Raw genomic sequence first — 261,806 nt, 5'->3', positions numbered from 1 at the left:
CCTGTAGTGATGCTTCCTTCTCAAATAAACTCAAGTATTTTTTAAGTCCTTTTTAGCTGAAACTTGACTGCTTCCTTACCCCTTTGACTTTTAAGCAGTTGTGAGCATTTGACAAGGGTCCCTCTCTGAGATATTCTGGAGCAAGAAGCAGATCTCAAGCGGGTTTGGCTTGTTTAGTTTCTTCTCGTTAACCACATAGGCACTCTTAAGGTGTCATAGGCTTGGACTTTGTTTTGAACAAATACAAGTGACACCAGGTTGGCAATGCTTCTTTCAGTGACGCTCGGAGGTTATCGTGCCGACTCTCAGAGTACAATAGAGGTTAACTCTTGCTGTTTGGATTGTAGAACTTGAATAAGTGTTTCATTTTTTGTGAACAGATTGATGACTCTTCTGCATCCATTCCTCTGGCCCAGCTTGCTAAGGTATATAAATCTTCTTGTCAAATACTTAAAAACAAAAAAAAGTGTTTGCTTTGTAGTTTTAAATCATATACTGTGACCTATAGCTGGATAACTGTTGTCATGTGAACACAATTTCAATTTGCTTTTTAATAATGATGTAAAGTATTTATTTTCACTTTAAAATGTGTGTATATTTTGATACTGTCCTGTAAAGAGGAGTTGCCAGTTGGGGAAGATAGAAGGGGAGTACCTTCTCAGCCTCAACGGAATGTTGCAGTATAACTCATCTTCAAGACACAAAGAAGCAGCATTTCAGCAGCCGTTCACCGTTTTTTCAACATTTTGTTCACTTTGCATTGGAAAGAAACTAACACAGTTTTTACGTAAGAATTTAATTGGCTGTAAGTTATGGACATTTCAGGGGGGTTGCAACAGCCAAAATAGAAGCGGTTCTGGAGCATGGACAATTGCATGGCTCTTCTTGAATATCTCGTCATTATAGTTCTAGATCCCTTCTGTGAATGCTGCACAATTTCATAAATTGGAGTATATGGAGAGTGGACAACACAATCTCATTTGTTTCAACACAGACTCTGTAAACTGTGTAAATGTGCCTAATTGTTGATAGGAATGTGCCAATGTGTATGTGCAGCATGGTAGCAGATGTGACCTTCTGAAACTGTTGTAATGCCATGTTTTGCTGCGGAACTGCTCGCATTTTGTGCTCAACCATGTGTAACTTTGTCTGGGAAAGCACTTTGTGAAAGGCGTAGTGCTAGCCAATGAAATTAGTAGTCTTTAAAGTTACAAAGGTTAGAGAAGGCAGGGCCTAATGCAGAGGAGCTGCCGCTTTCTTCTGAAAGTAAAGCTTGGGGTTCTTTGCCAAGAAAGAGAAATCTCTTCCCACTGGTAACTTCTTCCTTCTCTCACTGCAGGAATTAAATTGGGTTCATTTGGAAAAACAAACAAACAAACACACAAACAAAAAACCAAATACTTTGTTTGGAAGGTAGCCACCAAAAGAAATTGGTCTCCATTAGTGCTGTCCCCAGACGTGTGCTTGGTTCTGTAAACCGTTTGGGTTCAAACAAGTCAGTCAAGTATCTGTAGAGTTTTCTGTAAATGTTAATGGAAATTATTTCATAGCTGTCGATCTGGATGATGTTACAGTTGAGAAAAAAACGGTGCATATGAAACAACCATTTAATCAAATGTTGAAACTAGTTGGTTGCTTTTGTGCATGAATGCATCTCAAACCAAAACCATGAGTGGCTGATGTGAGTGAGAAGTGCCTGAAGGTCCAAATCATTTACAGCTTCTCCCTTAGACCCTGCTCGTATCTGGACCAGTGTGGAATAAAAACATGTGAACAAATACTACTTAAAAAAAAAAATCAGCTGGCTCCAATAATTTGAAGATCTAGTTCTGCATAAGGTTTATATTGCAATTTGCATGTTAAAAGGACACAAGCAACTGGAAAAAAGGTGCAGGTTTTGCTTACTGTAGTTACTATAACTTCATCTGAAGAAGTTAGTGGGGGGGAACATGCAGTTTGGACTGCCTACAGCACACGATGGTCAAATTTCTACTGGAAAGAATCTTTTGTCTTGCTGGGGGATTATAAAAAGCTTGATTTCTTTTAATGCTTCTGTGTCTGAAGATGAATTTCAGCAAGCAGAAACAACTTCCCCGACTCTTAAGCTGCGTGTCCTTTTAATGCTGCAAAATGTAAATAACGATGCTTGCGTACGTCTTTCTCAAAGCGATGTACAGTGGATGTCTTCTCCTGCAAATAGCCTGGAGCTTAAAAATCAGTCTAAAAATACTGGATAGTATAATTTTTTCTACACAGAGCTTCAGTCCACTTGGAAGCAAAGTGGATTGGTTACAGGAGCCTTTATGTAAGGTACAAAGAGAGCACAAGGTTTTGAGTGCCCAAGAAGGCTCTTTTCAAGTAGCTTCCCAGGCCCATAAACCCCCCTGCAATGACCCCCCAGAACATCTTCAGCACGGCGCTGTTTTCTATCAGCAGCTGTTTTCATGCAACCTCAGCCAGCGATGTGCTGCTCTTTGCAGGATCGAGGGAGTGGTGTTGTCTTTGGCTGTGTGGGCTTAAATGTGTTTCGAATGCGCCTGTCAAAGAATTGCCTGTTGAACACAGTGCCAATCTGGCTAAAGCCAATGCCTCCGAAGAAGATAAAATCAAAGCTATGATGATACAGTCTTGCCATGAATAGGACCCAATCAAGTAAGTGTTGATAATGCCAAATCTGTTCTTTGAAGACTATGGAAAAATTGTAGAGATGGTTGTTTTAACAAGAGAGACACAGGCATACCTTTTTCTTTTATTCCCAAAAAACGTTTAGTTATGTGAAGGAGCCCTTGGGTCCACCTCCACCATCGTATACTTGCTTTCGTTGTGGAAAACCTGGCCACTATAGAAAGAACTGCCCAACAAATGGGGTAAGACTGCGGGGGACTTCTGGTGTTACTTAGTTTTTAATTCTTTTTACCTTGGCAGTTATGTACCAGATAGGTCAATACTCATAAGAAGAATTGTTTCTCTTGGGGTGAAGTAGAGAGGTTATATGGCAATGTTGCAAAGCCCTTCAAAATTCAAGGGAAACCTGGAGTTATAAATGCAAAATTTTCTTTTTTCTAGGTCATAGACATTAAATCCGTCCATAGATCTCTCTCTGTGAACTTTCATGCATATCTTTCTATATTGCAATGTTACTGGAAATGTTTCTGGTTTTAACTCTTTTTAATGGCAGTTCACAGTTTTTAGTGTTTCGTATAAAACCACGATGTTTCTGTTGACCCCATCTATTGAATGTTTGCGTGTTTTAATTACACAAGCCTCGGGCTGAGTATTCAGGCCACTGAACATTAGTCACTGAATGTATATGCAGGAGGTAGGAATTCAACCTTCCTATAGAGATGGTGAATCTAAGTTTCTCCAGTGACTGATTCAGAGCACCGAATTAAGCTCTCGCTCTGAACTGCGCTTTGGAGGAGGAGCGGGTTTGTGCCTCTTCTCTGAGTGGAGGGTGAGCTAAGGGATATTTCACCCTTAAGGAACCTGAAGTTAAGCCAAAGACTGTCGAATGAGTTCAAAACCCTGCTCAAGCCTTTGGCACATCCTGGCTATATTCATTTAGGAAAATAAGTATTTTAGTCGAGCAGCCCTTATGTAGGTGAAAGGAGAGGATTAAAGGCTTTGGCTGCCTAAAATGATCATTGAAATGTCATTTTAAGTGTGGATCTTAAGAGGAGCTATGTCTGCATTTCTTTTCTCAACAGGACCAAAATTTTGCATCTGTTCCCAGAATTAAAAAGAGCAGAGGAATTCCACGGAGTTTCACGATGGAGGTGAAAGGTCCCCATAGAAAGGGTGCCATGCTGACCAGCACTGGAAGATACGTGTAAAGGACCGATAGAAAAATGTGGGTTTTGTCTCGACATTGCCGCTGTAGCGCCATCCAGCGTCGCGCTTCGAAAAGACCACCTTCTCCACAGCTTTGAGAAAAACAGCCTCGTGCGCCTGCAGACTAAAGGCGCGAAAAGAGCCGAGGTGGGGACAAAAGGCGCGAAAAGAGCAGAGGCGGGGACAGCACACTCGTGGCGAACCGCACGTACGCATTTGTGATCCGCGCATGCGTGAGAGCCCCTACATAAGGAGCACACGTGGCCCTCGGCGGGGGCGGCGGCGGCGCACAAGACCACTCCTTCTGTTCCTGCACCCTCAAGCCCCCCCCCCCTTCGGTCCCCGGCGAAGCCTGAGGCCACCGAAGACCCAGCGGAAGATCATCGGACGCGAAGTGGTGGTGATAAACTCCTCCTTCTCTTTCTCTTTCTCTCTCTCTCCCCTATTCTTTTCCTCTCCTCCCCTGCCCTCCCTCCGTTCTCTTCTCCCCTCAGATAAAAGTAAAAGGTTGTATGACATCTGACCGATTCCAGCGTCTTAATCTCGTCCTTGGGATCGTATCGAAACCTCCCCCGACATTGGATCGGGACAATACCATATTGGGATGTTTGACTAAAAATAGCAGAAGGTGTCTGACAAACTCAGGATGCAGCAAGCATATTCCCTCTTCAGGTTTTAAGTTACCTCAATCCTTGAAATGAGACTTGAGTCCTCTCTGTTTTTTTTCCTCCTCTACCCCCAAGGTAAGCTCTTCATACTCAGCACTGGTGAGGCTGCACCTCGAATCTTGTGTTCAGTTTTGGGGCCCTCACTCCAACGAGGACATGGAGGTGCTGGAGCATGGCCAGAGAAGGGCAACGAAGCTGGCGAAGGGTCTAGAGAACAAGTCTTACAAGGAGCGGCTGAGGGAGCTGGGGTTGTTCAGCCTGGAGAAGAAGAGGCTGAGGGGAGACCTCATTGCTCTCTACTACTACCTGAAAGGAGGCTGTAGTGAGGTGGGGATCGGTCTCTTCTCCCAAGTAACAAGCAATGTCAACTTGAATAAGAATCCATAAAGAAGTAAATGAAATTATTTCTCATGCCAATGTCCACTGAGACTGCTAGAGAAGAAAAAAAGCAGGCCCTTCAACACCCACCCTCCAACCCCCACCCCGCCTCCCAAAAAAATACTCATTCACTATTCACCCTTAATCCTTTGTTCTTCAAAGCTTTACAGCAGTAATGTTATGATCATAGAATCATTTAGGTTGTAAAAGACCTTTAAGATCATCAAGTCCAACCATTAACCCAGCACTGCCAAGGCCACCACTAAACCATGTCCCCAAGCACCACATCTCCCCGGCTTTGAAATACCTCCAGGGATGGGGATTCAACCACTTCCCTGGGCAGCCTGTTCCAGTGCCTGAGTACTTTTTCAGTGAAGAAGTTTTTCCTAATATCCAACCTAAACCTGCGCTGGTGCAACTTGCGGCCATTTCGTCTTGTCCTATCCTTACATGCTTACACCACAGCCACAAAAATGACTTTGAGAGAAAAATGTGTAGAGCTCTATGCCAGATGGTTTCCTGAGCCAGATTTGTTAAAAGTTAGCAAGGAGACTGGGGGAAAATAACTGAAGACTGTAAGCATGCTCAAGTGACTTGCAGCTGGGGTGTAGAAAAATGCATATATCATATGAATTGTTGTTTAGCCTTGTGTGTTTGACAAGTAGAACATCTAGGTTTAGATAACATAGGCCTGTGATAGACTTCTGAGGCATCCTGTTGAACATGCTTGAGACTCCTGCCCTGCTACAGGAAAAGTCAAAGCACAGCGGTAAATTATGCCTGTGCAAATCCCTGAAAAACAGGTGAAAACAGCAGGTTCGGTGATCTTCTAGCACGGACCGAGCTCCGCGGTGCTTGCATCCCCACTTGTGTGCCTCTGCCCAGGTGCTGCTTTGGGGATCCCCTGGTTGGTGAGGCAAGGAAAATAAATTTACTCTGCATTTCATCCATGGTTTTGTGGTTGTTCCCACGTCCTGCCTGTGCCAGCTCACACAGGCGGTTAGCCCTACTCCGCAGGCCTGCAGAGCACACGTAGTCTTATTTCCCCCCATCTACAATGCAAGAAGGAACCAAGCGTAGAGCGCAGGATGCCAGGCAACAGAACGCAAGTTTGACAGAGCAGATAAGAAACTGGCTTAGCTGTAAATCATCTTAAACTGACTAAAAGAAAAAAAAACACAACAGCAAAGAGAGAAAGTGAGGATTTAAAAGACGTGACTCACTGCCCTGATATTGCTCATTTATATCAGTTATCATTATTTGTGAAAGGTTGCGGCTGGAGATTGGAACATTCTTGCTAACCCTGATTTTAAGGTTTCAGCGTAATGGTGTGCAATTAAAGCAAAACCAGCCAAGGTGCTCTCAAGAACAGCAGTCACATTCATTAGATAGCATCTTCATCCCATGCTGAACAACAAGACAGAACTCTTTGGGAAATGCCCTCAAATCATGTTGAAAATGCTGAATTCAAGACCCCTCTGAATTAGCTACTGGTCTCACTCAAGACTAAACAGCTGCCATCTGCCTTTGTGAACAAGAAAAAGGAAGCCAATTGTATGGACTCTGCACACCACAGAAGAGGACAGGCACTTCAGACTGAACCTCAGCAAGACACAAGACATTTAAAACAGTTTCTTCAGTGATGCCTGTTACCAGTGAGAGCTGCAGGAGTTTAACCACATCTAATGGAACACAAATGCTCTGTGGGTCCAAGCATGCTAGTATCAAGAAGGAAAGGTGGGCTGTAATGGTTTAATGGTCCTTATTAAGTTAAAAAGGGGAAGCCTAGCAAGGCAAAGCAAAGCAAAGCTTCAAGTCACCAGTGTCTGGGGAAGCACCTCACCAAGGAAGTGACGCCAAGCACACTGTGACCTATACCCTGGTGGAAACTCCAGCTCTTCTGACCACAGGCTGTTGCTGCAATACCACTTGTGGGGTCAGGCAGCACACACCTAGTCTTCAGTCCTGGCACCTTTGGTGTGGGAGAAATCACTGATGTTTCCAATTCTGGAGCTGGGCTCTGCTGAGATTGAGAGAGAGAGAGTGTTGGGACCTTTAGGAGACTAGGCAAGTGCAGAGCCCCCAGTGTTTGTGGGGAAGTGAAAAGGTTGGCAAGGGAAGGTGGGGACCAGCAACTGCTTTCAGTCCTGGCACCTTAGGTGTGGGAGCAGTCACTGGACATTTTGTATTTTGACTCTGGGCTCTTCTGAGACTGAGAGAGAGTGTTGAGGCAGTGGGGGACCAGGGCCTGACTGACTCGCATGGAGGTCACACAGGTGATGGGCCACCCCCTGCCTATCCCTATCCCTGTCCCCGTCACTGTCCTGTCACTATCCCCCACAGGTGTCCCGTCCCCATCCCTGACCCTATGCCTCACACCAGTATCATTGTTGTAGGTGCCATGTCCTCAGCCGTCTCCCCTCGCCATACCCCATCTTTGGGGGCATTCTCAGCCATCCCCCCTCTCCATACCCCCTTTTTCTGCAGTGCTGTGGGCAGGAGGTCACAATGATGGTGACAGTGGTGGCCAGTGTCACCATTTTAGGGCCAGTGGGGTCTTCACCCTTCCTGCCCCTCCTTGGATTTTGATGGTGACAGTGGTGGCCAGTGTCACCATTTTAGGGCCAGTGGGGTCTTCACCCTTCCTGCCCCTCCTTGGATTTGGGGTTGGCCAGATCTGTGCCGGGATCCAGCGTCGATGCCAGTGCCAGTGCCTGGTCCCGGCTCCTGATGGCACAGGTGGCGACGAAGCCGTCAGCTGTCATGCTCAGGTGGGACACGAATTGAACCAGCAGTCTGTGGCCGGACAAGATGATGGAGCACAGGGGGAAACAGGGTCGGTGGAGGGGGAATCTCTGTGTCCTCCCATATCCTGACAGTAGGTGAGTTTTGAGGCAGGGCAAGGTAGTTTTGGGGGAGTCCAGGTGGGTTTGAGGGGGTCAGGATGGTTTTAGGGGGGATCAGGCTGGTGTTGGGGAGTCAAGCTGGTTTTGGGGGGGATTCAGGCTGGTTTTGGGGGAGGTCAGGCTGATTTTAGGCAGGCTCAGGCTGGTTTTGTGGGAGATCAGGCCTGTTTTAGGGAGATTCAGGCTGAACCCTCTTTCTGAGGCCCCCTGAAACATGGCCATGGGACAGGGTGAGGCGCAGTAGCTTCTTCCCCCACCCTGCAAGAGGTCTCATGAGTGTGTAATTACAGGGAGGGACGATGCCAAAATCACCCAGCCCCAGCAAGGAGGAGGAGGAAGGAAGGAGGCCCAGGCGCAGCAGGGAGGAATGCTTGGGGTGCAGACGCCCTGTGAGGTGCTTTTATTTTGGGGAGGGTCATACTCACTATCAAAATAGTGTCAGGACTCCCCAGAAAAATGAGGTTTACTATTAGCACCCAAACACCACCATCCATGGGGGGACCCTACAAAAGGTCCTGAGTGTTGGACTGGTATGGGAGGGATGCAGGGTTTGGGGGGCAGCCATGGGGTTTGGGGAGGCCATGCAAGCTTTTTCGGGGTACAAGGGGGGGGGGGGATCCCTCCTCCCTGCCACTGGTGCCTGACACCCTTGCGCCTCCCCAGCCTCTCACCGTGAGCTGGGGGGAGGCTGGCACTGAACCAGATGAGGAAACTGTGGCTGGCGGTGGCTTCGTCACCCTCCATCTGCAGCAACATCCAAATCCCAGCTGCCAGAAAAGCTCTGGGATGGAAACTGCCGCAGAAATGTCCTAGTAACAGAGCCCCTAGACTGTGACCCCTGAAAACTGAGAGGGAATCAAAGCGACTCAGAGGGTCCGGCTCCGGGTAGAAGACATGGAAAAGAGCATCACCACCTGGCCCTTGGGGACCTGGGGGACACAGGGACCAGGGGACATGTGAGGAGAGCATTCACAGTCTGGCTCTCAGGGTCCCGTGAGACATGAGAACGGTGGGGCATGAGGACAAAAGAGAAGAGTGTCGCCACCTGGTCCTCAGCAACCTGTGAGAGACAGGGGGACACGGGGACAGGGGGATGCAGGACAGCATTGCCACCTGGCCCTTGGGGACCTGTGGGACAGGAGGACATGGGGACACTGAGGGAGAGTGTCACCACCTTGTCCTCAAGAACCTGAAGGACGGGGGACCCTCAAGGACAGGAGAGTGAGGGGTTGCTGAGGGTCAAAGAACAACAGGTGTCAATCGCCACCACAACAGTGCACCGGCAGCAACATCACGCCAACCAAGACTCCCTGATTCCCATCCATAAGCTGATTCATCAACTGGAGAGCTAAGGAGTGATCAGCAAGACTTGCTCACCCTTTAACAGTCCCATACGGCCAGTGTGAAAATCTAATGGAGAGTTGAGACTAACAGTAGACTATTGGGGCCTGAATGATGTCACACTGCCGCTGAGTGCTGCCGTGCCAGACACGCTAGAACTTCAGTACGAACTGGAGTCAAAGGCAGCCAAGTGGTATGCCACAATTGACATCGCTAATGCGTTTTTCTCAATTCCTTTGGCCGCAGAGTGCAGGCCACAGTTTGCTCTCACTTGGAGGGGCATCCAGTACACCTGGAGTCAGCTGCCCCAGGAGTGGAAACACAGCCCTACCTTTTGCCATGGACTGATCCAGACTGCACTGGAACAGGGTGGGGCTCCGGAACACCTGCAATACATTGATGACATCATCGTGTGGGGCAACACAGCAGAAGAGGTTTTTGAGAAAGGGAAGAAAATAGTCCAAATCCCTCTGAAGGCCGGCTTTGCCATAAAACAAAGTAAGGTCAAGGGACCTGCACAGGAGATCCAATTTTTAGGAATAAAATGGCAAGACGGACGTCATCAGATCCCCATGGATGTGATGAACAAAATAACAGCCATGTCTCCACCAACCAGCAAAAAGGAAACACAAGGCTCTCTTGGGTGTTGTGGGTTTTTGGAGAATGCGTATTCCAAATTACAGTCTGATCGTAAGCCCTCTCTATCAAGTGACCCAGAAGAACAATTTCAAATGGGGCCCTGAGCAACGACAAGCCTTTGAACAAATTAAACAGGAGATAGTCCATGCAGTAGCCCTTGGGCCAGTCTGGGCAGGACAAGATGGAAAAAATGTACTCTACACTGCAGCCAGGGAGAACGACCCTACCTGGAGCCTCTGGCAGAAAGCACCGGGGGAGACTCGAAGTCAACCCTTAGGGTTTTGGGGTCAAGGATACAGAGGATCTGAGTCCCTCTATACTCCGACTGAAAAAGAGATATTGGCAGCATATGAAGGCATTCAAGCCACTTCAGAAGTGGTTGGTACTGAAGCGCAGCTCCTCCTGGCACCCCGACTGCTAGTGCTGGGCTGGATGTTCAAAGGGAGGGTCCCTTCTACATATCACGCAACTGATACTACGTGGACTAATTGGGTCGCACTAATGACACAACAGGCTCAAACAGGAAACCCCAGTTACCCAGGGATCTTGGAAGTGATCATGGACTGGCCAGAAGGCAAAGATTTGGGAATATCGCCAGAGAAGGTGATGCATGCTGAGGAGGCCCCACTGCATAATAAACTGCCAGAAAATGAGAAGCAATATGCCCTGTTCACTGATGGGTCCTGTCATCTTGTGGGAAAGCACCAGAGGTGCAAAGCTGCTGCATGGAGTCCTGTACGACAAGTCACAGAAAGTGCTGAAGGAGAAGGTGAATCAAGTCAGTTTGCAGAGGTGAAAGCCATCCAGCTGGCTTTGGATATTGCTAAACGAGAAAAGTGGCCAGTACTTGATCTCTATACTGATTCATGGATGGTGGCAAATGCCTTAGGAGGGTGGTTGCAGCAATGTCAGCAGGGCAACTGGCAGCACAGAGGCAAACCCATCTGGGTGGCCGCATTAGGGCAGGATATTGCTGCCCGGGTAGAGAACCTGGTTGTAAAAATACATCACGTAGATGCTCACCTACCCAAGAGTCGGGCCACTGAAGAACATCAAAGCAACCAGCAGGTGGATCAGGCTGATAAGATTGAAGCGGCTCAGGTGGATCTGGACTGGCAACACAAGGGTGAATTATTTCTAGCTTCGTGGGCCCATGACACCTCAGGCCATCAAGGAAGAGATACAGCATAGAAATGAGCTCGTGATCGAGGGGTGGACTTGACCATGGGCACTATTGCACAGGTTATCCATCAATGTGAAACATACACTGCAATCAAGCAAGCCAAGTTGTTAAAGCCTCTGGCATGGAGGGTGATGGCCGAAATATCAATATGGGGAGGCCTGGCAGATTGATTATATCAAACTCCCACAAACCCAGCAAGGCAAGCACCATGTGCTTACAATGGTTGGATCCACTGGATGGCTGGAAACATATCCCATGCCCCATGCCACCGCCTGGAACACTCCTGGGCCTCAAAAAACAAGTCCTACGGTGACATGGCATCCCAGAAAGAACTGAGTCAGATAATGCGTCTCATTTCCGAAACAACCTCATAGACACCTGGGCCAAAGAGCATGGCACTGAGTGGGTATATCACAACCCCTATCACATGCCAGCCTCCAGGAAAATCAAATGATACAATGGACTGTCAAAGACTACACTGAGAGCAATGGGTGGTGGGACATTCAAACATTGGGATACACATTTAGCAAAGGCCACCTGGTTAGTCAACACTAGGGGATCTGCCAATCGAACTGGCCCTGCCCAATCAAAACTTTCACATACCCCTAGAAGGGAATAAAGTCCCTGTAGTGCACATAAAAAAATATGCTGGGGAAGACAGTCTGGGTTTCTCCTGCCTCAGGCAAAGGCAAACCCATTTGTGGGACTGCTTTTGCTCAAGGACCTGGGTGCACTTGGTGGGTGATGCAGGAGGATGGGGAAGTCCAATGTGTACCTCAAGGGGATTTGATTTTGGGTGAAAATAGCCAAAGAACTGAATTGTATGGTATTAAGTGCTATATAATAGTGTATATCATCACTTCTATGGTGGCTATATGCCCTATCAACGGTACTACACTAAGAATCACCTGGATTAATGAAGAATGAACTTTGATGAAACCAAGCAAAGTGCAGCGGTGATGGAACCAGAACTAGCTTCAGCATGCAACAATCCAACACCACACACAATCTTTCCTGCCATGAAAGACTGTTATGACAGATGGAGCTCGAAGTCATAGACTAAATGAACTCAATGGACATTTTAGAGGGATGGCCCATAGACTAAGGGAAGGATATCAGTGTGCATAGATCAAAAGAGAGGAAAAGTGGTGGTGATTAATTGGAATGTATTGGAAAGGGTAGGACCTGTGCATGATGTAGACGGTATAGAACAAGGGGTGGACACTGTCCTGGTTTTGGCTGGGATAGAGTTAATTTTCTTCTTAGTAGCGGGTACAGTGCTGTGTTTTGGATTTAGGATGCGAATAATGTTGATAACACACTGATGTTTTAGTTGTTGCTGAGCAGTGCTTACGCTGGTCAAGGACTTTTCAGCTTCCCCTGCTCTGCCCGGTGCACAAGAAGCTGGGAGGGGGCACAGCCAGGACAGCTGACCCAGACCGGCCAAAGAGCTATTCCGTACTGTATGACGTCATGCTCAGTATATAAACTGGGGGGAGTTGGCCGGGGGGCAGCGATCGCTGCTCGGGGACAGGCTGGGCATCAGTCAGTGGGTGGTGAGCAATTGCATTGTGCATCATTTGTTTTGTATATTCTTTTATCATTATCTATATTATTATTATTATTTTCTCTTCCTCTGCTGTACTATTAAACTGTCTTTATCTCAACCCATGGGTTTTACTTTTTTTTTTTTCTGATTCTCTCCCTTATCCCACTGGCAGGGACACAACCTCGTTTTGCAGCAAAACTGCTGCTGCTCCCCAGGGACTTCATTTGGGGCTTATGGGTTCACAAAGGATGTGGCGGCAAGGGGGGAGAAAAAAAACAAAAGACAAAAAAAAACCCAAAACCAAAACCCAAGAGCAGTGGGAAAAAATGGCCAATATCTGCACAGTTCCTTGTTACCTTTTCACATCACATTTCCAGCAGCCTCCACCTCAACCTTACACCTGCACAAAGCATCTATTTTCTTTCTCCTGCACCCCTGTGTAGTGCTCTTAACAACACAGATGTGACTCAGCACAGCAAACGCAGGTTTTGTTTTCTTCCTTATGATCCTGTATAATTAGCAAGGCTTAATTTTGATCATTAGCTCAGTAAAAAAGCCAAGTCTAAAACACAAATGAAAGTTCTGAAGATGGATCAAATACTGAAAAGTTAAAAATAATTTAAGAGTCTTTCACTTTCTGTGAACTGCAGTTTCCCCAATAAAATGTTGCAAACTCTCATTGCAAGTGTGGAGGAACGCTCATTCCAATTACAATATTTAAAATGTCAGTGTCTCAAGAATTGCCCCTTCCTTTGAAGAAATGTATGCAATTTTGATATGAACTGATTAAAAAAAACCACAAAACCAAAACAAAAAACTACAAGTTACACAAAAAATAACAAACTACTACAAAAGTAGTTACAGAAGTGCCAGTTGCAAAGCCAAGGCAGACTCCTAAGTGCAGTTTTCTCTCCATTCCTCATTGCTGGATCATCTGGTTACCTCCAGAAATCTCTCTCCACAATCTAGTCTTAAGAAAGAAAACTCATTTTTTATCATTGCTTCACGTATATAACCCCAAAGGTTTCTGACAGTCCCAACCTGAGGCTGTGCTATCAACATTCACTTTGCTAGAGGGACATCCACATTCAGAACAGCAACCCAAAATTGACAGTGTTGCATGCCATCATTTGATAAAGATGCTCTACTGCTTTACTCATTTTTGTTTGTTTTTTTTTTCTTTAAAGTTGATGTTTGTAATATGTGCCCATAAGTTTGCAAGTTTATAAACAGCAGCATCCCAAGAAAATATATGTTGTATTCCCTCACTTAGAGGGGACACAAGAAAAACACACATGAAATACCAATCAGTGACGGGAAATGGCTAAATGATGAAGCACATTAAGATCAAACATTGCTATTTAAGCAAATTCATTATCGCAGTTTAAAAAAAAAATCTATATATTACTGAACAACATGGCAAGTTGCATCTCAGTGTAAAATTACGACTGCCTACCGCCCCTAAAGTTAAATACTTAACAGTCAAGGAAAAAAGCAACCACATGCTCATTTCTTGCCTCTTAGACTCTATTGTGAAAAATAAAAGATACAGACAAAGGTTTTGAAACCAAATTGGGACACTGAACAGCCTATATCAGCTGCCTAGCATTTCCTCAGCCTTCCAAGTTCACATCATCTTGTGAAATCAGAGTTGATTTTTTTCCAAGTTAACCTACTGTCTCACAGATTATCAACTCTCCCTTCTTTTCCACCTAAAATGAGAGTTTGTTTTTACCTTATTTGTGTTAAATTTTTAAGTCAACTTTTATGGTCAGATTTTTTTTCTATCAATCCGCCATATGAAGTTTAGCAAAGGTTTCTTGCTGTTTCAATAGCCTTTGACTCAAGGCCCGCTCCCTGAAATCACTGTTCTATTTAGAGGCTCATACACAAATACCTTTAACTATAAGCCAACATAACCACCCTTCCAAATAAGGTTGGCCCTACATGTTTTCCCATCTCACTTATCCAATTTAAGCATTACTAACCGATTTTTTGTCTGTCAATGAGGACAATCAGTCATTCTTTTTGGCATCCCACAGGGACAAGTTCCCCATCCTGGTGCTTTTCCTCCCCTCTCCTACCCCTGAAGAAGTCTGTCCTCTTCTGTTTGTCTCTCCTCTCCGGTTTCCAGATCACCAGTTTCTAACACCCTCTTGGTACAAGGGATTCAGAATTTGTATTTGTCTTCCAGCCAGCCTCATGCCACCACCATCTGCTTCTCGCAGCTCTGCCATCCACTTGCTCGGGGCTAACATTTGCTTCCTGCGCCTCTGACACCAGCAGCAATTGCCCCATCACACATCCTAACCCCCAGGCTTCATCTGGGTGTCATCCTCGCCTCATTCACTTTCTCCATCTGCAGTCCCTAGGGCTAGGACAAAAAAAAAGTGGTTCACAAAAGCAGTGTGAGCTCATCAGACAGAGTTCTCTAGAGCAAAGATAATCTTTATGTAAGATTTTTTTTTTTTTTAACCTGATGTACATTTGTGCTGCTGTACAAACAGCAAATAAAATCATGAGAATGACCAGATTCCAGCCTTGGGGAAAATAACGTTTAACCATAGGAAGTTCAGTATTTCTCTCTCAATCTATAAACATCTTACGCTAGACTCTCAAAACAACTTTCACTGTAGCATACCTTGTTACTTATTTTTAATGTCCTTGCTTGTAGCCCATTGTCTGATTCACAGAGCTTGAAGCAATCTGGCAGCTGATGCCAGGAGCAGCTTTAGTGCAACCCATTTGCAGACAAAATCTTTCACAAAAGACCACAAAAGGTAAGGAAGTGGCAGTAAAAACGTGCATTTCTACTAGTCTTGCTTTGGTAGGTCACTGAGAACAGTTACCTTTGTTTTACTGGTCTCACCAGCTGCAAAAGCTCAGTCTGCTCGGTAGGCTGCACGCGGATAGAGCTCCTCCTTGCTCCTCCTCAAAGACCTTGCAATGCACAGACTAAAAGAAATAGCACTTCAAAGCCCTGTGACAGCTAAGTCTTGGCACAGCTAATCAGCTTTCTTCTTCCTCCTGTAATTACAGGTGTTATAACTTCCAGAAAACCTCAGAAAAAACAGTTAACACAGGGAAGTCCCTCTCAATGTGGATCTGCCGAAACCTCAACTGGACATGTGCACAATTCTGCTCACCCGCCTTCTAGAAAGATAAAGTAAAACTAAAAGCAGTGCACACAAATGTCATTAGCATGAACGAGGAAATAAAAACCCAACCAAAGGAGACTGAAAGAGTTCATCTTGCTTCACCTAGAAATTCAGAAGACACCAGAGTGCCTAACTTCACTGCTGCTACTGCAAATCTGTTCTTGAGGACAAAAAATACTCTTCTGACTTGAGCTTGTATTTTTTTAGCAGTTAGTTACCTGTAACAGCAGAGAACTGGAACTGATTAACCCAGCACAGCCCCGAATGACCCAGGCTGGGCAGTCCATCCCGAGTTGCCACAGCACGGCTACCAGGCCTGCAGATCACATTGCCTCATCAGAGCACAGGTGACATACTATCCATGGAAATCAGAGAATAAAGGACTTGGCAGCCCCCTTGCAGGGGAAAAATGGCAGTCTTCTCAGTGTGCTGAAAATAGAGAGTTTACTCAAGGAAGAGTAAGTTCTCCTCCTTTCCAGGCTTGTTCATAATTCTTACACAGCACAAATGGCTGTAGCCTTATTATGTGCATAATGCAAGAGCAAATCTGTATAAAAGCAAAAGGATTGAAAAAATTATTTCCGGATCTGGTTTTCCAGCAAAACATTTTCTCAATTAGAATGGGTCTTGGGCATCAAAACCTATATAATCCTAACAAAAAAAAATTTAAAAAAAAAAATTTTAAAAGCTAGGTTTTAGTCAAGAGAAGCTGAATAATTCTGCCAAGAAGACTCCTTATATCTCCAAGAAGGACTCCTTTAATGACTTTAAACTGAAAGAGGGTAGATTTAGATTAGATATAAGGAAGAAGTTTGTTACTATGAGGGTGGTGAGGCACTGGAACAGGTTGCTCAGAGAATATGTGGATGTCCCATTCCTGGAAGTGTTCAACGCCGGGCTGGATGGGGTTTTGAGCAGCCTGGGCTAATGAAAGGTGTCTCTGCCCATGGTGGGGGCGTTGGAACCAGATCTTTAAGTTCCCTTCCAACCCAAATCATTCAATGATTCTGTAATTCTATGTCACCAGATTACATGTGACCAACACACAATTTTGTTCTTGGTTTGGTTTTTTTTTGGTTGGTTTTTTTTTTGGTAAAACACATTGTATGTGTCAAAGTGCTAATAATGTTCCACCATACGCTAAAAGGTAGCTTTTTAAACAACAGAAAGTCTGTCCTCAGAGACATTAGGTTAGACACCCACAGGAAAGCTGGCACTGTTTTTCCAATACCATGTTTGCTTGACCTGCCCTTCCCTCTTTGCAAAGTTGATTTCCTTCTCTTCAAGACCAATTACAATTTGCACCCAAAGGGCCTTGCACTATATTTTTATGCTAGCATTACTTTCTTGATTTTGTTTCGACTTGATACCTGAGGCAGGGGAGCAGAGGGGTTATAGGAGTTACGTTACAAGGGTCAGAAAACTAGGAGCAAAAAGAGGGAGGTTTTGAGCACTTCAAAACTTCATGTTTTCTTCTGTTAAGTGCATATTTACTTCCAACAGTTACCAAAAGAGTTGTGAGCAGGAGCAGTTTAATTTGTGTTCCAGGTTAATCCGGGAAACCTGTCTCCTGTGCATACATGTAACATTGCATCAAACAGACAACTGACTTATGGATAGATTCGAGCATCAGGATGCACGGCCCTGACAGACCCGCCTCACTCTCCTGATCACAGCGAGGCATCCCGCGCCACCAGGATGCTCCAGCTTTCTTAGAAGTTCCTCCCGTAAAGCCAGACCAGTACACAAGAGATGTCGTCTAACGTTAACAGAAATATACGTTCACGGGAATGCCAACTTTGGAAAGACATTTCTCAGACCTGTTTTACATACATTAAGTAGAAAACACCAAGGTACCATCTTCCTCCAATCTCTAGAAACAAAGTTTGTACCTCCTGCCTGCAAATCCACATGGTACACAAGAACTGAAACTCCACCCACACATCCACCTGACACCTGAAAACACTGACTGGTGGTGTTAATACAAGAATTGATCTTTAAAGGTCCCTTCAACCCAAACCATTCAGTGATTCTATATTGGAAGTGTTCAAGGTCAGGTTGGATGGGGCTTTGAGTAACCTGGTCTATTGACAGATGCCCCTGTCCCACAGCAGTTCAGGTCCAAGTCCTCCACTTAGGACTTGTAACTGCTTGATTTTATATACAGTGTTCTGTGTGCTGTTACGCTTCCCTGTTCTGTGATGGGGTTATCAACAACACCTGGTGGGCCGGATGCCTGGGACCTTCAAGGCTGGCAAGGAAGGGAGTAATCATCCTGTCACCCAGGAATCTTGAGGCCAACAGGAAGGGTAGGAAGAAATCTGTTTGCTTCATCTACTTGGTGAACAGGACCTTCAGGGCCTGAGAATGAGGGGAAAGGGGACTAATATGTGACCCACTCAGGCACAGAGAATGGCTGCTTGCCTCCTAAAACGGCATTAGTTATGCTAAGCACATTACCAGGGGTTGGGAGCAGGGGGTACTGGTTACAATGAGGTACACCGTCAGTGAACTCTCTTCTTGCTCTTGCAGATTTAAAGCTGTGACAACTGCACAAAACATAAATAAGGCTTTATCCAGTTGGGTGTAATGACACTTGAGGTGTGCATGGACATCTGGTAGGCCTCCTCACCTTTATTTTTGCGAGGTAAAGAGTTTGCCTTGACTGATTGCAAACTTTTGTTGTTGTTGTTGATCAAACTTATCTTTAACCTTTCTTTTTTGTATAACCTCAGTGCAATAATGGGCTATGTGATTGAGAACACAGAGAAAGTGAATAGAGAAACATTATGCAACTCCTGAGGTCTCATTTCAGAATGGTTTTCAAGGGCACTACATTGAATTCCTGGAAAAAAACAAAATAAATACACATTGGTCATTAGGTCCCAAATAAATGATGGAGATCAGCTTCTGCACAATCACATTGTTATCAACTGCTGTCCTAATACAAAGGTTTGAGCAGCAGAGCTGGTTGCTGCAGGTGAACTGCTGGAGACTCAGTTTTGTTTGCTGCAGTGAAACTACAAGTAAGCCTTTACTCCTTGGAAGGGTTTTACACAAAGCTTCTGCTCTCAGGGCCATGCTGCACTGAAAGCTTACCTGGAAAAGCACCTTTCTGCAGAAGCAAAGCATTGAGGGAAAGGTAGTCTTGGAAATGAACTGCAGCAAAGAAACAGAACATGCTTGAGCCAACTAACCAAGTTTTACTTATTCTTTTCAAACGGCTGACTTACAAGACAGGAAACTTATGCTTTAATGCATACAGCAAGTAGTAATTATTTCTTCCAGACAGGAAGAAATAGAAGAGGAAACTGAACTAAGGCTTCTGCTTGATAATACATAAACTCTACTTTGTATCTGTAAATAAGCTGCATCGTATGGCAAACATATAATACAAGTTCCACAGTATCTGAAAGTTACTTTCATGTATCTCTTTTCCCTAGTAAAGATATCACTTTATAGTCTGGCAGCCTATATAACATCCATAAACCACCCAACATCTCTGCCTCCTGTCTTTCCACCACTTTCCACCACTTGCTGGTCTGGCAGCACCAGCTCACTACTTGGAATAAGAAAGGAAGACTTTCCAGCCCTCCAGGTGTCCATGCTACACCAAGCACAACAGATACAGCTCACAAAAAAACAGTTCACGAACGCTTCTGCATCACAGAAGATCCAGCTATTTGAAAAAATATCTGTAAAATGACTAAAGGATGCTCAGACAGCCAGAGGACACAAGGCGTAGTTTATGTAAACACGGTAGTTACAAGAGTCACCACGCTATGCCAGGCCCTGGAGATGAAGCACATGCAATGTTTCAGCTGTTACGAAAATTTCCTTCCCTAACTATTATATCAACCAGTCTTCATAGTGTCAGGGTGTATTAACTTTGTTAATATAAATATGTATTAGTTCACATGATATGCTGTAATGTGGTGAGGTAGTGGAGTTTTACTGGAGACTTTGGTTTTGTTCATGCTTAAGTAGAACAAACAAAAGGACAGCCCAGCCCTGGAAAGAAGGACTTTGCTTCTGGGAAGCTTAGAGCTGTTCATGAAGGATAAAGGATACCGTGGGTCAACTGAGATAACGCCGGCATCCTAGCCCCTCTGACACATCTTTGAAGCCGTCCCAGCATCATCCGGCATCATAGATCAGTAACCCTAGTAAGACTGACTCCAGGGACATGTGGATCAGCAGACAAGCAGCAAGAATGCTGCAAAAGTAGAGTTGCTTTGCAAAGTGTGATTGCCATTAGTAATCGGTAGTGTGGGTGGGAGTGATGAGTCAAGTCGTCTTGTACCTGAACAATTGAAGGGTATAAGAACCCGGTGTAAAGGCACATTTGGGCTGCCCCAATTGGGTTGGAACACGGCATAAATATTTGCCCTTGTAATTCCATATTTTGCGTCCTAGCCTCTTGCCTCGGTCAACACAGCCCAGTTGCAAATTTTCGTGACAGTTTGGTGTGTGAGTCAGCACAGGCAGAGCGCAGGAACAACCACAAAACCGCGAATAAAATGCGAAGAGTAAATTTATTTTCGTTACCTCGCCAACCAGGGGATCCCCGAAGCAGCACCTGGGCAGAGGCACACAAGTGGGGATGCAGGCACTGCGGAGCTCGGTCCATGCTAGAGGATCCCCGAACCTGCTGGTTTTGCCTGTTTTTCAGGGATTCGCGCAGGCATAGTTTACCTCTGTGCTTTGATCTTTCCCACAGCAGGCATCTGAAGGATGCCTCTGAAGTCTATCACAGGCCTATGTTATCTAAACCTAGATGTTCTACTTGTCAAACACACAAGGCTAAACAACAATTCATGTGATATATGTGTTTTTTTAGACCCCAACTGCAAGTCACTTGAGCGTGTTCGCAATCCTCCTTGCCAATTTTCCGTTATTATCCCACATTTGGTGACCCGGATGACACACAGCCAACTCACCTGACCCAACATCTCACCACCACCTGGACACCAACGATCTGCGCTGCTGGCTTGTGAGTGAGTTAATCTCAAGATACTTGGGTACAGGGTCATGAAGTGTGGATCTTGTTTGGCAGTAAGGAGGTGATTTTTTGTTATAACAGGAAGTGGACAAAGTATAATGAAGAGGTCCGTGACAGATGAATTATTGCTACACTGGAAATTTATTGATGGGATGGTGGAGTCATCAAAAGCTCTGTGTCAGGAAATGTGGCCAGAAGTGACCGCCTTTAGTGACATGTACCAAACACAGCCCCAGCCTGCTTCTTTTGATGGCATTAAGCTGAGCTATTTATGCCAGCAACTGGAAGATTGGTTCCCATCACAAATGGCCTATTGCTATAGCTGGGATAATTACTGGACTATTGGTGTACCAAGTATTAAAAAAAAAAAAATTCTCCTCCAGAGTGCAGAATAAGTAAAGATCTCTGAACGAACGGGAAAAATAAGAGCTCTTTACATTCTGGAACTTAAAAATATCAGACAGAAGTTTCCCCTTTCACTCAGAAATTGAGTAAAATCTCTGTCTGAACGGGAAAATCAGGGCTGTTCCACATCCAACTGCACCTGTCTATCCTACTGCTCTTTTTTCTGATTTTACTCTACTTTTCTGCTTCAGCTATTGCTACTGCTTCTGGTTTGCAAGCACCTCTCAGACAAGCAATTATAGGGCCGGGACTAGAACCGGGACAGCTTTCTGTAGGAACAGTCCACGTGCCCTTTCGCACCCGCTGATTTGGTTTTGGGGCAACAAGAAATGCCTAGACTGCAAGATGATCCAGAGAAGCTGGTATGAACTGTATCATAGAATCATAGAATCATCTGGGTTGGAAAAGACCTTTAAGATCATCAAGTCCAACCATAAACCTAACACTGCCAAGTCCACCACTCAACCATGTCCCTAAGCACCACATCTACATATCTTTTAAATACCTCCAGGGATGGGGACTCAACCACTTCCCTGGGCAGCCTGTTCCAATGCTTGATAACCCTTTCAGTGAAGAAATCTTTCCTAATATCCAACCTAAACCTGCCCTGGAATAACTTGAGGCCATTTCCTCTTGTCCTGTCACTTGTTACTTGGGAAAAGAGACCGACCCCCACCTCGCTACAGCCTCCTTTCAGGTAGTAGTAGAGAGCAATGAGGTCTCCCCTCAGCCTCTTCTTCTCCAGGCTGAACAACCCCAGCTCCCTCAGCCGCTCCTTGTAAGACTTGTTCTCTAGACCCTTCACCAGCTTCGTTGCCCTTCTCTGGACATGCTCCAGCACCTCCATGTCCTTCTTGTAGTGAGGGGCCCAAAACTGAACACAGGATTTGAGATGTGGCCTCACCAGTACCGAGCACAGGGGGCAATCTCTTCCCTAGTCCTGCTGGCCACACCATTTCTGATACAAGCCAGGATGCCATTGGCCCTCTTGGCCACCTGGGCACGCTGCTGGCTCATATTCAGCTGGCTGTCGACCAACACCCCCAGGTCCTTTTCCGCCAGGCAGCTCTCCAGCCACTCTTCCCCAAGCCTGTAGCGTTGCATGGGGTTGGTGTGACCCAAGTGCAGGACCCGGCACTGAGCCTTGTTGACCCTCACACAGTGGCCTCGGCCCATCGATCCAGCCTGGCCAGATCCCTCTGTAGGGCCTTCCTGCCCTCCAGCAGATCAACACTCCTGCCCAACTTGGTGTCGTCTGCAAACTTACTGAGCGTGGACTCAATCCCCTCGTCCAGATCATTGATAAAGATATTAAGCAGAACTGGCCCAAATACTGAGCCCTGGGGAACATCACAGGGGGAGCGTCATTTACCCAAGGACTGTATTAAAGTAATTCAAAATCTTCCTCAACGAGTTACTAAAAGCAAATGTGAGCTTTTTCAGGAGCTGTAAGATTCTGCCGCCCCTGAATAGCTGATTCTGGGGAAATGGCAAAACCCCTGAGACGAACTACTGCTCAAGATGCTGGAGAGACCCCGTCCACTGGACAACAGACAAGGTAAAGGCATTTGAGCTTTTGAAGCACACATTAATGACTGCTCCTGCTCTGGGATTACCAGACTACAGCAAGCCATTTACCTTGTTCGGACATGAAGAAATCTAAACTATCCCAGCCGAAACCAGTACAGTCTGGCAGCTCAGGGATCCCTTGCTTGTGTCCCTAGGACAGGTGCTGCAGCACTCCTAGTTGAACAGAGTGAAAACATCGTGCTTGGATCCCCTCTAGTGGTACAGGTACCACACGGAATTGAAATGCTGCTGTCAGCACCTTACCCAGGCACTGTCACCACAGCGAATGCATCGTTATGAGCTGATTCGCTGAACAGCAGAAAACATAAGAGTTAGTTAAATGATGCAATACATTGAACCCTGCTACTGTACTCCATCCAGCTGGGGAAGAAATGTGTGGTAACAACCCATTTAAGCTAAAAAGGCTTGAAAATATTTAACAGATGTGTCATTTCCAGATCCTGATCTTGAACTATGCGTAGACGGGTCCTCATATTATCTGAACAGTAACCGGGTTACAGGTTATTCGGTAACTACTGAAAATGAAGCAGTGGTGGCTTCACCACTCAGTCCGAAGCTGAGTGCACAAGCAGCAGAATTGATTGCATTAACAAAGACTTGCCAGCCGTCCAAAGAAAAACCTGTAAATATTTATGCTGATTCTCGGTATGCATTTGGAGTATGCCACGCCACTGCACAGTTACGGAAGCAGCGTGCGTTTGTAATTTCTAGTGGGAGTTAAAACCGTTAAAAACTATACAATTTCCAAAGGAACTAGCTATCGTTCATCAGCCAGCCAATACTGGTGAAAGGGCAAAAGAAGAAATAGGAAATGCTCTAGCGGATGTTGCAGCTACAGCTGCAGCACAACTGCCATACAAACCACTGGGCTTACAAGCAGTCCAACAGTCCGACCTGGTGTTGCTCACTCCTGGAAAGATGTACTTGACTGAGCCTGCTGAAGAAACTGACTCTTGGAAAAGGTATGAAGCAACCAAAGACTCCCAGGGAATGGGGACATCAGGTACAGAAAACCTTCCTATTTTACGTAAGCAATACCTGATTCCCATGGTAAAATTGCATCACTATCTGGGGCATTTTGGGGACACAGCAGTAGCCCAGACAGTGATGAAGAAATGGCTCATGCCAGGAATTTATGCCGCAGCCAAACAAGTAACCGCATCTTGCATGCGCTACCTTTAGCCTTAATGAATATTTAGCAAAGAGCTCAACAAACAACAAAGCTGTCTCGCTATGAAATACTGTTCAAAAGACTGATACAACTCCTCAGAACTGATGTACCTGCTCATGTAAGTTTATTAGTGGGAAATGAAAATGTGACCCAATGTATTTTACAGGTTCAGAAATTATTAAAATACAATCAGGCCCGGGCACAGCTAATACAATCAGTACCTCGAGAAGGGGCTCTGCACCCCTTCAATCTAGGGAATTACATCTGGGTAAAAGTACATAAGAGAAAGGATAACTTATCTCCTTGGTGGGAGGGACCATTTTTGGTATTGCTAACCTTTCTCAGCAGTAAAGGTGAAAAATCAACTTGGATCCATCATTCCCACCGGAAAGCTCTGACCGGTCTAGAATTGGAACCAGGAAACCCTCCTGCCACCGAGGGAACATCCACCACTGCAGAGACAAAATTACCCGCAGCTGGAAACCTACACAGAGCTAGTGAATTGGCTGTGGCCTTCCTAATCTTGTGTAAAAAATTCAACAACAGGGAAGCAGAAAGTGATTTGTTACTTATGAATTGTACATGGACTGAACTATATCCTTACGTAAAACTGGAGTGTAATCAAGAGATAATAGTCTTTGGTACAATATGCTGTTTGTTTTTTCTTACTAAAATAATTTAAAACCCCTTACATGAAACCTATCATAAGGAGACATTACAATGTAGATTTATTCTGCGATGGTGTTTATCAAGCGATGCAAGCTCCAAAACAATGTAAATGTTCACAGATAAACTAACTTGGTATTCTGTAAGGAAGCCATGCTCCTGCCCTATCAGCTTCTCAGCCATCAATGAGACCATAAGCAGCTGCACAAGCCAGGGGCCTGCTTCTGTGTGATGGATGCACTCGACTCCTTAACCTTAGCGGTACTTTGGTACAGGCTCGAAAGGAGGTAAAGGCCTAAGCCGTAACCAGGCCAAGAACTTCTCTAGTTCCTATCTGCTCTCTGAAAACTCACAAAGGAACAGTGAGCATCGAAGCATATGAGCTTGAAACACCGACCGTGCAATTAATGAATTGTGGCTTTTCTAAGACTCATTTATCAATGAACAAAGTTGTGCGCACAAGGAGTCTCATGCATACCTTTTCCATTGCACGCAATTTGACTACAAGCCAATCACTTTATCCCATAAATATGACAGCCTAAAAGTGAGCCGCCTTTGAGCTCTCCCTGCTAAGCAGCATGGCTGCATGGTGGTGATCTCCCCTCGAGCTGGGATACCTCTCAAGGTTGCTCCTCAAGGCTGAGAGACCTTTCACCAATGGCAGATCTTTAGTACGTGACTGATATCGTGCATCACCTTGTATTATGCTAACTAGGATTTGGATCTTGGGAACCGATTTGTTTCTTGGTAGCTTTGATTTTGTCTTGGTAACTTTGATTCTGTCTCGGTAGTTTTGAAATATTGTTCTATCTTTTGTGCTGTAAGTAATGGAGTGAACCTTGCCACGGAACTTTGTTCAGTCGCACTTTTACAATGCCATATTTCAGTAAACCCACTTTTGCTGACACGTTGGACAGTGGTGCTTTAAGCAGACTACAGCACCCGTCCATGACAAATTGCGTAGTCGGCAGGATCCTAAATCAGGATTCGCGACACCCTGCCCTATCGCCTATTCAGGTGCACGTGACATCGCAAGCGCCGGCAGAAGCCAGGGGACTGCTTCTGCCCTAACAGCTACAGAAAGAGCATTTACATCACAAGCAGCTGCACAAGCCAGCTGGGGGATGAAGGGAATGAGAGCAGCCCTGCGGAGAAGGACGTGGGGGTCCTGCTGGACAAAAAATTCGACATGAGCTGGCCATGTGCCCTTGCAGCCCAGAAAGCCAGTCGTATCCTGGGCTGCATCCAAAGAAGAGCGGCCAGCAGGCGGAGGGAGGGATTCTCCCCCTCTACTCCGCTCTCGGGAGACCCCACCTGCTGCACTGCGTCCAGCTCTCGGGAGACCCCAGTACAAGGAAGATGCGGACCTGTTGGAGCGGGTCCAGAGGAGGGCCACACAAATGATCCGGGGGCTGGACCACCTCTGCCAGGAAGAAAGGCTGAGAGAGCTGGCGTTGTTCAGCCTGGAGAAGAGAAGGCTCTGGGCAGACCTTCCTGCAGCCTTTCAATATAGAAAGGGGGCTTAGAAGACTGACGGAGGGAGACTTTTTAGCAAGGCTTGTAGTGACAGGACAAGGGGCAGCGGTTTTAAACTGAAAGAGGGGAGGTTTAGCTCAGACATAAGGAAGAGCTGTTTTGCCATAAGGGTGGTGAGGCACTGGAAGAGGTTGCCTAGAGAAGTTTGGATGCCCCATCATTGGAAGTGTTCGAGGTCAGGTTGGACGGGGCTTTGAGCAACTTCTCTAGCAAAAGATGTCCCTGTCCATGGCAGGGGGGGTTGGACTAGATGATCTTTAAAGGTCCCTTCCAACCCGACCCATTCTAGGATTCTATGACCTGGAGCAGCCCCCACCCAGCTGCTCACCACGAGCAGCACGTTCCCTCGGTGCCCGGACAGCCGTGGGCTACAGAACATCCCTGGGCAGTCAGGAAGGCAGAGGAGGTGGTCCAGCGCTCTGGGTGCCTGCAGCAGCTCCGCCCGGCCTGGGGACAGCGGCTGGCCCCAGCACTGGGAGGAGCGAGGCAGGGAGGGAGGCCATGACAGCAGCATGACTCGAGAGAGCGAGCCACCCTCCCCTGGCGGCTCATCATTTCCACCACGCACCTCCAATAGCACCGTGTGAAAATGCATATGTGTCTGAGCAGCCCTGGGCTTGTCTGCAGCACCTGCACACAGGGTTTCGGGGGAGTGCTTAAACAGTCACTGCCTCTCGACTAAGCCACGTGGAGCTACAGCCTCTTCTGAAGCACTGCAGTTCACTGCCATCAGCAGCTGGCAATGCCCCAGCACAAAAAGGCAATTCCCTGACCTAATTCAGTGTTACAACTCTGCAGATTCTCACAAAACCCCCTGCCTGCCTGGAGTTTGACAGCTTCTGCCAGGAGAGGGACCAGCTCCTCCAATGCCTTCCACCTTCCCATTTCTGTGGTGAGTTAAGTGTCACAGCCAGCCTTTACAGGTGGACCTCTGCCTGTCGAGGACTTGTACGTTGCTGTCTGCATAAAGTGATTAAGGCTAATACACTGTAAAAGTTTATTGAAAACAAAACTAGTGGGATGTACAGAAAACTGAATGATTTACTAGTCTTTCCACTAATTAAATATTGCTAAAAGAATAATTACTTTCTGATGCTATAAAAGGAAACCAGAAAGACACATGAACAAAAAGTGGTGGCATGCCTTTTTCCTGGCTGAGCATTTGTCTTCTGATTTGCTTCAGAAGTAGACCAAAGACTTGTCTACAGACAGGTAGACTGTATGAATCGCCACAAAAATAAATGATTTCCAGATTGGTGATTAACTTTAGTATTGTTTTGAGTTGGTTTCACTGAGCGTTATTACTTTTTTTTTTAAACTATTGAATCCCTGTGCTTGTTAGGTCCCATTTAATGATTTTCTGGCTTTTCTTTTGTTTCTTGTCCAGCCAATGAAGAGGGGATATTTGCTGCCTAATTTGGGGGGAATTTCACATGCCTTCAAATGAACACTTGGACTTCCCAGAGGTTGGGTTCACGGTACAGCAATTATCATCTGATAAAAGCTGATTGAGATGTGGCCTGAAAGAAAGTTCTTACTGCCATTTGTACCACACTGCACTGTTCATCCCAAGCCATCAGAAATCCTTGATTCAAAAATTGAGATCTGAAGACAGATGGGATAGCTGACATACCTGGAATACTTCAAAGAGTACAGATATTCAAATGCGTAATTAAGCCATCATAACAGCTATCTCTGTGTTTTAGTTTAAATATATATAAATGGCCTCCTAATATCAGGTATACTAATTCTGGTTATTAATATTTCTAAGTACTTGAGTTTGGGGCTTTGCTATCGAAGGCAGTGGTGGGTTTTTAAGACTGCTCTTTTATTCCCTGTGACAGAGCTGTAACAGGCGTTCTCCTGAGCACTGCAAGGGCTCTCCATTCTTCACAAAGCAGCCAAGAGGGCAAACCGCATCCTGGGGTGCACTAAATACAGCATAAGCAGCGGGTCAAAAGAGGTGATTATCCCACTGTATTCAGCATTGGTACAGCCTCACCTTGAATACTGTGTGCAGTGCTGGGCCCCACAATTTAAGAAGGATGTGAACGTCCTTGAATGCGTCCAGAGGAGGGCAACAAAGCTGGTGACCCGACTGGAAGGAATGTCCTATGAGGAGCGGCAGGGGACTCGGGGCTTTTCTAGTTTGGAGAAGGCGGCTGAGGGGCGACTTCACGGCCCTCTGCAGCTTCCTGAGGAGGGGACATGGAGAAGGAGGTGCTGATCTCTCCTCCCTGGTATCCAATAACAGGATGCATGGGAATGTCTCTTCAGTGGTACGCAGGTGTCTCTCCCCTTCTCACACTTCCCACTACTGTGAAAATGTCACCTGTGAACATCTGTTCACAACCTTTCTCAAATCTCTCGCTTGTTCTAGGCACCCTGATGTGGCCTCCCTTTCGGAGCAGAGGTGCAGATTCTTTAGTTTCAAACACCCTCCCATCTCTGGTTTTCCAAACCCTTGCCGAGTCTGAAGCGCTCACGGCCACAGGCCTGGCTCTGACAGGTCTGGTTACAGCTCTTTATAAACTCTGACAGCACCTCAATGTAGCAAAAGGTGCTGTGGGCTGCAAAGTAGCTCCACGTCTTGGTTTTTAGCATCCCATGAAGACACTCCATGACAGAGGATTTTGCTTTGTTATTAGTAACAAAATGGTGAACATTACCCTGCTTTAGCAGCTTCTTTAAAGGCTGGAGCAGAGAGGCAGTTGCTTTGCCGACAAACCCTGGTGGCTGCCTCCTCCTTAACACGGGGCACCGTGTGCAGGAGCTCATCAGCATCTTTGTGGAGCACCTCATCATCAACCCTAACGCTGCCTATGAAAATTTCAGGGACAAATGCCTGGGCACCGAGTGCGGGGGTGAGCCAGGGGGGCTGGGGAAGGGTGGTCTGTGAGGATCCGGGGTCACTGAGCCGACTCCACGGAGGGCACAGCCACCCTCGGTATTTTGGGGCAAACCCCTGCTCTTCCTCTTCCACATTTCTCTGACAGCATCAGCAAGACCAGGATACCAGGATACAAGTCTGGGGAGTATGAAATTGTGAGTCCTGGGGTGACTGGCCAAGGGGCCCAGCCCACTGCTGCGCCAGCTGACGCAGCCACTGACCCTGCTGCTCCCTCCCACCCCCCCGTACGGGTCCTAAGCCCTTGCACAGGGCTGGTGGGCAACCCCGGCCGCAGTCCTGGGCGCGGGGATGCAGGTGACGGTGAGCCATGCGTGGGACAAACCTTCCAACCTTTTGTCTCTCTCCCCTCTCCCAGCTCTGACTTTCTCACCTCTGGGAAGCACAAGGAGGAGGTAAGAACCTGTCCTTTGGCCACCCTAATGCTGGAATCTACCTGCAGCGGCGCACTGCTGGCCCCACCCCAACTGGACAGCCCACCTCAGGAGAGACTGGTGACCCTCAGGGCCCTGCACGACCAAGGCGAGAGGCTGGAGGGGATGCTGGGGACAGGGGTGTGATGTGGCCAGGGACATCTGCAGGGGGACACCAGCACCACCCAGCACTGAGCTTTCGCCTCCCTCCCAGCCACGAAGGTTGTTCTTATGCAGTTTGGGCAGGTCCTGGACACCGTGCAGGGAGCAGTTGATGCTCTTGGAGAACGCTGTGCTGATGGTAGAGGTGGGTCCCGCCAGCACCCACTGGGGTGGATGGGATCCCCATCCTGCCTCCCCTGCTCACCCTCCTTCCCCCCTCACCCCCCTCCAGATTACAGACAGAATGATGGAAAACCCAGCCATCACAGAAAACAAGGTGGCTGACACAGAAGCCTGCATAAAGGGGATGCAGAAGTGAGGAGTACCCCAGAGGCCCCCCAGACATCCCTGTCCCACCCAAGCCCTGCAAGCCCCTGGGAATCCTCCTTCCCTCCATTCCTACCCAGCAGGGATCTCTGTGTGTGTCCCCCCCCCAGTATCTGAATTTATATCAACAGACATCTCAGCTCAAAGCATGTCTACATCAGCATCTCCTTAGGGCGTGAGCGGGGCCCAGCCGCCTGGTTTTAAATGCATCTTTTAATGGTGCATAACCCCCCCCGAAATCCACCCCCAGCCCCCTCGTCGTACTGACTCCAATCGCTCCGCTGGAAAGCTGCGACCCACAGAGGCAACGTTGCCTCGTTGCCCCCCCGCGTGGCGTAGGGGGTAGTGTGTGTGTGTGGGGATGGGGACCAGCCCGAGTAGGTGGGGACAGCCCGGGGCAGGAGCCCGCGGGCCCCCCAAGCTGGCAGAGATTATTATTGCTGGTACCGGGGGATGGGAAGGGGGGGGAACCTCATTTTTGGTGAGTGAGAACCTCGTGTTAAACTAACCCTGAGCAGATCTGGCCCTGGGGCTGCGACACCAGGCCGGAGGTAACTGGGGGGGGGCAGCACACCCCCTGGGGCAGAGAGGGCCCCCCTGGGTGCATCCCTTAGCACCAATCCTCTCCCCCCAGCATGGGGGCTTCCCCGAGGGAAGGGGCACCGTTGACCCCCCCCCCATATGGAAAATGGCTTCAGAAGTGCTTGTCTGGGGAGGGGGCTGTTGCCTTGTGCTTGGAGTGACCCCCCCGCTCCAGCAGAGCTTCCTCCCCCCCACTGCCGGGGGGAACCCAGCCGATCGCGACACGCTCGCAGCCAAGACGAGATGTGCTGGGGGTGCCTGTGGCCTGCAGTGGTGGGGTGGGGCTGCGACCCCCCCGATCCATAGGTGGGTGCTGGGGGTGCCCCCACCCCGGCACTGTCATGTCAGCAGCTTCCTCCGGCGGTTCTTGACAGGGCGCCCAGGCCACGGGCGCCGAGCCATGGCCAGGTCCGCCTATGGGGGGCAGATCATGGAGGAGGTGGGGGTGGACACCTGTGTCTCCCCCACCCCTCCCTCAGTCTCCCTTCCCCTCTTCTTCACACCCCCCCACTCCCCCCCCGATGCCCCTGTCCCCACTTACGGTGGGGCTGTCCCCCGGGCTGGCGCTGAGCCCCCTCCGTTGCAGTGTCTCCAGGCGGGCGCTGGGCTGGGGAGCGCTGCAAGGACCAGGGGGTCAGGCGGGGTGGGGGGATGTGGCAGGCCCCCCCCGTGTCCCCTGTGCTCACCTGGCCTTCCTCCTCCAGCCCCGGCAGGATGGGCGCAGATGCATGGAGTTCCCCTGTGTGAGGAGGCGGTCAGCATGGATGTTCCCAGTACCCCAGTGTCTCCCAGTCCACCCAGTGCCTCCCTACAGCTCCCACAGTCCTGGCTTCACCCTAGCACCTACTCCCAGTGCCCTCCCAGTTGCCCTCCCCAGGGCTCCGCAATGTCCCCAGAGGATCCAGTATCTCTCTATTGCTCCCCCATGATATGCCCCACCACAGCATACGCTCCCAGTGCCTCCTCAGTGGCATGCAATGGCCCCCAGTATATCCGTAACAGCACCCAAAGGTTGTACCCAGTGCCTCCCAGTATATCCCCACTGGCACCCAGTGGGTCCTTATATCCAACCCAAGGGCTCCCAGTATCCCCCCAGCAGGATCCAGTATTCCTCAATAGCTCCCAGTAGGTTCCAGTACCTTGATCTCCACTCTGAGCTGCTGCTCAGTGGCCGGGATGTCCCCGTTGCAGTGCCAGGCAGGCTGGTGGGCTGGGGGCGCTGCGGGGGGAAGCCCCTTCTCACCCCTGTCGCCCGCACACCCGTTGAAGTGCTGCTGAGTGCCCCAGGCCCCCCCACGCCGGGGGCTCTTGGTGCTGGGGGGCTCACAAAGGGACGGTGTCTGCCTGTTGAGCCCCTCAGCCCGCCGGCGGCCTCGCTTGAGGGGGGGTCGTGAGGTGGGGCACCCCTGGGCACCCCCACTGGGTCTGGAGCTGCCCAGCTCAGCCTGGCAGGGCACAGGGGGCTCTAAGGCACTTGGGGTGCCCTCGGGGAGGCCGGGAGGTGCAGGGGGGCTGGGGGAGCCTCCAGCACTGGGAGCCAACGGTGTTGCCAACTTCTCAGGGGAGCCAAACCTGGGGCCCAGCTGTCGGGGGGCAGCGAGGGTCAGCAAACCCCTTGTCCCATACAACCCCCATACCCTCCTTCCTGCCCAGCCCATCCCTGCGTGTCCCTGCATTCTCCCTGCACTTCCATGTTCACCTGTTCCCTTTGTGTCTCCCCAGGACTCACATGTCATACCAACACCCCCAAGCCTCCAAAGCCCCTCAACCTCCTAACACCCCCCCACTTTGCATGGTCCCCAAGTCCCTCCGCTACCCCCCTCTGACAACCCTAGGCCTCCCCCTATCCTTCCCCGTGTCCTCTCACGCCCTTCACAAACTACTGCTCAACACCTCCTGGCGCCACCATCCCCACGTCCCCCCCAGAATCCCAGGGCCCCTCCAGCCCCTCACATCCCCACCCCAGCAGCCCACCTGCAGGCTCTGGAGCAGGCTGGCCCGGGGGCTGGTGGTGCCCAAGGGGGAGCCCTGGCCCGGGCCCAGCGACTGTCCCAGGGGTGGCAGTGGCTGATTCTGGAGCAGTGGGCTCAGCACCGGGAGGTTGCCTGGCGGGGGATGAGGGAGAGGCAGGATGTTACCCGGGTTCTGGGGGAACCCCCTGCCCCCCTGCATGCCTCCGGTGTCCCCTGGGCACCCAGCACCCCTCATTCAAGTAGTCCCTCCACCAATGCCCAGGGGTGTCCCCAAGGTGCCCAGTCCCCCAGCCCCACTCACCCAGCAGCACGGCACCGAGCAGAGAGCTGCCCAGATGGGGCCCCAGCAGGCTGAGGTACTCCGGGGTGCCTGTGGGGCTGTCGGGGGCCCAGCCCTCCCGGCATGGGGCCTCAGTAGTCATGGGGGGAGCGCCAGCTGAGGTAGGTGCCACAGAGGGGCTGGCAAGGCTGGACTGCCGGCAAGACAGACAGGTTGGGGGCACTCCCAAGACGTGAGGCAGAGACACCCCCAGGCCTCGCCACCAGGACAAAACCTACCCATCCTCCTCGTCCTCCTCCCATGCCCTGGGGCAAGCACCCTTCTACACCCTCCTCTCCCAGGGGCACATAAATATCCCCACCTTCCTCCCCAGGGGCAGCTACTCCTCCTCTACCTCAGTCTGGGTGTTAATACCTTCCACCACTCTTCTCCCTGGTGCAAACATCCTTCCTTGCCCTCATCCCAGGGGCAAATACCCCTCCTGCCAGTGCCTTGGGGATGATGTTCCCCTGCTACTACACTACAGGCAAATGTGCTCCTTTCTCTTCCCCAGAGTTAAATACACACCCAACACCACACATCGGTGGGGGCAAATCCCCCCAGGTACCATCACCCTCCCCCCTAGAGGGGGGAAATAGCTTCATCCATCACCCTCCTTACTTAGCAGGGGAAAAACTCCCCTTCATCACCCTCCTCCCTGCAAGGCGCAAATAAACCGTCCCATCACTCTCCTCCCCCGTTCCCAGGGAGCAAAGGGCCCGGTCTCACCGGGGGAACGGCAGCAGCAGGCTCAGAGGGGCCCAGCCCGGTGGCGAGCAATGCGGCCTGGAGGGCGAGCGAGGCAGGCAGTGTGGAGAAGAGCAGGGGCCGGTCGGGGAGCACCGCGCAGTCCTCAGGGCTGGGCGCCGGAGCCTCAGGGCCCTTCTCCCCTGGCCCGGGGGGCAGGGGCAGCAGGGTGGAGAGCAGAGTCCCTGGCGAGGGCAGCAGGTCCAGGGCAGGCAGGGGGATGCCGAAGGGCAGCAGGGGAAGCGGGAGCAGAGAGGCTGCCAGCAGGGAGGGCAGACTGGGCCCCTCGGGGTCTCCCCCACAGGCTGGTGGGTGCTGGCCCAGGGCTACCGAGAAGAGCAGCGTGCCCAGGAGGAGGCCCGGTGGCAGGGAGCCCCCCAGTGCCAGTGCCTGCTCCTGCCCCACAAAGGCTACAGGCTTGGTTGCAAGGGACAGCAGGCAGCCCAGCGCCCCCCCAGCACGCCCCTCCCCATTACTGCCAGCCCCTGGGGCCACAGCACCTTTGGGGACACCTGGAGAAGCCGTAGCACCTGCAGGGGATGGGTCAGAGCACGGGGCTGCCACAGCCACGTCTGCTGCAGGCCCGTGGACGCCACATCCTGCCAGATCCACAGCCACATCTCATCGACCACCAGAACAAACCCACAGCCAGGTCCCACCGGGTCCCACCACATCCCACAAGACCCACAGCCACATCCCACCACCCCCAGCATGAACCTATGGGCACATCCCTCCAGGTCCCACCACATCCCATGAGATCCATGATCACATCCTACCACCCACAGCACGGACCCATGGCCACGTCCCACTGGGTCCCACTGCCTCCCACCCAGCCCCACAGCCACAAGGGGCTCCCTGGGGGCAGGAACCCTCGCAGCACCACTGCTGCAGCCACCCCAGGGCAGGGGCCATCCCCAGTTGATGAGACGACATCTGCCGCAGCCCTGCTCCCCACCAGCTGCCTGGCCCCGTGGGCACAGCTACACATACCTGGGCTGCCGTTACGGCCAGAAGCTTTTGACCGCGGGGATGTCCCTGAGGTGGGTTTGGAAGATGCTGCCAGCTGCCCGAAGAGACCCAGGAGCTGCCCGCTGAAGTCCCGAACGGTGGGCAGGAGCCCGGTGCCAGGGCAGGGCGAGCCGTTGGTGGCAGGCAGGGGGCCCAGGGGGAGGCTGGGCCCCCCCGGGCCTCCCCGCACAGGGCAGCCCTGAGTAGCCAGCAGGCTCAGCAGGGCTGCGAGAGGCTGAGCGGTCAGTGGGGGGTGCATCCCTTTGGGCTCGGGGGGCACTCTGTGAGCTGCCAGGTCCTGGGGGTCAGTGCGCTGGGGCCACTGGGCCCCCCAGCCCGGGGCTCGCTCGCCCACGAGAGAGAGCAGCGTGCCGGGCGGGAGCGGGCATGGGGGTAAAGTGCTCGGGGCAGGCACTGGGCCAGGGCTGCCCAGCTGCACCTTGGCAGCCAGGCTCAGCAGGCTGCTGGCGGGGAAGTGGGTGCCCGCTGGTGGCAGCCCCAAAAAGCCCCTGCCCTCAGGGGCATCATCTAAGGGCACTAGTGGGTTATTGCTGCTTTGGCTGGTTAAGGCATCGCTGACAGGAGAACCGACCTTGCCTGTCTGGGGGGCACTGGTGGTGGCCGGCAGGCACGGCCCCGGCCCCCCCGGCTCTGGGCTTTCTCCAGTTGCCCCCTGCGACAGGGCTGCCCAGCTGCTAGTCCTGCCTGTGGGGCGCTGGCTCCCCGTGCCCTCGGCGAGGGGCACCACAGGGGATCTGGGGGGGGTCACCGCATCCGGTGGGGGCAAGCAGAGGCCAAAGCAGGGGCTGGCAGGTGGGCAGCTCTTGGGGCTGCCGTTGGCCCCAGGGACACTGTCGTGAGGCTGTAGAAAGGGCGGGGCGACGAGCCAGGTCCCCGTGGGGGCAGATGTGGCCTCCGGGGTCTTCGCCCCCAGGGGGACCTTGGGGAAGCTGCCGACAGTGCTGGGCAGGGGGATGCCGGTGCTGGGGGCCATGGCCAGGTGCCCCTCTGCTGAGAACAGCGGGCTTAGGCCAGGACCTGCAGGGAACCATGGGGACATGGGGGTCAAGCGGGCACCAGCAAGGCCTAGGCACCCCTATCCCTAAACTGGAATGGATTGGGAAGGCAGGGGACAGGAAAGATTAGGGGGTGCAGGACATGATAGAGAAGATGGGGGAGCCCTAGGAAACACAGGGAAGCCAGGAGGGCACCGAGGGGACTGGGATGGGTAGCAAGAACCCAGGACATACAAGAGAAACAGGAAGGGTTTGGGACCGGACAGGAGACACACGGGGTGACGTAGACAAGGTGGGTACACCAGCAGGAACTTGGGGGAGGATGGGCCAGGGACTGGTGTGGACAGGGGACCCTGGTACCTGTGTCTGGGCGGCAGGAGCCCAGGGCGCCCTCCGTGCTGCGGTACAGCGTGGCCATGGCCGCTGTTTTCCGGCGGTGATTGCAGAGTTTGGTCATGTCCTGCTGGCTCTGGGCCCCAGGGGCTCCTCGCGCAGCCACCGTCACCCCCGGGTCAAAGTTAAATACCTGCAGGGACAGGGCAGGCTGAGAGCGGCAACTGGCCACCTCACAGGGACCTCCAGACCCGCCCAGCACTGGGCAGCCATGCGCCTGCCTCCTGCACCCAGAGCCATCCCTTGCAGCTCCCTGTGTTCGGGGAGTGCCCCCAGTGCAGCCCCCGCAGCTGCCCGGCCCTGTCCCGCACGGGACACCCCCCCCCGCACCTTGTGCATGTTGAGCGGACACTCGAGGCCACACTTGCAGGTCCCGTCAGCCAGGAGGTAAGCACAGGTCTGCTCCAGCGAGGTCAGCGTGGTGCCGCTGGGGCTGGGGGGCACAAGGGGTGAGCGGGGGTCGGGGAGAGGGGTGTGGGGCCATCGGGGGCTGCTCCTACCTGATGTAGCACACGGAGCCCTCCTCCACCTTGCGCTCCCAGCCCATGGGCACGGCCGATGGGCAGGCAGGTTGCTCTGTTCCAGTGCAGTCATCACCGCTGCTCATTGTGCCCCCTCGTCGCACAAACACCTGTGGTGGGCGCTGGCGGGGGGATCACACCGGGAGCAGCGCAGCGCGGGGGGAGCAAACGGCACAACAGGACTCAGCAGGACCGGGGGTGCTGGGGCACTGGGGAAGGACTGGGGGGGCGCAGGGGTGCTCAGAGCCGTAAGACAGCAGCAACAGGAGGAGTCCTCAGGGGGTGCCTAGGGGCCATGGGGCAGGACCGGGGGGTGCGAAGGCACCCAGGGAGGTAGAGCAGGACTGGGGGCAGCAGCTGCCCCCCCCGCCCCTTTGTCAGCCCTCCCCCCGCACCAGCCCCCCTGTCCTGGTAATCCTGCTGTCTGGGGCGGGAGGGGAGAACCGTGACCTACAAAACTGCCGAGGAACTGCAGCTAAAAGGCAAACAGCTGCTGCCGGCCCTAATCCCCGGCGCAGGGGGAGCCGGGGGCACCAGCACCGGTGGGGGGGCGGGGGGGGGGGGGTGCAGCTCTCACCTGCTTATCCCTGCGAACATCTCGGCATCAAGCCGACGGCCGGTGGGCTGCGGCGCCCGCGGTCGCTCCCCCGGCGGTGCCCTGCAGGTCGCTGCGGGGCAGAGAGACTCAGCCCCGGCCCTGGGGCAGGGGCAGCACCCACGCAGGGCCCTACAGCCGGGGCAGGGGCAGCACCCAGGCACCCGGACACCTCCTCCGGAGATGGGATCCCAGCGTCCCGGCTCCCCGGTACCCCCGGGCTGCGCCCCCGCTCCCCGCAGTGACAGGCAGCAGCCGCCCCCCCGGCCCCACGGCGGCGCTTCAGCATTTCGCCGCCGGGGGGGCGCTGCCAGGGCGGCCCGCGGGGCGGCGGCTGCGGCGCCCGGGGCAGGGGCTGCGGCGCCCGGCGGGGGCGCGTCCAGCGGGGCGGGCAGGGGGCCGGGCGCCCCGGCGGGGGACGGGGCAGGGCGGGGCGCCCGCACCCACCTGCGGTCATGGCGGCGGCCGGCGGAGCGCGGCGGGGCGGGGCGGGGCTGGGCGCGGCGGCACCGAGCACCGGGTCCCCGCTCCGTCCCGTCCCGTCCCGTCCCCGCCAGGAAGAGGCGGGGCAGCGCGCACACCACCCCCGCGCCTGCGCGCGGCGGCGCGGGGCCCTGTCCCGGCGTGCCCCGCGCGGGGGAGCACCGGGAGCCGAGCACGGGGAATGAAGTGCCGGGGCGGCGCCGCGCCGCCCGTGCCCTGGGAAGCACTGGGGCCGCAACCGAGGCCCTGGCCTGGGGGGCTGCAACCGGGGCCGGAGCCGGGGCCGCACCGGGCCCCCGGGGCCGCTGCCCGTCGACCCCGCCGTCCCCCCGCGGCGCTGCGGGCCCTTTAAGGCGGGGCGGGGCCGGTTTCCAGCCGTTGCATCATCCCGCCCGCGTGACTCACCCCGCGGCGCGCGGCCCGCCGGGGCCGCTCCCTGCCGGTGGGCGGTGGCGCGCGCCCCACCCGCCCGCTCCCATTGGCTCGCACCGCCCCGTGCGTCACGGCGCGGTGGGCGCCCGTTGGCTGCGGCCGGCGAGAGCGTTGCGTCACGCCGGGGCCCTTAAAAGGGGCGCGGGCGGCGGCGCAGCCGGAGCGGAGCGGAGCAGCGCGGGACGATGCGGACGAGGATGAGCGGGGGGCAGCGCTCGGGCCGGAGCCGCGGGGAGCCGGGGCCGCCCAGGAAGGTGCGCGGGGAGAGCCGGCCTCAGCGCGGCCCTGGGCGGGGGAGGAGACGGAGGCGGCCCGGCGCGGTCCGGGGAGGGTCCGCCCGGGCTCCCGGGCCGCCCTGGCGGGGGGCGGCCCTCGGGGCAGGCGGGGCGCTGCGGCCGGTGCGGTGCCCCCCCCCCCCCGCCCCGGGTAGGCGGCACCCCCGGCAGCGGGGTGGGGGTCCCTGGGGAACCGCCCCCCCCCCCCCCCCCCGCTGCGGTGATGGCGGGGGCAAAGTCTGACGCCGTCCATCTCCCTCCTCAGGCATCCAGGAGAAAGTGCGTCCTCGTCGACCACCACACCTGAGAGCAGGTAAGGGCGGGCGAGGGGGCGGCCCCCCGCAGGGAGCAACGCCCCGGAGCTGCGGGTCATGGCCTGGCTCACCCTCTCCTCCCCCCCCCCCCCCCCCCCCCCCCCGCAGCCCCGCACTGGCCCGGAGGTGACGATGGCAGCTGAGGGGCTGCCTGCGGGGGGGCCCACCGGCACCCTGCCCAGCTGGGAGCTGGAAGCCTGGTACCAGGACCTGCAGGAAGTGCTGGCAGCAGCAGAGCCCAGTGGGCCCTCCCTGCCCTGGGGGGCTGAGCAGGTGAGCTGAGCGGCCAGCAACCCCGCTGGTGGGGGTGGAACAGGGCAGGGGGCACCCATCGCCGGGGGCTGGCTCCTCCTCTCTCCCTGCAGGCAGAGCTGGCTCCGCCGTGGGGCTCGGAGGGGACTGGCAGCGGCCCAGAGGGCTGCGAGCTGGATGCTGCCCTGGCTGCTGAGCTGCTGGAGCTGCTGGGGCCAGAGAGCACGGCCAGCACAGAGCCAGCGGGACCACCAGGCGCGGCCTCCAGCAGCAGCCCCCCACCCCAGCTGGGCACAGAGGAGGATGAGGCAGGGGCAGCTGGAGGGCGCGGGGTGAAGAGGAAGAGGTGCGGTGGCATGACAGCAGGCAGGGAGCTGGGCAAGCGTCGGGAGCAGGCCAACGAGCAGCGGGTGCTGGAGCTGACAGCCCACAACGAGCAGCTCCGGGAAGAAATCCGGCGGCTCAGCGCAGAGGTGGAGCACACACGGGCAGCCCTCATCGACCGCATTGTGAACCTCCGCCAGGCTTAGGCACCGGCGCTGCCCCGCAACCAGTGGGGCAAGGACTCTGCTGCCCCTGCGGAGCTGGGGGTCAGCCGTGAACTGGAGGGGCACTGCCCTACTGGCACAGACTGATGCCATGGAGAGGGCACTGCTTTCATACGCAATTATACTGTATAGCTTTTGGATTTTATTACACGCACATAACCACCAGCACAGCCCAGTCTGGTCTCTGGGTAGCACTGGGGCTGCTCCCCAGCACAGAGGAGCCAGGTGCTACTTCTTCCGCTTCCCTTTGGGCACAGGGACTTCAGGGCTTTTGCCCTCTGCTAGCGCCAGCTGCTTCTTCAGCTCCAGTAGCTTGGCCACCTCCGCATCAACCTGTGCCTTCTCTGCCTTGTTGGCCTTCAGCTGCCGTACATGGTTGCCCTAGGGCAGGTGGGGGGGTGTGATAAGGGCTTGGGCGTAGAAGGGCAAGACAGGGCCAGCCCCCCACACACACCCCCCACCTGCTTGGCCACCTCCTCTGTCAGCTCCTGGATCAGCTGGGGGTCACCTGGAGCCACGACAGTCGCTGGGGCTGGAGAGGGTTCTGAGGCTGGAGGGGTCCATTTGGCCTGCGGAAGGACAGAAATAGGTATGAGCCCTGGCCCCAGCCCCAAGGGGCAGAGCTTTGCACCCACCCCCCCCCCTCACGCGGGAGAGGGGTGGGTTGCTGCAGCACCCCTGAGGCAGTGCCAGGGAGTTACCTGGGGCTCTACAGCAATATCTTCAGGCTGGGAAAGGAGAGACAGCAAGTGAGGAGGGACAGAAAGAGGTGGAGAGGCTAGGAGGAGCCCAAGTTGGAAGAGCTGCAGGGGCACCACAGCCCCCACTCACCTGTCCTCCCCCAAAGCGCTTGCGCAGGGCTTCAACCTGGTCGTTCTCCAGCTTCTGGAACAGGGGGCTCACCTGGAGCCAGGAAGAAGAGGGGTCACCCCTGCACTGCTTGGGGGGGCACAGCTTGCCTTCCCCCCGCCACCACCACCTACGGTGCCCACGCGATGCCCGGGGGGCAGGGTGCAGGTGAAGTCGTGGCTCAGGACGAAGCATTCCGGGGGGATGCAGAGCTGCCTCTGGATGGCCAAGCTGACACCGGGCATGTAGGGCTGTAACAGGACGGCCAGCATGGAAGCCATGTTCACTGCCACACCGGTCACTGTGCCTGCACACTGCCTGTGGGGCAGGAAACCCTCCATCAGTGCCAGCTCCCAGTCCTGCCCCCCCACCCATCCCCTGTCTCTCCCTACCTGTCCTTTTCATCGCCCTTGATCCGCTTCCAGGGCTCGTTCACCTGGATGTACTGATTGCCATGGCGAGAGATGCTAAGGATACACCTCAGGGCATCGCGGAGGCTGGGGAGGGGTAGAGGGGGGCTGAGTGGCTGCTGTAGGTCAGGGCTCTGCTCTCCCACCCCCATGACAATTCAGCCCTGCTCCAGCTCCGGGGTTTCAGCTACCCACCGCACTTTCTCCAACAGCTGGTGGTACTGGCGCAGCTCCAGGGTGACACGGGCCAAGAACCGCTTGTCATCCAGTGTCAGGACCATGTTGGGGACAGTGCCACCAAAGAACTTGCACACAAACATGCCAGCTCTGGGGACAGAGGCAGAGCAGGCATGAGCACAACCTGGGGACAGAGACAGACCCTGCCACCGCCAGGGCGTCCCAGAACCTGTTGATGAAGTTGCCCAGGTTGTTCAGCAGCTCCGAGTTGTTCTTGAGCATGAGGTCGCTCCAGGAAAAGGCACTGTCCTGCCCTTCAGGCCGCACATACAGCAGGTAGAAGCGCCAGATGTCCGCAGGGATGCCTGTGTCCTTGGCCATGTCCCCAAACACTCCCACACCCCGGCTCTTGGAAAACTTCCCGTCCTCATAGTTCAGGTACTCTGGGGAGGGCAGGAGAGACACGACCATGGGGCCCAAGCATGGATCCAGCCCTCTCCCAGGCAGGGAAGAGCCCCGCAACACAGGGAGATGCCGTCAAAGTGCTCATGGGCTCACACCGAGCTCCAAGGGGCTTCCAAGTCAAGGAGGGCAAATGCAGTCTCGTGCCTGTGCTGGACAGCCTGGGCTGTTCCCAGTACTGAGGGAAAGCGGGGGAATGGGGAGACCCCCCGATCCCTGGTGACCCCCCCAGTACCTGTAGCAATGAGGTGGTTCACCAGGGTATAGTTGTCGTCAGCGCCCAGGAGCGAGCAGGGGAATATGACGCTGTGGAACGGGACGTTGTCCTTGGCCATGAAGTTGTAGAGGTCAACCTGATAGGTAGCAGGGGGAGGCAGCGGGGACATCAGTGGACCCTGGTGTTCAGCTCTGTCCCTCCCTCTGCCCAGCAGCAGGCTCCTACCTGCTGTGGGTTCTTCCACCATCTCTCCCACTGGTCGGTGTAGTTGGCCGTAATGGACAAGTAACCAATGGGAGCATCAAACCACACGTAAAAAACCTGGGGGGACAGTGATATATGAGCAGGGGACCCCCGGGCAGGGCACCTGGGGACAGACGCTGCAACCGAGGGGCCAGGTGGGACACACCTTGTCACGGAAGCCATCAAGGGGCACAGGCGTACCCCACTTCAGGTCACGGGTGATGCAGCGGGGTTTGAGCCCATCCCGGATCCAGGAGCGAGTGATGTAGCGAGCGTTGGCTGTCCAGTCCCCCGTGGCCCAGGACTGCTCCAGCCAGGGCTCCAGCTGCTCCTCCAGCTGTGGGGGAACACAGAGGGATGGTCAGTGGTACCAGGGGGTGCCCCATCTGCTCCCCCAGCGATGAAGCTCACCTTGGGTAGGTCCAGGAAGAGGTGCTGGGTGGGTTTCACCACAGGGACACCCCTGCAGAGCTTGCACTGTGGATTCTGTCAGGAGAAAAAACACGGGTTGGAGGGAGCCCAGGACAAGGCTGGGGAGTCCCAGGCAGAGTGGGGGCGGGGGGTTGTGGGGTGGTCCCCAGAGGGACCCTATCCCACCTTCAGCTCCACAGCATTGATGAGTTTGCCACATTTATCACATTGGTCCCCCCGGGCCTCCTCATAGCTGCAAAAGGGGCAGGTGCCCTCCACAAAGCGGTCAGCCAGGAACCGCTGGCAGTCCTCGCATCGCAGCTGCTCCACAGTGTCTTGCAGCAGGAAACCACGCGCCAGCAGGCGCTGGAAGATGTCCTGGGCAATCCTGGGGTAGGAGAGGAAGAGGAGGGGGGCAGCCCCCATCAGCCAAGGAACCCTGGAGAGCCACAGAGCACCCTCAGCCAGACACACTGGGGTTCCCCCCAACATTCCCCAGCACCAGTCCCTCCATGTGAGCCCCTGGGGGATGCAGCCGCTCACGTGGTCTGGTACGGCGTGGTGGTGCGGCCGAAGTAGTCAAAGGAGATGTCAAACCAGCGGTAGATGTCCGCGTGGATGGCGTTGTACTTGTTGCAGATCTCCTGGGGCGTCAGCCCCTCTTCCACTGCCTTTGTCTCAGTGGCTGTGCCGTACTCGTCTGTGCCGCAGACATACAGCGTGTTCCAGTTCCGCAGGCGGCAGTACCTGCAGGCAGGGGCCTGTGACACCCGTGCAGGTGTTGGGAGCAGTACAGTCCCCCACCGCGATCCCCTGGCCCCAGGGGGCTTTCCCGCAGCCAGGTCTCACCTGGCAAAGGTGTCAGCACTGAGGACGCAGCCAATGATGTTGCCAAGGTGGGGGACGTTGTTCACGTAGGGCAGAGCACTGGTGATCAGGACATTCCTCATGCCCTCCACGGGCAGCCTGGCGTGGACAGGGGCAGTCAAAGCAGGCACAAAGAGCAACAGGGCCACCCCACCACAGAACAGTGTGGCATCAGCCTGGGAGCCCCTGCCAGGCCCCTCGTAGGTCTGGGACAGCCAGCCCTAGTGTCATCTTGGGACTCACACAGGTTTCTGAGGCTGCCAGGGCTTGGGTAGCGCCGCAGCACCGTGGGCCCAGGCATCCGCAGCAGCTGTGATCTCCTCCTCCGTCAGGGCACGCTCAGAACCTTCTTCCTCCTGCGGGGAAGGATGGTCCCAGTGAGGGTCTGCGTGTCTGTCGCCGCCAACCCCACGGGGGCCCATCCCTGGGCCAGGGCTGAGCAGGGGGCCAGGGATGCACCTCGGGCTCGTTACTGGTGGCTCTCTCCATGGCCAGGCAGGGTGGAGGCTGCTTCTGCAGGTAGGACTTGAACTCCAGCAGCGCCTTGGGCATCAGAACGGAGTCAGCAGCTTTCCTACAGGCGTCCAACAGTGTCATGCTCTGGAACCAGGTCCTCAGCGCCTGCAGCTCACCTTGGGGGGCAGAGAGACAGCAGCATGATTCTTACAGCCATAGGAACGCAAGGAATGCTCCCCCTTGGCACCCCTATTTCACTCTTACTTGGCAGGCTGGTCTCATCCTGGAAGACAGGGAACAAGGTACCCCACACAACCATGTCAGCCACCGACTTGGTGTCCTGGGCCAGAGAAGCAGAGTCAGGCCTTGAGGCAGCCCCGGCCCCGGCTCAGGGCTCTGCCTCAGGGCAGGCAGCAGCGGGCTCAGCTCGCCGGGAGAAGGGCCCACCCCTCCCCGTGGGCTCCCCCAGGGAGCGGGGCTCCCCCCGCCCCACTCACCCCAGCCAAGTAGGCCGTGCCTCTCCTGGACAGGTTCTGCTCTATGTGGGCCAGCAGCTTCCCCAGGGCCTCCACCGCCTCCAGCCCCTTCTTGCCCTGCACCAGCTGAGCGTACAGGGCCGCCGAGGCGGCCGGCTGGGAGCAGACAGAGACAGAAGGGGTCAGGCAGGCCGGGGCCGGGGCCGGGGCAGCCGCCGTACCCCCGGGGCACCCACCTGCAGCTCAGTGGCCTCCCACTCCAGCCACTGGTTGGTGAGGTCGGTGGGCTCCTCCCCGCGGGCCAGGAAGAAGAACCTGGGGGGGTGAGGAGCGGGGTGGGGGGAGCCGGAGGCTGCGCCCCCCTCCCGGCCCCCGGTACACGGTACTCACTGGCAGATGGCGTTGGGGGAGAAGAGGACGGTGCCGCTGTCCAGCTCCAGGGCGGGAGCCCACGGGCTCAGCGGGGCGAGGGGCCGCTCTGCGGGGGAGAGCGGGCCCGTCAGCCCCCACCGCGGGGCGGGGATCACCGGGGCCGGGGCGAGCGGCTCCCTGCCGGGAAGGGGAGCGGCCGCCGCCGCCGCCGCCGCCGCGGTCTCACCTACGGGGCCGCCCCAGAGGAGCCGCACCGGGGCGGCGGCGGCGCCGGCGGCCGCCAGCACCTTCAGCGCGGCGGGGCCGCCCGCCGCCAGCCGCAGCCGCATCGCCGCGCGCTGATGCAAGGGGGCCGCGCGCGGGGCACGCCGGGAGCACTACAGCCCCCACCATGCCCCGCGCGGCTCTCGCGAGAGCGCCGGTCGCCGTGGCGACGCGGGAGCCGGCCCGCCGGGGTTGCCATGGCCACCGGGCGGGGCCGCCGCCGCCCGCAGCATCCTCCGCTCCCGCCGCGGCGTGCGGCCGGGATGTCCCGGAACGGCGCTGTGGCGGCACGGCCCGGTGCCGAGGCTGCCCGGCGGCACGGCGCTCCACGTCACACGATCCTCCCGCCACTCCCCCCCCCCCCCCCCGCCCCGGACGTGGACCCGGAGGCGGACCGGAGCCCCCCGCCCCTCACGGCACCGCCGACCGGGGACCCCGGCGCCCCTGCCCGCCGCTCCCGGAACACCCCTGGCCCCGTCCACCCGCAGCCCCCCGGCGTCCGAGTGCCCGCTCCCTCCTTCCCACCGGGGCGCTCTCCCGTCCCGCCCCGGGAGCCGGGAGGGCCCCACCGCTCCCCGTCCCGCCCCGCAGCGGGGCGAGGACCCGGGCGTCCCGTCCCGTCCTGTCACATGGCCCGGGGAGGTGTCCCCGCTGCCGCCGCTACGGGCGGGCCCGACCCGCCACCCCGGCAGGAGCAGGTGGGTGGGGGACCGCGGGGGTCCCGCCGGGGGGGTCGCTGGCCTGGCCCGGGGGTCGGTGCAGGCGCAGCCCGGCGAGCTGCGAGCGGCCCCCCCGGCTCTCCCCGGGTTCCGCTGGGGCAGAAAGAGAGGAGGGAAGCGGGGGCGGGTGTCGGGATCGGGGCGGGACAGAGCCGGGCTGGGGTCCCCCCCCGGGGCAAAGCTGATTTGCCCCCCCCACCCCGGGGCACTGCAATTACCCCAGTGGCCCTGCCTCGCCCCCCCCCCCCCCCCCGACCCCCGCCGGCAGCGCAGCGTGGGCAGAGCCGACCGGCGCTTAAGGCCGAGCGGGGCCGCAGGCTCTGATTCCCGCACCCCGCGGGGGCTCGGCTGGCTGCGGGCGGGCGGGACGCCAGGGTCCTGCGCCTGCACTCCATGGCAGCCCCCAACCACCTCTCTGTCCTGGCCTCGGTTCCTGCTCACCACAGTGGTGCCCCACAGGCAGTGAGTGCATCTTCAGCTGGGGACAGGCTTGGGGGCTGCAGGGCCATGGACTTGGGGGGGGGGGAGGGCTGCAGCTCTGGAAGCCGAGGGCTGTGGGGCTGGGGACTGGGGAATATGGGGTAGGAGGCTGGGGGGGCCTTAGGACAGGGACCAAGGGGTTGGGAGCCACAGGGCTATAGGACTGTGGGATGGGACCGGGGGCTGGGGGAGCTGCAGGGCCATGGGATGAGGACCAGGGGACCGGAGGCCATGGGGACAGGGAGCTGATGCCCCTCAGCAGCACCCCCCAGCCCCATGCCGTGTGGTGCGAGGAAGCCGCAGCCTCGCTGCTTCCTGCTGCAGCAGCTGCTGGGTTTCCTGCAGGTCCCTGAGCCCTGGCTGCCCCAGCACCCCCAGTCCCTCTGGTCCCCCCAGTCCCCCATAGCCCGGGGCCAGGCATTGGCTCCCCTGGCACCAGGAAATGAGGCAGCACATGGTTCCTCCACTGCTTGTGGACAGGATTGCCGTAGGGCATTGCCGTGGTTGGGGCCACAGCCACGTGGCACATTCTGTCTGGGGGGCACAGCCTGGGATATGGGCACAGCCTGGCCAGGGGGCATTGCCATGGCGCACAGCCTGGCTGAGGGGGCACATCCTGGCCATGGCACACGTGGTTGTAAGGTACAGCCTGGCCATGGGACACAGCCTGGCCATGGGGCACAACATTGTCCGGTGAGTCCTGGCGCTGCAGGCAGGGTCTCTGCTGCTACCCGTGGCACTGCTAAGCCCCTTCCACCACAGCCCGGGGCCAGGCCAGCCATGGGGCACAGGGCACGTCCACCCTGACCCCCAGCCCTGTGCCCTGCAGATGCTGAGGGCCAGGCTGTAGTGTGCCCAGGCACCCTGAGCGGGGCGAGGATGCTGGCAGGGCGGTGGCGGCTGGAGGGGCGGCGGTGGCAGCGCGCTGAACCAGCTGTGATGCTCCGCGCCCTCTACAACTACACATACCGTGCTGAGGACGGGCGGCATGTGGCCATGGCTGCTGGTGAGCAGTTCCTGCTGCTCCACAAAGCCAATGAGGACTGGTGGCAGGTGAGACGGGCCAGCGAGCCCCGCTGGGCTCGACCCTTCTTCGTCCCTGCTACCTACGTGGCCGAGCTGGACCCTGGTGACACTGGGAGACGGAGCACACTGCCCTCCAGCCAGCCTGCGGGCACCGGTGAGCAGGGCAGGGGGGCACAGAGCTGGGGCCACGGGGCAGGGAGACACAGGATGGCAGGACACTGGGAGAATGGGGTACTGAGGTGGGGGTAAGGGGTTGGGGGCATTAGGGGCATAGGATGAGGGGACATTGGGAGTAAAGGGCTGGGGGACACACCACTGGGAGTCCCGGGCTGGGGGTCTGGGTGCACAAGGCTGGGGGAAGATGGGGGCTGCAGGCCTGGGGGCACTAAGGGTGCAGGGTAAGGGGGTACTGGGGGGACAGGGCTGGAGGACCCACTGAGGGCACATGGCTGGGAGACACCCGTGAGGGATGATGGAGGCCAAAGGGCTGGGAGTGCAGGAGACCGAAGGGGTACAGGTCTGCAGGCACTTGGAGACACCAGGGACGTGGGGCTGGGGGTACCAGGGGCAGGGGAACACGGGGGAAAACAGGGTTGGGACCCAGGGGTGGGGGTCTCTGCCCCCCACCTGCAACCTGGAGGATCATTTTGGGTTGGTGGGTACCCTCCTCTCTTCCCCCAGGCCTGTCACTGCAGTACTGCTCACTGGAGGACCTGTGTGGACCCCCTCCAGCCCCCCCCCGGGAGGCCAGGCTGACCCCCACCCGGCCCGTGGGCCGCTGCATCAGCACCAGCCAGCTGGCAGAGGGGGCCCTGCCCGCCCCCGCCCCAGCCCTGTCGCGGTGCCAGTCCCAGCAGGAGCTGCTGGCCCAGGGCACTGGGGTGAGTGGGGGCCAGGTGCCCCCCCCAGGTGCCCCCCCCCGTGCCCCCCGCCCTGTTCCCCTCTGAGCTCCTGCAGCCTCACCGGCGCTCGCTATCCCCACACACCCCCCAGCCTTTGCACCCTCCTTCCCTCAACCCGCACCCCGCATCTCCAACCTGTGTCCCCTCCCTGCACTCCTACACCCCCAACCTCCCCCACCTCCCCCCGCACCCCCAACCTCGCCCCTGCACCTCCTGCACCCCCGACCTTGCCCCCCTGCATCTCCTGCACCCCCCAACCTCGCCCACCTCCGCCCCTTCACCTCGCACCCCTGCACCCCCCAACCTCGCCCCCCTCATCACCCACCTACACCCCCAAATTTGCCCCTCTGCATCGCCCACCTGCCCCCCAGCCTGCCCCCCGCATCGCCCCTGCACCCCCAGCCTCTCCCCCCTGCTCCACTCCCTGCGCACCCCCACCCCCCGCACCCCAGCACCCTCCAGCCCCGCCCTCGCTGCCGCCGCTTCCTCGTCGCCGTGGGGCAGCGGAGGAAGCGCGGGGGGGGGGGGGCGGGGGGGCCGGGCCGCCCGCAGCGGGGGCCGGGGGCGCCGAGGGGGCCCGGTGCTGCGCGGCCGCGGGCCGCAGGTGGGAGCGGGGCGCCGGGCCCGGGCCGGGGCGGGGGGGAGCACCGGAGGGGCGGCGGCTGCCGGAGGGGTCGGGGCGGAGGGGGGGCGGCAAACGGCTCCGGGAAAGGGATTGCAAAACCCTGACCCGGGGTGGGCGGGGGGTGGGGGAATGCGGGGGGCTGGGGGCAGGGTGGGGGGGCTGGGGCACTGGGGGGGCTGTAGGGGAAGGGGGCACTGCTGGGGCTGGGCAGGGGATGAGACTGGGGGCAGGGCATGGGAGGCACAGCGGGGGGCTGGGGGGATGCTATGGGCATTGTCCATGTGCCCCCCCCGCCCCAGTTCAGGATCTGTCCCCCCAGGTGCCCCCCCTGGGAGCCGCCATGATCTACTGCAACCTTGAGGAGCTGCAGCGGGCAGGGGGGCAGGCTGAGCCCCCCGTGCCGGCCGGGCCCCCCCTCCAGGTTTTGGGGGCCTGGGAGCGTCACCTGGACCCCAGCACCGGTCGCTGCTTCTTCTACAACCCCCAGACGCGCACAACCTCCTGGAAACCCCCCCGGCGGCACCGGGAGTCGGTGGGCACGGAGGGCAGCAGGGAGGAGTCCCGGGGCCCTGCCAGCCTCCCCGCCCGCTGGGTCTACGCACCCCCATCCCTCCCTGCCCCCCCGTGTCCCCCCACTTCCCCACCAGCATCCATCCCACTGTCCCCCATACTCCCCATGCCCCCCCATGTCCCCCCACCGATGCCCATGCATCGTGCCCTCATGTGTCCCAATGTCCACTGTGTCCTCCTCATGCCCCCCTCTTTTGCCCCCCACAGTGGCCCCTGGGACTCCTCGATTCTCCCAAATTATCCCCCCAATGTCTTCCCTCCCACCCCCTCCGTGTGGTCCCACCACTGCCCCCTCTGACTCCCCCAGTGCCCTCCAGGGCCCCCTCCACTGCCCCCCCTTGTCCCTGGCACAGCCTCGCTGGGCTGCTGGCAATTAGTGCCAGCGCTAATTGCTGTGGGGGTCCCAGCCCTGGGAGTCCTGGCCCTGCTGTCCCCTGCGGCTGATGTCCCGTGTCCTCTGCAGGGCCTGACCCCCCCCGCCGAGCCCCCCAGGACCACGGCACACTGGAGCTCCAGGGATGCCGGGGTCCCCGACAGCACCGTGAGCTGGGGGATGGGGCAGGGGCGCAGGGAGGGGGCAGGGTGGGAGGGGGCTGGAGAGGAGGGGGGATGGGGGGCACTGGGTGGCACAGGAGGGGGTCAAGGCATGGATGGATAACGGGGGGCACTGGGAAGGGTATGGGGGGCACCAGGGAGGGCCCGGGTTGTGCTCCCCACACTGTCCCCCCACTGCAGGTGAGCCACGGCCGGACCCTTGCCCACCACAGCCTGGAGGACGGGGCAGCCGCCCCCCAGCTCTCCCTGGCCCCGGCCGAGCCCCCGCCCTGCGCCCCCGCCCTGCCCACCGTGAGTTACCCCGGGGCGGGGGGCGCCGGCGGGCCGGGGGCAGCACTGACCCTGTCCTTGCAGGAGGTGCAGAAGGCCGGGCAGCTCAACAGGACCAAAATCGCTGAGGGGGGAAGGAAACTCAGGTGGGGGCCGGGCTGGGAGGGGGCTGTGCCAGACTGGGGTCCCGGGGCGGGGGTCTGGGTGCAGGGGGGTGTCCGGATGCAGGGGGCTGTGCCAGGCTGGGGTCCCGGGGTGGGGGTCTGGGTGCAGGGGGGTGTCCGGATGCAGGGGGCTGTGCCAGGCTGGAGTCCTGGGGGGGGGTGTGTCTGGGTGCAGGGAGCTGTGCCTGGCCTGGGGAGGTTCATATTGAAGCAGGGGGTCTCTGCCAGTCTGGGGGTCCATGCCACGTTTGGGGGGGGGTCCCCCCACTTGAGCAGAGGGTTTCTGCCAAACTGAGGGGGCCATGCCAGCCTGGGGGGGGGGGGTTATGCCGGGGGGGCTGTGCTAGCTGGGGATGGGCATTCCAGCCTGGGGGGGCCATGCCAGCCTGGCCCACAGCTCTTCACAGCTGAGGGGCTCCAGACAAGCAATGTCCCTGGCACACAAAGGTGCTTTCGGCTGTGCCAGGCTTGGGGGTGGATCTGGGGTGCTGCCAGTGCCCAAATGGTGCCCAGGGCCTGTGTGGGGCTCTGCTGGGGTAGGGGGCACCCAAGCCTGCCCCCAGCCCTGGCTGGGGGGGAGTTGGGGGTGCCCCTCACTTGCTGCCCCCAGGAAGAGCTGGGGGGTCTCCTGGGTGGTGCTGGCCGGGAACAGCCTCATCTTCTACAAGGAGCCCAAGGGGCCGGCACCTACTGTCTGGGTGAGTGGGGGGCACGGGAGTGGGCTGGGACGGGGGGGAGTGCCGGAGCATCGGGAGGTACAGGGGGACAGTGGGGACAGCAGGGGGAGAGGGCTGTGAAGGAATACAGGGTGCTGGGGAGGCACAAGGGGGACGGAGCACCCATCACACCCAGTGCCCCTCCAGTGCCCTGCCAGCAGCCGCCCTGAGAGCAGCGTGGACTTGCGGGGGGCTGCCCTGGACTGGGCCCGTGACCTCTCCAGCAAGAAGAACGTCATCCACGTGAGTGGGGTGGGGTGGGACCCCAGGCTGGGGATGGGGGGATGCCTAAAGTGCACAGCCCAGGGGACACGGGGCTCTCCATAACAGTCTAGGCATCACAGGGATCCCCCTAAATACAGCCCATGGAGAAGGGGACCCCACAGCCCAGCATTTACAGGAACCCCCAAAGTGGGACAAAGGGGTGCCACTCGTATACTCCCCTGGGCTGGCGGGGGGGGGCATAGGGACCCTCCTTGGGTGAGGGGCATCCCCCGAGTCCCCCACTGGGGAGGGAGCAGGGCACCCCTGGAGTGCCTGGGTCCCCCTGGCCCCTGTAGACGTCCCTGGGGGTCTCTGCCTCCCCCCATCCTGCTGCCTTCTCCCACCAGCTCCGCACTGTGACGGGTAATGAGTTCCTGCTGCAGTCGGACCAAGAGGCCACCATCCAGGAGTGGGCCCGGGCCATCCGGGGGGTCATCCGCCGGCTGGTGAGTGCCTGGAGGGCAGGCAGGGATTGCCCCATGGCTGCCCCCAGCCCTGTCAGCATCCCCAACTGTCCCTGTCCACCACATCGCCCCCCCCCCAGGACCTGGAGAACCCCGTGGATGCGCCTGTGGGGTGGCTGCGCCCGAGGGACATTGGGGACCTGGTGGAGCTCAGCGGGGATGAGGACGAGGCACCGCGCATCACTGAGGGGGCCGGGGCTGCAGGTAGGGTTGGGGGGCTGAGGAGGGGAGCAGGCCTCCGGGCTGGCGTGACTGTGACCGCACCCCGGGCGTGCTGTGCCCCCAGGTGCCCCCCACACCCCCGACACCTCAGAGAAGAAGCGGGTGAAGAGCAAGCTGAGGCGCTTCATTGTCAAGCGGCCCCCACTGCAGAGCCTGCAGGAGAAGGGGCTCATTCGAGGTGGGGCTCCCCAGCTGCAGTGCCTGCCCCCAAGTCCCACCATGCCCTCAGGGCCCCCCAAACCCTCCCACATCCTCTCTCTGCCCCCGAAGTCGGAGAGGAAGAGGGTGCCTGAGCGCTCTATGGAGCCTTGACTGCCTGTCCCCAGAGGGTCCCAGTGCACCCGCCTGCCCCAGTGTTCCTGCCCTGAGTCCCTGTGCCCTGTTGGTCCCAGTGTCCCTCCCAAGTCCCAGCATCCCCTCCGGTCCCTGTCCCCCTCCTGATCTCAGTGTCTGTCCTCCCCCCATCCCTCCAGTCCCAGAATGCCCTCCCCCCCACAGTCCCTCTGCACCCACCAGTCCCAGCGTCTCCCTCCAGTCCAGCATCCCTTCCTGGTCCCAGTGTTCTCTCCCAGTCCTGGTGTTCCTCCCTGCCCTGGCCACCACCCTCCCGGTCCCCAGCATTCCTTCCTGGTGCCTGTACCCTGCCCCAGTCCCATTTGCCTTCCACCGAGTCCCAGTGCTCCCCCATCCCAGTTTGCCTCAGCGCTGCCCTCTCCCAGACCAGGTGTTTGGGTGCCGTCTGGACGCTCTGTGCCAGCGGGAGAACGCCACTGTGCCCCGCTTCGTCCGGCTCTGTGTGGAGGCCGTTGAGGAGAGAGGTAGGGTTGTCCCAGCCGGCATGCCCCCTTCCAGCTGGCACGGACTTCCCCCACCATGTCTCACCCCCCTCATTGTCCCCAGGCCTTGATGTTGACGGGATCTACCGCGTCAATGGGAACCTGTCCATGATCCAGAAGCTGCGTTTTGCTGTGGACCGGGGTGAGGGGACTGGGGAGGCACAGGATGGGGGTGCTGGGGAGGGGACAGGGGAACTGTTGGAGCACATGCCCAGGGATAGGGGAAGGTGGCTTCTCCCCCCACGAACTCTCCTTCGTACCCACAGAGCGAGCCGTGACCTCGGATGGGCGCTATGTCTTCCCTGAGCAGCTGTGTCAAGGTCAGCTGGGGTCGCCGGGCAGGGGGTGGCCCTGGCAGTGCTGGGGCCTTGGGGGACCCAGGCGCAAGCTGACCTCCCCCGTTCCTCCCAGAGGAGCGGCTCAGCCTGGCAGACCCTGAGTGGAGCGATGTCCACGTGGTGACTGGTGCCCTCAAGCTCTTCTTCCGGGAGCTGCCCGAGCCCCTGGTGCCCTACGGGCTCTTTGACCCCTTCATCGAAGCTATCAGTAAGTGCCCCCCTGCAGTGCTCCCCGTGGGCGGCCCCAGGCTATGGGTGCTAGGGGGTGCCACCATGTCTGACCGTTGTGGCTCCCTCCCAGAGCTGCCAGACCCCCAGGAGCAGGTGGAGCGGGTGGCTGAGCTGGTGCAGAGCCTGCCCCCCGCCAACTATGCCACCCTGCGCTACCTCCTGGCTCACCTCTGCCGGTAAGGGGAGGGCCACTCCTGGGCTGGGGGTGGCTGTGGGGCGGGCTTAGAGCTGCCCCGCAAGTGGATGGGCTGTGGGGTGGTATGGGGTAGCTGGGGGGTATCGGGTGGCCCTGGTATGCCAGGGGAGCGGGGGGCAGGATTAGGGCTTGCCAGACTGATGAAGCCCTGGCACATGGAGCCCCTAGGGAGATGGAGGGAGGACCGGGGCTGGATGGGGTGCACGGGACCACCCCAACCCTGTACAAACCCAGGGTGATGCAGGGAGGACCGGGGCTGGATGGGGTGTGTGGGACCACCCCCCAACCATGCGCATCCCCAGGGTGATGGAGCAGGCAGATGTCAACCGCATGACACGCCAGAACATCGGCATCGTGTTCGGGCCAACGCTGCTGCGGCCGGAGAGGGAGCCAGGCAGCCTGGCGGCAGGCATGGCCCAGCAGAACCAGGCCGTGGAGCTGCTGCTGGCACACTTTGACCGCATCTTCCCTGCGCCCCCCTGAGCCTGCCCCCCCCCCCCCCAACACAGGCATGGGTGCTCTGGTTGTTGATGCCCCTTTCTGCCCCCCCAGCCCTCCCTGCCCTATGTACCTTCAACTCTGCAGTAAACAGGCACCTTCTCTGGGACCGCCAGCACCTCCTGCTCTGACCAGGGTTGGGGGGGTCTGCGGCACCGAGAGCCACCCACCTCCCACTGGCTCCCCTGAGAACGCCGTCATCCAGGCATATGGCAGCCCCCAAATGCCCTTCCCTCTGCCCCTTGCCATGCCCCATACACCTCCCTGAGGTCATTACAACACTGATTTATTTCCACCATCCATCAAATACATATCCATTGCCATCCACCCCCCCCCTCCAGGAAAGGCCCCTGGCTCTGCTGGCACAGCCAGTGCCAGGACAGGATCTGGCCATACCAGGGCTGGGGGTCTCTCTGGGGTGTGCTCCGGGGTGCTTGCACCCTGCTGCAGCTGCCACCAGCCCCTGCGGACCCCAGGATGGCCAGTACCACCAGGACTCCTGCGTGCAGGACACACCGGTCAGTCAATATGGGAGCTGTCACAGCACCCTGTCAGGGTCATCATCCCCCTGAGCCTCCCAGTTGCCCCCAGCCCCTCCCAGGGCCTCAGCACCCTCCCTGTGCCCCCCAGTTCCCATCCCAGTGTGTCCCCAGTACCCAGTGCTAGCATCCACTGCTGCATTCTCCCAGTGCCCTCCCAGCTCCCCAGTGCCCCCAAACGCCTGCTCACCAGTTGCACCAGTCACTCCCAGTTCCCAGGCAGCAGCGTCCACTGGATTTGTTCTTGGCCCAGGGCTGGCAGGAGATGGAGGGCAGGCAGGGGCCCAAGAGCTCCAGGCAAGAAGGGGCAGAAGGGGGGACACAGGAGACTCGGGAGGCACAGGGCCCTAGGCAGCACAGCTGGATCCCAGGGAGACATCGGCCCTGCTTTGGGCAGGGACCGATACAGAGGCTCGCTGGGGTGTGGGAGGGACCCATTGATGCCGGGGGGGTCCGCTGGCACAGCAGAGCGGCTCTGGCTCCGAGCGGTGGCTGGTGCCTGTCCCACACAGCCTTAGCACACCCCAGGCATCCTGGTGCCAAGGTCCCATCCTGGGCTGGGTGGGGGTCCCAGAGGGTGGAGGGTGACCCAGGAGACGCCAGCAGGTGCGCGGGTGGCTGGTGTAGGAGCTGGAGCGGGAGAAGCATTTCTGGCAGCCAGCACAGCAGCACAGCTTGCCTGGGGGAGAGAGGTTCAGAGGCACGGGGCTGGGGGCTGGGGACTGGCCCAGGGGCAGCAAAGGGTGTGGGGGATAGGGCTTTTTAGGGAATGGGGGGCCTCATGCTATGAGGCTCAGGCAGGCTCAGACTGATGGAAGGGATGATCCAGAGGTGATGGATGTGCAGTACGGGGTGGGGCGACGTGGGGTCACCACTGTGGATGTGCAGATGGTGCCAGGACTTGAAGGTTTCTCCCACACCAGGCTGAGGGGAAGCATCGCCCCTCCCCCGCTCCCCACCTGCAATGAGGCAGGGGCTCAGGGCCCCCCTGACCCCCCCACAGCTTCTCTAGCCCTGCACCCCGCCATACCTAGCTGAGCAGGGGGCTCCAGGATGCCCCTTCCTCATAGACCTGGGGTGCTGAGAGCAGGGGTCCGCCTGGGGCAATTCGGCGTGCTGGGAGGACCATGGCCTGGCTTGGCCCATTCTCAATGGCATCATCAAGAGCCAGAGCTGGAGCAGGAGAAGGAACCAGGTGGTCAAAGGCTGTGATGGTGGAGATGGACAGACAGCCCGAATCCCCAGCACCTAAACCCCGGGCACCCCCTGGTACCTCCTTCCCCCTGCTGCCCTCACCCTCATCCCAGGGAGGAGCACCCCTGGATCCCCCCAGGTGACGGAGGGCACAGGTAGAGATCAGCTCCTGTATCCAGCCCTCACCTGCCCCAGGCTCCCCATCTGCAGGCCAGAAAACACCCGAGGGCAGCGGCGCCCACCCTGCAGTGCCCCCTCAGCCCCACAGGCAAAGGGCACCCCGGCAACTTAGACCTTGGGTGGGGATAGCCTGGGACACTGGGTATGGCGAAGGGGTGTGCAAGAGGGTGGGAGCCCCCGCTGCATTCATAAGACCCTCTCCCCCTCGGGGTCGCTCAAGGACACATGCAGACGTGCCCTAGTGCCCTGCTCACACACCTCTGGTGCGGCACCTGCTCCTCAGTGTAAGCACAGACCCAGGTGTGCCCACAGACATGCACTCCCGTGCTGCTTGGTGCAGGCACACGTGTGCCTGCGTGCCCCCCACTCCTGCTGCCTCATCTGCACACTTGCCTGCATGTCCTTGCACGCACACCCTCGCACAAGCATCTGCTTTCCCCACAGGCTGCAAAGTGTGAGTTCCCTCCCGGGAGACCAGCTGCTCTCCTCCACACCAGGCAGCCGCAGAGACTGGTATCGGAGAGGAGTCCGATCCCCTCTGCAGTTGGGGTGCGCTGGCGGGGGAGTGACGCTGCCCCACAGGTCTTCCCCCTGCATAACCATCCTGTGCATGCTGTGTCCTAGCATCATGTGGACTCCATCCCATGCAGCGTGGGGGTCCCAGGGATCCCCCGCTGTGCAACTCCTGGATAAGCTGTGCCCCCCCCCCCCAAACTCTGCCTCCCACCGCCCTCCTTTTGCCGAGGGCAAAGCCCCCTGCCATAGCCCCCACCCCAGTAAGGATTTAAGAAGAGGGACAGAGTGGTACCTGCGGTACTGGCACCAAGCACAGCCCTGTGGGCTCCTGCACCCAGACCAGACCTGCCGGCAGCGGGAGCGAAGCCTGCGGTGCCCCCACCCCTGGCTCCTCAGTCCCCTCCGAGCTGCTTGGGGGCCCCAGATGGGAGGGGGCCACAGCTCCCTCTACCCAACCCGGCTGGAGGGGATCCGTAGGACACCCAGATACAAGCCAGATGCCTGGAATCTGAGGATATATGGGTGGGAGAGGGGATGCACCCTCAGCCTGTGCCTCAGTTTCCTCAGGTGAACAGGACTGGGGGCTCAAGACGCCCCTGAGCGGCAGGGACCCCCTGAGAGTGGGTTGCTGCAGGCAGGCATGGTGCCAGGCACACCCCAGCCCGCCAGTCCCCTGGGATGTGGGTATTGTGGGTTAACCCCGCAGGCAGCTAAGTGCCACACAGCCGCTTGCTGACAACCCCCACCCAGTGGGATGGGGGGGAGAATTGTGAGGGTAAAAGTGCAGAGACTCATGGTCTGAGATAAAGACAGGTTAATAAGAAGAAGGGGGGAAAGAGAGAGAGAAAGAAAGAGAAAGAAAGAAAAGCCAAGAAAAACAAGTGATGCAAAAAAAGAAACAACTGCTCACCACCAGCCAGCCGATGCCCAGTCAGTCACTGAGCAATGGCAGCCCAGCAAACGTCTCCCTCCCAAATTTTTATTGCTCAGCATGAAGTCATATGGTGTGGGATATCCCTTTGGTCAGCGGGGGTCAGCTGTCCCAGCTGTGTGCCCTCCTAACTCCTTGTGCACCCCCAGCCTGCTCGCTGGCGAAGCAGGGTGAGAAGCAGAAAAGGCCTTGAGGCCGTGCAAGCACTGCTCGTCAATAACTGACACATCTCTGTGTGATCAACACTGTTTCATCACAAATCCGAAACATAGTCCCATACAAGATAGTATGAAGAAATGATCTCTATCCCAGCAAAACCAGTACAGTGGGGCATTGCCCCATGCTCACGCCGCACTGGCGCCAGGGCTGCGCCGGCACTTGGCTGGCCCCTCAGCCATGGCTGCCACGGGAGCAAGTCCCACTGGTGTGGGGGCCATGGCGGGGGCAGGCGAGGTGCAGAGGGGCAGGTGAAGGAAAGCTCATGGTGCTATTGCCTATGTGAGGTCTGGAGGGGCCACCAGAAGCACATGCTGGGGTGAGGGGACTGTGTCCCTGCTCAGACCCTTCCCCTGCACCTACGTCCAACACCCCTGGGACCCTCCTCCTGAACCCCCAAACACCTCCCCACAGCCCCTGGCTCTGACCCCCAGGAGTGGCACTGCTGGACCCTGCTGTGGCAAGGCAATCGCCGGTCCAGGCTCCCCGTCTGCAGGTGACAAAATGCCCACCACCCGCGGCCCCTGCCTGCCTGGGCTCTCCTGCCCCGTGCCTGCTGCAGCGAGGCAGGGCTCACGATCAGACATGGCGGAGGGGTCTTTACCCCAGACAACCCAGACCTCTATCTTCAGCCCAGGCTATTTCACCTCCCGCTGAGACGTTGAGGACCACAATGGTTCTTCTTCCTCCCCTGGGCCCGTGAGCCACAGCCCAGTGCCTGATCCTGCACCCCTGCCGCAAAAGCTGCCATGTTCTTCAGTCGCTGCGGCAGGAGCTGCTCAGAGCACAGCACCTCTGCGTCGCAGGGGCAATGCAGCACCACAGCTACACAGGCCCTGGTTACCACTCCACAGAACAAGTAAAAAGCATCAACTGGAGTACATAATCAGGGGTCACATCGACCACCATGATTTAGTTAACTGCTGTCCTGGTTTCAGGTGGGATAGAGTTCATTTTCTTCTTAGTAGCTGGTGTAGTGCTGTGTTTTGGATTTAGGATGAGAATAACGTTGATAACACGCTGATGTTTTGGTTCTTGCTGAGCAGAGTTTACACTGGTCAAGGACTTTCCAGCTTCCCGTGCTCTGCCAGGTGCACGAGAAGCTGGGAGGGGGCACAGCCAGGACAGCTGGCCCAGCCTGGCCCAAGGGCCATTCCGTACCGTATGAGATCACGCTCAGTATATAAGCTGGGGGAAGAAGAAGGAAGGAGGGGACGTTCGGAGTGATGGCGTTTGTCTTCCCAAGTCACCGTTACATGTGATGGAGCCCTGCTTTCCTGGGGGTGGCTGAACTGGGGATGGCCTGCCCATGGGGAGCAGTGAATGAATTCCTTGCTTTGCTTTGCTTGTGCGCGCGGCTTTTGCTGTACCTATTACACTGTCTTTATCTCAACCCACGAGTTTTCTCACTTTTACTCTTCCAATTCTCTTCCCCATCCCACCGGGGGGGAGCGAGCGAGCGGCTGCGTGGTGCTTAGTTGCCAGCTGGGGTTCAACCACAACAACCGCACGGGTCAGGACAGTTTCCCGGAGCTCCATAAAAGCAGCCACTCTTCTGTACACGTTCCCGCAGTCTTCTCAAGCAGCGCTGTGCAAGTTCATGTCTCCTGCTCTGGGAACAGAGGGACTCCCCAAAGCAAGGGCGCTGTTAAACCGCACCCACTCCCCACACCAGTATGAACAGGACTGGTAATTTATTTAGTGCAGTTGTCTCCAGAGTGGAAGAAAATATTAAAACTTCTGTTTAATTTTTACCTAAAAAAGAGAAGAAAGAAATTAAGCTGTACTTACATTTATTATACAGCTGACCACTGACACCCTCACACAGTCTGCGTGTCAGACAGTCCCGTGTTGTGCGCGGTACAGGCGGGGTGTCCTGGAGGAAGAGTGGGTGCTCACAACGTGGAGAGGTTCGCAGCACCACCCTCGCTTGCTGACTCGATTCTGGCACATTGCAGTTTACCTGTGGCCAGTTAAGTGGATTTATGGATGATATCATTTAGTTTTACCTAAGCTAACCTTCACAAAAAGGACAAGTGGCTTAAAAAGATTCTGGCAAAGAAACCGCATGAAGGTGATGCTGATAATGTGAGCACAAGAGAACAGCAGAGCTGACACTTCTCCTCCTCTTCCTCGTATGAACTCTTCGCCAGCTGTATTACAAGGGAAAAACAATGACGACCTAGTCAAACCTGGCAAGAAATCAGCCAAACAAAATTTAGAGCTATCAAGAAGACTATGTGAAATATGGATTTACATTTGCTATCATTAGCAGTGAACCTCACCCTAAGTGTGTACTGTGCCTTGAGATGTGAGCTATTGGTAGTAGGAAGACATCACGGCTAGCAAGGTATTTAAAAAATGAAGCATCCAGAACATAACAACAAGCCTGCAATTGTTAGCCCTGAAAACAGCTGCGTGATATGACTAACCAGTTTAGACATACACATACCCAGCTGGGACCAGCACATCTGGACCACTGTGGAGTCAATTGATCGGGTTTTCTTCAGAGGACCTGGCCGGCCGTCAGTGAACTGCCTGTAAGACAGCTGGAGAGAGACAGGGGTTTTGTCCCCTGGGCAGGTATACTGTCAACTTAGTGTTGTACTACAGAACTGGAGAACAACCACCTCTGTGTGGTCTGCACCCACCACAGAGGCATTAATTTCTGCCACGGAATCTGCTGTAATCTGTGCAGAAAGACTTGTGCAACAGCCCAGCCTTGAGGAGTACCACGAGACATCAGCATGTACTGCCCGTTCCGATAGTTTCGATAGCCAGCTTTTTAATCCCCAATAGCAGTTTAGAGGCAGGAAGAAGAGAAATCGAGCAAGCCCCAGACTCGTCCCAGCCCTGCTGGTGATGATTTCGGCTCTCCTTTGCCACCTCTGCCTACAGCATGCCAACAGCAGACCAGAAAAATCACTAGCTCCTTTACAGGACAGGAAAAAAATAACTTCCTATATCATTTACGCCAAATAACTTCACTTGTTTTCTTGCAGACTGTAGACCAAAACAAGACTCCACTCCAGCCATTTCCAGGAAACAAACAACGTAATCTGAGTAACTTTCAATCTAAGTCTACCTGACACTTCTGAAATACAGTAGAACCACCTGGTCTGATTGTGATTAGTAGCTCAGATGTCAATACAGGTGACTGTGAGATGACAGATGGTGGTGGTGTGCCAGCTGAGGCTGACGGTGGTATCTATTTCAAGGGAAAGAATTGAGCATACCCGCGTTGCTCTCTTTTCAGCCTGACAGCTTTCACCACGGAGGCATCCCAGTCCTGTGGGAAACAGACAGCACTCGTTAGCTCAGTGTAAATACCATACAGCCTCCAGCCAGGAATGTCATAGAATCATAGGATGGTTTGGGTTGGAAGGGACCTTTAAAAGCCACCTAGTCCAACCGGCCCCTGCAATGAGCAGAGACATCTTCAACTAGATCAGGTTGCTCAGAGCCTTGTCCTTCATTAAGTTTTAGCCAATAGCACACCAGAAAAATGGCCTGATCTTGTAGCTGACCCTGATCTGAGCAGGAGGATGGACCAGAGACCTCCTGAGGTACCTCCAGCTCAAACTGATCCTATGAGAGATGACACCTAGCCTAGTGAGACAGACACGGAGCTGCTACCGTAACAGGAAGACACAAGTCCTTCCAAGTGACGTGCGGAAACAGACTCCACAACCCGTTAGGTTGTAAAGTAGGTGTGTTTATTCAGCGCTGGGCAGCACGGGGGGTCATCCCGCCAAAGTCGTGCGCGCCCACGTGGTGGCTTGTCCTGGATTTATACGACTAAGTGTTACATATACACAAGGTTTCCCAGTACGCCTAGACATACGCATGACCTGTCCCCGCCTCGTATTAAAATTAGCCCCCAGAGGTCATTTCCATAAACCCCTCCCAACCGCGCTTGCGCGGTCACAGGGGGTCATGGGGATGAAGGCTGAGGACTCTTCTTCGTCACCGCTAGTAACCCCTTGTTCTTGCGCAGACTCAGTTGCTCCTTGACTCTGGTCCAAACTGCAGGGTCGGTTTCAGCTGGTTTTTGGGACAAGTTTCTGTTCTTATCAGGAACTGTCCTTCGCTGAGAGACTGCAAGACTCCTTACTTCAGTAGTTTTTTGTAGAATAGTTACAACTTTTACAGTTACACTCTAAAGCCCCCCGCTGCATCCTCGGGGAACTGGAAGTAAGTTGTGTTATCGTTGGCCCACGGGGCTAAAAAAGACGCTTGGGTTCTTGTTTGTCCGGCCGGTGCAATACCAGGCCCCGGAGTTGTTTCTCCATTCGCAGGTTTGCTTGTAACTGTGGTCCCTAGGTGGTTGGAGAATGGACGTTTCGTTTTTATTTACCCAGTACCCTCTGAACCCTCGCCTGCGTCCGGCGTTATCAAGCCACGCCTATATGGAGCTACCCCTATTTGCATTGGCCAACTTGTTCCTAAGTGTCCATTGGCACTGGCTTTCTCCCACGTAGACCCCTCCCTTTTGAGCATGATTTAAACAATATTGCCCCACGGCGGGACATTGAACCGGCCACGTTCCACTATCGCCCCAAGTGTCATTCGTCGTCTCGCTATAATGACTCACAATTTGGGCTGGGGTGAGGGGTGTGGACGTCCACGGCCGACTTGACAGCCCCAGAGGTCCCCCGCAAACCCAGCAATGACTTAAATTCAAAGCTCGGCTTACGGCTTTGGCTAATAATACCAATTCATTGTCCTTAAAGGGATCAAACAGGTCGGGGGAGGGTGAAGGAATTAGCCCCCCGCCACTTTTATAGGTGCATTCCCAAACTAGTATAACCACAAATAACATGCGCATCCTGATCAAGCGGCAATCGGCGTTTGTCTAGCTTTCTTCGGGTGGTGTGTGTCCGGATCGGCTGCTCCCTCCTGAAAAACAAAAGTAGAAGCAAACTCACTTCTCGGATCGGAAGGAAGGAACAGTCCATTTAGCGTGAACGTTGTGGATCTTTCGGCAAGCATCTCTTGCCCTCCACGTGTATTTATTCACCGAGGCGTCTAATGTTAATGGCACTGCTCCCACAGTGGGGAGTTCAACTAAGATGGGTCATCCGGGGAAACGGGATGGGTTGTTGGAGCGTCCAGGGCCAGGTGAGGTGGGCACGATCGTCGGGGCTTGTGGGCAAAACGCCGGCATCTTTGGGCATCCGTTTGTTCCCCGATGGCTATTGACGCTGGTCACTGCATCTCCCACCCGCTCAGCCCACCCTGGTTTGTGTGCTTTCAGGAAGCGCTTCAGCAAGCCGTTTGTTCTCTCCACGATCCCATTTGTTTGCGGGTCGTATGGGGTGTGGAATACCCATGAAACCCCCTCCCGAGCCGCCCATTCCTGGACCGTCTTGGCTGTGAAGCGCGTCCCACTGTCGGACTGAATCGACTGCGGTTTAGGGAAGGTCCCAAACCATTCTTTCAGGGCATTCTCCCCTGTTGCCTTAGCGCAGGCTGTAGCCTGTGCTAGGCCAGATACCAGTTCGACCCCCACTAATACATAGCACTTCCCTTCTGATTTGCGGAACGGGCCGTTGCCATCCACCTGCCAGGCCTCCCACAAACCCTTTCGCTCTCTCAAATGTAGGGGGTCGTCTTCCAGGGGTTGCCTGTCTAAGCGGCCGCGGCATTGTTCACAAGAAGATAGACACGTTTTACGCTGCTCTCTAGTGACCGGCCACCCTCGAGCTTGCGCTTCTTGAAATAGATCCCTGATCCCTGAACGTTTCCGCTTTCTATGTAACCATTCTAATAAATGTCCCCAGTCTTCCCTTATGTGGGTGTTCTGTAAGCGAGCTAAACGAGCTAATTCGCCTACCTCAGCGTTCCATCGGCTCGTTGGAGCGTCGCTTTTATGGTGGGAGGCTACCCACCCTACCGCAAATTCCCTATGTCTAGCAATTGCAAGAATGTCTTGCCGTTTTTCCTTTTGCCGTATCGGTACCCCGTTGACCTCCCATTCCTTCTGTTCCCAGAAAGGTAACCGCTCCGTGCAACCTTTGAATACCGCGTAGGAGTCAGTATAGATGTGCACGGGGGAAGGAGCTTGGGCCTCATGTTGAAATACGCCCCCCACCGCAGTTAGTTCCCCCACTTGCGCGCTACCCTCCCCTTCGGTGATAATCTGTTCCCTGGTCCCTCCTTGGAGGGCCACCGCTCGATATTTCCAGACTTTCCCCTCCCGTTTTGACGAGGCGTCTGTGAACCAGACATTGTGCATCTGTTCGGAAAACGGGGGAGCTCTCTGTATTACCGGGGAAAGTTGAGGGGCCTCCTTGTTCAAGTCTACCTCATCTTGTACGGTTAGCACCTCGATAGCTCCTTCGGGCACGGGAAAGATTTCGCCATGGTGTTCCATCTGCGCATACCGCTTTCGCACAGAGGCTCTCTGAGCCGCCCCGTCGGGGGCGGGATACCCGCTGGGACTGTTTTAATTACTTGAAATGGGCCCTGAAGAATTCTAGCTGGTTGATTGACACTTCGTTCAGCTTCTCTCAAAGCTAGGCTGACTACGAAGAAGCCCTTCTCCCAGGTTGCCTATCTTTTCTCAGCAGCTGTAAAATGGCGCGAGTGGAACCCGATGGCCGAATGGGCCCCTCTGGTCCCTTTTGCCCCAAATGAATCGAGAGCCTGGTCTGGGCAAACCCCCATTCGATTTGAAGTGGCTCCGTCGGGTGGATGGGCCCCAGGGCTTGGTATGCACTTGCCTCGAACACCAACAGTCGTAGCGCCTCATCGTGGACCGGGGTCCACTCCCATTGGGCCCTTTTCCGTAGTAAATCATGTAGGGGTCTCGCGATCACTGAGAAGTCAGGGATATGTTTCCTGCAAAACACAGCCCTTCTGACGTGCTGTGCACCCAGGTCCCACGCCTCGTTCAGCAGCGGGCCCCCATTTGCCCCTCGCCGTCCTTGTGTCCCCTGGGTGCTGACGGAAGCCCTTCTTGTTGCCTTGGAGATCCCAGGCCAGGTTGAGTTCCGGCTGGGCTTTGGCTTTCCTAACCACATCCCTGGCTGCTCGGGCAACGCCTCTCTCCTCCTCCCAGGTTCCTGTCCCTGCCCCAGGCTCTGCCTCCTTCCTTGCCGCCTCTGGCTTTGGCCAGGAGCTCCTCTTCACCACAGTGCCCTCTGCATCAGCACGGCCAGCCCTCAGCCAAAGGGGCCCCTTCCCGCAGGGACTGGGGGACGCTCAGCTCCTTCCTGCTACAGGAGCCGACCCTTGCAGCGCCCGCGCTCAGCACCACCCACGCGGGCTGCTCTGGGGAAGAAGAAACCCGCGGTGCTTTACGGGAGTGTGTTAGGGCACCCAGAGCCGTCATCCCAGGGGCACTGCCTGGGCAGGAGGCTGGCAGCCATCGAGGTCTGCCGGGCGCCCGCGCTCCCCTCCCAGGGCACGAGCTGCCCCAGCACGGGGTAAACACTCAGCAAAGCTGCTCATAAGCAGTTGGTCGAGAAGGATCAGAGTGCAGGTGAAGGCGAAACCTCACATGACCCTGAAAAAAGGGATGAAAGAAGGTTTTCCCGAGGGCAGAAATGAGCCGGCCTCCCCCCAGGCCCCATCTCGCCCCCAGGCGCACTCCGCCCTTGGGGTGCGCGTCCTGGGCTTGCAGCTGCGGTGGGTTTGCAGGGAGCTGAGGTTTGAGGAAGGGGGTTGAGCCCGCAGGGAGGGGAAGGGGCTGATCCTGATCTCCACTCACGGGATCCAGACCCCGACCTGGTGCAGGGTGCCAGGGTGACAAGAACCATAAAACGCACCCGGACCCTGGAGGCACAGCCCGCCTCTTCGTTGCTGCCCGGGTCCCACCGCAGGGTTCCCCTTTCCCCACCGGCTGCGGTGCCACCGGCCCCCCCCAGCGTTTGTACCCACCAGCTGGTGGATGCGGTTGAGGACCAGGTCGGTGATCTCCGGCCCAATGGCGCAGTGCCCATGGGCGTAGTTGTTGGCCACGTCCTCCTTGCCCGTGATCAGCTGCTCGGGGTGGAAAAGCCACCGGTACGTCCCTGCGCGTGCCTCGTCTGCGAGGAGTGCCCGCCTGCCCTTTAGCACCAGGCACACCGTTATCACCGGGCACACCGTTATCACCGGGTGCCTCGCGGCCCCCCCGGTCCCCCCTGCCCTCACCGATCACCGTGGGCTCCAGGTCCACGAAGACGGTGCGGGGCACGTGCTTGCCGGCCCGCGTCTCGCTGAAGAAGGTGTTGAAGGAGTCGTCCCCCCCGCCCATGCTCTTGGCGCTGGGCATCTGCCCGTCGGGCTGGATGCCGTGCTCCAGCAGTACAGCTCCCAGCAGGCGTGGCCGATCTGCACGCCCGCTTGGCCCACGTGGATGGAGACGCACTCGCGCCGTGGGGGCACGGGGGGATCGGGATCGGGCTCGGCTGGGGGCAGCCCTCACCCCCCCGCTGCCCCAGAGCCAGGAGCTGGGGCTCCCCAGGGTTATTCCCAGTCCCCACCATTCCCAGTCCCCTCCACCCAAGGCCTGCACTGGGACAGGGACAACTTCAGCCCCCTCCCTGCAGGGCTGCCAATCGCCCCCCCCCACTTCGGGAGCACCCCCAGCCCCCACAGGAAGGGGAACCCCCCCCTTTTCTCCACCAGCCCTTGCACGACCGTGGGCTCTCCTGGCCCCGCCGCCAGCCCCTGCCCAATCTCCCTGGCCTGCAGTGCCACACACCCCCTCCCAGTTTCAACTCCCAGCCTGTCCCCCAGCTCCCCGGGAACCTCCCTGCCCCCACCTGCTCAGGGTCATCCCTATTCCCCCCACCCCCACCCCTGCCCCACGGGGGGCAACAGGGCGACGTTCCCCCTGCACCCGCACAACAAAAACAAGTAAGTAAATAAGTGACCAGAGAAGAGGGCTACGTAAGAGCCCTGTAAAGAAAGATGAGAAAGATCAAGAATGGAAAAAACAGCTGATGCAAGAAGGGGAATACTGGGCTGACGTTGGATCAAAAGTTGAAGGGGGACCGAAGTCTCACTATCGTAGAGTGATTTCGGAATGGGTGTCATCTGAAAACCTGCCCATTCTGCGGGGGACCTTTGAGAAAGCCATCGAAGGTGGAGAACATCCATCAGTATTACCTGAGGAGGCGATCGAAGACTACTACGCATGTTTTTTGTAAAGTCCGTGGAATTGAAGGCTGACTGGGTTCTGAAGAGGCAACCAGCCCAGGGGGCTACTTCTTCTGAACCTCCTAAGGAATGGATGAAGAAAAGGGCCAAAAAATGGGGTCAGTTCCTGAGGTTCCAGCGGCCGTTTTCTCTCGATAGAGGCAAACTAGCCGGTATCATCCTGGATGACGTGGAATCCCCGAAGCGCAATATCCCGCTGGATGAGGTTCACAGGGTGCTCAAGCCTAGATGGGAATCGCCTGGTACATTCAAGGGATTGGGAACATTCAGAAGCATTGGTCGTGCAGACAATTCCGCATTCGAAACCACGATCGCGGCGAAAGAGATCGCGAAGAATATCAAAGAGATGAATAAGAACTCGGCACCAGGTCCAGATGGACTAAGCTTGAGAGATCTAGGAAAGATCGATCCACATTATGTCCAACCGATGGAACTATTCAATTTATGGTTGGTGTCGGGGGTTATACCGGATGCGGTAAGAGGGTGCAGGACGGTTCTGATATCGAAATCTGCCCTGCCTGAGCACCAAAATGATAGCAAGAGTCGGCCACCTCTCACCATTGGTTCAACCACAGTGAGGTGGTTTGCCAGGATTTTGAGGGCAAGGCTGACAAAAGCCACGTCCCATTAATCCCCGGCAAAGGGGGGTTATTAAATCTGCCGGGTGCGCTGAGAATCTGAAGTTGTTGCAACTTCTAATTCGTAACGCTAAAAGGGAACACCGACCCTTCGGTGTAGTCTTTGTCGATCTAGCCAAAGCCTTCGATACAGTGAGCCACTCTCATGTAATATTGGCTCTTAAACAAAAGGGCGTGGACGATCATATAATCGCCCTAATTATCAACTTGTATCACAATATTACCACATGTATTGACCTAAAGAATGAGCGGTCGGATCCTATTGGAATTGGAGTAAAACGAGGCGATCCAATGTCTCCAATTTTATTTAATCTGGCGATAGACCCCTTATTGTGTAAGTTGGAAGAAATGGGGAATGGCTTCCAACACCACTCAAAAACTGTAACCACTATGGCTTTTGCTGATGATCTTGTACTGCTAAGTGGTTCCTGGGATGCGATGAAAAGGAACGTCGATATTCTGGAAACCGTGCTCGGTCGGAAACCCCAGCTTTCCGACCGAGCGATTGGAGTCAGCACATGGAGGGGGCTGGGGGGACTGGGGGGGTTGCCAACACATGGAATCATGGAATGGTTAAGGTTGGAAAAGACCTATCATAAAGTCCAACCGCTAACCCAGCGCTGGCAAGGCCACCACTAAACCATGTCCCCAAGCACCACATCTCCCCGGCTTTGAAATCCCCCCAGGGATGGGGACGCAGCCCCTGCCCCGGGCAGCCTGGGCCAGGGCCTGACAGCCCTTTGGGGGAGGCGATTTCTCCCCGTACCCAACCCAAACCTGCCCTGGCGCAGCTCCAGGCCCTTCCCTCTCGTCCCAGCGCTTGTTCCTGGGGAGAGGAGCCCGACCCCGCCTGGCTCCGGCCTCCTTTCGGGTGTTGGGGGAGCGATGAGGGCTCCCCTCAGCCTCCTCCTCTCCAGGCTGAGCACCCCCAGCTCCCCCAGCCGCCCCTCACCACCCTCGGGCTCCAGCCCCTGCCCCAGCCTTGCTGCCCTGCCCTGGCCACGCTCCAGCCCCTCCGTGTCCTTCTTGTGGCCGGGGGCCCAGCACCGAGCGCGGGATTCAAGGGGCGGCCTCACCAGTGCCCAGCACAGGGGGACGATCCCTGCCCCAGGCCTGCTGGCCACACTGGTCCTGATACAAGCCAGGATGCCGCTGGCCCTCTAGGCCACCTGGGCACCCTGCTGGCTCATGTTCAGCCCCCTGTCGACCAACCCCCCCCAGGGCCTTTTCCGCCGGGCAGCTCCCAGCCGCTCCTCCCCACGCCTGTAGCGCTGCCTGGGGTTGCTGTCACCCAGCAGTGACACACAGGCACTTGGAGCTGAGCCGTTTATTGGGGTAAATCGGGGCGGTACAGAGACCCCCCTGCCCCGAGGGGGGGGTGGAGGCGTGGAGAGGACACCCCCAGCCCCCGTGTTGTGCAAGGGGCAGAGCCAGGGTATATACAAGCCGGGGCTGGCACCTGGGGGTGGGGGGGGGAAGGAGAGATTCCCAGGGGGTGGCAGGGCCCAGGGTGGGTGGGGAGGGGTCTCCAGGGTGCTCTCACTTCTGCAGCCGCTTGATGCGGGCGTCTATGTCCGCAAAGTTGTCCTCGACGATGGCCAGGTTTTCCTTCATCGTCTTCTGGACCTGGGGGGGGGGGGAGTGGGGAAGGGGGTGAGCGGGGGGGCAGGATGGGGACCCCGCTCCACCCCAGCAGCTCTCGCGGGGACCCACCTCCGCCAGCAGCATGGCGTTGTCCTTGAGAGCACCAGCGATCTCCTGCTGCGTGGTGTCCAAGTGCACGAGGACCTGCCCGAACCGTGTGGCTGGCAGGGAGGAGAAAGCTCAGTGCTGGGGGGGAGCAGTGCCCCCCCCGGCCCCGAGATGCTCCTGGTCCCACCGTGCCACTGTCCCCACCATCCCCTCCAGCCCCTCACCTTGCTCGTGCAGGTCCCTGAGGGTCACCAGCCTCTGCACCACATCAGGCAGGGTGCTGGCCACGGGGTCCCAGCGTTGCATCATTTCATAGATCTGGTGGACCTGGGGGGTGGAGAGGGGCAAAAAATGGGGGGGGGGGGCAGCACAGGCTGGAGGGGGGGCTCCGTAGATCCCCCGCCATGCCGGGCGTGCTTTTGGGGGACCCTCCCCACCACCTCTTACCTTGCTCTGGCTGTCGGCGTCTTGCACAGTTGCCTTGTGCTTGGCGATTTCATTCACCTTCCCCAGGACGCTCTGGGGAGGGGGGAGCAGATGCGAGACCCCAAATCTGGCAGTGCCCACCCCCGATTTCACAGCCTCAGCCAGCGCCATCCCGTGGCTCTCCCGTGGCCCCGTGACACCCACCGCGCCGTCCCCTCCTTCCGTCCCCCCCTTCCGTCCCCCCCTCACCTGCAGCCGGGCCTCCACTTGGTCCAGCACAGCCACGTCCAGGATGTTGACCTTGGCCTGCAGCACCTGCACGGTCTCCTGGGGACGGAGAGCAGGGTGAGGGGGGACATGGCAGCACCCTGGCGCTGCCCCCCACAAGTGCTGTGGGCACAGGGTGGGGGAAAGGGAGCCTGCACGCCCCCCACCCCCTGCCTGACTCACCATGAGGCTGGTGCCCTTCAGCCCCACCAGCAGCGGGTTCTGTGGGGAAGGAAATTGCGTCAGTGGGGCAGAATGGGGGGGGGGGGGGGCAGGGCAGGAGCCCCTGGCCCCTCACCTGGCTGTCAGGCTCGCACCGCACCGTCGCCTCCAGCTGCGCCACCCGCTTCTCCAGTTCCGCCATCTGGGGGGAGAGGAGGGGGGTGAGACGGCAGGACACCCCATTTTGGGGTCAGGCACACTGTCCCCCCCTCCCCACGCTCACCTTGGCGCTCTGGGCAAACTGCTCCTGCTCCGGCCTCCAGTACAGCTCAAAGGTGACGGCGCCTGCGGTGGGTGCCGGGGCTTTGGAGGGGCTCTTCCCCGGCGCCGCCTTGCTGCACTTCGCCACCTCCAGCTGCTGCAGCAGGCGCCTGGGTGGAGGGAAAAGGTGGGCACAGGGCCACAGCACCGCCCCACGGGGACGCTGCCATCCTCCCTCCGCTCCCCGAGCCGCGGCCCCAGCATCCCAGGACCCCACTCACTTGCCCAGGGCACCCTCGGGGTCGGCAAAGTCAATGGCTGCACAAGGGCCCAGCAGCTTCTCCAGGTGGCTGCAGACCACCTGCTGCTTCAGGCCCTCGACCTGCCTGGCCAAGGCCATGGGCGTCAGCTCCTCCTCCGCCGCCGACTCCTTCACCGTGCTCTGTGGAGAGAGGAAAGGTGGCCGTGTCACCCCCCTGGGACAGCCTCCCCACCGCTCCCTAGGGCAGTGGTGATGCTCACCTGGATCTGCTCCACCTCCCGGACCAGCTCCTGCAACTCGTGCTGCAGCCGCTGGTACCGCTGCTGGGGCGTCTCTTTGGCACCAAGACCCTCGCCGAGCTGCAGCGAGAGGAAGGGGGGGCTCAGGCGGGGGCCCGCGACACTACGCACCCAGGGTGGGGGGAGTGGCTGGGACGCTGCAGCTTCCTCACAAGGGAAGAGGAGGGGCAGGCGCTGATCTCTTCTCCCTGGCGACCCAGGACAGGGCCCGAGGGGAGGGCAGGAAGATCTGCCAGGGGAGGCTGAGGTTGGGCAGGAGGAAAAGGTTCTTCACCCAGAGGGTGATGCAGCACCGGAACAAGCTCCCCCGGGAGGGAGCCACAGCACCGAGCCTGACGACATTCAAGAAGCGTTTGGACAACGCCCTCAGACACATGGGGTGAATTTTGGGGTTGTCCTACGCAGGGACGGGAGCTGGACTCAATGAGCCTTGTGGGTCCCTTCCAGCTCAGGACATTCTCTGACTCTATGGTTCCATGACCTCTCCTGTGAGGAGCGGCTGAGAGAGCTGGGACTGCTCAGCCCGGAGAAGAGAAGGCTCGGGGGGATCTTAGCAACACCTGAAGGGAGGGCGCCGAGAGGACGGAGCCCGGCTCTTCTCAGCGGTGCCCAGTGCCAGCACCAGAGGCCACGGGCACAAACTGAAGCGCGGGAGGTTCCCCCGCAACATCAGGAAACACTTTTTTACTGGGAGGGTGACCCAGCGCTGGCACAGGTTGCCCAGAGAGATGGTGAAGTCTCCGGCCTTGGAGACATTCAGAAGCCATCTGGACATGGTCTTGGGCAACCGGCTCTAGCTGCTCCTGCTTGAGCTTGGAGCAGATGACCTCCAGAGGTCCCTTCCCACCTCCACCCTTCTCTGATTCTGTGGGATTTGTGGCCCTGGGCAGGGACATCTCTGTGGGGGGAGTGGGGATGAGGGACTGTGCACTGGGGTGGCTCACATCCCCATGCGCTCTGGACTCACAATTTCATATTCCCCGGACTCGTAACCCGTTGTCCTGGTCTTGCTGATGCTGTCAGAGAAATCTGCAAGAGGAGGAGCAGGGCGTCACCCCACAACACCCAGGGCGGCTGTGCCCTCCCTGGGCTCCGCTCACCCACCCAGGGTCCCCACAGCCCACCCTTCCCCAACCCCCTGCCTCACCCACTCCCTTGGTGCCCAGGCGCTTGTCCCTGAACTTCTCGTAAGCGGCGTTGGGGTTGATGATGATGTGCTCCACGCTGGTGCTGGTGAGCTCCTCCTGCACACAACGCTCAGCATTAGGGACGAGGCAGCCGCCAGGGTTTGCTGGCAGAGCTGCTGCCTCCCTGCAGCGCCAGCGGACGTCTGGGGCCGGCACTGGGGAGAGGATGGACGGTACCCGGGGGGGGGGGGGCGTAGGCAGCCCCCTCCTCCCCAGGGTAGGGGCACAGCCCCAGGGACTGGCACACAGGGATTGAAACCCCGCTGAGGGCCCAGCAGTGGGGCCAGTGGTGCAAGCGTACACCTTCTGGCAGCCCCACGACCAGTATCAGGAAATCTGGCGCTGAGCCCACGCACGTCGGGGGCGGCCGCCAGCCCAGCGGGGCTGGAACTGCCCCACGGCCGCGTTTCGGGGTGGCTCCCACCACCCGGCGGGCATCGGGGGGGTTGCGGGACTTCAGCACCTCCAAGACCAAAGGGGACTTGCCTGGAGCCTGGCAGGGCGAGTGCGGACAGTGAGTCTGGGCTCTCCTCGCCCCCTGCTGCGGTCGGGGGGGGCCTGACCCAGCAGGGCCCTGCGGGAGGCACCCGAAGGACCCCCCCATCTGCTGCCCTGGGCCACAGCAGCCCCTCTCCAGCCCCTGCACCCGGCCCTGGCCTGAAGCGATTTCGGGGAGCCCTGGCGCGCTGGGGATGGACAAGAAGGGGGGAGAGCAGCGGGAGCAGCGCTAGCAACGTTAGGGGGGGCACCGGCGAGCGCCAGCGAGCAGAGCGCAGGGTTACGGCGGCCAACGGACGGGCTCTTACCAGCTCCTTGCGTTTCCCAGAGGTGAGAAAGTCAGAGCAAGGTTAGGAGGAGAGGGGGGAGAAAGAGACAAAAATCGCGTTAGAAGGTTCATCCCATGCACGGCGCGCCGTCACCCACGTCCCTGCGCCTAGGCTGCTGCCGGGGTGGCTCCGCCGGCCCATTCCAGGGCTCAGGAGCCATGCGGGACGAGGGGACTGACGGTGTGGAGGGGAGGGCAGCGGCTGCGAGGACGGGGGCAGCAGCGGGCCGGACCCCTCGACCGGGCACCCCGGAGCAGCCAGGACTGGGGGCAGCCGGGGATGCGCTGGGTACGGTCACCGTGAGGGCTGGTCAAGGTGCCCAGGGAAAGCGTGGCTGCAGGATGCGGCCGGAGTCTGGGGGAGACGCGCCCGAGCCCCCGCTCTCATAACGTCCCTCCAGCTCCAGCTCTTCTTTTCCCCTGGGCGGGGATGGGAGCAGAGCCTGGGGCAGGACGGGCCCCCACGGAGCAGCCCAATGCCTGCCAGGTCCCCGGGGCTCCTGCCGGTAGGAGGGAGGCATCGGCTGTGGGCCGGGGGGTAAAACCCCCACGCCGGTCCCTGCAGGGGCACGAGCTGTCCTCTGCTTAGCAGCCAGCCCTGTGCTGCGCTGGCAGCAGGGCTGGGGGCTCAGCGCGGCCCCTCTCACCTGCCCGTGCCCTGCCCAGCTCTGCAGCGTGCTGCAAAGCCTGGCAGGACAGGCTGCGGCGGGACAGCAGCTCCCAGCCCTGGGCAGCACCCCTCTGCGCAGGCAGCATCGCTGGCGGGGCACGAGGCTGCTGGGGCAGGAGCGCGGCGTGGCCGAGACCCGTCGTGGGGGGCCAGGGGGTCCCTGGGGGTCCCGAAGGACAAGCAGGGCAGCGCGTGCAGCCAGGCAGGGCAGATGCAAAGAGGACAAGGGAGAGCAGGGAGGCGGCAGCAGCACCACGTCGCACCCCGGGACCCACAGCCGCTGCCGGCTGTCTCCCCTCCGCCCCGCGCCGCGGTGACCCACAGCCAGCACCAGGCGACGCAGCAACAGGCTGTGCCTACAGGACCCCACGCACATCTACCGCATGCAAAAATCAACCCCAAACAGCATGCAAAACCAGAAGCAGCGACCGGGCTTACTTGTGCAAACTAGTGTCCAGGCAAGGTGGGGAGCAGGGAGGGGAAGAGCGGTGGGAAAACTCTGGTCAGTTCAGCGCGCGAGAGCCAAGAAACAACGAAGCTGCGCGAGTGGCTCCCAGGAGAGGAGGTGACAGCAAGTAAAACCCCGGCAACCCTTCGCCTCCCACCTGCAGCGGGGGCCGCACGGGAGGAGTCACCAGTGTGGCACTGCTCTATTCTCGGGCACCATTTTGGCGTGACCAAGGCCTGACGGGGGCAACTGTGGGTGAAAACAACCCCTTTCGGTCCGTCTTGCTGCCCTGGCTCTCAAGGATGGGCCCCCGCTGCCACCCCACGTCAAAGCCACCGCGCAGCAGCCCCACAGGGAACAGCCACGGCCTGGGCACAACGGGCTCTCGCTGCCATTCAGAGCTCTTTTACGGGGGCGAACCCGCCTTCACCGGCCCCTCATCCCCTGTCTGCTGCCCGCCAGGTGCTGCCTGTGCAAAGCCAATGGGGACGGGGGGGCTGGCCAGCCCTGCTCCCTTCTGCCACCCTCGGCCGCGTTATGAGGGATGCGGATGCAGGGGATGGGGACGCCCACCCTGCGTGGGGTGGGGGCTGCGCCCTGCCCTCGCTTCTTGGCCCCCCAAAGCACTGGCAGGCTGAGAGATGGGGGTGGTGCGTCGCTGGCACACGGCACTGGGGGGGATGTGGCACTGCAGGGGCGCGTGCGGGGACAGGAGCTGTTTCCCTGCCGCAGTGCCGGTCCCGCTGCGCCGGACAGCTGCGGGATGGGGGCACGGGCACACTCACTCGCCCCCACCCCACGGCATGGCCCCGGCAAGGCCTTACCACCTCGAATTCCGCCTGGTCATCCTCGGGCACGTCGCTGGTCTCGTAGACGTCAGGTTCGTTCCAGGCCTGGGGCACAAATGGGCTCCGGTGAAAGCTCAGCTCTCCTTGGCTATTTATTATCCATTTATGATCAAATCATAGAATCATAGAACCGTTTAGGTTGGAAAAGACCTTTAAGATCACCAAGTCCAACCACTAACCCAGCGCTGGCAAGGCCACCACTAAACCATGTCCCCAAGCACCACATCTCCCCAGCTTTGAAATCCCCCCAGGGATGGGGACGCAGCCCCTGCCCCGGGCAGCCTGGGCCAGGGCCTGACAGCCCTTTGGGGGAGGAGATTTTTCCCCATATCCAACCCAAACCTGCCCTGGCACAGCTCCAGGCCCTTCCCTCTCGTCCCAGCGCTTGTTCCTGGGGAGAGGAGCCCGACCCCGCCTGGCTCCGGCCTCCTTTCGGGTGTTGGGGGAGTGATGAGGGCTCCCCTCAGCCTCCTCCTCTCCAGGCTGAGCACCCCCAGCTCCCCCAGCCGCCCCTCACCACCCTCGGGCTCCAGCCCCTGCCCCAGCCTCGCTGCCCTGCCCTGGCCACGCTCCAGCCCCTCCGTGTCCTTCTTGTGGCCGGGGGCCCAGCACCGAGCGCGGGATTCAAGGGGCGGCCTCGCCAGTGCCCAGCACAGGGGGACGATCCCTGCCCCAGGCCTGCTGGCCACACTGGTCCTGATACAAGCCAAGATGCCGCTGGCCCTCTTGGCCACCCGAGCACCCTGCTGGCTCCCACCCACCCGCTCTCCACCACCCCCAGGGCCTTTTCCATTTCCCAGCCGCTCCTCCCCACGCCTGCGGCGCTGCCTGGGGTTGTTGTGCCCCGAGCGCAGGACCCGGCCCTGAGCCTTGTTAAACCCGGGCCCAGCGACCCGGCCTGGCCAGGCCCCTCTGCGGAGCCTCCCTGCCCCCGGCAGATCCATGCTCCCGCCCAGCCTGGGCTCCTCTTTAAACTTAGGGGGCACGGATCCCCTCGTCCAGGTCATTGATAATGATATTAAACAGAACTGGTCCCAGTACCGAGCCCTGGGGACACCACTGGTGCCCGGCCGCCAACGGGATTGAACTCCATTCACCACCACCTTTGGGCCCAGCCGTGCACCCCACAACTGCCCCAAACTGCTGCAAGCACCGCCTCAGCCCACAGACGCCCACGGCACCCGCCTGCCCCCCCCCCCCCCCCCCAGACTCCACATCCCCTCTGGGCACCCCCTTCTCCCCACACCCCCCACTTATGCCCTCGTCCCCCCAACACCTCCACGTGCCCCAGGCCCCGACAGGCACCCTCATTCCCACAGTCGCCCCAAGTCCCCCGGCAGCTCCCAACCCCTCCACCGACGCCTCTTCCCCCCTCAGACACTCCCCAGTACCCCCAGCTCCCCAACACCCCACTGACAGCCCCAGCCTCCCCACATCCCCCTCCCACCCCCCAGGAGCCCCCTCTACCTCCTCCCATTCCCTCCACACCCCCGCCCTCCCCAAATGCCTCATTTACTCACCCAGAGCCCCCCCGCCCCCTCAGACCCCCCCAATCCCCTCAGAGCCCCCCAATCCCCTCAGAGCCCCCCGATCCCCTCAGACCCCCCCCGATCCCCTCAGAGCCCCCCGATCCCCTCAGAGCCCCCCACATCCCCCTCATCCTCCCCCAGGTCCTCCCTATCTCCTCAGGCCGCCCGACCCCCTCCAACCCCTTCAGTCCCCTCAGACCCCCTCCGACCCCATCAGACCCCCCAGGCCCCCTCAGTACCCCCAGACCCCCCTGACCCCCTCATTCTCCCCCCGGCCCCCTGCTCCCCTCACACCCCCTCAATGTCCCCAAGACCCCCACGACCCCCTCAGAGCCCCCCGGTCCCCTCAGACCCCCCCACACCCCCCGACCCCCTCATTCTCCCCCAGATCCCCCAAATCTCCTCAGGCCCCCCCCGGTCCCCTCAGACCCCCCGGCCCCCCCGGCCCGCTCCAGCACTCACGATGCCCGGCAGGTCGGCGTACTTGGGGTTGGCCATGGCCGGGGTCGGTAACGGGGGGAGGGGGGGTCGGTAACGGAGGGGGTGCCCGGATCCGGTAAGCGCCGAAGGGGGCCGGGGCGGGCGGAGCCGATCTCGCGAGAGCAGCGAGCGGGGCGGGCGGGGCGAGGGAAGGCGCAGGGGCGGGGCCTGCGCCGGGAGGGGCGGGGCCTGCGGGGAGACTCGGGGGGCGACGGGGGAGGCACGAGTGGGAGAGATGGGGGAGACACGGGGGGGGACACGGGGGGCACACGGGTGGGGGCACACGGGTGGGGGCACACGGGTGGGGGCACACGGGCTGGGTTTCACGGGGGGGGGACACACAGGTGGGTCACGGGTGGGCCACGGGGGGTGCACTCGAGTGGGTGGCCACGGGGTGTGCCCACGGGGGTTCACACGGGTGGGAGCACACGGGCTGGGTTTCACGGGGGGTCCCACGGGGGTGCACAAGGGTGGGTCACGGAGGGGCACTCGGGTGGGGGCACACGGGGTGTGCACAGGTGGGTGCACACGGGTGGGTCACGGGTGGGGGCACTCGGGGGGGGCACACGGGGGGGCTGCCCACTCCCGGCCCTGGGAGAGCTCCGTGCCCGCACCCCTGCGTGGTTTCGGGGGTCACGGGGGAGGGGGGGTTGGTGCCCCCTGGTTGCGCGTCCCTGCCCCCACCTGGAGCCCCGGGCCTGGGCCGGGCCACCAAGGACACGAGTGTGCCCGGCCTCAGCGCCGGGGCGGGGGGGCGGTGAGTCAGGACTGCTGGCTTCCCGCGTGGGGGAGGGGAGCTGAGCGAGGGGGGGAGGAGGGCTGGCCCCGCGCCGACCCCCGCCCCCCCCCGCGCCGGGAGAGGGTCCTGCCCCCCCCCGTGAATCAGCACTTTGGGGGGACGGTTCCCAGGGCCGGGCCCCCCCCCCCCCCCCATCTCCGTCCACCTTAAGAGCCGCGGGCAGCTCCACCTTAACGCGGGGGGCGGGGGGCGTGCGCGTGCGGGGGGGCGGCCCCCCCCCCCCCCCCATCAGCCGGTACCGGGGCTGCAGTGGCGACAGCAGCGCGGTCACTGGAGCAGGGGCAGCAGGAGCGCTGCGGAGCAGCCCCCGCCCGGCGCCGCCCTCCCGCCGCATCCCGCAGCCCCGGGCAGCATCCTGCACCCCTGGGCACCACCCAGCACCCCGGGCAGCATCCTGCATCCTCGGGTACCACCCAGCACCCCGGGCAGCATCCTGCACCCCTGGGCAGCATCCTGCATCCCTGGGTACCACCCAGCACCCCGGGCAGCATCCTGCATCCCTGGGCAGCATCCTGCATCCCTGGGTACCACCCAGCACCCCGGGCAGCATCCTGCATCCCTGAGCAGCATCCTGCATCCCTGGGCAACATCCTGCACCCCTGGGTACCACCCAGCACCCTGGGCAGCATCCTGCATCTCTGAGCATCATCCTGCATCCCTGGGTACCACCCGGTACCTCTGATCCGCATCCTGCATCCCTGAGCAGCATCCTGCACCCCTGGGTACCACCCAGCACCCCTGAGCAGCACCCTGCATCCCCGGGTAGCATCCTGCACCCCTGGGTACCACTTGACCCTTAGGTTATAAGCAGCACCCCTGGGTACCACCCGCACCCCCGGGTGACTTCCCACACCCTTGGGTACCAGCAGCACCCTTGGGCCCCCCTAAACTCTTCTGGACGCCCCCCCCCGGCCCCCCCCCGCCATGGCCGAGCCCAGCACCGAGTGCAGCATCAAGGTCCTGTGCCGGTTCCGGCCCCTCAACCAGGCGGAGATCCTGCGGGGGGACAAATTCCTGCCCGTCTTCCAGGGCGACGACAGCGTGGTGGTGGGGGTGAGTGCGGGGGGGCACAGGGACCCCCCCAAGCCGGGGGGGGGGCGGATAGGCGGGGAGGGGGGGAACAGGCCTGGGGGGGTGACAGTCAGCTTTGAGGGGGTGACAGTCAGCTTGGGGGGGTGACAGCTTGGGGGGGGTCACAGCTTGGGGGGTGACTGTCAGCTTGGGGGGGGCAGAGCCTGTTTGGGGGGGGATCGCCCTGGGTGTGGGCGGTGCCCAAATGGGCCCAGCTCCCCCCCCGGGCGTTTCCCCTGCCACCCCCCCCGCATGCCCCTCCCTTACCCCCCCCACTCCTTGTCTAAGGTTCCCGGCACTCCCAGTTTCCCCCAGTCTGGCCCAGTGCCGGGGCGGGGGGGGGGGTTGTTTACAATCAGCGGAGACGCCCTGACCCCCGGGGGGGGGGCAGGATCGGGCCCCGAGGACAACCCCGCGGGGGGGGGGGGGTTGCCGCAGATCCTGCCCCCCCCCGCTGCGGCCCTGCCCTTTGTTAGGGGTGACGGCGGGGGGGGGCCCAGGGACCGCGGCCAAGCCCCCCAGTATAACGCCCTTCCCCCCGCAAACGCCCCCTCCCCCGCACAGGGCCGGGTACGGGGGGGTTCTCCTGCACGGAGGGCCCCGCCCGGCCTGGGCACCCCGGCCCTGAGGGGGCGGGGGGGGGCCGGGGAAGGTGGGGGAGGGTCCTTAGGGTGGGGGGATGGGGGGGAGCGGGGGCCCCCTGGGGTGCAGCGGGAGGGGGGGCTGTGCCGGCTCCGTGGGCGGCGGGGGGGCTCCCTGTGCGGTTGTGCCGGCGCAATGCGGGGTGTTGCGGGGGACGGTTGTGCGGGGGAGGGGGTGGTGTGAGCGACGGCGGCTGCGGGGGGGGGGGTTGTGCGGGGGGGGTTGTGCGGGGGGTGGTTGTGCGGGGGGGGCGTGCGGGGGGGGGGAGGGGTGCGGGGGGTGCGTGACCGTCGGCGGGCGGGGCGGTGGTGCCTGCGCCTTGCTGCGGCGGTGAGGGGGGGGGCTGGTGTCGGCCGCTGTCCCCGTGTCCGTGCGTCCCCGTGTCCGTGCGTCCCCGCCGTGGCTGCGGCGGTTCAGCACCGGGGCCTGGACAGCTCCCGGCCGAGGGGGCAGGGGAGAACGGGGGGAGATGTCTAGGGGGGCGGGGGGTATGGGGGGGCCTATGGGGGGGTCTATGGGGGGGACGACTGAGGGGCCTATGGGGTCTAGGGGGGAGGCTGGGAGCCTATGGGGGCCTATGGGGGACTGAGGGGTCTCGGGGGGTGTATGGGGGGCTCGGGGCCTATGGGGGCCTATGGGGGTCTATGGAGGGGTGGGGGTCTGTGAGGGTCTATGAGGGGCTGAGGGGTCCATGGAGGTGTACGGGGGGACTGGGGGGGTCTTTGGGGGGGACTTGGGGGTCTATGGGGGTCTATGAGGGGCTGAGGGGTCTATGGGGGTATGGGGGGCCGAGGGTCTATGGGAGCATATGAGGGTGTATGGGGGGTGGAGTCTATGGGTGCCTATGGGGGCCCATGGGGGGGCTGGGGGTCTATGGGGGTCTATGGGGGGGCTGGGGGTCTATGGGGGTCTATGAGGGTCTATGGTGAGGCTGCGGGACTATAGAGGTGTATGGGGGGGCTGGGAGTCTAGGGGTGCCTATGGGAGCCTATGGGGGGTCTGGGGGTCAATTGGTCTGGGAGGGGCTTGGGATATATGGGGGTGAATGGGTCTGTATAGGGGGGCTGGAGATCTATGGGGGTCTATGGGGGACTGAGGGGCCTGTGGGCATCTATGGGGGGCTATGGGGCTGTATGGGAGATCTGGGGGTCTGCGGGGGTGTATGGAGGGGCTGAGGAGTCTATGGGGGTGTATGGAGCTGTATGGCGAGCCTGTGAGCCTATGGAGGGTATGGGGAGTATATGGGGGAGTCTATGGAGTTCAGGGGGTCCGTGAGGGTGTATGGAGAGTGTAGGGGGCTGGGGGTCTTGGAGGGTGTAGGGGGGTCTGAGGGTATATGGGGCTATATGGAGGGTGTGAAGTCTACAGGGGTGTATGGGGCATATATGGGGTTCTGGGGTACAGGGGGGATGTGGGGAAGGGGGTGGTAAATGGGGTGACTGGGGGGCTGGGAGCATAATGGGGTACATCGGGGAGCCTCAGGTGGTCTGGGGGGGTTTATGAGGGGTTATATGGGGGTGGGGGATGGGGTGGGGGGGTTGAGGATGTATATGGGGGTGGGGGATGGGGGGTGTATGAGGAAGCGAGTGGCAGGGCAGGGGCTGGCAGTGAAGGGGGGGCTGATGAGGTATGGGAGGGGCATGGGTGTATGGGGGGGGTCCGTGGGATTTGGGGGGGCAGGAGGGTATGAGGGGATTGGGGCTGTGTGACAGGGCCCCTGCAACCTACCACCTCCCTTACTGGGATGCACTGGAACTTACTGGTCCCCCCGCAACGGGAGCCCTGAGGCTGGCACAGCCCCCAGCACCTTGGGGGGGGTCTCTCCTGGCCACTGACCCCCCCCATGCCCATCCCCCTCCAGGGCAAACCCTATGTCTTCGACCGCGTCTTCCCCCCCAACACCACCCAGGAGCAGGTCTACCACGCCTGTGCCATGCAGATCGTCAAGGGTGAGGGCTGGGGGCTTGGGGGGGCCCTGGGGGGGTCCCCGGGGGGGGGTCCTAGCTGGGGGCCCCTCCTCCAGGGACACCCAGATCCATGGGGACACTGGAGGGTGCTGGGAGGTGACAGGGGCAGGTTGGGGGGGTTGACGCTGGCAGGGGAGATGCACAGGGGGTCCCTGGGGGTGTCCAGCAGGTTTTGGGGTCCCTGCAGGACTTTGGGGGGGGGGGTGACTCTTCAATCTCCAGGGATTCTGGGGGTGTCTGTGAGGTCTTTGGGGGTGTATCGGGGGTCCTTGGGCATCGCTGGGAGTCTTTGAGGTGATCTTAGGTGCCTAAGGGGGGGTCAGGAAGCCCTTGGGGTCTCAAGGGAGTCCCTCTGGGTTTGGGGGGGCTATGAGGTCTCTGAGGGTCCTCGGGGGTTCCTGGGGGTCCCTGAGGGCCTTCTGCCCACCCTCCCCCCCCCCAGACGTGCTGGCTGGGTACAACGGCACCATCTTCGCCTACGGGCAGACATCATCGGGCAAGACCCACACCATGGAGGTGAGGGGGCCGGGGGGCGGCCGGGGGGGGGGGCTCAGCACCCCCTGGGCCCTGGCACCCCCCTGGGTGCTCACCACCCCCTTGCAGGGCAAGCTGCACGACCCCCAGCAGATGGGCATCATCCCGCGCATCGCCCAGGACATCTTCAACCACATCTACTCCATGGATGAGAACCTCGAGTTCCACATCAAGGTGGGGACTGGGAGGGACTGGGAGCACTGGCAGGTCGGGTCCTGACCCACACACACAACTTGACACCCCCAATTCCCTCCTACCAGGTTTCTTACTTTGAAATTTATCTGGACAAGATCCGGGACCTGCTGGACAGTGAGTGGGGGGGCGGGCACTGGGAGATACTGGATGGGTGTTGGGATGCACTGGGGGCACTGAGAAGCTTGGAGGCACTGGGGAACGCTGGGAGGCACTGGATGGGTACTGGGGTGCACTGGGAGGCAGTGGAACGGTATGGGGGAGCACTGGGAGGCACTGGATGGCACTGGGAGCTCCTAGGGCATGTTGGGGGATCACCACCCCCCCAGCCCCCTCACCCCATGTCCCCCCCACCAGTGACCAAGACCAATCTGTCGGTGCACGAGGACAAGAACCGGGTGCCCTACGTTAAGGTGAGGAGCGACTCGGAGGGTCCCCTGGGTGGGGGACCCCAAGGGGCACCCTCAAGGCGGGGGGGGCTGGGGGCCGACCCCCGGGCTCACCCCCCTCCCCTCCACGCCCCCAGGGCTGCACCGAGCGCTTCGTCTCCAGCCCAGAGGAGATCCTGGACGTCATTGACGAGGGGAAATCCAACCGGCACGTGGCGGTCACCAGTGAGCGCCCTGGGGACACGGGGGAGCTGGGCGATGGTGGGGGGGTGGGCAGAGGCAGGTGGGGGGCTATGGGGTGCCAGTCCCTGCTGTGAAGGGTACTGTGGGGTGTCTGGGGTGCTGGAGGGGTTCTGGGGCACCATGGGGGTGTCTGGGGTGCCGTAGGGGTCATTGGGGCACCATAGGGGTCCCTGGGGTGCTGGGGGGGACCTGGAGCACCGTGGGGGTCCCTGCAGCCTCATGGGGTCCTTGGAGCATTGTGGGGGTCCTTGGGGTATTGTGGGGGTCCCTGGGGTGCTCTAGGGGTCATTGGGGCACCATTGGGTTCCCTGGAACATCATGGGGTCTCTGGGGCATTGTGGGGTCCCTGGGGTGCTGCAGAGGTCATTGGGCTACCACAGAATCCCTGGGGAATCATGGGGTCCCTGGAATGCTGTGGGGGATCCCTGGGGCACTGTGGGGTCTCTGGGTCATTGTGGGGTGCTGCAGGGGTCCCGTGAGGGTCCCCGGGGGCCGGAGGTGCAGGCGTGCAGCCTCTCCCCGTGCCCGCAGACATGAATGAGCACAGCTCCCGCAGCCACAGCATCTTCCTCATCAACATCAAGCAGGAGAATGTGGAGACGGAGCAGAAGCTCAGCGGGAAGCTCTACCTGGTTGACCTGGCCGGGAGCGAGAAGGTTGGGGGGACCCCAGTGCTGAGGGACCCTGGGGGGCTGGGGGCGGTTCTGGGGTGGGGGGTCTTTGGGGGGCCCTGGGCTGGGGTATGTGGGATTGGGGGGTCTCTGGGGGAACTTGGGTGGAGGATGTCCATGGGCTGTGGGACATTGGGATTAGGGGTCTTCAGGCTGGGGGTCTTTGGATGAAGGGTCTCTGGACTGGGGGGGTCTCGGGGGGTCTGCTGGCTGGTGGCATACTTGGGTTTGGGGGTCTTGGGGGGGTTCCTGGCCTGGGAGTGTCCCTGGAGTGGAGGTCCCTGGGGTAGGGGTGGCCCCATGGGGGTCTCTGAGCTGCCCAGCCCCACAGGTCAGCAAGACGGGGGCTGAAGGGGCCGTGTTGGATGAGGCCAAAAACATCAACAAGTCGCTGTCGGCACTGGGCAACGTCATCTCGGCCCTGGCCGAGGGCACGGTGAGAGCCCGCGTGTCCCCCCTGCCAGCCCACCACCCACCCACTCTGCCCCAGGGACCCTGGAGCTGGTGGGGGGGCCTGCTGAGCCCCTGTGCCCCCGCTGAGCCCCCGTGCCCCCCGCAGAAGGCCTATGTGCCCTACCGGGACAGCAAGATGACGCGGATCCTGCAGGACTCGCTGGGGGGCAACTGCCGCACTACCATGTTCATCTGCTGCTCCCCCTCCAGCTACAACGATGCCGAGACCAAGTCCACCCTCATGTTTGGGCAGAGGTAGGGGAGGGGACTGGGGGTGTTGGGGTGCCCCTGAACCCCTCTGCACCCATCTGCACCCCAACTGCACCCCAGCTGCACCCCATGCACCCATTGTACCCCAACTGCAGCCCATGTATCCATTGCACCCCAACTTCACCCCAACTGCACTCCATGCCCCCGTTGCACCTCAACTGCACCCCAACTGCACCCCAACTCCCAACTGCAGCCCATGTATCCATTGCACCCCAGCTTCACCCCAACTGCACTCCATGCACCCCAACTTCACCCCATGCACCCATTGCACCCCAACTGAACCCCATGTACCCATTACAACCCCATGCACCCATTGCACCCCAACTGCACCCCAACTGCACTCCATGCACCCATTGCACCTCAACAGCACCCCATGCACCTGTTGTACCCCAAGTGCATCCCATGGGCTCATTGCACCCCAACTTCACCCCAAGAGCACCCATCAGCACCCCATGCACTCCAGCTGCACCCCTCGCACCCGTTGCATCCCAACCGCACCCCCACAGCACCCACTGAACCCCAGCTGCACCCCCTGGGGGGCAAAGGGGGCTGCATCAGGGGTCCCCGGACCTGGGAGGGAAGTGGGGGGAAGGTGGACCCTGAGATGGGGGTCACTGTGGTGGGCACCTCACGGGGGTCCCTGGGGGACACTGCCTGGAAAGGGGGACCGGGGGGGGGTCCCAGTTGAGGGGTCCCCCCCCTCCATCCAGGGCCAAGACCATCAAGAACACGGCGTCGGTGAACCTGGAGCTGACGGCCGAGCAGTGGAAGAAGAAGTACGAGAAGGAGAAGGAGAAGAACAAGGCGCTGAAGGAAACCATCGGGAAGCTGGAGGCCGAGCTGAGCCGCTGGCGGAGCGGTGAGGGGGGACCCTGGCATCCGGGAGGGGACCCCACCTCCCCCTCAAGTGGCAGATGGGGAAACTGAGGCCGTGTCCCCAGGGGAGGCAGTGCCCGAGACGGAGCAGCTGAGTGGGGCCGAGGCAGAGGCCGGGACAGGCGAGGGGACAGGCGAGGGGATGGGGACGGGACCTGCTGGCGAGACCCCCCTCAACGACAACAGTTCCTCCATCGTCATCCACATCTCCGACGAGGAGCGCCACAAGTACGAGGAGGAGATCCGCAAGCTCTACAAGCAGCTGGATGACAAGGTGGGGACCCCCAGACCGCTCCCCACGTCCCCTGGGGACCCTCAAAGACCCCTCTAGACCTGCCAGGACCCCCAGGAACCCTGAAACTCCCCAGGACCCTTGGGGACCTCCCATTCCCCCCAGCATCCCCCACAACTCCCAGCACCCCAGGGCCCCTGGGACCTCCTGGCAGCCTCCAGGACCCCCCGAGACCCCCACTGCCACCCCCAGCCCCTCGGGGCTGGCCGGCATGGACACTCCCATCCTCCCCCAGGATGACGAGATCAACCAGCAGAGCCAAATCATGGAGAAGCTCAAGCAACAGATGCTGGACCAGGAGGAGGTGAGGGGCCTGCCCCTGCCCCCCCAGCCCCCACGTCCCCCCATCTCTGTCTGACTGACCCCCTAACCTCGCCCTGCTGGGAGCCCAGGCTGATCCCTCTGGGCCCCCACCCAGACCCCCTGGGACCCACTTGGACCCCTCGGGGATTACCACCCTGATCACTTGGACCCCTCCACCCTGCGTCCCTGGGACCCCCCAATCTGACCCCTGGGATCCCCCCAGTGTGACCCCATTGGAACCTCTCTGAGACCCCCACTATGACTCGTGGGACCCCCACCCTGACCCCCTGGACCCCTACCCTCAACCCTGGGACCCCACCACCCTGAGCCCCTGGGACCCCTCTGGGTCCCACCACCCTGAGCTCTGGTTCTCCTCTAGGACCCCCACCCTGACCCCTGCAACTACTCTGGGACCCTCACCCTGACCCCCTGGCCCCCCTTGGGGACCCTGACCCCCTGGATCCCCCTAGGACCCCCACCCTGAACCCCTGGACCCCTCTGGGACCCCCACCCTGAATCCCTGGACCCTTTCACCCTGAGCCCCTAGGACCCCAGCAGGACCCCTTTGGGACCTCCTGGGACCCATCCAGGACCCCCACCCTGATCCCTGGGACCACTCTGGGACCCTCACCCTAAACCCTGGCCCCCCTCCAGCCTGAGTCCCTGGGACCTCCCAACCCGACCCTGCTGTAACCGCTCTGGGAACCCCACCCTGACCCCTGGGACTATGCCAGGACCCCCACCCTGACCCCCTGGACCACCCTGGGACCCCCACCCTGAGCCCCTGGCCCCCTGCACCCTGAGGCCCTGGGACCCCCAAGGTGACTCTGCTGGAACCCCTCTGGAATCCCTCTGGACCCCTCCACCCTGAGCCCTGGGACCTCCCTGGGACCCCCACCCTGACCCCCTGGACCCCTTTGGGCCCCCCAGGTGCTGGCAGCAGCACGGGGGGGCGGGGAGGCGGCGCGGCGGGAGCTGGCAGCGCTGCGTGCCGAGCACGGGGCCGCCCGTGCCGAGGTGGCCGAGGTGCTGGCGGCGCTAGAGGAGCTGGCGCGCAGCTACGACCGCAAGGCGCAGGAGGCCGAGGACACCGGTCGCCACAACCGCCGGCTGGCTGACGAGCTGGCCCGCACCGAGGTGACCCCCCTGGGACTCCCGGCAGGCACCCAACTGGGAACCCCACTAGACCCCACTGGGAACCCCAAAGTGGCTCCTCAACTGGGAGCCCCACTGGGACCTTACTGGGAACCCCAATTGTCAACCCATTTGGGATCTCTAATGGGATCCTCACTAGACCCCACTGGGATCGCCAGACTGGGTCCTCAACTGGGAACCCCACTAGGACCCTACCGGGAACCCCAATGGGCACCCAACTGGGATCCCTACTGGGATCCCCATTGGGATCCCCATTGGACCCCATTGGGACCCCTAAACTTCCTCCTCCACTGGGAAGCCCACTGAGACCCTACTGGGAGCCCCAATTGCCAGCCCAGCTGGGATCTCTACTGGGATCCCCAAAGTGGATCCTCAACTGGGAACCCCACTGGGAAACCTAATGGTGACCCTCAGTGTTCCACTGGGACCCTACAGGGAACCTTGACGGGCAAATGGGACCCAGACCAAGAATCAGCTGGGACCCCCAGAGCCAGGGCCACTCCAAACTGGGCCCCCCACACCGGGGCCCCGGGACCACACTGGGATCCAACTGCTGGGTCCCCCGGGTCCAAACTAGACCCAAACTGGGACCCCCAGCCCCTGAACCAGCAACCCGCAGAGCCCAGTCCCCCAGGTCCAAACTGGGCCTCCCAGACCCAAACTGGGCCTCCCAGACCCAAACTGGGATGCTCTGGGCCAGGGATCCCCTGAAACAGGAGCCTCAGACCTGGGAGCTCCCTAAACCCCAACCCAGACCCCAAAGAGGGGACCCCCACACTCATCAAACCAGACCCCAAAGAGGGGGAACCCCCTCAAACTGGACCTCAAAGAGGGTTACCCCCCCAAACAGACCCTAAAGACGGGACCTCCCCACGTTCCCGAAACCAGACCCCAAAGAGGGGAACCTCCCCTCAAACTGGACCCCAAAAAGGTGACCCCAGAGAGGGACACCCCCCCCAAACCAGACCCCAAAAGAGGGATCTCCCCCCAAAACCAGACCCCAAAGAGGGGACCCCCACCCACCCCTCAAACCAGACCCCAAAGAGGGACACACACCCCCCAAACCAGACCCCAAACTGGGAGACTCCTCTTAAACTGGGATGCCAGACTGGGCACTCCCAGGAGACCAAGAGCAGCACCCCATGGGTGGAGCGGGTGGGATCTTGGGGTGCTGGGGGGTTGCTGGGGGTGCTGGGAGGTGCCAGGCGTACAGGGACAGGGGGTGCTGGGGGTGCCAGGGCAGGGGGTGCTGGGGGGTGCCGGGAGTACAGCAGCGGGGGGTGCTGGGGGGTGCTGGGGGTGCTGGGGGTGCTGGGGGGGTGCCGGGGTGCCGGGGTGCCAGGCCACGCTGTGCCCACAGGCGACGACGCTGTCGCTGGAGACGGAGCTGCAGCGGGTGCGGGAGCTGGGCGGGCAGCAGCGCAAGCGGGCGGCCGAGGTGCTCAACGGGCTGATGAAGGACCTGAGCGAGTTCAGCCTCATCGTGGGCAACGGCGAGATCAAGCTGGTGAGGAGGGGGCACCCCTGCCAGGCTGCACCCATGGGTGCTCGCGGTGCCCGTGCCGTGCCATGCCATACCCATGTGTGTGCCGGTCCTGCACCGCGCCGTGCGGTACCCACGCTGTGCCGTGCCCATGCTGTACTCACAAGCGTGGCGTGCCGTGCCGTGCCATACCCACGTGTGTGCCGTGCCCATGCCACGCCATGCCCATGGTGTGCCGCGCATCCGCGGTGCCCGTGCCGTGTCATACCCATCTGTGTGCCATACCCGTGCTGTGCCGTGCTGATCTGTGTGCCGTGCCAACCCGCGTGCCGTGCCATACCCACCCTGTGCCATGCCTGTGCCATGCCGACCCGCGTGCCATTCCATACCCATACACGTGCCGTACCCATGCCATGCTGTATCCACGTGTGGTACGTGCCCACGTCACACTGCTCCGTGCCCGTGCCGTGCTATGCCCATGCCATGCCCGTGCCATACCCATGTGTGTGCCATACTCGTGCCACGCCGTACCAGACTATGCCGTGCTGTGCCCGTGCCCTTGCCGTGCCGACCCACATGCCGTGCCATACGCATGTGTCTGCCATACCCACACTGTGCCATGCCTGTGCCATGCTGACCCACGTGCCGTGCCATACCCATCTGTGGTACATGCCCATGCCACACCGCGCCCGTGCCACGCTGCGCCCGCGCCGTGCTGACCTGCGTGCTGTGCCATACCCATGTGTGGTACATGCCCGTGCCACGCCGTGCCCGTGCTGTGCTGACCTGCGTGCTGTGCCATACCCATGTGTGGTACATGCCCGTGCCACGCCGTGCCCGTGCCGTGCTGACCCGCATGCCGTGCCTGTGCCCAGCCGGTGGAGGTGAGCGGGGCCATCGAGGAGGAGTTCACCGTCGCCCGGCTCTACATCAGCAAGATAAAGTCGGAGGTGAAGTCGGTGGTGAAGCGGTGCCGGCAGCTGGAGAACCTGCAAGTGGAGTGCCACCGCAAGATGGAGGTGACCGGGCGCGAGCTCTCCTCCTGCCAGCTCCTCATCTCCCAGGTGGGCTGGGGACAGGGACGGGTGGGGACAGACCCTGGGGCTGCCACCACTGGGCATCTTACGGGAGTGGTGCCACTGCCCCAGGATTTGGTGACCCCTGGGTTTAGTGGCCCTGGGGTTTGATGACCCCAGGGTTCGGTGACCCTGGGGTTTGGTGGCCTCATGGTTTGGTGGCCTCATGGTTTGTTGGCCCTGGGATTTTGTGATCCCAGGGTTTGGTGGCTCCAGGGTTTGGTGACCCCAGGGTTTTATGACCGCAGCATTTGGTGGCCCCATGGTTTGGTGGCCCTCCAGGGTTTGGTGGGCCCAGTGTTTGGTGACGCAAGCATTTGGTGGCCCCAGGGTTTGGTGGCCCCAGGGTTTGGTGGTCCCCCAGGGTTTGGTGGCCCCAGGGTTTGGTGACCCCAGGGTCCGGTGGTCCTGGGGATGGCCCGGGGTGGTGGCCGCGTGCCCCCAGCCGGGGGGGCGGTGGCTGACGCTGGTCCCGCAGCACGAGGCGAAGATCCGCTCGCTGACGGAGTACATGCAGACGGTGGAGCTGAAGAAGCGGCACCTGGAGGAGTCGTATGATGCCCTGAGCGAGGAGCTGGCCCGGCTGCAGGCCCAGGGTGCGGGGGGCCGGGGGCGCTCAGGGGGGCTCAGGGGCACGGAGGGGGCTCGGGAGGCTGGGGGGGGAGTCACAGGGGGATTTGGGGGGCAGAGGGGGGGTCCCTGGCTCGTCCCCCCAACGTGAGCTCCGGCCCGCAGAGACAGCGCAGGGGGTGGCCCGGAAGGAGCGGGAGCAGGATGAGACCCAGGACACTGACGAGGTCAAGGTGAGAGGGTGCTGGGGAGGGGGGCAGGGCACCCCTGGGGGGGCACTGGGGGGTGTCCAGGGTCCCTGAAGGGTGTAGAGGGCCCGGGGGGGGCAGCTGGGGGTCATTATGGCATGTGGGGTGTCCTAAAGGTGGGGTGAGGGTCCCTGGGGTGCTGGGGAGGCTGAGGGGGTGCTGGAGGTCCCTGGGGTGCTGGGGAGGCTGGGGGATGCTGGGCGATGCTGGGGGTCCCGTGGGTGCTGGGGGGGCTGCTGGGTGTCCACAGGGTGCTGGGGGTCACTGGGAGGTGTTGGGGTCCTGGGGGTGCTGGGGGTTCCCTGGGGGTGTTGGGGTGTGGGGGTGTGGGGGTCCCTGGGAGGTGTTGGGGTCTTGGGGGTGCTGGGGGTCCCCCCGGGGGGTTGGGGTGCGGGGGTCCTGTCCCCGGGCTGAGGGCGGCGGGCGCAGAAGGCGCTGGAGCTGCAGCTGGAGAGCCAGCGGGAGGCCCAGCACAAGCAGCTGGCGCGGCTGCGGGACGAGGTCAACGAGAGGCAGAAAACCATCGACGAGCTGCGGGAGTGAGTGGCCCTGTCCCCGTCCCCGTCCCTGTCCCCAGCCCTGACCCCACCCTTGACCCCAGCCCCAGCCCCAACCCTGACCCCATCCCTGTCCCCGATCCCAACCCTGTCCCCGTCCCCAATCCTGACCCTGTCCCCAACCCCAGCCCCGTCCCAGCCCCAAGCCTGCCCCCATCCCTGTCCCCAACCCCGACCTTGACCCTGTCCCCAGATGCCCCCAGCCCCGTCCCTCTCCCCATCCCTTCCCTGGCCTCATCCCTGGCTGGATGGAGGGGGCGGTCAGAGACCCCCACCACAGGTCTGTCTGTCCGTCCTGTCCGTCCCTCCGTCCCCCTGACCGCCCGTCCGTCTGTCCCACAGCCTGAACCAGAAGCTGGAGCTGGAGCTGGAGAAGCTGCGCGCGGAGCACGAGGCGCTGCGGGGCGAGGAGCGGGCCAAGGCCGCCCGGCTGCAGGAGCTCACGTGAGACCCCCTCGGGACCCCAAGAGCCACAGCACCCCCCTCCACGCCCAGGAGGCCTGGGACGCCCCCAGAGATGCCCCCCTTGACACCTCCAGAACCCCCCCATCACCCCTGGGGCCCCCAGCATCACTGGGACCCCACCCCCACCCCATGGGGACGCCCCCAGGACCCTGCACCACCTCCAGGAGCTCTGGGAACCCCCAACACCCCCAGGAGCCTTGGGGGCCCCCCCCTCACCCCTGGGACCCCCAACATCACCCCTGGGACCTCCAACACCACCCGGACCCCCAGATACCCCCCCAGGACCCTGTGCCACCTCCAGAAGCCCTGGGACCTCCAAGAGCCTTGGGGACCCCCCCATCACCCCTGGGACCCCCAACATCACTAGGACCCCACCCCCCAGGACCCTACAGCACCTCCAGAAGCCCTGGGACCCCCAACACCCCCAGGAGCCTTGGGGACCCCCCCGTGGGGCCCCCAACATTACCAGGCCCCCCCACCCCACGGGAACACCCCTCAAGACCCTGTACCACCTTGGGGGCCCCTCTCAACCCCCAGGCCCCCCCCCAAAAAGAACCCTGAGACCCCTCCAAGCACCCCCCCCCCAGCATCCTTGTGCCTCCCCTGAGCCCCCCTTCATCCTTGGGGTGCCCCCCCCAACCTTGGGGTGACGCCCCCATCTCCCCCCCCAGATTTCTCTACGAGCGCCATGAGCAGTCCAAGCAGGACCTCAAGGGGCTGGAGGAGACCGTGGTAGGTGGGGGTGGGTGGGTGTTGGGGGGTCTGGGAGGGTCTGGGGGGGGGTCGAGGAGGGCTCTGGGGGTCACTGTGCACCCCATCACCCCCGGCCCCCTCCCAGGCCCGTGAACTCCAGACCCTCCACAACCTGCGCAAGCTGTTTGTTCAAGACGTCACGACTCGAGTCAAGAAAGTGAGGGGGGCAAAATGGGGGGAGGGGGGGTCAAAATGGGGGGGGCAGGAGGCAAAAGGGGGGTAAGGGGAGAGGGTGAGGTCAGAGCTGGGGGGAGGGGGTGCTGGGGGGAAGAGGGTCCTGGCCGGGGGGGGGGGGGGGGAAGATTGGGTTGGGGGCCCCGGCCCAGGTGGGGGGGTCCCAGCCCGGGGGTGGGGGTCCCAGGTCGGCCGGGCGGTCCCAGACTGGGCAGCACAGGGGCGCCCTGGCTCTGGACGGGGAGTGGGGGTCCCAGCCCAGGTGGGGGGTGCTCAGGCCAGCATCATGGGGGGGTGCCAGCCCGGGTTGGGGGTGCCAGGGCAGGTTGGGGGTGTCAGGGCACGTTGGGGGGTGCCAGCCCGGGTTGGGGGTGCCATCCCGGGTTTGGGGGTGCCAGGGCAGGTTAGGGGTGCCAGCCCAGGTTGGGGGTGTCAGGGCAGGTTGGGGGGTGCCAGCCCGGGATGGGGGGGCCATCCCGGGTTTGGGGGTGCCAGGGCAGGTTGGGGGTGCCAGGGCAGGTTGGGGGTGTCAGGGCACGTTGGGGGGTGCCAGCCCGGGTTGGGGGTGCCATCCCGGGTTTGGGGGTGCCAGGGCAGGTTGGGGGTGCCAGGGCAGGTTGGGGGTGTCAGGGCACGTTGGGGGGTGCCAGCCCGGGTTGGGGGGGCCATCCCGGGTTTGGGGGTGCCAGGGCAGGTTGGGGGTGCCAGCCCGGGTTGGGGGGTGCCAGGGCAGGTTTGGGGGTGCCAGGGCAGGTTGGGGGTGCCAGCCCGGGTTGGGGGTGCCAGGGCACGTTGGGGGGTGCCAGCCCGGGTTGGGGGAGCCATCCCGGGTTTGGGGGTGCCAGGGCAGGTTGGGGGTGCCAGCCCGGGTTGGGGGGTGCCAGGGCAGGTTGGGGGTGCCAGAGCAGGTTGGGGGGTGCCAGAGCAGGTTGGGGGTGTCAGGGCAGGTTGGGGGTGCCAGCCCGGGTTGGGGGGTGCCAGGGCAGGTTGGGGGGTGCCAGGGCAGGTTGGGGGTGCCAGCCCGGGTTGGGGGGTGCCAGAGCAGGTTGGGGGGTGCCAGGGCAGGTTGGGGGTGCCAGCCCGGGTTGGGGGGTCCCTCCACGCGCCCCCACGCCCCGCAGAGCGCAGAGCTGGAGCCTGAGGACAGCGGGGGGCTGCACTCCCAGAAGCAGAAGATTTCCTTTCTTGAGAACAACCTGGAGCAGCTTACAAAGGTTCACAAACAGGTGGGCGAGGGGGGGCACACAAAAAGGGGGGGCCCCCACCCCATCACCCCCCCGAGGGCCCCTCCAGCCCCCCTGTACTGCAAGCTTCCCCCTCGCTTTCCCAGTGCCCCCCCCTCCAAAAGTCCCCCTGCGGGGTGGCCCGGCCGGGGGGGCACATGCTGATGCCTGCTCTGTTGCCCCCTCCCCAGCTGGAGCTCTGGGTGTCCAAGGTACCGCGCCCCCCACCCCACCCCCACGGGCAGGACACGCGTGGGGGCTGCCCCCCCCCCCCCGGGGAGGTGGATGTGGGGCAGGGGCACAGACCCCGCCCCAGCTCCCTCTGCCCCGGCCACCTGAAGCCCCCCGTTTTGGGGGGGTGGGGGCACTGCCCTGACCTGCGGCACTTCCCTGCCCGTCCCTGCCTGCTGCCCCCCCCGCCTGCCTGTGGCCCCCCAGCTCACAACCTGCCCCCCCCCCCAGCTCACACCCCACCCGCCCCCCAGCTCCGCTTCGCAGTCACAGCCCCGCTGCTGCATGTGGCCACGGTGGCACCGCGGGGGGCTGGGACCCCCCCCAAGGCACCGCTGGGGGCTGGGACCCCCCTGAGGCACCGCTGGGGGTGAGGGCAGCCTGGCGGGGTGCTCGGGGGCACCCTGGGGCTGCTCATAGCCGCTGCTGGGCGCCCGGTGCCCAGGGCCAGGCTGGGTGCTGGTGGGGCCGCCGGTGCAGCCGCCGGGGCGCGGGCGGTGGCGGGTGGCCAGTGCCGGTGGGTGCCTCGGTGCCAATGGGTGTTGGGTGCCAGTGGGTGGTTGGTGCTGGTGGGTGCTTTGGTGCCGGTGGGTGTCAGGTGCCGCTGGGTGTCCTGGTGCTGGTGGGTGGTTGGTGCTGACGAGTGCCCATTGCGGGTGGGTGCCCTGGTGCCGGTGGGTGCCCGGTGTGGGTGGGCACTGATGGGGACCCGGTGCGGGTGGGTGCTGGGTGCCAGTTGGGTGCCTGGTGCTGACGGGTGCTGTGGTGCTGACGAGGGCCTTGTTGTGGGTGGGTGCCTGTCGTGGGTAGGCGCTGATGGGGGCACGCAGTGTGAGTGGGTGCTGGGTGCCGCTGGGTGCCTGCTGTGCCGATGGGTGCCCTGGTGGTGACGGGTGCCCTGTTTTGGTTGGGTGCCTGGTGCTGATGAGTGCCCGGTGCCGATGGGTGCCCTGGTGGTGACAGATGCCCTGCTGTGGGTGGGTGCCTGTTGCTGACGGGTGCCTGGTGCCAGTGGGTGCCGTGGTGCTGACGAGTGCCCATTGCGGGTGGGTGCCTGGTGCTGACGGATGCCCCAGTGCTGATGGGTGCCCTGCTGTGGGTGGGTGCCTGTAGCGGGCGGGTGCCCGGTGTTGATGAGTGTCCAGTGCCAACGGGTGCCCTGTTGTGGGTGGGTGCCTGGTGCCAACGGGTGCCTCAGTGCCGATGGGTGCCCTGCTTTGGTTGTTGCCTGGTGCTGACGGGTGCCCGGTGCCAACGGGTGCCCTGCTGTGGGTGGGTGCCCGGTGCCAACGGGTGGCCTGGTGCTGGGAGGTGCCCACTGCTGATGGGCGCCCGGTGCCAAGGGGCGCCCTGCTGTGGGTGGGTGCCCGGTGCCAGTGGGTGCCCGGTGCCGACGGGCGCCCTGTTGTGGGTGAGCACCCGCTGCGGGTGGGCGCTGACGGGGGGACCCGCCGCGGGTGGGTGGCGGGTGCCTGGCGGCGGCGGGCGCCCGGCGCCGCTGCTGGGTGGCGGCTGCGGCCGGGCGGGCGCGGGGGCTGCCGCGGGTGGGCGCGGGGGCTGACGCGGGCGCGCAGCTGGTCCGTGACAATGCAGACCTGCGCTGCGAGCTTCCGAAGCTGGAGAAACGCCTGCGGGCTACGGCTGGGCGAGTGCAGGCCCTGGAGGGGGCGCTGAGGGAGGCCAAGGAGGGCGCGCGCCTGGACAAGCGCCGCTACCAGCAGGAGGTGGAGCGGATCCGGGAGGCCGTCAGGGCGCGGGGGGGGGCGCGCCGCGCCCACAGCGCCCACATCGGTACGGGGGGGGATGGGGGGGGGGGGGGGGCGGGGGGTGCAGGGGTCTGGGGGTGCGGGGGGGTGAATCCGGGAGGCCGTCAGGGCGCGGGGGGGGGGCGCGCCGCGCCCACAGCGCCCACATCGGTACGGGGGGGGGGGGGGGGGGGGGGGCGGGGGGTGCAGGGGTCTGGGGGTGCGGGGGGGGGGTGAATCCGGGAGGCCGTCAGGGCGCGGGGGGCGCGCCGCGCCCACAGCGCCCACATCGGTACGGGGGGGGGGGGGGGGGATGGGGGGGGGGCGGGGGGGTGCAGGGGTCTGGGGGTGCGGGGGGGGGTGGATCCGGGAGGCCGTCAGGGCGCGGGGGGCGCGCCGCGCCCACAGCGCCCACATCGGTACGGGGGGGATGGGGGGGATGGGGGGGCGGGGGGGTGCAGGGGTCTGGGGGTGCGGGGGGGGGGGGGTGGATCCGGGAGGCCGTCAGGGCGCGGGGGGGGCGCGCCGCGCCCACAGCGCCCACATCGGTACGGGGCGGGGGGGGGGGGGGGGGAGTCGGGGGTCTAGGGTGCGGGGGCTCTGGGGGGTCTGGGGTGCGGGGGGGACACGGGGATATGGGGTGCACGGGGTGCTTGGGGTGCGTGGTGGGCACAGGGATATGGGGTGCGGGGGGTGCGGGGGGGGACGGGGTCTGGGGTGCAGGGGGGGCATGGGGTGCTTGGGGTGCGTGCTAGGCACAAGGATATGGGGTGCAGGGTGGGGACAGGGGTCTGGGGTGCGGGGGGGACGGGTATATGGGGGATATGGGGTGCACGGGGTGCATGGTGGGCACAGGGATCTGGGGTGCAGGGGGTGCGGGGGGGAACGGGGGTCTGGGGTGCGGGGGGGACGGGGATATGGGGGATATGGGGTGCTTGGGGTGCATGGTGGGCACAGGGATCTGGGGTGCAGGGGGTGCCAGGGGTACAGGGTGGCGCAGGGATCGGGGGCGCAGGGGGAGCAAGAGGTGCGGGGGGAGTGGGGATATGAGGTGCAGGGGGTGCACGGGGTGCACAGGGTGCAGGGTGGCAGAGGGGTCTGGGGTGCAGGAGGTGCAGAGGGTGCAGAGGGGAACAAGCACATGGGGGGAACAGGGTGCAGGGGGTGCAGAGGGTGCAGGGGGTGCGGGGTGGGAATGGGTGCATGGGGTGCATGGGGTGCCCGGGACGCAGCGGGAAACAAGCACATAGGGTGCAGGGGGTGCTTGGGGTGCAGGGGCGGAAACAGGGATCTGGGGTGCAGGCGGGAGCAAGCACAGGCGGTGCATGGGGTGCAGGGTAGGCACGGGCACATGGGGTGCAGGGCAAGAATGGGCACATGGGGTGCAGGGGGTGCAGGGTGCAGCCAGGGATCTGGGGTGCAGGGGGTGCAGAGTGGGCCCGGGGATCCGGGGTGCAGGGGGGAACAGGGATCAGGGGTGCAGGGGGTGCCTGGGCCTGGCCAAGCGCACAGCGGCGGGGGCACCTGGCCGGGGGTTGGCACAGCCCGGGGGAGGGGGGGGTGTCACCCCGGGGGGGGCGGGGTGCTGGGTGCCAGCCGGCGCCCCTCAGCCCCCCCGCCCCCCCCAGCCAAGCCGGTGCGGCCCGGGCAGGTGCCAGCAGCGTCGCCCACCGGCCTCAGCTACACCAACAGCCTCTTCCAGGGGGGGCCCGGGGGGGGGCCCCTGCCCGGCCCCGGCCCCCCGGGCCTGTGAGGGGGGGGCACGGGGGGGATGGGGGCATGGGGGTGGGGGGTGCTGGGGGGGTATGGGGGGCACAGGGGGGACGGGGGAGAGGCTATGGGGGGCACGGGGGGTGGGGGTCAGGGTGGGGGTGCTGGGGGAGGATATGGGGGCATGCAGGGTCAGGGTGGGGGTATCAGGGTGGGGGGGTGCTGGGGGAGGGTATGGGGGGCACAGGGGGGTGCGGGGTCAGGGTGGGGGTACAGGGCTATAGGGGCAGGGAGGGGGCCGGGCACGGGGCTTCTGGGGTGCAGGGGAAGGGGTGCCCCCCCCCCCGATGCCAGCCGTGCCCAGGGGGGCTCAAGGCCTCTGTCCCCGGTGCCCCCCAGCTTCGCCAGCGGCCCCGCCACGCTCCCCAGCAGCCCCCCGGCCACCTACCAGCAACTCAACGTGGATAACGGTGAGGGGGGGGCACCCTGGGGGGGGTGGGGGGGTCCCCAGTTGTGGGAGGGGGACATTGCGGGGGGGTCCCCACGCTCCCCCCCCTGGAGCCGCTGCTCTCTCTTGCAGGGAACGTGACAGACATCAATGATAACAGGTAAGGGGGTCCCGGGGGGGTCCCGGGGGGGGGTGGGGGGGCCAGGCCCAGGCTGACCCCCGTGTCCCCCCCCAGGAGCGACCTCTCCTGCGCCTGCGAGGCCGAGGAGCAATCCAAGCTCTTCCCCCTGCGCCAGGAGACGGCGGCCAGCTAATGCCCCCCGCCAGGTACGGGGGGACCCCCCATTCCTCAGGTGCCCCCAGGGACCCCCCCGCCCGCCCGGGTCCTTTGGGTTCCCCCTGCATCCCTGGAGCCCCCCCAGTCCCCTTGGGACCCCAAAGCCCATGTGCCCCCTCCCCCATCCTTTGGGTCCCCAAATCTCACCTGTGCCCCCCCCCACCTTGAGGTCACCCAGCATCCCCCAGGGACTCCCCACATCCCCTGGGCCCCCCCGTCACCAGACCCCCCCCATCCCTTGGGCGCCCCCAAATCCCAACCCCCATCCCTTGGGTGCCCCCAAGACCTTGCACCCCCCCAGGCCCCCCATCCCTTGGGTGCCCCCAAATCCCAACCCTCCCATCCCCCCATCCTTTGGGTGCCCCCAGATCCCAACCCCCCCAGGCCCCTGCATCCCTTGGGTGCCCCCCCCAGAGCCCTGCAGGGTCTGGGGTCCCACGCATCCCTCGGGGACCCCGGGGAGGGGGGAGGGGACGCATCCCCCAACCCTGCCTGTGCCCCCCCAGGTCCCGCCGGCCCCGTCTCCGCTCGCATGTCCCGGTGTCACCTCCGCGTCCCCCGTGCTCGCCACCGCGCTCGCCCCGTCCTGCCCCACGGCGAGGGGGGGGCCCGTCCCCCCGAGGGACCCCCAGGACCCCCCCCCCGAGACCCCCCCCACCCTCTTGGGGGGCCCGGGGGGGGCTGGGGGAGCCGCCCGGGGTCCGCTTCGAGATGCCTTAAGCCGATACCTGGAGGAATGTCTGGGCCCCCCCCGGCCCCAGCCCCCCAAGTGGGGGGCAGCCCCAGAAACGGGGGGGGTCACCCCCCAAGTGGGGGGAACCCCCCTCCTTGCACCCCCCCCGTGTCCCCCCGCGCTGCATGTCCCGGCTCAATAAAGGCCAGAGATGCTGAGAGGAGCCTGGGGGGGTGGGGCGGGGGGGAGGGGCTGGGGGGCGGGGGGGGCCACCACCACAGCCTCAGTTTCCCCAGCCGGAGTGGGACCCGTCCTGCGCACAGCACCCCATAAGGAGCACACAGCACCCCTATAGCGACCGCTGGGCACCCCGTTATGGAGACCGCAGTGCCTCCATAGGATGCCCACAAGACCCTATAGGAAGCCCGTGGCACCCCTATAGGGAGCACACGGCACCCCTATAGGGAGCAGACATCCCCTGCAGGGAGCAGAGGGCACTGCTATAGACACGGCATCCTATAGGGACACACATCAGCCCTATAGCTAGCCCACATCCCCTATAGGAGCATACATCACCCCAGAGGAAGCACACATCCCTTGCAGGGAGCGTGCGCGTCCCTTATAGCGATCACACGTCCCCTATAGCGATCACGTGTCCCCTATAGGGAGCACACATGTCCCCTAGAGCAAACACGTCCTCTACAATGATCACACATCCCATATAGGGATGACATGTCCCCTATAGCAATCACATGTCCCCTATAGCAATCACACACGTCCCCTGTAGGGATCACAATAAGGAGCACACGTCCCCTACAGCAATCATGCGTCCCCTATAGCAAACACGTCCCCTGTAAGGAGCACACATGTCCCCTATGGGAAACACATCCCCTATATGGAGCACACACATCCCCTATAGGGACCACGTGTCCCCTATAGTGATCACACGTCCCCCATAGGGATCCCATGTCCCCTATAGCGGTCACATGTCTCCTATAGGGGGCACACACGTCCCCCATAGGGAGCACACATCACCCTAGAGCAAGCACACGTCCCATATAGGGATCACACGTCCCCCGACAGCGATCACACATTCCCCTATAGCGATCCCATGTCCTCTATAGCGATCACGTCTCCTATAGAGATCACACATCCCCACAGGGAGCACACACGTCCCCTACAGCGATCACATGTCCCCTATAGCAAACACACGTCCCCCGTAGGGATCCCACATACCCTATAGCGATCCCACGTCCCCCATAGTGGTCACACATCCCCCATAGGGATCCCACATCCCCTATAGCGATCCCAGGCCCCCATAGGGATCCCAGGTCCCCTATAGCAATTCCAGGTCCCCCACAGGGATCACATGTCCCCCATAGGGATCACACACGTCCCCAGTAGGGATCCCAGGTCCCCTATAGGGATCACACACGTCCCCCATAGCGACCCCAGGCCCCCATAGGGATCACACACATCCCCTGTAGTGACCCCAGGCCCCCATAGGGATCACACACGTCCCCTATAGCGATCCCCGGTCCCCCACAGGGATCCCAGGTCCCCTATAGGGATCACACACGTCCCCTATAGCGACCCCAGGCCCCCATAGGGATCACACACGTCCCCTATAGCGATCCCCGGTCCCCCACAGGGATCCCAGGTCCCCTATAGGGATCACACACGTCCCCTGTAGCGACCCCAGGCCCCCATAGGGATCACACACGTCCCCTATAGCGATCCCCGGTCCCCCACAGGGATCCCAGGTCCCCTATAGGGATCACACACGTCCCCTATAGCGATCCCCCGTGCCCTATAGCGACCCCGGGCCCGGCCCTGGCGGGCGGGGCAGGGGGCGCTGTGGGCTCAGAGCGCACGCGCGGGGGCTGCCCCATCCGGCTTCCGGCGCGCGGCTTCCGGCTTCCGGCGCCGCGGCGGGGGCGGGCGGAAGCGGGGGGCGGGGGCGGGCGGAAGCGGGCGGCCATGGCGGCGGCGGCGGGCAGCGGGCCCGCGGCTCCGCGGACCAAGACCAAGAAGAAGCAGAAACGTTTCGTGCCGCAGCGGGTGAAGGTGCCGCGGGCCGCCGACCCGCTGCTGGCCGTGCTGGCTTGGGGCGTCAACCACCAGGTGAGGCCGGCAACCGGGTACCGGCTCTCCCAGGGCACGACCGGGCCCGCCCCCCCCCCCGGCCCCCCGTTCCTTTGGGTCCCCCCCTCCCGTAAGGGACAACCGGGGCCCGTTAACCCCCCCCCACCCCCCTACCCCCCAACCGAGGGGTGTGGGAGGGGGTTAACGGGCCCCGGTTGTCGCCGCCGTACCGGGTGGGTGACACTGGGTGACCCCCAGATCAACGAGCTGAGCCAGGTCCCGCTCCCCGTCATGCTGCTGCCCGACGATTTCAAAGCCAGCTCCAAAATCAAGGTCAACAACCACCTCTTCAACCGGTGAGCGGGGCCGGGGGACGGGACACAGACACGAGCGGGGGATCCCCAACATCTCATATTCCCCGCCCCCTCCCCTTGAACCCCCAAATCCCCAGGGAGAACCTGCCCAGCCACTTCAAATTCAAGGAATACTGTCCCCAAGTTTTCCGTAACCTCCGCGAACGTTTCGGCATCGACGACCAGGACTACCAGGTGGGGTGACGCCCCGGGGGAGAAGGGTGGGGGTGCCCCTGCCCCCCCATTTTGACATCTGTCACCCTCCTTATCCACCCCAAACCCAAAGGTGTCGCTGACGCGGAGCCCCCCACACTGGGAGGGCAGCGACCGGCGGTTCCTGCTCTCCTCCGACCGGACGCTGGTGGTGAAGGAGCTGTCGAGCGAAGACGTGGCCGACGTCCACGGTCTCCTGTCCCACTACCACCAGGTACGGCGAGGATGAGGAAGGGGCTACGCGGAGGGCGACGGAAGAGGGGGAGGAGGTGACCGCGTGTCCTGGCGTGTCACCGTGTCCCCCCCCAGTACGTGGTGCAGTGCCACGGCAGCACGCTGCTGCCTCGCTTCCTGGGGATGTACCGGGTGAGCGTGGACAGCGAGGAGACCTACCTGCTCGTCATGAGGAACATGTTCAGCCATCGCCTCCCCGTCCACAGGAAATACGACCTGAAGGTAATGGGGTGCTCCCCTACCCCCCCCAACCCCGGGACCCCCACCCCGGGGCACCCCCCCCCCCCAAGGGGGCCGGACTCCCCCGTTGCCTCACGGCACCTCTGCTTCCCCCCCTCCAGGGCTCCCTCGTGTCCCGAGAGGCCAGCGACAAGGAGAAGGTACCAGAGTGGGGTGATGCTGGGACCCCCCAAGTCTTGGGGGGGGGGGGGGGGGTTTCTGGGCCTCATTACCCCCCCCCCCAACAACAACAGCTCGTTATCTGCCCCCCCATAACGATACCTCGTTACCCTAACGATGCAGCGGGCGCAGGAGATCCAAGCCCTTGGGCCGCCATGGGCACCTCCCCTGCCTGGGGGAGCCCCCTTCACCCCTGGGGACCCCCTGGCTGCCCCCCCCCCGCCCCCAGCCTGATGGTTTTTGGGGGGGCTGCCCCACATGTGCCCCCCCCACCCCCCAGGGCAAGGACCTGCCCACGCTGAAGGACATGGACTTCTTGAACAAGAACGAGAAGGTCTACGTGGGCGAGGAGGACCAGAAGGACTTCATGGAGAAGCTCAAGAGGGACGTGGAGGTGGGGGAGCTGGGGGGCTGCACCCTCTTGGGCCATCAGGGTGCCCCCCCCCCCTCAGTGTGGGGGCCCCCCCACCCCAAGTGACCTCTTGGGTGCCCCCCACCCCAAGTGACCTCTCGGTTGCCCCCCCCTCCTCAGTTCCTGGTGCAGCTGAAGATCATGGACTACAGCTTGCTGCTGGGGATCCACGAGGTGGGGCGGGCGGAGCAGGAGGAAGAGGAGGAGGTGGCGGAGGACGAAGAGGGCGGGGGGGGTGAGGACGGGGGGGCCACGATGGCGGGGGGCTCCTACGGGACCTCCCCCGAGGGCATCGGCAGCTACCTCAACTCCCATCGCCCCCTCGGCCCCGGCGACTTCGACCCCTACGTCGATGTCTACGCCCTGCGCGGCACCGAGGGTGAGCGGGATGGGGGTTTAAGGGGTGGGGGGGTGTTTTTTGGGGTGGGGGGGCCCCCCAGGGCTGCCCCCCACCCACCCCGTCTCCCTCCCCCCCCCCGCAGCCGCCCCCGCCGAGAGGTGTACTTCATGGGGCTGATCGACGTCCTCACCCAGTACGACGCCCGCAAGAAGGCGGCGCACGCGGCCAAGACCGTCAAGCACGGGGTGACGGGGGGGACACCCCCAAATTTAGGGGGGGCTGGCAGGGAGCCCCTGCTTATTTTTTTTGGGGGGGGGGGGGAGGTTTTTGGAGCCCTGTTGGAGTGAAAGAGGGAGGGGATGGGGGGGCAGCCCCCATAGCAGGGTCTTGGAGGGGTGTCTTGTTTGTGGGGGGGGTTCGGGGGGGGTAGGGGGTCGGGGGGGTTGGGGGGTTTGGGCGGGGTCTGACCCCGTGCCCCTCCCCCCAGGCAGGAGCGGAGATCTCCACCGTGCACCCCGAGCAGTACGCCAAGCGCTTCCTCGACTTCATCACCAACATCTTCGCCTAAAGGGGGGGGGGACGACGACACCCCCCTGGACCAAGCCCCCGCTCTGTGGGTGCACAGCCCCGCCCTGGGCCCCCACCCCCCCCCACCCCCTCCAGGTTTGGGGGCCCCCCCGGCAGCTCCCCACCCCAGGAGCAGCCTTCACTACTCAAGTGCCTTAACTTTATTTGGGGGGGGCTCGGGGGGGTCTCTGGGGCCCCCTCTGCCCCCCCATGCTGGGGGGGATCAAACACTACATGCCCCAGGGTGAGGGGGGTCCCCCCCTTCCTTCTCCCCCTCCCCCCGCGGTGGGGGGGGCAGCACCCCCTGTTCTGGGGAGGGCCCAGGGGTGGGGGTGCGGCCCCTGCCCCCCCCTTCTGAGCCAGGCCGGGTGGGGGGGTATTCCGTGCCCGCCCTCCCCCCCCCATGTGGGACCCGAGCGGGGGCCCCGGCCCCCCCCCACCCCCTTACTCCAGCCCCCGGGGGTGACCCCCGTTCCTGGGGGGGACCCTGGCCCATTATGACCCCCCCCAGGGTGGGGGGCAGGGCCCTGGGGGGTGACCCCTCCCCCATACGAGGGTGGCCCGGGGGCGTCCACCCCCCTTCCCCGCCCCCCGTTACCAGCGGGGCCCCCCCGCACCGGAGGGGGCTTCCCCCCCCCCAACTGTGTACTGAGAAATAAATTATTGAACCGGACCCGGCTCTGCCCCGTTACCGGGATCCTCCCCCCCCCCCCCCCCCCCCGAACCCCTCGCCGTTACCGGGACCTTCCCCCCCACCCCGGGACCCCTCCCGAACCCCTCCCCGCTACCGGGACCTTCCCCCCCCACCCCGGGACCCCTCCCGAACCCCTCCCCGTTACCGGGACGCCCCGGCTCCGCCCCGCTCCCGGTGTCCCCCGCGGCCCATGCCCCGTTCCCGGGAATGCCGGCCCCGCCCCGTTCCCCCTTGGCCCCGCCCCGTTCCCCCTTGGCTCTGCCCCCGCCATCACGCGCCGTTCCCATGGCGACAGGCTCGGTCCTCCATGCCCCGCCTTCTCCCGCGCCGTTGCCATGGCCCCCACCCCGTTGCCATGGCGGCCCCGCCCCGCGCGGTCACGTGACGCGCGGCGGCTCCGGGCAGGGTCCGGCCCCCCCCCTCCCGCCGCCGCCGCCGCCGCCGCCGCCCCGCTCCGGCCGCGCCGCCCCCGCCATGCTGCGGCCGCCCGGCGATGGTGGGTCCGGGGGGGAGGGCACGGGGATCCTTTCTGTTCCGCTACCGGCGCCGCCGGGCCCGGCCTGCCCGCGGTACCGGTCCCCTCGGCCCGGTCCGGCCCGGCCCGGCCCGGCCCGGCCTTCCCCGAGCGCCCGCGGGCCCCATCCTGGTCTCCGGGAACGGGCCGCGGCGGCGACCCCAGCCCCAGGCCTGGCCGCTGCCCCCATCCGGAGCCCACCCCCGGCCCCATCCCACCCCCCCGGACCCCCCGGGACCCCCGGGCCCGTCCCGCCCCGCGGTGCCCAGGGCCCCATCCGCCGCCCCCCCCCCCCCCCGCGCCATTGCTGGGCCCGATCCTGTGTGTGTCCCCCCCCCCGCGACCCCCGTCCCTGCCTGCAGCCCCCCGGGGAGCTTGGAGGGGGGGGGGGCGATGACCCCCTACCGGGGGGGGCTGCTCTGACCCCTCCAGCAGATGGGTAAACAACGCCTCCCCCCCAATCTTGGGGTGCTGAAGGGGTTTGGGGGGGGCAACGGGGCCTGAGGAGCTTGGGACACCCCCCCCCAAAACTGCTGGGGGGGGGCACTGGGCCTGGTTGTTATTGTAGGGTCTCCTGGGGACATGGGGGGGGTGATGCTGCTGCTGTTATTATAGGCTCTCCCCTACAATACGGGTGGGGAGGCTGGATCCTTGGAGGGGGCCGGGGGCCACCGTGTGACCCCCCCTCCCGTGTCGTGTCCCCCCCCCCCCCCCCAGCCTGTGGCTCGTGGCTCCGCTGATCCGCTGGCATCTCCGGCTCGTGCTGTCCCCCATGGGCTCGCCAGGTGGGTGCCATCCCCCCCCTGGGTGTGGGGAACCCCCCAGGCAGTGGGGACCCCCCGGCCAGCTGGGACCCCCCTGGGCAGTGGGGACCCCCCGGGCTGTGGGGACCCCCCTGGGTGTGGGGATCCCCCGGGTAGCTGGGACCCCCCCAGGCAGTGGGGACCCCCGGGCAGCTGGGACCCCCCTTGGGCTGTGGGGACCCCCCTGGGTGTGGGGATCCCCCCCGGGTAGCCGAGCCCCCCCCCGGGCAGTGGGGACCCCCCTGGGCAGTGAGGACAGGGGTGCCCCAAACCTTACTCCCACCCCCCGAGGTTCCGGGGGCCGTGACACCCCCTCGGCTTGCTCAGCTTTTGGGGGGGGGCAGGTTTAATCCTTGAGGTGCCACCTTGGGCGGGCAAATGTCCCCCCCCAAAACATCCCAGCGGGGGGGGGGGGGGGCCACCCTGACCCCAGCGGGGCCACCCTCGGGTGCCACCCCTCGGGCTCTGACGCCGGGGGTCTCCCCCCCCCGCAGTGTCGTTCGTCCTCTCCAGGATGGCGGCCTGCGGGGGGACCGCTAAGAACAAGGTGACGGTCTCCAAGCGGGTGTGGGACTTCTTGACCAAGGAGAGCCCGGCCAAGCTGGCCCGGCTGAAGGAGGAGACCAAGGTCAGCATCATGGTGGACGGCGAAACCTCCGACATCTACGTCCTGCAGCTCTGCGTGCCCCCCCCCGGCCCCCCCGGGGGGCTCTGCCCGGCCCGTAAAGCCCTCAAAGCGTTATTGAAGGAAACGGAGAAAGAGTTGAAGAAGAAAACTCAACGCCACGGCGAGTTGGTGGGCTGCGTCGCCGTCCTGGAGCCCGGCGGGACCGGTTTGGGGGGCCGGGGGGCGACGGGGGGCCGTGGCGGGGGTTCGGCAACAGCCGGTTGTTCGCGGGAAGAGGAACCCGACCGGCAGTGTCCCATCTGCTTGGGGGAAATCCAAAAGATGAAAACGTTGGAAAAATGTCGGCATTCCTTCTGCGAGGACTGCATCACCCGGGCGCTGCAGGTGAAGACGGCCTGTCCCATGTGCGGGCGCTTCTACGGGCAACTGGTGGGCAACCAGCCCCCCAACGGGCGCATGCTGGTCACCCGGGACGCCGGCCTCCTCCTGCCCGGCTACGAGAAGTTCGGCACCATCATCATCCAGTACGTCTTCCCGCCCGGCGTCCAAGGGGTAAGATGGCGCCGGCACCTCCCACCCGAGGGCGTGGGTGGTCTCTGAGGGGCTGGGGGTGCTGCTGGCAACCGGGTGGCCCCAGCCATCGGGGTGCTCCTTGGATTGACACCCCTGGGTGCCCCCGAAACCTGATGGGTGCCCCCTGGCCCCCTTGGGCGTCTCCAAATCTTGCTGGGTGCTCCAACCCAGTTCTGCGTCCCTGGCACCCCTGGGTGACCCCAAAACCTGGTGGGTGTCCCTGTGCCAGCTCTGTGCCCTTGGTTACCCCCAAACCCTGCTGGGTGCCACTAGCACCCTTGGGTACCCCCAAATCCTGCTGGGTGCCCCCAACCCAGCTCTGTGCCCCTGGCACCCCCTTGGGTGCCCCCAGTCCAGCCCTGTATCCTTGGTACCCCTGGGCACCCCCAAAACCTGCAGGGTGTCACTGGCACCCCTGGGGGCCTCCAAAACCTGATGGGTGCCCCTGGCCCAACTCTGTGCCCCTGGCACCCCTGGGCACCCCCAAACCTTGCTGGGTGTCCCTGACCCTCGCCTTGGGCATCCCTGAATCCTTCTGGGTGCCCCTGACCCAGCACTGTGGCCCTGGCACCCCTGGGCACCCCCAAACCCTGCTGGGTGCCCCTGGCACCCCAAAGTACCCCCAAACCCTGCTGGGTGCCCCCAATCCAGCCCTGTGCTCCTGGCACCCCCCAACCTTCCTGGGTGGCCCCAGTCAAGCTCTGTGTCCCCAGCCCCCCCTTGGGCACCCCGAAACTCTGCTGGGTGTCACTGGCACCCCTGGGCACCCCAAAACCCTGCTGGGTGCCCCCAACCCAGCCCTGTACCCCAGGCTGGGTCCCTTGGGTATCCCCAAACCCTGCTGCGTGTCACTGGGACCCTTGGGTGCCCCTGGCACCCCTGGGTACCCCCCAAACCCTGCTGGGTGCCCCTGCCCCCCTTAGCAACCCCCACCCCATTACCCCCCACCCACCCAACTTCCATCCCCTGGCTCTGCCGGGGTGTCCCCTCCGTTGTCCCCCTTGGGTACCCCTAAAACCCTGCTGGGTGTCACTGGCACCCTGGGTGCCCCTACCCCCCCTTGGGCACCCCCAGACCCTGCTGGGTGTCACTGGCACCCCTGGGTGCCCCAAACCCTGCTGGGTGCCCCTGTCCCCCCCTTGGGTACCCCTAAAACCCTGCTGGGTGTCACTGGCACCCCTGGGTGCCCCCAAACCCTGCTGGGTGCCCCTATCCCCCCTCCTGGGGCACCATCCCCTCCCCCCACACCCCTGACCCCCCCTCCTGCCCCCCCGCAGGTGGAGCACCCCAACCCGGGGGTGCGGTACCCCGGCACCACGCGGGTGGCGTACCTGCCCGACTGTCCCGAGGGCAACAAGGTGCTGGGGCTGTTCCGCAAGGCCTTCGACCAGCGCTTGACCTTCACCGTCGGCACCTCCATGACCACCGGCCGCGCCAACGTCATCACCTGGAACGACATCCACCACAAGACCAACTGCACCGGCGGGCCCCAGCTGTACGTGGGGGGGCATCGCCCCGGCACCCCTCTGGGGTGGGGGGGGGGTCCCTGGGGACAGGCTGGGGGGGGCACTGGCTGCCACCTCTGGGGTGATGGGAACAGACTGGGGTGATGGGGACAGCCCTGGGGACAGACTTGGGGGGGCATCGCCCCTGTGGGGTGGTGGGGGCACTGGCTGCCGCCCCTGGGGTGAAGGGGACAGATGGGGGCACTGGGGGGGCATTGCCCCTGGCACGGCTGGGGGGTGGGGGAGGTCCCTGGGGGCAGGCCGGGGGGGCATCACCCCTGGCACCCCTGTGGGGTGAGGGGGCCACCCCGAATGGGCTATGGGGGCATGGGGAGGGCATTGGCTGCCACCTCTGGGGTGAAGGGGACAGACTGGGGGGGGCATTGCCCCTGGCACCTCTGTGGGGTGGGGGGTCCCTGGGGACAAGGGGGGGGGGGGGCATGACCCCCGGCACCCCGCTGGGGTGGGGGCGGCACTGACTGCTGCCCCTGGGGTGAAGGGGACAGACTGGGGGGACTGGGGGAGGCATCACCCCTGGCATGCCTGTGGGGTGGGGGGCACCCCAAACAGTCTGGGGGCTTGTTGGGGGGAGCATCTCCTCTGGGACCCCTGGGGTGCAGGGGACAGGCTGGGGGGGCATCGCCCCTGGCACCACTGTGGGGTGGGGGGCATTAGCTGCCACCTCTGGGGTGAAGGGGACAGATGGGGGGACTGGGGGGGCATCGCCCCTGGCACGACTGGGGGGCACAGTGGGGGTCCCGCTGCCCGGGGGGAGCACCCAGCCGGGGGGGGGGGGGCACCCATGCTGACCTGACCCTTGACCCCCCCCAGGTTCGGGTACCCCGACCCCACGTACCTCGCCCGGGTGCAGGAGGAGCTGCGGGCCAAGGGCATCACCGAAGACTGAGCCCAGGGGGGGCGAGGGTGCCCCCGGGCAGTGGGGACCCCCCCCCGGGCAGTGGGACCCCCCCTGGGCAGTGGGACCCCCCCGGCCCCCCCCGCCACCGTGCCGGGAGGGCACAGGGAGCGTGCCGGGGTCTGAGGAGGGGAGGCCACGGTGTCATGCAGCCCCCCACCCCCCCCCCCGGCACGGACAGACGGACGGGGTCACTCTGTACATTCCCCCCGCAGCCCCCGCAGGACAGACAGACAGGCTGGGGGGGGGTCCTGTGCCCCCTGCCCCCCCCCAGCCCCGGCAGCGGGGGCGGGGGCAGGGGGTTAATTTATTTTTTATTTTTATTTCCCCTCCCCCCCCCCAGCTCTGTAACTTTGATCCAATAAAAATATGCAACGCTGCGAGGGGCCTGGGGGGTGGGGTGTCCCCACCCTGGGGCGTCCCCCCACCCTGGGCCCAGCCCCTGTGGGGCACTGGGCTGGGGACACTGGGCTGGGAGAGCAGGATGGGGACGCTGGGATGGGACCTGAAATGGGGACGTTGGGGTGGGACACTGGGATGGGGACGTTGGGGTGGGACACTGGGATGGGGACACTGGGCTGGGAGAGCAGGATGGGGATGCTGGGATGGGACACTGGAATGGGACTGGGGACACCAGGATGGGACACTGGGATGGGGCAATGGGATGGGACCTGAAATGGGGATGTTGGGGTGGGACACTGGGATGGGGACACCAGTTGGGAGCTGGGGACACTGGGCTGGGAGAGCAGGATGGGGATGTTGGGATGGGACTGGGGACACCAGGATGGGACACTGGGATGGGGCAATGGGATGGGACCTGAAATGGGGACATTGGGATGGGACACCAGGATGGGTCACAGGGTTGGGACACCAAGATGAGGCCACTGGGATGGGACAGCAGGATGGCCCACCGGGATGGGGATACTGGAATGGGGACACTAGGATGGAGTTGGGACACTGGGCTGGGATATTCCAATGGGATGCCAGCTTGGGACATCAGGCTGGGACACTGGGATGGGGCCATTGGGATGGGGCACTGAGATGGGACACTGGGATGGGACCCCAGGGTGTGGACGTGGGGACGGGAGGCAGCAGGATGGGATTGGACCTAAGACGGGAACATCAAGGTGGCACACTGGGATGGGGACATTGGGCTGGGACACCGGGCTGGGACACGGGGCCGTGTCCCCAGAGCCTGGCTGTTGCTGCGAGGGGCGGGGGGGGCTGTGGCGGGGACGATGGGGAGGGCGTCACCTTGGGGGGTTCACCACTGCGTCACCCGGGGAGGAGCTGCGGGGTGGCCCCGGGGTGTCACCGCTGAGACCTTCTGGGGCGGCTCCAGAGGTGTTTTGGGGAGGGGGGGTATTATTGTAGGGTCACCCCAGGGGTGCTGCTGCGGGACGCCCCGGGGGTGGGCACGGTGGGTGCCTGTGTCCCTGCCGCTGCCAGGAGGCCACGGGGGAAGGTGGCCCAGGGACCTCCTGGGGCTCAGGGATGGGACCCGCCTGCCTCTCGGCCCCCCGACGTGGCTCTTGCCCCCCCCGGGAGGTGGACGACCCCAACTGTGGACCTGGAGTGGCCTTGTCCCTTGAGGGTCCACATCCCTGTCCCTGGTGTGTCCCGGTCCTTGTCCCTGCCACCTCCTTGTCCACCACGTGTCCCTGTCCCTGGTGTGGCCATGTCCTTGTCCCTGCCACCTCCTTGTCCATCCCACGTCCATCCCATGTCCCGCTGTCCCCTTGTCCCTGGTATGGCCATGTCCTTGTCCCTGGCACATCCATGCCCGTGTCCCTGCCGTGCCTGTGTCCCTGGCGTGTCCTTGTCCCTGCTGTGGCCACAACCCCTCACAGCCCCCGCCCCAGACGTCACCTACAGACAAAACAGGCCCAAATCTGAGCAGGTGCTGGTGGCAGGATGGGACCCTGATGGGTGCTGGTGGGACCCTGATGGGTGCTGGGGCAGGATGGGACCCTGATGGGACCCGAAGCGGGGGGGGGGGAGTGTCCAGGGGGCTCCTGCATCCCCTGTGGATAAACCACGCCCCCTTCCCAGTAGGACACGCCCCTGAGGAGCCACACCCCGACAGGCCACACCCCCACAGCCAGGCCACAAGCCACACCCCCCAAGAAGCTACACGCCCAGCTCCATGCCACACCCTCCACGCACTGCGCCCCATGGGGGGCGGGGTCATGCCCCAGCAAGACCACGCCCCTCACCGGGCCACGCCCTCCTCACTAGGCCACACACCCCCAGCACCCCATAGACCCCGGCTCTGCCCCTCCATGAGCAGGCACCTCCCCTCCCCATATGACCCCACCCCCTGTGACGTCACCCCCTTGCAGCGTGGGGGGCGGGGCTTGGAGGAAGAGGAGGGGTTAAAGTGTGGGGGTGGAGCTTGAAGGGGTGGGGCTAAGCCATAAGGTGGAGCTTAAAGGGGCGTGACTGAGGTGGGAGTGGGCGGGGCTTGTATTGCTAGGGTGGGGCTTGAGGAGGGGCGGGGCTAAAAGTGGGGGTGTGGCTTAAAGGGCAGGGTAGTACACAGTGTGGGGGTGGGGTTTGAAGTGGGCGGGGCTCAAAGAAAGGCAGGACTATGGTGGGCAGGGCTTGAGGAAAGGGGCGGAGCTATGCTAGGAGTGGGCAGGGGTTGAGGAAAGGGTGGAGCTAAGGCGTGGGGCGGGGTTTAAAGAGGCGAGGGGGCGTGGCCTGTCCTTTTTCGGAAGAAAGAGGCAGATTCCCGGCTCGTTAAAATCTCACCATCCATTGGGTAGAAAAGGGCAGGGGGCAGCCCCTCCCCCAGCCCCTCCCCCAGCCCGGCCCTGGGGGTCCCGGGGGGAGGGGGGGAGGGGCCGAGACTTGGCACAAAAATCCCGGTGGCAGCGCGGGGGGGGGGAGGAGGGGCTGTACAATAGAAAACTGAGTCGGGGGGAGGGGCAAAAGGGGGGGGCACCCGGACGCCTGGGGGGTCCCCCCTCCCCCACCCCCTCCCCCCAAAGTACAAAAGAGCTAAAAACACCGCGGGGGGGGGGGGGGAGGGGGGACACGGGGGGTGCTCCAGGGTGGCCGCGGTCCCGTGGTGGCCCTGGATGGTGGCCCACGGCGGTGGCACTGGGGGGTGGCCCTGGATGGTGGCCCATGGCAGTGGCCCGTGGGGGTGGCCCATGGCGGGGGGAGGGGGTTTCCCCTGGGTGGTGGCGGCCCATGTCGGTGGCCCATAGGGGTGCCCCTGGGTGGTGGCCCATGACGGTGGCCCGCGGTGGCCGGCGGGGGGGGGGGGGGGGGGAAGGGTGGCTAGTTGCCGGCCATGCACTTGAAGCGGTTCTTGAAGAAGAAGAGGCGATGCTTGAGGCGCAGGCTGTCGTCGCGGGCGGGCGGGTAGCGGTAGCGGGCGTACTGCCGCTCGCCCTCCGTCCGGCGCCAGGGCAGCGCCAGCTTGGAGGCGTGATCCACCACCACGTCCTCGCAGGAGCCCACGTGCAGCACCCCCAGCCCGTCGATGAAGAACTCTGGGGACGCCCCCAAAAACGGCCTCAGCGCTGCCGGTACTGGAGACACCCCCCCCCTCCCCCCAGTCTCTTCCCGGCGTCCCAGTGCTCCCCAGCGAGGACCCCAATGTGGGGGGGGGGGGGGGGCACCCCCGTGCCCGGCCCCTTCCCTCCTCACCCCGGGGTCTCCCCAAGTTCTCACCCAGGGGACCCCAATCTCTCAGCCCCCCCCCCCCCACCCAGGATCCCAGCCTTCAGCCCCCTCCTCTTCCCCAATGTCTGAACCTCCACCATGGGACACCCCAGCCCCCTGGACCCTCCCCCCCGGGTACCCCCCACTCCTGGGACCCCCACCCCCCCAGGACACCCTGGCCGCCACCCCGGGACATCCCGTGCCCCCCCAGGACACCCTGGCCCCCATCTGGGGGCAACCAGGACCCTCCGGACCCCCCAGCATCCCCGCTCGTCCCCCCCCCCCCGGCACCCCAACATCTGAACCCCCTGGGACCCCCAGGACACCCTGTCACCCCCGGGATGCCCCGGAACTCCCAGGTCCCCCCACGGCCCTGACCGGGACCCTCCAGACCCCCCGGGACCCCCCGCGATCCCCCAAGGTCCCCAGGACCCCCCATGTCCCCCCGGTCCCCCTCCAGGATCCCCGTGGGTCCCACCCGCCCTCCTCCCTCGGGACCCCCAGGACACCCCTCGGTCCTCCTCAGGACCCCCCTCGCCCGACCAGAACCCCCAGACGCCCCCCAGGATCCCCCCAAGATCCCCTCCCTGACTCCCCCCAGGACCCCGACTGCCCCCGGAACCCCCTAGGATCCCCCAAGGTCCCACCCCCAGCCCCCCGCCACCCCAGGACCCCCCAGGACCCCCCGCCCCCCCGGGACCCCCAGGACTCCCCCAGGACCCCCGATCCCCCCCCCGGGACCCCCAGAACCCCTCCCAGGACCCCCTAGGTGTCCCCCCCGCCCCCTCCCGGGACCCCCCAGGACTCCCCCAGGACCCCCGCCCCCCGGGACCTCCCAGCCCCGCCTCAGGACCCCCGCCCCCTCCGGGACCCCCCAGGACTCCCCCAGGACCCCCGATCCCCCCCCCGGGACCCCCAGAACCCCTCCCAGGACCGCCCTAGGTTCCCCCCCCGCCCCCTCCCGGGACCCCCCAGGACTCCCCCAGGACCCCCGCCCCCCCGGGACCTCCCAGCCCCCCCCCAGCCCCCCTCAGGACCCCCGGGACCCCCAGAACTCCGCCCAGGACCCCCCCAGAACCCCTCCTCCCAGGACCACCCCAGCCCCCCCCCCCCCCCGGACCCCCACCCCCCCTCACCGAGGTGGGCGACCCGGCGCAGGCGGGGGTCGAAGCCGACCTGCCGGACCTTGTCGGTGCGGGCCAGGAAGAAGTTGACGACGCCGTCGGTGACGACGCAGGCGGGGAACCCGGGCAGGCGGTGGTGGAAGCCGGGCCGCGTCCGCAGGCAGTCGCCCCCCGCGCCGCCCCCCCGCACGCTCAGCCGCTGCCGGTAGGTGGTGGTGTAGCCCGTGATCTCCCGCACCGCGCCGCCCACCTGCGGGACCGCACCGCCCGCTGGCACCGGCACCGGGGCACCCCGGCACCCCGGCATCACCAGCCCCGGCACTGGGAACCGGCACCCCGGCACCCCTAGTATCGCCTGCCTGCAGCCCCAGCACCGGGAACCGGCACCTCCAGTATCACCAGCATCACCAGCACCGGGAACCGGCACTCCCAGCATCACCGGCACCGGGGCACCCCGGCACCCCCAGCATTGCCCACCTGCAGCACCGGCACCGGGAACCGGCACTCCCAGCATCACCGGCACCGGGGCACCCCGGCACCCCCAGCATCGCCCACCTGCAGCACCGGCACCCCCGGCACCACCAGCACCACCGGCCCCGGCACCGGGAACCGGCACCCCCAGTACCCCCAGCATCACCGGCACTGGGAAACGGCACCCCCAGCACCCCCAGAATCACCCGCCTGTAGCCCCAGCACCGGGAACCGGCACCCCCGGCATTACCAGCACCCAGAACCGGCACCGCGAACTGGCACCCCCGGCACCTCCAGCATCACCGGCACTGGGAACCAGCACCCCCGGCACCCCCAGCATCACCCGCCTATGGCACCGGCACCAGGAACTGTCACCCCCGGCACCCCCAGCATCACCCACCTGGAGCACTGGGAGCTGGCAACGGTAACGGCACCGGTACCTGAGATATCCCCGGTGCCCCCCAGCATCGCCCGGCTGTGGGACGGCACCAGGGGCTGACACCAGGCCCCCCCCAGCACCCCCCGGTACCCCCAGCATCACCCGCCTACAGCACTGGGCGCTGGCACTGAGAACGACACCGGCAACCGGTACCCCCCCCCCCCAGCATCACCCACCTGTGGCACCGGCACTGGCAACCAGGAACCGGCACCCCCAGCATCACCCACCTGCAGCACTGGCACCGGGAAATGGGAACCGGCACCCCCGGTACCCCCAGCATCACCCACCTACAGTACCGGCACCAGGAACCGGCACCCCCAGCACCCCCAGCATTGCCAGCACCGGGAACTGGCACCTCCAGCATCGCCCACCTGTGGCACCGGCACTGAGAACAAGGAACCAGCACCCCCCAGTACTCCCCAGCATCACTCACCAGTGGCACCGGGCACTGGCAAAGGTAATGGCACCAGTACCCGAGACATCCCCAGTATCCCCCAGCATCACCTGCTTGTGGCACCGGCACTGGGAACCGGGAACTGGTACCTCCTGGCAACCCCCAGCATCACCCACCTGCAGCACCGGGCACTGGGAACAGCACCAGCACCCCCAGTACCCCCAGCATCACCCACCTGCAGCACTGGGTGCTGGCACCGGGCACCCAGGACCCCCCAGTACCCACCCGTGTCACTGGGCGCCAGCACTGGGCACCGGCACCCGAGACCCAAGACCCTGCCTGGCATCGCCTGCCTGTGGCACCGGCACCCCCTGGGACCCCCACCCACGGCACCCCGCCCCACGGGGCCCCCCCAGTGTGGTGCTACCCCCCCCAGCACTGCCATAGCACTGGGTGCCAGCACCCTGGGGGACACTGGGGGACACTGGGGGACCCCCTGGCACCAGGCACTGGGAGTGTGGGGCACTGGGGCACCCCCCCAGCACTGAGGACACAGGGCACCGGGACCCCCCTACCCAGAGCATGGGGACCCATGGCCACCAGCACCCCACCAGTGCCTCCCCCGAGCCCCTGGGTGCCCCCCCAGTGCCCGCACCAGGTCCAGACTGGTTTTCTCCAGCACGTCCACCAGCTTCTCCAGGCGGGTGCGGGGGGTGAAGATGAAGTCGTCGTCCACCCACAGCACGTACTTGGTGGTCACCTGCGAGACCGCCAGGTTCCTCCCGGCGAACCAGCCCTGCAGGGCCCGCTGTCAGGCCCGCCGCCCCACGGCCGCCCCACGGCCCTGCCAGGGCCCTGCCGTGCCCCCCCCTCCCCAGGGACCCCACACCCCTGCCACCCCCCCACCCCTGGGGACCCAACAGCCCTGCCAGCCCCCCGTGTCCCCCATCCCCAGGGTCCCACACCCCATGGCCCTGCTGGAGTCCCCCCATGACTCCCCCCTCTCTGGGGACCCCACTCTTCTGCCACCCCCGTGTCCCCCATCCCCAGGGTCCCACACCCCTGCCAGCCCCCCACCATGTCCCCGCTCCCCAGGGACCCACAGCCCCATGGCCCTGCTGGGGGCCCGCCGTGTCCCGCATCCCCAGGGACCCCACACCCCTGCCACCCCCCCATGTCTGGACACCTCACACCCCTGCCAGCCCCTCCGTGTCCCCCATCCCCGGGGACCCCACACCCCTGCCACCCCCCGCGTCCCGCTCTCCCTGCGCTCCCACAACCCCCTGGCCCTGCCAGCCCCCCATCCCCCCCCAGTGCCCCCCAAACCCCCCGCCCCCCCCCAGCCCCCCACCTTGCCGAAGGGCATGAGGTAGTGCTCGAGGTGGGGGCCCTGCAGGGGCTCGGGGCGCTGGCTGTCATCGGCCACCACGATGGTGACGGAGGGGTAGAAGCGGCGGATGCTGGCGATGAGCCCCCGCAGTTTGTCGTAGCGCAGGAAGGTCTTGGTGGCGATGGTCACCAGTGCCGTGATGTTGTACCCTGCCGGGGGTGGGGGGACATCAGGTGGGGGGACTGGGAGCACTGGGCACCTGCACTGGGAGGACTGGGGCACGCAGCGCTGGGAGGACTGGGCGCCCCAACAATGGGAGGACTGGGGCACCCTGCACTGGAAGGACTGGGAGGACCAGGCACCCACACTGGGAGCACTAGGCACCTGCACTGGGAGGACTGGGGCACCCAGCACTGGGAGGACTGAGAGGACTGGGCACCCACACTGGGAGGACTAGGGCACCCCACACTGGGAGGACTGGGAGGACCAGGCACCCACACTTGGAGGACTGGGGTGCACAGCACTGGGAGGACTGGGCACCCATACTGGGAGGACTGGGAGAACTGGGGCACCCTGGCACTGGGAGAACTGGGACCCCTCCACCACTGGGAGTATTGGGCGCCCCAACACCAGACTGGGCACCCCACAATGGGAAGACTGGGACTCCCCAGCACTGGGAGGACTGGGCCCTGCCAACTGGGAGGACTGGTTTTGGGGTGCATGGGTGGGGTCCCCGTGGCTCACCTCCGTCCCCGTCGCTGTCCCCGGGGGGGCTGGGGCCGTAGAGGCGGGGGGTGGGCGGGTGCCGGATGCGGATGGCGAAGGCGGCCTCGTGCCCGTCGGTGGCGAACTGCACTGGAAGGCCAACGGGGCGCTGGGTGTCCCGGGAGGGCGGCACCCGCCCGCCTCAGGGCGCCCTGCGCCCTCGGGGCGCCGCCACGGGGACGTGGTGTCAGCGGGGCGCCCCTGCACTGAGCCCGGCTGTGCCGCCGCCACCGCGTCCCCGGGGCAGGGACCCTCCGTGGCACCCGCAGGACCAGCACCCATCTGTGGCACCTGTGGGGCCGGCACCCATCCAGGGCCCACCCATGGGGTCAGCACCCATCCAGGTCGCACCCATCGCACCCGTGGGGCCAGCACCCATCCAGGTCCCATCCATGGCACTCATGGGGCCAGCACCCATCCAGATCCCACCCGTGGCACCCCAGGGGCCAGTGCCCATCCAGGTCCCATCCATGGCACCCATGGGGTCACCACCCATCCAGGGTCCACCTATGGGGTCAGCACCCATCCAGGTCCCATCCATGGCACTCATGGGGCCAGCACCCATCCAGATCCCACCCGTGGCACCCATGGGGCCAGCACCCATCCAGGTCCCACCTGTGGCACCTGTGGGGCCAGCACCCATCCAGGTCCCACCCATGGGGTCAGCACCCATCCAGGTCCCATCCAGGGTCCACCCATGGGGCCAGCACCCATCCAGGTCCCACCCGTGGCACCTGTGGGGCCAGCACCCATCCATGGCACCCATGGGGTCAGCACCCAAGCAGGTCCCACCCGTGCCCCCAGGGCCTGCCCCAGCCCGCAGCACCCACCGATGTCGGCGGTGTCGGGGTGGAAGAGGGTGTTGGTGTAGGTGACGAACTGCAGCTGGCGGTTGAGGTGGTCCAGGTGGGCGGCGGCCAGCGAGAGGTGGGGCTGCCCCTCCCCCCGCAGCTCCACGCCCTCCACCACGGCCGCCACCGCCAGCGTCCCCATGGTGGCCGTCAGGTTCACCTGAGGGAGGGGGGACCCTGGGGTGGCCACGCCTGGGACGCAGGGGGCTGCGGTACCCAGGCAGGAGCACGCCCTGCCCACGCCCTGCCCACACAAGACCACACAAGACCACACCCTGCCCGCGCCCTGCCCACACCCTGCCCACACAGGACCACACCCTGCCCATACCCTGCCTACACAGGAGCATGCCCTGCCCACGCCCTGCCCACACAGGACCACGCCCTGCCCACACCCTGCCCACACCCTGCCCACACAGGAGCATGCCCTGCCCATACCCTGCCCACGCCCTGCCCACACAGGACCACGCCCTGCCTGCGCCCTGCCCACGTCCTGCCCACGCCCTGCCCACACAGGAGCACGCCCTGCCCGCGCCCTGCCCACACCCTGCCCACGCCCTGCCCACACAGGATCATGCCCTGCCCACGCCCTGCCCACACCGGACCACGCCCTGCCCGTGCCCTGCCCACACAGGATCATGCCCTGCCCACGCCCTGCCCACACCGGACCACGCCCTGCCCGTGCCCTGCCCACACAGGATCATGCCCTGCCCACGCCCTGCCCACACAGGACCACGTCCTGCCCACGCCCTGCCCACACAGGATCATGCCCTGCCCACGCCCTGCCCACACAGGACCACGCCCTGCCCGTGCCCTGCCCACACAGGACCACGCCCTGCCCACGCCCTGCCCACACAGGACCACGCCCTGCCCGTGCCCTGCCCGCACCTGGTAGGTTTTCCTGTCCATTGCCTGCAGGCTGAGCCCTGCGGGGCCACAGACACGGGGCCATGAGCAGGGTGAGGGGCACCCCCCCTCCCCCCAGCCCCCCCGCGGTGGGGGTGTCACCCCCGCCCCCCCCATGCCCATCGTGCGCCCTCAGAGCCCCAGCCCTCCACATGCCCCCCAGTGCTGCTCTACCCTCCCATCCCCCCGTGCCCCCCACCCCCGTGCCCCCCATCCCTCTGTGCCCCCCCAGTGCTGCTATACCCCCCATCCCCCCCACCCCCGTGTCCCCCCACCCCTGTGCCCCCCAGTGCTGCTGTACCCCCCGTGTCCCCCCCACCCCTGTGCCCCCCATCCCCCCGTGCCCCCCACCCCCTGTATTCCCCTCACCCCCGTGCCCCCCACCCCCGTGTCCTCCCCGTGCCCCCCCCGCCCCCGGGTGGCCCCCCATCCCCCCGCGCCCCCCGCCCCTCACCGGGCACCAGGACGGTCTGCAGCGGCCGCACCTCCACCCCCTGGGCCGGGTACTCGAGGGGGGAGTTGGCGCGGACGATGAGCAGCCGGTCAGCGGGGGTCTGCACCCTGCGGGGGGGGATTCAGCGGGGGGGCGGCCTGCCCCACAGCACCCTGCCCCCACCGAGCCCTGGGGGGCCCCATCCTGCACCGCCCTGAGCCTTGGGGGGTCCCGCCCTGCCCCACCCTGATCCCAGAGGGTCCCATCCTGCCCCACCCCGAGCCCTGGGGGTCCCATCCTGCCCCACCCCGAGCCCTGGGGGGTCCCACCCTGCCCCACCCTGATCCCAGAGGGTCCCATCCTGCCCCACCCCGAGCCCTGGGGGTCCCATCCTGCCCCACCCTGACCCTGGGGGGTCCCACCCTGCCCCACCCTGATCCCAGAGGGTCCCATCCTGCCCCACCCCGACCCCGGGGGGTCCCACCCTGCCCCACCCTGATCCCAGAGGGTCCCATCCTGCCCCACCCCGACCCCGGGGGGTCCCACCCTGCCCCACCCTGATCCCAGAGGGTCCCACCCTGCCCCACCCCCAATCCCGGGGGGGGTCCCATCCCGCCCCACCCCGACCCCGGGGGGTCCCACCCTGCCGCCGGGGGTCCCCCACGCCACCCAGGGGCGCCCCGCTCACCGCAGGCGGTAGCTGTGGTACTCGCGCTCGCGCTGGCGCTGCAGGTGGGGCCGCTCGCCGGGGGCGAAGGCGCTGGCGAAGTCGACGCCGGGGCCCTGCCCGAAGAGCTGCCGCTGGAGGGGCAGCGCCAGCCCCGGCTCGGCCTCGCAGGAGCAGCCGTTCCTGGGCAGCAGCCTGCCCCGCGCGCCGTCACCGCGCCCGCTCCGCACCCACGGGCGGGGACGGTGCCCGGCCGCCGCCCTCACACCCGCCCCGGCCCCGCCTGGTGCCACCCAGCACCTCCCAGCACGGCCTGGTGCCGCCCAGCACCGCCCAGCACCTCCCAGCACCCGCCCTGGCACCGCCCCATCACCCCCTCCCCAGGGTGCCTCCATCCCCGTGGGTGCCCCAGCCCCCCCACCCTTGGGTGCCCCCATCCCTGGGTGCCCTAGCCCTGAGTGCCCCATGTACCACCCATGGGTCCCCCCACCCCATGGGTGTCCCCCCCCGGGAGTCCCATCCCCCACCCCGAGTCCCCCCACCCCATGGGTGCCCCCCTCCCCGGGTCCCCCCCACCCCACGGGCACCCCCCACCCCTGGGAGTCCCACCCCCCCCCATGGGTGTCCCTCACCCCATGGGTGTCCCCCCCCGGGAGTCCCATCCCCCACCCCGAGTCCCCCCACCCCATGGGTGCCCCCCCCACGGGTCCCCCCCACCCCTGGGAGTCCCACCCTCCCCCATGGGTGTCCCTCACCCCCGGGTGCCCCCCCCATGGGTGTCCCTCACCCCATGGGTGTCCCCCCGGGAGTCCCATCCCCCACCCCGAGTCCCCCCACCCCATGGGTGCCCCCCCACGGGTCCCCCCACCCCTGGGAGTCCCACCCTCCCCCATGGGTGTCCCTCACCCCCGGGTGCCCCCCCCCCATGGGTGTCCCTCACCCCATGGGTGTCCCCCCCGGGAGTCCCTCCCCCACCCCATGGGTGCCCCCCCCACGGGTCCCCCCCCCGCGGCGGCGCGGCTCCTTACTCCATCACCTCCTCCCGGAGGCGGAAGGGGACGTGGGGGTAGGAGCGGGCGGGGGGCGGCAGCGGCGGCGGCAGGAGGCGCTCGGGCGGGGGGCGGCGCGCGCCGGGGCCGGCGGCGCCGCGGGGCGCGCGCAGGTGCAGGTAGAGCGCGGCCAGCGAGGCCGAGCCCAGCAGCAGCAGGAGGCAGAGCGGCCGCGGCGCCCCCCGCATCCTGGGCGCGGGCCGGGCCGGCGGGGGGCTGCGGGGGGACCCCGTCACCCCAGAGCCCCGGCACCCCCGAACCCCATCACCCCGAACCCCGGGACCCCCGCACCCCGGCACATCGCGCCCCCGAACACCGGCACCCCGTCACACCAGCACCCCCAAACCCCAGCGCACCAGAACCCCGGCACACCGGCACCCTGTCACACCACGCTCCGACACCCCATCACACTGCATCCCAGCACCCCCAAACCCCGTCACACCACACCCCAGCACACCATCACACCGGCACCCCCAAACCCCATCACCCCGGAACCCCCGCACCCGAGCACCCCCATACCCTGGCACCCCAGCACCCCCGCACCCCACACTCCCATCACCCCAGAACCCCGTAACCCCCACACCCCCATCACCCCCGCACCCCCAAACCCCTGCACCCTGAAACCCCGGCGCTCCCGCACCCCAGGACCCCATCACCCTGTCACCCCATCACACTGGCATCCCAGCACCCCAGAACCCCCGTACCTGTCACACCGGCACCCCAGCACCCTCGCACCCCCACACCCCCATCACCCCATCACACCAGCACCCCAGGACCCCCACACCCCGGGACCCCAGCACCCCCGCACCCCCACACTCCCATCACCCTGGCACCCTGGAACCCCATCACCCCATCACACCGGCACTCCAGCACCCTCGCACCCCCATCACCCCATCACACCGACACCCTGGGACTCCCACACCCTGGGGCCCCAGCACACCGTCACCCCCGCACCCCATCACACCAGCACCCCGGCACCCCGGGACCCCCACACCCTGGGATCCCAGCACACTGGCATCCCGGCACCCCCGCACCCCATCAACCCATCACCCCAGCACTCCCACACCCCATCAACCCCGCACAGCAGCGCCCCCACACCCTGTCACCCCAGCACCCCATCACCCCGGCACCGCAGCACCCCAGCACCCCATCACCCCGGCACACCAGCACCCCCACACCCTGTCACCCCAGCACCCCATCACCCCGGCACCGCAGCACCCCATCACCCCGGCACACCAGCACCCCATCACCCTGGCACACCAGCACCCCCACACCCTGTCACCCCAGCACCCCGGCACCGCAGCACCCCAGCACCCCGGCACACCAGCACCCCCGCACCCTGTCACACCGGCAGCCTGGAACCCCCAGACCCTGTCACCCCAGCACCCTGGCACACCCGCACCCCAGAACCCCTGCACCCCAGAACCCCTGGACCCCCACACCCCAGCACGCCAGCACCCCTGCACCCTGGGACCCCATTACACCGGCAGCCCCGCACCCCATCACCCCATCACAACAGCACCCCTGCACCCCAGCCCCCCCGGAACCCCATCACAACAGCACCCCTGCACCCCGGGACCGCAGCACCCCATCATCCCCACACCCCCAGCACGTCACCCCCGGCACCCCGGGACCCCCACACCCCCGCACCCCCAGCACGTCACCCCCAGCACCCTCAGCCTCCACGCAGACCAGTGCCCCCAGTGGAACCCAGTGTGAACCAGTGCAACCTATTGCCCCCAGTGCAAACCAGTGCCCCCAGTGCAATCTATTGCCCCTAGTGCCTCCCAGTGCGCACCAGCGCAAACCAGTGCAACCTATTGCCCCCAGCACATCCCAGTGCAACCCAGTGCCTCCTAATGCAACCTATTGCCCCTAGTGCCTCCCACTGCAAACCAGTGCCCCCAGTGCGCACCAGTGCAAACCAGTGCAACCCAGCACCTTTCAGTGCAACCTGTTGCCCCCAGTGCCTCCCAGTGCAACCAGTACCCCCAGTGCACACCAGTGCAACCCAGTGCAACCCAGTGCTCCCAGCGCAAACTACTGCAACCCAGTGCAAACCAGTGCCCCCAGTGCACACCAGCGCAACCCAGTGTGAACCAGTGCAACCTGTTGCCCCCAGTGCAACCCAGTGCCTCCCCATGCAACCTATTGCTCCCAGTGCCTCCCAGTGCAAAGGAGTGCCCCCAGTGCGCACCAGTGCAAACCAGTGCCCCCTATTGCCCCCAGTGCATCCTAGTGCCCTCAGCACCTCCCAGTGCAAACCAGTACCCCCAGTGCAAACCAGTGCAACCCAGTGCAAACCAGTGCAACCCAGTGCCCCCAGTGTAATCTAGTGTCCCCAGTGCCCCCAGTGCAAACCAGCCATCTGCCAGCAAAATCACCGTGGCTCCCCAGTGCAAACCAGTGCAACCCAGTGCCCCCCAGCTCCTCCCAGTGCAACCCAATGCCCCCAGCACCTCCCAGTGCAGACCAGTGTCCCCAGTGCCCCCATTGCAAACCACTGCAAACCAGCCATCTGCTGGCAAAATCACCATGCCCCGCCCCCCGTGCCCCCAGTACAACCCAGTGCCCCCAGCGCCACCCAGTGCCCCCCAGCATCCCCAGTGCAAACCAGTGCCCTCCAATGCCTTTCCCTGCCACCCAATGCCCCCAGTGTCTCCCAGTCCTCCCAACGCCTCCCAGTCCCCCAGTCCAACCCAGTGCCCTCCCAGTGCTTCCCAGTACTCCCAACGCCTCCCAGTCCCCCAGCTCAACCCAGTGCCCTCCCAGTGCTTCCCAGTACTCCCAACGCCTCCCAGTCCCCCAGTTCAACCCAGTGCCCCCCCAGTGCCTCCCAGTACTCCCAACGCCTCCCAGTCCCCCAGCTCAACCCAGTGCCCTCCCAGTGCTTCCCAGTACTCCCAACGCCTCCCAGTCCCCCAGTTCAACCCAGTGCCCCCCCAGTGCCTCCCAGTACTCCCAACGCCTCCCAGTCCCCCAGTTCAACCCAGTGCCCCCCCAGTGCCTCCCAGTACTCCCAACGCCTCCCAGACCCCCAGTTCAACCCAGTGCCCCCCCAGTGTCCCCTTTCTGCTGTGCCCGTGTGGCTGTACCCCCTCCATCACACTCCCCAGCGCCCTCCAGTGCCCCCCAGTCCCTCCCAGTGCCCTCACCTCGGGGTGGGCGCGGGTGCCGGTGGGGTTGGGGTGGGGGCCGGGGGGTCTCAGCCCACGCTCATGGCTCTGCCCCCCACGACACCGCCCTGGGGACAACGGGGACAGCGTCGGGGGGGGGGACGACATCCGCACCCCCGGCCCCACCCTGCGCCCACCCGGCTGCACCCAGCCCCCCCCAGGCGGCAGCTGGGGACCCCCCGCCCCCCCGGGGGGCTCTGTCCAAGGATGGGGGGGTAAGGGTGGGGGTTTGGGGGGCAATGGGGGGGGGGAGGGGCATGGGGGATGTTGGGGGGCTGGGGGGGCGGGAGGCCCAGGGGATGCGAGGGGATGGGGGGGGCAGCGGGGATGGGAATGCGGGGGGGGTGGGGTGCGGCGGCCTTGGGGGGGGGCGGGGGATGCGGGGCCGGGGGGCGGGGGGCGATGTCGGGGCCGTGTGGCGGCGGCAGGTGCCATCCCCCGCCGCGACATATCGCGACAAAGACGGGGCGGGGAGGGGGGGGGGTTGCTCCGGCCCTACCTGGCTCCGCCGGCGGGTCCCGGCGCTCCGCGGCCGCGCACCGGCACCGGCACCGGCACCGGCACCGGCAGCGGGGGGGGCGGGGGGGCGGGGGGCGGGGGGGGCAGGGCGCCCCCGGCGGCCCCGGCCGGGAACGGCACCGCCGCAGCCCCGGGGGGGGGGGGGCACAAAGCGGGGAGGGGGCGGCCGCCGGTGTCACCGTCGCGTCGGGCCCGGGGTGGGGTGAGATCGGGCCCCCCCCGCCCCCCCCAGCGCGGCGGGGGCTCCGGCTGCCACAGGCCGGGCTTTGTGCCCACGCGTGGGCCGGACAACGGCCCATTGAGCCGGGGGGGGCCGGGCCTGGGCTGCCTGCGCCCTGCCTGCGCCCTGCCTGCGCCCTGCCTGCCCCGGGGGGGGCCTGGGGGGGGCTGGGAGGAGGTTTGGGGGGGCTGGGGGGAGGATGAGGGGTGCTGAGGAGTCCCGGGGGAGCTGGGGGGATGCTGGGGGGAGGTTAGAGGGGTGCTGGGGGAGACTGGGGGAGGACGAGGGGTGCTGAGGAGTTAGGGGGGATTGGGGGGGCTGGGGGGATTCTGGGAGGGACTGGGGGGTTGGGGGGTGCTGAGGAGTCCGGGGGCTGGGGGGAGGTTGGGGGGATTCTGGGGGGTGCTGGGGGGAAGTGGGGGAGGCTGGGGGGTGTCGGGGGGAGGCTGGGGGTGTTGAGGAGGTCGGGGGGGCTGGGGGGCACCAGGGGACGCTGGGGGGACGGAGGGGGGGGATGTTCGGGGGGGGGGGGGCGGGTGCGCCCCGCTCGGATCCACGCCCAGGGCGGGGTCTCGGGGGGGTGGGGGGCCACGCCCCGGCTCCGGTAATCACGTGATCCCCCCCTCCCCAGGATGCTCTGCCTCCCTCCACCAATCAGGCCACCGGGATCGCCTGTATCCCGCTCGGCCAATGGGGAGCCGCCAAGCGCCCCGCCGCCCTGCGCCTTTAAGAGCCTGGCGTTGCGTCAGCGGGGCCGGCCGCGCCCCGCCTCCCGATTGGCTGTCGCCGGCGCTGACTCAGCCCAATCGCCTCACCCCCGGGAGGGGCCGCCGCTCTCCCACCGCGGCCTCAACCCCGGCGGCGTCATCGCCGGGCTCCGACCAATAGAAAGCTCGTTAAGCGCTGACGGGCAGGTGGGCGAACCAATCGCCGCGCGGGACGCCGGTGGGCGGGGCGGGGGAGGGGAGGCGACGGGCGGAAGCGGCGGGCGGCGGGGGGAAGATGGCGGCGCGGCGGGGCCCGGGCCCGGGGCCAGCGCTGCTGGTGGTGCTGGCGGTGCTGGGCCCGGGGCGGCCGCTGCGAGGGGCCCGGGCCTCCCTCAACCTGCAGGAGCTGAGCGAGCTCAAGTACGGCCTGGAGATCCTCGCCGAGCCCGTGCTGGCCGGGCAGGTGGGCCGCGGCGGGGACGGGCACCGGCCTGGGGCGGTACCGGGGGCGGGGGCACCGGCTCGGGGTCGGGGGTACCGGCCTGAGGACCCTACCGGGGCCGGAGGCACCGGTCCGGGATCTGAGGTCCTGTCCTGGGGCCATACCGGGGTCGGAGACACCGGCTGGGGGTCCGGGGCACTGGCCTGGGGTCAGGGAATCCGGCCTGGGGGCCCTACCGGGGCCGGGGGCACCGGCCCGGGGTCATACCAGGGGGGACGACACCAGTCTGGGGTCCTAACGGTGGGGGGGGCACCGGCCCAGAGTCCTACCGGGCACGGGGGGGCATGGGCCGCGGGTTGTGCTGGTGTGGGGGAACCGGCCCGGGGTCCTACCGGGGCTTGGGGGTTCCGTACCGGGGCTGGGGGCACCGCTGCGGGGTCCTGCTGGGGATGGGGACGAGAGCACCGGCCTGGGGTGATACTGGGGTTGGGGGTGCCAGGCCGGGGGTCCCACCGGAGACAAAAACACCGGGCCGGGGTCCTACCAGGGCCGGGGGCTCTGAGCTGGGGTCGTTCCGGGGTGGGGCCATCAGCCTGGGCGGGTACCGGGGACGGTGGCACCGGCCCAGGGTGGTGCCGAGGATGGGGGCACCGGCCCGGGGCTGCACTGGAGCTGGGGACATTGGCCTGGGGCGGGGGATACCGGCCCGGGGGGGGGTCACTGGGCATGGGGACACGGGGAGAAAATGGGCTGTGACTGGGCCAGGAGGTGTCCACAGCAGGGGTGGTCACCAGGCCTGCCCAGGGGTCCTACTGGGAGCACTGCAGCTGAACTGGGTCCGTACCTTGCTCACCTCCCGCTCGCCTGCGCTGAGCAGCTCCTGGCAGCCCCTGGGGCGCAGCTGGGCCTGGGGTTTCCCCGAACTGGCGGTGACTTGCCCGAGCACCGGCCCGGCACACAGTGGGGCCGTGGTTTCCAGATCCATCCGCAGCAACACCCGCTGGGCCCCATCATGGAGCAAAGTCCCTGGGTGACGAAGGGTGGGGACCAGGCCGCGCCCTGCACCTTGGCTGCCTGGATTTGGCAGTGGCGGGGGAGCCATGTGGCCCCAGTCCTGCAGCCAGTGACTGTTGGGCCGGAGCCACCGAGCAGCCCCTGAGGGGTGGGGGGGGACCAGCCCAGAGCCCCCCAAGAGCTGCGGGGGGCGGCAGTGACAGGTCTGTCCCCCTGCCTTGTGCCCATGTTGCAGCCCTGTACCAGGCTGGGCTCACCCACAGCAGGGAGAAAAGGGGAAACTGAGGCACCGGGGGAGCAGGGCTGCGGTTTGCTGTGATTTTCGTGGGGGCGGGGGGAAAGTGGCGATGGGCCTCATCCTGAGACACGGCTCACCCACGCCGTCCGCCTGACGGGAGCCGGTGCCCAGATGTGCCCTGAGCCTCTGCCCTGTCGTAGAATAGAGTCAGAGAATGTCCTGAGCTGGAAGGGACCCACAAGGCTCATTGAGTCCAGCTCCCGTCCCTGCGTAGGAAACCCCAAAATTCACCCCATGTGTCTGAGGGCGTTGTCCAAACGCTTCTTGAATGTCGTCAGGCTCGGTGCTGTGGCTCCCTCCCGGGGGAGCTTGTTCTGGTGCTGCATCACCCTCTGGGTGAAGAACCTTTTCCTCCTGCCCAACCTCAGCCTCCCCTGGCAGATCTTCCTGCCCTCCCCTCGGGCCCTGTCCTGGGTCGCCAGGGAGAAGAGATCAGCGCCTGCCCCTCCTCTTCCCTTGTGAGGAAGCTGCAGACCGCCATGAGGTCTCCCCTCAGTCTCCTCTTCTGCAGGCTGAACAGAGCAAGTGCCTTCAGCCGCTCCTCGTACGCCTTCCCCTCCAAACCCTTCCCCATCTCTGTGGCTCTTCTCTGGCCGCTCTCCAGTAGCTTCTGTAGCCTTTCTGTAGTGCGGCGCCCAGAACCGCACACAGCGCTCGCGGTGAGACCGCACCTTTCCCGGTCGGTTATCTTAGTACTTGTACCAAGAAGGTATCATCCAGCTGCTTTAGGGATCTTCTGGACCTGCTTGTGCCAGCTGTGGGGTATTCCCAGGTGACATCTGGCAAGTTGAAGTCCCCCAGAAGGACAAGGGCGGATGGCTTGGAAGCATCCCTTAGTTCCGTAAAGAATAACTCATCCATGTCGTCATCCTGGCTGGGTGGCCTGTCGTAGACATCCTCATTATTTGTCTGTCCCTTAATCCTCACCCGGAGGCTCTCAGCCGTGCCGTCGCCGACGGCTGGCTCCGTGCACTCCAGCCCCTCCGCTCCGTACAGTGCCACCCCACTGACCCTGCCGGTCCCTCCTGAAGAGCCTGTACCCATCCGTCGCGGCACCCCAGTCCCAGGACTCATCCCACCAGGTTTCGCTTACGCCTACGACGTCGGATCTCCGGGACTGGGCCAAGGCATCCAGCTCCTCTCGCTTGGTCCTCAGGCTGCACCCATTTGTGTAGAAACACTTCAAGTTCGTTGTGCCCATCGCCTCGTGGAGCAGCCTGAGGAATCTCGCTAGCATGCAGCTCTCGGGCTTTAGTGTGCCACCCCGTTGCTCATCGCTGACTCGCCTGGTGGCGTCCCTTTCCCCCTTCCGATCAAGTTTAAAGCTCTGTCAGTCAGCCCTGCCAGCTCCTGGCCAAAACCCTTCTCCCCTTCCGAGAGAGGTGCGATATAGAATAGAACCGTTTAGGTTGGAGAAGGCCTTTAAGATCGAGTCCAGCCGCTAACCCAGCGCTGCCAAGGCCACCACTAAACCATGTCCCCAAGCACCACATCTCCCCGGCTTTGAAATCCCCCCAGGGATGGGGACGCAGCCCCTGCCCCGGGCAGCCTGGGCCAGGGCCTGACAGCCCTTTGGGGGAGGAGATTTCTCCCCGTACCCAACCCAAACCTGCCCTGGCGCAGCTCCAGGCCCTTCCCTCTCGTCCCAGCGCTTGTTCCTGGGGAGAGGAGCCCGACCCCGCCTGGCTCCGGCCTCCTTTCGGGTGTTGGGGGAGCGATGAGGGCTCCCCTCAGCCTCCTCCTCTCCAGGCCGAGCACCCCCAGCTCCCCCAGCCGCCCCTCACCACCCTCGGGCTCCAGCCCCTGCCCCAGCCTCGCTGCCCTGCCCTGGCCACGCTCCAGCCCCTCCGTGTCCTTCTTGTGGCCGGGGGCCCAGCACCGAGCGCGGGATTCGAGGGGCGGCCTCGCCAGTGCCCAGCACAGGGGGACGATCCCTGCCCTGCTCCTCCTGGCCACACTGGTCCTGATACAAGCCAGGATGCCGCTGGCCCTCTTGGCCACCCGGGCACCCTGCTGGCTCCCACCCACCCGCTCTCCACCACCCCCCCGGGGCCGTTTCTGTTTCGCCGCCGCTCTTCCCCGCGCCTGCGGCGCTGCCTGGGGTTGTTGTGCCCCGAGCGCAGGACCCGGCCCTGAGCCTTGTTAAACCCGGGCCCAGCGACCCGGCCTGGCCAGGCCCCTCTGCGGAGCCTCCCTGCCCCTGGCAGATCCACGCTCCCGCCCAGCCTGGGCTCCTCTTTAAACTTAGGGGGCACAGATCCCCTTGTCCGGGTCGTTGATAACGATATTAAACAGAACTGGTCCCAGTACGGAGCCCTGGGGACACCACTGGTGCCCGGCCGCTAATGGGATTGAACTCCTTTCACCACCATCTTTGGGCCCGGCCACCAGCCGGTTTTTTACCCAGCGAAGCGCACGCCCGTCCAAGCCGTGTCTCGCCCCCGCAGCGCCAGACGGAGGACGTGGTGACGGTGGCATCGAAGTTCAAGCAGCGCTACGAGTGTCGGCTCCCGCCCGCAGCCATCCGGCGGCAGCCCGACCCCGAGGAGGAGGCGCAGCTCTACAACGGCTCCGGCGTCGCCGAGCTCCTGCGCCCCATGGGTGCTGCCCCGTGCCTCGTCAAGGTGGGGCCTGGCGGGCTGGGAGGAGCGCAGGGTGGGAAGGGGGGTGGCACCCCGTGGCCTCCATCCCGATCCCATGATTTTCCCCGTTTTTTCCAGACCAAGGACTGGTGGACGTACGAGTTCTGCTACGGGAAGCACATCCAGCAGTACCACGTGGAAGGTGCCAGTGGGGCTGGGGACGGTGGCACGGCGTGGGGCAGGGCGGCGGGAAGGGGCAGGTCGTCCCCGATGTCCCCACCCTGCTCCTCGAGTGCTGCCTGCACGACTCTTGCCTCTCGCCGCAGAGTCGGAGATCAAAGGAGATGTCCTCTTCCTCGGCTACTACCAGTCGGCGTTCGACTGGGATGACGAGACGGCCAAGGTCTGGACTCCCCCCTCCCCAGGGACACCGCCGTCCCCTTGCCCAACCCTCTTACGAGACAGCGGGGAATCCCCGGGGGTCCCCGTCCCCACCCCGCTCTGCCCCCGCCGTCCCCCCAGGCCTCCAAGCAGCACCGGCTGAAGCGGTACCACAGCCAGAGCTACGTGAACGGCTCCCGCTGCGACCTCACCGGCCGAGCCAGGGAGGCCGAAGTCCGGGTAAGACCACGGAGGGGGTGATGCAGGCGTGGTGGCACTTGTGTCCCCGTCGTGGTGTCCCCGTCGTGGTGTCCCCGTCGTGGTGTCCCCGTCGTGGCGGCGGCTGATGGTCTCTCACCCTAGTTCCTGTGCGAGGAGGGCGCCGGTGACTACATTGCCCGGGTGGACGAGCCCCAGTCCTGCTCCTACGTCCTGACCATCCACACCACCCGCATCTGCCACCACCCCTTCCTGCGCCCGCCGGCCGGCGCCGCACCACAGCCCATCCTCTGCCAGCCGGCGCTCAGCCCAGCGCAGTACGTCGAGTACGTCCGCGCCCAAGTCTGTGAGTATCGGGGCAGGGGGGGACACCCCTCCCCGGCGGGACCCCGGCACAGGGGTGACACGCGTCCCCTCCAGCTGACACCAAGCGGAAGGTGGAGGAGATCTCGGAGGAGCTGAAGACGTTGGACACGAGGCTGTGGAGCGAGAGGGACGCCGAGACCCTCGCGCAGCCCCCCGAGGGTGTGCCGGCGGCCCGCGGTGACGGTACAGCCCGCGTCCCCTCCTCGTCCTGTCCCCTCTTCACCTCTGCAGTGACAGTACAGCCCATGTCCCCTCCTCACCGCCACGGTGACAGTAGAGCCTGTGTCCCCTCTTTATCCCGTCCCCTCCTCACTCCTGTGGGGATGGTACAGCCCGTGTCCCCTCCTTGCCACCGCGGTGACAGTACAGCCTGTGTCCCCTCATTGCCCCCATGGTGACAGTACAGCCCATGTCCCCTCTTCACCCCTGTGGGGACGGTACAGCCCGTGTCCCCTTCTTGCCACCGTGGTGACGGTACAGCCCGTGTCCCCTCCTTGCCCCCATGGTGACGGTACAGCCCATGTCCCCTCTTCACTGCCACGGTGACACTATAGCCCGTGTCCCCTCCTCGCCCTGTCCCCTCCTCGCCCCCGCGTTGAGGTGTGGCTCAGAGCCACCGTGGCCGTTTGCCAGCCGGGGCGCCGTGCTCAGAGCTGCCCGGTGCCAGCCATGCCCGTCCCCTCCTCCCGTGCCAGCCGCGCCGGGGGACGAGCCAGACCCAGCGAAGGAGGCGGCTTTTTGGGAGCGGGTGCGTGAGGTGACCGGCAAGGCCGGCGGCCAGCAGGACAGCGCCCGGGTGAGTCCCCAGCATCCTCGGGGATGTCCTCGTGGCCACCAACGAGGACAAGGGGGCCGGATGGGTGGCACATCGGAGGAGCAGTTTCGGGCTCCTGCTCCATCACCCCGTCTCCTTCCTGCAGGCAGAGGAGCCGTCCCCAAAGGCAGCCGGCGGCCGGGCGGCTGGTGAGTCCCTGGGGAGGTGGCCAGCAGTGGCCACTCTGTGTCCCCCTGCGCATGCCACGGGCCTTCATCGTCCCCGTCCTTCCCACCCGTCTATTTTGGTGGTTGCCTTGTAGATACGCGGAAGAAAATCCATTTCAAAGTGATCAGGAGCCCGGAGGACCTGCTCCAGTTCATCGAGGAGCTGAAGGAGAGCACCAAGAAGGTGGGTGACCCTGGGGCAGCTTCACCGTGCCTCAGTTTCCCTATCAGTACCAGGGGATGTTCAGGAGAACCTTCCCTCTGCCTCCAGGCCAAGGAGAAGGCAAGCGAGGAGGAGGAGGAGGCAGCGGCAAAGGCTCCCCCGGACCCTCCCGTCCCTGAAGAGCTCCCAGCGGGTGAGAGGGAGCGACCGGAGGAGGAAGAAGAGGAGGAAGAGGAAGACGGGGACCTTCTGGGTGGCTTCGAGAAGGAGCTGGAGGCCGTCCTGCTGCCCCGGGAGCAGATGGCCCAGCTGAAGGAGGAGGTGAAGACTGAGATGGAGAAGGAGTTTGACAACATCATCAACGAGGTGGGTCACCATGCTGGGGACCTCCTGGCCAGATTGGGGACCTCCTGGCCGGACTGGGAACCTGCTGGCTGGACTGGAGACCCCCCCTTGACCCCCCCCTGTCACCCGCAGGTGGAGGACGAGCTGGAAACGGAGGGGCTGAAGGGGGAGTTTGATCGTAACCAGGCCTCCAAGTCTTTGGCCTCCACCCTCAACCGCCTCATGGACAAGCTGGACGGGCCAGGAGGGGAGAAAGAGGAAGAGGAGGGGGCCGGGAGGAAGGCCAGCCCCGACCCCCCGGCCGATGGGCGGGTGCGGGTGCGGGTGAGCAGGATCGGGCCCGGCAGCGGCCGGCAACGGGAACCCCCTCGGCGGGAGATGGGGCGGGAGAACCCCCAGCTCCATCACATCGAGAGCGAGGTGCGGGAGCTGCTGGCCAAGGAGGGGCTGCGGGCCGAAGGTAGGGGACTGGGAGGGACTGGGGGGGCGGGGGGGGGTCCCCACATCCCCCCCATCGTCCCCTGTCCGCCTGCTCGCAGGGAAAATCGAGATCAAGATCGTGACGACGGGCGGGGGGGAGGAGGACGAGGCGCACTGGCTGTCGGAGGAGGACACCAAGAACCTCAAGGAGATCTTCTTCAACATCCTGGTGAGCGCGGGGGGAACCTGAGGCACCGGGGGGGGGAAACTGAGGCACGGGGGGGAAACTGAGGCACGGGGGGAAACTGAGGCACTGCGGGGGGGAACTGAGGCACGGGGGGAAAACTGGGGCACTGGGGGAAAACTGAGGTGCGGGGGGGAAACTGAGGCACTGCAGGGGGGAACTGAGGCACGGGGGGAAACTGGGGCACTGGGGGAAACTGAGGCACGGGGGGGCTGAGGCACAGGGGGAGGAAACTGAGGCACGGGGGGCTGAGGTATGGGGGGGGAAACTGAGGTATGGGGGGGAAACTGAGGCACGGGGGGGAACTGAGGCCCTGGGGGGAAACCGAGGCACTGGGGGGAAAACTGCAGCACTGGGGCGGGGGGGGAACTGAGGCACGGGGAGGTCGGGGGCCAGGGACCCCCCATGCTGCAGCCGCGTTGGGGGGTGGATGGTGCCCTGCAGCTGGGGGTGGGGATGTCCCCAGGGGGGCTGGCAGGCGGGGTCCCCCCCCGTAGCACGTGTGTCCCCCCCCGTGGCACGCGTGTGCCCCCGTGGCACATGTCTCGCCCCCATGGCACGTGTGTGTCCCCCCCAGATCCAGGGCACGGAGGAGGCGCAGAGGGAGCGGCGGCGGCAGCAGGCGCTGGAGGACAACTACCGCTTCGTCTGGGGGGGCCGTGACGAGCCCCAGTCCCCCGGCGACTCCGAGGACCCCGACTTCTGACCCCCCCCCCGCCGCGGGGCTGGGCGCAGGACCCCCGCCAAGGGTGATGATGCCCCGTGGGGGTGCCCCCCACCCAAGGGGGGGGGGAGCTCGGACTCTTTTGGGGGGGCCCCTGCCCCGAGGGTTTGGCGTTTGTGCCATGGAGGAGCTGGGGGGGGGGGATTTGGGGGGTGTTGTGATTTGGGGGGGTTGGGGGAGGGGGAGGGGGGAGGGGTCCCCTCGTTGCCACTGGAGCCATTTTGCCCCCCCCCCGTGAGGGAGCTCTCTCATAATGAGATGTAACGAGGGGCCCGCGCCCCCCCGGCCTTGTTATCAATAAACCGCCCTCACCCCGGGCTCTGCCTGGCCCCTGCCTGTACCCCATGTCCCCTACCTGTACCCCGTGACCCCTGCCTGGCCCCTGCCTGTACCCGGTGTCCCCTTCCCCCCCTGTGTCCCCTGCCTGTCTCCTGCCTGTACCCCATGTCCCCTGCCTGTACCCTGCCCCCCGTGTCTCTTGCCTGTACCCCGTGTCTCTTGCCTGTACCCCATGTCCCCTGCCCCCCCGCGTCCCCTGCCTGTACCCTGCCTGTATCCTGTGTCCCCTGCACCCCCCGTGTCCCCTGCACCCCCCCGTGTCCCCTGCCTGTACCCTGCCTGTACCCTGCCTGTATCCTGTGTCCCCTGCCCTCCATGTCCCCTGCCCCTCCCCGTGTCCCCTGCCTGTACCCCGTGTCCCCTGTGTCTCCTGCCTGGCCCCTGCCTGTACCCCGTGTCCCCTGCCCCCCCATGCCCCCTGCCTGCCCCCTGCCCGTACCCCCGAGTCCCCTGCCTGTGTCCCCCCGCCATTGCCCGGGCAGGACCCGCCCCCCCCCCGCTTCAATTTGCCAAGGGGAGGGACCGTGGGTACGCGGCAGCCAATCAGGGTCAGAGCGGGGCAGGGGCTCGCTTGGTGCTGGCCAATGGGAGCGGGGGAGGCGGAGCGCGGTGCTGAGCCCCGGGACGGTGTCGCGGCGGCGGCGGGGACCCCGGGAGAGCGGGGGAGAGCGGGGACACCCGGACCCCCGGGGACACCGGGACCAACCGGGAGAGCGGGGACACCACGACCCACTGGGACCCACCCGGACCCCCCGGGAGAGCGGGGACACCGGGACCCCCGGACCCACCGGGACCCCCGAGGACACCGGGGAGAGCAGGGACCCACCAGGACCCCCCGGAACCCCCGGACTCACCGGGACTCCCGGACCCACCAGAACCCCCGGCAACACCGGGGACACCGGGAGAGTGGGGACACCGGGACTGACCGGGCCCCCTGCTCCCAGGTGAGGGCACAGCCACGGGCCCGATCCCGGGACCCCCCCCACCCCCGTCCCCCCACCTGCCCCCCCCCCCCCCCGCGGTCACTCGCATCCCCCCTTCACCACCCTGCTCGGTCACCCCCCGTGGGTGCTGTCACCCCCGTGGGTGCTGTCACCTCCCCCCGGGTGTCACCCCCCCCCCCCGGGTCCCGTCCCCCCCCCGTGGACTTGGCCCTGGGCTTTCCCCACCCAGTGCCGGTTGCAGATGGGGCTGTGGCAGAGGGGGGGTCCCACGGAGGGGGGGGGGTGTGCCCGGGACTCCACGGGGGGTCCCCACCCCGCCCCACGCTGACCCCCCGTCCCCCGTCCCCAGGCCGTGTGGTGCCATGCTGCTGCCGGGCCTCAGGAGCGCGTGGCTGCCCTTCCACGCAGGCGGCGTCGTGGGCTTCATCGCCACCTTCCTCCTCCTCCACGGTCTCCCGCTGCCCCCGCCCCCTGCCAGCCAGGACCCCCGGGCGGTCGGGGACCCCCCCGGGGCGTCCCGGTCCCCAGCGCTCTACGGCGTGGCCCCAGCAGGCTCCGCAGGTGGGTGATGCCGTGGCACGGGGCACCGAGCCACCATTTGGGGACCACGGGTGGGTTTTGGGGTCTCTGGAGGAGCAGGGAGCGCGGGGGGTTCACCCGCCCGCCTGCTCCAATTGGGGTGGGGGGCTGAGGGCCACCCCCCGCCCACGTGCTGCGGGGCTGCTCCCCACCGTGACCAACGCGGCGCCGTCTCCCCCCACCGCCGCCGGCGGCAGATGAGGACGCCGGGGAGGCGCGGGCGCTGTACGAGCGGGTGCGCATCCTGTGCTGGGTGATGACGGCCCCCGGCAACCTGGAGACCAAGGCCCGGCACGTGCGGGCCACCTGGGCACGCCACTGCAACGTGGCCCTCTTCATGAGCTCGGAGCCCGACGAGAGCTTCCCCGCCGTGGGGCTGCCCGTCCAGGAGGGCCGCCAGCAGCTCTACTGGAAAACCATCCGCGCCTTCCAGTACGTGCACCGGCACCACCTGGGCCAGGCCGACTGGTTCCTCAAGGCGGACGACGACACCTTCGTGGTGGTGGCCAACCTGCGCTGGCTGCTGGCCGGCCAAGCCCCCGAGCGCCCCGTCTACTTCGGCAAGCGCTTCAAGCCCTTCGTCAAGCAGGGCTACATGAGCGGCGGGGCGGGCTACGTGCTCAGCAAGGAGGCCCTGCGGCGCTTCGTGGCCGCCTTCGCCTCCCGCGCCTGCAGCCACACCAGCGCCGTGGAGGACGTGGCCCTGGGCCAGTGCCTGGAGAAGGTGGGGGTGGAGGCGGGCGACTCGCGGGACACGCGGGGCCGTGAGACCTTCCACCCCTTCCCGCCCGTGGCCCACCTCACCGACAAGTTCTCCCAGAGCTTCTGGTACCGGAGCTACTGCCACTACCCCGTTGTGGAGGTACGTGGCACCTCCCGGGGCCCCCGCGTGTTCCCCTTTCATCCTGCCCGCGTGGGCAGGGGCAGCCGCCAGGGCCCCGAGGTGGCCACGGTCCCCCCACGTGGCTACGGTCTCCCCACACATGGCTGTGGTCCTCCATGCATGGCCACGATCCACCTCCCATGGCCGTGGTGTCACCGCAATGCATGGCCGTGGTGTCACCGCAATGCATGGCCGTGGTCCTCCTTGCGCGGCCGCGATCCCCTTTGCACGGCCATGTTCTCCCCCTGCGTGGCCGTGGTTCCCCACGTCTGTCTGTAGTGTCCCCCCCATCCATGCCTGTGGTGTCCCCGTTCGTGGCCGTGGTGACCTTCCCACGCGTGGCCACGGTGTCCCCCCACGCATGGCCGGTGTCCCCCCACGCATGGCCACTCTTCCCGCATGCAAAACCACAGTGGCCGCGGTCTCCCGTGCGTGGCCGTGATCCCATTGTCACGGCCGTGGTGCCCCCGAAACACGCGGTCAAGGTCCCCCAGGCGTGGCCATGGTCCCCTTAAGCTTGGCCGTGGTATCCCCGCCACGCGTGGCCCTGCCATCCCTCCCACGCATGTCTGGGGTGTCCCCACAGCCGCGGTGTCCCCACAACGCGTGGCCACGGTGTCCCCATCCGTGTCTGTGGTGTCCCCCCGCCCCATGCATGGCCACGGTACCCCCACACGTGGCCGCGACCCCCCGGCAAAGCCGCCCGCGGTGCCCCCCCCATCCCCACCCCCACCCCAGTGCCCAGCCACGTTTCCCAGTGGCGGTAGGGGGGGGGGTTGTGGGGGGGCGGCCCCGATCCGGTGGTGCTGAGCCGGCGTTAAGAGCATCAGCGGTGCTGGCACCACGCCATGCTGGGGCTGGGCACCGCTGCCACCGGCCACCCCGGGGGGCGGGGGGGGGGGGTCACCATGGGGTGGGGGAGGGGCCGGGCTGGGGGAAGCTGCCCCCCGAGTGCCCCCCACCCCACTCAGAGAGACCTGGCCAGAGGCCACGGGGACGGGCTCAGGGTGCGACGGTGGCCTCCAGCCCCCCCCCCCCGCCCCCCGTAGCACCAATGGATGGGGGGGGGGCACTGGGTGCTCGGTGCCCCCCCCCAGCCCCCCCATCTCTCCCCAGGGCCCCCAGTGCTGCTCGGACCTGGCCGTGTCCTTCCACTACGTCAGCGGGGAGCAGCTGTACGCGCTGGAGTACCTGACCCACCGCCTGCGCCCCTACGGCTACCGGCCCCGCTACCGGCCCCCCGGCCCCCCCCCGGCCCCCAACGCCACCCTGCCCTAGCCCAGACCCCCCATCCACCGGGACAGCCGCTCTCGGTGGCCATCGCTGGGGGGTCAGTGGCCGCGGGGACCGGGTTGGGGGGCGGGGGCATGGGGTGGGGACGGTGACCCCCTGCAGCGGGGTGGGGGGGCTGGTGTGGGAGCTGCCCACGGGGGCAGGGCCCCCCCCCCCCCCGGGTGGGCCTGCGATGGGGACGTGGCCCCCTCCCGCCGTGGCCTGGTGGAAGGGGCTGGGGGGACCCATGGGTGCTGCCGTGACCCTCCCAGCCTCAGCCCCCCCCCCCCATTAAAGCCAACTGCCCGGAATGGAGGAGCCGGTTCCTCGTCTGGGTGCGTCCGTGCCACGTGGTGCCACCGCCAACCGTCACCGCCGGGGCCACCGCCGGGCCTCGGCGTGCAGCCCCCTCCCCACCCCCAGACAGGGACCCCCACGTTTAGGGGGGGTGGGGGGGGGTGCAGCTGGGCCCATGTTTTGGGGGGGGTCCCCTGGAGCGGGGTGTCAGGCGGGAGGGGCCGAGCTGGGGCTGCCCCCGCCCTGGGGCTGGGCAGGATCGGGCCCTCCCTGGGAGGTGCTGGACGGGACGGGCGAGCGCGGCCACGGCAGGTACCGGATCCGGCACCGGGGTGGGGGGACGGGGTCCCGGTGGGGTGGGAGCCCCCGCCATGTATCCCCCCATTACTGCCCCGGGGACCCCAAATGCCCTGCCCCCCCCCCCCCGTGTCCCCCTCCCCCCCAGCCAGACCCGCGTGGCCCTAATTAGCGGCCGGTAATGGGATTTGCTGGAATTGGGTGTCGCTGATCCGGTGGGATTGGGGGGGGGGGGGGTCGGATGGGGTGGGGGGGGCACGGCGGGGCAGGGGGCACATGGAAGGGGACAGGGAGGGACTGGGGGGGGGGACACCCCTCAGCAGGACACGGAGTTGGTGGCTTGGGTGGGGGGCAGAGCCGTGGGCAGGGTCCCCCTGCCGGGGGGGGGACACACAACAGGTGCTTTTGGGGGGGTCTGCGGGTGCTGGGACCCCACATGGGACCCCATGGCGGGGGGGCAGATCCAGCCCCCCCAGGGAGGCCATCCCCGCCGTCCCCTCCGTCCCTGTCCCCTCTCCCCTCAGCGCCCCGGGACGTCGCGGCGGGGCCATGTGGGGCCCCCCCCGGGTGCCCTGGTTCCCCCTGGGCTTCGCCGTGGGGCTGGCGCTGGGGGGGAGCCTCCTGCAAGGCCTCGGGCAGCTCCGGGCCCCCCCGCGCCCCTCCGCCGCCCCCGGCGTCGCCCCCCTGCGCAGCCTCCCCCAGCCCACAGGTGAGCCCACGGGGACACCCGGACACGGGGGGGCGGGGAGGGGAGCGGTGCCGGAAGCACAGACGGACACGGACACACGGAAACACAGCGGGAGACGGGGAGACACACAGACACCTGCGGGGACACGGGGACACACACATGGGGACGCACACGGACACCTGTGGGGACATGGGGACACAGGGACGCACATGGCCACGTATGGGGACACGGGGGGACACACGGACACATACAGGGACATGGGGACACAAACACAGGGACACACACGGGGACATGGGGACACAGGGACACACACAAGGTGACACAGGGGGGTCACACATGGACACTTATGGGGACACACACGGACACATACAGGGACGTGGGGACACACACAGAGGGACATGGGGACACAGGGACGCACACGGACACATATGGGGACATGGGGACAGGGACACACACACACACACAGGGACACACACGGGGACACGGGGACACAGTGACACACACATGGGGATAAGGGGACAGATCCGAGGACACAGGGACACACGGGGGGGACACGGACACATATGGGGACATGGAGACACACACACAGGGCATGGGGACACAGGGACACACATGGACACATATGGGGACACACACACGGGGACACACATGGGGACATGGGGACACACACGGGGACACGGGGACACAGGGAGATGGGGACACAGGGACACACATGGACACATATGGGGACATGGGGACACAAACACAGGGACATGGGGGGACACATGGTGACATGAGGACGTGGGGGGACACACACGGGGACATGGGGACACAGGGAGATGGGGACACAGGGACACACATGGACACATATGGGGACATGGGGACACGGGGGGACACATGGACACATATGGGGACATGGGGGGACACATGGGGACATGAGGACACAGGGACACACACGGGGACATGGGGACACGGGGGGACACACAAAGGGACACACACAAAAGGACACAGAGGGTCACACATGGACACTTATGGGGACACACACACAGGGATACGGGGACACACAGGGATACGGGGACATGGGAACACATACAGGGACACACACGAGGACACACACGGACACATACAGGGACATGGGGACACACACAGAGGGACATGGGGACACAGGGATGCACACAGACACATAGGGGGACATGGGGACACGGGGGACACACACACACGCGGACACATACGGGGACATGGGGACACAGGGACATGGGGACACACATGGGGACACGGGGGGACATGAGGACACAGGGACACACACACAGGGATACGGGGACAGAGACACAGGGACACACACATGGGGGGACACAGACAGACACACGGACACATGGACACCCCCTGGGTCCGCGGGGAGGCGGTGGGAAGGGAAGGGTGACGGGCACCGCGGGGCACCGGGGACGGAGGGGGATGGGGCGGGGGGTGGCAGCTCTGAGCTGGGGACAAGGACGGGAGGGAGGGACCTGCGTCGGGAACAGCAGTGTGGGGACAAGGAAGGGACAACGTGGCCGTGGTGGCAGCTGTGGGCTGGTGACAGGGAAGGGTCCCTGTGGCCGGTGGTGACAGCGTTGGGCTGGTGACAGGGAAGGGTCCCTGTGGCCGGTGGTGACAGCGTTGGGCTGGTGACAAGGAAGGGTCCCTGTGGCCGGTGGTGACAGCGTTGGGCTGGTGACAGGGAAGGGTCCCTGTGGCCGGTGGTGACAGCCCCGAGCTGGTGACAGCAAGGGGACAGCGTGGCCGGAGGAGGGAGCTCTGAGCCGGTGACGAGGAAGGACAATGTGGCCAGTGGGCGATGGGCGAGCGTGACCGGTGTTCGGTGGCAGTGTGGGACCCTGTGGCCGGTGGCGCCAGCTCCGAGCTCCCGAGGAGGACGGGATTTTGTGGCTGGTGGCGGGAGCGTTGAGCTGGGGACAGGGAGGGGACGGTGCGGCCAGGGGTGCTGGGAGCTCCGAGGCAGGAGAAGGGTGAGGGACTCAGGGCAAGTGACAGGGGAAGGGACAGTGGCCGGTGGAGGGAGCTCGGAGCTTGTGACAGCGATGGGCCGAGGTGGGGTGGTGGTGGGAGCTGGGGACAAGGACGGGACGGCGTGGGCAGCGGTCGTGGAGCTGAGCTGGGGACAAGTTTGGGACCTTGTGGACCACGGTGGGAGCTCGGAGCCGGGGACAAGGAGGGAAGAGCGTGGTCATGGGTGGCTGGTCCGAGCTGGTGACAGCGTTGGGACGTTCTGGGGGGCGGTGGGAGCGCGATGTTGACGAGAAGGATGGGACGGGGTGGCCGCCGGTGGGAGCGCTGAGCTGGGGAGAAGTTGGGACCTTCTGGAGCACGGTGGGAGCTCGGAGCTGGGGACAAGGAGGGGACGGCGTGGTTCTCGGTGGTTGCTCTGCGCTGGGGACGGGTTCCCCCAGTCCCTCTGCCCCGGGGGGGCCATGGGACGTCCCCGCCGCCTCCCCACCTCCTCCTGCCGCCCAGGGAACAGCAGCGAGGCGCGGGCGCTGTACGAGCGGGTGCGCATCCTGTGCTGGGTGATGACGGCCCCCGGCAACCTGGAGACCAAGGCCCGGCACGTGCGGGCCACCTGGGCACGCCACTGCAACGTGGCCCTCTTCATGAGCTCGGAGCCCGACGAGAGCTTCCCCGCCGTGGGGCTGCCCGTCCAGGAGGGCCGCCAGCAGCTCTACTGGAAAACCATCCGCGCCTTCCAGTACGTGCACCGGCACCACCTGGGCCAGGCCGACTGGTTCCTCAAGGCGGACGACGACACCTTCGTGGTGGTGGCCAACCTGCGCTGGCTGCTGGCCGGCCAAGCCCCCGAGCGCCCCGTCTACTTCGGCAAGCGCTTCAAGCCCTTCGTCAAGCAGGGCTACATGAGCGGCGGGGCGGGCTACGTGCTCAGCAAGGAGGCCCTGCGGCGCTTCGTGGCCGCCTTCGCCTCCCGCGCCTGCAGCCACACCAGCGCCGTGGAGGACGTGGCCCTGGGCCAGTGCCTGGAGAAGGTGGGGGTGGAGGCGGGCGACTCGCGGGACACGCGGGGCCGTGAGACCTTCCACCCCTTCCCGCCCGAGACCCACCTCACCGAGCGGCTGCCCATCGACCGCTTCTACCCGCAGTACTCCTACTACCCCGTGCAATGGGTGAGTGAGGACCCCCCACCTGGCTGAGACCCCCCTGCGTCCCCCTGGTCCCCCGTCCGGGTGGCACCGGCATCCCCCACGTCCCCTCTGCATCCACCGAGCCCCCGGTCCCCAGCGTCCCCAAGCCCCTTCTGCATCCCCGAGCCACCAGCCCTGTCCCCTCCCAAGTCCCCTCTGTGCCCCTGACCCCCACCCGTGTCCCCTGAGCCCCCCCATGTCCCTGTCCCCCACCCGTGTCCCCTCCGCATCCCCCGGCATCGCTGCGCACATGGCCCCGGCAGGGCGGTACCGGCCCCGCCCACTTCTCCAGGCCATGCCCACTCCCCCCATTGCTACAGGCTGCGCCCACTTCCACCCCTCCATGCCCCGCCCACCCCTCCATGCCCCGCCCACCCTGGCTGCCTCCGAAGCCCAACCCACCCAATGGGCACCCAATGTGGTTAAGCCACACCCACTCTCTTTGCATCCCAGCCCCGCCCACCTATTAAGCACCACCCACTGCCCACTCCCTCTTAATCCCCGCCTTCCTTATTTGCATCCCAGCCCCGCCCAGGCACCACCCACCACCCCACCCCTTCCAATCCCCACCTTCCATATTAGTACAGAAGCCCCGCCCACTAAACTAGTATACAAACCCCGCCCACCATAAACTATGCAATGCCCACCCAATTAGTTTACAAGCCACGCCCACCATATTAGCATACAGAGGCCCACCCCCCCAGCCCTCGCTCCCCAATTGCTCAGCCCCCACCCCCTCCCAGCCCCACCCACTTCATTCGCCCCCCGCCCCCTCGAGACCCCGCCCCCCTTGAGATCCCGCCCCCTCGAGGCCCCGCCCCTCTGACCCCACCCTGCAGGCAGCTGCCTCCTGCTCGGACCTGTCCGTGTCCTTCCACTACGTCAGCGGGGAGCAGATGTACGCGCTGGAGTACCTGACCCACCGCCTGCGCCCCTACGGCTACCGGCCCCGCTACCGGCCCCCCCCGCCCCCCGCCGGCCCCCCGGCCCCCACCCGCCGGCCCTGAGCCGCCGGCACCCGGCACCCGCCCGACTGCGGCACCCCGGGGCGTGGGGCGCTGGCACCGAGCCGTGCCACAGCTCCACCGGCGTGGACCCACGGCCTGGCTCTCCAGCACCGAGCCGTGCCACAGCTCCACCGGCGTGGACCCACGGCCTGGCTCTCCAGCACCGAGCCGTGGCACACTTCCATCAGCGTGGCCCCACCGTGTGGTTCTGCAGCATTGCACCATGGCACAGGACCACCGGTCCAGCCCCGTGGCTCTCCAGCAACGACCCGTGCCACAGCTCCACCGGCATGACAGCACGGCACAGCTCTTCGGCACCGACCCGTGGCACAGGTCCATCAGTGGCTGTCCCCACTGTGTTGCTCTCCAGCACTGAGCCGTGGCACAGCTCCGTGTGCATGGCCCCATGGCTCTCTGGCACCACGGCACAGCTCCACCAATGTGGCCCTGTGGCTCTCTGGCACCATGGCACAGCTCCACCGGTGTGGCCTCACAGCGTGGCTCTCCAGCACCAGCCTGTGGCACAGCTCCACGGGTGTAACCCCACGGCGTGGCTCGGTGGCACCACGCCATGGCCCAGCTCCACCGGCATGGCCCCGTGGCTCTCCGGCACAGCACAACGTCACCAGCGTGGCCCTGTGGCACAGCCCCGCACCGTGCCACCGCCCCACGGCACAACCCACCCAGGTGTGCCACGGGCCCATGGCCAGACTCCTGACCTTCTCCGCTACCCAACCACCCCCGCGTGCCCCCGCCACCCCGTGCCACGACGCCAGGAAGGAGCAGCCACGGTCACAGCGCCAAGTCCGACATTGTTACGTACTTACAGTTACAACCCAAGAGATGAAAACGCTGTACACGGCCCGGACCCCCCCCGGCACGGCACGGCCCCCCCCGGCACCCCCCGGCCCTCCAACCTGGGGACCCTGGCTCAGCCCCACCGGCGCTGCCGGGGCGCGTGGCGCGTCGGGGGGCGTCACAGCAGGGGGGTGCCCCTACATTCATGGGGGATCCCGGGGCGGGGGACGGGGTGGGCCCCCCCCCAGGGTCCACGGCCAGCGGGAGAGGTGGCGGGGGTCCCGCCGGCGGTTCCCCCCCCGCCAGGCACCGTGGCGGGGGGCTGGCTCTATCCTAATGCTAAATGAAGCAATAAATTAAAGAGGTTCCCAAGGGGATGCCAAGAAAAAGAGGGGAGGGATGGGGGGGGGGTCAGGCCACGGTGGGGGGAGGGGGTGTACAAAAGGTTGTTGTAGAAAAGGAGAGGGGGTGGGGTCTGCTCTGCTCTTGCCACGGAGCCGGGGGCTCTGCCAGGGGATGGGGTGGCACGGCGGGGGGGCATGAGGAGGGTGGCATGGCTGGGGGTGACGTGGGGGGTGGCATGGCCGGGGGTGACGTGGGGGGTGGCATGGCCGGGGGGGTGCGGGGAGGGTGGCACGGTGGGGTGGTGTGAGCAGGGTGCCATGGAGAGGGGTGGTGACCCGTGCCAAGGAAGGGGCGGCACAGGCAGGGGTGGCACAGGCAGGGGTGGCACGAGTGGGGTGACACGGGAAGGGGTGTCACCGGCCACGGCACCAGGCTGGGAGCCCCAGTGTCCCGACGCCGGCAGGGCTGTGCCGAGACGCGGTGCCCACCCCTTGCCGGGGCATGATGCATGGGGAGGGGGCCGTGGCAGCACCGGGAGGGGGACCCAGGGGTCCGGGTGGCGGTGCCACCACCGCGAGCCCCGGCAGGTGGGGGGGGACCTGGCACGGGCAGGGTGACAGGACCAGAAGAGACCCCAGCGGGAGCTGAATAATAAATAGAGCATCAAAAATACAAACCGTGGGGCGGCGACGGGTGACGCCGGGGCCGAGCCGGGGCCCACGGGCACCCGCAGTCCGGGGGGATGCCGAGTGGGCACCGGGCCCCTCGCCGGCTATACCAGGGCGGTCCGGGGCTCGCAGGGACCCACGCTGGCACAGCTGCTCTTACGGCGCAACCCGGGGGTGGCCGGGCCACCGGGGCCCTCGCCGGGGCAGCCGTGCTGCAGCAGGATGTCGGCGCACTCCTGGCTGCCGGCGCGGCGGGCGTAGAAGAGCGCCGTGTGGCCCTGCCCGTCCCGCGCCCGAACGTCCGCGCCATACTGTGGGCACAGCCGATGTGTCAGCCGCCCCGCACTGCCGGCTCTGGCCCTCGTGGCTGTTACATGGTCTCTGTGGCCATGCCACATCCCCGGTAGCCATGCCGCGTCCCCCATGGACATGCCTTATCCCCTGTGGTCATGCCACGTTCCCCTGTGGCCATCCCATGTCTCGCTTGGCAGTGTGTGATTCCCCCATGGCCATCTCATGATTCTCATGGCCATGCCATGTCCCCCCATAGCCACGTCATGGTCCCCACGGCCATGCCATGGCCACCATAGCCACCCCATGGTCCCCATGGCCGTGTCATCTCCTCCCATATCCACGTCACGGTACCCATGACAGTGCCATCTCCCCCATAGCCGCGCCACAGTCCCCATGACCACGTCACGTCCCCCATAACCACGTCATGGTCCTTATGACCACGCCATGCCCCCCATAGCCATGCCACAGTCCCCACGACCACGCTATCTCCCCCCTGGCCATGCCACAGTCCCCAAGACCATGCCACATCCCCCCATAGCCATGTCATAGTCCCCATGACCACGGTCTCTCCCCCCCTCAGCCACGCCATGCTTCCCATGACCATTCCATGTGCCCCACGGCCACCCCATGCCCCCCACGCCATGCCACGGCCACCTCCACCCCGTCCCCCCTTTGCCCCCCTGCCCAAACGTACCCACACCAGCAGCTGGGTGATGACCACGAGGGCCATGTCGCAGGCCACGTGCAGCGCTGTGCGCCGGTCCTTGTCACCAGTGCTGACGTTGAGCTGCTCCTTCTTGCTGTGGGCCAGGAGCAGCAGCACCATCTCCAGGTCCTTCTCCTGCACCGCGTGGAAGAGCTGCTCCCCCAGCGGCGCCTCGGCCGCCGGCAGCGGCGCCAGGAAGAGCCGCTGCTCGTACTTGGCCCGGATCCACGACTCCCGCTCCTCCCTGGGGAGACGGGTGGCGTCAGGGACGGCGTGGCATCAGGGAGGTGGCAGAGCGGTGACGCAGTGGGTGGGGAGGGGGGGGGACACCCACCGGGACGACTCGTGGGTGGGTTTACAGCGGCCCTGCGGGTTCTTCTCCCAGATGCTGTTGGCGGTGGCGTTGCCGATGGACGTCAGCACCAGCGTGAGCTCCCGGGGCCAATCGTCCAGGTCGAGGGAGCGCACGCGGGACAGGTGGGTGCCCAGGTTGCGGTGGATCCCCGAGCACTCGATGCAGATCAAGGCCCCCAGGTTCAGGCTGGCCCAGGTGGGGTCTGGGGAGGGGGGGGATGCACAGCGACCGTCGGCACCACGCCGGGGACATCGGGTGGCTCGTGGCGCTGCCTGGCCCACGGCACGGCCCACGGCAGCATGTGGCCATTGCATGGTGCGTGGCACCCCTTGGCTTGTGGCACCCCATGGTGCGTGGCGCTGTGTGACCCATGGCACCATGCAACCCATGGCACAGTGTGGCCCATGGCATCGTGTGGTCTATGGCATCACGTGGCACGTGGTGCTTCCTAGTCCAGGGCATTGCGTGGCCCATGGCATGACATGGCCCATGGCATTAGATGGCCCACGGTGTCATGTGGCACATGCTGCTTCCTCGCCCAGGTTATTGGGTGGCCTGTGGCATCAAGTCACCCCATAGCACCATCCGGCTAATGGCACACCTTGATGCGTGGCACCGCATGGCTGATGGCACCGTGTGCCTGATGGCACCACATGGCCGATGGTACCACGTGACTGATGGCACCATGTGACTGATGGCAGCGCATGGCCTGTGGCACCACGTGACCAATGGCACTCCATGGCCAATGGCCCTCCATGGCCCGTGGCACCAAGTAACCGATGGCCCCACGTGATCCATGGCACTGTGTGACCAATGGCCCCCCATGGCCTTGTGTGGCCCATGGCAGCATGCAACTGATGGCCCCACGCGGTCAGTAGCCCCACATGGCCCATGGCACTGCTTGACCAATGGCCCCCCAGGGCCCGTGGCCCCACATGGCCCACGGCACCATGCAACCGATGGCCCCACATGGCCCCACGTCACCAACGGGCCCCCTGGCTGCCCCCCAGGAGACTCACTGGGCGCCCCGCAGTCCACGCAGAGCGAGTTGCCCCGGGCGTTGCGGATGGCCTGGATGGCCACGGCTTCGCTCTGGCTGTCCATGCGAGCCTGGGGGAGACAGGGAGGGGTGAGCGGGGCAGGGGGTGGTGGCATCGTGGCCCCCTGGCCACCCGCGGGGTCCTACCTTGTTCTTGCTGCTCTCGCAGCACTGCAGGCTGGCCAGGATCTGGCTCTCGATGGCCTGCACCCAGGCGTCGCGCTCCTCGAAGCTGCTCGCCTCGAAGTGCCACGTCTGGCCCGTGCTGGACACGATGATGAACTCGAAGTTCTCCTCCTCTGTGGGACCAGAGACCCCCCCAGCGGGTGGTGGGACGGGGGCTGGGCGGTGCGGCGGGGGGGTCCCACGCTCGGGGGGTACTGGGCTGCCCCAGTGCCCACCCCGGCCCCGCCACATCCCTCCCCCGCACCCAAAGGGGTGCCCACCCCGGTGGTCCCCACCACCCACCCGCTCCTGGGGACCCCCCGTCTCTGCCCAGCAGGAGATGCGGTGGCGGCAGGCGAGGATGGGACACAGCCACATGCATGAGTGGAGCAGGCCACGCGCCACGCACCACATTACCTGTTTTATAAATATTTCTTAAACTACCAAAGCTTTTTAATTTCCACATTTTGCGCTTGGCTGCGGAGGGTCCGGGGCAGCGAGAGCAGAGAGAGGAAAGGGGGAGAGAGAGTCACGAGAGGAACCCGCAAAGCCCTGGGGGGACGGGGACGGCGCCGGGGTGCGGGGGGGTGGCAGGCGGTGGCAGAGCGAGGGGGGGACGCGTGGGCAGGGCAGCAGTGGCTGAGCGTGGCAAGAGGGGGGGGGGGCAGGATCAGGCCCAGATCCTCTGTTCACCGGAGCCCTGCGGCATCCTGGGGCATCATCCCCGTGGGGTGCGGTGGCGTTGTCCCCATGGCTCCGTGGCCACCGTCCATGAGTCACCGGGGCTTGGGGCACTGTCCCCACGGCTCTCACCTTCCGCCTGCCCGGCCGAGCCCTCCGTCTTGGACGGCGTCATCAGCTTCTTCCGTCGGTGCTTCTTCCTGTCGATCATGGGCGATGGCGGCGGGTCTTTGCCCGAGCTGCTGGGGCTGGAGATGGCCTCGAAGGCAGGGGGGCCGTCTGCGAGAGACCCGCACGCTGGGGTGCTGGGGGCCACCAAGCTAGCCAGGGCCACTGCGCTCATTAGGATGACTGAGGCCACCAGGGTCACAAGGACCAGTAGCCTCACCAGGGCCATTGGAGCCACCAGGGTCACCAAGATCACCAGGGCCACTGGGCTCACTGGGGTCATCAGGGATACCAGGGTCATCAGGGATACCAGGGTCACCAAGTCCACCAGCACCACTGGGTTCACCAGGACCACTGGGGCCACCAGGGTGACCAAGTCCACCAGAGCCACTGGACTCAGCAGGGCCCGGGCTCTCAAGGGCCACTGGGTTCACTGGGATCACTAGGACCACCAGGGCCACCAAGTCCACTGGTCTCACCAGGGTCACTGGGGCCACCAGGGTCACAAGAGCCACTTGGCTCCCCAGGGTGATGAGGGTCACCGGGACCATTGGAGCCACCAAGGTCACCAAATCCACCAGGGTCACTGGGGCCACTGGGCTCACCAGGGCCACCAGGTTCATTGTGGCCTCCAGGATCACCAGGGCCACCAGGTCCCCAGGCTCACCAGGGACCACCAGGCTCACCAGGGACCACCGGGCTAAACAGGGGCCACCAGGCTCAGTGGGACCACCACAGGCAAGGTCCCTGGCTCTGTCCCAGGGAGGTGGCCGGGTCCACGAGCATGAGAGGGGACGGGGACGGGGACACTCACCAGAGCCGGACAGCTTGGCACTGGAAGCGGAGGCGCAGCGCTGCAGGGACCTCTCAGCCTTGCCTGCGCCCTTCATCCCCGGCTCTGGGGGGAGGCTAAGCCCCACGGGCGAGGCGCCGGCTGCGGGTGGGGAAGGACCGGTGACACGGGGGTCCCCCCAGACCCCCACCTCACTGCCACCACCACCGCCCCGGTACTCACCACCACCCTCGGGCGCCGTTCCCCCGCCCACGTCCTTCACCAGCCCGTTGATGCTGGCGGAGGGGCCGCAGGCGGAGATGGCGCGGGGCGGGCGCTTGCCAGGGACCTTGACGGTGGTACGGAGAAGGTCCATCTCCTTCCCGTGGGTGCTGTGGATGTAGTCCTGCCACGGGGACAGGCGGGGGCTGAGACCGGGGCTCCCCCCCGCCGTGGGGACAGGGGTGGGGACAGGGACACTCACGTTGATGCTGGGGTGGTAGAAGAGGAGCCCGTTGCTGGACAAGGTCACGTACTTCTTCTTCCACTCCTTGTTGAGGGAGTTGCCGCTGCGCTTCAGCAGGAAGCTCTGGAGACGAAGGGACGGTGAGGGGGACTGGGAGGGGACGGCTGGGGACCTCGCCGTGTCCCACCAGTGCCACCACTGCCCCACCGACCTGCTTGATGGGGATGGCGCGGCCGCTGCCCGCCACCTCGCCCCGGCTGTCCAGGCTCCGCTTCTCCGAGTCGCTGCCCCGGCGCGTCTGCGGGGACGGGGGACGGGGTCAGTGGGACGCGTGGCACTGCTGGGGGCACTCAGGGTGCCACATCCCCAGCCACTGCCCCCCGGGGTGCCCACGTGTCCCCCACTGCCAGAGCCCCATGGTGGGGACACCCTGGGTGCCATGTGTCCCCCTGTGCCGCCACCACCACGCCAGGAGGACACTCTGGGTGCCATGTGTCCCCTTCTGCCACCACCCTGCCAGGGGACACCACAGGTACCATGTACCCCCTGCAGCTGGGTAGACAGCCCAGGTGCCACATGGTCCCCACTGCCACCACTGTGCCACAGGATCACCCCGGGTGCCACGTGCCCCCCTGTGCCACCACCACCCTGCCAGGGGGACACCCGAGGTGCCATGTGCCCCCCTATACCACCACCACCCTGCCAGGGGGACACCCGAGGTGCCACGTGCCCCCCTATACCACCACCACCCTGCCAGGGGGACACCCGAGGTGCCACGTGCCCCCCTATACCACCACCACCCTGCCAGGGGGACACCCAGGTGCCACACGTCCCCCGCTGCTGCCGCGGGGGTCCCGGCACACTCACGGCGAAGAGGCTGGTGCGGCGCTTGGCCCCGCGGTGCAGGGAGCTGGGGGTGCCCAGGGGGGCCGGGGTCTCGCTCCGCAGCTCCCGGTGGCTGACGTTGGGGGTGGAGGGCAGCGAGGACGAGTAGTCACTGGTGTGGCCACCGTTGCTGGCCTGGATGGGACACGGGGTCAGCCCCGGCGTCCCGTGGCTGGAGGGACGGGCAAGGGCAGGGCAGCAGCCGGCCGGGGCGGGGCGAGCTGGGGGGTACCTGGCCGGGGTGGATGCCCCCGACGGGGGTGGACGCGGCCGAGTGGCTGGGGGTGCTGGGCAGAGACTTGCAGGACGCCATGAGCTGCTGCTGCTTCTTCAGCGCCACCACCTTCTGGGCGACTGCGCCGAGAGCCTCGCGTCAGGCGGGCCATGCTGCCGAGACCCCCAACCCGCCCGGCCACGGTCCCCGTCCCACCTGGACATGGCTCCCGGCCCATCCCAGCCACAGTCTCCATCCCATCTGGCCACTGTCCCCATCCACCCAGGCATGGTCCCCATCCCACCTCAGCCACCAGCCACAGTCCCCATCCTACCCCAGGCATTGGCCACGGTCCCCAACCCACCCAGCCATGACTCCTGTGCCACCCTGGCCACTGGCCACAGTGCCAACCTACCTGGTCACCAGCCCCCAGCCACCCCAGCCACTGGCCACAGTCCCCATCCCACAAGGCCATGGTCCCCATTCCACCCTGGCCACAACCCCCATCCCACCCAACCACGATCGCCATCCCATGCTGGCCACGGTCCCTGTCCTACCTGGACACCAGCCCCCACCCCACCCCTACCACCAGCCACAGCCCCCACCCCACCGCCAGCACGCGCCCCCCCAGCGACGCCAGAGCTGCTGGCGGAGCTGAGCGCCGCGGGACACCCACCCTCAGTGAAGACCCGGTCGACGTTGAGGCCGTACGTGGCACACGTCTCGTAGTAGAGGCACCTCTTCATGTCCCCGCAGAGCGCCTGGGCCCGGGCGTCCTCGATCACCCGGGGGTTGGAGGAGCTGATCTTGTCTGGGGGGAGCAGGGGAGTGAGGCGGGGGTCGTCCCCTCCCCGTCCCCGTCCCTGTGGGGCTGGTCCCACGTCCCCAGCTCACCCTGGGTGCCCACCAGCGCCAGGGCCACCTCGCTGGCGCCCCGGTAGCCGCTGAGCAGCGCGTGCAGCTGCGTCACCTCCTCGAAGCTGCTCTCGTTCTCCAGGCTGAAGACGAAGATGACGGCGTCTGCCCAGCTGGCAAACTGGGGGGGACGCGGACGGGGGTCAGGGCTCGGCACTGGCCGGCACGGCCCCCCCCGGCCCCCAGCCCCCACGTACCTTGGCATCCGGGGCGCCTCCTTCCTCCCGGATGAGCAGGAGGTGGCTCTGGCCATCGACCATCACCTCGCGCTTGAACTGGCCACCTGGAGCCGGAGGGAGGAGAGGGGGAGCCCTGGGCCTCTGCTGGGCCCCATGGCCTTGCCCACCCCATGGCCATGGCCAGCACCAGGACCTTACCTCTACCCATGGCCTTGCCCATCCCCATGGCCATGCCCGGCACCATGGCCTTACCTGTCCCATGGCCACACCCAATCCTACGGCCTTGCCCATCCCCGTGGCCATGCCCAGCACCATCAACTTGCCCATCCCATGGCCACGGCCAGCACCAGGACCTTACCTCTACCCATGGCCTTGCCCATCCCCGTGGCCTTACCCAGCACCATAGCCTTGTCCACCCCACAGCCGCGCTCAGTACCACGGCCTTGTCTGTCCCCGTGGCCATGCCCAGTGCTGTGGCCATGTCCTGCACCATGACCGTCTCCCTCCCATGGCCATGCCCAACCCTACGGCCTTGTCCATCCTCATGACCTTGTCCATCCTCATGTCCACACCCAGCGCCATGGCCATGCCCGCCACCATAGCTGTGGCCATTCCCATGGCCGTTCCCAACCCCATGGCCATGTCCATCCCCGTGGCCACTCACTCTCGGTGGGCTCCAGGCCCACGTAGGAGCCAGTGAGGAAGCGGTGGACGAGCGCTGACTTCCCACTCTTGCTGCTGCCCAGGACGCCCTGGGGAGAGGGCAGAGGGGGCGTCAGGGAAGCCGAGGACGGGAGGACACGGGGCAGGGACACGAGGCCACGGTACCCACCAGGCGGATCTCGGGGATGGAGCGGCCCAGGGTCCATTCCTGGCTGTTCACCAAGGCCTCTGTGGGGAGGAGAGGGGTGAGATGGTGCCCAGGAACCCCCCGCACCCCCTGGCACCCCAGCCCGGGTGGGGGCACGGCCGCCCCCAGTCCTGCGGCAGCGCCGCCAGCAGCATCCTGCGTGGGCGGCCACGAGCCGTCACCAAGCAACGGCACCGCACCGAGCCCGGCGGGGGCGGCGGGAGGGACACGGAGACACGACGTGGTGGGGACGGGGACATGGCTGTGGGCACGAGGACATGGTGGACATAAGGATGTGGCGGGCACGAGGATGCAGCGTGGCAAGAGGACGTGGCATGGCAGGGGGACACGATGGGCACCAGGACACGGTGTGGCACAAGGACGTGATGTGGCACACGATGGGCATGACGATGTGACGGATGTGGCGCACGACAACATGGCAGGCAGGAGGACACAGCGTGGCACGAGGAGGCGGTGTGGCACGAGGATGCGATGGGCACCAGGACGCAACGTGGCACGAGGACGCGGCGTGGCCCACGATGGGCACGAGGATGCAGCAGACGTAGTGCACGACAACACGGCAGGCACCAGCGTGTTTGGGGCACGAGGACGTGGCGGGGCACAAGTACATGGCGTGGCATGGCACGAGGACGTTGCCTGCGCCCCCCACACCCCCTGCCCGGCACCCCCAGCCCCCCTCAGGCAGCGTGGCACCTCACCTCCCGCACCACGAGAAGGGGAAACTGAGGCAGGGCAGCGGCAGGGTCTCCCTGCCATCCCGTGCCTCAATTTTCCCCCACGCCGTACGCAGGGCTGCCCCCCCGCCAGGTGCGCGGCAGGCGAGGGGTTAACGCTGCTGCCTGTCACCCCGCACAGCGTCACCGAGCTGCCACCCCCGGGTGTCCCCGCTGCCACCCCCGGGTCCCCGTCAGGCTCTGCCCACGCACCCCGCGGCACCGGGGGGTTCCGGGATGGGAGCGGGGCGGCCGGAGGGACGGACCCAGGGTGGCTATGGGGCGGCCGGCCGGAGGGATGTGGGGCAAGTGGGACGGAAGGACGGGTGAATGTGTGACGCACGGACGGCGACAGGGATGGAGGAGCGGATGGACGGATGGACGGCGGGATGGAGACGGGTGAGGGGTCGGCCCCTGAGCCCGATGGAGCCAACCCCCGTGGGGAAACTGAGGCACGGGCGCCCCTGTCACAGCTGGCACCTGAGCACCCCCACGTCGGCTGCCCCACGGGACCCCAGGCACAGGCCGGGACCCCCGGTCCCCCCGCGCGGGGGGTGGCCCCGCCTGGTGCGTGACAAGTCCTCACCCCCCCCCCGTCCCCCACCCGCCCCGACCCCCCCCCAGCCGTGGGGTGCGGACGGGTCCTTCTGCCCCACGCGGGCCACAGCCCCCCACGGCCACGGCTGGCAAGCGGACCCAGGCGTTCGGGAGCACCCCTTCCCCACCCCCTGCCCCCACACAGGCAGCCACGGGGAAACTGAGGCACGGCACAACACCCCCCCACGGCACAACAACACCCCACGGCACGACGACACCCCATGGCACAACGACACCCCACAGCACAGCCGGCGCGTGGCCGCGGGCAGCCAGCAGTACCCACACCCCCCCACCCCCAATCCCGCCTGCATCCAGGTCACCCAGGGATGTGGGGGAAACTGAGGCACGGCGCTGCGGACGCCGGTACTCACTGGGGGAGGCGCCCCTGCCCAGGTCGGTGCTGAGCAGGGCCCAGGGGGGCGCGGGGTGGGTGGGGGTGGCCGCCGGGCTCTTGGCGAAGATCCCGCTGATGAACTTGAGCATCTTGCGGTCGCGGGTGGACGCTCGGCCGCCCTCGCGCCCCCGTTTCAACCCCGTTTCGCTGCCGGGGGGAACGGGCGCCGGCGCCAAACCCCCCGGTCCCGGGTGCAAATCGCTGTTATCCAGGGTCTTGCTTTTGCCTTTGCGGGGCGAGAGCCGAGCCCGCGGCGGCGGGCGAGGGCCGCCCTCGGCACCCGCTTTGCCCCCGGCTTTGGGGCGCCCCTTGCCCTCACCTTCGGGCCAGGAGAGGCGGCTGCCGGCCGTTTTGTGGGGGCCTTTGCCCGTCTTGGCCTCGGAGGCCACCTTGGCACCGCTGGTGGTCACCGTCTTGAAGGGTTTGGTGCCGGCCAGGCGTAAGCGGCGGGCGCCGGCGGCCGGGTGCGGGGAGGAGGCGCCGGGGGCCGGGTGGGCCGGGGGTTTGCCCCCGTCGGCGGCACCCTCGGGGTAGCCCCAGCTGGCTTGGCCCAGCAGCGGGCGCCGGGCGGGCGCCGAGGGGTGCGGGGGCTCCTGGGGGGCCCGGCCCCGCTCCCCTGGCGCCTCCAAGGTGCCCTTGGCCCCCCGGGCGAGGGCGTCGGGTTTGGGGGGCACGGCGGGGGGCAGCAAGGCCGGGTCGGGTTTGGGGGGTACGGCCGGGGGCGGGGGCAGCAGCGCTGGGTCCGGTTTGGGGGGCACGGCCGGGGGTGGGGGCAACAAGGCCGGGTCGGGTTTGGGGGGCACGGCGGGGGGCAACAAGGCCGGGTCGGGTTTGGGGGGCACGGCGGGCGGGCCGGCGGCGGGCGTCGAGGCGGGCGAACGGGGGCGGTTGGCGCCATGCCCGCCGCGGGTTTCGCCAAGCCGTGGGGCGACCGAACCATCGCTTGTCGACGCCGGGCCGGGACTGGGGGTCCGGGGGCTACCGGGGGTCAAGGGGGCATCGGCGGGGCCGAAGCCAGCGGTACTTATCCAGAGAGCGTCCTGGCGTTGGAAAAGCCGCTCGGGCCTCTTGGTTTTGCCGCCACCGCCACCGCCGCCGCCACCGCCGCCGCCGGGGTCTTCGGCGCGGGCAGCATCCGTCGCCTGCCCGGGGTGGGGGGCTCCATCGCCGCCCCCCGCCGCTTGCTCCGCTTCCCCGGGAGCTGCCACCGACTCAAGCTTGACCAGGGTGAGGGAGATGAGGTAGGTGGTCCGGCGCTGGAGGCCGGTGGTCCTGCTCATGGGTGCGGGCAGGGCAACCCCCCCCCCCCCGCCGACGCCGCCCCCGCAGCCGGGCAGAGCCCCCCTCTCCCGGTTCCCCCCCCGGTTTCTCCCCTCCCCGGCTCCGCCGCCGCCGGTGCCCGAGGATGCTCGGCGCCGTCCCCACCCCCGGCCCTGCCTCCCCGAAGCCTTCGCCGCTCGCCCGCCCCCGGAGGGGTTGGCACCGCCGCCGCCCCCCCCCCTTTCCCAAATCCACCCCCCCCCCCCCAACGGGATCGGGCCCCTCCCCCCGCCCCGTCACCCCGCCCCCCGCCCCGGGTTGGCGACCGGGGGGCATCGGGGGGGGCGGGGATGGATCGGGGGGGTGGGGGCGGTTATGGGGGGGTGTTGTGGGGGGTTATGGGGCTGGGGGGGTGATGGGGGTTATGGGGCTGGGGGGTGGGGGCGGTTATGGGGAGGGGGGTTATGGGGGGTGGGGGGTGATGGGGGTCGGGGGGGTGATGGGGGTGATGGGGCTGGGGGGGTTATGGGGGCTGGGGGGTGATGGGGGGAGGGGGTGATGGGGCGTGAGGCGATGGGGGCGATGGGGTCACAGGGCGGGGGGGCCATGGCCGGGACCCCCCCGGCCCGGGGCTCACGGCAGCGCCCCGGCGCCCTCGTCCTCAGCGGGGGGTCCCGGGGGGGGGGGGGCGGGGGGGCGGGGGGGCCGGGGCCGCCGCTCTCCGCCATCCGCCGCTGCCGGGGCCGGGCCGGGGCGGGGGCGGGGGCGGCCCCACCGCTCCCGGGCAGGCGCGAGCGCTCCCGGGCGCCCCCCCGCCCCCCCCCCCGGCCCCCCCCGCCCCCTCCCCATCCCTGCATCCCTCCCTGCATCCCTCCGTCCCTCTCCGTCCCTCTGTCCCTCCATCTCTCCCTCCTCCCCACCATCTCCCCCCCCCAGCACCCCCCACCCCCCCAGTCCCCTCCCCCCCCCTTTGGGCAGCAGTTGGGGGGGGGACCCTGGGGGCCATGGGGGACATTGGGCGGCCATGGGAGGCACTGGGGGGCCGGGGGGGGGCCCATGGGGGCCCATGGAGGGGTGTGGGGGCCATGGGGGGGCCATGGGGGGCCCGTGGGGACCTTGGGGAGCCCTTGGGGGCCCGTGGGGGCCCGTGGGGGCGGTGGGGGCCGTGGGGCCGTGGCACGGGGCAGGCCTCGCCCGCCTGTTTTCCATCATTTTTAGCAGCGGCGCAGAAATCCTCCGCATCCCGTTGCCACGGCAACGGCGGGGCTGGCGATGGCGGGGGGACACACACACACCCCAGCCGGTGGCACCCGCGGGTGGCAGCCGCTGTCACCGCCACGGCCTGTGTCCCTGTGTCTGTCCGTCCCCCGCGCCGTCACCAGCGTGACCCCCGCCACGCACGCTGCCACGCCGGCGTGGCCCCGTGAGACGGGGCCTGGGGACGGGCGCAGGGCCCTGGGGTGGGCACAGGACCCCGGGGACGGGGACGGGGCTCCGGGAGGGACATGGGGCCAAGGGACAGACATGGCGCTCGGGTACGGACGCAGCATTTGGGGACGGATACAGGGCTTGGGGACAGACGTGGTGCTTGGGGACGGACACAGCATTTGGGGATGGATGCAGAGCCTCGGGGACAGACACGGCCCTCGGGGACAGACACGGCCCTCGGGGACACGGTGGCTGCTCAGGACCCCCCACCCCTCCGTGCCCACCCAAGGGTGCCAGGCCGTGGGTGCTGGCACCCAGCGGGCCAGGACGGAGCGGGGGGACCCAGCCCCGTGCCCCCCATGGGCCAGAGGCGCCGGGGCCGAGGGGCCACGGGTGGCCCATGGGCTGGGGGCCGCGTGTCCCCCGCCCCGCGTGGGGTCCCCGGGGAGCTGGCACCTCCCCGGTGCTCGTGACAGAGCCGGGTGCGTCGTCCCAGCAACGCGCCCACGGCGAGCACGGGGACGGGGGGGCACCCCCGAGCCCCCCCCCGGGTCCCTCCCTGTCACCCCAGCCCCGTCACACTGCCGGACCCTGTCCCCATGCTGGTCTGGGGGGGGTCTGGCCCCTCTCGGCCCCCCCCCTCCACTCCCAGTACATCCCAGTCCCTCCCAGCAGCCCCCCACTGCTCGGGGGGGGCCGTTGTGGCACCATATCCCATGTTATGGGGGGGGACGACACAGGGTCACGGGACAGCCGTGTCCCCAGCCACTGTCCCCAGGCCCTGGTGGCCCCCCCCGGAGTTGGGGGGCTGGGGGGGGGGCACAGGAGGGAGGGGGAGGGGCAGCGCCCCCCGGGTGGGAGCTGGGCGCCGGGGGGCACCGGGGGGGTGGGGGGTGCCCTGTGCCCCCCCCCCCCGTGCTGGTGGTGGGTACCACTTTGCGGGTGCTTAGCAACAAGGCATCCCCCTGCTTCGCGTCGCCACGGCAACCGCGCTGGGGAGATGCCAGCGCACAAAGCGGGGGGGCACAGGGATGTGGGGGTTCGGTAGCAGGAGCGGGGGGTGCACCAGCACCCACGGCCCCGGTGGCGCCAACCCACCGGGCACCCACCAGTGGGGACCAGGGGGTGGGAGAGCCCCCTCCCCCCCAAAACTCCATGGGGCCCCCCAAAAGTGCCCTCTCCGGCAGCAGGGCCCCCCCTCAGCGACCGCCGGAGGTGAGGAAACGGCCCACGTCACCGACCACAGCACTGGGGCTGTTGCACCGGAAACCGCCCCGACAGCACAACCGCGGCAAAGGGGGGGCCAGCGCCCCCAACCCCCCCCCGGCGGCTCCCTGCGCCCCCCCTGTGGCCCCAGATGGGTCCCCGTGGTGGGGCCGGTGCTGCTGGGCCCAACCGGGCCCCTGGCAAGGCAGCGGGCAGGATCGGGCCTCGGCTGCGCCAGGGGGGCCGGGTGCTGGTGCCCCACAGTTTGGGGGTTGGCCCCGCTGGACGTGGGGGGCTCCCAGGGACCCCCCGAGCCGGGACGGGCACCCCCGGTGCAGCCGCGGGCACCACTGCCGGGGGCACAGCGCCGGTCAGGGAGGACCAACGTCATCTCCTGTCTGTCCGTCCATCCATCCGCCTGTCCGTCCATCCATCCCTCCATCCATCAGCCAGCCACCCGTCCACCTGTCCGTCCGTCCATCCCTCCGCCCATCCATCCACGTCTCCATCCATCCATCCGCCTCTCCATCCGTTCCTCCACTTGTCCATCCATCCGTCCATCCCTCCGTCCGTCCATCCCTCCGTCCGTCCCTCTGTCCATCCCCCCTGCCCACTCCCTGCCCATACCTTGCACCACGCAGAGGGACGCGGTGAGGCTGGCCCGCAGCCGCGGATCCGGCACCGTCTCCACCAACCGAATCAACTTATTCACGTGTTTCTTGGCCCCCTCGTGCCGCTTCACCTCTGCCCGGATGGCGGCCAGCACCTGCTGCCGGGGGGGGGTCATGGCACCCTTAGGTGCTGCCAGGGTCCCGCTGGGTCCCCGGGGTCATGGCTCAGCCCGGGGCTCGGCCCCGCTTGGCGTCGTCCCCTCCTCGGTTCATCCGGCCGCACCGGGCCGCGCTTCCTGGCTGGCGTCACCTCGGTGGGGTTGGCGTCACCTCGGTGGGGTTGGCGTCACCCCGGTGGGGCTGGCACCACCGGCGCCCGCCGGCGGGCGCAGGGTTGGGCCTGGGAACCCAGGGAGCACCGGGGCGGCGTGGCGGTGCCCGGCCCCGTCGACGCGTCGGGACACGCCGGAGCCCGTCGGACGGCACGGCCCGGCACGCCCGCGCCCGCCGCCTCCGGCAGCTCCGCGACGAGTGGGGACGCGGCAGGGAGACGGGCAGGGGTGGACGAGGGGGACACATTGGGGACACGCCAGGGACACCGGCGGCAGGGACGGTGGCACAGGAGGGACACGCGGCTGCTGGGACCCACCGGCATGCGCGCACGCAGGTGGGTGCTGGTTGGGGACATGCCAGGGCCACGCGTGTGCTGGGGACGCACCGGGGCACTTTGACGTGTGCCCACGGGAGCCTCCTGCAGCCCCAGACACACGGGGGACACGTGTGCCGCCCCAGAGACACGCCACTGCCATGTGTGCAGTGACACAGACACGCTAGGGGCATGCATGCAGCCACATGGACACGCTAGGGACATGCATGAGGCACACGGACACGCTAGGGACAGCTGTACAGCCACGTAGACATGCTAGGGACACACGTGCAGCCACACAGACGCACTGGGGACACGTGTGCAGCCACATGGTCATGCTAGGGACATGTGTGCAGTGCCACAGACACGCTAGGGACATGTGTGCAGCCACACTGGGGACATGCACGAAGGCACACGGACGTGCTAGGGACATGTGAGCAGCCACACAGCCACGCTGTGGTCATGTATACAGCGACAGAGACACACTAGGGACACGCGTGCAGTGACACGGACACGCTAGGGACATGCATGCGGCCACAGAGACACGCTAGGGACACGCGTGCAGTGACACGGACATGCTAGGGACACGCGTGCAGTGACATGGACACGCGGGCGGCCCCGTGCACGCGCAGCCACGCGCCCGCCGGGAACGCGCTGACCCCAGAGCTCCCGTGGGGAGGGGATGGGGGCACCGGGGACCTTCGGGGACGTCCCTGTCCCCAGGCCACCCCAGGGCCAGGCTCGGGGTGCAGCCCCCCCCCCCCCCAGCCACGGCCCCCCCCCGGCTTCCCAGCACCCTGGTGGGGCTGAGCACCCACGGGGGGGTCCCAGCACCCACGGGGGACCCTGGGCACGATGGGGACGTCGGGGATGCTGCGGGCGGTGCCGCGGGGTGGGGTGGGGGGGCTGGTGTGACACGGGGGGGGCGCAGGGGTCGTGGGGACAGGGATGGTGGCGGGGTGGGGGACGAGGACGGTCAGCGGGTCGCGATGGCGGGGACCTTGAGGGCGGCCACGGGGGAGCCGGGGCCCAGGGGAGGGTCGCAAGGGGACAGAGACCCCGGCTGGGGACCATGCGGGTGCTGGTGGCCCCCGGGGCTGCCGGGAGCCGGGTCCCTGGGCCGATGGCAGCCGCCCCCCCCCCCCGCCTGTCCCCGTCCCCGTCCCCGCACCCCCGGGCCCGTGGGAGCTGCAGCGCAGCGGGGCGCAGGACACCGGCCCCTGCTCGGTGTCCCCTGGCCACGGCAGGCGAGGGTGGCACGTCCCCGTCCCGGGCCGTGTCCCCCGCCTGTCCCACGGCCCCACATCCCCTGTCCCCCAGCCATGGGGGCCCCCCCGGCCCCCATGTCCCCCCGCTCCATCCACCCTGGCCCTTCTGTGTCCCCCCGCTCCATCCTCCCTGTCCCGCTGTGTCCCCCCGTGTCCCCCCCATGCCACCCTCGAGTGCCCACTTGCACCCCCTCCATCCTCCCCATCCCCCCACGTCCCCCCAGCTCTGTCCCCCCTGTCCCCATGGTGTCCCCCCATCCCCGTGGTACCATGGAAGCCGTGATCACGGGACCGGCCCACCTCCATCCCCCCTGTCCCCCTGTGTCCCCTCGTGTCCCCCCTGTCCCCACGCCCTCCTCATCCTCACCCCTACCCTTGGCGAGGAAGAAGCTGGTCAGTGTGGCCGTGACGCGGGTCTGGAAGATGGTGTCAAGGAAGGGCCTCCTTCTCCTCCCCATCGTCATCCTGTCGTGACCCATCACCATCCCGTCGTGGCCCATCACCAGCCCATCGTGGCCCATCACCATCCCGTCATGGCCCATCGCCATCCCGTCGTGGCCTGCTGCCATCCCGTCGTGGCCCATCGCCATCCCGTCCTGGCCTGTTGCCATCCCGTCGTGGCCCATCGCCATCCCGTCGTGGCCTGTCGTTGTCCCGTCATGGCCCACTGCCAGCCCGTCGTGGCCCATCGCCATCCCGTCGTGGCCTGTCGCTGTCCCGTCGTGGCCCATCACCATCCCGTCGTGGCCCATCGCCATCCCGTCCTGGCCCATCGCCATCCCGTCCTGGCCCATCGCCATCCCGTCGTGGCCCATCGCCATCCTGTCGTGGCCCATCGCCATCCCGTTGTGGCCCATCACCATCCTGTCGTGGCCCATCGCCTCGTAGGTGTCCGGCAGGGCCAGGAGCAGAAGGGCCCGGGGCGTGGGGGGGAGGGGGCCATGGGGACTGGGAGTTTGGGAAGGGCTGTGGGACGGACGGAGGGACAGGGACGGAGAGAGGTGGGATGGGGACACGCGGGATGGAGCTGCGGGATGGAGATTTGGGATGGAGAGATGCGGGATGAGGAGCTGCGGGATGAAGATGCGGGATGAAGATGCGGGATGGGGCTGCGGGATGGAGCTGTGGGATGAGGAGCTGCGGGATGAAGATGTGGGATGGAGCTGTGGGATGGAGAGGTTTGGGCTGGAGCTGTGGGATGGAGCCGTGGGATGGAGCTGCGGGATGGAGGTGCGGGATGGGGACATGCAGGATGGGGATGCGGGATGGAGCGGTGGGATGAGGAGCTGCGGGATGGGGGTGTGGGATGGAGATGTGGGAGGGAGGTGCAGGATTAGGAGATGCGGGATGAGGAGCTGCGGGATGGAGCTGCGGGATGAGGAGATCTGGGATGGAGCTGCGGGATGGAGAGATTTGGGATGGAGATTTGGGATGGAGATGATCTGGGATGGAGAGATCTGGGATGAAGCTGCGGGATGAGGAGCTGCGGGATGAGGAGCTGCGGGATGGAGAGATCTGGGATGAAGCTGCGGGATGAGGAGCTGCGGGATGGAGCTGTGGGATGGAGCTGCGGGATGGAGAGATCTGGGATGGAGAGATCTGGGATGGAGCTGCGGGATGAGGAGCTGCGGGCTGGAGACACGTGGGACGGACGGAAGGATGGGCAGAGGTGGGTGTGGAGGGATGGACAGAAGGACGGCGACAGCGGGACAGACGGATGGGTGCATGGACAGGGATATGGGAGCGAGAGAGGGCGGACAGCTGGACCTAAGGGCCCGGGTGGATGGACAGACGGACGGAGAGATGAGCGCGTGGACAGACAGACGGAGGCGCAGGCCGACGGGTGCTAGGAAGGCCAAGAGGGATGGATGGACGCACGGCCGGCCGGCCGGATGAACGGCTGGACGGACAGACCGCCGGGTGCAGGAGGGTGCCCGGGGCCCCCCACCTCCGGGCGCGGGGTCGCGGTGCCGCGGGCGGAGGACGACGTCGGCGCGGTTCTGCCGGGGTGGGGGGTGGGGGTTAGGACACCCCGAAATCCCGGAGCGGCCCCCCAGCAGCCCCCCCCCCCCGTCGCCAGGGCTGGTTTAGGGCCCAAACGGGGTCCCGGGGCTCGGGGGGGCACCGGGGGGGCTTGGGGTACGGGGGGCTGGGGGCGGTATGGGGGAGCTATGGGGGCTGGGGGGGCGTATGGAGACCATGGGGCAGCCTAAGAGGGTGGGGGGGGGTCCCTGTACCCTATAGATCCCTCCACCCCAGTATGGGGCGTCTATGGGGTACATGGGGGGGTGGGGAAGCCTGGGGAGCTATGGGGTACGTGGGGGGGCTATGGGGTACCAGGGGGGCTATAGGGGTACTGGAGGGGCTATGAGGTACCGGGGGGGCTATGGGGGTACTGGGGAGGGCTATTGGGGTACCCGGGGGGGGCTATGGAGGTACCTAGAGGGGCTATAGGGGTACCCTGGGGGGGCTATAGGGTACCTGGGGGGATATGGGGTACCAGGGGGGCTATGGGGTACCATGGTGCAGACTGGAGCTTTGGGGGGGCCCAGAGTCACCTGGGAGCTATAGGGGGGCATAGGGGTGCCTAGGGGTATGGGGGGGGCCTGGGGGGGCATGGAGGTCAGGGGAGCCTTGGGGGGCTATAGGAGGCTTGGGGGGTATAGGGCACTATAGGGGTCCTAGGGGAGCCATGGGGACCTGGGTGGGACAGGGGGTCCTGGGAGGATCATAGGGGACCTGGGGGTCTATAGGGAACTGGGGAGGCTATGGGGGTCCTGGGGGGGTGTAGGGGAGCTGGAGGACACTGGGGGGGCACCTGGGGCAGCTATAGGGGTCCTAGGGGGGTCCTAGAGGGGACCTGGGGCCTATGGGAAGTCATGGGGGACCTGGGAGGACGAGGGGAGCGCCTAGGGGGGCTGGGGAGCTCCTGGGGGACTATAGGGGAGATGGGGGGGCTATAGGGGAGGTACGGGTCTATAGGGGCTCTGGGGAGGCTATAGGGGCCCCAGGAGGGCTTACTGGGGAGCTGGGGGGGGCTATAAGGGCCCTGTGAAGGCCTATAGGGGAGCTGGGGGGCTATAAGGGAGATGGGGAGGGGGCTATGGGGGGAGATACAGGTCTACAGGGGCCCTGGGGGGGGCTATAGGGGCCCTGGGGGGTCTATAGATGAGATATGGGTCTATAGGGGCCCTCTGGGGGGGCTATAGGGGAGGTACGGGTCTATAGGGGCCCTGGGAGGGGCTATAGGGGAGGTACGGGTCTATAGGGGCTCTGGGGAGGCTATAGGGGCCCCAGGAGGGCTTACAGGGGAGCTGGGGGGGCTATAAGGGCCCTGTGAAGGGCTATAGGGGAGCTGGGGGGGCTGTAAGGGAGATGGGGAGGGGGCTACGGGGGGAGATACAGATCTACAGGGGCCCTGGGGGGCTATAGGGGCCCGGGGGGTCTATAGCTGAGATACAGGTCTATAGGGGCCCTGGGGGGGGGCTATAGGGGAGGTACGGGTCTATAGGGGCTCTGGGGAGGCTATAGGGGCCCTGGGGGGTCTATAGCTGAGATGGGTGTCTATAGCTGAGATATGGGTCTATAGGGGCCCTGGGGGAGGCTATAGGGGAGGTACAGGTCTATAGGGGCCCTGGGGAGGCTATAGGGGAGGTACGGGTCTACAGGGGCCCTGGGGGGGGCTATAGGGGAGGTACAGGTCTATAGGGGCCCTGGGGAGACTATAGGGGAGGTACAGGTCTATAGGGGCCCTGGGGGGCTATAGGGGAGGTACAGGTCTATAGGGGCCCTGGGGAGGCTATAGGGGAGGTACGGGTCTATAGGGGCCCTGGGGGGGCTATAGGGGAGGTACAGGTCTATAGGGGCCCTGGGGAGGCTATAGGGGAGGTACGGGTCTATAGGGGCCCTGGGGGGGCTATAGGGGAGATACAGGTCTATAGGGGCCCTGGGGGGGGGCTATAGGGGAGATACAGGTCTATAGGGGCCCTGGGGGGGCTATAGGGGAGGTAGGGGTCTATAGGGGCCCTGGGGAGGCTATAGGGGCCCCAGGAGGGCTTACAGGGGAGCTGGGGGGGGCTATAAGGGCCCTGTGAAGGCCTATAGGGGAGCTGGGGGGGCTATAAGGGAGATGGGGAGGGGGCTACGGGGGGAGATACAGGTCTACAGGGGCCCTGGGGGGTCTATAGCTGAGATATGGGTCTATAGGGGCCCTGGGGGAGGCTATAGGGGAGGTAGGGGTCTATAGGGGCTCTGGGGAGGCTATAGGGGCCCCAGGAGGGCTTACAGGGGAGCTGGGGGGGGGGGCTATAAGGGCCCTGTGAAGGCCTATAGGGGAGCTGGGGGGCTGTAAGGGAGATGGGGAGGGGGCTACGGGGGGAGATACAGGTCTATAGGGGCCCTGGGGGGCTATAGGGGCCCGGGGGGTCTATAGCTGAGATACAGGTCCATAGGGGCCCTGGGGGGGGGCTATAGGGGAGGTACGGGTCTATAGGGGCTCTGGGGAGGCTATAGGGGCCCTGGGGGGTCTATAGCTGAGATGGGTGTCTATAGCTGAGATATGGGTCTATAGGGGCCCTGGGGGAGGCTATAGGGGAGGTACGGGTCTATAGGGGCCCTGGGGGGGCTATAGGGGAGGTACAGGTCTATAGGGGCCCTGGGGAGGCTATAGGGGAGGTACGGGTCTATAGGGGCCCTGGGGAGGGCTATAGGGGAGGTACAGGTCTACAGGGGCCCTGGGGAGGCTATAGGGGAGGTACGGGTCTACAGGGGCCCTGGGGAGGCTATAGGGGAGGTACGGGTCTACAGGGGCCCTGGGGGGGGCTATAGGGGAGGTACAGGTCTATAGGGGCCCTGGGGAGACTATAGGGGAGGTACAGGTCTATAGGGGCCCTGGGGGGGCTATAGGGGAGGAACAGGTCTATAGGGGCCCTGGGGAGGCTATAGGGGAGGTACGGGTCTATAGGGGCCCTGGGGGGGGCTATAGGGGAGGTACAGGTCTATAGGGGCCCTGGGGAGGCTATAGGGGAGGTACGGGTCTATAGGGGCCCTGGGGGGGCTATAGGGGAGGTACGGGTCTATAGGGGCCCTGGGGGGGGGCTATAGGGGAGATACAGGTCTATAGGGGCCCTGGGGGGGCTATAGGGGAGGTAGGGGTCTATAGGGGCCCTGGGGAGGCTATAGGGGCCCCAGGAGGGCTTACAGGGGAGCTGGGGGGGCTATAAGGGCCCTGTGAAGGCCTATAGGGGAGCTGGGGGGCTATAAGGGAGATGGGGAGGGGGCTACGGGGGGGAGATACAGGTCTACAGGGGCCCTGGGGGGCTATAGGGGCCCTGGGGGGTCTATAGCTGAGATATGGGTCTATAGGGGCCCTGGGGGGAGGCTATAGGGGAGGTAGGGGTCTATAGGTGCTCTGGGGAGGCTATAGGGGCCCCAGGAGGGCTTACAGGGGAGCTGGGGGGCTATAAGGGCCCTGTGAAGGGCTATAGGGGAGCTGGGGGGCTGTAAGGGAGATGGGGAGGGGGCTACGGGGGGAGATACAGATCTACAGGGGCCCTGGGGGGGCTATAGGGGCCCGGGGGGTCTATAGCTGAGATACAGGTCTATAGGGGCCCTGGGGGGGGGGGCTATAGGGGAGGTACGGGTCTATAGGGGCTCTGGGGAGGCTATAGGGGCCCTGGGGGGTCTATAGCTGAGATGGGTGTCTATAGCTGAGATATGGGTCTATAGGGGCCCTGGGGGAGGCTATAGGGGAGGTACAGGTCTATAGGGGCCCTGGGGAGGCTATAGGGGAGGTACGGGTCTACAGGGGCCCTGGGGGGGGCTATAGGGGAGGTACAGGTCTATAGGGGCCCTGGGGAGACTATAGGGGAGGTACAGGTCTATAGGGGCCCTGGGGAGGCTATAGGGGAGGTACAGGTCTATAGGGGCCCTGGGGAGGCTATAGGGGAGGTACGGGTCTATAGGGGCCCTGGGGGGGGCTATAGGGGAGGTACAGGTCTATAGGGGCCCTGGGGAGGCTATAGGGGAGGTACGGGTCTATAGGGGCCCTGGGGGGGGGCTATAGGGGAGATACAGGTCTATAGGGGCCCTGGGGGGGGGCTATAGGGGAGATACAGGTCTATAGGGGCCCTGGGGAGGCTATAGGGGAGGTACGGGTCTATAGGGGCCCTGGGGAGGCTATAGGGGCCCCAGGAGGGCTTACAGGGGAGCTGGGGGGGCTATAAGGGCCCTGTGAAGGCCTATAGGGGAGCTGGGGGGCTATAAGGGAGATGGGGAGGGGGCTACGGGGGGAGATACAGGTCTACAGGGGCCCTGGGGGGGCTATAGGGGCCCTGGGGGGTCTATAGCTGAGATATGGGTCTATAGGGGCCCTGGGGGAGGCTATAGGGGAGGTAGGGGTCTATAGGGGCTCTGGGGAGGCTATAGGGGCCCCAGGAGGGCTTACAGGGGAGCTGGGGGGGCTATAAGGGCCCTGTGAAGGCCTATAGGGGAGCTGGGGGGCTGTAAGGGAGATGGGGAGGGGGCTACGGGGGGAGATACAGGTCTATAGGGGCCCTGGGGGGGCTATAGTGGCCCGGGGGGTCTATAGCTGAGATACAGGTCCATAGGGGCCCTGGGGGGGGGCTATAGGGGAGGTACGGGTCTATAGGGGCTCTGGGGAGGGCTATAGGGGAGGTACAGGTCTATAGGGGCCCTGGGGAGGCTATAGGGGAGATACAGGTCTATAGGGGCCCTGGGGAGGGCTATAGGGGAGGTACAGGTCTATAGGGGCCCTGGGGAGGCTATAGGGGAGGTACAGGTCTATAGGGGCCCTGGGGAGGCTATAGGGGCCCTGGGGGGTCTATAGCTGAGATGGGTGTCTATAGCTGAGATATGGGTCTATAGGGGCCCTGGGGGAGGCTATAGGGGAGGTACGGGTCTATAGGGGCCCTGGGGGGGCTATAGGGGAGGTACGGGTCTATAGGGGCCCTGGGGAGGGCTATAGGGGAGGTACAGGTCTATAGGGGCCCTGGGGAGGCTATAGGGGCCCTGGGGGGTCTATAGCTGAGATGGGTGTCTATAGCTGAGATATGGGTCTATAGGGGCCCTGGGGGAGGCTATAGGGGAGGTACGGGTCTATAGGGGCCCTGGGGGGGCTATAGGGGAGGTACGGGTCTATAGGGGCCCTGGGGAGGGCTATAGGGGAGATACAGGTCTATAGGGGCCCTGGGGGGGCTATAGGGGCCCTGGGGGGTCTATAGCTGAGATACAGGTCTATAGGGCCCCTGGGGGGGGGCTATAGGGGAGGTACGGGTCTATAGGGGCCCCAGGAGGGCCTACAGGGGAGCTGGGGGGGGCTATAGGGGCGCTGGGGGGGTCGTAGGGCCCGGGGGGGGCGGGTGGTGTCTCTGGGTGCGCCCCTCCCCCCCTCCACCGGCCCCTCCCCCTCCCCGGGCGCAGGCGCGCGGCGGGGGCGGGGCGGGGCGCGCGGCGGGGGGGCGGGGCGCGCAGGCGCGGTGCGGCGCTGGGCGCGGGGCCGGGATTTAAAGGGGCCGGAGCGGCCGGGGCCGCGCTGCCCCCCGGGACCCCCGCCATGGTCTGCGGCGGCTTCGCCTGCTCCCGCAACGCCCTCTGCGCCCTCAACGTGGTCTACGTGGTGAGCGGGGCGGGGGGGGAGCGGGCCGGGACCCCCCCGCGGCGGGTTTCGGGTCCCCCCTGCTCCGGGGGTGCTGGACCCCGCCCTGGGGGGAGGGGAGGCGCTATGGGGGCTCCCCCTCCCCCAAAGGGTGAGGCTGGGGGGGCTGCGAACCCCCCAAAGGGTGAGGCTGCAAGGGGCCCCCCCCAGATTGGGGGCTGGGGGGGCTGGGACCCCCCCCAAGGGATTTGGGGTCCCCCCTGCTCGGGGGTGCTGCGACCCCTCAGTCTGGGGGGAGGGGAGGCGCTGTGGGGGCTCCCCCCCCCCCCAAAGGGTGAGGCTGGGGGGGCTGCAAGGGGGCCCCCCCTGCAAATTTGGGGCTGGGACCCCCCCAGGGGTCTTTGGGGTCCCCCCTGCTCGGGGGGTGCTGGGCCCCCCGCCCTGGGGGGGCACCATTGGGTGTGCGTGTCCCCCAAGGGTGAGGCTGAGGGGGGAGGGGGGGCCTGCAAGGGGACCCCCCCACAGTTGGGGCGGGGGGGATAGGACCCCCCGGGGTTTTGGGGTCCCCCCTGCCCTGGGGGGAGGGGAGGCGCTATGGGGGCCCCTCCCAAGGGCGAGGCTGGGGGGGGGGGCGGGGACCCCCGGGGGGGTCGGGGTCCCCTGGTGGGGGGCGGGGGGTCAAAGGTCAGCACCCCCCCACCCCCTGTCCCCGTGCCAGCCCCAGCCTCGTCCCCGCACGGACCCCACCCGGCCTGGGGGGCCCTGGGGGGGCCCGGCTGTGTGTGCCCCCCCCCCGGCCCTGGGGACCTCGACCTGTCCCCCTGGGGCTGTGTCCTCCCCCCCTTGGTGGCCCTGGGGACATCAGACGCTGTCACCCCCCCCCCGCCCCAACTGGCCGTGGGGCTGTGCCCCCCTCCCCTCCCTCGGCCTTGGGGACCTGGCCCTGGGGCTGTCCCCCCCCCCCTTGGTGGCCTTGGGGACCTCGGCCTGTGCCACCCCTCCCCCCCCGCCCCGCCCCTGGGGACCTCGTCCCAACCTCGAGCACCCGGGGGGTGACAGCGTGGGGGGGTGACAGCCACCAGCCCTGGGGGGGGGGGACGGGGACACTGGGGACCCCCAGCACCCACCCCACCCTGCGCCAGGGGCCCGATCCTCCCGCGGGCCCCGTCCCCAACTGGGGAAACTGAGGCAGGGCGACAGCGGGGTCCCCCCCCCCCCCCGGGGGTCCCCCGCTGACCACCCCTCCCCCAGCTGGTGGGGCTGCTGCTGCTGGGGGTGGCGGCCTGGAGCAGGGGCGTCGGCGTCGTCTCCAGCGCCCACCTCCTCGGCGGCGTCATCGCCCTCAGCATCTTCCTCCTCCTCATCGCGCTGGTGGGGCTGGTGGGGGCCGCGCACCACCACCAGGTCCTGCTCTTCTTCGTATCCTTCCGGGGCGCGGGGGCCCCTCGTGTCCCCAACCCCAACCCCCCCCCCGGCGTCCCCAACCCCCCCCCGGTGTCCCCAACACCCCTTCGTGTCCCTAACCCAACCCCAACACCCCCCAGTGTCCCCAACCCCCCTCCTGTCCCCAACCCCAACACCCCCCCCCCTCCTGTCCCCAACCCCAACACCCCCTCCTTGTGTCCCCAACACCCCCCCTGTGTCCCCAACACCCCCTCGTGTCCTCAACCCAACCCCCTTGGTGTCCCCAACCCCAACACCCCCCCTTGTGTCCCCAACACCCCCCGGTGTCCCCAACACCCCCTCGTGTCCTCAACCCAACCCCAACCCCCTCGGTGTCCCCAACCCCAACACCCCCCGGTGTCCCCAACACCCCCTGGTGTCCCCAACCCAATGCTCCTCAGTGTCCCCAACGCCCTCGGTGTCCCCAACCCCAACACCCCCCCGTGTCCCCAGCACCCCCTCATGTCCCCAACCCCCCCGGTGTCCCCAACCCCAGCACCCCCTCAGTGTCCCCAGCACCCCTTCAGTGTCCCCAACCCAACACCCTTCAGTGTCCCCATCCCAACACCCCCTCTCATGTCCCCAACCCAACGCCCCTTGGTGTCCCCAGCCCCCCCATCAGTGTCCCCATCCCAACCCCCTCAGTGTCCCCAACCCCACCAACACCCCCCTCGTGTCTCCAACACCCCCTTGTGTCCCCAACCCAACCCAATGCCCCTCAGTGTCCCCAGCCCAATGCCGCTCGGTGTCCCCAACCTCACCAACCCCCTCAGTGTCCCCAACGCCATCGGTGTCCCCAACCCCACCAACACCCCCTCAGTGTCCCCAACACCCCCATCGGTGTCCCCAACCCCACCAACACCCCCCTCGTGTCCCCAACCCAACCACCCCTCAGTGTCCCCATCCCAACACCCCCCCCCCTTGGTGTCCCCACCCCCCCCGTGGTGCCCCCCCCATGGCGGCGCCAGGGGGGACACTGGCAGCCCCCCCGCCCCGAAATACTGGGGGGAACTGGGTGCCCCTCTTTTGGGGGGGGCACTGCAGGGAGGTGGGGGCCCCTCTTCTGGGGGGCCCTGGGTACCCCTGTTTTTAGGGGGGCACTGGGGGGGCTGCATCCCCCTCTGTTGGGGGGGTGGGTGCTCCTCTTTTGGGGGGGGCTGGGTACCCCCCTTTGGGGTGGCACTGGGGATTTGGGTGTACCCCTCTTTCGGGGGGGCACTGGGGGTCCGGGTACCCCTCTTTTTTGGCGGGGGGGTCCTGGCAGTGCCACCACCAGGGCCAGGAGAGGCTCCAGCCCCCGCAGAGGGACGCGGGGGGGACCCCCAGGGCTGGGGGGTGGCACTGGGGGGGAGGGGGGCACTTTGGGGACCCCCCCCATGGCGTGTGCAGGCCCCCCCTTGACTCCGGCCCCCCCAGTACATGATCATCCTCGGCCTCGTCTTCCTCTTCCAGTTCGGCCTCTCCTGCTCCTGCCTGGCCATCGACCGGAGCAGGCAGGTGAGTCCTGCCCGCACCCTGCCCGCACCCCTGCCCGCACCCTGCCCACACCACCCCGGGGGGGCCGTGCCACCCCCCGCCCCTTGGGGGGGCTCCGCAGCCCCCAGCTGGGGGTGCCCCCCCCAACCCCTTGGCGATGCCCCGTCGCTGGGGGGGGTGGGGGTGGCCCCATGGCGGAGGGGGGGGGACGACAGTGGGTGACTTTGGGGGGGGGTCGCTGCCCCCCCTCCCCCCCCTTCCCCCCGCAGGAGCAGCTCCTGGGCTCGGCCTGGTCCCTGCTGAGCAACGAGACGCGGCGGGAGCTGGAGCGGCGGCTGGACTGCTGCGGGCTGCGCAACCGCAGCGCCGAGGGCCGCCTCTGCCCCGCCGTGAGTCCGGGGGCTGGGGGGGTCCCCCACCTCCCCCCCCTCTGCCCCCCCAAACCGCTCACACCCCCCCCCTTCTCTGTCCCCCCCAAAAGAGCTGCAGACCCCCCCCGGGCGCCGACCCCCGCCCCGGCTGCCCGTCCTGCGGCGAGAAGATGCTGCGGCACTCGGACGAAGTCCTGAAGGTTTTGGGGGGCGTCGGGCTCTTCTTCAGCTTCACCGAGGTAAAAAGGGGGGGGGGGGTCCCCCGCTTTTTGGGGGGGGTGCCCCCACTTCTGGGGGTTCCCAGCCCCTCCCCCCCCCCCGTCACCCCGTCTCTTGCAGATCCTGGGAGTGTGGCTGGCCATGCGCTACCGCAACCAGAAAGACCCCCGGGCCAACCCCAGCGCCTCCCTATGGCCGGGGGGGGGCGGGGCCCGGGGGGGGGGGGGGGGCACCCCCTTACCACGGACGGGCCCCCCCCCCCCCCCCCAGCCCCCAGCTGCCGATCGGCCGCCCCCCGCGGCCGTGTGAAGCCTTGGGCAAGTGGTAGCCCCCCCCCCCCGCCGTGGTGGCCACCCCCCTCCCCCAGGGCAGGTGGTGGCTAGTGGCCACCCCGGGGGAGGGCCAAGGCCACCTCGGGGCCGGGGGGGGCCCGCCGTCCCACGAGCCACCCACCCCCCCCCCCCATCCCCATCCCAGTCTGATCCCCCCTGCCAAACTGGTGCATACTGGTTATTTATACAGCGGGCAGGGGCCGAGCAGCCCCCAGCCCCCCACGGCGTGCCCATCCCCCCCTCCCACCCTGGCCTTGGGGGGGGCACCCGGTGCCCCCCCCCCCCCCCCCCGTGCTGCCGGGGGGGGAGGGGCGTCCCCTGTGTCCCCGTCCCCCCCGCTGCCACCGCAGGGGTGGCACCGTGTGGCACCGTGACCCCGGTCAAATAAACGCCCTACAGCCACCGCGGCTCCGGCTCTCTGTGGGGCAGAGCCCCCCCGTGTCACCCCCCCACCCAATGGGGCAGAGCCCCCCCCGTGGGGCAGAACCCCCTGTGTCCCCCTCTCTGGGGGGCAGCCCCCCCCCCCCGTGTCCCCCTCTCCCCCATGACGCAGGGACGCGGAGGCGGGCGGTGGGGGGGGAGGGGCTGCCCGTGCCCCTTTATTAGCAGAGAAATGGGGCGCCCCCCATCCCCTCCCCCCTTGCACGAGGGCTCCCCGTCGTGCGAGCAGAGCACCAGTGCAGAGCAGCGTCGCTGGCTCTTGCACGCGGCTCGCACGAGGATTTGGGGAGGGGCCACGTCCTTCTTGCACGAGGATTTGGGGGGGGGGAATCACGTCCTTCTCACATGAGGATGGGGGGGTCGCATCCCTCCGGCTTGCACGAGGACGAGGGGGTCACCACCTTCTCGCACGAGGATGGGGGGGTCCATGTCCTTCCAGCGTGCACGAGGATGGGGGGGGCTGCGTCCTTGCACGAGGATCAGGGGGTCACCTCCTTGCACGAGGACGGGGGGGGTCATGTCCTTCCAAACTGCACGAGGACGAGGGGGTCACCGCCTTCTCGCACGAGGACGGCGAGGGTCACGTCCTTCCAGCTTGCACAAGGATGGGAGGCTGCGTCCTTCTCGCACGAGGATGGGGGGGTTGTGTCCTTCCAGCTCGCACGGGGCGGGGGGGGAGGGGCTGCGTCCTCCTTGCACGAGGACGGTGGGTGTCACATCCCTCCAGCTTGCACAAGGACGGGGCATCACGTCCTTCTCGCACGAGGACAGGGGCATCACCACCACCTTGCACAAGGACGGGGGGGTCACCTCCTTCTCGCACGAGGATGGGGGGTCGTGTCCTTCCAGCTCGCACGAGGACAGGGGCATCACCACCTCCTCGCACGAGGATGCAGGGGTCACCTCCTTCTCGCACGAGGACGCGGGGGGGTCGCCTCTTCGCACGAGGATTCTGGGCTCACATCCCTCCAGCTTGCACAAGGACGGGGGGGTGCGTCCTTGCACGAGGATGGGGGGGTGTCACGTCCCTCCAGCTTGCACAAGGACGGGGAGCCGCGTCCTTCTCGCACGAGGACGGGGGGGTCGTGTCCTTCCAGCTCGCACGAGGACGGGGGCATCGCCACCTCCTCGCACGAGGATGTGTGGGGGGGTCACCTCCTTCTTGCACGAGGATGTGGGGGGGTCACCTCCTTGCACGAGGATTCTGGGCTCACATCCCGCGAGCTTGCACAAGGATGGGGGGGGTGCGTCCTTCTCGCACGAGGACCGGGGGGGGGTCACCCCGCTTGCACGAGGGGGGCGTCCACGTCTCCTCGTGCGAGGGGGTCCCAGAGGAGCGAGCCCCTCACCCGCCCCCGGGGCTGGGAACGGCTCCGTCCCCGTGTCCGTCACCGCGGGGGGAGGGGGGGGTGTGGAGGGGTGACCCCCCCCTTCCCCTCCCCCAAAAGGGGGGGCCGCTACCCCTCGCCCGCCCCCCGGCCCTGGAGGTAGCGGTGCCGCAGGGCGTCGTAGGCGGAGATGCGCTTGTAGGGGCTGAAGGTCAGCATCTCCTGGGGGGACACGGGGACACCCTCAGGGGCCCCCGCCGGGGGCCCCGGGGGGGCCACCGCCACCGTCACCCCCCCCCCCCCCCCCCCCCCGCCGTGCCACCCGACGGGGTCGGCAGAGCTGGCGGTGCCACCTGCGGCCCCCACCCGGGGGGGGTCGTGTCCCCCCGGTGTCCCTGTCCCCCCGTGTCCCTCTGTGTCCCCCTGTCCCCCCCGTGTCCCTCTGTCGCCCCCATGTCCCCCGTGTCCCCCTGTCCCTATGTCCCCTCTGTGTCCCATCCCCGTGTCCCTGTCTCCCTGTCCCAGTGTCCCCCCATGTCCCTGTCCCCCGTGTCTGTCCCCCCATGTCCCCCCTGTGTCCCCCCCGTGTCCCCATGTCCCTGTCCCCCCATGTCCCTGTCCCCCCATGTCCCCCCTGTGTCCCCCCCGTGTCCCCATGTCCCTGTCCCCCCATGTCCCTGTCCCCCCATGTCCCCCCTGTGTCCCTCGTATCCCCATGTCCCTGTCCCCCCGTGTCCCCCGTGTCCCCCGTGTCCCTCCTGTCCCCGTCCCCCCGTGCCCCCCCGTCCCTGTGTCCCCCGTGTCCCCCGTGTCCCCACGTCCCTGTCTGTCCCCCCCGTGTCCCCCCGCTCTCACCAGCAGCAGCTGGGTCCCCAGCGGCTCCATCTCGGGGACGAGGCCCTGCAGGGGCTGGGGGGGGCGGGCGGTGAAGGCGCAGCGCGGCAGGGCCACGTCCAGCGGCCACTCGTCCTCCACGGGGAGCCCGATCACGCTGCGGGGGGCAGGGTCAGGGGGGGCCCGCGCCCAGCCCCCCCCCCGCCCCAGTGGCACCCCCAGCCCCCCCCAAACGACCCCCCAACCCCCCCAACTTACTCAAAAATCTTGCCCAGCTGGTCAGCCTCCGAGTTACCGCAGAAGAGTGGCCTGGGGGGGACACGGGGGGGACACGGGGACATCACCGGTGGTGGGGGGGGGCACACTGCCACCCCCAGGTGTGGGGCAACCTGATCACCACCCACCCAGCAGCACCCCGGGGACCCACACGAATGTCATCGTCCCCCTCCGTGTCCCCCACCGTGTCCCCATGTGTTCCCCGTGTCCCTGTCATGTTCCCCCCGTGTCCCCCCCCGTGTCCCCCCATCCTCCTCATGTCCCCGCCGTGTCCCCCCGTGTCCCCCCACGTCCCCGTGTCCTCTACCATGTCCCCCCGTGTCCCCCGCCATGTCCCCCCGTGTCCCCCACCATGTCCCCCCATGTCCCCCCTGTGTCCCCGCCATGTCCCCGTGTCCCCCACCATGTCCCCCCATGTCCCCGCCATGTCCCCCCCGTGTCCCCCCATGTCCCCGTGTCCCCCACCATGTCCCCCCATGTCCCCCCCGTGTCCCCGCCATGTCCCCGTGTCCCCCACCATGTCCCCCCATGTCCCCCCTGTGTCCCCCCATGTCCCCACCATGTCCCCCTGTGTCCTCTACCATGTCCCCCCGTGTCCCCCACCATGTCCCCCCGTGTGTCCCCATGCCCTGCCATGTCCCCCCGTGTCCCCCGCCATGTCCCCCCGTGTCCCCCACCACGTCCCATGTCCCCCCCGTGTCCCCCCATGTCCCCCCCGTGTCCCCCCACGTCCCCACCATGTCCCCCTGTGTCCTCTACCATGTCCCCCCGTGTCCCCCACCATGTCCCCCCGTGTGTCCCCATGCCTCCCCCCATGTCCCCGCCATGTCCCCCCGTGTGTCCCCACGTCCCCCCCGTGTCCCCCCGCTCACTTCCTCCGGAACATCTCGGCGAAGATGCAGCCCACGCTCCACATGTCCACGGGTGTCGCGTAGGTCGACTGCAGCAGCACCTCGGGCGCCCGGTACCACAGCGTCACCACCTGCGGACCCACGGCCGCCCGGCCCCACGGCCACCTCAGCCTGGCGTCACCCGGCCCCACGGCGCCCCAGCTTCACAGCTACGTGGGCCCCATGGCCACCCAGAGCCATGGGCACCCGGGATCCACAGCTCCCGGCACCCACGGCCACCCAGACCCGAGCCCACCTGGGACCCATGGCTCCTTGGGGTCATGGCCAACCCGTGGCCACCAGGACACCCAGCCCCACGGCCACCTGGCCCTATGGCCACCCAACTCCACAGCCAACTTGCTCTAGAGCCACCCTGGACCCACAGCTCCTTGGGGTCAAAGCCAACCCGTGGCTACCAGGATACCCAGCCCCACGGCCCTATGGCCACCCAGATCTGTAGCCACCCACCTCCATGGCCACCTGGCTCTAGAGCCACCCCGGACCCACAGCTCCACGGCCAACCCAACCCATGGCCACCAGGACCCATGACCACCTAGGTCTGTGCCTACCTGGGACACCCACAGCTCCCGTGGACTCATGGCCACCCCAACCTGTGGCCACCCAGCCCCACGGCTCCCTGGATGCACAGTCACACAGCAGCAGGGCCACCTAGACCTCGGGCCACCGCGGACCCACAGCTCCACCAAGCTCCCAGCTACCCAATGCCACGGCCACCTGGCTCTAGGGCCACATAGGACCCACAGCTCCTTGGGTTTCTGGCCAACACAACCCATGGCCACCAGGTCACACACCCACCCAGCCCCACAGCCACTTAACCCTATGACCACTCAGATCTGTAGCCACCCAACTCCATGGCCACCTGGCTCTAGAGCCACCCTGGACCCACAGCTCCTCGGGGTGATGGCCAACCCAACCTACAGCCACCAGGACCCACGGCCACCCAGACCTGTGCCCACCTGGGACCCACAGCTCCTTGGGGTGATGGCCAACCCAACCCATGGCCACCAGGACCCACGGCCACCCAGATCTGAGTCCACCTGGGACCCACAGCTCCTTGGGGTGATGGCCAACCCAACCCGTGGCCACCAAGAGCCACAACCACCCAGATCTGAGCCCACCTGGGACCCACGGCTCCTTGCGGTCATGGCCAACCCAACCCATGGCGACCAGGACCCACGGCCACCTACATCTGATCCCACCTGGGACCCACAGCTCCTGCCACCCAGCCCCACGGCCCCTGGGACCCCCGACCACGCACCACGGGGGTCAGGGCCATCTGGCAGCTGTAGATGCGGGCCAGGCCAAAGTCGGCCAGCTTGACCTGGCCACTGCTGGTCACCAGGATGTTCTCGGGCTTGAGGTCCCGGTGCACGATGCAGTTCGAGTGGAGGAAGTCAAGGCCACGGAGGAACTGACGCATCAGGTCCTGGGGGGGGGGGACAGTGCTGGCGTCAGCGGTCACCCCGCCACGGCCACCCCGCCACGGCCACCCCGCCACGGCCTCGGTCCCTGGCCCACCTTGATGGTGTCGAGGGGCAGCCCGGGCGCGGGCGCCTTGTCCAGGTAGGTCTTCAGGTCCTGGTCCACGTGCTCGAAAACCAACGTCACCTTGGTCTCCCGCTCCGTCCGCGCGGTGGCACAGACGTCCATCAGCCTGGGGCCGGGGGGGACGCGGCGGGGGTCAGCAGGGCGACGGCTGCCCCGGGCCCCCCATCTCCCCCACAGGATGTGGGGCAGGAGGTGGCGCCTGTCCCTTGTCCCCCACCCCGTGGCTGTGGGGCAGGAGCGCGGGGTGAAGCCAAGAGGCAGGAGATGGTTCCCGCCCCCCACCCCACGGCCACAGGACGAGACCACGGAGCAGGGGGGTGACACAAAGCCCCCTGACCCCCAAGCATGGCCGTGGGGCAGATGTTGGCCGTCCCCTGTCCCCCACCCCACAGCCACAGACCAGGACCATGGGGTGAAGCCAAGAGGGAGGAGATGGTGCCTGTCCACGCGACCCACGGCTGTGGGGCGGGAGTCGGCGCCTGTCCACGCGACCCACGGCTGTGGGGCGGGAGACGGCGCCTGTCCACGCGACCCACGGCTGTGGGGCGGGAGTCGGCGCCTGTCCACGCGACCCACGGCTGTGGGGCGGGAGACGGCGCCTGTCCACGCGACCCACGGCTGTGGGGCGGGAGTCGGCGCCTGTCCACGCGACCCACGGCTGTGGGGCGGGAGACGGCGCCTGTCCACGCGACCCACGGCTGTGGGGCGGGAGACGGCGCCTGTCCACGCGACCCACGGCTGTGGGGCGGGAGTTGGCGCCTGTCCACGCGACCCACGGCTGTGGGGCGGGAGACGGCGCCTGTCCTCCGTCCCCCACCCCCGGCCACGGGACGAGACCACGGGGCAGGAGCTGGCACAAAGCCCCCTTCCCCCCAGGCACGACAGAGCAGGGGACGGCGGCCTCCCCCGAGCCCCGCCGTGGGGCAGCGCCGTGGGGCGGCGCCGTGGGGCAGTGCCGTGGGGCTCACCGGACGATGTTGGGGTGGTCGAAGTGCTCGAGGCGCTTGAGCAGGGCCACCTCGCGGACGGTGCTGAGGGGGAGCCCGTTCTCCGTCGTCTGCACCCGCACGTTCTTCAGGGCCACGAACTTGCCGCTCTGCAGGTCCCGCGCCTTGTAGACGGTGCCGTAGGCGCCCACGCCGATCTCCGCCACCGGCTCGTACTGCGCCCGCCCCTCCTGCGCCATCCTGCCGCGGCCCTGCCCGGCCGTCAGCGCCGACACCCCCGGCGCCCCACGGCCAGACCCCCGGCGCCCAGCGCCCCGCACCCACCGGCACCCAGCGCCCAGCGCCCCGCTGGCACCCAGCGCCCCACGGCGAGACCCCCGGCACCTCACAGCCCCCCGGCACCCAGCGCCCCACGGCGAGACCCCCGGCACCCCACAGCCCCCCAGCACCCAGCACCCAGTGCCCCCCCGGCACCCAGCGCCCCCCAGCACCCAGCGCCCCCCAGCGAGACCCCCGGCACCCGGTGCCCCACGGCGAGACCCCCAGCACCCCTCAGCGCCCCACACCCCCCAGCACCCAGCGCCCCACGGCGAGACCCCCAGCACCCCACAGCCCCCCGGCACCCAGCACCCAGTGCCCCCCGGCACCCCACAGCCCCCCAGCACCCAGCGCCCCCCAGCACCCAGCGCCCCACGGCGAGACCCCCCCCCAGCAGAGGCCAGCGCCCCCCGTGACCCCCAAACCGGCCCCTCCCCCCCGCAGCCCCTGGGGCCGCCCCCTCCCCCACTGCCACGCGCGCAGGGACCCCCGGGGGGGGGGGGAGGGGTGTGCGGAGGGGGAGGGGGCACCCGCGTGGCTGGGGCTGGCGGGGGGCGGGGGGGGGGCCACGTGCGCGGGTGGCGGGGCGGGGGGAGGGGCGCCGGGACTCACCGGGCGGCGGCGCGCGGGCCTCGGCGGCGGGGGGCGGGGCTGGAGGACCGGAACCAGCGAGAGGGGGCGGCCGGAAGGGCCGGGGCGGGAGGGGGGTGGGCGCCCCCTGGCGGCGCCGGCGGGACACGCGGGGGGGCGGGGCGCGCGCAGGGGCGGGGCCCACGGACACGCCCCCCGCCCCGCCCCTCCCCCCGTGCGCGAGGTGCTGCCCCGGGGGGGGGAGGAGCCCAGGGGGTCCCGGGTCCGGAGTCCCCGGCCCTGACGTCAGCAGGGCCCCGCGTGGGGCAGGGAGCGCCCCTCCTCCCCCGTGGGAGGCACCGCCCCCAGGGAACCCCCTGCGCGGTGTGGGGGAGGGGCCACTGCCCCCCCCGGGACCCACGGACACCCCACCCCCACCCGGGGGACGGTGAGGTCATGGGGGGGACAGTGATGTCATGGGGGAACGGTGACATCACGGGGGGACAGTGAGGTCATGGGGGGGATGGTGACATCACGGGGGGAAAGTGAGGCCACGAGGGAGACGGCAATGTCATGGGGGGGACACGACAGTGAGGTCGCCGGGGGGGGGGGGGACCACGAGGTCACAGGTGCGGACAGTGATGTCATGGGGGGGGACAGCGAGGTCACGGGGGGACAGCGAGGTCAGGGGGTGACAGCAAGGTCAAAGCGGGGTGAGAGCAGGGTCACGAGTGGGGACAGTGATGTCACGGGGGGGGACAGTGATGTCACGGGGGGGGGACGGACAGTGAGGCCACGAGGGGGTGACGCAGCCCCGGGGCCCGGCCACAGCGCGGCCGCGGCGCTGGGCCCCGCTCAGGACCCTGCCCCCCCCCCATCCCCATCCCCCCCGGGCGGGGCTGCGGCGGGGCTGCGTCACCCCTGGGCGCGGCCGCACGTCGGGGCAGGCGCCCACCCCCACCCCCACCCCGGCGCTGAGTCACCCCAGGGCTGGCGGGGGAGGGGGCGGGGAGCACCCAGGCACCCAAAAAACCCCTTTATTGCCAATAAATAACCTTTAAATAGCGCGGCGGAGCCATAAATAGCGCCCGCGGGCCTGACATAGTCAAGGTCAAGGTCGCCGCCGGGGTCAAGGTCGCCGCCGGGGTCAAGGCCGCCGCCGCGGTCAGGGCCACCGCTGAGTGCAGGGCCACCGCCGGGATCGGGGCCGCTGCCAGCATCAGGGGCCACCGCCGAGGTCACGGCCACCACTGAGGTCACGGCCGTTGCCAAGGTCATGGCCGCCGCCGAGGTCACGGCCGCTGCCAAGGTCACGGCCGCCGCCGAGGTCACGTCCCCGCGCGCGTCCCTCGTGGGTCCCCGCTCAGCGGCTGAGGAACTGGAGGTTGATGGTGGCCTCGGGGACGAGCAGGGTGCGCGTCATGGGGCGGACGCGGCCGCCGCCGGGCTCCGGCCGCACCTCGAAGCGCAGCAGGATCTGCCGAGAGCCGGCGCGGGGACGTGGGCGACGTCGTTTGGGGACGTTCGGGGACGTTCGGGGACGTCTGGGGACGGGGGCGGCTCTCACCTGCGCCAGCGCCAGGTGGATCTCCAGCTCGGCGAGGCGGCGGCCGACGCAGCTGCGCTTGCCGACGCCGAAGGGCAGGGAGGCGAAGGGGTGGCGGGCGGCGTCGCGGCGCAGCCAGCGCTCGGGGCGGAAGGCGTCGGGAGCCGGGAAGAGGCGGCCGTCGCGGGAGGCGGCGTAGTGGCAGAGGGTGATGAGGGTCTGGGGGGACACGGGGTGAGCGGGGACGCGGGGGGACATGGGGACATGGCGGGGACATGGGGAGGACACGGTGGCGATGCGGGGACATGGGGGGATGCGGGGACACGGCAGGGACACGGGGACACACGGGGACACACGGGGGGACACGGGGACATGGGGACATGGGGGGAAGCAGGGGCACGGCAGGGACACGGGGGCACACGGGGGGACACGGGGACATGGGGACATGGGGGGAAGCAGGGACACGGCAGGGACACGGGGACACGGGGGGACACGGGGACACACGGTGGCAATGCGGGGACATGGGGGGACGCAGGGACGCGGCAGGGACACGGGGACACGGGGGGACACAGGGACATGGCGGGGATGCAGGGACACGGTGGGGACACGGGGATGCGAGGACACGGGGGGGCACGGGGATGACATGGGAACACGGCGGGGACACAGGGATGCGGGGACGCAGGGACACGGGAACACGGCAGGAACACGGCGGGGACACAGGGACACGGCGGGGATGTGGGGACACAGTGGGGACACAGGGACATGGGGGGACACAGGAACAAGGCAAGGACATGGGGACACAGTGGGGGGACAGCAGGGACACAGGGACATGGCGGGGACACAGGGACGCGGGGACACAGGGACACACAGGGACACAGCAGGGACATGGCGGGGATGCAGGCACACTGAGGGGGCACGGGGGGGACACGGGGGGGACACGGGGGGGACATGGGGACACGGGGACAGGGGCCGGGGCCGACCTTGCGGGGCACGAGGTAGTCGCCCACGCGGATGTCGCGGTCGGGGACGACGCGGGCGTTGGCGGGGATGACGGGGTAGAGCCTGCGCGGGGCCGGGGGCTGCTGTCACCGAGGCCGTCCCCATCCCCGTCCTTGTCCCCGTCCCTGTCCCCATCCTTGTCCCCATCCCCATCCCACTGCCATCTTCATCCCTGTTCTCATCCCCATCCCTGTCCCCATCCTCTTCTACCTCCTCATCCTCGTCTCCATCCTGGTCCCCATCCCTCTCATCGTCCCCATCCCTGTCCCCGTCTTCATCCCCATCCCTGTCCCCATCCCCTTCCTCATCCCCATCCCTGTCCCCATCCCCGTCCCTGTCCCATCTTCATCCCCATCCCTGTCCCCATCTCCATCTTCATCTTCATCCCTGTTCTTGTCCCCATCCCCATCATCATTTCCATCCTTGTCCCCATCCCTGTCCCATCCCCCTCTCCTTCCTCACCCACATCCCGTTCCCATCCTTGTCCCCATCTTCATCCCCCTCCCTGTCCCCATCCTCTTCTACATCCTCATCCTCATCTTCATTCTTGTCCCTGTCCCACCCCATCTTCATCCCCATCCCTGCCTTCATCCCCACCACCGTTCCCATCCCCATCCTCGTCCCCATCCCCATCCTCGTCCCCATCCCCATCTTCCTCCCCATCCTCAGCCACATCCCCGTCCCCATCTTCATCCCCACCCTCATCCTCATCCCCACCCTCATCCTCATCCCTGTCCCCATCTTCCTCCCCATCCTCAGCCACATCCCTGTCCCCATCCTCTTCTACATCCTCATCCTCGTCTCCACCCTTGTCCCCACCCCCCGCCACATCCCTGTCCCCACCCCCACCCCCACCCCCACCCTTGCCCCCGTGTCCCCGCGTCCCCGTCCCCACCTCAGGGTCTCCTTCACCACGGCCCTCAGCAGGGGCACCCTGCCCAGCGCGGTGGCCGAGGGGCCGCAGCCGCCGCCCAGCGCCGCCGCCAGCTCCCGGTGCAGCGCCGCCTGCACCCCGGGGTGCCGCGCCAGCTCGTACAGGCTCCACGACAGCGTGCTGGAGATCTGCGGCAAGGGGGGGGGGGGGAGCGGCGTCAGCGGGACCCCGCGGCGACGGGGAGGTCACCCCACCGCCCCTCCTCACCGTGTCCACCCCGGCCAGCAGCAGCTCGGTGACGTTGCCATAGATGACCTTCATGGGGACCTTCTCCCGGGCCAGGTGGTCGGTGAGACACGTCTTCGCCGCCGCTTCCCCCGGCTCGGCCGCCTCGGCCACGCGCCGGTCGATGTGACCTTTAGCTGGAGAGGACAAAGCCCCGTGAGGGTCGCGGTGGCCGAGGGGCGTCAGCTGTCCCCGCGTCCCCCTCGGCGTCCCCTCACCGAAGGCGAACATGTAGTCCCAGGCCTCGCAGAAGGTCCGCCAGGGCTTGGGGAAGAGGCGGTGGAGGGGCTTGGGCATGGCCATGGTGAGCAGCGTCATGACGAACATGGTGTTGATGGAGCGGATGAAGGTCTCCGTCTCCCGCGGCACCTCCTGCTCCAGGCAGCCCAGGCGGGAGGCGAAGAGGACGGAGGAGATGCCTGGGGCGGGGGGGAGGGGGTGAGCACGGGGACACGGGGAGCCCTGGGGACACGGAGGGCCCAGGGGAGCACGAGGAGCACCGCGGGGAGCCCGTGGGGACATGGGGGGGATGTGGTGGGGACAAGGGGTGACCTGGAGGACCATGGGGGACATCAGGAGCCCTTGGGGACACCGGGGTCCTTGGGGACATGGTTGGGATGTGGTGGGGACAACGGGTGCCTTGGGGACACGGAGCACCGTGGGGGAACAGGAAGAGCACCATGGGGAGCCCTTGGGGACATCGGGGGGACAAGGGGCAGCCTGGGGGTGTGGAGCACCGTGGGGAGCCCTTGGGGACATGGGGGTCCTTGGGGACATGGCTGGGATGTGGTGGGGATAAGGGGCACCCTGGGGACACGGAGCACCGTGGGGGAACATGAGGAGCACCATGGGGAGCCCCTGGGGACATGGGGGGGGCATGCAGGACCTGGGGGAACACGAGGAGCATCATGGGGAGCATGGGGAGCCCCGGGGGGGACACAAGGGTCTTTGGGGACGTTGGGGGACAAAGGGTGCCCTGGGGACATGGGGGGACACGGGGGACACAGGGAGTCCCTGGGGGACACGGGAGACTCTGAGGGACATGGGGAGACCTGGGGGGACACAGAAGTCACAGAGAGACCCTGGGGGACACAGGACCCATGGGGACACGGGGACACGGCAGGACCTGGGGGACACGGGGAGCCCCAGGGGGACATGAGGGGACCCTGGGGGACATGAAAGTCACGGGGACATCGTGAGACCCGGGAGGACACAGGAACCACGGGGACACGGGGACGCGGCAGGACCTGGGGGACACGGGGAGCCCCCCGAGGGACACGGGGAGCCCCGGGGGGGCCCGGTGCCCCCCTCGCCCCCCCTCACCTTCCAAGCCGAACTTGTAGAACTCGGTGGCGATGTCGGGGACGAGGTGCTGGGGGTGCCGGTCGCGCTGGCGCTGCAGCCGCCGCAGCAGGTCGCCCACCACCCCGGCCACCGGCCCCGCGTAGCCCTCGGCCGCCCGCGGCCGCAGCAGCAGCCGCCCCAGCAGCCGCCGCAGCCGCTGCCACTCCTCGCCCTCCCTGCGGGACCGGGGACACGGGTGACGCGTGGGGACGCGGGGGGACACGGGGGATGCGTGGGGACATGGGGGACGTGGGGAACGTGGGGACACAAGGGATGTGGGGACACAGGGGATGCGTGGGATGCATGAGGACATGGGGACACAGGGGATGTGTGGGGACATGGGGGATGTGGGCGACATGGGGACACGGGGGACGCGTGGGGACATGGGGGACATGGGGGACGTGGGGACACGGGGGATGTGTGGGGACACAAGGACACAGCGGATGCGTGGGGACATGGGGGACGTGGGGACACGGGGGATGCGTGGGGACACGTGGGACGTGTGGGATGCATGGGGACATGGGGGACACGGGGGGTGCGTGGGACGCATGGGGACATGGGGCACATGGGGACACGGGGGACGTGTGGGGATGTGGGGACACGGGGGACGGGGCCCCCCCGAAGGAAGAGGCCCCAGGTGCGAGCGTGGGCACCCGCCTGCGCCAACGGGCCCGTGCACGTCCCCTGTGCCCACGGGTGGGAGCCTGCGGGCACCCGGGGGGGGCGGGGGGCCGAGCACGGGGTTGGGGGGCTGAGCACGGGGTCTGGGGGTGCACACAGGGCTGGGGGCTGAGCAAGGGGGCTGGGGGGGCTACGCAGGGTTGGGGGGCTCTGCATGGAGCTGGGGGCTGAGCAGGGGATCTGGGGGTGCACGTGGAGCTGGGGGGTGCACACAGGGTCAGGGGGCTGCACATGGGCTTGGGGGGCTGTGCAGGGGCTTGGGGGGCCACGCATGGGGTCTGGGGGCTGTAAACAAGGTCGGGGGGCTCAGCGTGGAGTTGGGGGGCCGCGCATGGGGTCTGGGGGTGCCCATGGGGTCTGGGGGGACCAGGCATGGGGTCAGGGGTCCGTGCAGAGGTTTGGGGGGCTGTAACCGAGGCGGGGGGCGCTGCGCACGGAGCCGGGGGGCAGAGCAGGGGGTCGGGGGGCTGCGCACGGGGTCTGGGGGGGTCCGGGGATCCGGGGCTGCCGCTTTCCCCGCCCCAGCGCCCGCTGCCCACGCCGGCGCTCCCCGGCGTTACTCACCTCCTGCTCGGGGGGCCGGGGGGGCCCGGGGGGCCGGGAGCGGCTGGGGGGGGGCCGGGGGGGCCTGAATCACGGCTGAGTCACCCCGGGCTCGCCGGGCCCTTCCCACGCCGCCGGCGGCCCCGCGGGACGCCCTTCCCGGAACGGGCGCGGGGGCACGGGGGCGGCCGGGAGCCCCTCGGGGCGCAGACCCCCCCCCGCCCCCGGCAGCCCCACGGGGCGGGGAGGCCACCCCAGAGCCCCCCCGGGAGCCCCCGGCCCTAACGCGCAGCCCCACGGCTCCGTGTGCAGCCCCCATGGGCACCCCCAGACCCCCCGCAGCCCCCAGACCCCCGCTGCGCAGGCCCTGAACCCCCATGGACGGTCCCTACAGCCCCGCCTGCACAGCCCCCAGCCCCCCCCGTGCAGCCCCCAGCCCCCGGATGCAGCCCCTGATCCCCATATGCAGCCCCCAGCCCCCCAGCGCAGCCCCCAGCCCCCCGGGCAGAGCCCCCAGCCCCCACGAGCAGCCCCCGGATCCCCACAGGCAGCCCCCGGATCCCCATGGCAGAGCCCCCAGCCCCATCCACAGCCCCCAGACCCCTGGGCAGAGCCCCCAGCCCCATCCACAGCCCCCCAGACCCCAGGAGCAGCCCCCAGACCCCCATAAGCATCCCCCCAGTCCCCCACAAGCAGCCCCCAGACCCTATCCATAGACCCCAGACCCCATCCACAGCCCCCAGACCCCCACAAGCAGCCCCCAGACCCTATCCATAGACCCCAGACCCCAGGAGCTGCCCCCAGACCCCCATGGGCAGAGCCCCCAGACCCCCACGAGCAGCTCCTAGACCCCATCCACAGCCCCCAGACCCCCACAAGCAGCCCCCAGACCCCTGGGCAGAGCCCCCAGACCCTCATGGGCAGAGCCCCCAGACCCTATCCACAGCCCCCAGACCCCTGGGCAGAACCCCCAGACCCCATCCAGAGCCCCCAGCCCCCAGGAGCTGCCCTCAGCCCCACTCACGCGGTGAGCAGCCCGCAGGCGTGCCCGCGGCAGACCCGGTAATCCTTCCAAGAAGAAAGGTGGGAGCGGACGGGGAAGTCTCCCTCCTGCCGCAGCACTTGCTCGATCAGCCCGGCCTCCGCCACGTGCACCGTCAGGATGGGCCCGAAGCTCGCCTTCCACACCGGCCCGTAGCGGGCACGGCCCTCCACCTGCGGGGACACAGGGACGTGGCACCGGGGTGGCACCGGGGACCCGCAGCCTCGGGGAGATGCTGGAGAGGACTGGCCGTGGCACGGCGGGTGGGGGGCCCGGGGGTGCCGGTGGTCCCAGCCCCGCTGCGCCCACCCGCGGGTGGCCCTGGGGCCCTGTCCCGGGTGCTGCTGCCCACCCGCCCCGGGAGCCCGGCGGGGCACGGTGCGCCCGGTGAGGGGTTAACCATTAGCGGCTGCGGCTCCGTGAGAGCCCGGGGCTGGACCCTGGCCCTGCCGAGCCCCAGGGGCTGAGATCAGGGTCCCCTTGTGCCCGCCGAGCCCCGGGGTGGGGGGAACGGGGTCCCCCCGTCCCCTCTGAGCCCCAGGGATTGAGATCGGGGTCCCCCTGTCCCCTCCCAGCCCCAGGGACGGAGATCGGGGTCCCCCCATCCCCTCCCAGCCCCAGGGTGGTAGAACCGGGGTCCCCCGGTCCCCTCCATGTCCCCGGGCAGGGGGGACGGCGTCCCTTTGTCCCCTCCCAGCCCCAGGGTGGTGACACTGGGGTCCCCTCATCCCCTCCCAGCCCCAGGGCAGTGAGGGGGGGGTCCCCTTGTCCCCACTGAGCCCCAGAGCAGTGGGATCCGGGTCCCCCCCGTCCCCTCCCAGCCCCAGGGTGGTGGGACTGGGGTCCCCCTGTCCCCTCCATGTCCCAGGGACTGAGACCGAGGTCCCCTTGTCCCCACCGAGCCCCAGGGATTGAGATCGGGGTCCCCCCGTCCCCTCCCAGCCCCAGGGCAGTGAGAGGGGGGTCCCCCTGTTCCCTCCCAGCCCCAGGGCAGCCGGACCGGGGTCCCCCTGTCCCTTCCATACCCCCGGGCAGTGGGGACAGGGTCCCTTTGTCCCCTCCCAGCCCCAAGGTGGTGACGCTGGGGTCCCCTCATCCCCTCCCAGCCTCAGGGCAGTGAGGGGGGGGTCCCCTTGTCCCCACTGAGCCCCAGAGCAGTGGGATCTGGGTCCCCCCTGTTCCCTCCCAGCCCCAGGGTGGTGACACCGGGGTCCCCTTGTCCTCACTGAGCCCCAGGGACTGAGATCGGGGTCCCCCCATCCCCTCCCAGCCTCAGGGCAGCCGGACCGGGGTCCCCCATCCCCTCCCAGCCCCGAGGCCGTGACACCGGGGTCCCCAAGCCCCCTCCAGGAGGGAGCCATCCGGGTCCCCGGCCCCACGGGGCCACCTCAGCCCCTGTGTCCCCCCCGCGGCCCCGTTACCTGCAGCTCGTGGAGCCGCCGCAGGCCCCCGCGGCAGAGGAGGTCGTAGAGGAAGGCGACGGGGCTGGGCCCCGGCATCTCGGCCAGGCCCCGGGGCCCGCGGGTGGCGGCGGGGGGCAGCGGGGGCGGCGGGGGAGCCGAGGGCAGCCCCAGGTCGGGCAGGCAGCGGGAGAGCAGGGCGGCCCGGGCGGGCAGGCGCAGGCTGTGGGGCAGGCGCAGGCTGTGGGGCAGACGCAGGCTGTGGGGCATGGCGGGGGCGGCGGGGGGCAGCGGGGGGCAGCGGGGGGCAGCGGGGGAGGCGGCGGGGCCAGGCCTCGACTGCGCCGCGGGCATCGGCCGGGAGCTTTATACCGGCACACGTGGAGCCGCGGAGCCCCGCCCCCTGCGCACCAAACCCCGCCCCTTGGAGGGCAAACCCCGCCCCCCGCGGCTCCAGACCGCGCCCCGCCCACCCCGGGGAGATTTGCATACAGCACACCCCCCTCCCCGCCGGCCAACCAGGGCGCGGGGCGGGGCCGCCCCTCCCGCAGGGCGCGCACAAGCGTGGGCGGGGCCAGGGCCGCGCTCGCTCCCCGCCCCCTCCCAGTCCCGCGCCGGTTCCCAGCGCCCCCCAAACTGGGGTTGGGGATTGGGGACCCCCCACGGGGACACGCACCCCCCCCCCAGCCCCCTCCCAGTCCAACCAGTGCCCCCAGTCCCGCGGGAAGCCTGGGGGAGGGGCCACCCCACCCCCCCCCGTGGGGTGGACACGGGGGTGCCCCCCCCCCCCCCCCCCAAGCCACCGGATTCCCGGGAATTACCGGCTTGCGACACCGGAAAGGCCGGGCTGCGGCGGTGGAAACCCCCCACCCATGACGGGGGGATGGGGGGGCCCCCACCCCACGCGGGGGAGGGGCAGCCCCGCCCCCCACGGGGGTTTCCTTCGCGGGGAAACTGAGGCAGGAGCCGCCCCCCCCCCCCCCCCCCCCTTCCCAAATTCCCCGGGCGGGGGGGGGCGGTGACGGCGACACCAGGAGGGGACGGGGCTGGGGGCCGCAGCTTTATTGCAGAATTGGGGGGGAGGGGGGGACACGCGTGGGGGGGAGGGGGGGGGACGTGTCCTGTCCCCCCGGCGTCCCCTCAGGCGTCCCCCCCCGGCGCCGGATCCGGGAGGCGGCGGAAGACGGCGGGGAAAATCCGGCGGCCGCTGCGCTGCACCTTGCGGCCCTCCTCCGTGCAGGTGCCCAGGCGGGCCACCAGCGGGTCACCGTCCTGGGGGGCAGCGGTCACCGCCCAGTGCCTCCCAGTGCCCTCCCAGTAACCACCACCACCCCCCCCCCCCCGCTCACCAGCTGGGCCAGCGGCACCTCCTCGAAGAGCGGGTGCTCCCCGAAATGCCTCACCATCCACTCGTGCACCTCCGCCACGTCCGTCACCGTGTACACCAGCCCCTGGGGACCGCCCCGGTGTCACCGGCCGGGGGGGGACACCCCAAAACGGGGGAGGGGTCCCCAAAGTCGTGTTCCCCCCCACCCGGCAGGGCTGGATCCCCCCACTCCGCTTTGGGGGGATCCGGTGCGTCCCTGGGGCGGGGGGGCAGGGGGGGGAGGGGGACATTGGGGGGGTTGGGGACATTGAAGGGGGTTGGGGACGCAGGAGGAAGTTGGGGGCACAGGGGGGTTGGGGACACGGGGGGTTGGGGACATTGAGGGGGGAATTTGGGGACACAGAGGGTGGGGACATTGGGGACACTGCGGGGGGAGGTGGGGGCATGGGGGGTTGGGGACACATAGGGGGGTTGGGGGCATTGGGGGGGAATTTGGGGACACGGGGAGTTGGGACATTGAGGGGTGAATTTGGGGACACGGGGGTGGGGACATTGGGGCGTTGGGGACACTGGGAGGGGAGTTGAGGGCACAGGGGGATTGGGGACATGGGGGGTTGGGGACATTGGGGGGGAATTTGGGGACACTGGGGGGGTGATTGGGGACACGGAGGGGGGACACTGAGGCGTTGGGAACACTGGAGGGGGAGATGGGGGCACGGGGGGCTGGGGACATTGAAGGGGTTGGGGACACGGGGGGAATTGGGGCCATTGGGGGGGTTGGGGACATTGAGGGGGGGTTGGGGGCATTTGGGGACACTGGGGGGGAGTTGGGGGCACGGGGGGTTGGGGACATTGGGGGGGAATTTGGGGACACTGGGGGGCGACTGGGGACACGGAGGGGGGAATTTGGAGACACGGGGGGGACATTGGGGACACTGGGGGGGAAAAGTGGGGGCACGGGGGGGGGGTTGGGGACATTGTGGGGGGAATCTGGGGACACGGGGGGAGGGGTGGGGACATTGAGGGGGGTTGGGGACACGGGGGGCTCACCCCGGGGCGCAGGACGTAGCCGTACTCGGCCAGCAGCGCCGGGCTGATGATCCGCCATTTGTGCTTGGTGCGCTTGAAGTGGGGGTCGGGGAAGAGGAAGAACATCTTGCTGAGCTGGGGGAGGGGCGAGCAAATTGGGGGGCGGGGGGGGGGGTCAGCACCCCGCTTGGCGCCCACGCCCCCTCCCCCACTCCGCTCGGCGCTGGGGGAGGTGGAAAAGGGGGGGGGATGGTGCTGGGTGCTGGCACCCGGGGGAGGGGGGTTGGGGGTGCTGGGTGGGGGGGGGGGGTTGGGGGGAGGGGTCCCCACCTGAGCCTTGCGGAAGAAGTGGGGGAGGTGTTTCATGGCGTTGGCGCGCAGGCAGGCGACGTTGCCGAAGCGGCCGGGCTGGGCGGCCCGCAGCGCCCGGATGCGCTCCCCGGCGAAGGCGGCCACCTTCCCCCGCAGCTCCAGCCCCAGCGCCAGCGTCCGCGGGAAGAGGGGGGACAGCTCCACTGCGGGGGGGGGGGGAGGGGGTCAGGGGGGCACCCACGGCCCCCCCGCTCCCCCAACCCCCCCATTCCCCCCTCCCCCAACGCCCTCCACATCCCCCCTCCCCGGTTCCCCCCTGCCCCCCAACCCCCCGTTCTCCCCCCCAGCCACCCCTCCCCCCACCCAACCCCCCCAGTGCCCCCCCTCACCCAACCCCTCTCGTGTCCCCTCACCCCCCCGTTTCCCACCCCTCCCCCAGTGCCCCCCAATCCCCCCCGTCCCCCCCCCCATCCCCCAACCCCCCTTCCCCTCAGCGGCCCCCAGTGCCCCCCCGCTCACCCCCCGTTCCCCGCCCCCTGTTCCCCCTCCCATCCCCCCCCGCCCCCCGTTCCCCCCCCAGCGCCCCCCCGCCCCCCCCTCACCCAGGAGCCCCCCGTAGCCGCAGCCCAGGTCGGCGAACTCCACGCGGGGCGGCGGCTGCCCGGGGGGGGCGGCGGGGGGGAAGAAGGCCGGGAAGAGCGGGGCCCAGTCCATGTCCTGCGGGCGGGCGGGGCTGGGGGGCGGCGGCGGGGGGCGTACGGGGGGGGGGGGGGACCGGGGGGGGGGGGCCGGTGGGGGGCGCGGTGGTAGCGGGGGGCCGTGAGGGGGAGCCCGGAGGGGCTGGGGGGTCCCGGTGGTACCGGAGAGGCCGTGAAGGGGAGCCCGGGGGAGCTGAGGGGGGTCGGTGGTACCGGGGGGGGGGCCCGCTGTTACCGGAGGGGCTGGGGGGGGGGTCCCCGGTGGTACCGGAGGGGCCGTGAGGGGGAGCCCGGTGGTACTGGGGAGGGGGAGCGGCGGTGTTACTAGGGGTCTGGGGCGGGCCCGCTGTTACCGGAGGGGCTGGGGGGGGCCCGGTGGTACCGGGAGGACCGCGGGGGGGGGGGGGGCGGTGGTACCGGCGGGGCCGTTAGGGGACCCGGCCGCGGCGGGGGGGTCCCAGGCCGGGCCCCGCCGGGAGCCCCGGTGCCCCCGGGGGGCGGTGAGGGGCCCCGGGCCCGGCCGCACTCACTGGCGCAGGGAGCGGTCGGCCAGCGGGTTGGCGTGCGCCCGCTGCCGGTAAAAGCGCTTCTGCGGCGGCGCCGCCGCCTCCTCCTCCTCCATGGCGGCCCCGGCAGCGGCGCGGCGGCGGCGCCGGAAATTGACGTCACCGCGCGGCGCCGCCGATCGGCGTCACCGCCGCACCTGCCGCCGGGGGCGGGGCCTGGGGCGGGCCCGGGGAAGCCACGCCCCCCGCGCCTTCCCGGTGCTCCCAGTGCCCCCCAGTGCTCCCAGCGCTGCCAGTGCTCCCAGTGCCCCCCAAAGCCTCCCAGTGCCCCCCAGTGCCGCCCAGTGCTTCCCGGCGGCCCCCAGTGCTCCCAATGCCTCCCAGTGCTCCCAGTGCCCCCCAGCGCCTCCCAGTCCGATCAGTGGCCCCCAGTGCCTCCAGTGCCTCCCAGCGCCCCCCAGTGCTCCCACTGCCTCCCAGTGCTCCCAGTGCCTCCCAGTGCCGCCCAGTGCCCCCCAGTGCTCCCAGTGATCCCCCAGTGCCTCCCAGTGTTCCCCAATGCCCCCCAGTGCTCCCAGTGCCCCCCGCGCCCTCCAGTGCCCCCCAGTGCCTCCCACTGCCACCCAGTGCCCCCCAGTGCTCCCCCAGTGCCTCCCAGTGCTCCCAGTGCCCCCCAGTGCCACCCAGTGCTCCCAGAACCCCAGTGTCCCCCAGTCCCTCCCGGTGCTGCCCAGTGCCCTCAAGTGTTTCCAGTACCAGTGCCCCCCCCAGTGTCACCCAGTACTCCCAGTGCCTCCCAGTGCTGCCCAGTGCTGCCCAGTGCCCCTCAGTGCTCCCAGTACCCCCAGTGCCCTCCAGTGCTCTCAGTACCCCAGTGCCCCTCTGTGTCATCCAGTCCCCCCAGTGCCCCCTCAGTGCCCCCAGTGCCCAGAGACCTCACGCTGTCCCAGTCCCCCCAGTCCCTCCCAGTCCCTCCCAGTGCCCAGGGACCTCACGCTGTCCCAGTCCCCCCAGTACCTCCCAGTCCCCCCAGTGCCCCCCAGTCCCTCCCAGTGCCCAGGGACCTCACACTGTCCCATTCCCTCCAGTCTCCCCAGTCCTCCAGTCTCCCCAGTCCTCCCAGTCCCCCCAGTCCCTCCAGTGCCCAGGGACGTCACACTGTCCCAGTCCCCCCAGTCCCCCCAGTGCCCCCAGCACTGGGCCCTTCCCGGCACGGGGGCGGTTGGGGATTTTGGGCCGCGGCGCGGGTGGGGGCAGGGATTTCTGAGAAAGCCCCGGGGGGGGCAGGGCCGGGCGGGGGGGGGCGGGGGGGGGGTTGAGCAACGCGGGGCTGCGTCCGTCCGTCTGTCCCGTCCATCCTGGCCGTCCGTCCTTCCAGGAACAGTACCCACGGGTGACTCAGGGCGGGAAGTCACGGGGCTGCGCCGGGGGGGGGGGGGGACACGGGGACCAACCCCCCCCCCCCGCCCCCCCCAGGGTGCCCCGACCCCCCCCCGGGCCGCCGGGGCCACCGGGGCCACCGGCCCCCGCCGCGGCCACAAGCATTAACCCGGTGACGCGCGGTGGTGACGCAGGCGGCCGGGGGGGGTCCCGGGGGGGTCCCGGGGGGGTGGCCCGGGGCAAGTTGTTCATTAGCCCAGCGGGACCCCCCGGGGGTCACCCCCCGCCCCCCCCCGGTTACTGGTTATCCCGGGCGGCCGGGCTGACGCGGCACTGGGAGCGCTGGCACCGTGGCGGAGGGCACCGGGAGGGGAATGGCCCCGCGTCCCCCCCTTGGCCGGGGGCTCTCCCAGTGCTGGGACACCAGGACAGCGGGGACAGGGGGACGGGGCCACCGGGGCGAGCAGGGACAGCGGGGACAGGGCACCAGGACCAAGGCCACCATGGCTGGGGACACCAGGACCAAGGGCAACTGGGTAAGGGACACAGGGACAGGGACACCAGGGGACAAGGCCACCATGACCAAGGCCACCATGACCAGGGACACCGGGGACAGGGAGAGCGGGGACAGGGACACTGGGGTCAGGGACACCATGGCTGGGGACACCAAGACCAAGGACAACTGGGTAAGGGACACGGGGGCAGGGACCCGGGGACAGGGACACCAGGGGACAGGGACACCATGGTCAAGGCCAGCATGACCAGGGACACCGGGGACAGTGATGCTGGGACCAGGGACACCACCATCAGGGACATCCTGGCCAAGGCCACTGTGGTCAATGACACCGTGGCCAGAGACACCGGGGACAGGGACACCGGGGCGAGCAGGGACAGCGGGGACAGGGCACCGGGACCAAGGCCACCATGGCTGGGGACACCGGGACCAAGGGCAACTGGGTAAGGGACACAAGGGCCAGGGACACGGGACGGGGACACCAGGAGCCAGGGACACCAGGGTCAGGGCCATCATGGGCAAGGCCACCATGGCCAGTGTCACCATGACCAGAGACACCGGGGACAGGGACACTGGGGTGAGCAGGGTCAGCAGGGACAGGGACACCGGGTCCAAGGACACCTGGATAAGGGACACAAGGGACAGGGACATGGGGACAGGGACACGGGGACAGGGATACCATGGCCAAGGCCACCATGACCAGTGCCGCTATGACCAGAGACAGCGGGGACAGGGACGCTGGTGCTGGGGACACCATGATCAAGGCCACCAGGATCAGGGACAATGAGGCCAGGGATGTTGGGACCAGGGACAGTGGGGTCAGGGCCACCATGGCCAAGGCCACCATGACCAGTGACACCAGGGACACCAGGGACAGGGATATGGCACCAGGGACGCCGGGGCTGGGGACGCCGGGGCTGGGCTCCAGGCCCTCCCAAGGGGCCAGGGCTGTGGTGGCACTGGTGCTGATGGGACAGGGACAGGAGGGGACGGAGGGTGGCACCAGCGTGAGCGGGATGAAGCCACGGGAGGGGAATGGATCGGGGCGGGGAGCGGTGGGCTCCAACTGGGACGGGGTCGGGGACGGGACTGGGCTGGCTGGGAGCAGGGTGACACCGAGGACGGGACCGGGGATGGATGGGGACGAGGACGGGGACGGGGACCGGGACAGGGACGGAGCAGGAAGGGGGCTGGGACCGGCGGGGTGGGACCAGGACCGGCCTGGGGACGTCGGGGGTGGAGCGGGGGACACTGGGACAGGGCAGGGGACACTGGAGATCAGACTGGGGACACTGGGAAGGTGGCAGGGGACACTGGGACAGGGCACGGGACACCAGGATGGAGCAGGGGACACTGGGACGGGGCAGGGGACTCCAGGGACCAGCCTGGGGACACTGGGGAGGGGAAAGGGGGCACTGGGACGGGGCAGGGGACACTGGGGACCGGCCTGGGGGCACTGGGGAGGTGGCAGGGGACACTGGGACAGGGCAGGGGACACCAGAGACCAGCCTGGGGACACCAAAGAGGTGGTAGGGGACACTGGGGACCAGCCTGGGGACACCAGAGGTGGGGCAGGGGACACCAGGACAGGGCAGGGGATACTGGGATGGGGCAGGGGACACTGGGACCGGCCTGGGGTCACCGGCACCGGCGCGGGGACGCGGGGTCGGAGCAGGGGACCCGGGCGGGGGCTGTGGGCGGAGCCCCAGACCCCACCTCCCTCGTGGGCGGGGCCTGGCCGCGCCCCCCCGCGCGCCATTGGTCGGCGCGGAGACGGCCCCGCCCACCCCCACCAAGATGGCTGCGCCCGGCTGCCACGTGGGGGCCCGGGTCCGGTGGGCGGTGGGGCCCGGGGCGGGGGAGGAAGAGGAAGAGGAAGAGGAAGAGGAAGAGGAAGAGGAAGAGGAAGAGGAAGAGGAAGAGGAAGAGGAAGAGGAAGAGGAAGAGGAAGAGGAAGAGGAAGAGGAAGAGGAAGAGGAAGAGGAAGAGGAAGAGGAAGAGGCCGGGGCGCTGCGCTCCGTCTTCCCCCGCGACCCCGCGCTTTTCGCCGACGCCTTCCCGGTGGAGCGGCGGTACCGGTTCTGCGGGAGGCTCCTCCGCATCGCGCAGCACCACGGGCCGCGGCTGGGGCCGGCGGCCTGCGTCTGGGAGGCGGTGAGGGATGGGGGGTGGGGGGCACCGGGGGGAGGGGTCCCGGGGGGCACTGAGGGGGTGGGGAGCACCGGGGGGGGCGGTGGGGGATGGGGGGGCGAGGGACCGGGGGGTCCTGGGGGATGCGGGGGTCCCTGGGGGGCACTGAGGGGGTGGGGGGCACCGGGGAGGGCAAGAAGGGATGGGGGGGGCGAGGGACCGGGGGGTCCTGGGGGGTGGGGGGCACGGGATGGATGGGGGGGTCAAGGGGGTGGGGGGCACTGGGGGATGGGGGGGGGGAGCGAGGGTCCGGGGGGGATGGGGGGTCCCGGCGGGCACCGGGGCATGGGGGGGACCCTGGGGGGTCCGGATGGGGGGGGAAAAAGCGGGGGGCAGTGGGGGATGGGGGGGGAAAGGGAGTCCTGGGGGGATGGGGGGGGTCCCTGGGGGGGGCACTGAGGGGGTGGGGGGGCACCGGGAGGGATGGGGGGGGACAAGGCGGTGGGGGGCACCGGGGGAAGGGGGGGCCTGGGGGCACTGGGGCAGGGGGGGGGACCCTTGGGGGGTCCGGATGGGGGGAAAAAGGGGGGGGGGCACCGGGAGATGGGGGCAGGGAACGGGGGGACCAGGGGTTGGGATGGGGGGGGTGAGGTCCTGGGGGCACCGGGGGAGGGCACCGGGGGGGTCCCTGTGGATCCCCAGGCCGGGGGGGGTGGGGGCTCTGACGCTGTCCCCATGCCCTCCCCCCGTGTCCCTGTCCCCCCCCCCAGGCCCTGTCCCTCTGCCGGTTCCTGGAAGAGCAGCGCTTCGATTTCCGAGGCCGGAGGGTGATCGAGCTGGGAGCCGGCACCGGCATCGTCGGCATCCTCGCCGCCTTCCTGGGTGCGCCCCGGGGCGGGGGTCACCCATGGGGCAGGGGGGCACCCATAGGGGGAGCGGGGGTCACCCATGGGGCTGGGGGGCACCCATGGGGCTCTAGACCCTCCCCCCCAATCCTCCCACCATCCAGTGAGGAACTGGAAAACTGGGAATCTGAGCGATCCCAGCGTTTATTGGGCTCTGGGGGGGGGTTGGGGGGAGCCAGGGGGGGGTGGGGGGGGGCAGGGTGGTGACCCCCCCCCCCCATCCATGTTCCCCCCCCCCCCATTTTAGGAGGTGACGTCACCATCACGGACCAACCGGCGGCGTTGGACCAAATCCGGGAAAACATCGGGCTGAACTTCCCGAGGGAAGCGGCGGGGCGGCCCCGGGCGCGAGCCTTGGTGTGGGGCCGGGACGAGGGCGCCTTCCCCGGGGGCTACGAGGTGATTTTGGGGTCCGATATCGTTTACCATCCCCCCTCCTTCCCCCCGCTGCTGGGGACCCTGCGGCGCCTCTGCGGCCCCCGCGCCCTCGCCCTCCTCTGCGCCAAGATGCGGGGAGGGGACGGCGGCGCCCGCCGCTTCTTCCGCCAGATGTTGCCCCCTTATTTTGAGGTCCAGCTGTTGCGGCGTGAGGCGGAGGAGGAGATCGAGATCTATAGGGTGACGCCGAGGGGGGGGGGGGACCCTATGGAAGGAGATGGGGGGGAGGGAGGCCCCACGCTGGGGGTGCCCTGAGGGGGATTAAATGGTGGCCAGGGGGTCTGGGTTTGGCTGCTGTGTCTGATTTGGGGGGGCTGGGGGGGTTTGGGGGGCTCTGTGAGGGTTTGGGGTGCTCTGGAAGGGTCTGGGGGGGCTCTGTGTGGGTTGGGGGGGCTGGGCAAGGCTGGGGGGGTGTCTGTGAGGGTTTGGGGGGCTCTGTGGGTTGGGGGGCTTCTATAAAGGTCTGGGTGTCTCTGTGAAGCCCCTGGCAGGGCTCTGTGTGGGTCGGGGGGGTCTGGGCAAGGCTGGGGGGTCTCTGTGAGGGTTTGGGGGGTCTGAGGGTCTGGGGGGGCTCTAGAAGGGTCTGGGGGGCTCTGTGTGGGTCAGGGGGGCCTGGGCAAGGCTGGAGGGGCTTTAGAAGGGTCTGGGGGGTCTCTATGAGGGGCTGGGGGGCTTTGTGAAGCCCCTGGGGGGCTCTGTGTGGGTTGGGGGGGGGGGTCTGGGCAAGGCTGGGGGGTCTCTGAGGGTTTGGGGGGTCTGTGTGGGTCAGGGGGGCTCTATAAAGGTCTGGGGGTCTCTGCAAGGGCCCTGGGGGGGCTCTGTGAGGGTTTGGGGGGCTCTAGAAGGATCTGGGGGGGCTCTGTGTGGGTCGGGGGGCCTGGGCAAGGCTGGGGGGCTCTATAAGGGCTTGGGGGTCTCTATGAGGGACCTGGGGGGGCTCTGTAAGGATGGGGGGTCCTATATGGGTCTGGGGGTCTCTGTACGGGCCCTGGGGGGGGCTCTATAAGGGGCTGGGGGGGCCTGGGCAAGGCTGGGGGGGCTTTAGAAGGGTCGGGGGGGGCTGGTCAATGGTGGGGGCCTCTGGGGGGCCCTGAGGCCCGGGGGGCCAGGGCCGGGGATGCTCTGTAGGACCCGGGGGGGCCCTGCAGGGCCCCGCCCCCTTCTCCAACCAATAGCGTGGCGCCGTCGCGCCCGGCGTGACGCCTCGCGCCCCCCCCAGCCAATCGGCGGCCGGGGCTCCGCCCCGCGCACGCGCCCTGAGCGGTGCCCGGGTGGCGCTGACCCGCGTGGAGCGCGGCGTCGTGACGTCACCAGGGTGCGCCGCGGGCGGAGAGCGGGGATGCAGCGGGCGGCGCGGAGCGCGGTGACCCGGGCCGCCGGGGTGAGCGGCGGGGACCCCCGCGCCCCCCCCCCCAACGGGGATCTCCCCAACCGGGACCCCCCGGGACCGGGAACCCCCGGGACCCCCCAAACGGGACCCCCCCAACCGGGGACCCCCGGGACCCTCCCCGCCCCCCCCCCCCCCCGGGGCTCCCCCCGCCAACCGGGACCCCCCTTTCCCCCCCCCCCCCCCCGTGCTCAACCGGCCGCCCCCCGGGGCTCCTTCTCCGCCCCCGGGCCCCCCCGCCACCGCCCCGGGGCTCCCCGGTCCCCTCCGTTGGGGGGGTGGGGGGTGGGGGCCGGTCCCGGCTCACGCCCCACCCCCCCCCGCAGGCCCGGTTCTTCCGCGCCGCCCCCGCGGTGCTGGCGGCGGACAAAGCGGCGCTGCTGGAGCTGCGGCGGCGAACGGGGCTGCCCTTCCCCCACTGCCGGGACGCGCTGCTGCGCTGCGGGGGGGACCTGGGGCAGGTGGGGGCGGGGGGGAAGCGGGGGGAGCTGGGGGGGGGAACGGGGGGTGGGGGAGAACCGGGGGGAGCCGGGCGGGGGGGAACCGGGGGCGGGGGGGTGTGGAACCGAGGGGGAGGGGGACATAGGGACGCAGCTGGGGGGGGGGCGAGGAACCGGGGGGCGGGACGTGGGGGGGGAGGGGACCTGGGGGACACTGGGGGGGGGAATGGGGACACCATGGGAGGGACTTGGGGGGGGGGAAGGGGGGTAGGGACCGGGGGGGAGGGGAAGGGACCTGGAAAAGGGGATGGGGGGTGGGGAAACCCCTTGGGGGGAGGGGCAGGGAACCCCCCTGAGGGGGTGGGGAATGGGGGGGGCAGGGAATCCTTGGGGGGATGGGGAACCCCCGGGGGGGGTCAGGGACCCTTGGGGGGGGGGGATGGGCAGGGAACCCCTCCCTGTGTGGGGGGGCAGGGGGGCAGGGACCTGGGGGGGAGGGGAAGGGACCTGGAAAAGGGGATGGGGGGGACTGGACCTGGGGGACGCTGACACGGGGGGTGGGGTGGGGGGGATGGGGACCAGTAAAGGGGGACGGGGGGCAACCAGAGAAGGGGGGTGGGGACCTGGGGAGGGGACAAGTGGGGGGGGGGCTCCTGGGGCCCAGCAGAGGGGGAGGGGACCCGGGGGAGCTGCACCCTCCCTGGGCCAGGGCTGCAGCCCCCCCCGTGTCCGTGTGTCCCCTTGTGTCCGCTCATGTCCGTGTGTCCCCGTGTCCCCTCGTGTCGCCCTGTGTCCGTGTGTCCCCCCATGTCCGTGTGTGTCCCTGTGTCCCCTCGTGTCGCCCTGTGTCCGTGTGTCCCCCCGTGTCTGTGTGTCCCCGTGTCCCCTCGTGTCCCTGTGTCCATGTTCCCGTGTCCCCTCATGTCCCCCTGTCCCCGTGTGTCCCCATGTCCCCCCGTGTCCCCCTGTGTCCGTGTGTCCCCCCGTGTCTGTGTGTGTCCCTGTGTCCCCTCGTGTCCCTCTGTGTCCGTGTATTTCCGTGTCCCCTCGGGTCCCCCATGTCCCCCCGTGTCCGTCTGTCCCCCCATGTCCATGTGTGTCCCTGTGTCCCCTCGTGTCCCCCTGTGTCTGTGTGTTTCCGTGTCCCCTCGTGTCCCCCTGTCCCTGTGCGTCCCCGTGTCTGTGTGTCCCCGTGTCCCCTTGCCCCCCATGTTCCTCTGTGTCCTCCCATGTCCCCCCGTGTCCGTGTGTGTCCCTGTGTGTCCCTGTGTCCCCTCGTGTCCCCCTGTGCCCGTGTGTTTCCGTGTCCCCTCGTGTCCCCCTGTCCCTGTGTGTCCCCGTGTCCCTGTGTCCCCTTGTCCCCCCATGTTCCCCCGTGTCCTCCCATGTCCCCCCGTGTCCGTGTGTGTCCCTGTGTCCCCTCGTGTCCGTGTGTTCCCGTGTCTCCTCGTGTCCCCCCGTCCCCGTGTCCCCCTGTGTCCGTGTGTCCCCGTGTCCCCTCGTGTCCCCCTGTGTCCGTGCCCCCCCCGTGTCCCCGTGTTCCCCCGTGTCCGTGTCCCCCCCCCCGTGTCCGTCTGTCCCCCCGTGTCCGTCTGTCCCCCCGCAGGCGGAGGCCTGGCTGCAGGAGCAGGCGCAGCGGCAGGGCTGGAGCCGGGCCAGCGCGGTGCAGGGCCGCCGAGCGCAGCAGGGGCTGCTGGGGCTGCTGCGGGAGGGGACGGCCGCCGTCATGGTGGAGGTGGGTGACGCTGCGGGGGAGGCGACACGCGGGGACAGGGGACACCCCCCCCCCCCCCCACCCCCCCCCCCGGGGGCTTTGGGTGCCATCGTTTTTCTCCCCTCCCCCCGCCGCAGGTCAACTGCGAGACCGATTTCGTGGCCCGAACGGCCGAGTTCCAGCGCGTGGTGGAGCTGGCGGCGCTGGGGGCCATGGCCCATTGCCGCGCCGCGCCGGTGACGTGCGCTGAGGTGAGGGGGGAGGGGGGGGGGTTTTGGGGGGGGCTGGGGGGGGGAAACCCCCCCAGCCCCCCAAACCCCCCCCTCCCACCGTTCCTGCAGCACCGGTTGGGGGCGGAGGAGCTGGCGCAGCTGCGGACGGGGCCCGGGGGGGAGCTGCTCAGCGACAGCATCGCCATGGCCATCGGTGAGGGGGGGAGGGGAGAAACCCCGGGGGGGGGGGGGAACCCTTGAGGGGGTGGGGAATATTGGGGGGGGGAGGGGAGAAACCCCAGGGGGGTGGGGAACCTCGGGGGGTGTGTGGGGAAACCCTTTGGGGGGGAGGGGCAGGGAACCCCCTGAGGGGGTGGGGAATACGGGGGGGGGAGCAGGGAATCCTGGGGGGGGGGGAGGGAGAAACCCTGGGCGATGGGGAACCTCGGGGGGGGGAACCTCCGGGGGGGAGAAACCCTGGGAGGGGTGGGGAATAGCGGGGGGGGGGGGGAACCCCTTGTGGGGGAGGGGCAAGGAACCCCCTGAGGGGGTGGGGAATAGGGGGTGGGGCAGGGAATCCTTGGGGGGATGGGGAACCCCCGAGGGGGGGGGGGCAGGGATCCCTAGAAGGGGGCAGGGAACCTGGGGGGGGGGGGATGGGGAACCCCCGGGGGGGAGGGGAAACCCGGGGGGGGCAGGGACCCTGGTGGGGGGGATGGGCAGGGAACCCCTCCCTGGGGACGAGCCCGTGGCTCAGGCAGGGGTTTGGGGACGTGGGGGGAGGGGGGACGGACGGACCCAGGGATGCGGGGGGGGGATGGGGAGGGACAGGCTCCCCCCCCAACCCCCGCCCCCCCTTTTCCAGGCAAACTGGGGGAGAAGGTGGCCCTGCGCCGCGCCGCCTGGCTGCGGGCGCCGGAGGAAGATGGCTACGTGGCCACCTACGCCCACGGGTGGCTACCGGCCAAGGCGCCAGTAGCCATGGGCACCTACGGGGCGGTGGTGGCCTTTCGGGTGCAGGAGCCGCGGCAAGCGGAGGCGACGCTGGAGGAGGTGGGGCGCAAGGTGGCCCAGCACGTGGTGGGGCTGGCCCCCCGGGCGCTGGGCACCCCGCAGGATCGGCCCCGGGGCGAGGAGGAGGAGGAGGAGCGGCTGCTGGCCCAGGGCTTCCTCCTGGCGCCGGGGCTGACGGTGGGGCAGTTCCTGGGGGCGCGGGGGGCGCTGGCCGTCAGCGCCTTCCTGCGCTTCCGCTGCGGGGAGCCGGGTGAGGGGCTGGGGGGCTCAGCACCACCGCCCGGGGGCTAGGGGCAGCCCCGCGGGTGGGGCAGGAGCGGGGCCATGGCCCTGGGGTAGAAGCGGGCCCCCCACTGAGCTCAGCCCCACGGCCCTGGGTCAGGATCAGGCCCCCACTGAGCTCAGCCTCATGGCCCTGGTCAGCATAAGGCCCCCACTGAGCTCAGCCCCACGGCCCTGGGTCAGGATCAGGCCCCCACTGAGCTCAGCCCCACGGCCCTGGGTCAGGATCAGGCCCCCACTGAGCTCAGCCCCACGGCCCTGGGTCAGGATCAGGCCCCCACTGAGCTCAGCCCCACGGCCGTGGGTCAGGATCAGGCCCCCACTGAGCTCAGCCCCACGGCCCTGGGTCAGAATCAGGCCCCCACTGAGCTCAGCCCCATGCCCCTGGGTCGGCACCAGCCCCACGGCAGGATCAGCCCCACACCGTCAGCCCCAGCTCGGGGGGGGGGGGGGGGGGAGGGGCAGCGCGACCCCCGTGTCCCGCGTGGACGAGGCCGAATAAACGCGGGGGGGGGGGGGGGATGGTCGCTGCGCCCCCCCCCCCCCCCCAGCAGCCGCCGCTTCTTCGCTCATTTTTTTAATGGCAAATCCGTACAAAAGCTCCAAAACCGCGGGGGGGGGGGGGGGGGGGGGGGGGGGGACAACGGACGGGGGTTCCCACCCCCCCCCCGGCACCGCCGCCCCTCCCCCCACGTCGTCACCGGCCGCCTCCCGGGCCAAGTAACCGGGCACAGGCCGGGCTGGAACAGCCTATCCTGGATTACTTGAACCGGGCCGCGGCCGCGCTCCGCCGCCCCTCCCCCACCGCCTGCCCCTCCCCCACCGCCGACGTCCCCGCTGCGTCACCGGCCGTGACGTTGTCCCTGCTGGGGGGGGGGGGGATTTGGGGGTGGCCCCCCAACCCCACAGCGGGGGGGGGGGGGATAGGCTGAGACCCCAGGGCGGGGCCGCCCCTCCCCCACCCCACGGGGCCCCTCCCCGCGCGGCCGCCGGGGGCTCGGCCCCCTCCCTGCCCCCCCCCCCCCCCGGTACCTGCCGCCTCCGGCCGCCGCCGAGCCCCGGGGGGGGGGAGGGGGTGACCCCGCACCGGGGGGGGGGGAGGGGAGGGGGGGCCCGCGCCGCCCCTCGCGCGCCCGCCGGAGGAAACGGGGCCGCGGCGGTTTCGAGGCCCCCCCCCGGGGCGGGGGGAGGGGCGGGGCGGGGAGAGGGGAGGCCGCCGCTTTGTTATGGTGTTGGGGAGGGGGGGGCCTTGAAACGGGCGGCGGGCGCTGACTGGTCGGGAGGCGGGAGGAGGGGCGGAGCCCCGGGGCGGGGACTGGTCGGGGGCGGGGCCCAGCCGTGTTTACATCGCAAACCTGGTGGGGGCGGGGCGTCCTGCGGAGGACACGCCTCCTTCCTCCAAGGGGGCGGGGCTGGGGAGGGGGCGGGGTCCGGCCCACGGCCCCACAACCCCATCACCCCTGCCCCATAGCACCCACACCTGCCCCATAACCCCCCCTTGACCTCCAGTATCCCCAGTGCCCCCAGTATCCCATGTCCCCAGTGCCCCCAATATCCGCAGTGCCCCAGTATCCCCAGTGCCCCCTGACCCCCAATATCCCCAGTGCCCCCAGTATCCCCAGTGGCTCCAGCCCCCCAATATCCCCAGTGCCCCCAGTATCCCCAGTGGCTCCAGCCCCCCAATATCCCCAGTGCCCCCAGTATCCCCAGTGGCCCCAATATCCCCAGTGGCCCCAGACCCCCAATATCCCCAGTGCCCCCAGTATCCCCAGTGCCCCCAGCCCCCCAATACCCCCAGTGCCCCCAGTACCCCCAGTGGCCCCAGTACCCCCAGTGGCCCAAGCCCCCCAGTATCCCCAGTGCCCCCAGCCCCCCAATATCCCCAGTGCCCCCACTATCCCCAGTGGCCCCACTATCCCCAGTGCCCCCAGACCCCCAATATCCCCAGTGCCCCCAGTATCCCCAGTGGCCCCACTATCCCCAGTGCCCCCAGCCCCCCAATATCCCCAGTGCCCCCAGTATCCCCAGTGCCCCCAGCCCCCCAATATCCCCAGTGCCCCCAGTATCCCCAGTGGCCCCAGTATCCCCAGTGGCCCAAGCCCCCCAGTATCCCCAGTGCCTCCAGCCCCCCAATATCCCCTGTGCCCCCACTATCCCCAGTGGCCCCAGCTCCCCAGTATCCCCAGTATCCCCAGTGCCCCCACTATCCCCAGTGCCCCCAGACCCCCAATATCCCCAGTGTCCCCACTATCCCCAGTGTCCCCACTATCCCCAGTGCCCCCAGACCCCCAGTATCCCCAGTGGCCCCAGTATCCTCAGTGCCCCCAGCCCCCCAATATCCCCAGTGGCCCCACTATCCCCAGTGGCCCCAGTATCCTCAGTGCCCCCAGCCCCCCAATATCCCCAGTGCCCCCAGTATCCCCAGTGGCCCCACTATCCCCAGTGGCCCCAGCCCCCGGGTGCGGGACGGAGGCCGCGGGCCCGTGCGGTGACCCGGGGGCGCCAGCGCTGGCGGCGGCTGCGAAGGGGCCGGGGGCGCTGGGATTTGCTGACGTTTCGGCCCCTTTTCCGCCTCCCAACCCGCTGCAACCGGTTCCTTTGGCTTCCTGGCGGGAAGCGCCCGCGCCTCCCCGCGCCTCCCCGCGCCTCCCCGCGCCGCCACCCGCAGCCGCGCCCCAAGGGCCGCATTTAAACAGAGTCCTCCTCCGCCACCCCAAAGTCCTCCTCCGCCACCCCAAATTCTCCCTCTCCCTCCCTCCCGCCATGCCTTCCTCCATCCCCTTTCCCTCCCTCCATTTTCCCTCCCTCCCCCTCCCCCAGCCCTGTCTCCCTCCCTCCCCCTCCCCCATCCCCTCCTGCAGCCCTCAGCCCCCTCTCCCCCTCCATGTCTCCCTCCCTCTCTCCCCCTTCCCTCCCTCCCTGCCCCCATGCCTTCCTCCCTCAGCCCAGCCCTCCCTCCCCTCCTCCCTCCCTCCCGCCATCCCCTCCTTCTCCCTCTCCCCCTTCCTCCACCCCACCATACCTCCCTCCCTCTCTCCATCCCTCTCCATCCCACCATGCCTTCCTCCCTCAGCCCCTCCCTCCCTCCATCCCTCCTCCATCCCCTCCTCCATCCCCCCTCCCTCCATTTTCCCTCCCTCCCTCCATCCCTTTCTCTCCCCCCTCCCTCCATCTTCTCCCTCCCACCATGCCTCCCTCCCTCCATCCCTCCCTCCCCCGCCCTCCCTCTCTCCATCCCACCATGCCTTCCTCCCTCCCTCCTGCCATCCCTCTTCCATCCCCCCTCCCTCCCTCTCTCCCTCCCCCTGCCCTCCCTCCCTCCATCCCACCATGCCTTCCTCCCTCAGTCCCTCCCTCCCGCCGTCTCTTCTCCATTCCCTCCTCCATCTCTTCCTCCCTCCATTTTCCCTTTCTCCATCCCTTTCTCTCCTCCATCTCTCCCTCCCTCCCACCATGCCTCCCTCCCTCCATCTCTCCCCCTCCCCTCCCTCCATCCCTCCATCCCCCTATGCCTTCCTTCCTTCCCTCCCTCCATTCCTCCCTCCATCCTCTCCCTCCCTCCATTTTCCCTCCCTCCATCCCTTTCCCTCCGTCCCACCCAGCTCCATTTTCGCTCCAACGCCCCCACGGCCTGAACCGACCCCGGAATTGGGGGATTTAATGACCAGAATTCAGGGATAATGACCCAATAATTTGGGATTAATGACCCCAGATTTGGGGGATAATGACCCAATAATTTGGGATTAATGACCCCAGATTTGGGGGATAATGACCCAATAATTTGGGATTAGTTACGCCAGAATTGGGGGATAATGACCCCAGAATTGGGGGTTTAATGACCAGAATTCAGGGATAATGACCCCAGAACTGCGGATTTCATGTCCCCAGAATTTGGGATTAATGACCCCAGAATTTGGGATTAATTACGCCAGAATTGGGGGATAATTACCTCAGAACTGGGGGATAAATACCCCAGAATTGGGGATTTAATGACCCCACAATTTGGGAATAATGATCCAATATTTTGGGAATAATTACCTCAGAATTGGGGTTTTAATGACCCCAGAACTGGGGTTTAATGACCAGAATTTGGGGCCAATTACCTCAGAGTTGGGGGTTCATTCTGCCCCCCCCCCCCCCCCTCCGATTCGGGGTTTGGGATCGCGGGAATTGGGGAGCCGCTCCCCCAACCATCACATTTTGGGGGGAACCATCACATTTTGGGGGTTTTTTACGTCAAAGCGGCGGCTGCAGGGACGCTTCGCTCCTCCGGGGCCTCGTGGAGTGAAAAACCGCCTCCCTCCTCGCTCGGAATTGCTGGGAAAAAGGTAAAAAAATCATCAATAATGGGCTTAAACGTATTTTTTTCCACCTGGAGGCTGCAGAGAGGGTGAGAAATCGGGGATGCCCCTCAGCGATCCGGCCCCAGAACCCCCAAATCCTGCGATAAATTATCCCGTCTCTGATAAAGTGAATATTTCTCCGTTTCGGGGGTGGTTTTGAGCCGAGTTATGAATCAGAAAACCCCGCGACGCCTCTGTCTGGGGAGAAGAAGGGTGAATTGGGGGGGTTTCAGCTGTTGTTGAAATAAAGGAGGGGAAAAAATGTGGATTTTGGGGTCCAAAACGGGGGCTCAGGACCCCTGGTCCGGCCGGGAGCGAGGGCCACAGCCCCCAAACGCCACGCGCGCGGCGGGGTCACCCCCAAAATCCCCCCGGCGAACCCCAAACTCCGGCCCAGCCCCAGCCCGGAGCCTCTTTGCCGGAGCGACGCGCCGATCCCCCGGGATTGGAAGCAAAATCCTGGGGGAAAATGGAATTCCTCCTCAATTCCGCACCAAAACTCACCCGCGGCCCCGGCCCCCAGCTCCTGGCCAGGGATAAAGGGGCCAACAGCAAATGACAAGGAGACTCAGCAAAGTGAGGCAAAGCTTGGCAAAAAAGTTAGGCAAAGCTTAGCAAAAGCTTTAGGTAAAGCTTAACAAAACATTAGGTAAAGCTTAGCAAAGTTAGGTAAAGCTTAGAAAAAGTGAAGCAAAGCTTAGCAAAAAGTTAGGCAAAGCTTAGCAACAAAGTTAGGCAAAGCTTAGCAACAAAGTTAGGCAAAGCTTAGCAACAAAGTTAGGCAAAGCTTAGCAACAAAGTTAGGCAAAGCTTAGCAACAAAGTTAGGCAAAGCTTAGCAACAAAGTTAGGCAAAGCTTAGCAACAAAGTTCGGCAAAGCTTTAGCAACATAGTTCGGCAAAACTTAGCAACAAAGTTCGGCAAAACTTAGCAACAAAGTTCGGCAAAACTTAGCAACAAAGTTCGGCAAAACTTAGCAACAAAGTTCGGCAAAGCTTAGCAAAAGCTTTAGGTAAAGCTTAGCAAAACATTAGGTAAAGCTTAGCAAAGTTAGGTAAAGCTTAGAAAAAGTGAAGCAAAGCTTAGCAACAAAGTTAGGCAAAGCTTAGCAAAAAGTGAAGCAAAGCTTAGCAACAAAGTTAGGCAAAGCTTAGCAACAAAGTTAGGCAAAGCTTAGCAACAAAGTTAGGCAAAGCTTAGCAAAAAGTTAGGCAAAGCTTAGCAAAAAGTTAGGCAAAGCTTTAGCAACATAGTTCGGCAAAACTTAGCAACAAAGTTCGGCAAAACTTAGCAACAAAGTTCGGCAAAGCTTAGCAAAAGCTTTAGGTAAAGCTTAGCAAAACATTAGGTAAAGCTTAGCAAAGTTAGGTAAAGCTTAGCAAAAAGTGAAGCAAAGCTTAGCAACAAAGTTAGGCAAAGCTTAGCAACAAAGTTAGGCAAAGCTTAGCAACAAAGTTAGGCAAAGCTTAGCAACAAAGTTAGGCAAAGCTTAGCAACAAAGTTCGGCAAAGCTTAGCAAAAGCTTTAGGTAAAGCTTAGCAAAACATTAGGTAAAGCTTAGCAAAAAGTGAAGCAAAGCTTAGCAACAAAGTTAGGCAAAGCTTAGCAACAAAGTTAGGCAAAGCTTAGCAACAAAGTTAGGCAAAGCTTAGCAACAAAGTTAGGCAAAGCTTAGCAACAAAGTTAGGCAAAGCTTAGCAACAAAGTTAGGCAAAGCTTAGCAACAAAGTTAGGCAAAGCTTTAGCAACAAAGTTCGGCAAAACTTAGCAACAAAGTTCGGCAAAGCTTAGCAAAAGCTTTAGGTAAAGCTTAGCAAAACATTAGGTAAAGCTTAGCAAAGTTAGGTAAAGCTTAGAAAAAGTGAAGCAAAGCTTAGCAAAAAGTTAGGCAAAGCTTAGGAAAAAGTGAAGCAAAGCTTAGCAACAAAGTTAGGCAAAGCTTAGCAACAAAGTTAGGCAAAGCTTAGCAACAAAGTTAGGCAAAGCTTAGCAACAAAGTTAGGCAAAGCTTAGCAACAAAGTTCGGCAAAGCTTAGCAAAAGCTTTAGGTAAAGCTTAGCAAAACATTAGGTAAAGCTTAGCAAAGTTAGGTAAAGCTTAGCAAAAAGTGAAGCAAAGCTTAGCAACAAAGTTAGGCAAAGCTTAGCAACAAAGTTAGGCAAAGCTTAGCAACAAAGTTAGGCAAAGCTTAGCAACAAAGTTAGGCAAAGCTTAGCAACAAAGTTCGGCAAAGCTTAGCAAAAGCTTTAGGTAAAGCTTAGCAAAACATTAGGTAAAGCTTAGCAAAAAGTGAAGCAAAGCTTAGCAACAAAGTTAGGCAAAGCTTAGCAACAAAGTTAGGCAAAGCTTAGCAACAAAGTTAGGCAAAGCTTAGCAACAAAGTTAGGCAAAGCTTAGCAACAAAGTTAGGCAAAGCTTAGCAACAAAGTTAGGCAAAGCTTAGCAACAAAGTTAGGCAAAGCTTAGCAACAAAGTTAGGCAAAGCTTTAGCAACATAGTTCGGCAAAACTTAGCAACAAAGTTCGGCAAAACTTAGCAACAAAGTTCGGCAAAGCTTAGCAAAAGCTTTAGGTAAAGCTTAGCAAAACATTAGGTAAAGCTTAGCAAAGTTAGGTAAAGCTTAGAAAAAGTGAAGCAAAGCTTAGCAAAAAGTTAGGCAAAGCTTAGGAAAAAGTGAAGCAAAGCTTAGCAACAAAGTTAGGCAAAGCTTAGCAACAAAGTTAGGCAAAGCTTAGCAACAAAGTTAGGCAAAGCTTAGCAACAAAGTTAGGCAAAGCTTAGCAACAAAGTTAGGCAAAGCTTAGCAACAAAGTTAGGCAAAGCTTTAGCAACAAAGTTAGGCAAAGCTTAGCAACAAAGTTAGGCAAAGCTTAGCAACAAAGTTAGGCAAAGCTTAGCAACAAAGTTCGGCAAAACTTAGCAACAAAGTTCGGCAAAGCTTAGCAAAAGCTTTAGGTAAAGCTTAGCAAAACATTAGGTAAAGCTTAGCAAAGTTAGGTAAAGCTTAGAAAAAGTGAAGCAAAGCTTAGCAAAAAGTTAGGCAAAGCTTAGCAAAAAGTGAAGCAAAGCTTAGCAACAAAGTTAGGCAAAGCTTAGCAACAAAGTTAGGCAAAGCTTAGCAACAAAGTTAGGCAAAGCTTAGCAACAAAGTTAGGCAAAGCTTAGCAACAAAGTTAGGCAAAGCTTAGCAACAAAGTTAGGCAAAGCTTAGCAACAAAGTTAGGCAAAGCTTAGCAAAAAGTTAGGCAAAGCTTTAGCAACATAGTTCGGCAAAACTTAGCAACAAAGTTCGGCAAAACTTAGCAACAAAGTTCGGCAAAGCTTAGCAAAAGCTTTAGGTAAAGCTTAGCAAAACATTAGGTAAAGCTTAGCAAAGTTAGGTAAAGCTTAGCAAAAAGTGAAGCAAAGCTTAGCAACAAAGTTAGGCAAAGCTTAGCAACAAAGTTAGGCAAAGCTTAGCAACAAAGTTAGGCAAAGCTTAGCAACAAAGTTAGGCAAAGCTTAGCAAAAAGTTAGGCAAAGCTTAGCAAAAAGTTAGGCAAAGCTTAGCAAAAAGTTAGGCAAAGCTTAGCAAAAAGTTAGGCAAAGCTTAGCAAAAAGTTAGGCAAAGCTTTAGCAACATAGTTCGGCAAAACTTAGCAACAAAGTTCGGCAAAACTTAGCAACAAAGTTCGGCAAAGCTTAGCAAAAGCTTTAGGTAAAGCTTAGCAAAACATTAGGTAAAGCTTAGCAAAGTTAGGTAAAGCTTAGCAACAAAGTTAAGCAAAGCTTAGCAACAAAGTTAGGCAAAGCTTAGCAACAAAGTTAGGCAAAGCTTAGCAACAAAGTTAGGCAAAGCTTAGCAACAAAGTTCGGCAAAGCTTAGCAACAAAGTTCGGCAAAGCTTAGCAAAAGCTTTAGGTAAAGCTTAGCAAAACATTAGGTAAAGCTTAGCAAAGTTAGGTAAAGCTTAGCAACAAAGTTAAGCAAAGCTTAGCAACAAAGTTAGGCAAAGCTTAGCAACAAAGTTAGGCAAAGCTTAGCAACAAAGTTAGGCAAAGCTTAGCAACAAAGTTAGGCAAAGCTTAGCAAAACGTGAGGCAAAGCTTGGCAAAGCTCAGGAAAGCGAAGCAAGGCTTAGCAAAGCTCAGCTCGGTTAAGCAAGGCTTAGCAAAGGCCGTCGGGTTTTGCTGCGGTGCCGTCAGGTGGGATAAGCGCCCGGTGATGGGGCTGGGGACCGGACTGGGAGCGTCCCGCTGGCAGACTGGGAGCAGACTGGGAGCAGACTGGGATTGCCCCACTGCCAGACTGGGAGCTCCCCACTAGCAAACTGGGAGCCGGCTGGGAGCAGACCGGGATCGCCCCGTGACAGACTGGGAGCGTCTCGCTGCCGGACTGGGAGCTCCCCACTGCCAAACTGGGCGCAGACTGGAGACCCCCCCCCCCCCCGCCGGGCGGGCACAGGGACCCCGCGGACCCCCGGGCCTCTCCCGCCGCCGCCGCCGCCGCCGCCGCCACCGCCCCCATCCGGGCGTCTGGAGCCACCGCCCCGCCCACCCCGCTCTCCCTCCCCATTGGCTGCTCGCTGCGTGACGCCGCTGACGAGAGGGGAGGGGCCTGAGGGGGGAGAAGGGGCGGGGACAAGAAAGGGGGCGGGGACAGGAGGGGCGAGAATGGGGAAGGGGCGGGGACAGGAGGGGCGGGAATGGGGAAGGGGCGGGGCAAAGGGGCGGCCCGGGGCTCTGAGGCGGGAGGGGGCAGCGATGTGGGGCAGCGATGGGGGGCGGGGGGGGCGGGGGGCGGCGAGGGGGGGCGGGAGGAGGTGTGGGGCAGGAGGGGGCAGGGGGCCCCGGCCCCCCCCTCACCCCCAGCTCCCCCCTGGGGGGGGCCGAGCCCCACCTCCCCCCCCCCCCAGCCAGGGCCCCCGACTCCCTCCCATCCCGAGGGGAGAACGGCGGGAACAGGGACCCACCGACCCACGGACGGAGGGACGGCCCCCGCCCCCCCGAACCGTGACGGCCTGGAAACAGGGCGGCTTTAGGCCACCCTCCCCAGGCTGCGACCAAACCCCTGGCTTAGTTAAGCCCGGCTTAGCCTCCGCCCTCGTTACGCGACGCGAATCGAATTAAGCTGCCTTTACCTTTCCAAGCGAATTCCCCACGACGCGGCCACCAAAACGCAATCCCATGGATGGAATTCCCCGCAAAGCCGGGACCGGATCCCGGCACCTCCGAGCACCCGCGGCCCGCGGCTTCCTTACCGTCACTCCAGCGGCTACGCTAGCGAGTGCCGACGGGGCAACAGGAGTATGGAAAAACTGGGAATATAAGGAATTCCTCTTGGAAAAGGGACCGGGAACGTCGGGTTTATTTCTAAAACGGGCCGAAAGCTGAAGAGAAAAGGTTAAATCGAATTTTTTACTGGAAAAGCCCGGCCCTCCGTCGTATTCTTCGCGAGCTGCGGCGCAGCCGGTGCTTTGGGTGAAGTTGGTGCCGAGGGCATGGAAACGAAGGCGGCTTCATTGGGGAAAAGATTTAATTAAACCCGATTTAATTAAGGCAAGATTTGACATCTAAACCCGCCTCCGCCTGGGGCTCCGACCACATCAGCCCGAGCCAAGCGGATAAAAATCGCGTCGCCGCTGGACCTCGAGCTCCGGCTGAGGCCGGGTTCGGGCTCCGGGAGGAGCCCGGCAGCACCCAAAACTTCTTGAAACGCCGGGAAAACGTCTGCGTCCCGCGACCCCTGCCTGCCGTCGAGCGGCGGGACGGAGCCCGGCAGCCAAATTCGGCTTTTGACTTGGACTTCTGAAAGCGCGGAGGTAGATCCCGGCCCCGGCTCGGCTCCAGGCTGGGAAAAGCGCCGGCGGCAGGGAGAAGCAGCCGCCGTCCCGAGGGGGGACCCTCCCGCGGAGCTCGGACGCCGGGGCGGGAGCGGGCGCCGGGAGGGACGGGGGATCCCCCGCCGAACCCCAGCTGCTCGGCGCCGTCCCGCCGCCATTTCTCTCGTTCCTCCGAGTTCCAAGCGCGCCCCTCTATAAAACGGCCGGTAACGAACCGCTGCCCCAGCTCCCGCTTCCAAGCTTGGAATTTTCCCCTAATTAGGGAAAAGTGGATCGGCGTCGCGCCGGTGCTACCGACCAGGCAGGAGGAACGTGAATTGAAATCCGGGAAATATCGACGACTCCCTTCCCCGATCAGAGCAACTATTTGGGGAAAAAAAAAAAAGGGGAAAAAGCGTTTGAGGTACCTAAAAGCAAAGCCCCCCCCGGCCGGCGATGTCGTGGGTCGGAGCGGGGATCTTCCCCCGCGGCCGGTGCCAGGCGCCGGCTCCGCTCGCCGCTCCCGGGCCGGGCCGATCCCGCCGTCCTCCCCGGGAGAAATCCCCGGCTCCGCTCGCAATCCCCAGCCGTGAGCCCGGGTCTGTGCTAAGCTCGAGCGACGGAGGGGAGTTTTCTGCGGCACGAGAAGGGTTTCTGTTAAAACCGGTTCTATCCTTACGACCGCGGCGGCCGGAATCATCTGGCGATGGGCGCGTCTGCGTCGACGTTGTTGAGGAGGAAGAGTTCGGGGCGAGCGGCGAATCCCAGGTGGCGCTGGAAGAGGCGAAGGACAGGAGTTAGAGCTGGGAACAGCCTGAGTTGGGCAGGGTTTAATGAAGCCCGAGTTGAGCCCGGTTTAACAAAGCCCGAGTTGAGCAAGGTTTAACAAAGCCCAAGTCAAGCAGGGTTTAACAATGCCCAAGCAGGGTTTAACGAAGCCCGAGTTGAGCAGGGTTTAATGAAGCCCGAGTTGAGCAGGGTTAAACAAAGCTGAATTTGAGCGGTGTTTAACAAAACCTGAGTTGAGCAGGGTTTAATGAAGCCCACGTTGGACAGGGTTTAACGATGCCCAAGTTGGACAGGGTTTAACAAAGCCTGAGTTGAGCAGGGGTTTAACAAAGCCCGAGTTGAAACTGGTTTAATGAAGCCCAAGTTGAGCCCGGTTTAGCAAAGCCCGAGTTGAGCAAGGTTTAACAAAACCCAAGTCGAGCAGGGTTTAACAAAGCCCAAGCTCAGCAGGGTTTAACAATGCCCAAGCAGGGTTTAACAAATCCCAAGTTGAGCAGGGTTTAACAAAGCCTGAGTTGGGCCGGGTTTAACGAAGCCCGAGTTGAGCAGGGTTTAACGAATCCCGAGTTGGGCCCGGTTTAACAAAGCCCGACAAGAACAAGATGCCCCAACCAGAGACTCGCGCGTTGGTTTAAGCTCAGCTTTAGAGTTTTTTTGATTAAAACCAAAGGCCGTGAGCGCCAGCGGTGAGGAGGGGGACGGAGAGGAGCCGCCATCCCCCGCCCAGGCGCGTCCCTGCGTCCCCGGCGAGGCTGGGCCCGGCCGGGGGGAGGCCGGCAGCTCCGGGGGCGCCGCGGGCGGCTCCTGCGATCCCGTCCCGCTCCCCGGCGCCTTTCCACCTGCAGAACCCAAAGGTTTGGGCGTCCTCGGGTTTCCGTTCTTAGGCCGTCGACCCGAAGCGGCGTTAAGGCGACTTTCCCAGGCGACGGCGAAAGAAATCAGTATTTGAGCTCTCCTGAGACTTGGCCAGGCCGTTACCGGCGCTGGGTAATCACGGGCGCTTAATTAACCTGCAGGGAGCACGGCTGGAATCACCGAGGGGAACGCGCCGCCGCGCTCGGCCGAAGCCGCCGCTCTGCTGCCGCGCCGACCGGCGCCGCCTTGCGCCACGCCCTCGTTAATTAGGGCTCATTAAGCAGCCGGAACGCGACGCGGCGCGACCTTCTATTTATCGGTGAAGCGCTGCGCTGGAAGGGATCTGCCGGCGGCGATGCTCCGGAACAGCCGCTCTCCGCCGCAGAGCATCCCTGCCGTTTAAATTCATTTCCTTCTCGATTTGAATTCCATTTTGGGTGGAGAGGAGCCTTCAGGAGCGCTGATTACACAGCTCGGTTAATTAATTAATGGCCGGTTGCGGGGTGGTCGTCCGCCCCCTCCCGGGGGTGACGGTGACCCGAGGACGTCCCTCCGTCCCTCGGCTGTCGCGAATCAAGGCGGCGGGCGCGAGGGTTTAACAGAGCGAGGCTTCCCGGGCAGAAATGAACCCCGACGGGCTCTCGCTCTCCCCGTGCTTACAAATTCATAAAATAAGACTCGAATACCCCGAGGGAGAGACGCGAGGCGCTGGCAGCGCCTGGCTGCTTCCCACGGGAGCGGGAGGCTCGCCGGGGTGGGAAGGGAAGATCGCGGCGCTCGGAGCGACGCCGATTTCCAGCCGCCGGAGCCGGCGTCGGAGGCCGGAGCGGGGGACGCAGCGAGGCGGCAGCTTCTGCCGCTGCCGGCCTCTTCCCCCGCAAGATTTTTAGACCGCGTGAGAGAATTCGCTCGTCCCTCCGACCTCCCGGCCCACGAACCCACCGGGTTAGTCCGGCTGAGCGCCGCTTTAACTGAACCGGCCGGTACCGACACTCGGGCTTAGCTGCAGCTCAATGAAAGGCTCCGGGGAGCATAAAAACCGATAAAATATATTTTATTTTAAGCTGGTAGTTTGGCCGAGGGGCAGGCAGGAGCAACGCGTCGCCAGGGGCGGAAAAGCCGCTAACGTAAGAGCCGGGAGGGATGCGTGCGCCGCGTCCTGGATCCCACCAAAGCAACGACGGCGGGGAAGGGACGGCGCGGCTCAGGGTGAGCCGATCCCCGGCTCCCGCGGGCACAGCGGACCTGCTGCTGCGGGATCGCGGGGAAGCCAGGAGCAAACAGGAGAGAGGCCGGAGGGTCTGGATCCCGCGGGGATGGGGACGGCACCGGCACGGCACCGTGCACCCCTCCGGGAACTCGTCCTGCCAGCGGGGTCTGTGGATGTCGGAGCTGTTGGGGGTCTCCTTTCCAGCCAGGTATCACTAGCGGTTCAGGGAATCATGGAATCACGGAAGCGTTTAGGTTGGAAAAGGCCTTTAAGACCATCAGGTCCAACCGCTAACCCAGCGCTGCCAAGGCCACCACTAAACCATGTCCCCAAGCACCACATCTCCCCGGCTTTGAAATCCCCCCAGGGATGGGGACGCAGCCCCTGCCCCGGGCAGCCTGGGCCAGGGCCTGACAGCCCTTTGGGGGAGGAGATTTCTCCCCGTACCCAACCCAAACCTGCCCTGGCGCAGCTCCAGGCCCTTCCCTCTCGTCCCAGCGCTTGTTCCTGGGGAGAGGAGCCCGACCCCGCCTGGCTCCGGCCTCCTTTCGGGTGTTGGGGGAGCGATGAGGGCTCCCCTCAGCCTCCTCCTCTCCAGGCCGAGCACCCCCAGCTCCCCCAGCCGCCCCTCACCACCCTCGGGCTCCAGCCCCTGCCCCAGCCTCGCTGCCCTGCCCTGGCCACGCTCCAGCCCCTCCGTGTCCTTCTTGTGGCCGGGGGCCCAGCACCGAGCGCGGGATTCGAGGGCAGCCTCGCCAGTGCCCAGCACAGGGGGACGATCCCTGCCCCAGGCCTGCTGGCCACACTGGTCCTGATACAAGCCAAGATGCCGCTGGCCCTCTTGGCCACCCGGGCACCCTGCCGGCTCCCACCCACCCGCTCTCCACCACCCCCAGGGCCTTTTCCATTTCCCAGCCGCTCCTCCCCACGCCTGCGGCGCTGCCTGGGGTTGTTGTGCCCCGAGCGCAGGACCCGGCCCTGAGCCTTGTTAAACCCGGGCCCAGCGACCCGGCCTGGCCAGGCCCCTCTGCGGAGCCTCCCTGCCCCCGGCAGGTCCATGCTCCCGCCCAGCCTGGGCTCGGCTGCAAACAAAATTCAGAGCAACCCCCCCTAAAAAAAAAGACCCAAGAAGCCAAGTTGAAAAAGTATCTGTCTTTTAATGGAAAAGGTGGTTTGTACAAACTGCTTCAAAGGCAGATACGGGGGGAAAAAAAAAATAAAATCAATTTCACGAGGAGCAGAAGCCAAGAATGAGAACTGGATCCAGAGGCTCCGCCGCAGAGCGACCGTTTTAAAGCCCTTATTTCAGCAGAGCAGCCGGGAGGATCTCTGACGCCTTACAGAGCAAAAATCCCGAATACAGGAAAATCGGAGGGGTCGATACAGCGGGATTACAGAGCCCCTCGGCCACCGACGCGCCTCCGGTCCAACGACCCCCGCCAGCTCCCACCTACAACGCGCACGCCAGCTTTTTGTTCGTGGAAATAGATATAAAACCGACTGGCGTTACAATACAGGGGTTAAATCCCGCTGGAATTTTTGAATTAATAGTTTGAAACCTAGAAATACGTTGTGTTTTAATGCTTGCTCAGTTCGAGGCGGGGGACAAGGCAAGTTCGGCTGGTTTGGCAAAGGGTAGGAACAGCGTAAACGATCCTGCCCGTAATTAAAATGGAGTTTTCTTGCCATGCTTTGAGTTGTGTCACCTGCGTCTACGAAACGCGTCCCTGGCATCACGAAATTCCCCCAAAACTCGGGCAGCGACGGCTAAAACACTACCGAGAGCTCAGGAGGGGAGCGCGCCGCCCCTGCCCGCGCCGCTCCCCTCCCGCCCGCCGGCCGACGAGCTCCACGCCAGCGAGCGAGAAGCCATCCCGCTTCAACCCGAACCGCGCCGCCCGCGGATCGTCTCTCTCCCGGGCTTTGAACGCCGCGGGGGTTTATTTCAGAGAGCAATTCCTCGCCCGGGACTAGAGGGCACACGAGAAACGCCGACGGAGGCGATGATTTCCCAAGAAAAACACGTGAGCGATGAGGGCCGGAGCCCTGGGCTCTCCTGACCAAACTCTCCAAAATAAACCATTGCCCGGGCAGGGAGAAAACCGCGTTCGCTGCTGCGGAGGGGGAAGGTTGCAAAGCGCCAGCATGAGCTGAGCCAGGTCCTGAGCCCGGTCCCGAGCCCGGTCCTGAGCCCTCGCTGCCGGGCTCGGTTCTGAGTCAGCAGGGATATCTACAAGCAGAAGTTGTTTGCGACCCACCGAACCACCCGTACTCGGTCTTTCAGATTCCCAAAAGCATTTTGGTACCCAAAAACCCCTTCGTGGCGCCGGCCCTTAACCGTGCCAGTCGGCCCTTAACCGCGCCAGCCGGCCCCGGCTTCCAGCCGGCCAGAGAAGGGAAACCTCGCTAAAGAAACCCCTGGTTTGCGGCTTCCGACACCCGAGTTTCGTGCTCAAGGCATCTAAAACCACCCCGCCACGCGGGATGCGACCTCGAAATTCATCCGCCGCCGGGAGAAACGACCTTTCCTAATCGCAGAAGCAAAACGTACCGGTCTCTCTATCGGAATTTGCTACATCAGACTTAGGTCGCCTTCCAGGTGAAGGCTTCTCCCGAAAAGGGAACTGAAACTCATTAAATGCTAACGAGGAGGGCAAGGAGAAAGGGTTTGTAGTGAATTTAAAGCGGGGCCAAGCAGGATCGGCAAATAAAATCCTGAGGTTGCGTTACAGCGACGGCCCGCCCGGAGAAGGCTATCGGCATCCTCTGCCATGCGACAATTTTGAGCCATAAACCAGGGATTTTTCCCAACTACGTTTCCATTAATCACACACAGAGGGAATAAACTCACGAAACCATAAATAACCATAAACATGAAAACTCGTTTCCTTTGCTGACCACCAAAGTCACACGCCAGGCGAGTTAAAAAAAAAACCCAAAACCTCAATGACGATAGGAACGCTGAGGTGTCCTTACGGCATTCCGCCCTCGGGGAAGCCGCACGTCGCGTCCGGCCCCGCTCCGAGTTATTTTTCAAGTGAAAAAAACATCAAATCCGGTCAGATGGGGAACGGCAGCCGCCATCTGAGCGCAGAGGTAGACTCGGGACGTAGTGTCACCGCCTCGCGCTTTGCCAAAGCGTCAGCGGCAGGAGCAGCCTTCAAACACGGCCCAAAGGGTGCGTTTTGTATTTCCTAGCTTATTTTTCTAGATTCTCCAAGTTCGGCGCAGGAGCAGCGATTACCTGGAGCTTCAGTGTTTCTGCTACAGGGATTAAATGGCTAAGGGAGGAGAGAGTCTGCCGGTTTGAATGCGCAAACGTAGAGGCGGGAGGAGAGGTCGGGCGGGGAGAGGCGCCGGGCTCGGCACGCCGGGCTTCCCTCCGCGCTGCGGAACGCGGCGGCGCCTGGAAAACCGGCAGCTCCCGTATTGCACAACCGACGTACCGCTACAGGCGGGATGAGAGGTGGTCAGCAAAGAGAACGTCCGACTTTTGAGTATTTCAGCAGCAACGCGTTTCCCAATATGTACATCCGATTATTGTTATTTTTGTTTTACCACGCGTATCCCTTGTGCAAACCGCACATACGTTTGTCTACGTTCACACAGTAAACCATAGAAACGCACTGGCTCTGATGGCTACTCGCTGTGTACGGACACTGCCTCTACTTAGCGGGGTGGGAAGGCGACTCTTCCGTCAGCAGTGTCCTGGTGACGCTTACCGTTGTCCCGCAGGCCAGGACGGAGACTCCCAGGGCAATCAGACACAGCCAGCTCTGCAATTAAAGAAGGCGCCGGTGATTAGGAACGCTGCGGAATATTCCAGAGACCCAAACTCTGCTTGTTTAAGTGTTATCGCCCGCTTGATGGTAGATAAATCGTCATTTGAGGCAACGCGGGTGGGGGTTAGAGGTAAATGAGCGCTGACAGGCAGCACTGATGGATCTCGATCGCTCCCCCAACACCCGAAAGGAGGCCGGAGCCAGGCGGGGTCGGGCTCCTCTCCCCAGGAACAAGCGCTGGGACGAGAGGGAATGGCCTGGAGCTGCGCCAGGGCAGGTTTGGGTTGGGTACGGGGAGAAATCTCCTCCCCCAAAGGGCTGTCAGGCCCTGGCCCAGGCTGCCCGGGGCAGGGGCTGCGTCCCCATCCCTGGGGGGATTTCAAAGCCGGGGAGATGTGGTGCTTGGGGACATGGTTTAGTGGTGGCCTTGGCAGCGCTGGGTTAGCAGCTGGACTCGATGATCTTAAAGGTCTTTTCCAGCCTAAACGATTCCGTGATTCTATGATCTGATGGGTGGATCACTTGGTGGGTAGGGAATTGGACGGACGGTGGCACTCAAAGAGCTGCGGTCAACGGCTCAATGTCCGGGTGGAGAGCGGTGCTGAGCGGGGTCCCTCAGGGTCCGCACTGGGACCAGTATGATCGAACATCTCTGTGATGGACAGGGGGATCGAGTGCGCCCGCGGCACGTTTCGGGATGACACCGAGCTGAGCAGGGTGGTTGGCACCCTGGAGGGGAGGGATCCATCCGGAGGGACCGTGACGGGCTGAGCGGGGGGCCCTGCCCACCTCATGGGGTTCAACAAGGCCAAGGGCAGGGTCCCGCACCTGGGTGGGGGCAACCCCCGGTGTCAGCACAGGCTGGGGGATGGAGGGGTGGAGAGCAGCCCTGAGGAGAGGGACTCGGGGGTGCTGATGGATGAGAAGCTGGCCATGAGCCGGCGATGTGTGCTCACAGCCCAGAAAGCCAAGCGTCTCCTGGGCTGCGTCCCCCACAGCGTGGGCAGCGGGGCGATGGGGGGATTCTGCCCCTCTGCTCCGCTCTGGGGAGACCCCCCTGGAGCCCTGCCTCCAGCTCGGGGGTCCTCAGCACGGGAAGGACAGGGAGCTGTGGGAGCGGGGCCAGAGGAGGCCACGGAGACGATCCGAGGGTGGCACAGCTCTGCTGTGGGGACAGGCTGAGAGCTGGGGGGGTTCAGCCTGGAGAGGAGGAGGCTGCGGGGAGGCCTCGTTGCGGCCTTGCAGTGCTTAAAGGGGGCTGAGAAGAAAGATGGGGACAGGCTTTTTAGCAGGGCCTGTAGCGCTAGGACGAGGGGTGATGGTTTTAAACTAAAGGAGGGGAGATTCAGACTGGATATAAGGAAGAAATTTGTTACGCTGAGGGTGGTGAGACACTGGCAGGGGTTGCCCAGAGAGGTGGGAGATGCCCCATCCCTGGAAACCTTCAAGGCCAGGCTGGAGGGGGCTGTGAGCACCCTGATCTGGTTGTGGATGTCCCTGCCCATGGCAGGGGGACGGACGGGATGGCCTGGAAAGGGCCCTGCCAGCCCAAACCCTTCTGTGATTCCCTGATCGTGCTCTGATTTTACACCTCTGGCAGCAGACAAGACACGCACAGAGGAACTGTGCGTCCTTCCAAAGTCTCTGCCGACCTTTCGCCTGCTGCGGTATTAAATCAAGGCCTTTTTGGGAACAGCCGACTGGTGAATTGCTAAAGAGATGGTCAAAAAGCCGGGGAAACGTTGTGTGGGCGAGCAGGCGCAGCACAGGACAGATTCCTAAGCAAATCTGGCCGCGAAAGCCTCAACTTCCCCATCTGTTCTGACCCTGCGGCCGACTTTAATGCCTGCAAAACGCGACGATATTAATGTAACGGTGAGAAAATGAATCCATCGGCTTATCCTGCCGAGAGGGAGGCCCAGCTTGAACCGGACTTACCAAATAGGCCACAAAGGACAGGTAGATCACGCTGAGAATCCCAGCCCCGACGTACAAAGCCATGTGGTTCAGGGACATGACGTAAGTCACCACGAAGTACATGTTAATGCTACAGATGAGGAGGATCAGCAGGCCACCAGCGATCCGCCAGAACCTGCGAGCAAAATCAGAGCAAAGCGGGGTGAGGCAGAGGGGCCGCTCTTGCGTTCGGAGGAGATGCTCCAGGTCAGGAGGCGAGGAGAGGAACGAAACGCGCGCCCGGGGCGAGCAACGCAAGGGGAGGCGATTCCCGTCGTACTTACAATCCGTTGGCGAAATCATTCATGACGCTGGGCAGGCTGGTGAACGTCAGGACGGGGATCAAAGCGAACGGAAGCTGGAATAAGCAAGAAAATACAGAAGAATAAAGAGTGGAAATTGTTCTGATTATCTGAGCACGGACAAACGTCCACGGTTTGCTCGTATCCGACAGCATTTCCCCAAAGCTATCGTAACGTGAGTCAAAGGGACTTCCCCTGGCTGGAAGAAGGAAGCAATTTTAGGCCCTGGCTGATCCCCTCCGCCTCCCCACAGCAGATCCAACACCTCCTGACAGTAACTCGCTCTGCTCAGCTGCTCCCACAAACCCATAGGCACCAGAAGCTGAAATATTCAGTGCTAAATGTTTTTTTTGGAGACCCGACCCCCAAACCGGGCACTGCCGCTCACCTGGAGGCTCATAAGAACATTTAAGAAGTCGTTCATGCCGGTCAGGTGTTCGACGTCCTGGAAGATGGCGACGAAGAGGGTGGGGGTGATGGCGATGGAGCGGGTCAGCAGCACCCGGGCAAAACGGGACCACCGCAGGTTCAGGAAACCCTGCGGAAAAAACCAGAGCAGCTGCTGGGTGAAAAGAGCCAGGAGGCTTCAAGCGCAGCAGGAAGAAGGGGGCTCGGGGCAGGGTTACAAGCTGATTTGTTTGAAAGGCAGGGCAGGGAGTTTTACGGAGCTTCCAGCAAGAGCTGCGCGTCCAAGGAAGGGGAATCATCAACACGAGCGCTGAAGGCTCGGGTGCAGAGAGAGCGGGGACGCAGGCAGCGGCTAAGAGTGCTAATTACCTCCATGACGAACTGCCCCGAGTACGTCCCCGTCATCGTTGAGCTCTGGCCGGCAGCGAGGATCCCGATTGCCCAGATATAGAGAGCAGCGGGGCCGAAGTAACACCCCAGAACGACGCCCTGGAACAGAGATTGGCAGTCTCACGTCAGTTCAGGCCCGCATCTGAGAGCGGGAACGAGAAAGAGCAGGCGAATTCCCTTGTGCCCAGATTAACCACGGGCGTCGAGTTGAACGAGAAGGAATAATCCGTTTGTAGGAGAGGGAAAAGCATTCCCCGTGTCGGCAGCAGACGAGGCTCCAGTTTAACAAAGCAGGGTCAGGATGGAGGCAAGGAAAAACTTTGCCACGGCCAAGCTAATAAAAGAGGGGAACTGATAGCAGGGAGTCTCTGGGGTCAGGACAGATGCCGCAGGATTAGCAAAGCGATAATTTCGCTTGGGCAAAGGGCTGGGCTCAAGGACCCCAGGGGTCTCCCCCACCTCTGTTTTCGGCAATTCTCTTACAGGTCCCGGCCTTCAACGCTCCCTGTTTACCCAAAAGCAGCCGCCGCTACCAGACGAGGCGTCCGGGCTGGCGGAGAGGAGGCCGTCGCGCCCTGCGGGTCACTCACCCCTTTGTAGATGTCCACTTCCAGCGTCTGGTTGTTGTTTGGGAAGAGCGAGGAGTGCGGGCTGCTGCTGTTCATGCAGACGTTGTTCTGCAACGGCACGAAGGGGCGGGAGGTTGGGTTCGCTCAGCGAGAGAGAAGCGAGGACGAGCAGAAAAGGCTGCACGCGAGGAGCAGCGGGTGCTGGAGGTCCCAAGGTGCTGGGTGCCTCCTCAGACTGGTTTAATTACGGAAATAATCAGCACCCCTGGTCCTTTTTCCCCCCTTTTACGCACAGAATATAGGGGGTCTGCTTGAGCCGGGGCACTGGTAAGGCTCAGAGCCGCCCCTCTGCTCGCACCGTCCCCGTCACTGCTCTACCGGCCCCGCGGTTCGCTGTCGGCCGGTCCCCAGCCAAATCCCAGCCCCAACTCACCACATCCGCGTTCGTCTTTTCAAAGAAGGCCTCAGCGAAGACGGTCACGACAAAGATGTTAATGATGAAGGAGACAAAGAGAGCGATGCAGGACTCGATGAAGAAATACTTATTAGCTTCTCGTACTTCCTTCTTGTTTGCACGGTTCACTTGCCGGGACTGAAAGGGAGACGGTGACAACAGCGGGCTTGAGAAACAGGAATTTGCTATTATATTACTTATATCTGTAATTACATACTTATATCTGTAATTACACGCTGTTTGACAGTGGGACACGGGTCACTGGGCGGGAAGAGAGCAGGCCGGAGGGACGAAAAAGCAAAACCCCAACATTTGCAGAACAAAAAAGTGGCTGCTTTTGCCAGCATGGCTGCGCTAGCCAAGAGACCGCTTCTGGTCCCACATCCGCACGTGAAGGACACGTGTCCCAAAGCTCTCACGGCGTTTCCCATGCCAGGGAGCCCGCCAGCCTCCTCCAGCGGGGTTTGCTGCGTCCCCGCTCCCCGAGGCCGCAACTGCTGGAGCGTTTCGGGCCTCCCGGCGCGCAGCCGCTTACCTTGACCAAGGCGGAGTGCAGGTACATGTTGTGCGGCATGATAACGGCGCCCACGATTCCCACGGCTTGCTCCAGCTGGGGCGTGCCGCAGTTCTGGCAGTAGGGGATGAACAGCCCTTTCAGCAGCTTCTCCTGGTTGGGTTTTACCGTGATATACTGGGCACGGAGACAAAAGAAACAGGGGTATTTGTAGCGCGACGCAAGTCGCGCAGCTGCACATTTGAAGACACTTGAAAGCCAAAACGTGGCCGCTTTGGTAAAAAGCAAAACCACAATGCGCAATCGTCTGGTGGTTACTAAAACCGGGGACGCTGCGCTGAACGGCGCGTGCCCGGCTCCCCGTCGGAGCGGCGGCGTTCAATACAGCCCGCGCTGCGGGCCAGGGCATGAGCCTGCTGACGGCCACGCATCGGAAACACAGACCCAGCTTCAAACGTCCTTAATTTTAAGCGTCCGCACCCCTGTTTTGGTGCCGGTTGGGCACAGGAGGAGTGGCGGGGGGAGAGGGAACGTGTCGCCACCCAGCTTCGGTGGAAACGCGGAGAGAGATGGCCAAGGTACCTCGTATCCAAACGTAAGAGCCATGATGGTAATCAGAAAACCAAAGAACGCTTCCAGTTTTCGCAAGCCTGTGAGAAGAAAAAGGACCATCAGCAAATTGAGAAAAGCTGAATCTCAGATTTAGTTTCCGGAATTCAGAAGGAGAAATTACCATATTTGTCCAGGAAGAGAAACATGAAGGTGTCAGCGATGGTGATGAGCACGCCGCCCCACAGCGGGATCCTGCGAGAGAGCGGCAAGAGCAGACATCAGCTTACAAAACACTTTGACCTCGTCCGCCTGCCGCAGCGCTACTTCAGAGTCCAAAATCTCCTTTTATTTGGGGCGCTTGTTTGGGGATGGAACCGCGTTGCCCGAGGGTTTGTTTGCAGGCTGACAGGACGCTTGGCTGCCCAGGGCAAGGGACCGTAGGTTTGTTTTCTGCACAAACAGCTCAGATAAGAGCTCTCTGCCCGAATCCCGGGAGCAAATCCCGTGTCCACACCGGGAATGTCAGGAGCGAGCGAGACTTTAATAGCTCCTTGGTACAAAATTGTAGCTTTCTGTTATGTTGGCGTTTCCAACCTTCCTGGCCGAAGAGGAGATCTTTCTGGTCGTCCTTTATGAGGAATATAAAATTTGCCAGGAAAGCTGCAGCCCAATTTTGGCACCTATCAGTTCCAGCTAAACTAAAAGCCAGAACCCGCAGTTCTCCTCACAGCCAAAAAACCCCGAAACAGGCACCAAAGGCTGAGTCATCTAAGAGAGCTCGAACAATTTAGATGAATCACCCTCTATAAAGAGCTTATTTCAGAAGATTTATAGGAAATAAATGAGTCTTTTTTGGCAGGCAGAGAGTCACTTTCTTAACCGTGGAGGGGAGCACTCATTTCCTGCCGCCCTCTGACGACAACCCCAACTCACTTCCCCACGGACAGGAGGTTAATAGCAATCGCCGAGCCAATGACTTCTTGCATATCGGATCCGATGATAGCGAGTTCCACCATCAGCCACAGGATAATCCGCGGAACCTGGAGACAAAGAAATAGCCCAAACCGTTGAAAAGAGGGAAAATTTCTTCTCCCTTTCGTTTCCGAGATGAGCACGGGGTTGGGGCGATTGAGCACTCAGGAATGGCCTCTTTTCCCTGCCTCGCTACGGCCGCGGTGTGGAAAACACGTTGACGATTGCCACTTAATGGCTGGTCCGGAGCCAAAATCCAGGTTACCTGTGGCAATCGCCGGAGGAGGCGGCTCCCGGGTCACTTATATAATCTAAATTACTCGCCTCAATACATTGCGCTCATTGCGAGAGTGAAATTGGACGTTTCCGTGTACCGAGGCGCCGGGACTCAGCATCGGAAGGTATTTCTCATAGTCAGCCCAATGACAAAGTCTCAGGTGTTGGATGAGAAACACCAAACTGCACAGAGTTGGGGTCATCGCCCGCTTCCCCCCAGCCCTTTCCCGAAGGACAGCCTCACTCATCCGCAGCTGAACGCGACGCAGAGCCCTTTCTTACACAAGCCGCCGAGATTTCTTAAGCAGGGAAATTTAACAGCCACGGAGCCGTCTTGTTCTGAACGGCCATTTCTCTCCTCATGATTCCTTGAGCTTATTTCAGCTTCGGGAGGCGGCAGTCCCAACAGAAAAGCTGAAATCCGGGGCTTTATTCCTGACTCTGTCTTGCAATTCACTGGCAAATGCCAGGACATTCACCCCACCTCCCTCCTGCTGCTTTCCAAGACGGGGAAGACACCAACGGGACCCGAAGCGTCCCCCGCTGCTCTCCTGACAGCCCAGGTTCTTAACGAGCCCTTCGCTGGTGCTGCATTAGGGCTACAATTAAAACCTTCCTCTCAATCTGCCTTTCTTCCAACCGCGAGAAGAAATCAACTTAACCCCCCAGCTTCTCGGACAGTAAAGCAAGATGTGATGATGAAAATGTATTTTAGCAACCAAAAGAGTTTCTCCTGCGGAGGATTGGGCACTCAACGGGCAGCAGCGACTCCTCGTGAGCCAGCCCCGGTGAGAGCGCGACACGGCCGCGGGCTGTGGGCCCAGCCGAAGAGCCTCTCCGTCCCGCCGAGGAGCTCACCCACCTTCTGGTACTGCCGGTTGCAGACTTCGGCGAGGTGCAGCCCCGTCACCACCCCCAGCCTCGCCGCCAGCCGCTGCAGGAGCAGCCCGATGATCGTCGCCAGCATCAGGACCCAGAGCAGCTGAGGGAGACACAAAGGCGGGAGTGGGTGCGCCGGGGCAGCAAGAAACGACAGCCATGAACGAGGTCCCGGGTGCCCTAGGACGCCTGCGCCCCGCATGTGCCTTTAGGAGTCACAGGCCTTTTAAAATACACGTTATTGACATTCGGAGGTGGTTTTATGTGCCCGGGGCTGGCACTGGAAGGATCCACATGCGTATAAAGCCAGGAGCCACTGCTGGAGAGGGCACATGAGAGCGCCTCACTCTCCCCACCTTCGGCCGGTCACAACTGGTGTTCCCCAGGGCTCCGTACTGGGACCAGTTCTGTTTAATATCGTTATCAATGAGGGGATCCGTGCCCCCTAAGTTTAAAGAGGAGCCCAGGCTGGGCGGGAGCGTGGATCTGCCGGGGGCAGGGAGGCTCCGCAGAGGGGCCTGGCCAGGCCGGGTCGCTGGGCCCGGGTTTAACAAGGCTCAGGGCCGGGTCCTGCGCTCGGGGCACAACAACCCCAGGCAGCGCCGCAGGCGTGGGGAGGAGCGGCTGGGAAATGGAAAAGGCCCTGGGGGTGGTGGAGAGCGGGTGGGTGGGAGCCAGCAGGGTGCTCGGGTGGCCAAGAGGGCCAGCGGCATCCTGGCTTGTATCAGGACCAGTGTGGCCAGCAGGACCAGGGCAGGGATCGTCCCCCTGTGCTGGGCACTGGCGAGGCCGCCCCTCGAATCCCGCGCTCGGTGCTGGGCCCCCGGCCACAAGAAGGACACGGAGGGGCTGGAGCGTGGCCAGGGCAGGGCAGCGAGGCTGGGGCAGGGGCTGGAGCCCGAGGGTGGTGAGGGGCGGCTGGGGGAGCTGGGGGTGCTCGGCCTGGAGAGGAGGAGGCTGAGGGGAGCCCTCATCGCTCCCCCAACACCCGAAAGGAGGCCGGAGCCAGGCGGGGTCGGGCTCCTCTCCCCAGGAACAAGCGCTGGGACGAGAGGGAAGGGCCTGGAGCTGCGCCAGGGCAGGTTTGGGTTGGGTACGGGGAGAAATCTCCTCCCCCAAAGGGCTGTCAGGCCCTGGCCCAGGCTGCCCGGGGCAGGGGCTGCGTCCCCATCCCTGGGGGGATTTCAAAGCCGGGGAGATGTGGTGCTTGGGGACATGGTTTAGTGGTGGCCTTGGCAGCGCTGGGTTAGCGGTTGGACTCGATGATCTTCAGGGTCCTTTCCAACCGAAGCGATTCCGTGATTCTATGATTCTCTGGGTTGTTTTCAGCTCAGCAGCAACAGCAGCCCTATTGGTGCTCCTGCCCTAAAATGCGGATGGGTACATGGGTTGCACAACTTACAGCCCTTAATCTGTAGGTTTCTGTACTGACCTTAAATCCCGCGACAGCCCCAGACTGTAAATCCGACTCGATGTTGCCCGGATCCAGGTAGGCAATGCTCATCAGAAAGCCCGGCCCCGTGAAAGCCCAGAGCTTGCGGAAGCTGAAGCACGAGTGCTATCGAAGGGGAGAGAGGATCGAGACATTGGACGTCAGCCCTGCAGTGGAGCCCCCTCCTAACGCAGGGGACGTGTCAACCCGCGAACCACCCCAGCTAAATAATAATAAATATATAATAACATAGTAATATATATGTATATGAATAAATAATTAAAAATGACAAGAGACAGCCAGGGTTTGATTTTCATTTCCTCACTGCCACAAGAGAAAGCGGGGCTCCTAAGATCAGTCTGTTCTTTAATCCAGTCCTAAACTCTCCAGCAACCTCTGGTCCTAATCTAAAGAGTTTAGGACCAGACTCTGGGACAGCCAAGGACAGGCTCTCGGCTGGGAGGTGAATCCTCCTGCTCCTGCAGCCGAAAATCCTGCCTTGCCGCTTAATCAAAAGCAAAGAGGGCGCCTACACCCCCCTGCGACGGGGCCAATGCTGTGACAAAGGCCAGCAAAGCGCTCTCCTTGATAAGGGGACAAAGAACCAAGGTCCCCCTCCCCTGGGGCTACAAACGAGACATTTCTCCGCTCTTTGGAAGATGTTCCTGCTGGGAGCTTTGCAGGAGACAAATCCTGCGGGATGAATCATTAACTCCGCAGCAGGCACGGGAGATCCCGTTCCCTCTTCTCCCCCAGATCCCCATCCAGCAGCCTGGCTACCCTCCCCAGCCCGGGCAAGAAGGGGAATCAGCGCCCAAGGGAATGATTCACGTGGATATCAAGCGCTTGCAGATTTTTTTTCCGATGGGATTTTCCTATCGGAGCGAGCGGAGGAGGGGCCCAGCCGCACTCACCGTTTCATCGTCGGGAATCGGGATCTTGCTGTCGAAGTAGGTGGTAAAAGGCTCCTCCGAGGAGGCGTCCGGTGGCTGCAGTGGGTTCATGCTGCTGGAGATGGTGCTGACGACCTCCCCGTTCTCCCCGGAGCCATCTTCTGGAGGGGGGAGAGAGAAGCAGGAAAGGAAGGAGTGAGTCAGGAACCCTGGAAACACAGAAAAACCCAGCAGGGGCCTGGCAAGACCCACAGGCAGAGCAAAAGGAGAACGTCCTGCCCTCACAGCTAATGCTAATCGGGCTATTCAGAGACAATCAAACGAAAATAATCCGTACTGCTGCGAATCCACCCTAGGAGCCCACGCTGCCTTGCCTGAACGCTCCCTCTCCCACATGGTGAGAGAAGGCCAGCTAGCCGGCAGCTTATTTACTCAGATTAATTGAAAAAAAAAGCCGTCACGGGGCACTGTGCGATGTAATGACAGCCCCGCCGCACTACCGTAATGATTAACCGGGACCCAACAAGCCCGATCCAAGAGAAACCCACGGCTATTTTTGCACCATTACGGAGAGCGTTACCCCGAACTCTCCCGGCTGAACAGATCCGTCTGCGATCTGCCATCTGAAAGGACCCTGCCACCCTGCGGAACCCTGTTCCTATGCGGAATCCCGTTCCTATGCGGAATCCCGTTCCTACGCGGAATCCCGTTCCTATCCAGGCATCGCACAATGCAGCACTTGTTCGGAAGCAAGTGACAGTCAGGAGACTGCCTGACCGTTTTCCCTTCTCCTAAGCCACGAGGGGCAGGTGGGAGAGCCAGCCCCGATGAATTTTCAGGACAGTTTCTAAACTGAACCGGTGAGGAAGGCGTGCGGGGTTGCTCCAGCGATGAAAACGCACAGTCCCCCAGATTACGTGTTACGACTTGCGATACCACCCGATTCCTCCCCTGCCCACCTTCGGCAAAAAGCCCCTTCTCCCGAATCGAGCCAATACTCACTTTTGCTCTCCCTACGTGGCATTGTGCAGTGTGCGTCCCGAGCGCCCGGCCTTTGTAAGAGGACTACAAACCCTGGCCAGCTCTTTTACCAACTTTCCTATTGCATCATCAGAGCAAACCGAAGTCGATTGCTCCTCCTTTTTCCCTGCCTCCCAAATACCTCCCGGGGCTGCCTGCCCTGCCGGCAGAGTTTACATAAAGGATTTAGAGCTACCTGCGTGTGCGCGGGCAGGTGAGAGATGGGGCTGCGCAAGATGGGCTTGTTCATCACGTTAAGCGAGGCCGAGGGAGCCCGGGCAACTGCAAATCTCCTGGCGGGGTCACCTCAAAAGCCTGAGGGTTTGTGTTCGCTACAATAATCGAGTGTACGGGGCAGTAAACGGGCACACCGAATCCCTGGGGTGGTTTTTGCAGGATGAAGGAATTAGTTAAATTAAAGGTCGATGGATGAGAGCAAACCTGCTGTGCCACAAAGTGAGCCTTACCGTAGGACGCCTTCTGGTCCACGTCGGAGTTCCCCATGGTGGAACCCTTCCCGTGGCCTGGAAACTGGTTCAGATTGGCCACGTTGGCTGCAAAGGAGAGGGGGGAAAAAAACCTGTCACAGAGGAGAATAAAAACCTACAAGAAAGCCGACCCAACCGACAGCTCCTGGCAGGGACAGATCCACTTCCCCGGCCCTTTTCCAGCTTTGAAGAACCTCGCAGGGCCGGGAAAGGAGGTTTTTTTCCCCGGACCTGCTTGGAAACTCCTGTTGCAACAACACGAAGAAGGGGTGAGTGGAATGACCGGGCAAAGCAAGACGACAGAAGGGTTTGCAAGCAGCCAGGCTCAGGACGGTGCCTGTTGTGAAACTCCAGCTAAGGAAACAAGAGTGGAATTTCCTTTATGTGTAAAAATGACATACCATCCCTCCCCTTCCAGGCACGGTTATTACATCTATACCCCACCCTTCACAGGGCATCTGAAGTTTCTTTTAAGGGCACGATGTAACTCTTTCATCACAGTATATTTTTAAATCCAACCACGCAGAAAGGAACCAGGACCTGGTACGGGACTTTGGGTGAAGCCGGCGTCCTCCAGGCTTTAAAAGACTGAACACCCCCCCAGCCTCTCAAGGACAAGCCAAAATACCAACAGTATATACGTTTGGTATGTAAAGCACTTAATCTCCCTGAAAGCCCGTTGTATATTAACAGGAAATTTCCTTACAGCAAGGCAATATTGGTTCAGTGAAGACATAAAAGGAAAACATTAGCCAGGAATTCATTTTAAGTGATTCGAACCAAATTTAAGTTTTCAAACATTAATTCCCCGTTCCATAACCAGCTCCGAAGGCGGTCTGTAACCAAGCTGGGCGCGCTAAAATAATCCCGAGAGGGTTGCTTCACGCAGGGCTGGGGCGATACCGTTTCTTGTAGGCAGGGCTACAATTGTTATTTATCTATTCAAATATCCTCGAGATTTTAAAGCGTTGACTCTAGGCCAACAGGGTGAATAAAGCACGCTCCGTGCCCCGGGAGCTCTGAACTCTGCCCGACTCGCCGCCCGCGCCCGCCAAGGCGCAGCGCTCGAGGAAGGACTTCGCTTATTCCGCCAAATAACGCCCAGCGTTTGCTCGGGACGAGCACGTAGGAGAATTCACCCGTGCCGGTGCGGACCGAGGCATTGAGGTTTCACCAAACCGCGAGATTTCCCCTCTCGCTTTTTTGGCTGCCGCCCCTGCAGCTGCACGCCGGCCAGCTCTGCCTCTCCCGCGGAGCAGAAACCAGGTTTGAAATGCCACCAAATCGCTACGCGCTTGTACGTAACGGTGAGTAAATCTCTCCGGCCACCTCGGCCCACGGAGAGGACGGGGCCGCCTCTCCAGCCTCCATGCCTCTGCCCAAGACCTCTGATGCCCTGTTTGGACGGGGCCGACCTCAAGGCTGGAGCAAAGCTTTTATCTTTGCACACACTTAGGCTATTTTCTTTCTTTACAGGCTCCTTTGCAAGCACAGCCCTAAAGGCTTCCATTACAAAAAAAAGCGCTAAAGTTTAGCAATAAGCCACCTTTTCCCCAAAATCCAATTCCTTCAGGAGGAACAGTGCTTACCCTGGCAGCAAGTCCCACGAAACACTCACTCCATTAATAAAGGCGAAGAGGAAGAAGATCACATGGCGAACACTCGTTACGGTGTGGGACTGACCTAAATATCTCCTTGCAAAACATGTCCCGGCTTGGGCGGGAGCGAAATTGGTTCCCCTATCACCGCCGGCAGCTGCCGAGCTCGTGATGGGCTCATTCACAGCCCGGCGCAAGGGAACGCTTTCCCACGCGTGCCGGCTTGGAAACGCTGCCCGCAGATCCTTCTCCCACGGAGCTCCAATAAGAGCAGCCACCGGCTGCAGGCAGATGGGAATATTTGGCACGCTTCCAGCCTTGCTGGGAACCGGAGAGCGGTCACAGAATCACGGAATCGTTTAGGTTGGAAAAGACCTTTAAGATCATCAAGTCCAACCGCTAACCCAGCGCTGCCAAGGCCACCACTAAACCATGTCCCCAAGCACCACATCTCCCCGGCTTTGAAATCCCCCCAGGGATGGGGACGCAGCCCCTGCCCCGGGCAGCCTGGGCCAGGGCCTGACAGCCCTTTGGGGGAGGAGATTTCTCCCCGTACCCAACCCAAACCTGCCCTGGCGCAGCTCCAGGCCCTTCCCTCTCGTCCCAGCGCTTGTTCCTGGGGAGAGGAGCCCGACCCCGCCTGGCTCCGGCCTCCTTTCGGGTGTTGGGGGAGCGATGAGGGCTCCCCTCAGCCTCCTCCTCTCCAGGCTGAGCACCCCCAGCTCCCCCAGCCGCCCCTCACCACCCTCGGGCTCCAGCCCCTGCCCCAGCCTCGCTGCCCTGCCCTGGCCACGCTCCAGCCCCTCCGTGTCCTTCTTGTGGCCGGGGGCCCAGCACCGAGCGCGGGATTCGAGGGGCGGCCTCGCCAGTGCCCAGCACAGGGGGACGATCCCTGCCCTGCTCCTCCTGGCCACACTGGTCCTGATACAAGCCAGGATGCCGCTGGCCCTCTTGGCCACCCGGGCACCCTGCTGGCTCCCACCCACCCGCTCTCCACCACCCCCCCGGGGCCGTTTCTGTTTCGCCGCCGCTCTTCCCCGTGCCTGCGGCGCTGCCTGGGGTTGTTGTGCCCCGAGCACAGGACCCGGCCCTGAGCCTTGTTAAACCCGGGCCCAGCGACCCGGGGTGCCCGGATCCCCTTTATCGTTGGTAACGACGTGAAACGGGACTGGTCCCAGTACGGAGCCCTGGGGACGCCACTGGTGTTATTCATTCACCTGTGGTTCTCGCCTGTGACACCACTGTCACGAGAAAGACACTGAAAACGCACCCGAGGGATGTTTTCTGCCCGTTCTGACTCCGCGCCTGGGTGCTTTTCCAAAGGAACGGCTCTGGTGACACCCTGCTGCCGCTCTCAGCGCCGATGAAATTAGAGGATAAAGAAATTGCAGATAAAAGAGGTTGGGATTTATCGCTCCTCCTACCCGTAACCTCAAGCAATTCCTCAACACCAGGCATGGGCTCGCCGGGCCACATTCTGCCTCCTGGAAGTAAAACACTCACCGTAACCACAGCTGGGTTTGACTTTATACACCTTATTCACACTCGGGCAAGGCCGCCGCCTTCCCAGGAGGAATATTGCTTGGAATAAGACAAAAAGCCAAGAGCAGAATGTCATGAGGTTGCTCTAATCAAAAGAGCGAAGACACTAGCGCCGTTGTCTAGGCCTTCGCTACTCGCTGAGCGAACGACGGATCCTTCTTCCCTCTACACCCTCCCTTTTCCCCGATGAAAGCCTCGGTCCAACGGGTCCTTTCGTCTTGACAGTGAGAAAGGCAGCAAAGCCGACAAGGGGAAAGGCGAGGAGCCGACGGCTGCTTGCTCATCCTCAACCTGGAGACACGGGGGTTTGTTAGAGTCTTGTCCCACGCTGGGAGTGGTTCCTGCCATTGAGATTTCTGCATTTGATGTCAGGCTTTGAACTCGGCCGGTTCCTGCGGGCCACGCTGCGATCGTTAACTCTTTTAGAGCGGTTTTAGGGCCGATGTCTCGTTAGCACGGTGTTTTGTTCGTACGCAGGTACCTCCGGGCAGCCCTTGACGTGGTCACACTGAAAACCCCACTCCATTCCTTCCAGCTCACGTTCTACAAATCACACAGGGCAGCCCTGAGCACAACAAACCTACCAAAACCGGAGCAGACAACCCGGTTAACCACTCACCGTCCCAACTCCTTGCCCACACAACCGGGTCAGCCCCTCACCTGCTTTCCCGACGCCCACGTCGCTCTACCGGCACCAGCATCGCCAGGTCCCAGCCCTGGAAAAGCTTTTCCTCCATGCGGACCAGGCGGAAAATCACCCCAGGGCGGCAGCAGCCTGGGTTTGTCCCTGTGGGATTCCTCCTCGCTCTCTCGCCCATGCTCCTGCTGATGGCCAGAGGTGATAAAAGCCGGCTGTGACATTGGCTTCGCTGCCATCGCTGAGGGTTGCGCCGAGGCGGGTCACCTGGCTGACTCCTAAACGGGACGGACGAGCTCGTTCCCTAATTGTTCACCCCGGACCATGCACTTGAGCCGGGAGATGCCCTGGATGCGGGAGGGCAGCGAGCTGGGGCGCGGGGGGACGAGCCCACCCTGCTCACCCCCATGTCCCCTCCTAGAAAGACAGAGCGCGATGTATTTATTTCTACGGAAGGAGAAAAACACCTGGGAAACAACCCTCTGGAAGCAGGGAGCAGCTCTCCTCCCCAGCCTGCTCGATCCCAAGGAGCCAGCCCCTGCAGCAGCTCCCCGTTGCTCCCCTCTGCTTTTTGTAAGCGTGGAAAGGGGGGGGCTGATGCACGCCTGAGACTTCAAGTATTTTCACAGCACGCAATAAATCAAACTGATGGAAAAGCTCTATTCTAGCAGCAGCCATGAGGCTCGGGGATTAAAAACGCCCTCAGAAAACACGAGGCAGCACCTGAGACTGAAAACTTTGGTTAAGAAGTGCTGTAAAGTGGGGAAAAAAGGGGTGAGCAGTGAGGCTGAGCCCTGGGAGCACCCCACGGGGTGGGGCGGCGGGGCTGAGGGTCGTCGTATCGCCCTGGATGCCCCAAGCCTCGTCCCGCATCGAACACGGAGCCGTTATCTCATCGCCGACCGCAGCGTCCCGCTCTCCCAACCAAGTCCTGCGCCCAAGAGCTCGTTTGAGGGTTCCCCCGGCCCGTTTAACGAGCTGCGCTCACTGCAGGAGAGATCACCCCTCCTCTGAGGAAACCTCTGGCTTGCAGTCACGCCTGGACTTTGGTCGGGGACTGCAGCTCCGGAGGGTGAGGCTGAGTATGCGAATCCCTGCCAGGGTCATGCTGACCTTCGCCGAGCTCGGTCCGGCATCGGACAGCCGGCAGAACCGCACCGGGAGCCATCGCCACCGGCCGGCCTCGTCCTCCCCACCGCAAGAACCCGAGGCAGGCGGCGCAGTTTGGACGGCGGGGACGCTCGACTGTGGCTCTGCGGCGATAAGCGGACGCGAAACGCGTGTCCTGGATGGCTCAGCCCGGGCAGGCAGAGCTGCAGGGGCGGCTGCTGAGCGAGGCAAGGCTTTGAGAGCCGCTCCCTCCTCGCACCCCCAAGCCCCGCTGCGAAGTTCGGATACAAACAGCGTCGAGCCCTCGGATGCGTGAGGGAGGAAGCTGGGGTGACCCGGGCCGGCTTCATCCCGAACCCCGAGGGGAGGGCACAGCGCCGGGGGATTGATGCGACCCAGCCCTCGGGGAGGAAGGCAGAGGATGAGGCTCAGGATGAGGCTCGGGGGCGTCTGATCCCGGCCCCGGCCCCGGCGCTGGCCGGCCGGCAGCGGTTTCAGTGGGGTGGGGAGAGGCTCGGAGAGCCCCCGGGGCCAGGGGACACCCCAAGGTCACCGAGCGCCCCGGGAGCCTGGGGGTCCCTGAGCCCCAGCGAGGGGTGGGGGGCAGCGCCCAGTGGCTCCATGGCAAAAGTGACCCGGGGATCCCGCAGCACACCCAGGGGATCCCCCAGGGATCAGTGGGGGGGAGGATCCCCCACCCCAGCACATGCAAGGGACCCGCCCAGGGATCAACCGAGGGGGGATCATCCCCCAGAACACCCTGGGATCCCGCAGGGATCACTCAAGGGGGGGGAGATCCCCCCCAGCACATGCAAGGGACCCCCCAGGGATCACTCAATGGGGGGGATCCCCCAGCAATCACCCGAGGGCGGATTCCCCCCCCCCCCCCCCCCCAGCACACTCAGGGATCACCCAAGGGACCCCCCCCCCACACACACACCCCCAGGGGACCCCCCAGGCTCACCCGGGGGGGATCCCCCCGCCATGCCGCAGCCCCCGGGGTACGCCCAGCTCCCGCCGCTCACCGCCTTGGCCGCCCCCGGCCGCCCCGGGCCCCGCTGCCGCCTCATGCCCCGGCTGAGGCCCACGCTGCTGCCGCCGCCAGCTCAGCCCTGCTCGGTTCGTCCCGCCCCGTGACGCGGCTTGGCGCGACCGGGGACACTGGTCACGGTGCAGGGGACACCAGGCCCCGGTGCTGGGGACAGGGCGCCGGTGCAGGCAGCGGTGTGGGGGGACACGGAGCCCTGGTGCGTGGGGACACAGCGGTCCCCTCCTCGACCCCCAGCCCAGGCCCGGGACCTGATCCTGCTCCGAGATTTCTCCCACAGTGGCTTATTCCGCCCCAAAACGCGGATCCGTCAGGAGCCAGCCGGCTCTGCCAGCACCTTGCCAACCTCCGCAGTGCTTTTCATGCCAGAAACCCAAATTTCTAGATTTTTGGCTGCCGGCAAATGGCTGCAGACACAGTTACGTGTTAATTATTTCCGAATGCAGCTGTACCTCACAAAGAATACTCCGTATTTGGGGGGGGAAGCGTCTTGATTTGGCTTTTGTTTGGTTTTCTGTCTTTTTTTCCAGAGAGAAATGCTCCTCTCTCACAGAATTCCTCTTACTCTGCACATTCCCTCGAAAACTTAGGATAATTTTTCTTAAGCAACCCCTTCCTGAGAACTAAAACAACAGATTTAATCGGTGAGACACACAAGAAACCTGCCAGCCTGGGAGCAGCACGGTATCGCTTCCAGCGGCACGCCAGCGCTCCATGCTCTTATCTCCACCATCCCGACCTTTTAATTTCGGTAGATCACCGAGAGCGCTCGTTTGGAAGCACGGCCTGACCGCGAACAGACGGGAGAGTGCGTGGGGATCTGGGCTAACGGAGCAGGCCACCCCGACCTGCACGGGAGAAGCCACTCGATAAAAACCAGAGCCCTTGGCCGAGCAAAGCTGCCGGCAGTGGGGAAGGCAGCTCCTTGCTTTTCCCAAACGCGAAGCTTTTGCAACCCACGTTCCTTATTGTTTAAACACAAAAAAAAAATGACGGGATGCTGCTGAAATGACCGAATCCTGGAAAAATAAGAGGAGAAATCCGGGAAAGGGGGGCTGCGGATTTAACCTTACCTCTGACCTGACAGCGTGGGCATTGGCGAGGAAGATTAAAACCAAACCGCAGCGTCGCTCCCACACGGGAAGGCGACTGCGGCCCCCGCTCCGTGCCGGCATGCCGCCCGGCCTCGCGAAAAGTGCCTACAGGTGCGAGAAACCTCGCAGAAGGTGGTTTACCAACAGCTTTGGGCCTGAAGCTGGAAAATGTACATTATTCCCCAAATCCCAGGGTATTTTGGGATGAGGGTGATGCCTCCCATCAGCAAGACGGCCCTGCAGGGATGGCAAGCTTGCCGGGGTCGGCGTTTGCCGTACTCACTCAATTCGCAGCTGGGCGAGCTCTGCTTGAGGGTGTATTTCTTGGGCATAGCGTCACCGCTTCTCTCTCGGCGGTTTCTGGGAGCAGACCGCCCGCTCAGCGTCCCGCTCCCTATATACCAGGTGTCCCCACCCTTCCCCGCCGGCTCCCCTCCCTCTCTCCTCCGCCCGCAGCACCCGCGCTGATCCAGCGGTGCAGAGTTCCCCGAGGGGAGCTCGGCAGACAATTCAAAGTCTTCCGAAAACAACCGCATCTGCTTCATCCTTATCGTTTATTAAGTAATTATAAAAAACCGCTGAGTTAAGGGGGGTTAAGAGGACAGCTGAACGCTTTGATGTGGAGCCTTGTCCCCGTGGCGAGCGGCTGCGTTGGGCTCGGGGGGAAAGGTGGGTTACGCGCTGCCCAGGGCACATTATCGACCCAGGAGGCTCAATTAAAAGGCCGTTTGGTTCGAGCATCGGACATGCTCTGGTAATTAATACGTGAGATGGCCTGGACTCTGCTCCACCGGAGTTATTTGAAAGATTAGAGCCCAAACTGGCACTTACGGGGCATTTTCCAGCTGCCGGTACGTGCAGCGCTGATAAGACGCGATCCCTTCCCGGCTTGGATCAATACAATCCATTATCAGCGATCCCCGCTGGTCCGAAACCCGCCGAGGCAGAGCGATAACCCTGGGTTTGTCAGTTATTTTTTCTTTTTCCTTTGTAAAAAAGGGCCCCCGGTGCCTTTTTCTGATAAGCAACAGCTGAATGCGCAACACTTCAAGACTCACCAGGCAGGAGGGCAATGACGCGGGCGTGCGTGACCGGCGCCACGCGCTCCGGTGTCCCGGGGCTGCCGGAGGGGAGCGCGGGGGTTCTGGGCTTTGGCCGGAGGGAGGAGAGGGTGCTTGGCTGGAAAAAGCATCCCTGAGGATTCACGGAAGACGGAGGAGATGCCAGAGACCTGGAAAGAGGCAACGTAGCGCCTGGTTTTAGCGATGCCAGCGGGGAAAGGAGTTGGAAGACCTTACGGGTGGGGGTAGAAGCAGCGTTTTTTTCCCAAAAGGCCTTTGACGCCGTTTCTTACGGCGCTTAGAATCGAGAAAACAAACGTGACCCATATGAAACAACCCAGGGGCAGCTGCAGAACTGGTTCGGTCGCTCAGCGTGCAGGTTGTCTGTGGGAGGGACAGACAGACGGAGGCGTCCCACGCGGCTCCGGTGTCCGGACCGGCTGCGTGCCAGGGAAGCCGAGGCAGAGCAGGGGGAGCCACCCGGGGCTGGGACCGCGGGGCTCTGGGGGGGACCACGGCCCCATCGCTGCCATGCTGCCGCTCCCTGGGGACCCACAGAGGGGATATGATCTCCCTGCCAGCGCCCGGAGCTGGGCAGCAGCAGCCGATGGCAACTCACAGCCCCATCACGGGCAGGGGCACCCCTCCAAGGGGCAGGGAGGGGGTTTAACCCCCAGCCCCGGTGCTCAAAGGGCCTGGGAACGGGCTTAAGCCCTGGCCCAGTGCTCAAAGGGCCCAGGAAGGGGTTTAACCCCCAGCCCCGGTGCTCGAAGGACCACGGAACAGGTTTAAACCCAGGCCCTGGTGCTCGAAGGGCCAAGGAAGGGGTTTAAGCCCCAGGCCCTGGTGCTCGAAGGGCCAGGGAAGGGGTTTAGGCCCTGGTGCTGGTGCTCAAAGGGGCCGGGAATGGCTTTAAACCCTGGCTCGGGTGCTCGGAGGGCCAGGGAATGGGCTTAAGCCCCGGCGCCAACCACCTGCTGCAGCAGGTAAAGGGGGAGAGGGTGCCCGGCTCACCTCGCCTGCCTTCACCATCTACCCTAACGCGTAACCACCAGGCGCCGCCGGGAAGCCACGGGCCAGGAACGGGCAGGGGCAGCCCGGGATAAGGCCGCGGCCCCCCCGGCGCTGCTCCCTGGGCCTTAAAACAGCGCTGGAGAGGGGAAACCGCCGGCGGGGGCGGTGGCCCGGGCTCCGCGGGGGCTCCGGGGGGTGCCCGGCCCCCAGGTACCGGTAACGGGGCCCGGGGAGCTCAGCCCCGGCCCCGCTTCGCGCCCCGACGGCCCCAAGGCGCCACTTCCGCATGCGGTCACATGACCGGCAACGGGGCGCTTCCGCCCGCTCTCACGTGAGCGCCGGCGCTTCAGCCAATCAGCGCTCAGCCCCCCGCGCTCGCGCTCTCTCACCCCCTCCCTGTGACCTTCGCCCTTTGGCCTCGGCGCTGCCCCGCCAAGATGGCGCTGTCCAGGGCCGGCTGCCGCCGGGCGCTCTGGTGCCTCGGCCCCGGGCCTGGCCCCGGCCTCAGCCGCGCCCGGGGGCCGCTGGAGCCGCGCCCCGCCCGGGGAGCCCCGAGGTGAGCGGGGACCGATCCGCCCCCGCCGGTGCCAGCGATCGCCCCCGGCCGCCACAGCCCCGACCCCCCCAAACACCGGCAACAGCCCCCGCCCCCCGTTACCGGCCTTGTCCCCCCCCCGGTATCGGACTTGTCCCCCCCCGCGGTGTCCCCCCTGGTGCCCCCGCAGCCCCCGGTGCCCCCCGATCCCGCCCCCCTCCCCGTTACTTACCGTGGTGTTGTCCCCCCCATTACCGCCCCCGTCGTCCCACCGTGACCCTCCAGCGCCCAGCACGGCCCCCCCAGGCACCGGGGGAGCCCCCAAACCCCCCCGCGCCCCGCTTCTGATCCCCCCTCCCCCCGCGCTGTCCCCCAGCCCTGCCCCCGACCTTGAACCTGGCTGCCTGGGGCCGGGGGGGCCGTGCTGGGCACTGGAGGGGCTCCCAGCGCCCCGTCCCCTCTCTGGGGGCTTCCAGAGCCCCCCCAGCCCAGCGCCCCCCTCCCTCCAGGCCAACCCCCACTTCCCTCAGAGCCTTTTCCCCAAAACACGGACAAAAATAACGAGGAGGGGGGCGTGGGGGGGTGTTTCGCTGCAGGTCGCCCGGGTTCTGCCTCTCCACGAAAGCCGGTTCCAGGTCCGTCCTCGCCGCCCTGGCGTCGAAAGTGAAGCGCATCAACGGGAGGTACGAGAGGTTTCTGGAAAGGACCTTCCCCCGTTTCTACGTGCTGTATGCCACTTTCACGAAAGGTAGGTTCCAGGGAGGAGGGGATTTTTCCGCTTCTCTGAGGAAAACGGAGGCAGCTGGAAACACGCTGCCTGTTCCCCTCCCGGGGCTAAAAACCGCATCGGCGGAGGTGTTTGCCAGGGAATCGGGGACCTGAAGGCGCTCTCTGTTTCGGCAGGAATCCAAGCGCTCTTCCTGGAAGTAAAAGAAATAAGAAAAATCAAATCTAAAATGTCCCATCAGAGACTGAGCGTTCAGCAGCTTCCCTACCGGGAGATGGAGAGGCTGCGGCAGGTACGGCGCCGCGCTCGGGACGTGTTTCGGTGCCGTGGCGCCCGGGGACGCTTCCTCTCTGCAAAAAGGGGCTTGAGTTCATGTGCAGGGCTTTGGCGGAGGCTCGGAGAGGCCGACTCCTCCGGGTGAGGCGCGTTCCCTGCCTAAAAACAGGGTTTGGAAGCTGTGGCCGGAGCCGGGGCTGTTAATTTTGCGGGAATTTCACCAGTTTGGCATCAGATCCTGATTCTCTCTTCTCATTTTGGAGGCAGTTTCGCAGGGACGTGATCAAGGCCATTCCCATCGGAGTTATCGCCATCCCGCCCTTCGCCAACTTCTTGGTCATCGTCCTGATGTGAGTACCGGCGTCGCGGTGGCCGCCAGGGCTCGGCCACAGCCCCGATCTTTGGGCTCCTTGATGCCGATAGCTTAAATTTCATGGATTTGGGTTTTTTTTAGAGTTATAAATCCAGCCAGACGCTCTCCCTTCCTCCCTCCACCTCTCGCTGTAATAAAAAGTTACCCGTAGCCTGTCGAGCCCCGCGATTATTTCGCAATACCGGCTCCTGCGTGCCAGCAACCCGCCCGGCTCCCTGCTTCTAACGCGGAGAAATAATCCCCGGCATGCAGGGAACAGCCCTCCGCGTGCTTGGCCGGAGAAACCTCCTTGCACAATTCCCTCCCAGCTGTCTCCGTAGTGCTTCGTACGTCCCTCTCCCTGCCAGCTGTCCTGCTGCCGGAGCTAAATCTGGGCTAAATCCCTGGATTTTTCAATTCTGCTCCCTGGCTTTCCTGTTCTGCGGGTGGGTGAGGGCCCCGCTGCATAAAATGGCGCAGGGTGGGGATCTCTGTGTCGCGTCGAGATCTCTATGTTGTGTTGAGCCTTGGCTGCAGCAGAGAGGCTCCGACCGGGCACGGCAGCGATCCGATTGCCTGGAGCGCTCCTTCCTGAGCCCGCCACGGCCTTTGGAGGAGCAAATCTTCTCTGACAAGGTGACCTGCTTAGTGGAGGAGGGAAAGGCTGTGGTTGTTGTTTACCTTCTCAGATCTGATTGATTCATTCGTGACACCGTTTCCCACAGCATTCCGCTGGAGAAACCGGCTGCTCACGGCTTGGACAGGCGTGCGCTTCGCTGGGTTAAAAACCGGCTGGACGGCCAGGCCCAAAGATGGTGGTGAACGGGGTTAAATCCTGCTGGTGGACAGGCACCGGTGGTGTCCCCAGGGCTCCGTACTGGGACCAGTCCCGTTTCACGTCGTTACCAACGATAAAGGGGATCCGGGCACCCCGGGTCGCTGGGCCCGGGTTTAACAAGGCTCAGGGCCGGGTCCTGCACTCGGGGCACAACAACCCCAGGCAGCGCCGCAGGCGCGGGGAAGAGCGGCGGCGAAACAGAAACGGCCCCGGGGGGGTGGTGGAGAGCGGGTGGGTGGGAGCCAGCAGGGTGCCCGGGTGGCCAAGAGGGCCAGCGGCATCCTGGCTTGTATCAGGACCAGTGTGGCCAGGAGGAGCAGGGCAGGGATCGTCCCCCTGTGCTGGGCACTGGCGAGGCCGCCCCTCGAATCCCGCGCTCGGTGCTGGGCCCCCGGCCACAAGAAGGACACGGAGGGGCTGGAGCGTGGCCAGGGCAGGGCAGCGAGGCTGGGGCAGGGGCTGGAGCCCGAGGGTGGTGAGGGGCGGCTGGGGGAGCTGGGGGTGCTCGGCCTGGAGAGGAGGAGGCTGAGGGGAGCCCTCATCGCTCCCCCAACACCCGAAAGGAGGCCGGAGCCAGGCGGGGTCGGGCTCCTCTCCCCAGGAACAAGCGCTGGGACGAGAGGGAAGGGCCTGGAGCTGCGCCAGGGCAGGTTTGGGTTGGGTACGGGGAGAAATCTCCTCCCCCAAAGGGCTGTCAGGCCCTGGCCCAGGCTGCCCGGGGCAGGGGCTGCGTCCCCATCCCTGGGGGGATTTCAAAGCCGGGGAGATGTGGTGCTTGGGGACATGGTTTAGTGGTGGCCTTGCCAGCGCTGGGTTAGCGGTTGGACTCGATGATCTAAGCATCTTTTCCAACCCAAGCGATTCCATGATTCTGTGATTCCCGACCTCGCCCCTTTGGAGGAGCAAATGTCCGCAGCTCCTAGGGGCAAGATGAGCTGTGCCGGCACAGGACGTTGCTTGCGCCTCTTTCCAGCAGCACGAAATCCGACTGCCCTGGCTCATGCCTGCGGTTTTCCTCCCTGAATCCCTGTCTCTTCTTCTCTCCAAGGTATTTCTTCCCACGCCAGCTCTTGATCCGCTACTTCTGGACCCCCAGCCAGCAAGTTGAGTTCCTGGATGCCTATGATGCCATCCGGAGGGACTCGTATCCGGATGTGGTGGAGAGTTTAGCCCTGGCAGCGCGTTCCCTGCCTGAGCCGCAGCTGCAAAAACGCCTGCAGGAGCTCTGCGCCGAGGTACGTCAACACCGCGGCCGGTATCGCCCATCCAGCCTGTGCCGCCGCCTCGGCTCTGCCTGGTGGCCGTGGACGCCCGTGGGAGGTGTCAGCAACACACGCCGCCGCTCTTTCAGGTACAGCGAGGTTCCCAGCCGCGCGTGGCTGAGCTCTATGCTGTGAGAAGTTTGTTTTCGGGATCTCCGCTGGGTCTGAACAAGCTCCAGGTGTCTCATGTGGTGAGTGCCGCTTTTCTCCTGCTGGCAGCTCAGAGCTGGCTCTTACCGAAGAGCGCCGAGGGGCTAATCCACTCAGTCGTGCCCCAAACAGAGCGTTGTGCCCTAAAACCAGACCCCTTCCACCCCAAACCATTCCGTGATTCCATGAAAACAGCCCCAGCACGAGGCTGTTTGTCTGTCCTTGCTGTAGGTCCCTGGCTCGGTGGGACCATCGGCCACATTGGAGCCGTCCCACGCACCCGAGCTCGCCCTGGCCACCGCATCCAGCGCAGGACAGCGCTCCCGTCTCTGAACACCCGCTCCCTGCTCCGCTCGCCGAGCTGGGCAGCCGAGCTGGGCTTAATGGGAGCCGCTGGGGGCTGCTCAGGCTTTCAGCGTGGGCAGGACAATTAGCCAGATAATTAGAGAGGAACAAAATATGGGGCCTGACTGGAATGGGAGAGGCTTTATCTGATTTAGGTTGTGCCTGAATGGGTCGGACACCATTTTTGGAGGGGTCGGATGCCCTCAGCGGTGACCCTGCCCTTGTTTTCCCTCTCAGAGAGCCCTAAGCCGGGTCCTGTTTCTCACCCCCCACTTGCCGGCCTTTTTCCTGAGGCATCGCCTGCGGAGCCACGTCTTGGAGATCCGGCACCTGGACCGCGCCATGCTGCGCCTGGGCTTGGGCCAGCTCTCCGAGGAGGAGCTGAAAGCGGTGAGGACGCCTGCTCCAGCCCCGCGCCGGCTGCTTTACCCTGGGGTTGCCTCGTCCCGGCCCTCCCCATCGTTAGCAGAGCTGCGTGGGGGCACAGCCCGTTCCTCCAGAGCCACCGCGAGGCGAATTACGGCCGCTCTCCTCCGGGACGGCGTTTTCTAAGCCCATTTTCCGTGCCGGGACAACGCTGGGGCACCACGGGGCACGATTCACCATTGCTCATCCCCGCTTCACGCCGCGGAAGGATCACGGCGCGGTCCCCGGCGTTTGGTGTGACCCGGTGTGCCTGAACATCTCCGCATCTTTTTCCTCTCCCCTGCTCCGCAGGCTTGTTACCTCCGGGGCCTGAACTCCACTCATCTCGGCATGTCCGAGTGCAGAGCGTGGCTGGAGCAGTGGCTGGGGCTCTCCTGCAAGCTGCAAGGTAACGGCGGCCGAGGGGCAGCTCCTGCCTGGTGGGGCAGGGGGGACCTGGGAGCCTCTCGAGTTTCTCTGGGCCCAGGGAGCGTCAGCTCCGGGGGAAATTTGGGGTAAACGGTGGCTTTGTCCCCCTCTGGGCTGCCCCATGGATCCCCCGGGGCCTCGTCCCTGAGAGGAGGACGCGGCAGAGCGCGCCGGCTCTCTCCAGGGACGTGCCCGGGTGTCCCTGTCCCGCAGAGACCTCGTGGTGGCCGATTCGAGCCCCGCAGCAGCGCCGGGGGAAGCAAAACAGGAGCGGGAGGGAAATGGGAGACTCAGAGGAGAGCAAAAATCCCCCGGAGAGAGGGGCCGGGGAGCGCCGCAGCTTCTGGTGCCGCACCGGCAGCTCGGGATGAGGGCGTTTGGAGTGGTTGGGCCGCGGCAGCGCCGCTCTGACCCCGCTCTCATATTTTTTTCAGCTTCCGAAGCTTCGCTCCTGGCGAACAGCATGGTCTTGCTGTCCCTCAACTACGTCAGGGCCAAGGAGTGACAGCCGAGCCGCCGGCTGCGCACCCTCACCCCTGGCATCGCGCGCTGACTTGGCGATTCCCAGGCTGGCGCCGCAAAAACCACCCCAAAACCCCCGCGCCTTTCGGTGGTGTGAAACCACAGCCCGGAGCCGCGAGAGGGGCCCCGATGCTGTCGCGGGGGGCGACGACGCGATTCCCTCCCTCCTGCGCTGGAGGTTTGTGCTGGCGCCGGTTCTTCTCTTCCCCTTTGTGCCGTCGGAGCGGGCTGGCAAGGCCGCGGGGCTGAGCCCCGTCCCTGCCTTCCCTCCATCAGCGTCCGGGGAAGGCGGCTTCGCTGTCACGGCTCTTAAACTGCGTCACTTTACCGGCGGGAGCGGAGAGCGAGCGTCTCCGCTGCCTGTGGACACTTCCCTTAGCGTCTTGTAGTGGCGAGCTCCGTTCAGCTTGGGTTTTGCTGCTCTGTGCCTCGTGCGGAGAGTTTCACTTAGTTTCTTTACTCCACTGAGCAGTCTTAAATATAAAAATCTCCCTGAGAGGTTAAGAAAAGATCCCAAATCCGCACGCGACCTTAGCGGGAGCCTCGGGGGGGCTTCCCCGTGCTTTTGTTCGGCTGCGGCTGCCTCCCGATCTCGGCCCCTGGTTGATGGAGGGAGGAGGCCGGGGCTGGAAACGCCGCTGCCGACCCAAGCGGGGTTAGGAAGGCAGCGCCGCGCCGGTTCCTCGAGTTCTGCCTAACGGGATCTTAGCCCTGCGCTTTCTGCCCGGCAGCGGCGGGGGCTCGAGTGGCAGCTCCCCGCTGCGTTACGGGGTTCGAACCCACCGTGTCTCACCTCGTCCCGTCGCTGCATGAGAAACGTCCGGCTGTCGAGTGAATTCAAACCAACTTGAAGTGTTTTATTAAAGACAAAAGCAAGCCAGCGGCTCCAGCGTCTCTCTGGAGGCCCCTACCTCCCTCCCGCGCCGCAAAATACCCCCTGTCCCCCCTGCGCCGGCGGCCGGGGCACGCCAACACCTGGAAAACTGCCGCCTTTAAGCAGTATTTGGGTGCGCCAGGCCGGCTCCGTGCTCCTCCCTCACCTCTGGAAGAAGAAAACCCTTCCCCCCCCCCCCGCCCTCCCTATTTTTGCAGGAATCTGAGCCCCCTGCCAAGAGGAATTCCCGGCGGTGGGTTCGACCCCCTTGCAAATGCAACTCGCCATGCAAGTTTGAGCATTTCTTTTATTTTTACACTTAAATATTCTCTTTAAATACAGCATTATCACCATGAAAAGAACAGAAAAGGCCGGGAGGGGGAAAAAAAAAAAAATATGCGGAGGACAAGCTTTGGATTCACACTGGAAAATTAAAAATAAAAAAGCCACCTGTAGGCAGTGTGAGACGGGGAGGTTGAGGAGGCGCAGAGTCACTGTTTAAACAGGCCGAGGAGCCGGCGGCCGCCCGGAGCGCAGCCGTGCCACGGCCCCCGCCGCAGCTCGGTAGCACCGGAGAGGAGCTGGGCTGGTTGGTTTCTTACACGGCGACGAATCGAGCAGGAGCCAGCGCGGGACCAGCGTTAGTGTCGGTGAGTAGGTTTAAACCGAACCAAAGGAAAAAGAAGAATAATAAAAGGCAGAAATGCGCTTGCATTGCACTATTAACAGCATAGTTATCTTTGTAAAAATAGAATAAATCCTATTAGTTCTTTGCTTAGTGTGAAAGCACCCATCCTAACCAGCGTCTTAGGATTCATTCTGTTGTGGAGCCTCCGGGCTCGCCTAACGAGTCGCCTAACGAGCCACAGCCCGGCCCAAGCGGGTCCTGTGGTGGCCAAAGGCCGGGATGCAAACGAAAAAGGGGGGAAAAAAAAAACCAAGACTTTAACCCATTCGAGTGTCACCGTTTGCTCCATTTTTGCAGCTCGGAGTTGCTCTGTTCCGCGCGGGAGCTGGAAAAAAGAAAACCCCCCCACGGCCAAAGCGGTGCCGGCATGGTGGCAGCTCCCTGCTGGGAAGGGACGCAGGACGCCGGCGGCGAAGCGCCCGACGAAGGGTAAGGCTTGGCTCCTCCCGAATTTAGCCCTTGCGTGCCGGGTGGCGTGTGCCGAGCCCCCCGGGTTTGGCAACCAGCCCCTTCCCCTCCGCTCTGCCCCGGGAGAAGGGGACAGCGTCCCCGGGGGCTCGGTGCCGGGGGGCACGAGCCGCTCTGCCAGGCTAAGGCTCGGTTGGAACCGCTCAGCCGAGGCGGCGGGAGCAGCGAAGGGGCTTTCGACCCCTTTCGGCAGCGGGAGGCGACCCCAGGAGCACAAGAAAAGCCTTAAACTGCACCAAACCCCCCAAAATAATTAAAGCACTTCATCGGACGGTGGATTTTCCCTCCCAAAATTTCCCTGCTCTCCAGCCGGGACGTTTCCCTGGGGAGCAGCGTCCCCTGTGAGCAGCTCCGGGGTGGTTTTCCAAGGGGAAGGGAGGGCGGCAGCCGCGGGGCCGTATCGGCTCGCTTCTCTCCTTAAAAAAGATGGGATTTGCTCAGCCGGAGTCTGGTAAGCGATGGGGGACGGAGGGGAGATGCTTCCCCTCGGCCGGAGGGAAGGGGAGCTCGGAGCCGAGCCCCCCGCCCCGGTCCTGTCCCCCGGCCCTTCCATGGGGCCGCTTTCGGCAGGCGGCAAAGGGGGGGCCCCGGCCCGGCGCTGGGGGCGGCCGGGAGGGTGCAAAGTGCTTTTACCGCCCAGCCGGGGGACGCAGCCGGTCCTCGAGGCCGGTGTGGAGCATGGGGACAGACGGACGGACACGGTTCTCTGTCATGGCCGTGCCGTGGCCGCAAAGGGATTGAACTCTTCAACTCCAGGTGGTTAAACCCCCCCCCCCCCCCGATTTTCTAGGAGGGTTTGCGGGGCTGCAGTCTCGCCCCTCTTGTGCAATCGGAGCCTCCGCACTGGCTCCGGGTCCTTCCCGACCCATCCCGGCCCCTCGGGCCGGCTGCGGGGGCCGTAGGGAAGGGGCTGGAGCAGCACTCGGAGGCGCTGGGCTGTGACACAGCCCGGTAAACGTTCATTAAAGGGGAAAAAAAAAAAAAGGAAAAAAGGTCTTTTTTCGTTAAAAACCAAAGAGGGCAGAGGTCTCCCTGGAGGGTGGGGGCTGTGGGGGCGGGCAGGAGGACGGGAAGGAGCTGCCGTGGGAAGCAGGAGGCTCCAGGTGTCCCGGTGCGGGTGGCAACCGAGCGGCCGCCGGCATCGGCCAAGCCGCGAAAACCGTCTCTGCCGGGCAAGCGAAAGGCTCCTGGCACCGGGCGAGGGGCAGCCGTTCAAAATCCTCTGTACAAAGCAGCCCCCGCTCTCCCCCACCCCCCTCCCCGCAATTAAATAACCACCCGCGGCCGCTGCTGGTCCGTAAAATATTATTGTCAATAAATAAAGGAGCGCCGAGGGGGGGACAGGGCCGCTCACACGGGCAGGACGGGCCCTGGCGAGCGCTCCTCGGCGGAGGGCGGCTCGCGCACCCGCTCCAGGGCTTGCTCCGGTGGCCCGTGCGATGGGGAGCGCGGGCAGCGGGGAGCGGCGGCCGCTCGGCAGCCCTCGGAGGACGGCGCGGCCTCCGGGGACGAGGGAGGATTTTTGGAGGCTTCCCCCTTGCTCGCAGCGGCGGCGGCTCGGCTGCAAGTCACCACAGGGCCGGGGAGGACGCCGAGGTCCTTCTCGCCCGGGCAGGAGGACGGCGCCGGTGGCTCCGCCGGGCTGCTCTCGCCCTTGGCGCCCAGTGCCGGCCTCTGCTCCACCTGGTAGTAGACCACGGGCCCATCGTTCAAGTAGGGCTGGTCGCCCGCCGCCGAGGCCGCCTGCTCTGAGCCGTCGGCGAAGCAGAGGACGGAGGAGCCCGGAGGTAACTGGGCTTGGATGAGGATGGGGGCGGCGAGACCCGGGCACAAACCCTCCGGCACGGCCAGGGGCTCCTCCAGGATGCAAACGCCCAAGCTTTCCACACCAGAGCTGTTGCTGGAGTCTTCCTCAGCCTTCAGCCTCTCCAACTCCTCCGCCGTTTGCAGGTGCATGACGGCCGTCTCGTTCTCCGCCATGAACTCCTGGAAGTCCTGCGTTTCGGCTGGCTGCGGCCCCAGCCAGTCGCTGGCGGAGCCGTGAGCGGCAGCTGCCTCCTCCTCCGGCGCCGGTGGCCGCCCGCCCTGACGCTTGTTCTCCAGCTCCAGCTTCATGATGGTGTGGAGGTAGTGAGTCCGCACCCGGATGGGATTGAATTCGATCCGACCGGCCATGTTACCGCAGCCGTCCCGGGAGCAGCCGCAGGGGAAGGACATGCGATCCACCTGGCAGGGAGACGGAGACGTGGCAGCTCCAGGATCCCAGAGGATCCCTCCCCAGAGCCTAAAATCCATCCCGGCGCTGCCTGACCTCGGGAATTTGGTGCTGGGGGGAGTTTTTTCCCCTGTGAGGTGTCCCCAAAACAAGCTGGAGCTGCACCCTGGCCCCTCCAGGAACAGCCGGCACCCAAGGAGAGCGTGTCGGCACCAGGACCCGGTTTCACCGCCGGCATCTCCTTCCCCGACTCACCTGGCATTTAATCCCCGCCTGGCTGCAGGCGCAGGCCTCGGGGTCGCAGTAGAGGCGGCAGTCGCAGCCGCACTCCTCCCGGGACAGGCGGATGGCCCGCAGCTCCTGCTTCTCCTCGGCGTCGATGCGGTGAACGCCGGAGGCTCGCAGCAGAGCTCGGCGGCGTTTGGTGGGCAGCGGCTGCAGGAAGAAATAGTCATCCACCTCCACGTTCTCCACGTCGATGTCGTCGTCCGATACGTCCTCCAGCGTCAGGCCGTCCGCCTCCTCCGACTCCACCGTGCCGTTCTTGGTGAGCTGCGGGGCGGCGGGGCAGAGTCAGCGCCCACCCGGGGGGGGACGCCGAACCCCAGCCGTGAGGCAGGATGGAGGATGTCCGTCCGTCCGTCCGTCCGTCCGTCCATCCGGCTCCTGGTTCCCCTGCCGACCACCCCACCGCCTGGCTCAGAGCCTTCCCTTGCCCCCCAGCGCCGAGCAGGGCCTGGCACGGCGCCGAGCCCCGCACAGAGCCGTCCCTGTGCCATTCCCCCCCAGCCGCACCGCGGGCGCGCTCGCGGCAGTTTATAGGAGAAGGGAGGGGGGAAAAAATTAAATAATAACTGAATTCCGAGCAGAGAATCCCTTTTCCATCTTCCCTCCGCTACGGCGCCCTGCAAATAGTGAGATAAAAGGAGGTCGCTGCTGCTTAAAATCCCCGGGTCCCGGGAGAGCAGCGGTGGCAGCGGAGCATCCCCCAGCCCTCGTCCCTGGGGAAAACGAGGTTTCAAAGCACCGGAGGGGCCGGAGCCGGATCCTGCAACGCGCCGCCGCCTCCCTGCTCTGGTCCTTCAACCTCCCCACGCACTGAAAGACCCCCAAATGTTGGCGCTGAGGCCCGGGGGGGGGGTCCCCAGCCCCCTGAAAGCCAGCACACGTGGCGGCAGCGGATGGCGAGGTCCATGGCCTCCTGAGGAGCTGGTGGGAAAGCCTATGTGTAAAAAAAAAATTTAAAAAATAAAGAGGCGGCAGGCTGGGTGTGCGTCCCGTTGCCCGAAGCAGGCTGTCACGGCAGCGGGAGCCGGATCAGAGGCTCTGCGCTGCCCCACTGAGCAGAGCCCAGGCTCCGGGCACGGCCCGAGGGCACGGACCCGGCCCGGGATGGGGTGGAGAACCGGCAGAGCCGCCCCAGATCCCCACCTTCCCCTGACGCAGCCCAGCTGCCTCCTCCCAGACTGGAATTTCTACCGGCACAGACCTGGCGCGCTTTGGCCGACAGCTCTGAACCCAGCACAGGTTGATGCTGCCCGGCCGGCCCCGCGCGCAGGCACAGCATCGCCACAAAAAAGAGGTAAAAAAAAAGAAAAAGGAAGAGTTTATCAGCGTTAAACCCCCCCAGCCGATGTGAAATGGCAGCCTGGATCTGTCTCCTCCGACCTGGCTTATGGTCAAGCTCCACCAGAGCTCAGCGAGGTGTTCCCCGGCTGCGACATCACCCGGATTTCACCAGCGACACCCCGCTTCCCCGGCAATACCTTCATTTTCTTGGCGTGGAGTTTCTCTTCCTTGAGGTGCTCCCGTAGGATCTCCCGGTGATTCACCTCCTGCTCCTGGGCGAACTCGCAGAGCGTGTAGCGGCGGACGGAGTTGTGGCGTTGGGCCATGCCCAGGGAGCTGCCGCCCTGGCTGGGGACGCTGGTGAAGCCCTGGCGTCGGGCGAAGTAGTAGACGGTCACTTGGTCGAAGCGGACATTCTTCCTGCGAAGCTGCTTCTGCCGCTTCAGGATGGAGGTGGCTGCAGGGAGGGAAGGCGGAGAGGGGCTGTTAGGAGCAAAAAATCCCCGTGGGGGTCCCACGAAGGGCTCCCACCCCACTGGGAAGCGACTTCTCTGCTCCCAGGAGCAGGAGCTTGTGCTGCTGGCCCTGGCTTTGGGCGACGGCCGCGTCCGCACGGGCTGCGCTCTTCCCTCCGATGCCACCGAGACCAATCCCGTTATCCCCCACACCCCTACGCCACCATCGCCCCGTTCAGCCACCGAAACAGCTGAGTGGGGGCGAATGCCGGGAGCGGGATACAAAAGGTCCAAAATGGCCCTTGGGGAACCGCCTTGGGGCGTAATATTTGAAATTCCCCAGGGTCTGACGCAACCCGTCCCCGTGGACAGGCGAGCAGGTCGCTGCTCATCGCCCCAGCGCGGTGATCAGGGGTGAAGAGGGGAAGAGCGGAGCCAGCCCCGCGTCCAGGCGCCTGGTGCTCGATGGCAGAGGCGCTCGGAGGCCGGGAGCACGGACGGCGACCGTCCCCGCTCACTCACGTATGAAGCCGGTGGAGCTGGAGGGGTTGACGCTGTCGCAGCTATCGGCGCTGTCGCTGTTGGAGATTTCGTCGTCTGAGTTGGAGCCTGGCGAGCCCACGTCCGCATCCTCAAATTTCCTCTTGAGGCCGGCGCTCGCGATCGCATCCATTTGGCCGCGGTTCGCATGGAGAGCTGGCGGGTGGCAAGGGGGGGGCTCTTTGCCACCAGCTCTCCGGCGCCGGCCCCCGGAGCTGCCGGCGAGCTCACCGCGTCCCTGCGAAGGCAAGAAGCCATAACAGCATTTCGGATAAGCCAGCATCGCTCAGGATAACCAGGAAAGATTTCCCCGGCTCTTACGAGCAGCTCTCCCCATCCTTGCCCTCCCCAGCCCGGATAAAGCCTCCGATCCCAGACGCGCTGCCGCAGTTCTCCGAGGAGAGCCCGTCCTCCCCGCGTCTGGTCTGCGGGAGGGAGCTGCGTGCCGTTGTTTAATATTATTTAATGGCATCCTTCAATTTTGGGGCAGCCCCGGCGGGGTCAGGCGCTTGGGCAGGGCGACGGCTGCTCCCTTCCAACCGAAATCTGTTCTAACCCGATTCGGAACCAAATTCCCCCCAAGCAAAAGCAGACGCCGCTTTTATAAAGAAAGGAGCTCGCGCCGCGCGCTTCACCCGTGAAATAACCTTGGCCGGCGGCTCGGCACTCCTGCTAACCTCACAGCTTGGGACGCTCTCGGGACGCGCCGGGGGTTACCCGTCCATCGCCGATGCCGGATCGGCGGCTCCATCCCAGCCGTAGGGAGGGCAAAAGCCCTCCTAGCGTTTTGCTGGGAGAGTCTCCGGCATTTTCCTGCCCCCGCATTAATGCCTACGTGCTCCAAAAAGGCGGCTTGCCCACGGGAAGCTGGGAAATGCTCGGCTCCAGCTTGGGCGAGGAATTTTTGGGAGCCGACCCTCCCGTGGGAAGAGCAGTGAGCGTTGTTCCTAGTCCTCCCGATGCTTTCGGGTCATCGCAACACCGGCGGCTTTCGAAGCGAGCCCAGGGCACGTCCCCGTCCCCGTCCCCAGGGCCCGGCTGGAGCGGGAAGCCCCCCGGGAGCCCAGCACCCACCCGGTTGTGCCATCTCCTCTCCGCTTTGTGTTCCCTCCGCTCCAACCACCGTTCTCATGGCAACGGAACAACCGGCTTCGAAAAGAAGCATGTCAGCCAACGGCATCCCTGCGGCACCCCGGGATACGCGGCCTCGGGAGGGGATCGGAGGGTCTTCGGATGCGATTCGGGGGCCAACGGGCAGCGGGAGGCACTGCCCGCCCCCGGGTCAAGCTCAGGGATGAGCTCTGCATCGCCTCCGGCATCTTTAAAGCCAAAAAGGCAACGCCGGCGCCCATCTTCTCCCCCAAAAAGGATGCAGCGGTGCCGAAGCCGCAGCGGCACCGGGGCCGGGGGTGAAGCCCCCGAGCGGGGTGCGATTTCCCAGCCCACAGGTGCCACGGCTTGGGTTTAAATACGGCTTTTGGGGGTATTTTTTTGTAGGTAAAGCGCTTAATTCTGTTGCTAAAGGCGGGGGCAAAAGCAGCTGCTGAGCCAGCCTAAGCGCCAGCCCAAGGAAGGAGCTGATTTAATGCCACCGATCCCACGCACGATCCAAGGGGAAAAGCGGAGGCAGAAAACCCCTGCTCGAGCGTTGCTGCCCCACTGAGCCCAGCACCGCGTCCCCAGCCCCTCCCCTCCTTATTTTACCACCTCCATCGCCCCAAAACGGCCCCGTCTCCGTGTCCAGGGGGGTCCCCGGTCCCTGGCCGGGCTCCCGTGGGTGCTGCCTGCGTGGCCATGCTCGTCGCGGGGGCTCAGCCGGGGCTCGCTGGTGATCGGACCTGGCTGGGCTGCCGCCTTCGTTGGCCTCGGTTTAGGAAGGAGATAACGACCGAGGAGAGCCTCTGTGGTTCTTCCCCTTCCCTCCAAAGCAAATCTTCAAAATATCATCTCAAAACCCTCTCCCTCGGGCGCTTCCAGCGAGGAAAATCAGCGACGGCGCCCAGGTGGACACCCCCACCTGCGGCATCAAACTCCGGCTGGGGATGGAGCCCGGATCCTTCCCGGGATGGAGCCGTCGGGAGATGTTGCACTCGATGGTCTTAGGGGTCTTCTTCAACCTAAATGATTCTGTGGGTCCTATTCATTGCGTTTCTTAGAAAGGACCAACTCGCCGCGCTGGGGGAAAAGCAGCCAAGGGCGGCAAGGCGGGCACCCACCCCGGGGTGCTGCCGCGAGGGACGGCGGGGGCCGAGGACGCGGAGGCGGGAGCGGCGAGGAGCTTGGGGAGACGCCGCAGGGAAAATGAGCTGGAAAATGAAGTTTTCATCGCAGTTCTCCATGGTAGAAGCTCCCCTGCCCGCGCGGGCAGCCTCTTCTTCTTCCTCCTCCTCCTCCTCCTCCTCTTCCTCCTCCTCCATCGGCGCGGCGGCAGCTGCCCCCACGTGATGCAAAGGCCAAATTAATTCAAATTACCTGTTTTTTTGGAAAAAAAAAAAAACCAAAACAAACCACTTTTGAAAACAGGCGGGGCGCAGAGGCGAGCGCGGCGGCTCAGAAGCCCCCGGGACCCAGCCCCGAGCCGGGATGGGAGACCCTCGCCTTCGCGCTGGACTCTGCTCTGCAGCAGGGTGAGGATTTTTGGCCCCGAGGCCGAGGTTTGGCTTAAGCGAAGGTTTAAGGAGAAAGAGGGGAAAGAGCCGGCGTCCTCCCTACGGCAGGGCTGCTCATCCCGGCCTCATCCCGCAGGGAAAGGCCCTCCTCCTCCCTCACCTCCTGAACCAAATACACAGCCAGGGAAAAAAAACGATGCAATAAATCTATTAACGACGGTGGCAAGAGTCAGAGCGGGAGGGGGGGGAAATGAAAATAAACCGTTTGCAGGTTTTGTTCGGTTTTTAAATGGAGATAAAGCCCCGAGGAGGGGATTTGGGATGGGGAAAGAAAAAACTTGACTCAAAAGCTGCGAGGAAGGGGCCACGCGACCCCCGTTCCCCTCCTTTCCGCTATTAAACCACGCCAAAAGGAGCTCAAGTAAAAATATTCATTTTTTCCATGTCAGCCGTTGCTGGAATTGCCTTTGGGAGCGGGGAGAGGTTCAGGAGACAGAGCCGGGACTCGCGTGGTCGCGGACACAAAGAGTCGCCGGAGACAGAGCCGCTTCAGCCACGGGGCTCCAAGATCCGACCGGGAAAACCTGCCGGCTCGAAGCTCAGCCGAGGCCGATGAACGAGTAATTAACGCTGCCGTGCCGCCAGAAAAGCCATGCTCCTGGTTTGCTGCTTCCCAGATTTCGGGAGAGGAGGAAGGGCGGGAACGTCTCTGGGCGAGGGATGCTCCGTGGTCCCCGAAGCTCGTTTGCCGATGGATCCGCCGCCCTCGGTCCGGGTCCTGCCAACGAGTTTCGTTTCGCCTCCCGCGACTCCGGCATCGCCTCCGATGATCCTCCATCCGCGTCGGACGCGCTGCCGGGCTGCTCCTCCATCGCAGCTTGTCCAGGCGGAGACCGAAACGGCAATTCTGGAGCGATGAGCGCTTTTATTTCCAGATATTCAGAGTAATTAGGAATTAGGAATTACCAGGCCGGACCCTCGGAGCATCCTGCAGATTTGGTGATCCTCTGGATTTTGTGATGGCTCCCAAAAATCCCGCATGGATCAAGGGCTCCAGGACCGAGTAACGTGGGAGATGCTCCGGATTTCCTCCTCGGATTGACTCCCCTCTACAACCTGCTTTAATCGCATCCCTCCAGCATCGATTTTTGGGGGGAGGCCGGTTTCAGTAAGCTTCCTGTCAAAAGCAAGAGCCAAGAGCGGATCCTGACAAAGCCTCCCGGGGTTTCGAGGTATCAGAGGTGTCAAATACGGGGACGCGGGATTATTTCAGCAGCCGGATGAGGAGAAGGTGGCAATGATATGCAAGAAAGAAGAAAATAAATATATATATATATATATACACAGGGAGAGAGCCCCGGGCTAAGCAGCAGCTGGGCATCGGAGAAGCATCCCAACCCCGTCCTGCTTGATAGCGGGCGTATTTAAGACTGGATCACGGCACGCAGGATAAAACCAGAAAAAATATAATCGAGGAATAACCGAAGGAGCCCATTTTATTCCGTTGCAGCGCTCGGCGTCTCCCGGGAAGGCGACGCTGGAGCGCGAAGGCAGAGCCGGCGGCTGGAAGGAGCCAGGCTGCGATTTCGTATCCCCCCCCGCCGCCCCCCGCGATACGGACGGCTCGCGGCAGCGATTTCAAGAGGAAAACGTCTCACCTCCGGCTGAAACCCACCCAAAAAGGGGCTTCCCCTCCGGCGCTCGCCCCCCAGCTCGGCTCTCTCCCTCGTTACCAATTATGCAGCAGGATTAGCAGGGCTGGCGATGACACGGCAGCATCGCTGCAGAGCATCACGCCGTGACGCTGGGGCGGGGGGGGAGCACGCCGAGGCGCCGAGCACCCCCCGCTCGCCGCCGGCCCCGAAAGCGGCCACAGCCCCGTAGCTTTGCGGTCGTGCAGAATAAAACAGCCCTCGGCGCTCCCCAGTAAGCAGAAAACCAGCTCCCACCATCACCCCGAAGCCCCCCGCCCCCCCGGGTCGTACGGCAAAGCGTTTATCGCCGAGGGGGAGCAAGAAGAAACCCACGGGGAACCTGAGCCCTCGCCCCGCGCTTCCTCCGAAGAGCAAAGAAAGCAGCTCACCTCCTCAGGGATGGCCGACGGGACGGGGAGCCCCCGCGGCACCCCCGGGGTGGCGGAAGGGCTTCGGTTCAGGTTTGGCACCGCTTGGGAAGGGTCCGGCACCGCTTGGGAAGGGTCCGGCACCGCTTGGGAAGGGGGCGGCACGCTCGAGCACGTGGCCGGACACAGTGGAGCACGTAAACCCCCCTCCGAGGGGAAAAAAATTAAGCTCACGCTCAATAATCACTGCAGAATTAAACCAGGAGCCGGCAAAAACGGTCGGGTCCGGGGGCACCTCCACCCGCTCGGCGCCGGTGTGGAGCGCGCCGCTCCCTGCCCGCGGCCCCTCAAATCCAGGCGTGATCCCGGGGCAGGAATTAGGGCAGAAGCTCGTATCGACGAGCCCAGGAACAAGATTAAATAATTTCCACCCCGCCGGGACGGTCGGGACGGCCGCTCGGCCACCGTGAGGAGTTCAACAGTTCGGCTCGTTTACAAATTAGCCGTCGGAGGCTTTCCCAAAGGATTCGGCCGTTGGCCTCTGCAGCCAGAAGGTTGATGGATTCGCTGGGCTGCGTTTCAGGGACGCTGCGGCCGGTCGGCACGCCGGAGATCCGAGTTCAGCCTGGGTCGGTCCTTACACCGCCAGCGCGTCAGCGAGCGACCGGCGTTGGGTTTTTAAGACAAACGGCAGAAGATTTGGTTTCCTCTTCTACGCTGCCGCTAACGAAGGCGGCTAACGAGCAAATCTAGGCTACAGCTCCCACGGCTCGAGCACTGCCGGCGCCGGAGCCTGCGCTTACGCAACCAGCGCGACGATGGGTAGCGATGGGCGCGGGTTGTCCCAGAGCCCCGAATCGGCGCCGCGCGCGGGCTGGAGGGGGGCAGACCCTCCCCCGCCGCTGCCCGACCTCCTGGGGAGGGGCGGGTGGGTGCGACAGAAGGGGCCGGTCCCCGAAAAACCCCACTCGGTTCCTTTGCCCGTCACCAGGAGGGAGTCAGAAAGGGGGGTCCGCCCCACGTGGCGCGGGGTGGCTGCGCAGAACACCTGGATCAGAGACCCTGAAGGCGAGGGAGACCCTGAAGGCGAGGGTGAGGGAGACCTTGGAGGCGAGGGCATGGGAGACCCTGAAGGTGAGGGAGACCCTGAAGGTCAGGGTGAGGGAGACCTTGGAGGTGAGGGTGAGGGAGGCCCTGAAGGCAAGGGAGACCCTGAAGGCAAGGGTGAGGGAGACCTCGAAGGCGAGGGAGACCTTGGAGGTGAGGGCATGGGAGACCCTGAAGGTCAGGGTAAGGGAGACCTTGGAGGTGAGGGTGAGGGAGACTCTGAAGGCGAGGCAGACCCTGAAGGTCAGGGTGAGGGAGACCTTGGAAGTGAGGGAGACCTTGGAAGCGAGGGTGAGGGAGACCTTGAAGGTGAAGGCAAGGGAGACCTCGAAGGTAAGGGAGACCTTGAAGGTGAGGGTGAGGGAGACCTCGAAGGCGAAGCCAAGGGAGACTCTGAAGGTGAGGGAGACCTCAAAGGTGAGGGCAAGGGAGACCCTGCAGGCAAAAGCAAGGGAGACCTTGGAGGTGAGGGAGACCTTGGAGGTGAGGGAGACCTTGGAGGCGAAGCCAAGGGAGGCTCTGAAGGTGAAGGAGACCTCAAAGCAAGGCCAAGGGAGACCTCAAAGAATGAGGGCAATGGAGACCCCGAAGGTGAGGGAGACCCCGAAGGCGAGGGTGAGGGAGACCCCGAAGGCGAGGGTGAGGGCAGTAGAAGGTCGCTGTGGTCGTCCTACTGGCCCAGCTCCTCCCGAGGGCGAGCGTGGGGTTGCCGAGCTGAACCCTCGGCTCCCGGCTGCCCTTCTCACCCAGGTGAGGGCGGCAAGGCCTCAGGCGCCGGCTGACGCGTGGCTCCCGGGCCCCCTCCGGACAGTGGCCAGGGCCGGCTGGGGGCAGCTGGTCCCGGCCACGAGGAGACCACGCAGCGCCCGAGCTCGTGGGCCTGCAGAGCGCCCGGGTGGGCTCCGCTCCCGCCCAGACCCGGGGCCGCGGGGGCACCGTCCCCGCCGCGGCCGGGGGGTCCCAGCGCCAGGGGGGCTTGCCCCGGCCCTCCCCCGCGGCTCCTCCTCCGGCCCAGCTCCCGCCGGCTCCTCCCCACCCCCCCCGGCTTCGCGGGGACCCCCGCAACGGCCCCCCACATCCCCTATAGGTGCCGAGAGGATGAAGCAGCTATGAGGGCCCCCCACGTCCTCCATAGGGACCCTCAGCCCCCCAGATCCCTCACAGCCCCCCCCACCTCCCCTATACGCGCCCCCACATAAGGGCGTCCCATGCCCCTACAGACCCCAAAACACGGGAGAGGGCAGAGCCTCAGCGGCAAAGGCCCCCCTACGTCCTCCATAGGGCTCCAGTAAGGGCCCCTATATTCCCGCAGCTCTAAGGGTCCCCCACAGCCTCTATAGGTCCTCCAGCCCTTATAGGCCCCTGCATCTGCTATAAGCCTGCAGCTGTAAGGGTCCCCCGTATCCCCTATAGGTCCTCCAGCTGGAAGGGGGGCCCACACCCCCTATAGGCCCCTACATCCTCTATAGTCCCCCCTCCCCCCAGCCAGAAAATGCCCACGCATGCCCTATAGCCTCCCCTGCTATAAGGACCCCCCACATCCTCTATAGCCCCCACCAGCTGGAAAAGGCCCTCACGCCCCTATAGGCATCCCACATGCCCTACAGGCCCCCCAGCTAGAAAAGACTCCCCCCATCCCCTATAGGGCCCTGCATCCTTTATAGGTCCCCCAGCTGGAAAAGACCCCCCATTCCCTATAGGCCCCCCAGCTGTAAGGCCCCCACATGCCCTATAGGCCCCTGCATCCTCTATAGGCCCCCCAGCTAGAAAAGGCCCCCATATCCCCTATAGGCCCCCTAGCTAGAAAAGCCCCCCATCCCCTATAGACCTCTCCAGCTGTAAAGCACTCCCATCCTCTATACGCCCCTCAGCTGGAAAAGGCCCCCCCTCCCTTATATGCCCCCCAGCTGTAAGCCCCGCTCATCCCCTACAGGCCCCTGCATCCTCTATAGGCACCCTAGCTAGAAAAGGCCCCCCATCCCCTATAGGCCCCCCCATCCCTTATATGCCCCCCCCAGCTGTAAGGGCCCCCCCATCCCCTACAGGGCCCTCCATCCCTTATAGCTCCCCCAGCTGTAAGGGTCCCCCATCCCCTATAGGCCCCTGCATCCTCTAGAGGCCCCCCAGGTGGAAAATGTCCCCCCATCCCCTATAGCTCTCCCAGCTGCAAGCGCCCCCCATCCCCTATAGGTTCTCCATCCCCTATAGCTCCACCCAATCCCCTATAGGCCCCCCATCTCCTATAGCTCCCCCCTCATCCCCTATAGGCCTCCCATCTCCTATAGCTCCCCCATCCCCTATAGCTCCCCCAGCTGTAAGCCCCCCCATCCCCTATAGGTTCTCCATCCCCTATAGCCCCCCATCCCCTATAGCTCCCCCTCATCCCCTACAGGCCCCCCATCCCCCATAGCCCCCCCAATCCCTTATAGCTCCCCCACCCCCTATAGCTCTCCCCCATCCCCTATAGCCCCCCCCCACTCACCGGTGCCCCCGGGCGGGGCGGGGCCGGGCGGGGCGGGGGCGGCTCCCGGGGGGCGCCTGGGCGCGCGCTGGGGCTGGGGCCGCGCGGACCCGCCCCGCCGCCGCTCGCCGACAACAATGGGGCCGCGAGCGCTGCGCCGCCCCTTATGTACCCCGCGTCACGTGACCGGCGCGCCCCGCCCCGCCCCCGCCCGCGCCGCGGGGCAGGCTGGGAAAGCGAGTCCGGGGGGGCGGCGGCCGCGGGGCACGACGGGAAATGTAGTGCGGGGTGGGGAGGGCGCGCACGGATTCGGGCCGGGTCCGGGCCTCGGGGGGCTTCGCCCGCGACGGGGCAGGGCCTGGGGGCGGGGGAGCGGGGCAGCGCCCCCGGGGTCCGGGGCTGAGGGAACCCGGCCGGAGGAGGGGGGCGGCGGGAGAGCCGCCGGGCCGAGGAGTCGAGACAAGAGATTAGCCGGGCGGCGAGCAGCGGGAGGAAGCCAAAAGCGCCTTATTGTAGCCACCGTGGGCCAGCTGCGGCCCCGGCAGCGGGGAGCCCACAGGGCGGCTCGCCCCGGGGCCGGGGGGGGGGGGGCCTCGACCGGTTCGCGGGCACGGGGGGCGGCCAGGGCCTGGCCTCGGCCCCCCTGGAGGCAGCGAGCCCCCCGCTCCGGCCTCCTGGCCCCCGGGCTCCCACCGCCAAGGGGCCCCACGGGGACGGGAGCGGCCCCACGGGGGTCTCCCCCCTTCGGCTTCTCCCCCCTCGGCCAGACCCAGGCGCTCACCTCGCAGTGCTGCTCCCGAGCTCGGCCGCGCTTCCCCCCGGCTCAGGGATTATCGAATTATTCGCTAACAAGCAGGTCAAATTATAGGATTAAAAAATCCTCTTCCTTCCCCCGACTCCAACCCCTTCATCTCCCCCCTTGTTTCCAGCCGGCAACCGGAGCTGGAAGAAGGAGCGGCCCATCGCTACCCGTCCATCTGGGGGCTTTCGTTCCCCTCCCAGAGCCACCACGCGCAACAAATCCCTTCACCGGCATTTTCCTCATCCGATGGATTAAAATCGGCCGCAGGCACCCAGCAACACAAAAAGTTTACCGAGCCTGCGTCATGACTGTATACATCCATCGCGCTTCATGGAAAAATGGGCATGAAAATGCGCGTCTTCCCCCTCACCGGAGGAACCGAAATGCGGACAAAAGGCGAGCGGCCGAACGCGAGCACCTCCATCCGCGGAGGTCGCAGTCCAGCCGCTCCCCAGCGTTCATCGGGAGAAGCGAGAAAAATAATTCCATTTTTTAATGATTTTTCTTTACCCCTGACGGATTTACGAGGCTGGGGCGGCTCGGGGTGTGCTCGCGGCTCTGGTCCAGGGGTAAGAGGCAAGCAGTCTCAAAGCCAGGCGAGGAGAGCGAGCGGCCTCCTCCTCCTCCCTGCCGGAATTACCAGCCAGAGGCTTCAGCCCCCGAGTTCAAGCGGTGCTGGGCGAACAAGCCCAAGCAGAGAGGACCCTGGATCCCCGCCGCCAGCACTCGGCTGCGGCCGTTCCCAGGATTAACCTCTGGATCCTCCGGTTCCTCGCCAACCCCGACGCCACCCAGCCCTGGCTGCGGCTGGGAGGCAACTTTGGGGGTGAAGGGGAGCTACCGCAGCCCTCAACAACGGTTTCGGGGAGCTGCTGACCTACGTCCTGCCTCCGACGCCGCAGCAAGCGTGCGCCGAGCAGCGTAACACGCGGTGGAGGAGGGAGACGGGGACGCTACGCGGCCCTCTGCACCAGGATGGGGTCACAAGCAGCGGCCGCGGGAGCTCGGCCAGTGCAAGCCAAGGGCAAGCCAGCTCTAATTTGCGCTCGGTGTCGCGACTGCGTCTCCACGCTGACGACAGCTGGCTGAAGAAGATGGGAACAAAATCTTTTATGGCTTAGGAACGCAGAAGAGCAGCCGGTATTTCAGCAGCAGGGACGTGGCCGCCACAATTGTCGCATCCGCCAGTGCCTTCGCCCACCCCAGGGGCCCTCCCCGGCCTCACCAGCGCCTACATCGCCTGCCTTGGGCTGGATCTTCTCGCAGCCTTCTTTAAAAAGAAGAGCCCTGCTTTACGTTGTAGATTTTCCCCTATTTTTTGGCTCAAAACGTCCTCGGGTAGCGCCGATGGTTCGAGGCAGGCGTGACCCCGGGCACCTCACCGGGGAATCTTACG

The 261,806-nt window shown here is 64.7% G+C and overlaps 25 protein-coding genes across 72 annotated transcripts in view; 15 read left to right on the top strand and 10 right to left on the bottom strand.

Annotated features, from left to right (window-relative positions):
• The window catches only part of LOC104020627 (E3 ubiquitin-protein ligase RBBP6-like), a 7,065-nt gene extending 6,645 nt beyond the window's left edge, over nucleotides 1–420 (top strand). The window contains exon 5 of the mRNA XM_087771364.1: nucleotides 381–420. The gene's annotated coding sequence lies outside the window, so the exon portion shown is untranslated. The remainder of the gene's footprint in view (nucleotides 1–380) is intronic.
• A 29,629-nt stretch (nucleotides 421–30,049) lies between these two features.
• On the bottom strand, nucleotides 30,050–37,789 carry MBD6 (methyl-CpG binding domain protein 6). 9 transcript variants are annotated; one of them, XM_087771177.1, is made up of 13 exons: nucleotides 37,435–37,789; nucleotides 36,970–37,060; nucleotides 36,372–36,612; nucleotides 36,202–36,304; nucleotides 35,839–36,004; nucleotides 34,445–35,500; nucleotides 33,437–33,984; nucleotides 32,690–32,861; nucleotides 32,390–32,520; nucleotides 31,555–31,998; nucleotides 31,102–31,154; nucleotides 30,957–31,032; nucleotides 30,050–30,829 (listed from the first exon to the last, which is right to left on the bottom strand). In XM_087771177.1, exons 3-13 carry the CDS (start codon nucleotides 36,476–36,478, stop codon nucleotides 30,755–30,757), a joined length of 2,931 nt encoding a protein of 976 aa, XP_087627303.1. In that variant the 5' UTR covers nucleotides 36,479–36,612; nucleotides 36,970–37,060; nucleotides 37,435–37,789; the 3' UTR covers nucleotides 30,050–30,754. The 9 variants fall into 9 exon arrangements, with proteins under 9 accessions (XP_087627303.1, XP_087627301.1, XP_087627309.1 ...); XM_087771175.1 differs by having other exon boundaries at nucleotides 36,372–36,514; XM_087771183.1 differs by having other exon boundaries at nucleotides 31,555–31,634; nucleotides 36,372–36,514.
• A 228-nt stretch (nucleotides 37,790–38,017) lies between these two features.
• Nucleotides 38,018–39,456, top strand: DDIT3 (DNA damage inducible transcript 3). Its single transcript, XM_087771358.1, has 4 exons — nucleotides 38,018–38,156; nucleotides 38,443–38,490; nucleotides 38,600–38,764; nucleotides 38,857–39,456. Exons 3-4 carry the CDS (start codon nucleotides 38,624–38,626, stop codon nucleotides 39,271–39,273), a joined length of 558 nt encoding a protein of 185 aa, XP_087627484.1. The 5' UTR covers nucleotides 38,018–38,156; nucleotides 38,443–38,490; nucleotides 38,600–38,623; the 3' UTR covers nucleotides 39,274–39,456.
• MARS1 (methionyl-tRNA synthetase 1) lies at nucleotides 39,421–44,599 on the bottom strand. Of its 4 annotated transcripts, none has more exons than XM_087771185.1 (22): nucleotides 44,458–44,599; nucleotides 44,250–44,337; nucleotides 44,096–44,174; nucleotides 43,881–44,015; nucleotides 43,648–43,723; nucleotides 43,387–43,559; nucleotides 43,171–43,283; nucleotides 42,910–43,026; nucleotides 42,604–42,807; nucleotides 42,247–42,448; nucleotides 42,061–42,135; nucleotides 41,816–41,986; nucleotides 41,632–41,727; nucleotides 41,425–41,542; nucleotides 40,957–41,170; nucleotides 40,746–40,877; nucleotides 40,533–40,637; nucleotides 40,275–40,458; nucleotides 40,123–40,194; nucleotides 39,993–40,019; nucleotides 39,753–39,860; nucleotides 39,421–39,672 (listed from the first exon to the last, which is right to left on the bottom strand). In XM_087771185.1, exons 1-22 carry the CDS (start codon nucleotides 44,558–44,560, stop codon nucleotides 39,520–39,522), a joined length of 2,745 nt encoding a protein of 914 aa, XP_087627311.1. In that variant the 5' UTR covers nucleotides 44,561–44,599; the 3' UTR covers nucleotides 39,421–39,519. The 4 variants fall into 4 exon arrangements, with proteins under 4 accessions (XP_087627311.1, XP_087627312.1, XP_087627313.1 ...); XM_087771186.1 differs by having other exon boundaries at nucleotides 39,765–39,860; XM_087771187.1 differs by lacking the exon at nucleotides 39,993–40,019.
• Nucleotides 44,600–45,061: 462 nt separating this feature from the next.
• Nucleotides 45,062–53,680, top strand: ARHGAP9 (Rho GTPase activating protein 9). Of its 4 annotated transcripts, XM_087771224.1 has the most exons (18): nucleotides 45,062–45,193; nucleotides 46,524–46,874; nucleotides 47,402–47,601; nucleotides 48,567–48,779; nucleotides 49,281–49,358; nucleotides 49,553–49,663; nucleotides 49,727–49,788; nucleotides 50,417–50,504; nucleotides 50,670–50,765; nucleotides 51,134–51,232; nucleotides 51,331–51,454; nucleotides 51,537–51,650; nucleotides 52,192–52,290; nucleotides 52,373–52,450; nucleotides 52,575–52,628; nucleotides 52,720–52,854; nucleotides 52,948–53,053; nucleotides 53,376–53,680. In XM_087771224.1, the coding sequence occupies exons 2-18, from the start codon at nucleotides 46,574–46,576 to the stop codon at nucleotides 53,554–53,556; spliced, it is 2,139 nt and encodes a 712-aa protein (XP_087627350.1). In that variant the 5' UTR covers nucleotides 45,062–45,193; nucleotides 46,524–46,573; the 3' UTR covers nucleotides 53,557–53,680. The 4 variants fall into 4 exon arrangements, with proteins under 4 accessions (XP_087627350.1, XP_087627347.1, XP_087627349.1 ...); XM_087771221.1 differs by having other exon boundaries at nucleotides 49,553–49,788; XM_087771223.1 differs by lacking the exon at nucleotides 45,062–45,193 and adding an exon at nucleotides 45,493–45,676 and having other exon boundaries at nucleotides 49,553–49,788.
• A 14,567-nt stretch (nucleotides 53,681–68,247) lies between these two features.
• DCTN2 (dynactin subunit 2) lies at nucleotides 68,248–76,382 on the bottom strand. 2 transcript variants are annotated; one of them, XM_087771269.1, is made up of 14 exons: nucleotides 76,275–76,382; nucleotides 74,260–74,328; nucleotides 71,452–71,548; nucleotides 71,272–71,333; nucleotides 70,266–70,364; nucleotides 70,025–70,185; nucleotides 69,766–69,913; nucleotides 69,619–69,684; nucleotides 69,504–69,542; nucleotides 69,303–69,380; nucleotides 69,075–69,146; nucleotides 68,852–68,954; nucleotides 68,649–68,740; nucleotides 68,248–68,561 (listed from the first exon to the last, which is right to left on the bottom strand). In XM_087771269.1, exons 1-14 carry the CDS (start codon nucleotides 76,308–76,310, stop codon nucleotides 68,475–68,477), a joined length of 1,209 nt encoding a protein of 402 aa, XP_087627395.1. In that variant the 5' UTR covers nucleotides 76,311–76,382; the 3' UTR covers nucleotides 68,248–68,474. The 2 variants fall into 2 exon arrangements, with proteins under 2 accessions (XP_087627395.1, XP_087627396.1); XM_087771270.1 differs by having other exon boundaries at nucleotides 74,263–74,328.
• Nucleotides 76,383–77,329: 947 nt separating this feature from the next.
• Nucleotides 77,330–97,977, top strand: KIF5A (kinesin family member 5A). Of its 5 annotated transcripts, none has more exons than XM_087771171.1 (30): nucleotides 77,330–77,853; nucleotides 77,961–78,144; nucleotides 80,666–80,753; nucleotides 81,214–81,287; nucleotides 81,375–81,479; nucleotides 81,566–81,614; nucleotides 81,855–81,910; nucleotides 82,024–82,111; nucleotides 82,661–82,785; nucleotides 83,132–83,236; nucleotides 83,360–83,508; nucleotides 84,234–84,382; nucleotides 84,465–84,673; nucleotides 84,927–84,995; nucleotides 85,925–86,131; nucleotides 87,510–87,656; nucleotides 88,508–88,696; nucleotides 89,187–89,304; nucleotides 89,444–89,511; nucleotides 89,956–90,065; nucleotides 90,426–90,527; nucleotides 91,220–91,280; nucleotides 91,387–91,458; nucleotides 92,597–92,701; nucleotides 94,504–94,720; nucleotides 96,303–96,423; nucleotides 96,784–96,854; nucleotides 96,965–96,992; nucleotides 97,068–97,159; nucleotides 97,676–97,977. In XM_087771171.1, the coding sequence occupies exons 2-29, from the start codon at nucleotides 78,016–78,018 to the stop codon at nucleotides 97,144–97,146; spliced, it is 3,090 nt and encodes a 1,029-aa protein (XP_087627297.1). In that variant the 5' UTR covers nucleotides 77,330–77,853; nucleotides 77,961–78,015; the 3' UTR covers nucleotides 97,147–97,159; nucleotides 97,676–97,977. The 5 variants fall into 5 exon arrangements, with proteins under 5 accessions (XP_087627297.1, XP_087627298.1, XP_087627299.1 ...); XM_087771172.1 differs by having other exon boundaries at nucleotides 77,958–78,144; XM_087771173.1 differs by having other exon boundaries at nucleotides 77,330–78,144; nucleotides 89,959–90,065.
• Nucleotides 97,978–99,784: 1,807 nt separating this feature from the next.
• PIP4K2C (phosphatidylinositol-5-phosphate 4-kinase type 2 gamma) lies at nucleotides 99,785–103,112 on the top strand. 2 transcript variants are annotated; one of them, XM_087771142.1, is made up of 10 exons: nucleotides 99,785–99,966; nucleotides 100,186–100,283; nucleotides 100,379–100,475; nucleotides 100,567–100,707; nucleotides 100,803–100,949; nucleotides 101,069–101,107; nucleotides 101,407–101,520; nucleotides 101,659–101,916; nucleotides 102,019–102,123; nucleotides 102,366–102,592. In XM_087771142.1, exons 1-10 carry the CDS (start codon nucleotides 99,823–99,825, stop codon nucleotides 102,444–102,446), a joined length of 1,224 nt encoding a protein of 407 aa, XP_087627268.1. In that variant the 5' UTR covers nucleotides 99,785–99,822; the 3' UTR covers nucleotides 102,447–102,592. The 2 variants fall into 2 exon arrangements, with proteins under 2 accessions (XP_087627268.1, XP_087627267.1); XM_087771141.1 differs by lacking the exon at nucleotides 102,019–102,123 and having other exon boundaries at nucleotides 101,659–101,917; nucleotides 102,366–103,112.
• A 424-nt stretch (nucleotides 103,113–103,536) lies between these two features.
• On the top strand, nucleotides 103,537–108,458 carry DTX3 (deltex E3 ubiquitin ligase 3). Its single transcript, XM_087771638.1, has 5 exons — nucleotides 103,537–103,635; nucleotides 104,371–104,438; nucleotides 104,951–105,636; nucleotides 106,935–107,152; nucleotides 107,994–108,458. The coding sequence occupies exons 2-5, from the start codon at nucleotides 104,426–104,428 to the stop codon at nucleotides 108,067–108,069; spliced, it is 993 nt and encodes a 330-aa protein (XP_087627764.1). The 5' UTR covers nucleotides 103,537–103,635; nucleotides 104,371–104,425; the 3' UTR covers nucleotides 108,070–108,458.
• A 2,878-nt stretch (nucleotides 108,459–111,336) lies between these two features.
• Nucleotides 111,337–123,891, bottom strand: B4GALNT1 (beta-1,4-N-acetyl-galactosaminyltransferase 1). Its single transcript, XM_087771637.1, has 12 exons — nucleotides 123,855–123,891; nucleotides 123,335–123,423; nucleotides 120,159–120,395; nucleotides 119,152–119,325; nucleotides 118,485–118,591; nucleotides 118,013–118,050; nucleotides 117,107–117,287; nucleotides 116,256–116,366; nucleotides 115,533–115,720; nucleotides 114,837–114,977; nucleotides 112,890–113,127; nucleotides 111,337–111,581 (listed from the first exon to the last, which is right to left on the bottom strand). The coding sequence occupies exons 3-12, from the start codon at nucleotides 120,365–120,367 to the stop codon at nucleotides 111,367–111,369; spliced, it is 1,602 nt and encodes a 533-aa protein (XP_087627763.1). The 5' UTR covers nucleotides 120,368–120,395; nucleotides 123,335–123,423; nucleotides 123,855–123,891; the 3' UTR covers nucleotides 111,337–111,366.
• Nucleotides 123,892–125,069: 1,178 nt separating this feature from the next.
• Nucleotides 125,070–133,298, top strand: OS9 (OS9 endoplasmic reticulum lectin). Its single transcript, XM_087771472.1, has 14 exons — nucleotides 125,070–125,264; nucleotides 129,003–129,179; nucleotides 129,276–129,339; nucleotides 129,464–129,540; nucleotides 129,660–129,758; nucleotides 129,882–130,083; nucleotides 130,158–130,286; nucleotides 130,799–130,899; nucleotides 131,024–131,066; nucleotides 131,180–131,268; nucleotides 131,356–131,613; nucleotides 131,725–132,052; nucleotides 132,132–132,241; nucleotides 132,834–133,298. Exons 1-14 carry the CDS (start codon nucleotides 125,097–125,099, stop codon nucleotides 132,960–132,962), a joined length of 1,974 nt encoding a protein of 657 aa, XP_087627598.1. The 5' UTR covers nucleotides 125,070–125,096; the 3' UTR covers nucleotides 132,963–133,298.
• A 126-nt stretch (nucleotides 133,299–133,424) lies between these two features.
• On the top strand, nucleotides 133,425–137,300 carry LOC148054001 (glycoprotein-N-acetylgalactosamine 3-beta-galactosyltransferase 1-A-like). 2 transcript variants are annotated; one of them, XM_087771473.1, is made up of 4 exons: nucleotides 133,425–134,263; nucleotides 134,613–134,824; nucleotides 135,040–135,704; nucleotides 136,842–137,300. In XM_087771473.1, the coding sequence occupies exons 1-4, from the start codon at nucleotides 133,425–133,427 to the stop codon at nucleotides 137,001–137,003; spliced, it is 1,878 nt and encodes a 625-aa protein (XP_087627599.1). In that variant the 3' UTR covers nucleotides 137,004–137,300. The 2 variants fall into 2 exon arrangements, with proteins under 2 accessions (XP_087627599.1, XP_087627600.1); XM_087771474.1 differs by lacking the exons at nucleotides 133,425–134,263; nucleotides 134,613–134,824 and having other exon boundaries at nucleotides 134,857–135,704.
• Nucleotides 137,301–137,570: 270 nt separating this feature from the next.
• On the top strand, nucleotides 137,571–143,107 carry LOC148054000 (glycoprotein-N-acetylgalactosamine 3-beta-galactosyltransferase 1-B-like). Its single transcript, XM_087771478.1, has 4 exons — nucleotides 137,571–137,606; nucleotides 138,116–138,300; nucleotides 140,770–141,431; nucleotides 142,289–143,107. The coding sequence occupies exons 2-4, from the start codon at nucleotides 138,141–138,143 to the stop codon at nucleotides 142,454–142,456; spliced, it is 990 nt and encodes a 329-aa protein (XP_087627604.1). The 5' UTR covers nucleotides 137,571–137,606; nucleotides 138,116–138,140; the 3' UTR covers nucleotides 142,457–143,107.
• Nucleotides 143,108–143,248: 141 nt separating this feature from the next.
• AGAP2 (ArfGAP with GTPase domain, ankyrin repeat and PH domain 2) lies at nucleotides 143,249–155,113 on the bottom strand. Of its 2 annotated transcripts, XM_087771476.1 has the most exons (19): nucleotides 153,659–155,113; nucleotides 151,939–151,997; nucleotides 151,771–151,858; nucleotides 151,125–151,210; nucleotides 150,907–151,048; nucleotides 150,689–150,823; nucleotides 150,031–150,152; nucleotides 149,781–149,933; nucleotides 149,125–149,211; nucleotides 148,932–149,036; nucleotides 148,691–148,853; nucleotides 148,490–148,609; nucleotides 147,640–147,786; nucleotides 147,244–147,303; nucleotides 146,809–146,960; nucleotides 146,642–146,732; nucleotides 145,602–145,824; nucleotides 145,256–145,511; nucleotides 143,249–144,578 (listed from the first exon to the last, which is right to left on the bottom strand). In XM_087771476.1, the coding sequence occupies exons 1-19, from the start codon at nucleotides 154,959–154,961 to the stop codon at nucleotides 144,372–144,374; spliced, it is 3,699 nt and encodes a 1,232-aa protein (XP_087627602.1). In that variant the 5' UTR covers nucleotides 154,962–155,113; the 3' UTR covers nucleotides 143,249–144,371. The 2 variants fall into 2 exon arrangements, with proteins under 2 accessions (XP_087627602.1, XP_087627603.1); XM_087771477.1 differs by lacking the exon at nucleotides 147,244–147,303.
• A 3,633-nt stretch (nucleotides 155,114–158,746) lies between these two features.
• On the top strand, nucleotides 158,747–162,166 carry LOC148053999 (uncharacterized). 2 transcript variants are annotated; one of them, XM_087771642.1, is made up of 3 exons: nucleotides 158,772–158,853; nucleotides 160,607–160,984; nucleotides 161,834–162,166. In XM_087771642.1, the coding sequence occupies exons 1-3, from the start codon at nucleotides 158,840–158,842 to the stop codon at nucleotides 161,994–161,996; spliced, it is 555 nt and encodes a 184-aa protein (XP_087627768.1). In that variant the 5' UTR covers nucleotides 158,772–158,839; the 3' UTR covers nucleotides 161,997–162,166. The 2 variants fall into 2 exon arrangements, 1 of the variants encoding a protein (XP_087627768.1); XR_015707788.1 differs by lacking the exon at nucleotides 161,834–162,166 and having other exon boundaries at nucleotides 158,747–158,853; nucleotides 160,488–160,968.
• A 5,392-nt stretch (nucleotides 162,167–167,558) lies between these two features.
• Nucleotides 167,559–171,548, top strand: TSPAN31 (tetraspanin 31). 2 transcript variants are annotated; one of them, XM_087771435.1, is made up of 6 exons: nucleotides 167,559–167,736; nucleotides 168,967–169,119; nucleotides 170,611–170,655; nucleotides 170,904–171,023; nucleotides 171,116–171,244; nucleotides 171,345–171,548. In XM_087771435.1, the coding sequence occupies exons 1-6, from the start codon at nucleotides 167,674–167,676 to the stop codon at nucleotides 171,531–171,533; spliced, it is 699 nt and encodes a 232-aa protein (XP_087627561.1). In that variant the 5' UTR covers nucleotides 167,559–167,673; the 3' UTR covers nucleotides 171,534–171,548. The 2 variants fall into 2 exon arrangements, with proteins under 2 accessions (XP_087627561.1, XP_087627560.1); XM_087771434.1 differs by having other exon boundaries at nucleotides 167,562–167,736; nucleotides 168,967–169,134; nucleotides 170,575–170,655.
• Nucleotides 171,549–173,409: 1,861 nt separating this feature from the next.
• On the bottom strand, nucleotides 173,410–179,955 carry CDK4 (cyclin dependent kinase 4). 3 transcript variants are annotated; one of them, XM_087771481.1, is made up of 8 exons: nucleotides 179,785–179,955; nucleotides 177,863–178,092; nucleotides 176,865–177,000; nucleotides 176,605–176,772; nucleotides 175,308–175,417; nucleotides 174,418–174,468; nucleotides 174,181–174,316; nucleotides 173,410–173,547 (listed from the first exon to the last, which is right to left on the bottom strand). In XM_087771481.1, the coding sequence occupies exons 1-8, from the start codon at nucleotides 179,947–179,949 to the stop codon at nucleotides 173,455–173,457; spliced, it is 1,089 nt and encodes a 362-aa protein (XP_087627607.1). In that variant the 5' UTR covers nucleotides 179,950–179,955; the 3' UTR covers nucleotides 173,410–173,454. The 3 variants fall into 3 exon arrangements, with proteins under 3 accessions (XP_087627607.1, XP_087627608.1, XP_087627606.1); XM_087771482.1 differs by lacking the exon at nucleotides 179,785–179,955 and adding an exon at nucleotides 178,772–178,907; XM_087771480.1 differs by lacking the exon at nucleotides 179,785–179,955 and adding an exon at nucleotides 178,772–178,863 and having other exon boundaries at nucleotides 177,863–178,081.
• Nucleotides 179,956–180,069: 114 nt separating this feature from the next.
• Nucleotides 180,070–187,797, bottom strand: CYP27B1 (cytochrome P450 family 27 subfamily B member 1). Its single transcript, XM_087771858.1, has 9 exons — nucleotides 187,465–187,797; nucleotides 186,026–186,216; nucleotides 183,757–183,953; nucleotides 182,652–182,852; nucleotides 182,416–182,570; nucleotides 182,170–182,336; nucleotides 181,256–181,337; nucleotides 180,297–180,494; nucleotides 180,070–180,206 (listed from the first exon to the last, which is right to left on the bottom strand). Exons 1-9 carry the CDS (start codon nucleotides 187,795–187,797, stop codon nucleotides 180,093–180,095), a joined length of 1,638 nt encoding a protein of 545 aa, XP_087627984.1. The 3' UTR covers nucleotides 180,070–180,092.
• Nucleotides 187,798–188,490: 693 nt separating this feature from the next.
• METTL1 (methyltransferase 1, tRNA methylguanosine) lies at nucleotides 188,491–191,492 on the bottom strand. Of its 2 annotated transcripts, none has more exons than XM_087771484.1 (6): nucleotides 191,340–191,492; nucleotides 190,714–190,844; nucleotides 190,130–190,314; nucleotides 189,821–189,934; nucleotides 188,793–188,894; nucleotides 188,491–188,715 (listed from the first exon to the last, which is right to left on the bottom strand). In XM_087771484.1, exons 1-6 carry the CDS (start codon nucleotides 191,429–191,431, stop codon nucleotides 188,584–188,586), a joined length of 756 nt encoding a protein of 251 aa, XP_087627610.1. In that variant the 5' UTR covers nucleotides 191,432–191,492; the 3' UTR covers nucleotides 188,491–188,583. The 2 variants fall into 2 exon arrangements, with proteins under 2 accessions (XP_087627610.1, XP_087627611.1); XM_087771485.1 differs by having other exon boundaries at nucleotides 189,821–189,892.
• A 3,452-nt stretch (nucleotides 191,493–194,944) lies between these two features.
• On the top strand, nucleotides 194,945–196,937 carry EEF1AKMT3 (EEF1A lysine methyltransferase 3). The gene is made up of 3 exons (XM_087771857.1): nucleotides 194,945–195,363; nucleotides 196,110–196,221; nucleotides 196,492–196,937. The coding sequence occupies exons 1-3, from the start codon at nucleotides 195,007–195,009 to the stop codon at nucleotides 196,935–196,937; spliced, it is 915 nt and encodes a 304-aa protein (XP_087627983.1). The 5' UTR covers nucleotides 194,945–195,006.
• Nucleotides 196,938–197,907: 970 nt separating this feature from the next.
• TSFM (Ts translation elongation factor, mitochondrial) lies at nucleotides 197,908–202,193 on the top strand. Of its 2 annotated transcripts, XM_087771641.1 has the most exons (6): nucleotides 197,908–198,063; nucleotides 198,396–198,530; nucleotides 200,116–200,244; nucleotides 200,361–200,474; nucleotides 200,565–200,649; nucleotides 201,301–202,192. In XM_087771641.1, exons 1-6 carry the CDS (start codon nucleotides 198,022–198,024, stop codon nucleotides 201,738–201,740), a joined length of 945 nt encoding a protein of 314 aa, XP_087627767.1. In that variant the 5' UTR covers nucleotides 197,908–198,021; the 3' UTR covers nucleotides 201,741–202,192. The 2 variants fall into 2 exon arrangements, with proteins under 2 accessions (XP_087627767.1, XP_087627766.1); XM_087771640.1 differs by having other exon boundaries at nucleotides 200,361–200,649; nucleotides 201,301–202,193.
• Nucleotides 199,081–200,100, top strand: LOC148053994 (uncharacterized; the record flags this gene model as incomplete). The annotated part of the gene is made up of 1 exon (XM_087771514.1): nucleotides 199,081–200,100. A coding segment is annotated over exon 1 (1,020 nt), but the record flags the coding sequence as incomplete, so codon positions are not given.
• Nucleotides 202,194–211,570: 9,377 nt separating the features above from the next.
• On the bottom strand, nucleotides 211,571–239,025 carry SLC11A2 (solute carrier family 11 member 2). Of its 9 annotated transcripts, none has more exons than XM_087771520.1 (18): nucleotides 238,720–239,025; nucleotides 237,703–237,875; nucleotides 229,595–229,681; nucleotides 228,129–228,268; nucleotides 227,215–227,340; nucleotides 225,766–225,885; nucleotides 224,589–224,695; nucleotides 223,837–223,907; nucleotides 223,686–223,753; nucleotides 223,125–223,280; nucleotides 222,569–222,727; nucleotides 222,157–222,243; nucleotides 221,546–221,665; nucleotides 221,157–221,306; nucleotides 220,751–220,824; nucleotides 220,449–220,602; nucleotides 218,451–218,504; nucleotides 211,571–212,648 (listed from the first exon to the last, which is right to left on the bottom strand). In XM_087771520.1, the coding sequence occupies exons 3-18, from the start codon at nucleotides 229,629–229,631 to the stop codon at nucleotides 212,571–212,573; spliced, it is 1,701 nt and encodes a 566-aa protein (XP_087627646.1). In that variant the 5' UTR covers nucleotides 229,632–229,681; nucleotides 237,703–237,875; nucleotides 238,720–239,025; the 3' UTR covers nucleotides 211,571–212,570. The 9 variants fall into 9 exon arrangements, with proteins under 9 accessions (XP_087627646.1, XP_087627649.1, XP_009470688.1 ...); XM_087771523.1 differs by having other exon boundaries at nucleotides 228,129–228,265; XM_009472413.2 differs by lacking the exons at nucleotides 237,703–237,875; nucleotides 238,720–239,025 and adding an exon at nucleotides 236,928–236,991.
• Nucleotides 239,026–239,110: 85 nt separating this feature from the next.
• LETMD1 (LETM1 domain containing 1) lies at nucleotides 239,111–245,437 on the top strand. 2 transcript variants are annotated; one of them, XM_087771539.1, is made up of 9 exons: nucleotides 239,111–239,275; nucleotides 239,851–240,002; nucleotides 240,158–240,273; nucleotides 240,525–240,607; nucleotides 242,496–242,682; nucleotides 242,799–242,900; nucleotides 243,498–243,594; nucleotides 243,922–244,018; nucleotides 244,473–245,437. In XM_087771539.1, the coding sequence occupies exons 1-9, from the start codon at nucleotides 239,157–239,159 to the stop codon at nucleotides 244,807–244,809; spliced, it is 1,290 nt and encodes a 429-aa protein (XP_087627665.1). In that variant the 5' UTR covers nucleotides 239,111–239,156; the 3' UTR covers nucleotides 244,810–245,437. The 2 variants fall into 2 exon arrangements, with proteins under 2 accessions (XP_087627665.1, XP_087627664.1); XM_087771538.1 differs by having other exon boundaries at nucleotides 239,118–239,275; nucleotides 243,442–243,594; nucleotides 244,473–244,683.
• Nucleotides 245,438–245,723: 286 nt separating this feature from the next.
• Nucleotides 245,724–259,753, bottom strand: CSRNP2 (cysteine and serine rich nuclear protein 2). 11 transcript variants are annotated; one of them, XM_087771531.1, is made up of 6 exons: nucleotides 259,630–259,725; nucleotides 253,074–253,841; nucleotides 251,352–251,607; nucleotides 250,572–250,831; nucleotides 249,061–249,357; nucleotides 245,724–248,816 (listed from the first exon to the last, which is right to left on the bottom strand). In XM_087771531.1, exons 2-6 carry the CDS (start codon nucleotides 253,080–253,082, stop codon nucleotides 247,941–247,943), a joined length of 1,698 nt encoding a protein of 565 aa, XP_087627657.1. In that variant the 5' UTR covers nucleotides 253,083–253,841; nucleotides 259,630–259,725; the 3' UTR covers nucleotides 245,724–247,940. The 11 variants fall into 11 exon arrangements, with proteins under 11 accessions (XP_087627657.1, XP_087627653.1, XP_087627658.1 ...); XM_087771527.1 differs by lacking the exon at nucleotides 259,630–259,725 and adding an exon at nucleotides 256,062–257,169 and having other exon boundaries at nucleotides 253,074–255,194; XM_087771532.1 differs by lacking the exon at nucleotides 259,630–259,725 and adding an exon at nucleotides 256,062–257,169 and having other exon boundaries at nucleotides 253,077–255,194.
• Nucleotides 259,754–261,806: the final 2,053 nt, after the last annotated feature.

This window comes from Nipponia nippon, unplaced genomic scaffold (genome assembly GCF_047370975.1).
Source record: "Nipponia nippon isolate SJK-2023a ecotype South Korea unplaced genomic scaffold, ASM4737097v1 scaffold_35, whole genome shotgun sequence".
In the NCBI taxonomy this organism is placed as follows: domain Eukaryota; kingdom Metazoa; phylum Chordata; class Aves; order Pelecaniformes; family Threskiornithidae; genus Nipponia; species Nipponia nippon.
This window is presented reverse-complemented; position numbering and strand designations above follow the sequence as displayed.

Excerpts from the sequence above, each read along its gene's own strand:
- ARHGAP9 (XM_087771221.1), top strand. The coding sequence starts at position 46,574 with ATGCTGGCAGGGCGGTGGCGGCTGGAGGGGCGGCGGTGGCAGCGCGCT. Across the intron at positions 46,875-47,401 it reads CAGCCAGCCTGCGGGCACCG|GCCTGTCACTGCAGTACTGC; the intron begins GTGAGCAGGGCA and ends CTCTTCCCCCAG. Across the intron at positions 49,359-49,552 it reads CCGGGGTCCCCGACAGCACC|GTGAGCCACGGCCGGACCCT; the intron begins GTGAGCTGGGGG and ends CCCCCACTGCAG.
- TSPAN31 (XM_087771434.1), top strand. The coding sequence starts at position 167,674 with ATGGTCTGCGGCGGCTTCGCCTGCTCCCGCAACGCCCTCTGCGCCCTC. Across the intron at positions 167,737-168,966 it reads CCCTCAACGTGGTCTACGTG|CTGGTGGGGCTGCTGCTGCT; the intron begins GTGAGCGGGGCG and ends CCCCTCCCCCAG. Across the intron at positions 171,024-171,115 it reads AGGGCCGCCTCTGCCCCGCC|AGCTGCAGACCCCCCCCGGG; the intron begins GTGAGTCCGGGG and ends CCCCCCCAAAAG.
- CYP27B1 (XM_087771858.1), bottom strand. The coding sequence starts at position 187,797 with ATGCCCGCGGCGCAGTCGAGGCCTGGCCCCGCCGCCTCCCCCGCTGCC. Across the intron at positions 182,337-182,415 it reads TGCTGGCCGGGGTGGACACG|ATCTCCAGCACGCTGTCGTG; the intron begins GTGAGGAGGGGC and ends CCCTTGCCGCAG. Across the intron at positions 180,207-180,296 it reads TCCACCTGGCGCTGGCGCAG|ATCCTGCTGCGCTTCGAGGT; the intron begins GTGAGAGCCGCC and ends GGCTCTCGGCAG.
- LOC148054000 (XM_087771478.1), top strand. The coding sequence starts at position 138,141 with ATGTGGGGCCCCCCCCGGGTGCCCTGGTTCCCCCTGGGCTTCGCCGTG. Across the intron at positions 138,301-140,769 it reads CAGCCTCCCCCAGCCCACAG|GGAACAGCAGCGAGGCGCGG; the intron begins GTGAGCCCACGG and ends CCTGCCGCCCAG. Across the intron at positions 141,432-142,288 it reads CCTACTACCCCGTGCAATGG|GCAGCTGCCTCCTGCTCGGA; the intron begins GTGAGTGAGGAC and ends CCCACCCTGCAG.
- TSFM (XM_087771640.1), top strand. The coding sequence starts at position 198,022 with ATGCAGCGGGCGGCGCGGAGCGCGGTGACCCGGGCCGCCGGG. Across the intron at positions 198,064-198,395 it reads CGGTGACCCGGGCCGCCGGG|GCCCGGTTCTTCCGCGCCGC; the intron begins GTGAGCGGCGGG and ends CCCCCCCCGCAG. Across the intron at positions 200,245-200,360 it reads CGGCCGCCGTCATGGTGGAG|GTCAACTGCGAGACCGATTT; the intron begins GTGGGTGACGCT and ends CCCCCGCCGCAG.
- DDIT3 (XM_087771358.1), top strand. The coding sequence starts at position 38,624 with ATGGCAGCTGAGGGGCTGCCTGCGGGGGGGCCCACCGGCACCCTGCCC. Across the intron at positions 38,765-38,856 it reads TGCCCTGGGGGGCTGAGCAG|GCAGAGCTGGCTCCGCCGTG; the intron begins GTGAGCTGAGCG and ends CTCTCCCTGCAG.
- MARS1 (XM_087771185.1), bottom strand. The coding sequence starts at position 44,560 with ATGCGGCTGCGGCTGGCGGCGGGCGGCCCCGCCGCGCTGAAGGTGCTG. Across the intron at positions 41,171-41,424 it reads GAACCACCTCATTGCTACAG|AGTACCTGAACTATGAGGAC; the intron begins GTACTGGGGGGG and ends TGCCCTCCCCAG. Across the intron at positions 40,878-40,956 it reads CTGGGCAACTTCATCAACAG|AGCTGGCATGTTTGTGTGCA; the intron begins GTTCTGGGACGC and ends CTCTGTCCCCAG.
- SLC11A2 (XM_009472413.2), bottom strand. The coding sequence starts at position 236,976 with ATGCCCAAGAAATACACCCTCAAGCAGAGCTCGCCCAGCTGCGAATTG. Across the intron at positions 229,682-236,927 it reads CTCGCCCAGCTGCGAATTGA|CCAACGTGGCCAATCTGAAC; the intron begins GTGAGTACGGCA and ends TCTCCTTTGCAG. Across the intron at positions 221,666-222,156 it reads AAGTGGACATCTACAAAGGG|GGCGTCGTTCTGGGGTGTTA; the intron begins GTGAGTGACCCG and ends TCTCTGTTCCAG.
- OS9 (XM_087771472.1), top strand. The coding sequence starts at position 125,097 with ATGGCGGCGCGGCGGGGCCCGGGCCCGGGGCCAGCGCTGCTGGTGGTG. Across the intron at positions 130,084-130,157 it reads GTACGTCCGCGCCCAAGTCT|CTGACACCAAGCGGAAGGTG; the intron begins GTGAGTATCGGG and ends CGTCCCCTCCAG. Across the intron at positions 132,242-132,833 it reads AGATCTTCTTCAACATCCTG|ATCCAGGGCACGGAGGAGGC; the intron begins GTGAGCGCGGGG and ends TGTCCCCCCCAG.
- PIP4K2C (XM_087771141.1), top strand. The coding sequence starts at position 99,823 with ATGGCGGCGGCGGCGGGCAGCGGGCCCGCGGCTCCGCGGACCAAGACC. Across the intron at positions 101,521-101,658 it reads AGCTCAAGAGGGACGTGGAG|TTCCTGGTGCAGCTGAAGAT; the intron begins GTGGGGGAGCTG and ends CCCCCTCCTCAG. Across the intron at positions 101,918-102,365 it reads CGCCCTGCGCGGCACCGAGG|GCAGGAGCGGAGATCTCCAC; the intron begins GTGAGCGGGATG and ends CCCTCCCCCCAG.
- CSRNP2 (XM_009472428.2), bottom strand. The coding sequence starts at position 251,652 with ATGCTGGCTTATCCGAAATGCTGTTATGGCTTCTTGCCTTCGCAGGGA. Across the intron at positions 250,832-251,351 it reads CAGCTCCACCGGCTTCATAC|CCACCTCCATCCTGAAGCGG; the intron begins GTGAGTGAGCGG and ends CCCTCCCTGCAG. Across the intron at positions 248,817-249,060 it reads AGGCGGGGATTAAATGCCAG|GTGGATCGCATGTCCTTCCC; the intron begins GTGAGTCGGGGA and ends TCTCCCTGCCAG.
- EEF1AKMT3 (XM_087771857.1), top strand. The coding sequence starts at position 195,007 with ATGGCTGCGCCCGGCTGCCACGTGGGGGCCCGGGTCCGGTGGGCGGTG. Across the intron at positions 195,364-196,109 it reads CGGCCTGCGTCTGGGAGGCG|GCCCTGTCCCTCTGCCGGTT; the intron begins GTGAGGGATGGG and ends CCCCCCCCCCAG. Across the intron at positions 196,222-196,491 it reads CATCCTCGCCGCCTTCCTGG|GAGGTGACGTCACCATCACG; the intron begins GTGCGCCCCGGG and ends CCCCCATTTTAG.
- AGAP2 (XM_087771476.1), bottom strand. The coding sequence starts at position 154,961 with ATGAGCAGGACCACCGGCCTCCAGCGCCGGACCACCTACCTCATCTCC. Across the intron at positions 151,998-153,658 it reads GGGCAGGGGCGCCTCCCCCA|AGGCCTTGGTGAACAGCCAG; the intron begins GTGAGTACCGGC and ends TCCTCCCCACAG. Across the intron at positions 151,049-151,124 it reads GAGGCGCCCCGGATGCCAAG|TTTGCCAGCTGGGCAGACGC; the intron begins GTACGTGGGGGC and ends CGTCCCCCCCAG.
- LETMD1 (XM_087771539.1), top strand. The coding sequence starts at position 239,157 with ATGGCGCTGTCCAGGGCCGGCTGCCGCCGGGCGCTCTGGTGCCTCGGC. Across the intron at positions 239,276-239,850 it reads CCCGCCCGGGGAGCCCCGAG|GTCGCCCGGGTTCTGCCTCT; the intron begins GTGAGCGGGGAC and ends GTTTCGCTGCAG. Across the intron at positions 240,274-240,524 it reads AGATGGAGAGGCTGCGGCAG|TTTCGCAGGGACGTGATCAA; the intron begins GTACGGCGCCGC and ends TTTTGGAGGCAG.
- LOC148054001 (XM_087771473.1), top strand. The coding sequence starts at position 133,425 with ATGTCCCCTGCCTGTACCCTGCCCCCCGTGTCTCTTGCCTGTACCCCG. Across the intron at positions 134,825-135,039 it reads GGCCCCAGCAGGCTCCGCAG|ATGAGGACGCCGGGGAGGCG; the intron begins GTGGGTGATGCC and ends CGCCGGCGGCAG. Across the intron at positions 135,705-136,841 it reads GCCACTACCCCGTTGTGGAG|GGCCCCCAGTGCTGCTCGGA; the intron begins GTACGTGGCACC and ends ATCTCTCCCCAG.
- B4GALNT1 (XM_087771637.1), bottom strand. The coding sequence starts at position 120,367 with ATGCGGGGGGCGCCGCGGCCGCTCTGCCTCCTGCTGCTGCTGGGCTCG. Across the intron at positions 119,326-120,158 it reads CTCCGGGAGGAGGTGATGGA|GCTGCTGCCCAGGAACGGCT; the intron begins GTAAGGAGCCGC and ends CGCGCGGGGCAG. Across the intron at positions 115,721-116,255 it reads GGACAGCGACGGGGACGGAG|GGTACAACATCACGGCACTG; the intron begins GTGAGCCACGGG and ends CACCCCCGGCAG.
- CDK4 (XM_087771481.1), bottom strand. The coding sequence starts at position 179,949 with ATGCTGGCAGCGGCCCCGATCCCGGCGGTGGCCCTGCACTCAGCGGTG. Across the intron at positions 176,773-176,864 it reads TGCCCCTCGACACCATCAAG|GACCTGATGCGTCAGTTCCT; the intron begins GTGGGCCAGGGA and ends CCCCCCCCCCAG. Across the intron at positions 174,469-175,307 it reads GCCGAGATGTTCCGGAGGAA|GCCACTCTTCTGCGGTAACT; the intron begins GTGAGCGGGGGG and ends TGTCCCCCCCAG.
- DCTN2 (XM_087771269.1), bottom strand. The coding sequence starts at position 76,310 with ATGGCCAACCCCAAGTACGCCGACCTGCCGGGCATC. Across the intron at positions 70,186-70,265 it reads GGGAGGTGGAGCAGATCCAG|AGCACGGTGAAGGAGTCGGC; the intron begins GTGAGCATCACC and ends CTCTCTCCACAG. Across the intron at positions 68,741-68,851 it reads CAGGGACCTGCACGAGCAAG|CCACACGGTTCGGGCAGGTC; the intron begins GTGAGGGGCTGG and ends CCTCCCTGCCAG.
- DTX3 (XM_087771638.1), top strand. Across the intron at positions 105,637-106,934 it reads TCCCGCCCGGCGTCCAAGGG|GTGGAGCACCCCAACCCGGG; the intron begins GTAAGATGGCGC and ends GCCCCCCCGCAG. Across the intron at positions 107,153-107,993 it reads TGCACCGGCGGGCCCCAGCT|GTTCGGGTACCCCGACCCCA; the intron begins GTACGTGGGGGG and ends GACCCCCCCCAG.
- KIF5A (XM_087771171.1), top strand. The coding sequence starts at position 78,016 with ATGGCCGAGCCCAGCACCGAGTGCAGCATCAAGGTCCTGTGCCGGTTC. Across the intron at positions 81,615-81,854 it reads GATCCGGGACCTGCTGGACA|TGACCAAGACCAATCTGTCG; the intron begins GTGAGTGGGGGG and ends CCCCCCCACCAG. Across the intron at positions 81,911-82,023 it reads ACCGGGTGCCCTACGTTAAG|GGCTGCACCGAGCGCTTCGT; the intron begins GTGAGGAGCGAC and ends CCACGCCCCCAG.
- METTL1 (XM_087771484.1), bottom strand. The coding sequence starts at position 191,431 with ATGGAGGAGGAGGAGGCGGCGGCGCCGCCGCAGAAGCGCTTTTACCGG. Across the intron at positions 189,935-190,129 it reads ACTTCTTCCGCAAGGCTCAG|CTCAGCAAGATGTTCTTCCT; the intron begins GTGGGGACCCCT and ends CCCCTCCCCCAG. Across the intron at positions 188,895-189,820 it reads GCTACGTCCTGCGCCCCGGG|GGGCTGGTGTACACGGTGAC; the intron begins GTGAGCCCCCCG and ends GGCGGTCCCCAG.
- LOC148053999 (XM_087771642.1), top strand. Across the intron at positions 160,985-161,833 it reads CTGTCGTGGCCCATCGCCTC|GGATATGGGAGCGAGAGAGG; the intron begins GTAGGTGTCCGG and ends GTGCATGGACAG.
- MBD6 (XM_087771177.1), bottom strand. The coding sequence starts at position 36,478 with ATGAGCAGCGGTGATGACTGCACTGGAACAGAGCAACCTGCCTGCCCA. Across the intron at positions 31,999-32,389 it reads GCCTGCTCCAGAGCCTGCAG|CTGGGCCCCAGGTTTGGCTC; the intron begins GTGGGCTGCTGG and ends GCCCCCCGACAG. Across the intron at positions 30,830-30,956 it reads GCCCGGGGGACAGCCCCACC|GCGGACCTGGCCATGGCTCG; the intron begins GTAAGTGGGGAC and ends TGCCCCCCATAG.